At 40.6% G+C, this 288358-nt stretch overlaps 3 protein-coding genes and 1 pseudogene across 11 annotated transcripts; 3 read left to right on the plus strand and 1 right to left on the minus strand.

Moving 5' to 3' along the window:
- Positions 1-13886: 13886 nt before the first annotated feature.
- Positions 13887-91692, minus strand: WIF1 (WNT inhibitory factor 1). Its single transcript, XM_081331860.1, has 10 exons — positions 91462-91692; positions 90201-90340; positions 28188-28296; positions 25065-25205; positions 22153-22248; positions 21070-21165; positions 20332-20427; positions 16650-16745; positions 15497-15592; positions 13887-14585 (listed from the first exon to the last, which is right to left on the minus strand). Exons 1-10 carry the CDS (start codon positions 91610-91612, stop codon positions 14464-14466), a joined length of 1143 nt encoding a protein of 380 aa, XP_081187986.1. The 5' UTR covers positions 91613-91692; the 3' UTR covers positions 13887-14463.
- Positions 91693-114570: 22878 nt separating this feature from the next.
- LEMD3 (LEM domain containing 3) lies at positions 114571-147014 on the plus strand. Of its 2 annotated transcripts, XM_081331556.1 has the most exons (13): positions 114571-116204; positions 120448-120476; positions 121127-121190; positions 125071-125138; positions 135023-135102; positions 135294-135442; positions 138740-138841; positions 139103-139205; positions 139348-139526; positions 142895-142976; positions 144584-144689; positions 144771-144849; positions 144993-147014. In XM_081331556.1, the coding sequence occupies exons 1-13, from the start codon at positions 114686-114688 to the stop codon at positions 145154-145156; spliced, it is 2724 nt and encodes a 907-aa protein (XP_081187682.1). In that variant the 5' UTR covers positions 114571-114685; the 3' UTR covers positions 145157-147014. The 2 variants fall into 2 exon arrangements, with proteins under 2 accessions (XP_081187682.1, XP_081187683.1); XM_081331557.1 differs by lacking the exon at positions 144584-144689.
- Positions 147015-149388: 2374 nt separating this feature from the next.
- On the plus strand, positions 149389-227850 carry MSRB3 (methionine sulfoxide reductase B3). Of its 7 annotated transcripts, none has more exons than XM_081331968.1 (8): positions 149575-149672; positions 164981-165124; positions 167465-167591; positions 184669-184777; positions 187488-187565; positions 191535-191563; positions 218402-218499; positions 225155-227850. In XM_081331968.1, the coding sequence occupies exons 3-8, from the start codon at positions 167516-167518 to the stop codon at positions 225317-225319; spliced, it is 555 nt and encodes a 184-aa protein (XP_081188094.1). In that variant the 5' UTR covers positions 149575-149672; positions 164981-165124; positions 167465-167515; the 3' UTR covers positions 225320-227850. The 7 variants fall into 7 exon arrangements, with proteins under 7 accessions (XP_081188091.1, XP_081188096.1, XP_081188097.1 ...); XM_081331969.1 differs by lacking the exon at positions 149575-149672 and adding an exon at positions 163189-163388; XM_081331965.1 differs by lacking the exon at positions 167465-167591 and having other exon boundaries at positions 149389-149672.
- LOC308670396 (ventricular zone-expressed PH domain-containing protein homolog 1-like) lies at positions 159052-161217 on the plus strand (annotated as a pseudogene). The gene is made up of 3 exons: positions 159052-159757; positions 160247-160670; positions 160864-161217. The product of its transcript is annotated as a ventricular zone-expressed PH domain-containing protein homolog 1-like (transcript).
- Positions 227851-288358: the final 60508 nt, after the last annotated feature.

The following is a 288358-nucleotide window of genomic DNA, read 5'->3' on the forward strand; positions in this document are numbered from 1 at the left end:
AGGATCTGTTGGCCTATTTGGCAAAGGGTAGTGTGTTTACTAAACTCAATCTCCATGAGGCGTATTACAGGGTCCAAGTAAAACAAGGGGACGAGTGGAAGACAGTGTTTAACTGCCCACTAGGAAGTTACCAGTTCTGTGTGATGCCGTTTGGATTGCAGGGAGCCCCTGTGGTATTTATGCAGCTCATCAATGAGGTGTTGCATGAACATTTATACTGTGGGGTTCTTGTGTATCTGGACAACATCCTGATCTACAGCACCAACATGATGGAACAAGTCTGCCTAGTAAGACAGATGCTTGACACCTGTATGTCAAGCTGTCCAAAAGTGAGTTCCATCAAACCTGGTTGGTCTATCTAGGGTACTGGATATCGGGGGAAGGTGTGGAGATGGACCCTGCCAAAGTCAGGCCCATGCTAGAGTGGCAGGCACCATGGACCCGCCGTCAGCTGCAGAGCTTGCTAGGGTTTGCAAACTTCTATCGGCAGTTCATCCCCTCGTTTGCTAAGGTGGTCCTACCCCTAATGGATCTGCTCTGCACAAGACATACAGTGGGCAAACCACACCCTGATCAACCACTAACGTGGACTCTGGCCTGTCAGAGGGCCTTTAAGGACCTGAAGGTCCACTTTGCAAGGGAGCCAGTCTTACTACATCCCAATCCTGACCTGCCCTTCATCATACAGGCTGATGCCAGTGACGTTGCAGTTGGAGCGGTTCTGCTCCAGAAAAACGGACAAGAAACACTACAGCCCTGTGCATACACCTCCTGTAAACTGACGGACACAGAAAAGGCATCAGCAATATGCGAGAAGGAGGCATTTGCCATACGGTGGGCACTGTCGACTTGCCAGCACTTCCTGGAGGGAGCCAAAGAGCCATTCAAGGTCTGGATGGACCATAAAAACCTTGAGGACTTGCAGACACCATGGTGCTTGTCTCCAAAACATGTGCGATGGGCGCAATACTTCCAACAGTTTCACTTTCAGTTGAAATATGTGCCAGGGGGTAGGAACTTCTTAGAGGACACACTGTCATGTATGCCCCAGTATATTAGCAACTGGGGGGAGGTGGTACAGGCCATTATGCCTCCTTTCAGGCAGTCAGCCACTCAGGTGGTCACACGCAAACCAGTGGACGACCTGGTCCAGGAACTGCACAGAGCAAACCAAGATGACCCCTGGCTGCTGGGACATCAGGCCCTGCTGACTAAGAGGGAGGGGTTGGCTTGGAAGGGTGACAGGCTCTACGTCTCACAGGCAATAAGGCCTAAGGTGCTACAGAAGTGCCATGATGTGAAACAGGCTGGTCACTTTGGGTTCCTCAAAACCCTGCACCTGGTGAGATGCCAATTCTGGTGGCCGCAGATGAAGGCAGACATAGAGGCATACGTACGGGATCACCCCATGTGTGGCACCACAAAGTCCAGTATGGAGAGGCCACCTGGGTTGTTGCAACAAGTGGCGGACCCAACCTGGCCATGGGAGGATATAGCCATGGACTTCACCATGGAGCTACCAGAGAGCCATGGATGTACAGTTATATGGACAGTAATCAACCTCTTTTCTAAGCAGACCCATTTCATTCCATGCAAGGGGTTGCCATCTGCTCGGAAGCTGACCAGACTGTTCATCACACAGGTGTACTGCCTGCAATGGTGTCCTTGTAAGCCGGGGAGGGGGGCTTAGCTGCATCATCCGCCATGGCCCATAATTAATCACGTGTTTCTCCTTGCCTTCCAGGTGGAGCTCTGGTAGAGGGGGCCACCTGTCAAGCCCTCTGGGCTCAAAACTGATGGGAGGGGGGAGGGGGACAAGTACAGCACCTGGGAGGAGGCCAGTGACAAACCCAACAGCAACAGCCCTTCCCTCCCCTATTACTGGACTGACAGAGCATGGTGGCATAATCGTCGGCTCCACAGTCGCTCCGCCGAACAGCTGAGTGGCTCCATGGCTGGCCGCCGAACAGCTGTTTGGCACAGGGAGGCACCAGGAAGCCAGAAACCTGCCTTGTCTCTTGACAAGCAGCTGACCAGAGCAGGGACATACCAGGAAGCCAGAAGCCTGCAGTGTGTCCTGACAAACAGCTGATCAGAGCAGGGAAGTTACACGGAGCTGGAAGCCTGCAGGGTGTCCTGCCTCACTGCTCATATCACTTCGCACACTGGATGCTGGTTAGGTGGGTGGGGGTGGGTGGGTCCAGTTGGGAAATGCATATGTAAGGTGCTGGGAGGTGATTGCTCCCAGTTCTTTGTTTGCTGTTTCTGTGACTAAACGCATGCCAAAACATTCCATAATTAAAGCCACCTGTGAACTCAACGGCTTGTTTCTTGTTGGAGCCAAGGGTGTGGTAAGGACTTCTGACAACAGATTTTGGCAAATAGTGGAGAGCCCAGCTTATCAGAGAGTTGAGGAAGGATTATATAACTTTCTTTGATACACCAATGGTATCCAACAGGAAAAAGCTGGTATGTTTGTGATCATTGTGTCCTGGTCTTCAACAGAACATTTTGGAAACTGAACATCCTGAGGATTTTTTTATTGTGTTTTGGATATACTCATTCAGTGCTAGCAAAAAGTACACATTTTGAATGGTTTTCACCAGTTGTTTATGGCACCTATCGTGATAGCTTATTTTCCTTCAAGAATCCTGAAAGATATTCCTTGAAGCCCTTATATTCCTTTATAGCCAGTTGCTTTTCCAAGGAGATTCAAGACAACAAAATTCTCCAACACACTCATTTCCTGCTATTTAACCTCAAGGAGAGGTATATTGTGTTTGATAATGGATTTATCTAATTAGAAATAGAAGGCATATATTTAACAATTCTATTTGTGCTGTGACCTGTGATTTCCAGAACTGGGTTGCTAGAAGTACTATTACACTGTTTCATTATTAATGTTAAAATATGTCATTGATTTCTATGCAATGGATGGAAAGGGCATCATCATATCCTTGAACTCAAAATGTTTTGGACCAACGCTATTATTAAAAGTGACTTATTGCAATAAATATCTAGAAAACTATTAGATTAAAATAGTAGAATCTAGTTAATAATATGAATAAGCAGAGAGTCAGTTTGGTGTAATGGTTAAGCAGTCAGACTGGAAACCATGAAATCATAGGCTCTAGTCCTGCCTTGGGCAAAAGTTGGTTGGGTGATCTTGGGTAAGTCACTCTCACTCAGCCATAAAAAGGAGACAATGGCAAACCACTTTTGAAATCTTGCCAAGAGAACTGCAAAGACTTGTCATCAGAGGTCAACATTGATTTTTGTTGTTAGCTGTGAAGTTGTGTCCAACCCATCGCGACCCCATGGACAACGTTCCTCTAGGTCTTCCTGTCCTCTACCATCTTCCGGAGTCCATTTAAGCTCATGCCCACTGCTTTAGTGACTCCATCCAGCCACCTCATTCTCTGTCGTCCCCTTCTTCTCTTGCCCTCAATCTTTCCCAGCATTAGGCTCTTCTCCAGTGAGTCCTTCCTTCTCATTAGGTGGACAAAGTATTTGAGTTTCAGCTTCAGGATCTGGCCTTCTAAAGAGCAGTCAGGGTTGATCTCCTCTAGGACTGACCGGTTTGATGGCCTTGCAGTCCAAGGGACTCGTAGGAGTCTTCTCCAGCACCATAGCAACATTGATTGGGAGGCACCAATAAATAAATAAAGAGGTTGATGTCCCCATTCATTTCCATGTTACATTTTGCTATTCCCTAGAGTTCACTAGCAAGATTCTCTCTTGTCTTTTTTGCTTTCAGTCATCTCTTTGACTCACCATTTGCCATTCCTAATTAAAATAAAAATAAAAGTGGAATATCACATAAGGAATTAATATTTTTATTTCTAGAACAAGGGCAATCAAAAACAAATGGCATGATGGCTCCAATTAATGTTTCTATTAGGATAATGAGCTTTCATTTATCTTTCATAATTTCAAATATATATGTAAAAGAAGGTTTGAACAAGTAGACAAATTACAAGCTTAAATTTCAGTCTTTTCCTTTTGTTAAATAGAATATTTCAGGTGATTAACAAGTGAACAAATGTGTAACTACTTAATAAATCATCATCTGCCTAGTTCTTTGGATATTCTGAGCTTAGTGAGTGACTTTCTTTGATTTAATTGTTTGTTTTTTTATTGTTGCCAGAGGAATTGATTGATCCCTTTTGGGTAGAACAGAGCCATCTGAATGATCAAAAGGAGCTTCAGTCTAAATGCTAAATCTGTTTTCTCATTGTTCCTAAAATCCTCAAGATATTGTGCAGATCTAATACAGTACTCCTTTTATCTGTGGGTGGTCTCAAGATATTCCAACAGGTTTTCATGGGGAAAAAACACAGGGGGGCAATATAAAGCAAATAAATGTATTTGTTATTCCAATATTTATTTTAGTTTGTTTACAGAAATGTGCTATATCCTTTTTCTCCCCTAAGATCAGCTTTAATATTAAGGTATTTTTTTTTATAAAATTCAATCAAACCAAAATTTGCAAATAACAAATTTAGAAATTATAAAGCACACATTTCAAATACACAAGTTTATGTTACAACTTTGCTATTATAGATATAGATTTCTAGAAAAAATATTGACTTGCTCTCAGGTCTTTAATCCCTATTATCAACTAAGATTTCAGCAATAATTTATTAGAGTTTTAAGTTCAGATTGTTAGATGATGTGCACAATAAAGGAAAGAAATGAAAAAAACTTTTTTGATAAAAGAAGTTGATTTTGAACAAACTTGTTGGTTTTGCGAAAGCAAACATCTTGAAAATCCATAAGATAAAAGTTTGGAATTTGCCGGGGCAATTTACCAATCAGTACAATCTACCAATCAATTATTTTTGTGATGTCCTATAGGTAAGTGCAAGTTATTTAATAGTTTTAAATCTAGTTTGGTCTAGTGGTTAAGGCATCAGGCTAGAAAACAAGAAACTGCGAGTTCCAATTCTGCCTTGGGCATGAAAATCAGCTGGATCACTTGGAGCTAGTCACTCTCCCTCAGCCCAACTCACCTCACAGGGTTGTTTTTGTGGAAAATAGAAGGAAGAAGCATTAGGTATATTAGCTGCCTTGGGTTATTTATAAAATATAAATAAATGCAGGACAAAACAATCTAAAAAAACCTGAACCTCTGATCATTCATTGTATAAAAGTAATCATTTCATTAGAAATAACCATTAATTGTAATTTAATGAACTCTTTAGAAATAAGTTTCAGTGCTGCTAACATTGGATGTTCTTGCTTGACAACATAGGGAGATGTACCCTTCCTTTAACTCATATATTACTTTTAGAGCTAGAATTAGTGGACGCTGGGGAGAGTAGGGAGAATGTATCTCAAGACTGTTTGTAATAAGAGAAGAATTTGGCAGGTTGTTAAACAGGAGGGAAAGTTTGCATTCTAAACTAATTGGAGAATGTGATTGATGACATTTAATTAAAGGAGGGAATTGTGTTTGATATGATGTGTTCAGGGGAGGAGAATTCAGATTTTGGCTTCAGAATGTACGTGCCGAAGCTGTGCAAGTATAATGAAAGATTTTTTTAAGGTAAACAATGCCTTGAAGTTCTTTGAAGTACTGCATTTTTCAGAACCATGACAATAAGCCTCACTGAACTTGGCGGAAACTGGTTTGTTTCATTCCTATTTTTCATCAGACGTTTATTCCACTGAGCTTATTCCCATAAGTAGAGTATATTTCATTGTATCATTACTCTGGATTAAGTAATTAAAATAACCAACTGCAATATAGAAGCAGGATGTGTTAATGCCTTTAATCGTGTTATCATTAATAAAGAAATAACTGCTTTTTTAAAAGCCAAGTTGGCAGTGTATCAGTTACAAAAAGGAACAAAACATAAAATAAATGTCAGTGACAACCCTGATTCACAGCATAATAAAGCACAAAACACAAAGAACTCACATAGTACCGTAACTAAGATTTTTCTCTAAGATGTGTCAGCCAATTCTATGGGAATAGAGCAATATTCATATTTGGTTTCATTAGTGTTAAATATTAAACTATTAATAACACCTACTATGTTAGATGATATATTAAGGTAAAAGGTAAAGGTTCCCCCGCACATGCGTGCTAGTCGTTTCCGACTCTAGGGGCCGGTGCTCATCTCCGTTTCATAGCCGAAGAGCCAGCGTTTGTCCGAGGACGTCTCCGTGGTCATGTGGCCGGCATGACTAGACGCCAAAGGCGCACGGAACGCTGTTACCTTCCCACCGTAGTGGTCCCTATTTTTCTACTTGCATTTTTACGTGCTTTCGAACTGCTAGGTGGGCAGAAGCTGGGACGAGTAACAGGCGCTCACTCTGTTACGCGGCACTCGGGATTCGACCCGCCAAACTGCCGACCTTCTGATCGACAAGCTCAGCGTCCTAACCCACTGAGCCACCGCGTCCCTTATATATTAAATATATAAATGCATACAATTAATTTTGGCAAAATTATAATATACCACTGAAACTCACTTCAAATATGCATAATCAGAGCATGAAGCAATACTATTTAGTAGAGTGACCAGATCTGGGTTGTTAAAATATAGATAACCACTAGATAGGAGCAAAGAGTTACAACTTTCTATACCTCCTGTCTAATGGGCATCTGAATTCTTGCAACCAGATCTAATAGTTCTATATCTAATTACTTTCTCCTGCATAAAAAGTCATAAGCATCTTGGCTGATATTAAACTATTTTTAAAATTTCCGACAATACTCCTGTCAGAACATTGTTTCAGTGAATCATGGGAACTTCAATTAGTGTCTCTTAGGCAAAAAAGTATTCAAAGAGGAGACATTTGTTATAATCCTTCCCGATGCACTGGGCCCCAAAATAGCTGTGTATTGAATCTATTTTTTTCTGGCATGCCTGTTACAATGAGAATGCTTTTCATTTGTTTCTAATTTAAATACAAAGTTGTTTGTCTATACAAAGTGCATACAATAGTACTTCTAAAACAAATGAACTGTAATTTAATTCTGTAGTCAATCTTTTTATTTCTAACATATTTTTTGAGCATATAGTAGACCTCATTAACAAAAACACATGTGCAGGAAGATGACAATAAATTAATAGCTTTTAAATTAAAAATGGGCTAGGATAGAAATTGATATCCTTACTGTTACTCTAACATTTCAATATTACAGTAAGTGCTTTATCACTTTACTTGGATAGATTCAAAGCAAGTTAGTTACGTAGTTACCTAATTCATATTTTGTGCTCTCATTTAGCTGTGATTTATTGAATAAACTTTACATAGTTAAAAAAAAAGACAGTATACAGACTATGGTGGCAGGGCACTCAATATGTTAACCAAAAACAGGTGAACTACATTATTTCACAAATTCAATTGTGAAAAAGTAAGGTTCTGCATTTAGGCAGGAAAAATCAAATGCACAGGTATAGTATAGGTGGTACCTTGCTCAATAGTAGTAATTGTGAGAGGGATCTCGGAGTCCTAGTGGACAATCACTTAAATATGAGCCAGCAGTGTGCTGCAGCTGCCAAAAAAGCCAACACAGTGCTAGGCTGCATTAACAGAGGGATAGAATCAAGATCACGTGAAGTACTAATACCACTTTACAATGCCTTGGTTAAGGCCACACCTAGAATACTGCATCCAGTTTTGGTCACCACGATGTAAAAAAGATGTCGAGACTCTAGAAAGAGTACAGAGAAGAGCAACAAAGATGATTGGGGGACTGGAGGCTAAAACATATAGGGAATGGTTGCTGGAATGGGGTATGTGTAATTTAATGAAGAGAAGGGCGAGGGGTGACATGATAGCAGTGTTCCAATATCTCAGGGGCTGCCACAAAGAAGAGGGAGCCAGGCCGTTCTCCAGAGCACCTGAGAGCAGGACAAGGAGCAATGAATGGAAACTAGTCAAGGAGAGAAGCAACCTAGAACTAAGGAGAAATTTCCTGACAGTTAGAACAATTAATCAGTGGAACAACCTGCCTCCAGAAGTGGTGAATGCTCCAACACTGGAAGTTTTTAAGAAGAGACTGGACAGCCATTTGTCTGAAATGGTATAGGGTTTCCTGCCTTAGCAGGGGGTTGGACTAGATGACCTCCAAGGTCCCTTCCAACATTATTATTATTATTATTATTATTATTATTATTATTATTATTATTATTATTATTATTATTATTATTATTATTATTATTATTATTATTATTATTATTATTATTATTATTGTGATCCAATGGAAAAAGTAAACCTTAGATCCCCTTGAAAGCTTTGAGTATTAGCTCAAATTCTAAACAGCAAACATTTAAATACTTGTAATGCACTCCAAGAAGGACAGCCTGTGGAGACAATCTGAAACTGCAGTTGTCTAGAAAGCAGGCTGTTCAAAGGTCAACTGTGCCACTGTGGAGCAATATTACTGAGTTCAATAACCCTCACTACTAAATAAGTACACAGAGGAAATTATGGAAATAATTTCTCTCTCAAGGACAGCCCTCCACCTTTTCCCAAAGAAAGTAGATAAATTTAAAACATGTACTTGCTGTTTAGAGAGTCAGGCCTTTATGTAGGCCTTTACATTCTTGCAGACTATCTCAATAAAGTTTCTATTGATGTTTTTGGTTCCCAAACAGATGATAGGAAGAAAGGATAACAATAATGTTGTGACAGTATAAAAGGGGCCATTGGATCATTGCCTTGAAGTTGTCTCAGTCATAGCACAGTTAAGTAAAGCTTTAGGACAGGGCATTTCAACCTTTTCACCCATTGGACCACTTTTATGATATGGCAACATCCAAGTACCACCAGTCGCCTAGCAAGGTGTCAAAAACTTGATGACAAAAAAAAGGAAAAAAGTGATGAAGTACAGGTAGTCCTCGACTTACAACAGTTTGCTTAGTGACTGTCTGAAGTTACAATGGCACTGAAAAAAGTGCCCCCCAAGCCACAGCCAAGCAAGACACCTGCCTGCCTGCCAAACGGTGCTCTTCCTCCTGTCCGAGGTTTTCATTGTTGTCAGCATTTCTGTTGAGGATTGGCAGCGGGGATGGAGGTGTTTGGTTTTTATTCCCCCCATCTGCTGGGTGGTTGCAGCAAGTTTTGGTCACTCCACATGACTCTGGGACACTGTGACCATCATAAATATGAATCAGTTTCCAAGCATCTGAATGTAAATCACAAGACCCTGGAGATGCTGCAACATTCCAGGTGACCTGCACTTCTTCTGGTTTGGATTGGATTTGGATTTATTAAATTTATATGCCGTCCTTCTCCCTAAGACAGACATGTCAAACACAAGGCCCAGGGGCCGGATCAAGCTTGCGAAGTGGTTTCATGCGGCCCGCGAAGCCATCCTGGAAACAGTGAGGGAACGGCCCCTGCTGCCTTGGCCCTGGCCCAGAGACCCTCCTTCTGCCAGAGACCCTCAGATTTGTCCCACTCCTGCCCAGGCCCCCATAAGCACCCTTGATGCGAACGATGTAGAGTTGGCCATGCCCACCCAGTAGGCCATACGCACTCTAGCCATGCCCACCCAGTAGGCCACGCCCACCCTGGCCATACCCACCCAGCCCCCTGAGGGCAACTGCAATGCTGATGCAGCCCTCAATGAAATTGAGTTTGACACCCCTGCCCTAAGGACTCAGGGCGGCTCACAACAATAAAAATTAAGAGACATAAAATACAAAAATTAAATATAAGGAATGGAATATGTGATAATTTATACAATAAAAAACAAATTAAAAAACCATGGTCAGTCCAGGCCCACTTGATGGAACAACCATGTCTTCAGGTCACGGCGGAAGGATCGAAGGTCAGGAGCTGTCCGCAGCTCCGGAGGCAGTTCATTCCAGAGGGTCGGCGCACCCACAGAGAAGGCTCAAAAGAGATGGAACATGTTGGACAATGTGAGATGCCAGTATCCACAGCCACTCGGTCTTGGAGGGGTTCAGCCTGAGCCTGTTCCTTCCCATCCAGACCTGCATCGCCTTCAGGCACCGGGACATCATGTCAAGGGCATCACTGGGTTGGCTCGGGTGGAGATAAACAACTGGGTATCATCCGCATATTGGAGATACCTCACCCCAAAGCCATGGATGATCTCACCCAGTGGCTTCATATAGATGTTAAACAGGAGGGGGGAGAGAATTGACCCCTGAGGTACCCCACAGGAAAGGGGCCTCGGGGTAGATCTCTGCTCCCCTGCCACTACAAACTGCGAACGGACCGAGAGGTAGGAGGAGAACCACCGTAAAACAGTGCCTCCCACTCCCAACCCCTCGAGCAGTCGCAGCAGGATACCATGGTCGATGGTATCAAAAGCCGCTGAGAGGTCAAGTAGGACCAGGACAGAGGAACAACCCCTGTCCCGGGCCCGCCAGAGATCATCTACCAGTGTGACCAATGCCGTTTTTGTGCTGTAACCGGATCTGAAACCGGACTGGTATGGGTCCAGATAGTCCACTTCATTCAGGAAAGGTGGAAGCTGATGCGCCACAACACTCTCAACAACCTTCGCTACAAAGCGAAGGTTGGAGACAGGATGATAGTTATTTAACGAGGCTGGGTCCAGAGCAGGCTTCTTGAGGAGGGGCCTCACCACTGCCTCTTTTAAGGTGGAGGGGAAGACACCCTCTGTCAATGAAGCATTGACAACTGCCTGGAGCCAGCCCCCTGTCACCTCCCCAGCAGCTGAAGCTAGCCAGGAGGGACATGGGTCCAATAAACAGGTTGTAGCGCTCAGTCTACACATAATTGTGTCCACATCATCCAAAGACACAGGGTCAAACTCACCCCAAATGGTAAAACCAAGACCTGCCCTCTCCACTCTGCCAGATTCTGCCCAGTCGGAGTCCAAACCAGTCTGGATCTGAGCGATTTTGTCCTGCAGATACTGTACAAATTCCTCAGCCCTACCTTGCAAGGGGTCATCCCTCGGTTGCTGATTAAGCAGTGAGCGGGTCACTCTAAACAAGGTGGCTGGGCGGTTATCTGCGGACACAATGAGAGCGGAAAAGTAAACGCGCTTTGCCACTTCCATCGCGTCTAGGTAAGACTTAAGATAAGTTCTTAGCTGTGTTCGATCATATTCGGATCTGCTGGACCTCCAACAGGTCTCTAGCTGTCTTTTCCGGTGCTTCATCTCTCGGAGTCCCTCGGTAAACCAGGGGTACACCCGGGATCTGCGACGGGTCAGAGGCCGCAAAGGCACAACTCAATCCAAGGCCCCAGCAGCCGCCCTCTCCCAGGCCACCACCAGGGCCTCGGCAGAGTTGTGGGCAAGGGAAGCAGGAAATGTCCCAAGCTCCGTCTGGAACCTCTCAGGGTCCATCAGGCGCCTGGGGCGGAACCACCTAGTCAGTTCTGCCTCCCAGTGGCGGGGGGTGGCATACTGAAAGTCTAGCTGGAGAAGGAAATGATCGGACCATGACAGGGGTTGGCTGGTTAAATCTCCCCTACCCAGACCAGAGATAGTGGCCACTCGTGGACAAAGACTCTCCCTAATAATAACCGCCACCACCATGCCCCTGCCCTGGGCCCATGGCTGGTGAAGCACCCGGAAGCCTGGTGGGCATAATTCCAAGAGGGGGACACCCCCCTCTTGGCCCAACCAGGTCTTCGTGATGCAGGCCAGGTCAGCGTTCTCCTCCTCAATGAGATCGTGTATGAGGGGAGCTTTGTTCACCACGGACCTGGCGTTGAAATAAACCAGCCTAAGCCCAGGGTCCTGCAATCCTATGCCCCTGGGGGAGCGAGAAGAGCAATGAGGGCGGGAACAGGCAACTGCTTGAAGACAGCGGTGGTCCGTTCCCCAATTACGATAGAGCCCTCTGCTCCCACACTCTGTGCCCCTCCCAATCACCGTCAAAATAGGAAGACCCTCCTCACTCGGAGCTGAGTCCACCCCCAAATCCCTACTCCCCCCTGCGACCATCCAATGGTCTGGACTGCTGTCTGGGTCAAACTCCCCCAAGTTCATTCCGGATCCCTTGGGCCTCCCCCCTCCTGGATCCCTTTAAAATTTTATTTAAAAATCTCAATAAAAAACCCCTCAAACTCCTCTTTGCAGCATGCCATCTCTCAGGGTCCCACAACCTGTCATCTAGAAAAATCTTCTGCAAAACAGATGGACGCTCCTGCGAGAGGGGGGAATCTCACAGCGAGTAAAGTTCTTCTAAGGTATACGCTGGCATATAAGGGAGATGGTAACGGTAACATCAGGCAATGGAGGGTGCCAGTAGATGGAATCGATGAAAAGTTGAAAAGTTGAAAAGTTCAGAAAAGTTCAGTTGGCCGGTGGCAGGTCTCAAAGCCACAATGATGATGATAATGGAATAATCAACAGCGGCGACAGCAAAAGCCATAATGAGGTAGAGATGACAAGTCCAGAAGAGGGGGGAGGAGGCAGCCCGATGACAATGCCGACGGACTCAAAACAACGGGTTCAGGCACAACGACAGGGACAGCTGCGACCTCCGCGGCAGCAAGACGAAGGAACAGCAGCAGCAGCAGACCCCACCGCTGCAACCACAGCACCCCCAGGTGCAATTGGTCACGGAGCCAATTCGCCGAGCGGCAGAGGGGGGGGGAAACATGATATCTAAGCCCGCTTTCCCCCTGCCATAACCCAGATCTCACAATAAAGTAAACAAGCAAACAAGCACGAGCAGAGCCCAAATTCTGACTCAAGTTCACTCGGGGTCCAGCTCTGCTCGGCACAACAAAGGCTTGGCACAACAAAGAAACAGTCAGGTCGGCCCCGCCCAGCTGAAGTGTTAGATGGTCGGCTTTTCCTCCTCCATCCTCCGTCATTATGAACTGCATACAGACGGGGGAAGGCGCTAACGCTCCACCGGAAATTCAACCGACCGAACAGGGGCCAAATGATAGCAAAAAAGCCCCATGGCCACCCAGCAAAGCCGAAAACCATTCCATGCTAAAAGCTCAAGACCAGCGGACAGCCATCTTGGACATGCGCAGAGGGAGCTCAGCAGAAGCGCCAGGATCAGCGCCGAGCTCCACTGAGCCCTGACAGCCCCAAAGAAGCACTGATCCTGGCACTTTCATTGAGCCCTGCAGCTCCAGCCATCTCTCGCTCAGGCTTGTGCAGTGCTGCCACCAGTCCAGCTCATTCCCCTCCCACACTACCACTTTTCTAGGATGGTTGCATACCACCTGCCAGGTACCAATGTACCACAGGTGATACCCGTACCACTGGTTGAAAAGCCCTGCTTTAGGAAAACAGAGGGGGTCTTGAATTCCAGGGTGGGCAATTTATAGACCATTGAGAATATTCTTGCATCACTCCACCAAGATTTATTTATTTTATTTTTTTATTTTAATCCCATTTATATCCCACCCTTCTCCAAAGACTCAGGGCGGCTTACAATTTAAGCACAAACCAATGTGCTTAGCAATAGCCTTCATTCTATGTATATGCCTGCTTATTAGGGCTTTGCCCCCCCCCCAAGCGGCATTATTACAAAGTCAGCTTATTGCCCCCAACAATCTGGGTCCTCATTTTACCTACCTCGGAAGGATGGAAGGCTGAGTCAACCTTGAGCCTGGTGGGACTCGAACCTGCACTAATTGCAGGCAGCTGGTGTTACTTAAGGAGGCATTAGCCCACTGCTCCACCAAGGCTCTTTTTTTAATGATTTAATTATTGTTCAGGATGTCTTATGAAGTTGTAACAGTTAAGGTGTGGGTTCTGATTATACATAATGTCTCTCTAGTAGGATGGGTAAATTGTTTTCTTATTTTTATGTGACTTAAAAAATATTTGTTATAAAGTTCTGCTCCTTTTCAAAATATACTGTAGGAAATGTCTGCCCAGCCTGAGTTTTATGAATTGTTGCAGCTCAACACAGACAAAATAAAGCATCATTTTTATTTAATATATAACCATAAGTACAAACATGTTTATTACTTAAGACCTGTTTTGTTTATGATATGTATTATATAGTTTCAATACCACAGCCCTGTTGCATTTCATACAGAGCACACTGTGGAAACAGAAATTGATTTTAAGTTAAAAATATTAAACAAAGTAAAGAAGCCCTTCAATCTGAAATAGAAACCAAACTTACATTTCTATTTGTTCTACTTGCTTAAGCTAGGTTGATTAAAGAAAAACTACATTCCAGACTGCCATTTTAAAACCCACCCTTATGATTTCTGAGGAATTTCTGACCATGTGCATGTGCACGCACACACACACATACCCCCATTATTTCAATAAAGTACTGAAATATAATACAAAAAGAAACCAGTCAAAGCACTGAAAACAAGCCTATATAAATGTGTTAGAGAAACAAAAGTTTCAAAGCATAGTAAGTATTAGCTCTGGGATTTATAATGAAGCTAATAAAATTCAGACCAATAATCTTAAAACATAACAAACAGCATTTTTAATATTGAACACATGAGAGGTTAATGAAGGCCAGAACGTTGTGTAATGTAAAGCATTTCAGACGTTGCAGTTTACCAGACGTAATTGGATTCAGGGTCTCCTTGGCTCTCTTCAGCCTGTTTAGGTGAAGGTGTCTGCTGCCTGTGCTTGATGCCTGTTGGCCTCATGGCGTTAAGACGATTGGCCCCATACCCTGAAAAAACAACCCAGTTCAAAATTGAAGAACTACCAAAGGAGACCTATGGTTGTCACTCTTAGTATTTTACATGCAAAAGTATTCTACATTTGAAAAGTTCGCAGGTGCAACAATGTCTTTATCACTTCTATTTCACTGTGAATAATATTACTTTTTTATGAGCTTAATGGATCTATCATGTTACATCTTTTTCCTCTGCAGTTCAGAAAACCAAACAAACCGGTTATTTGTGTGTGTGTATTTGTGGAGACACACACACACACACACACACACACAGAGAGAGAGAGAGACAGAGACAGAGACAGAGAGCTGAAAATGAGGTATGACTGTTGGCCCAGGCTGATTCACAACTGAAGAAATGTATTAGTTCAATAGCTTGCATTTGGAGAGCAAATTTAGGTAGCTGTGTGGTAATGGATAAGGCAGGAACTCAGGAGCATGTGAGTTCTAGTCCCGCCTTGTGCAAGAAGCCAGTTGGGTGACCTTAGTCAGGACACTTTTTCTCAGCCTTAAGAAGAAGGGAATTGAAAGCTATTCTGGGGGGAAAAATCATGCCACAAAAACTAAAGGGACTTGTCCAGACAGTCTCCAAGAATCAGATACAATGGAATGGAAGAAAAAAAAAAAGAACTTATGCTGTCAAAGCAACAGCCATTATTTTAAAATGTGGCTCTGTGACATTACTAAAAACTGTTGCTTGGAACCCAGTTGTTTAGAAAACAGTAACTGATAACTTTTTGTTATCAGTTATTCTAGCCTCACATATTTAATGGTCAATTGTTGTATGATAGGATTTCAGCTGAACATTACAACCTTCAGATAAGATTACATTGTCACTATATCACCCAAAATAATTATAACATGCTTACATACAGACATATGTAAAACTTAGATTTCTCAGGACTTACTTTTATTGCAGTTCCTTCCATGCCATCCATCTTGACACTGACATACAGTTGGCTCAATACAGATTCCATATAATCCACAGCTAGGTTCACAGACAGCTATAATGGTTTATATGAATATCAGACTCAATGTCTTTCTACAGAAGAACCTTATATTTTACAATTCTTATTAGTATGATGTGAAGACAATGACCCTCTGAATCTGCCACCCTCTCCCTTTTTTTCCAGCTATCAAGATATCTAAACCATGTAACAGTTCCCAAATTCTGCAGTTATGAGAATGATGAAAAAGTACCTTTATGACCAAGCTTTTCATTTATCACCTTTGCAGGTCAGTAAAGCAAAGAAAACCAAAGTAAGATCATAAGTACCGTCATGGTTTCACTTCATGACTTCTTCACATAATGACCAAGTTGCTGATTCCAATTGTAGTTGCTAAACAAAGACTACCTGTATTCCATTCAAAGGCTTTGCCTTTGTGTTGAAGGAGTTAATGAAATACTAATCTATGTTTTAGTATATTGCCCTGGTTATAAATATGCCCTATTGCAGGTATTGTCTCCCCAGTTGGTCACATTTTCAGATCACCTGGATTATAGAGCCTTGGTGGAGCAGTGGGCTAATGCCTCCTTAAGTAACACCAGCTGCTTGCAATTAGTGGCGGTTCGAGTCCCACCAGGCTCAAGGTTGACTCAGCCTTCCATCCTTCCGAGGTAGGTAAAATGAGGACCCAGATTGTTGGGGGCAATAAGCTGACTTTGTAATAATGCTGCTTGGGGTGTGTGTGAAAGCCCTAATAAGCAGACATATACATAGAATGAAGGCTACTGCTAAGCTTGTAAGCCGCCCTGAGTCTTCGGAGAAGGGCGGGATATAAATGGAATTAAAATAAAAAAAAATTCATTATAGTTATGATTGTCCAATCAATATAATTTGTTTTCTATGAATGTAACTACTTTTTGTTTTACTGTTTACTGTAAGATATATTGTACTTGGATCACATTAATTTTATAATTATTTAGTTTTATTATGATTTCTATTTGCTGACTCAGAATTTGTTGTCTTGTGTTTTTATTTGATCAATAATTATAATAAAGCTTATTGATTGACTGATTAACTAAATCTTTTATTAATCTTAAAAAGTTATCCTACTTACGTTTTGAACAAAGGTCTCCCTGGTAACCTTTGGAGCACTTGCATTTATTTTTACCAGTACATTTACCTCCATTTCGACATGGTTGGTGGCATTTGCCTAGGAATACAAAATGTGACACTAGTGCCTAGTTTTATTGAAATCAAAGCTAATCTAACACCACCAGTTGTCATGTCTTTGGTCAATCGAGACTTTCACATAACACTTTTTCTAATGTAATCTAGGTCGGGGCTTTTCAACTTTTTCACCCATTGTACCACTATTAGGATATGGCAACATCCAAGTACCACCAGTCACCTAGCAAGGTGTCAAAAACTTGATGACAAAAAAAGGAAAAAAGTGATGAAGTACAGGTAGTCCTCGACTTACAGCAGTTCGCTTAGTGACTGTTTGAAGTTACAATGGCACTGAAAAAAGTGCCCCGCAAGCCACAGCCGAGCAAGACACCTGTCTGCCTGCCCAGCGGTGCTCTTCCTCCTGTCTGAGGTTTTCATTGTTGTGAGTATTTCTGTTGAGGATTGGCAGCGGGGATGGGGGTGTTTGGTTTTTATTCCTCCCATCTGCTGGGTGGCTGCAGCAGGTTTTGGTCACTACACATGACCCTGGGACACTGTGACCGTCATAAATATGAATCAGTTGCCAAGCATCTGAATGTAAATCACAAGACCCTGGAGATGCTGCAACATTCCAGGTGGTCTGCACTTCTGGGCTCAGCAGAAGCACCAGGATCAGCGCCGAGCTCCAGTTGGAGCCTGGCACTGATCCTTTCATCGAGCCCTGACAGCCCTGTAGCTCCAGCCATCTTTTGCTCAGGCTTGTGTGGTGCTGCCACCGATTCAGCTCATTTCCCTCCCCCGCTACCACTTTTCTAGGATGGTGGCATACCACCTGCCAGGTGCCAATGTATCACAGGTGGTACCCGTACCACTGGTTGAAAAGCCCTGATCTAGGTTGCTGTGGATGCATATGAAAATAGGAATTCAGAGATTGCTCCTACAGGTAGTCCTTGACTTATGATCACAATTGGAACTGGAATCTCAGTGGTAGAATGAAGCAGTGATTAAGCAAGATGCCCACGTGATCAGTTCACTCAATGACCGCAATCCTGTTGTGGTCATTAAGCAATCTCCCAGGTCGTTAAGCAGATGGAGTGAAAAGTCTACCTGCTGGGAGGGAATCGTAGCTTTCTGTGAGGCTGAGATTCCATTCTGGCAAGTGGCCATTTTGCTCCCCTTTCACCTGAGTTTGATGGCCTCTCCAGATGCCAGCTCAAACAATAAGGAAGAGCAGCTCTGGAGACTTCAGTGTGTGTGTGTGTGTGTGGAGGAATGCTGGGAAGTTTCTGAGGGCCCTGAGAGGCCAGGCACATTGGAAAGATCACTGGAGGAGTGCACAGCTGCAGCCAACCAGTGGGGATGGGGAGGAATTGTCCCCTTCACTTAATCTGAGGATGTGCAGGGCAGAATGGAGGCAGGGTCAATGGAAGTTGGTGAGGTTACTCATGAGGAGGCAGCCTCACCCCTCCTAACGAGCTATACCAATGAGCACCTATTTAGTCGGATAAGTGGAGCAAGAGATTGTTGGAAACAACCACCCATTCACCTGCCATGTGCATGCTTCACATTCAGTTTTCTTGACTCTGGATTGTGATGCTCTTGACTGTATGTTTGGACCTTGGACTTGTTTGCGGATTTTGGACTCCTGCCTTGGACTTCAGAGTTGACTTGGACTGTGGACTTGGTGGATGTTTGCTTTTGGATTTGGTAACCTTGTACTCTGACTGAGCAGTATTGGACTCAATAGGACTTTGCATTGCATGCAACTGAGGACCTGGGGATTAATATTAAAGGCTTGGACTATCAATAACGTGGGCTTGCCCCTTCAGGGAAGGGAAAGGGAGACAGCCAAGGGAGCCTGCGATTGGACAGCAAGCTGCTGATGTCATTGCCTCACGACCAGGGAATCCCCCTTTGGCCGGGAATCCCTCCGCCTGACCGCTGTTCTGGCTGCATGCTGGACTGCTGGAGGGGGGAGGTGGAGGCCAGCAATGCTGGTTTTAGGGATGGGTGCCAGATGCTGGCTGGTTGGATGGGGGGTGGAGCTAAGGGGATTGCCTGTATATAAGACGCTGGGAGCAAGTCACTCCCAGTGCTGACTTTATTTGCTGTTATTTGCCGTCAATAAACACTGGTCAGAACGTTTCTGCCTAGCCAGCTACCTTGTTGACCATCATTTATCATTTGTGGAACCAGGGCTGGTAAGGACTCTGACACTGTGCATTTTGTGCATGTAGACTGAAACAGGACACTGAGATTCCTTCCTTGCCGGCAGCACTTTCACTCCCCTTTCAGGTCTGAGATTCCTTTCAGCAGAAAAGCTCTTTCAGCCAGCCTCTAGAGATGAGATGGAGTTCTTCTGGCAGATGGCAACAAGCTTCCCTGTTAGTTTCCCCATTGACTTTTGGGGAAGCTGGCAGAGAAAACTGAAAATGGAGATCACATAATCATTGGGGCAACTGGCCATAAGTGTGAACAGGTTGCTAAACACCCAGATTATGATCATGTTACTTTAAGGGTGACATTGCAATAGATGCTGCTGCTCCACTTTGTTCAGCTGTGATCATGTGTTCATGATTTCTGATGCTTCCTGCTAGCTTCCAAAAGCCAAGTTAATGGAGAAGCTAGGAGAAAGTCACAACTTGCTTCTTGTCCCACAGTTTTTATGCCCATCTGTTGAAATTCTGTTTATCAGTTTAGGTACGGAAATTTCTGTGAATGACCCAAGAGGTCACGGGGTTGTCTGGTTAATCTCTGAATGTCATCATATCTATTCACATAGGCTTAAGTGGAGACTTATACAGAATTGTACAAAATGCTATACCACTTGAATTTTTCTTTAAGCTAATGACTGCATTTTTTCTAGTAGATATTAGTGTTTTAATAATCTACAGGTGGTCCTTGACTTACAACTACAACTGAGCCCAAAATTTCTGTTGCTAAGTGAGACAGTTGAGTTTTTTCCTATTTTATGACCTTTCTTGCCATAGTTGTTAAGTGAATCAGTGCAGTTGTTAAGTTAGTAACATGGTTGTTAAGTGAATCTGGCTTCCCTGTTGACTGTTTGTCAGAAAATTACAGAAGATGATCACCTGACCCTGGGACACCACAACCATCATAAATATGAGTCAGTTGCCATGCATCTGAATTTGTTCACATGACAGTGGGGATGCTGCATTGGTCATGTGAAAAACGATCATAAGTTACTTTTTTCAGTGCCGTTGTAACTTTGAACAGTTCAATGAACTGTTTAAGTTGAGGACTACCCATATATCCATTGTAGGCTGGCTGGGGAATTCTGGGAATTGAAGTCCAAATCTTAAAGTTGCCAAGTTTGGAGACCTAGAATGTTAATAACTTATTACCGGTATAACCATTCCTTATTATAATCAGGAATGCTTATGTATCTGGGATTTCTCATATTGAGTAATAACATAAATATAGTATCTAATTGTCATCTATTGTATTCTTAGTATATAAAGGACAAAAAAAAACCTGCCCCACAGAAGGACTCCACTACAATAGATAAATTACATTTGGACTCTTTTGTATGTACCATCATCTGATATTTTGGAAATTTCAAGCAAAATATTTCAAATTTAATTAAAAGAAATAAAAACAAGACTCACTAATTTCACACTGATTCCCCTCCAATCCTGCAGGACAAATACATTTTCCTGGATAAAAGCATATTCCTCCATTGAAACAGATGTTTGTACAGTTTGCTGTGGGATATAGTATTAGACTATTACATATAGTATAGCAGATAATTTACATAAATTTAGTGAAGTTCAATTAAATTTTCAATCTTTTTAAAAGCCAAAGAGCTCAACAAAATTTAACATCCTGATCTATTGTACCGTGTTTATACAGTATATGCAGATAACCAGCATACTTTCCCTGAAGAAGGCATCTTAGTGTCCTCTAAATGTTGTGGACTACAACTTCTGTAAGGATTTAACATTGACCATGATGGCTGATTCTGATTGAAACTGAAATTAAAAACATCTGAAGTAATGCAGTTTGTGTTCATCAGACCTGCAACATTTAGAAAGTATGATGCTTGGGACCGATTTATCTATTTGCATAGTGAATGATATTAAGCTTCTATCATCCTAAAAAATTCTAATTCAGTGAAAATGAAATTGTTCAAGAATCTTCCAGCTCATTCCACACTTAATTTTCTGAGAGTCAGCTAGGTCATGCTTTTTTCATTTGATGTTTGTGATCAAAAGGAAAGTGCATCCAAGAATAAACACAGAGAATGCAGGAATATAATCTTGTGCAAACTTTAAGCCAACTACATGCTAATAGGTGGCAATATATGTTTCTTTCAAGGTATCTATTTCTGTTTCTTTCCACCATACCTTTGTTACAGTTGATGCCATAGAAACCAGGTGGGCAGATACATAATCCCGGCATGATGCAGAGTCCACCATTCATGCAATGTGGTGTACACAGAGCTGATTTAAAGAGTGAAGAAACAGTATTATACTGAACAATTATCATTAACATATTGAGAGGATAGACCTTAAAATATAAAGCACTTTTTTATCCCACAACAGAAATAACTTTCTCTCCTGCAAGGAAAAGTGTTGATTCACTGGTAGATATTCTAATGATACAAGTAAGACTTGAGCTTGATTTTCAAGTAAGGTTTTTCTATAACTAGCTTGTATGAATACCAAACTGCAGCTAGTGAAAATAAATTGAAATTTTACTTAACAACATTTTTGATGGGCTGTACATATATATATTTCTTGCGTGCATGAAATACAAATAGATTATGCTTATTGGACCTGCCATAGGCCACAGTCAATGCCAGTCTGTGTTCCTGATCCCAGGGAGCCAGGAAAGAATGATTTCATCTTTCAGTTCCTATAATTAACTGCCATCCAAATGAAGGGCAGGAAAATGATGCAGCTGAAGTCAATGTATCTAGAAGAAACCAGTTCCAAAAGATTGTGCCAGTGTGCACAAGTTAGGAACATTTTAGAAAGAGATTCCATAATACATCCTTCTCTCTTCTAAGGTAAAGAGGAACTTGTTAGTCCTGACAAATAGGGCCCAACTAAAAGTATTATTGGCGGTCTTAGTCTGTCCTTTTGGACATTCTCTTGAGAAATGATAGAATAAAACAACTATGGTACTTCATAGTTTCAAATTAATGTTCATTCTACTTAATGTTTTGCCAAAGTACTCATTAAATTGTTGGCCTGTTCTTTTTTGCCTTTCAGATCTTTTAGTGGAAACTTCTTTATCTTTTCTATAAACAAACAATGCTTTCTTAAGAGCTGCAGTTCATTAAATACTTTTCTTATGTGTTTAGATTAAATTTTAGGAAGCCGCCTAGCCATATCCTAAACAATATTTTGCAAAGAAGTGACTGTTTAGCTTCTTTTTTGTGTAAACAAAGTACAGAATAGAACTGAAGAACTCTTTTTGATTACCTTTTTCACAGTGAGGACCATAAAATCCATCTGGACATTCACAGATGTGCCTTTCATTACAAAATCCCCCATTTCTGCATGCTCCAGGACATTCAGCTTCAAAGAAGATGATGTAGACATAGATTAAATTAATTTACTTATTTGTTGCTTAAGTACACCAGCTTCTATTGATGATATGACAGGGATTCCAAAAAGAATACCTCTATGTCAGAATCTCTGATATTTTTGTAGCACACAAAGACCAAGATGTGTAAGAAAACTATAATCAAAGGTGTTATGTATTGGGCTCAATTGTAACACCACGTGGTAAGCTGGAGCAGCTAACGGCTCTCCAGCAACCCAGACTCCAGGTCTCCAGTGCTGCTATTGGCTGCCCCTAGGCGGCAATGGGTTGCTTTAAACCTATTGGCTGCCGCTGCAGCCCAATTCTCAGTTCAGATCCTGCAAGCAATAAACCATGAGCTTTGTTGAACTCACTTGCCTTGTCTCCTTTCCTGCGCAAAGAACTCACTACACAACAAAAAGCATGCATGTCAAAACATAATTTAAAGGAATATTAAGAGAAAGATGTAATGAAGGGAAATTTACAGCTTTATTGTCCCACTTGCAAGTCAAAGAAAGTTCTATAAATATGTTTTGGAAGGAATAGCCCAATTTAAAACTGTAGGATTTAATTGTGAAATCTCAATTTAATGGTGGACAAACTGGCAACTGGCTCTTCTCTCACTGGTAAACCTTTGATCTTCCTTTATCTTTTACCTCCAACAGACCCATCTACATTTAGTAAACAGTTCCCATGGTACTGTATTTCTTCCTCTTCACATTTTTTTTGGATTTCTTTAGCAATATTCTCCAGATTTGCCCTGAGCTACCAAGCCTTCAGCAGTGTAAATATGGTCCTGTCCAATTGAGATTTGCCTGACTGTACAGATCTTCAATCACCAGAGCTATCTAGGTCCATTTTAATTGCCAGCTATTACCTCCATTTCAATTCTTTGGTCATTTAAGACAGTTTCTACTGCTTCATAGTTCCCTTTGTCCTCTTATGCAAAATGTTTTATGAAAAACAAAACTATGCTATAATCCCAGCTTCTCCTTATTAGCAAAAGTGCCAAGTGTTGTTTGGGATTTGCATGGGTATGCAAATACAGGTAGTCCTCAAGTTACAAATGTAATAGAGCCTACCCATTCCATTTGTAACTTGAGGATTCGTAGGAGTGAATCTCGTACCTTGAATGTGATTCACTCCCAGCTTTAGCCCATGCATTCGCTAATTTAATGCGTGGGTGAATGCGCTGCTTGTTAAGTGAACATGAGGTATCTCAGGGTTGGGAAGGTCATGGGGGGCCTAGTGATGGAACAGACCACCCAAGCCCCCTGCCACTGAGAAACCTCATGCTCCCTCCGCTGGGGTCCCCACAATTACTCCCCTGCCCAATCATGCTGTGCTGGGTCACTTACTTTGTGAAGATCTGTCTCCTATCCAGCCTGTTTCTTTCTCTGCTACTGGCAAAGAGCAGAGGAAGGCCTCCAAGGCCCAGAATGGACCTCTGGAAGCATGTGGCTGCTGCCCATGGCCTCCATTCTGGGCCTCGGAGGTGTGGAAGAGGTCTCTGAGGCCCAGAACGGATCTCCAGAGGTCTGCGGAAGTCTCCCCCAGCCTACTTTCTGGGTGGCAGCAGCCTGGAAAAGGCCTCTGACGCCCGGATCGGGCCTCCGAAGGCACATGGAAGCCTCACCCAGCTTCAGTTCTGTTCTCTGTTGCAGAGAACAGAGGCCTAAAGTCCCATGCGATCATGTGAGATAAATAGTGTGAAATTTCACGCCACTGATCTCACATGATCTTGTGTTACTTTAGGCCTCCATTCTCTGTGAATGCACCAAAGGCCTGGAGCAGCCATGAAAGTGAAGGATTTCAATCTTCACAAAGTGGGTATCCAAGGCCTAGTGCCTAGGGAGACCCGGGGAGGGGGGAAGGAGGGAGGTAATAGCCAGGGTGAAGGTTGCAGTGTCACTGCGGTCCTTCGTAAGGGTGAACGACTGCCGTGGTGCGGCAACATTTGTAATTTTGAGACTTTTTCGTAAACACTAGGGTGCGCTTATCACATAACTTTGAATGTTCGCTAAGAGAATGCTCATAACTTAGGGATTACCTATAGCCAGCAGGAGGATGTAGCTTAATGTAGACTATCATAAGCCACCTATTTTCATTATTTATCTTATGTTAATTATCTGCTTTTTCTGAAATCTGCCTGCCTCCCTGCTTTTTCTGAAATCAGTCTTCCTTCCTTCCTTCCTTCCTTCCTTCCTTCCTTCCTTCCTTCCTTCCTTCCTTCCTTCCTTCCTTCCTTCTTTCTTTCTTTCTTTCTTTCTTTCTTTCTTTCTTTCTTTCTTTCTTTCTTTCTTTCTCTCTCTCTCTCTCTCTCTCTCTCTCTCTCTCTCTCTCTCTCTCTCTCTCTCTCTCTCTCTCTCTCTCTCTCTCTCTCTTTCTTTCCTCTCTCTCTCTCTCTCTTTATTTGTACCCTGCCTTTCTTTTTACAAATAACTCAGGGTGGCAAACATACCCAACACAGCTTCCTGCTCCTATTTTTCCCATAACAACAATCCTGTGAGGTGGGTTGGGCTGAAAGAGTGACTTGCCCAAAGTCACCTAGTTAGCTTTCATGTCTAAGGTGGGACTCATAGTCTCCTGATTTCTAGCCTGGTGCCTTAACCTCTAGACCAGGAATGGGTCAGGAATTCTGTGTACTACACTACTAATAAGGTTTGGTTTATTAGGCTCTCTTATTACTACACCAGATATTTCCCACTCTCTTGCTTCAGGATTAAGAAATAGGATCAAATGTTGATATTCCCAAAATAATGAAAACTTTGAAAACAGACAAATCTTTATTCAGCTCACTTCCAGTTACCTTGCTGACATGTTTTAAAGAAGATGGCATTCTGTGGTGTTTGTAGTATGATAGTGCCTTCTGAATTCATTACAATTAGTGTAACTTCAAATGCTGCCACTCCATCTTGTTTTCCAAGACAAGGAAATCCAACTTGAACAACTAAAAACAAAAGGAAAAAAGGTACACATTTCTAGTGGCATGTTAATTTCATTAAGAACAATATTTTATTATATGAGAAAGCTGGATTTGAAAAATAGACACAATATATGGTGTTCTTCCTAATGGCATTTAGAAAAGAAGTGAAACAGAACTATTTCACAGATCTTATATGTTATTCGGATAGTGGATGATGGAGGAAAGCTGACAAATATTTTTATGTGCTTGTATTATTGATTTTATATTGAGATATATAACTCCATATATATCTCTGGTGGTGGTGCAGTGGTTAGAATGCAGTAGTACAGGCTAATTCTGCTGACTACCCACTGCCAGCAGTTCGGCAGTTCGGTTCTCACCAGCTCAAGATTGACTCAACCTTCCATCCTTCCGAGGTTGGTAAAATGAGGACACAGATTGTTGGGGACAATATGCTGACTCTGTAAACCGCCTAGAGAGGGCTGTAAAGCACTGTGAAGCAGTATAAAAGTTTAAGTGCTAGTGCTATATACTGTGAGCCACTGGGGTATTTGCAAATTCAGCAATATATTAAATATTGTAATAAATGTTAAAATATGTAGTTGATTAGTGTATATATTGGGAATTAAATATTAGATTAAAATATACAGTACAAATAAGTTATAGGAGAAATGCTACATTCATTCTTGTAGAAAAAGACATATCTAATTAAAAAACAATTATAAGATTATCCTCTTGAACGTGTGCTCCCCAGATGTGTTGGGACTCAGCTTTCCTAATTCTCAGCCAATACCCATGATAGGTCAATATTTTTGGAGATGTAGCTCTTCTCATAATTCTGGGAGGCATCAGGGTGGAAAAGGTTCCTTTAGGTTGGTATGAATAACCTCTATCATCCCAAATCCAAGGAAATGCCTCTGCAGCAGAAAATGGAGCTCCAGATTGATGTGCGCAGAGTCACACAGCCTGTATTTTGCTGTCAGATGTCTTTAGGAAAGGCCTCTGCAGCTGAGAACTGAGCTCCGGATTGATGCACGTGGCAACCCCTGGAGGCTGGGGGGCGGCGGCGACCTGCGCATCAATCCGGAGCTCCATTCTCAGCTACAGAGGTATTTCTTGAAGGCCTCTGGTAGTGAATGGAGGCCGGAGGCGAGATGTGCAAGTGGTGGCGAGTAGCTGCAAAAGAAATGGGCTGGCTGGCTGGGGCTGACAGGGCCACCCCTGTGATGTGAGACAGGGGATAAGACATCTCCTGAAAATAAGACCTGCTGCCTCTTTTGGAGGCAAAAATAATAATAATAAGCTGGGTCTTATTTTTGGGAAAGCATGGCATATAGCTTCAGGTGGACTTTCCTCAAGAGAGGCACCATATAGAACATATGTAGTTTTCATAGTAGAAACTTTTGTTAGCCATTCTACATTAGTTTTCTATGGCTAAAAAGTTATGGAGTAAAACATTCTTAGCAAATTCTTTATAACAGAGGTGCCCAACCTTTTGGGCACCAGGGACCAGTTCTGTGGAGAGAGGTTTTTCTGTGCCCCGGGGGTGTGTGTGTGTGCGTGGTTTTGTGTACTGCCTGCATCCTGTGGATAGAGCTTTGCTTGTTTGTGCAGACTGGTTGCTGGCATTCTGTAGCCCGGTAGTGGTTCACAGACCGGGGGTTGGGGACCCCTGCTTTATATTATTTTTATTCCTTTTTCATCCTTGGCTACTTTTACATTTTCATTCACAACAAAATAAAATCTTACTTATTTAGCTACTTAGTTCTACTGAGTTAAAGTTTATATGTTCATTTTGATGTACAGAGATGGTTTTCCAACTACCATGCTGAATGTAGTTGCTTTGTATATGATTTTGAAAAAGATATAAGATATTTCTACTCCAGAAGCCATCTGGACTGCTAGCTGTACATTACTGCAACATTGACAAGGCAAGAGTCAGTATTCTCCTTTTCATCTGAGGACAGCAGGCTAGGTTGAAAGTGAAGACGCCATTTTGCCTTTTAGCATCAAAAGGCCACTTATAGACCCTCAGCATCTATAGACTGAGGCCACAGTTGCCTCTGCCAAATGAAAGGGCTGATTTTGTTGGTATCAGAACTGGATGTTTCTGTATCTTGCTTGATTAATATGGGCACATTTTCATTGTGCAAGAATTTTAGTGATGCACAGCCAATATTTGGCATTCCTCCTCTTAGTCTTTTCAGATGTGGAACATAAGATGCATAGATAATAAAACTTTCAAAGACTTTCATTGTTACCAAATTATTAGATAATTTGATTCAAAGAAGTTATTGCAGACACATGTAATAACATTTGCAAACAGATTCTATTCTATTCTATTCTATTCTATTCTATTCTATTCTATTCTATTCTATTCTATTCTATTCTATTCTATTCTATTCTATTCTATTCTATTCTATTCTATTCTATTCTATTCATTATTGTATTACTCTACTTTTTATCCTACTTTATTTTATATAAGCAAAGGAATAAACTGTAGGAGATGATCAGGCTGAGCCTGAGGGAGGGGTCAAACACATCATCAGTCATGAGTCCCTTAGCACCCACAAGAGATCTAAGTCCAGCACACATTGAATTCCTGTGACTCTTTTTTACTGCCAGCTTGCTTGGCCGATACCCAGTTCAGATTTTTGTAGAAAGCTTAAGCTTGCAATAAATCTTTATACCCATTTGAACTGCCTGGATCTCCTGATTTCCGTGGCGCTTGATATAAATCTACTTATTACTCCTGCCTGCTATATTCCCCACAATACCACCTGGTGAGATGGTTTGGGTTGCAAGAGAATGATTAGCTCAAAATCATCAACAAATCAGTATTTTTTAAAATCCTCACAATTAACAGCATTTTTGATCTTTAATGGCACACACACACACACACACACACACACACACACACCAACAACATGTGGGTTCAATACTTTGTTTCATTCTTCCTTTACTTGAACAACATTAGATGCATAAATAAAGATGGATGCTACAGACCTGAGACTTGGTGAGGTATCATTCCAAGTAGAGGGATGTTTACCGTTGGGTCAGCCATTATGCCTTTATCCAGAGAGTGCAAAGACAGGAACTCATAAAAAAATTCAGCCTGCATGAAAATACAATGTATAAAAATATATAATAAATATATTCATTTTAATAATGTATTTCTATTTTTTACTTCAGAGTCTTATTTTGATGAGAAAAATGCAACTAGAAGTTCAACTCTGTGTACTCAACATTGTGTCATTTACTTCTGGATAAACAGAGAGAAGGTAGAAAAGTCATGTCCACTTTCTCCATATTTTACATGATTTTATATACTTTGATAATGTGTTCCTTCAGTTGCCTTTCTTCTAGACAATTTGTAGAGGGAAATTAAAAATAATGGCAAGCCCCAAAGAAATGGTTGGTATCCCAATCAGCTGTTTGGTGGTTAGTGGTGAGACTGCAGTGATGGACTGGCAGTGTCAATGGAGCCTGGAGGCATTGGAGATACTCCATTGGAGATTGGCAGGGTATCTTTTAGGATGGCAACATGGCAGATCCTTCCTCATGGTGGAAGCATTTGATGGCAGTGGATTTATTTTTTGAGTTGAGCAAGCCCATATGTTGTACAGACATATTCTAGACTAAAGAATTCAAAACATTTGAGCTGTTTCTTGAGAAGGAAATGTTTAAGGCCCCTAATCATTTCATTTCCTTTCTTCCACATTTCTTCTATTATATACTTTTTAAAATGTGGCTAACAAGTTGTATCTATATCCCACAAACTGACCTACCAGAGATTTGCATAAGACTATTACAGTGTTGATGGTTTCATTATCAATCCTTTTCTGAATATACCCTAACATGTAATTTCTCTCATTTTTTACCCTATGTGTCTTTATACATCACTACATAATTTATTTTATTGTGCAATAACAAATAGATGAGGATTGCACCAATGTATATATGTGAAGCAGGGGATTGTTATCCCAATGGGTAACATTGATACTTGCTTAAAACTGAATCTCATGTATTATTTGGTTGATTATCCAAATAATTTGGTTTTTATCATTCTGAATAGTTTATGGTCAGCTGCAAATTTGACCACCTCAGTATTTAACACCTAGATCAGAGGTCCCCAACCCCTGGTCCGTGGACCAGTACCAGGCTGTGGCATGCCAGCAACCGGTCCACACAAACAAGCAAAGCCTCATCTGCGGGATGCAGACAGCACACAAAATCATGTACCCTCCGGTCCACGGAAAAACCTCTCTCCACGGAACCGGTCCCTGGTACCCAAAAAGTTGGGGACCTCTGCCTTAAATTAAGATAATTTATAAAAAAGCATTGGTTCCAACATGGTAATTATTATTTTTTTAAAGAACATTATTGATTCCTTTTCTTTATTTTTTAACAAGTTGTAGTCTGTAAAATAATAACTTATCTCATAAATACTAAGTTTATTCATGAGTCCTCAATGAGTAATTTCATCAAAGGCTTTTTGAAAATCCAAATATACAATGTAAACAGGGTGACCCTCATTCACATGCCTGTTAGCTGTCTCAAAAAACGCCCCCGAATTGTGAAAATTATCAATTGTTACTTTTTATGATGTCTCACTTCAAGAAAGAAAGAAAACATGACATTATTTTTCGTCCTGTAGTATAATTAACGAGAATGCTGGATGTTGGAGAAAGAAAAAAAACTTTTGAACACATTTGTAACACATTTTTTCAAATACCATCACTATTAATTAAGGATTACTGGTACACTCAAACATTTTACTGTGTCAATAATAAGGCTTTCCTGATGTGATGAGAGAAGAGTTCACAACCTATGGTTAAAATAATTGACCTCTTTGAATTTTAGAAAACATCTATAGAATCTACAAGTTGTTTTTGGCTACACTTGAAAAGTAGTGAGACGTTCTCCCTATAGCTTAGAAAATGGCTTTGAAGTTTGGGACATAATTCCTCTAACACATCATTACCATGAACTATCTTTTGATTATGATCTTATGAAAGTATAAATAATATTTTTTCTAAGTTTACACTGTGATGAGAAATAAAGATTTTGGTTTTAGACCACTAACTTTTTTTTCACTTTCTTTACTTGCTGGCTTCAGTTTGCACAGAATATGTAACATTCAATTCAATTCAACCTTTATTACACTCAACGGCCAGCACAAATATATAATATAGCATTTTCCAAAAAGTAAGCTCTCTGTAAAAGAAATATGAAATTTCAGAAACTACTGTAAATAGCAAATACATTTAGCCATAAAGGGTTTTTTTCTATCTAGGGAGTCCTTGAGTTATGATGGCACTTGAAACCAGAATTTCCACTGCTAAGTGATACAGTCATAAAACATGACATCATGTGATCTCATTGCTTAGCAATGGCAATTCCTACAGCCTGATTGCCAACGTTAAGTGAGGATTGTGGGTCTTTAAGCAAGCACCTCTTTGCAACTTCCTGCTGGTTTCCAATAAGCAAAATCAGGGAGGAAGTGAACAGAAAATTGTCCCAGATGGCTTGCAAGAAAACTGGCAGGCAGAAGAATGGCTGCTTCTGGGTGGGGGAGGCAGTGAGGGGCTGTGCAAATGGCCAGAGTAATGTGGTGCAAGCCCAGCAGGGCTTGGGATAGTGACTGCCGAGTGGAAGAGGGTGTGTGAGGCAGCACAAATGGCAGAAAGGCATGGTGGGAGCATGATGGGGCTTGGGATGGCTACTGCCAGGTGAGAGAAGCAAATACGGGAGGGCTTAGGGTGATTGCTTTTGCTGAGGAAAGGTGCCCAAAGGTCTGTGAGTGGCCAGAGACGGTGGGTGAATGGCCAGGGATGTGTAGTGTGAGTGGCAGCATGGTTCTCAGAGGGTGTGTGAGTGGGGAAGACATACTGGCACAACTTGTGACCTTCCCTGCCAGCAGGGAAGGCAGCAAATCACAATCATGTGACTACAGGATGCTGCAAATTGGTTACCAAGTGGCCAGATCATGATCATGAGAGAGAGAACTACCTGTACTTTTTAACAATGAAATGCAGTGCTTTTTTTGTAAAAGAAAAAGGTGCCGGAACTCACACATGTCATACAACCCGCCTTGCCTACCCTACAAGGTTCTATCCAAAAAAGATGCCGGAACTCCGTTCTGAGCGTTCTATGAGAAAAAAAAGCCCTGATGAAATGTATACACTGAATTTTAATTTGTTGTTAGAATTGTCATTTTGACAACTGATTAAAATCCTTAGAAAAGGAACAATGAGAGAAACACAACGAGGATCTATCTGTGTGATATTACATTCGGTGAATTTTATGTTGCTATCTGACATTTGGAATATTGGGAAACATAACTGCACATACTTAAAAAGACAAATAGCAAAATATTTTTAATAAATGATCAAGCTATATTGCCTGAAGATAAATACGTTTTTGCTCCATTGGATACAATTTCTATCTATCTGTTCAGTTTATCTCACATTTCTCCCACTTAATCAAATTACTGAGAATTACTGAGAAAAGAGATATTGTTTGCTTGCAATAAATTCGTGCACTATAATTTGGTTCCTTCTAGGATTTTTTCTCTAACATTTAAGTGTCTTATTAGTACAGTATAAAAACTAGAAGATATGATGAACTCCAACCAAAAATATATTATTGCTAATACTATGTTTTCCCCAAAAGTAAGACCTACCCAAAAATGAGCCCTAGCTTGGTTTTTGGAGGTGGGCCTAATATAAGCCCTACCCCAAAAGTAAGCCCTAGTTTTGGAGCAAGGCACACACCTAAAAATCAAGCTAGGGTGGGGGTGGGGAGGTGGAGATGCCCAAGTTCCCCACACCTGCTTACTTTGCAGCCAGGCCTCTCCTCGCCATTCCACTTTTTCTGTGGCATCCCCAGGCCTGCATTTTGGCCATTGCAGCTGAGAACTGAGCTATGGATTCAATCCATAGTTTTGTTCTTGGCTGGAGTGGCCTTCCAGAAAACCCTCTGACTACGAAATGCAGGCCAGAGCTCCATTCTCAGCTGCAGAATGAGGCGCTCCTTCAGCTGCAAAAATGGGCTGGCCAGGTGGGGCTGTCAGTGCCGAAGGTAAGTGGAAAAGACACTCTCCCCTGAAAATAATACCTGATGCCTCTTTTGGAAGCAAAAATAAAAAATAAGACCAGGTCTTATTTTCGGGTAAACACGGTATATTCAAAAAGAATATATAAAATAGTAATTAAATGAGTGACAGTTGAAGAATCTTAAAATATATCCATAAAATATTATTAAATTAATTAACCAGCTTTTTAGGATATTATACAGTATCTATTGTACCATCTTCTCAGTTTTAATGCAGAGACACTGTATGATTGGTGGTTTCTCAATATGTTAATAAATACATATGTTATTTCAGGTCAATGATGTTTATATAATATCCTTACACTCTTAATAATTTATTTAGATGCCTTGAAGCAATGAATATAGATAAAAAGAAAAAAATAAATATTCTACAAATATGGTTCCTTATAATATATTATACTACCTACATGGAAATATATATCCCATAGAAACTTTGGACTGTCCCTCATTAAGTCAAATTTTGGCATGCCATGCAATCTCTATGCATACCTCTTGGTCCATTTATGTCAAGCTTACTTTATCAATAAGTACTGCCTTTAAAATTTCAAAGTAAGGCCCTGGCTGGTTCCCTTTGATATGATTTGCTTTCTCTGCCAAGTGTTTAAAAATAAAAGAAGTGTACTAAGTAATTCAATAGGGTAAAAAGGAAAGTAAGCTCAATGTAACAAGATACTAAAATCACTGTAGCCCAGAAAGTTTTGTTTCCCTGTGGCTCAGATGTGTGGGGAAGACTTCTGAGTTACAGTCCAACAGGATCTTACTTTAGAGCCATCAGCTGAAAATAAACATTGACTCAACACCAGATTCAGGAATCTCTCCATGTGCAAAGAAAAAACTGCTTTCTTTCTTTAAAGTACTGCTGGTTTATGGGCAAAATTGCATCAGCAGCAGACTATAACTTATGTTTAATTTACTCCTACAATCATGCCTTATCTTCTACAACCCATTAGGTCTTCACATATGTAGCGGCATCCCCTAAAGCAGGGGTGTCAAACTGCCGGCCCGCGGGCTGGATGCATCATCAGGAAACCATGCCCACCCCATTGCCGGCAATGGAGAAAAAGCTCCAATATGTCGCACGACATCACGTGATGTCACAAGTTTGACATGTCCGCCCTAAAGGGCCACAAAACTCCAGATCCCTCTGTCCCTTTCTCCCAGATAACTTGGGGGTCTTTTGGATCACAAACACAGATCTCAGGATTTCTCGTTCTGATCGTTCACCCAATCACCTCTACTCACCCAGCTAAGTTCACCTGCACAGTCCTCCTGGTGTGTCTGGTGCCCCCTCTACTCTTTGGCTCACTCTCACACCATTCTCTCTTTGGGTTAGCTTTGCTCTCTCCCTCTCTGTGAGTCAGCATTGCTCCCTTTCTCTCTCTTTGGATCGGCTTTGCTCTTGTTCCTTCTTTCTCCCTCTTTCTGTCAGGCCCCTACTGTCTCCCATGCAGCCCTGCTCAGCAGGAACTCAATGGTGGGGTGCCGACAGGGTAAGCTGACAAATGCTTACCCCTCTCTTCCTTCTCTCCTCACCTCCTCCTCCTCCATTTTCTTTTCCCCATCTCCGCTATTTCCCCTCATGCTACTTCTCTCTCTTCTTTGCTCTTTCTCCATCTCTCCTTCTTCCCTTCTTTGTTCTCCCCCTCCTTCCAAGCATCTCCTTCCCTTTTTATCCCCCCTTTCTCCTGGGCCACCTTTTCCCCCTTAATTTCTGGTGGGCCTCTGTGGGATGCTATGAGACGATTAGGAGCCCCAGGTTACCTGCCTGCACCATTCAGCAGGAGCTGTGGGACCCCTTCTGCTGCCCAGTTGATCATAACTGTTGGCACGACCGTACAACCAATGCCAGTCAGCCAGAGCTCCAAGGCCTCCACCACCTAGCTGATCACACGGACCAGTGTTGGGGCTTCCTGTGATGCCCAGCTGATCACGCTACTCTCCCTTGCTACACAGTCCCACCCAAATTTCTTTGGTCCTCCAAAGAGTGAGAGACAGTATACTAACAGCCTGTACGTACATTAGATGCCTCTTGCTGGTGAGATGATGCTAATCCTATAGCAATTCGTATCAACAGGGTCTATGGGTGTATTGGGGGATGGGTTTAGCATGCCCTTCTCTATGGTTTCATTGGGCTGCAATTGTGTTTCTGAGGTCCTCCTGGCAATGAACTCTTCCATACTGTTGTCCAAAGAGCCATATGCCAGCCACTGCAGGGGATGAATTGCCCTTTTTGGTCTTGATTCTCTAGGGCAGACATGTCAATCTCGTGATGTCACATGACGTATCAGAGCTTTTTCCCCATTGCCGGCAATGGGGTGGGTGTGGTTTCATCATGACGGGCTGGCATTTTGACACCCTTGCTCTAAGTTCTGCTGGGACTCTCTCTGGGGGTGTGGCAGGCTTAGGTATCTCTGGGGGTGGTTTCTTGTTCTGTGGTTTTGGCTGTTGTGTGGAATGCTCACTAGCCTGGTTTACTGGTTCCCTGAGGATGTTTTCCTGTTCCTTCACATGGGGCACAAATTCAGGTACTTCTGCCCTGGTGCTCCTGGTCCAGTACTTGTGTCTGATGTGGGTGGGTCCACTTCAAAGGGCTTGTGTGGCAATACCAGTTCATACAGCTCTCCTCCTGATCACTGTCCCCTTCTTTCTCCAGTACAGAAGAAAGCAGCTGTTTATGGGTCATTGGACCCCTCCTCTCTGGGCAGGGTTCTGCAGGTGGTAATGTATGCTGCTGGGGGGCTTGTACTGCCTCATTCAGAGATAGGAGATGATTTCAGTGCCACATCTTCAGTTGTCCCATGGTCCCTTCTGGGAGGATCCAGTACACTGGTAGCCCAGCCAGTTTCTCACAGACAATGTAGGGTTGGGAGCTCCACCAATCAGCTAGTTTATACTTCCCTGGGATACCCAGATTTCTTTTTTAAAATAATATTTTATTGATTTTCTCATTTTACAATTGGATATTTAAAAAGCAATGTGATGACTGGGTTAATCAATAGTTCAATAGTGTACATAAATCTTTAGTATAAATCTCATATTACAACATCAGATATTTCCTCTCTTTTTCCATTAATATCTGTTCTCATATTAGGCTAGTACAATTCTTATTGTTATCAACTAAATAAAAACATCTTTGTTACAGTTATCAATACTTTTTAGCTTATACATATCTTAATTGCGTTTACACTTAATCCTTGTATACAATCAATGTCCTGTTATTGCTTTTTTCTCAGGCTTTAATTTCCCATCAATATTCAAAGTAACACTATTATTTATGATTTCCAAGTATTTTTCCCTTTTCATACCAAAGTCTGATATTCTGGTTACATATCTTATCTATTTGATTATAATATTGCTCTGTTTTCTAAAAATTATCTATTTTCCACCATGTTCAATCATCTAATTGATAATGCAGTATCCACTAATAAATCAAAACCATTATAGATGTTGTCTGGATTAACCAATAATTCAGTAATATACATAAATTCTTAGTTTAAGTCTAATATTAGAACATCAAATACTTCCTCTCTCTTTCCAATAATATCTGTTATATCATATTGGGCAAACACAATTCTTATTTTCAGCTAAGTAGAAACATCTTTGTTAGATTTATCAATAATTTTTAGCCTATACATATCTTGATTGCGTTTGCATTTAATGTCCTTGTATAAACAATACCCTGTTATTGCTCCCCCCCCAAACTTTAATTTCCCATCAATATTCAAGAAAACATTATTATTTATGATTTCCAGGTACTTTATATGTAGGTGACCAAAAGCTTCCCTTATCTCAACTTCTCCCTTTTTCCCTTTTCATACCAAAGTCTATATTCTAGTTACACATCTTATCTATTTAATTATAATGTTACTCTATTTTCTAAAAGTTATCTATTTTCCACCATATTCAACCATCTAATTGGTAATATAATATCCCCTCTAATAAGTCAACACCCTTATTTTCTTCAGCCTTACTCTGGCTTTCTTCCTTTGCCAGCTAACCTTCCATGCCAGTGCCTTTGAATCATCAAATAGTTCTCCCTCTATTTTAAATATATATATTATTTGGAAAAAGAAGTCTGGGCTTCAAGCAAAGTTTCTTTTAAGTAATAACAAATTGTAATACCATAATTTGCTACAAAATGTCACCAATGCCGTTTTATAGCTTTTTAAGTCCAAAACATATATGGTGGTTTTTCAAGTCTTTTTTTAAAGAAAAAACAACAGTCTCCAATAAGAAAAAAGAACACTTTTAGTCCCCAAGTTTCAAAAGAATATATATCCAATTAGGTTAAAATTAATCTTATGGTTGCTCTGTTTCCCCTGAGTAGTTAGTCGCCGCTTTTCTTAGAGGGTGGGGTAAAAATTTCCTTCCCTCTTTCCTCACAGGGGGAAAAAACCTTTGGGCAGCTTTTTCAGGAAATAAAACTTAGAATCTTAAAGAGAGGATCAGATCTCACCCAGTTTCATCTGCATTGCTTGAAAGTTGCTTGGTGGTGCTTTTGACTTTGGCTGTCAGCAGCTTTGTAACTGGTTTGGAGGGCTTCCCCAATTCAAAAAGAAGGGCTGCCACCCTCCCATGACCAAAAAAAGGTCCCCTCCTTGCTTGTCGCTTCTACAGGGCGACTTTCGACCCTTTCCAGGGTTTCCCCAGTGGAGTGAATTCAAGCATGAAAGACGGAGTCCCGTCTTCCTGCGTCAGTGGCGCTGCGATGTCATGCTGGAAATTGGATGCCCAGATTTTTCAGTAGTACTTTATTGCCTGGCTGCAAGTCCTGGATTCTTACCTTCAGGTCATAGTTCCTTTTGTTCCTGCACTCTCGGGTCTCTGAGATAAACTGGGCCCTCTCGTATGCAGTTTTCAGATTCCTTCTTGTCCACATAATTTCAGTGCAGGGTCAATGAAGTCTATTCTAATGATACTCCAAATGCTAAGTCTACTGGCAGTCAGGCTTCCCTCCCAAACATCAGCCAGTAGGGAAAGTATCCAGTAGCATCATTTTCTATACTGTTTATGCATGCACCATGGCAGAAATGTATTGAGTACAGTGCTGCTTTTGCTCTGCAGTCAGTGTTCCTAACATATCAAGGAGAGTGCGGTTAAATCTCTCAGGCTGCAGATCCCCTTGGGCAGGGCTTTTCAACCTTTTCACCCATTGTACCACTTTTAGGATATGGCAACATCCAAGTACCACCAGTTGCCTAGCAAGGTGTCAAAAACTTGATGACCAAAAAAAAAGAAAAGAAAAAAAGTGATGAAGTACAGATAGTCCTCAACTTACAACAGTTCACTTAGTGACTGTTTGAAGTTACAATGACACTGAAAACAGTGCCCCCCATGCCACAGCCGAGCAAGACACCTGCCTGCCCGCCCAGCAGCGCTCTTCTTCCTGTCTGAGGTTTTCATTGTTGTGAGCATTTCTGTTGAGGATTGGCAGTGGGGGTGGGGTGGGGTGGATGTTTGGTTTTTATTCCCCCCCCCCTCTGCTGGGTGGTTGCAGCAGGTTTTGGTCACTTCACATGACCCTGGGACACTGTGACCATCATAAATATGAATCAGTTGCCAAGCATCTGAATGTAAATCACAAGACCCTGGAGATGCTGCAACATTCCAGGTGATCTGCACTTCTTCTGGGCTCAGCAGAAGCGCCAGGATCATCGCCGAGCTCCAGCTGGAGCCTGGTGCTGATCCTGGCGCTTCCGCTGAGCCCTGACAACCTCAAAGAAGCGCTGATCCTGGCGTGTCCGCTGAGTCCTGACAGCCCTGCAGCTCCAGCCATCTCTCGCTCAGGCTTGTGTGGTGCTGCCACCAGTTCAGCTCATTCTCCTCTCCCGCTACCACTTTTCTAGAATGGTCGCATACCACCTGCCCAGGTGCCAATGTACCACAGGTGGTACCCGTACCACTGGTTGAAAAGCCCTGATCTAGGTTGCTGTGGATGCATATGAAAATAGGAATTCAGAGATTGCTCCTACAGGTAGTCCTTGACTTATGATCACAATTGGAACTGGAATCTCAGTGGTAGAATGAAGCAGTGATTAGCCCTGCCCTTGGGGATGTTAGGGAATGATGTGTGACTTCTGGATGCCCAGCAAGTTGAGCAATTGTTTGATGAGTCGACCCTCAAAATCTCTGCCTTGATCAGAGTGTATTTGCTGTGGCAGCCCATAATGAACAAAGAATTTCTCCACCAGAATGTTGGCTACCATGACCACCCATTGGTCTTTCATTGGGAATGCTTGTGTGTAACGGGAGAAGTGGTCTGTCACCACTAATACATTCCCCTGCCCACTTGTATTGGGTTCTAGGCACAAAATGTCAATGCAGACTAGCTCCATGGGTCCTTGACTGTGTAGATGACCCATTGCAGCAGCCCTCGAAGGTAGGGTTTTTTGCTGAATGCAGCATATGCAGAACCTTCAGTAGTCCTCGACTTCCATTCTCATTCATGGCCAATAGAACTGATCCCTCAATAGTTTGAAGGTCCTCTCTGGCCCCAAATGTCAATGGTCGTTGTGTAATGCTGTTAATACTGCTCTATGTTTCTCTGGGAAAAACAGCTGCCACTTTTCCTTGAGGCCATCGGAGGTGCCCCTCCAATAAACTACCCCACTCTGAAGCTGGAGCCAGTCCCATTCTTTAAACAGCATCCAGGTTGTCTTCGGGGAGTTGGTCAGCAAGACCTCTCAATGACCGCTCTGCAGGGCCCTTAAGGTCAGCCCGCAGAGTGGATCTTCCACCTGATCACTTCTCAAATCCTTCTTGATTAATATTGGCAGTCCCCCTCCTCTCATCTGGGTGGGATAGCAGTATAACTTGGAGACACTTGCAGTCGTGACCCCAGTGGCCTCCGCTCCCACTGCTTTGCTAACCCGGTGTTTGATCCCTTGATGTAAGAATATCATCTGGGATAGCCTAGTCCACTCTTCGCCAGTAGCCTTAGTGCCATGAAGCCTTCTTTATAAGGCACCTGCATCTCAGTTCCCTACTCTGGGCTGGTAGTTTAGGCTGAAATAAATCTGGACAAAGTGGCTAACCATCGATGTCAGTGGGTTGTTGTCGGTCTTGACCTCAAACTCTACAAGTAATCTTTCATACAAGTAATCTTTCAGCTTATCCGCCACTGCCCATTTCAATGCCAGGAACACTAGTTTATGGGTAGGATAGTTCTTCTCAGGTGGGGTGAGGTCTCTGCTGACATAGGCAACCAGCCTCCACTATCCTTACCCCTCCAAAGCTGTCCCAGCTAGCATCAACATGTAATTCATAGAGTCGATTTGGGTCTGCGTAGGCCAAGGTGGGGTGTTGGTCAGGCTCCTCTTCAGTTGGTCAAAGGCCTGTTCACACTGCTCTGTCCATTATGCTTGAATTGACTCTTGGGACTTCCTGGGTCCCTTATCCTTGTGAAGCTCGCCCAAACTGTTAGACACATCCACTGCTTCCTCATTTCTCAACAGATCACTGAGGGGGTGGGTTATTTTTGCAAACCCTTTGACAAACCTTCAACAGTATGAACAGAACTCTAGAAATGATCTTAGGTCAGCCACATTTTGAGGTCTGGGCCAGGAGACAATGGCCTCAAGCTTCGAGGAGTCGGTGACAATGTGATCAAGGTATGTGACAGATACTTGGTAGAATTGGCTTTTCTCTAAGAGCAGGTTCAACCCTTCTTCATGGAATCTGGTCAAAACCTTCTCCAGTCACTCATTTTGTTCAAGGGTTTCACCAAAGACAATGGTATTGTGTAGATATACTAGCACTTCTACCAGACTCATGTCTCCCACCATCCCTCCATAAGTCGCTGGGGCCTTTCATAACCTTTGAGGCATCTAATTAAATTCATAGAAGCCCAGGGGGCAGATGAAAGCAGTTTTCTCTCTATTATCTGGACAGATGGGGATCTGGTGGTAGCCACTTCTCGGATGTAGCACACTCATCCACTTTGCCCCCAATAAGTAATGTAGGGCGTCTTCAATCTGAGGGGTAGTGTACTGATCTGGAATGGTCCTCTCAGGGACCTGTTCTTCTTCCGGACTACCACTATGAGGGAAGCATAGGGCTCTGAGATCCTTTGATGATTCTGACACTCTTTAGTTCTGCTAGATGCTCTCTGAAGTCATCTATGTCACTTAAAGGAATCCGCCAAGATCTCTCTCAGAATGGCTTATCTTCCTGTAGATGAATTCAATGTTGAGCATTCCTAGAGTCAAATTCATCCTTCGATAACAGGTGTTGCCACCTCCAAGTTGGTCTCTAGCTCTCTCTAGCCATTCTGGGGCAAGCTGTGTGTTCTTTGGGTAGAATTGATCTGTTGAAATCTCACCTTCAACCCCTTCCATTATCTCCGGCAGTACAACAGTGGTGACCAAACTCATTTGTCCCAACAACATCCAGTCTTTCAATGCCACAGGGAAGTTAGTAACATTCCAGACTCCAACCAAGATCCGCCTTCTAGACTGACACAAAACCTTTGTGGAGACCACCTCTGGAATTACCTCCACTCCGACATTCTGCTTTTTGGGGTCAGATTCGAGGATGAGGTATGGCCCAGGCTCCTCACAGTCTGTCATGCCCCTATTGGAGCCTGAATCTGCTGAGGAAAATGAGCTGGAACTGGAGCCAATGGAAGTTGAGGGAGGGGTGTCTGTGGCTTCAAAGGAATGTGGGGAAGATCAGGCTGAGGCAGGCCAGGGCCTTTCAGGATTGGGACAGGATGAACACAAGAGACAGAGCTCAGGTGATGAGCAAGGGCCACTCCTTCCTGATCCTAGAGCACAGAGAGTGGAACAACGCAGGCAGGCTCAACTACCTGGGAGGAGAGTGCCCCACCCCTCTCCACAAGACACACCTGGAGACTGAGACTTAAGGAGATGCTGTGGGGAGGGGCATTTGTTGGGAACAAATGCTGAATGCTTGGAGTTTTGTGTGCCGTTGCTGATCTTGAAAACAACTCTCTGATCTCTTGTTCTGTGTTGTGATTTCTGCTTGGAAACCCTGAAACTCTGACCCTTTGACTGGCTGACAAACTTGATTTGGTGTTCAAAGACCTTGGATTGAATTTTGGCTTCTCTTCTGAAACTGCTCAGGCAAGCTTGTATTTCCACAGACTCATTAGATTTTGGATGTATGATTCTTTCCCTGTTATCTATGTGGCCTTGAGTAAATTACTCTTCTAATCTAACTGTGTGTGAGTCAAAACCTGAAGGAGGACAGTTTGTTCCCTACACACACTTTCCCTGCCTAAAGAGTTAAAAAACTTGTGAAACTACTTGCAGCCAGAGGCTTACTTTGTTCTGTGGCTTGCCAGAAACGTGAGAGCATTTGGGGAAAAAGTGGAGCAAATAAAGGGCGGTTTGAATTGCCAGTTGACTGTTTTGCCTCTGTGCCATGCCCTGGGTCATCACTCTGTGCCATGCCCTGGGTCATCACACAGTCCAATCTGACAGATGCCCGCAGACATGCCACCTGTCATGGTTGTAGTACTCTCCCTGGATGGTCCATTTTCCGCAGTCATCCCACACCTTCTGGGGGAGCCTTTTGCTCTCACACCAAGTGTCGGTATACTATTTGAGTGCAGGATGAACGTTCCCCCACCACTGAGTCTTTGTTCCCAACTCCTGGTCCATGGACCAGTACCAGGCTGCGGCATGCCAACACCCTGGCCACACAAACAAGCGCCATCTGTGGGATGCAGTCAGCACACAAAACTGGTCTGTGAAAAACCACTCTCTCCACAGAACCGGTCCCTGGTGCCCCAAAGGTTGGGGACCTCTGTGCTAGGACAATTAGAGCAAGCAACCATCTGACCAAGTTAGTCTTTGTCAGAGTCCTTACCAGCCCTGGTTCCACCAATGATAAATGATGGTCAACAAGGTAGCTGGCTAGGCAGGAATGTTCTGACCAGTGTTTATTGATGGCAATTAACAGCAAATAACAGCAATTAATAGCAAATAAAGTCAGCACTGGGAGTGACTTGCTCCCAGTGCCTTATATATAGGCAATCCCCTTAGCTCCACCCCCCATCCAACCAGCCAGCATCCAGCGTCCATCCCTAAAACCAGCATAGCTGGCCTCCGCCTCCCCCCTCCAGCATTGTCTCCAGCAGTCCAGCATGCAGCCAGGAGCCTCAGCTGTTGGGTGGCCAGAGAGAGAGCAGTCAGCATGCAGCCAGGAGCCTCAGCTGCTCAGAGGTCAGACAGGGATTCCTCAGGCAAAGGGGAATTCCCCTTCCTTTCCCTTCCCTGAAATGGCAAGCCCACAGGGCTTGACAGGCTAGCTCCTGGGGGGGCACAGACATTGGCCAGGGTATCAAAGGTTTCAGTTTCCAATGGGGGGGAATGTTAGCTGGATACATAACCATCATATGGGAATCTCAGTTCCAATGCCCCAAATTTCCAAATTGCCCAACCTTTGTATGGGCAGGTGCTTCAGGTGCCTATCATAGAAATCCCAGTACAATGTCATTTGTGGATCTGAGTCCAAGAGGGGCCTCATGTAAGTGCCCTCCACTTATACTGGTACCAATGGGGAAGGGCTCACCAGTTGTTCAGGGATCTCAGCAGTGAGAGACATAGGATCTGGCCTGACAGTCCATTCTTGAGTGCTCCTGTGAGACTCCAAAGGCTGTTGCCAGACCCTTGACACTTTATCCTCAGCTGGCTCTTTTGTATATGAGTCCCTTGCTAAAGGAGGTGCTCTCATCCCTCCTGTCACTGAGAGGGAAGTTGATGAAACTCCACTTGTGAGAGGCAATGCCCCAGGCTGTACTTGACCACTCTTTTGGCTTGAGCTAGCTAGCATCAGCGGCCACCCAGTTGGCTCCCTAACTGGGGCCCTCTTTAGTTTCCCGACTGGACCTTGTTTCATGGTTTGGGTGGCTTTACTGAAGCATGCCTGTAATGCCTTGCACTCCCACAGTTGTAGCAGATCACCTGTCTCACCAAATTCTTAGCTGGGGTAGAAGAGTCCATCACTTCATTGGACAGTTCAGCTAAGCCTCCCTTCATAGGCGAACACCCCTTGTCATCCACAAGGCCATCGTCTCTGTTAAATGGGATATTTGTACTTCAATAGCGGTGAGTCGGGCATCATTGCCCACAGTTCTCCTCATTCCCACACTTTGGGCTCATTCTTGAGGCGATAATTTTTTAAGTTATCAGGCTTATTACAATTTCTATAACTATTTGATTCCTGAGAATTCTGGAGTTGAAGTCCACAGGTCATAGCCTGAGAGGGGACCACCAAAAAAGGCCTTCTGTAACATGCCCAGAAAAAAGAGAGAAAATGGTGGCTCATCAGGGTGGCAGTGGAACCTCATAAGGGAAGATTATAAGGACCTGCCTCCCTTTTCCTAACAAGAAAGCAGAACTCTTGAAACAGGCATCATTTGAACAGGAACTTTTATTGGTAGGTACAGACAGCAGGAAAGCTAGGCAGGATCTGAAAGTTTCCCACCCATATCAATAGGTTAAAGGAGCAATCGAAACCCCACCCCAACTGTCCATCTGGTTGGTTCAAACAGGCCAATCCATAGGTGTCACTTCACTGTGGGAACGAACCAATAAGTCGCCTCTTCTCAAGGTTGTCAGATTTCAACAGCTTCCTCCCTCCACCTGGAGATAAGGCAGATGGCCTGGAGGCACATTCCATTCACACCCCAAAACAGATACATCAAAGCGTATAGAGCAAAGCAGAGGAAGTATCTCCCCCAGTACTGCAAGGGTCCCTGTGACTGCCCCCCCCCGGACAATGGCAGAACCCAAAAAGGACAGTATATGATATATAGGGTTCTGACATGCCCTAGAAAAAGGAGAGATCCACCTGAAAAAGAGAAAACAACAACAAGAAAAAAGTGAAATGCCAGGATTAGTCAGGTTTATCAGAGAAACTGGCCTGAAACTATTTTTAACAGTCTAGAGGCTCTAACATGCTTCTTATGTACCCATTCATTTTGGGAGGCTGGGAGATCTTTCCAGGCTACCAGGTATTGGGTGGAGCCATGATACTTCCTGGAATCTAGAATTTCCTTAATTTCTAAATGTTGTTGGCCCTCTACCATAATGGGTTGAGGAGGTGAGCTTTGGCTGGTCTTAAGGATGGATATGACTCCTGTTTTGGTAAACTACAATGAAATACTGGGTGAACCTGTCTTAGTGTTTTAGGGAGTTCCAATTCCACTGTTACCAGGCTAATGATGCATCTTATGGGAAACGGTCCCACAAAATTGGGGTCTAGTTTCTTTGATGGTTGTGTGGACCTTAGGAACTTGGTGGAGAAGTACACCTTTCCCCTCACTTGAAATGGTTTTGGTTCCATTCCTTTTTTGTCTGCTTGTGCTTTGTAAGCCTCCCTAGCCTCATCTAGAGCTTTTCTAACCACTGGCCAAGTGTTCTGTAGTTGTTTGATCCAGGGAAGGGATCATGGATTTGTTGACTGGTAGCTCAGGCATTGGGTTGAAACTCTGTCCTGTCATGACTTGGAATGGAGTATAGCCAGTGCTGGAATGTGCCGTGTTGTTGTAAGCCACCTCTGCGAAAGGCAGTAGTTCAGTCCATTTGTCCTGTTGATAATTTATAAAACACTTCAGGTATTGTTCTAGAACTGAGTCCGACCATTCTGTCCCCCCATTCGCTTGCAGATGATGACTAGATGACCTAGATTGGTACCTAATAGATCAAAATATGCTCTCCAAAACTCTGAAGTGAACTGGACCCCCCCAATCCAAAATTATGCGCTGTGGGGCACCATGCAGCTGGTAGATGTGTTGCATGAATAACTTAGCCAAGGCCTTGGCTGTTGGGATTTTTTGGCAGGGAATATAATGGACTTGTTTGGAGAATAAGTCTGTCACGACCCAAATGACAGTGTTCCCCGCATTCTCCGGCAGCTCCACTATAAAATCCATAGAAATCTCTCTCCAGGGTGCTGAAGGACTCACAACTGCCTGTAACAGACCTGGTGTTTTCCCCTGCCTGCGCTTTTCTGCTGTGCAGACAGGGCAGCTATCTACATAGCTTTCAATGTCCTCTTTAATGGAGGGCCACTAGAACTCGTTTGATTAGGTGGAGGGTCTTTACAAATCCAAAGTGCCCAACCACCTTTGAGTTATGGCAAAGCTGCATGAATTTTACTCTTTGGGTTTTCGGCACATACAGTTTCATCCCACCCAGGGTAGTCCATCTTTCATTGAGCAAAGGTTCTTGTGATTCAGGAACCAGTCGTCTTTTTCTAATGCTTCTCTGAACTCTGCTCCCACTGTACTGTCTAAGGTGGTTGGCTTCTTTGCCTGTGCCCTCATGGTGACTGGGACCGCTAGCTGTTTGGGGATCATGAAGGGCTTATCCACTTTGGTGCTGTTATACTGTGGCATCCTCGCTAAAGCATCGGCTAGAAAGTTTTTTCTCCCAGGGATATATTTGATAGTAAAATCAAATTAGTGGAAATGTTGGGACCACTGGGCTTGCTTGGGAGATAGTTTCCTTGGGGTCTTAGGGCTTCAAGGTTTTTGTGGTCACACCATACTTGAAAGGGGATTTTGCTGCCTTCTAAAAAATGTCTCCAAGTTAAGAGAGCCCAGTGCACAGCATATGCTTCCTTTTCCCAAACTGCTCCTCTCTGCTCAGTCTTGGTAAACTTCCTGAAAGTGTAAGCACAGGGTTACAACTGGCCCTCTTGATTCTCTTGGAGCAGTACTGCTCCCACTGCTATGTTGCTGGCATCAGCCTGTATAAAAGTTTTTCTGGGTCCGGGTGCTTAAGCACAGGTTCAGCTGAAAAAAGCCTTTTTAGTTTTTCAAAAGCTGCCTGATACTCCATAGTCCATTTCAAAAGTTGGCTGCGCTTTGGTTTACTCTCCCCCCTCATTTTCAGTAAGTTAGTAATGGGGAGAGTGATCTATGCGAAAGAGGGAATGAACTGCCAGTAAAAATTTGCAAACCCCAGGAAGCTTTGCAATTGCCTTCTTGTGCGTGGTGGTGCTCACTCTAACACAACCTGCACTTTCTCTGGATCCATTTCTATCCCCTGGTGGCAGATACGATATCCTAAATAGTCAATCTTTTCCTTGTGAAGTTCGCACTTCAAGAGTTTAGCATAGAGGCGGGACGAGTGGAGCTTGTTCAGGACAGCTTGGACTAGCCAGGCATGCTTCTCCTTTGTCTCAGTGAATATTACAATGTCAGCCAAATACACCAAAAACCCCTTATACAGGTGCTCATGGAGGACCTCATTGATCAGCTGCATGAGTATGGCTGGCGCCCCTTGCAGTCCAAAGGGAAGTACTCGGACCTGGAAACACCCTAGGGGGCAGTTAAATGCTATTTTCCACTCATCTCCTTCTTTAATCCTAACCCTGTAATAAGTTTCTCTCAAGTCCAACTTGCAGAAAATTTTCTCCTTAGAAAGGTGGGCCAACATGTCCTTCATCAGTGGCAAGGGATAAACATTGTTTTTGCACACTGTGTTCAAAGACCTATAATCCACACACAGGCAAAGTGACCTAACTTTCTTTTTGTGAAACAGCACAGGGGCAGCCATTTTTGGCCTCTCAGGTTGGATAAAACCCTGTGCCAAATTCTTTTCAATGAACTTCTGCAACTCCTTGAGTTCCCTGGGAGTCATTGAATAGAGTTTGGGCATAAGCAATTTAGGTCCCGGGAAAATCTCAATGGTGCAGTCAGTCAGTCAATGGGGGGGGCAATTCATCGGACCACTCTTCGCTGAAAACCTCAGCCAGGTCGATATTCTTTAGGTATGCCTTCCAGTCTCTGTTCACTGGCAGCTGCCATTACCTATGATTTTTTTCTCCTTTTGGCTTTAGGCTCTCTGCCCTGCATGGTTGCCTTCCCTTTTGGAAACCTTAGTTCTCCCATCCCCCAATTCACTCTCGGGTTCCAGAACTTTAGCCATGCCATTCCCAAAATCAGGGGCCACTCCATGCCAGGGGCTATAATAAAAGTCAAAGTCTCTGTATGATCCCCCATCATAAGTTCAACTGGTTTTGTGGTAAGAGTGGCTGGAACTCCCCCTGCAATGGACTCATCTAGCTGGTCAAAGGAGATTGGTTTCTTCAGCCTCCTCACTGGAATTCCCAAATTCCCCATCAGGGTTGGGCTGATTAAGCACCGGGTACAGCCTGAGCCTTCAGGGTTACTTTCTCCTCCATCCCTGGGCTGAACAGTTCTATGAGGGGTGAGGGGCATGATGGGTCCACTTAACAGGGGCTCGTCATCGGAATCACTGCCGGCAGTCTCCGGCGGCTTCCCTGGTGGGGCCAGAGTTCTCCCTGATTTTCGGAGGGTTGGACCTTGACGCCTTTCATGGCAGTTTCCCAGGGATGCTGCAGGGTCTTTCTGGCCTTCCCTCCCCCAGACCGGTCCGGTTTGTGCACTGGAGTCATCGAGTGACATTCAGCAGCCCGATGGCCCTCTTTAACACACTTGAAACATGCAGTTGAGTACGGAACTGAGGTTGGGGTCTTAATTGCTTCTCTCTTCCCCTTTGGTGGAGGCAGCACCTTCAGGTTCAACCACCCCATTGTTTACTATGGGCCAGGTCGATCTCTGTTTCTTCAGTCATGACACACCAGGCATGGAGGCGGGCTGGATTTCCCCAAGCAATGCATGCTTGGTAGAGTCATTATCCAGGCCGTCCTTGAAATAGCCCCTCAGGATTTCCTCTGGCCAGTTGAGGCAGCTGGCCAGGTCTTGGAACTCCTCAGTATATATCCACCACTGGTCATCGACCGTGCCTCATGGTTTTAATGTGTTCTCTCGCTTTCCGGTCTGCTAAGGGGTCCTCAAATTTCATCTCAGGGCTGCCATAAACTGAGGTGCATTGGCGTTATGCAGGGTCACCATCCACCAGGCACTGCGCCTTCCAGGGTCATGGTCACCAATCTGACCAGTCCGCTGTTGCTAGGGATGTCTCACCCATACTTGTGCATGTAGCTCAGGACTTGGGCCAAGAAGAACCCCAACTGCTGTGGCGACCCATGCTATTTCACTCCCAGAGCTGGGATTTTCTGATTGGACCTTCAAGCCCTCCTCCTCCTGGCCTGATGTCCATCTCCCCCAGCTGGGGTGGCTCGGGCTGCTTTGACCATCGCCCCCGCAGCTTCCGAAGCACTGGTGGAAGGGCCAGGGTTGACGAGTTCACACTCCCAGACTTCTTCTGCCTCGTCCAGTCTCATTGGTACTGAACCTTGAGGTTTTTGAAAGCTTCCACTATCAAGTTGATGTCCTGCTTAAGAAAGTGATCAGATCGGGTTGCCCTTTCACCCTCTTCCTCGCTGAGGTTGAATGATCTCTCCACCTCACACTTCCACCCGGGTTGGTGGCTGCCTCAGTGGAGGGTCACCTTCATGGCTTTCACTTCCCAATCATCTTTCTTTCCCACTTGATCAACCATCTTGATTTCTCTCGGGTCTCTGCCTCGTCGGATGAGCCGGCAGAGTCTGAGCTGCTGTTGCTTAGGCAAGCTTTTGTGGGGGCCTCCACCCAGCTCTCGCTTTCTCCTTTCTGACTGCCGTATTTAGACATTATCTTGCACGGTCCTTGCAGTAGGAAGTTCTCCGTGTTGACCACTTTGCAAATCCTGCCAATGTAAGGACCTGCCTCCCTTCTCCTACCAAGAAAGCAGAACTCTTGAAACAGGCATCTTTCAATGGGAACTTTTATTGGCAGGTACAGACAGCAGAAAAGCTAGGCAGGATCGCCTGCCCGAATCACTAGGTTAAAGGAGCAATCGAAACCTCACCCAATTGTCCATCTGGTCTGTTCAAACAGGTCAATCCATAGATGTCACTTTGCTGTGGAATTAATCAATAAGGCGCCACTTCTCAAGGTTGTCAGGTCTTCACAGCTTCCTCTCTCCGCTTGGAGATAAGGCAGGTGGCCTGGAGGTAAATTCCAATCACACTCTGAAACAGATACATCAAAGCGGATACAGCAAAGCAGAGGAAGTATCTTTCCTCCAGTACTGCAAGGGTCCATGTGACTCCCCCTCCCTCCCAGGAGAATGGCAGAACCTGAAAAGGACAGTATATGATATCTAGGGTTCTGACAAATATGTTGTTTTAGGTTTTCCCTTTCGTAGCCATAGAAAGAAATAATTCTTGATTATTGTAAATTGTCAAGAAGTTAGAAGAGTATTTTTCCCTGGGGACTGTGCAAAGAGAAACACAGAAGCCTATAAAAATATTAAGGAGATGTACATCTTTCTTTCAAAGCCATCTATGATTCTATGGTGGTAGTAACTAATGAGAACCAACCAAGCTGAAGTCTCTGGTTTTATTTAAAATTTACTTAATAATCTACTTTTTTAATTGGATTGCTGTATACCATCCAGAGTCATCTTTCATGAGATGGACAGCCATATAAATTTGGTAAATAAATAAATAATATCTATTTGAATTCTTGAAACTCCACTTCTTTTATTTAGTAATTTACAAGTTTACATTTTTATGATTAGGGAAGACAGCCTTTTTTTTCTGCCCAAGATGGCGACGGCCGCAACTTAAGCTTCAGGCGCTCTTTGAGGGCCCCAAAGGAATTTGCTCTGGGAAGCCCTAGGTATGTTGAGGCGATTCTGGGGGTGGGGGATCTAAAAACAGCTGCTACACGCTGTTTTTGGTGGCGCTGAGCCCCCCCCCTTCGAATTAGCGGCGTTTTAACATCTGCCATCTGCCGACCTGCCGGCCTCATGATGGCGCCGAGCGCAGCTATACCGTGAATCCTGGACGTCTGCCTTGCTTCTTTTCACCTGCTTCTGGCTGAGCTGATTTCATGCTGTTGCTGGCCGAGGCGACTTTGGGATTGGGGTTTTTTTTTCAAAACAGCTGCTGGGCGCTGCTTTTCGTGGCGCTGAGCCCCCCCCTCCGGAATAGCGGCTTGTTGATTCAATCGAACGGCGCTGAGAACTGAGAACTGCCTGCCGAACTGCTAAGCTCTATTATGGCGCCGAGCGCTGCTTCGCTGTGAAGCTCGGGACGTCTGCCTGTTTTTATCTGCTTGCGGGCTGAGGCGACTTTAGGGATTGGGGGATCTTTGAAACGGCTCCTGGACGCTACTTTTCGTGACGCTGAGCCTTCCCCCCCCCGAGCTAGCGGCCTGTTGATCTGAATGAGCAGTGCTGACAATCCCTGCCGACCTGCTGAGCTCTGTTATGGCGTCAATCACCGCTACAGCGCCGTGAAGCCCAGGACGCCTCACCTGCCTTCTTTCCTCTGCCTGTTCGCCGTGGATACCCTCTGCTTGTCGGAGGGGCAGCGGCGACGACCCCACCGGATGGAGATCCTTTTACGACCATCTGCTGGCTGACACCGTTCTTTGGTGGCGAGGAGCCTCCTTTTTCTCCCGGATGGTGGTTGCAGATTGTGGGCCTGGTTATCGGCCTCGGCGGACATGTTAGTGAATTCCAGGACTCAACATAACTGCTGGGATCACTTCTCTCCGCCGTTGAAGGATGGCTTGGACTGGTGGATGGACATTGGGGAGAGAATGTTTTGTTCTCCCCCCCCCAGACTGGCGGTGCGGGCTGGCGTTGTGAGGATTGACAGAGGCCTGGCCTGCCTGTTCCTTACTTCTTTTGTTGACAGGCAGGCATTACGGCTAGCTCCATACCTGGGAATTAAGATCTCCCTATGGATAATCCAGTGTGGACGGGACCGAACTGTGGTGGGAGGACGGTTTTGGACTGGTCAGCGACCACCTCACTGGTGTGGGAGACCAGTTGGGGTGGGCCTGGCTTAGGACTCCCCTTTTCTCTCTCTGCTCCAGTTAGACTCCTCAGCCGGAGTGAGAGGACGGCTGAGGTTGTCCCTTGGAATTCCATCTCAGGTGAGAGCTGAGATGGCTTTGCAGATTGAGAGATATGCCCACTGGACCTGTTCTTTTTCCATCTTTGTACCATCAACGAACAATCCTTGGCCATATTTACAACATCGGCCCCAAGAGACTACTTGAGTGCTATATGATCCATCGTTATTCCGAAGCGGACTTGTATGCCCTTAGGGCGGTTCCTGCCTCATGGGCGCGACCTGTCGCCTGTTTTCATACTCCCCTTAATGACGGGCCCAAGCTTTGGGACTCCGAGAGGTGGTTGGGCTTGGATAGGGGCCTCGAGTTAAGACGCGCTAAGAGGCCCCTGATCAGATTTTTAGCCGGTTATTTTAAGAGGTTAGGGAGGGGGAGGGGGGGGTGGGGAGGGAATCTGTAACCGGCACTCAGTCTGGTCCTGTTAGAGGTCCTGGTGGGACGGGGTTGGGGGAGGTGGCTGCTGGCGCTGGGAATGTGGGGGTGGGGCATCGAATCCCCACGGCGATAGGGTATGGCAGCAGGTGTTTGCGCGGAGGGTCATATCAACATCTGGGATCGCGCCCCCGCTATCTTCGAGCGGTGGCGCGCTCCGACCCCCCGGTTAGCACCCTCTTACCCGGGGATGAGGGTGATCAGGCCCCTGAGCTCAGGCTGGTCTATTTTAACGCTAGATCCGTAGTTAATAAAGCTCCCCTCATCCGTGATCGGATCGAGGAGGAATGTGCGGATCTAGCGTGCATCACGGAAACTTGGCTGGGCTCGGAGGGAGGGGTGCCTCTCACCGAGTTATGCCCGCCGGGTTTCCGGGTGCTGCACCAGCCACGGGCTCAGGGCAGGGGTGGTGGGGTGGCAGTGGTTATTCGGGAGACATTGTGTCCCCGGGAGGCCACCATTGTCCAGATGGCCGGGAGTGAAACCCTCCTCTTGAGGTGTGGTCCTCGGGTTCAGTTGGGCTTGTTGCTTACATACCTGGCGCCCAGCTGTGTGGCAACAGCCCTGCCCGAGCTGCTCGACACCCTCGCAGGGTTGGCGGTGGAGTTCCCCAGGCTTGTAGTCCTGGGTGACTTCAACCTGCCATCACTGGGAGGGTCGTCGGAGTTAGCTCGGGAGTTCATGGCTTCCATGACAGCCATGGGCCTGACCCAGGTTATTGAGGGCCCGACTCATGAGGGGGGTCACACTCTCGACCTGGTGTTCCTGTCTGGACAGTGGTTGGATGATCTGGGAGGGGGTTCTCCGTCCATCACCCCTCTGTCATGGTCAGATCATTACCTCCTGAGGCTGGTTTTCTGTCATGCCATCCCCCGCCGCTGGGCGGCGGAGCCGACCAGGTGGTTCCGCCCCAGGCGCCTAATGGACCCAGATCGGTTCCAGAGGGCGCTTGGGCCTATACCTATCACCCTTACCCACAGCCCAGTCGATGCCCTGGTGGAGGCCTGGGAAACGGCAGCCACCAGGGCACTCGACTGCGTTGTACCCATGCGACCTCTGACCCGACGCAGATCCCGTTGGGCCCCATGGTTCTCTGTGGAGCTCCGGGAGATGAAGCGGAGGAGACGAGGTCTAGAGAGCGGTTGGAGATCCAGCCGATCCGAATCCGACCGATTGCAGTTAAGAACCTTTATAAGGTCTTATCTTGCGGCGATAAGGACGGCGAAGTCTAACTACTTTGCCGCTCTTATCGCGTCCGCAGATAATCGCCCGGCCGCCCTGTTTAGGGTGACTCGCTCCCTCCTTAATCAGGAGGTGAGAGAGGATCCCTTGCAGGGACGAGCCGAGGAGTTTAGTCATCATCTGGCGGACAAAATCGCTCGGATCCGGACCAGCTTGGACTCTGACTGGGCAGAGTCTAATGTGGAGGAATCAGGCGGTCTTGAGCACGTTATCTGGAATGAGTTCGACCCTGTTTCCCCTGATGATGTGGACAGGATCATGGGGAGACTGAGCACCACCACCTGTTTGTTGGATCCGTGCCCCTCCTGGCTAGCTTATGCGGCTCGGGAAGGTACACGAGGCTGGTTCCATGCAGTAATAACTGCTTCCTTGAAGGAGGGCGTCTTTCCTGCCGCCTTGAAGGAGGCGGTGGTGAGACCCCTTCTCAAGAAGCCTGCTTTGGACCCGGCTGTTTTAAACAACTACTGTCCAGTCTCCAACCTTCGCTTTCTGGCGAAGGTTGTTGAGAGCGTGGTGGCGCATCAGCTCCCTCTGTTCCTGGAGGAAACTGATTATCTGGACCCGTACCAATCAGGCTTCAGGCCCGGACACAGCACGGAGACGGCATTGGTCGCGCTGGTGAATGATCTCTGGAGGGCTAGGGACAGGGGTTGCTCCTCTGTCCTGGTCCTATTAGATCTCTCAGCGGCGTTCGATACCATCGACCATGGTATCCTACTGCGGCGTCTCAGGGGGCTGGGAGTGGGAGGCACCGTTCTGCGGTGGTTCTCCTCCTACCTCCAGGGCCGCTCGCAGTCGGTGTTGACAGGAGGGCAGAGATCCGCCCCGAGGTCTCTCATTTGTGGAGTTCCTCAGGGGTCGGTTCTCTCGCCTCTCCTGTTCAACATCTATATGAAGCCGCTGGGCTAGATCATTCGTGGTTTTGGGGTGGGGTATCATCAGTACGCTGATGATACCCAACTTTTTCTTTCCACCCCGAACCAACCCAGTGATGCCCTCTCCGTGATGTCCCGGTTGCCTGGAGGCGGTTCAGGTCTGGATGGGGAGAAACAGGCTCCGTCTCAATCCCGCCAAGACTGAGTGGCTGTGCATATCGGCATGTCGGGTTAACCAAGTTATTCCATCCTTAATGATGGGGGGTGAGGTGTTACCCCCCGTCGATAGGGCTCGCACCTTGGGCGTCCTCCTGGATTCACGGCTCAATTTTGAAGACCATATTGGAGCCGTGACCAGGGGGGCTTTTGCTCAGGTTTGCCTGGTGCGCCAGTTGCGTCCCTATCTGGACCGAGACGCCCTACGCACAGTTACTCACGCGCTTGTGACCTCCCGTTTGGACTACTGTAACGCTCTCTACATGGGGCTGCCCTTGAAGACCACTCGGAGGCTTCAACTGGTGCAGAATGCGGCTGCGCGAGTTGTAATGGGGGTTGCCCGATACTCCCATGTAACACCTCTACTCCGTGACCTGCATTGGCTTCCGGTTGCCCTCCGGGTGAAATTCAAGGTGCTGGTTATCACCTATAAAGCCCTACATGGCCTGGGTCCGGGATATCTAAGGGAACACCTGCTGCCGGCATCAAACGCCCTTCGCCCAGTGCGCTCCCACAGGGAGGGTCTGCTCAGGGTCCCGCCGGTAAGAGATTGCCGGCGGGTGACACCCAGGGATAGGGCCTTCTCGGTGGGAGCGCCTGCCCTCTGGAACCAGCTGCCGGTGGAGCTGAGAACTGCCCCCGACCTCCGATCATTCTGCCGGGGCCTGAAGACCTGGCTCTTCGAGCTCTCGGGCCCAGACTGAGGAGAAATTTTTAATTTGGGGTTCTTTTTAACTGACTACAGGGTCAATTTAATATTTTTAATTTGGTTCTTAATTTTTGTATTTTGGATTTTTAATTCCCTGTAAACCGCCCTGAGTCCTCAGGGAATAGGGCGGTATATAAATATAACTAAATAAATAAATAAATAAAAATAAATTAACTTCTCAACTAACTCTATTTTTCCTTTTGATTGCTTAATAGCATTTTTTTCAAATTTAGAAAGACAAGCAGACTTATTTATTTATTAAACCTATTAATATAAGTGCCTATCTCAAAATCAGCAACTCTGGAAGGCATACAACAGAGATACAACAGTTAATAAATACATTAAAAATATAAAAAACTAAAGAATATATTCCTTTTAAGAGGAATATGGGCAATTATAAATTATATTTGGTTAATACAGCAAGAATTTCTGAGTAAAGACAGCACTTTGATTTTATTTTACTATTACTATTTTTTTGAAATGACCACACTTAATAAAACTACCAATAATAATTTTATCAATCTGCAAACAATTGATTTTGATCTGTATACTTCCTACCAGGTTCCATTCTAAGTGTTTGTATTTTTAGACTTTTCTAATTTTTATGGAATTTATATTTTCTGTAACCACATGAGGGGGCTCCAACATAAGGAATGTCTAATCAAGCTTTTCAAATTTAAAACAAATATTAAGACATTTAGACTGAAGAATTATTTGGAATTGTAGTATAAAGAATGATAGAATATTATGAGTTTAATATATATTATTAAGATGTAGCTTTAATATCTGTTTTTCTTTTAAAGGGCTTCTATATGTTTTTTAAATCTTATATTGTATTATCTGGACATTTTATATTATGATATCTAGTTACCATTGGCTTTCTTCTCACCTAATATCTTTTAGTTATATGCTTTTTTCTGGTCCTGTTCAATAAGAGGAAATTTTGAGTGTAAATTCATTTTTAATCTATCAAAAATAAATGGAAAATGACAAACATTTTAATTATACGGAGAAACAAGACAAATCTGAAGAGACCTTCCCTAAAATAACCTAAAATAACAGAAGAAGCAGTTGATAGTGATAAATTGGAGGGAAGTTACTGCAATCAACTGATTATTTATCACAAGTTAAAGACCTTATCACAGGTGAACTGTATTCAATGGAAAATAATATCAACAAATTAATTGGACAGAAACTTTAAGGTTTGGAAGTTAGGTCTGGTTCTTTAAAGCTAAATTTAATGACAAATATGACAGATTAAGTTGCATTAGAACATCAGGAAAAAGAAATTAAAGATTTGTAGACAAGATACTAGTAATTGTTCAATTCAAAGAATCCAAAAGATATACAGTAGCTAAAGAAGTTGGAAGCTAACTTAAAAATAGCTGAAACAGAACTTCATATAAATAAGTTGAAATTCAGGGATATGCCTGAACATTTTGGGGAAAAAATATTCAGAAACAGAAATGGAAAAGTTACTTAAAACAATTTTTCATTTGGATATAGACGAGACTTTGGAAATTCAAGAAATCTATACAACAAATTCATAGAAAACACAAAGAAGAAAATTGCTTTGAAATAATAGAAAATACTTGTAGCTTGGGTTTTAGATTTTGGCTGTGGCTTGTTTTCCAAGTTTGTTTTAATATAATTTCTGAATGTTTTGTTACCAAACTAGATAACATCAGCAGCAGGATTTTCTTGTCCTATTCTTCTTAGCTGATAAATGTCTTGTGTGCCAGTCTGGTCAGTTGGTCCTGTGGTTGTTCGTTTGGAGCTATATTTTAATTCTGAGCAGCTGATTGTTTCTCTTGTTCATTGGCACTTTGAATGGTCTGGTTTCTTGCACATTGATATGTTGAATCTAGATCAATATGCCTGTTTATTGCTCCTTTGGTGGAACAGCAGGCCTCAATAAACTTATGTGCGTGGCGGATGCTGACATGCCCAATAACCTTTGTTCCTTCCCAAAAGAATTGGTGTTGTTTACGATCAATGTGGTTTGAGATCAGGGATTTTTGGTCATGCTGTTTAACTGCTAGTTGATGTTCACGAATCTTTGTTTTCAATTGCCTTCCTGTTCGTACCACATAGAATTGGTTACAATTGTTGCAATTGATCTTGTATACTATGTTGCTGTTGTCTTCCTTCTTTATTTTGTCTTTGACTTTAGATAGCTCTTTTCTGAATGTAAATGTGGGTTTGTGAGCTATTGTTCATTATTCCTAGGGGTTGCAGTGTTCTAGCAGTCATTTTGGGTGTTCCTCTCGCCTCTCCTGTTCAACATCTATATGAAACCGCTGGGTGAGATCATTCGTGGTTTTGGAGTTGGGTATCATCAGTATGCTGATGATACCCAGCTTTTCCTTTCGACCCCAAACCACCCCAGTGATGCCCTCACCGTGATGTCCCGTTGCCTGGAGGCGGTTCGGGTCTGGATGGGGAGGAACAGACTTCAACTCAACCCCGACAAGACCGAGTGGCTTTGCATACCTTCATCCAGGGTTTATTCGGACATTCCACCTCTCGCTATGGGGGGCGAATTATTACCCCCCGTAGATAGGGCTCGCAACTTGGGAGTCCTCCTAGATTCACGGCTCACCCTGGAAGACCACATAGGAGCTGTGACTAGGGGGGCTTTCGCCCAGGTTCGCCTGGTGCACCAGTTGCGGCCCTATCTAAGCCGGGATGATCTATGCACGGTCACTCATGCGCTCGTGACCTCTCAACTAGACTACTGCAATGCTCTCTACATGGGGCTGCCCTTGAGGACCACCCGGAAGCTCCTACTGGTACAGAATGCAGCCGCGAGAGTTGTGTTGGGAGTCTCCCGATACTCCCACGTTACACCTCTGCTCCGCGAGCTGCATTGGTTACCGGTTGCCTTCCGGGTGAGATTCAAGATACTAGTAATGGTATTCAAAGCCCTACATGGCAGGGGCCCGGAGTACCTGAGGGAACACCTGCTGCCGGCATCGACTTCCCTCCGCCCTGTGCGTTCCCACAGAGAGGGCCTCCTCAGGGTGCCACCAGTCAGAGAATGTCGACTGGTGGCCCCCAGGGGGAGGGCCTTCTCTGTGGGCGCCCCGGAGCTATGGAATCAGCTACCGGTTGAGCTCCGGACGGCGCCCGACCTTCGCTCCTTTCGCCGCGAGCTAAAAACATACTTTTTTGAACAAGCTGGCCTGGCCTGATGAAGGGATTGGGGGGGGGGTTGTTATGGTTATTTTATTGAGTTTTAAAGATGTATTTTAGTATGTGGGCATTTATTTAATCTTGTTTTAACTTTTGTAATCTGTATTTTTATTCTTGCCCTGTTCACCGCCCTGAGTCCTTCGGGAGAAGGGCGGTATAGAAATAGTATTAAATAAATAAATAAATAAATATGGCAGGACTTGTGGTTGGCTGTGTATTTTGTCGGGGTTTGGATGATAAGCATCATATTATGAAATTTTTGGGATAGCCTTTGCAGAGGAAAACATCAAAAAGGTGTTTCTCTTCTGCTTTTCTTAATAATTCGATGCTGCAGTGTGTTTTAGCTCTTTTGAAAAAGATCTGGATGCAGCTCCTCTTGTATGCAGCGGGGTGGTTGCTTGCGAAATTTAGAATTTGGTCTCTGTGTGTGGATTTTCGGTATACACAGGTTGTTAATTCGCCATTGTCTTGTCTCCTTATGTCAATATCTAGGAAGGGGAATCATTGCTCTTTTTCTTCCTCATGTATAAAACTGATCCCAGTGAATACGGTGTTTGAGTAGATGGTGTGTCTCTTCTAGTCTGGTACATCTGATGATGGTAAAAGTGTTGTTGTCCACGTAACATACCCAAAATGTTGGCTGGATGGTTGGCAGGACTGTGCGTTAAAGTTTCTGCATTACTGCTTCTGCTATTAGACCAGATATAGCTGATCCCATAGGTGTAGATAGATTTTGCCATTGAATTTAAAGTGTGTTATGAGGCATAGCTCCAGAGGTTTCATGGTAGCATCAGTGGAGATGGAGTGTTCTTTAGGAGTCTTTTCATTATGGCTTTGATTTTCTGTGAGTAGATCATAGATGATTTGTTTGGCCAGGTCAATGTTGATAGATGTGAATAATGCGGTGACATCAAATGAGTCCATTATTTCTTCTTTATTTTGACGTTTTTAATTGATTGGAGGAATTGTTCAGGTGAGTTTATAGAATAAGCCGAATTGTTGACGAGATGGTGAAGTCTTTTTCTTAGAGTTTTCACCAATTTGTAGGTTGGTGGTCTGGGTAACGCCACTATGGAGCTGAGAAGAATTTTATTTTTGTATATTTTGGGAAATCCATAAAAGAAGACACAGCCAAGAATCTGTGCCTAAATATCCTAACTCTAGAGAAAGAAGTCACATTTCCTTAAAATGGAGCATTACTCCTTTCTGTTTAGAATGAGGTGCAAAATTAATTTTCCCAAGGAGCACATGAGAAACTGGGGCTGTTATGGACAGCCGAACCAATAGGCTTCCTGTTGCCCTTTGCAGAGATATTGTTGGCCCTGTCATGGTTGGCATTGAGCTCCTTTTGGTGACTTTGGCCACCAGTACCAACATGTTGAGGGAGGAGGGAGTGTTGAGCTTCACCTCACCTCACTTCAGACCAGCCTGGCCTACCCACCATTATACTCCCACTCACTCACTATCTTTGGGATGCGCTCCACCCACTTGTGCTTTGACTGTGGAGGTAGTGGGTGGCCATGCCCACATCCCCTCATGCTATGACTGCTGCCACCTCCTCAGGCTCCTCCAGATGAGGGGTGAGCACCATGCAGGTGCAGAAAAGCTCTTTTTCTCCTTGTCCTCTCATGGCTGCCAGCCAACTGAAGGAGCTCATAGTGACTACACAGAGCTTTTTCTCCTGCCCCTTTTGGTGCACTTATTTGCATTTGATTTCTAATTTCCAACTGACCTCATGAGGGCTACAGAAGAATAGCCAAAGGGCCAGATGAGGCCCAGGAGGGTATAAAATGCCAAGGTCTAGTCTAGAATGGCAAAGCTTTTGTATATTTTATTGATAATGCCAACAGAATGTTTAAGTCATTGGCTCTGAGAGAGTAAGGAATAAAGTCCAACATTTGAACCAAGCAACTGCTATTTCTTCATAAATTAATATGATATCTGAGATCATGGATCAAATTAAAATATTCTCAACCAATATTAATGTCTTGAAGAGCCCATTTAAAAGAGAAAAAAATTGAAACTGAAAAAGGAAAATGCACATATTATATATCTCCAGGAGACACAATTAACAAAGCTAGCATAAGCCTGTTAGAATGTTAAAAGCTCAACTAAAATTTTGCAGCTGTGAAAAATGTAATATATATGACAAATGAACTATGGAATTTAGAAAAACAAATCAAAAAGGAAGAGGGGATATCTATAAGACTACTTTTTTCAGACTGGATTTGGGAAAATAACCATTGGTTAAATTTATGCTACAAATGACAACAAAATAAAGTTCTATAAAAGATTTTTCAATCACTTCTTGAAATTGCAGAGTAAGATATTCTGATTCTTGTAAATATGGTTTCTCCATTAAATATGGACAAATTTCCTTTATCTAAAAGGAATAATCAGCTTCCAGAATTTAAGTATCTTAGACTATATATCCAGACCATCTATTTTCATAGTGTGGAGAGAAAATAATCTGCAGAGAAAGGAGATGTGTGTGTATGTGCATGCGCACACACACATGCACACACAGAAACACACACACACACATACATATACGTACAGTATATTATTCTTCAGTTGATAAAACTTACTTGAAAGTAGATATGTGCTGTTAACTGTTTAGAGACATAGAAATTGCAGCTTCTACATATGCAGAACATAACAACATAATTCTAAGATTAATGAAAAGAACCTTTAGATTGAAGATATGGAGACTGAATGAGCTTTTACTATTACAAAGGGACATAAAATTGAACTGCCAGAGGAATTAATAAGTTTTCTTAAGTTAATTTAATACATTTTTCTTTATTTTCAGTATGGAATGCTATCAAAGCATTTATGAGATGATTTTATCTAGAAAGCTATGCAAAAGCAATAAGATATACTGATTTTAGTACTGGGGTGGGGTTGCAAATCCCCACGACGATTGGGAATGGCAGCAGGTGTCTGCACGAAGGGCCATATCAACATCCGGGACCGCGCCCCCGCTGTATTCAAGTGGTGGCGTGCTCCGACCCTCCAGTTGGCACCCTTTTGTCCGGGGATGAGGGGGATCAGGCTCCTGAGCTCAGGCTAGTGTATTTTAATGCCAGATCCATTGTTAACAAAGCTCTCCTCGTCCGGGACTTGATCGAGGAGGAACACGCGGATCTGGCATGCATTACGGAAACCTGGCTGGGCTCAGAGGGAGGGGTCCCTCTGACTGAGTTATGCCCTCCAGGTTTCTGTGTGCTACACCGGCCATGGGCTCAGGGTAGGGGCGGTGGGGTGGCGGTGGTTATACGGGAGACCCTATGTCCACGGGAGACCACCGTTGTGCAGATAGGGAGGAGTTAGTCCCTCCTCCTGAGGTGTGGCCCTCGGGCTCAGTTGGGCCTCTTGCTAACATACCTGGTGCCCAGCTGTGTGGCAACAGCCCTGCCCGGGCTGCTTGACACCCTCTCAGGATTGTCGGTGGAGTTTCCCAGACTCATAGTTCTGGGTGACTTCAATCTGCCTTCCCTGGGAGGGTCGTCAGAGTTAGCTTGGGAGTTCATGGCTTCCATGACAGCCATGGACCTGACCCAAGTAATTCAGGGCCCAACTCATGGGGGGTCACACTCTCGACCTGGTTTTCTTATCTGGACAATGGCTGGATGATCTGGGAGGGGGTTTGCCAACTATTGTCCCCCTGTCATGGTCCGATCACTATCTCCTGCGGCTGGTCTTCCGCTATGCCACCCCCCGCCACTGGGCTGTGGAGCTGACCAGGTGGTTCCACCCCAGGCACCTAATGGACCCGGAATGGTTCCAGATGGTGCTTGGGTCTTTACCTATCTCCCTCACTCACAGCCCGGCTGATGCCTTGGTGGATGCCTGGAAAAGGGCAGCCACTGAGGCACTCGACCGTGTTGTACCCTTGCGACACCTGACCCGGCGCAGATCCCGTTGGGCCCCATGGTTTTCTGTGGAGCTCCAGGAGATGAAGCGTCAGAGACGAGGTCTAGAGAGCGGTTGGAGGTCCACCCGGTCCGAATCTGACCGATTGCGACTAAGAACCTTTACAAGGTCTTACCTCACGGCGATGAGGACAGCAAAGTCTAACTACTTCGCTGCCCTCATCGCATCCGCAGATAATCGTCTGGCCGCCCTGTTTAGGATGACTCGCTCTCTCCTTAAATAGGAGATGAGGGAGGAGCCCTTACAGGGGCAGGCCGAGTTTAGTCATCTGGCAGACAAAATCGCTCAGACCCGGGCCGGTTTGGACTCTGACTGGGCAGAGTCTGACGTGGAGGAATCGAGCGGTCTTGAGCATGTTATCTGGACTGAGTTCGATCCTGTTTCCCCCGATGACGTGGACAGGATCATGAGGAGACTGAGCTCCACCACTTGTTTATTAAACCCGTGCCCCTCCTGGCTGGTTTATGCGGCCCGGGAGGAGACACGAGGCTGGTTCCAGGCAGTAATAACTGCTTCTTTGAGGGAGGGTGTATTCCCCGCCGCCTTGAAGGAGGCGGTGGTAAGGCCCCTTGTCCAGAAGACTGTCCTGGACCCGGCGATTTTGAATAACTATCGTCCGGTCTCCAACCTTCGCTTTTTAGCGAAGGTTGTTGAGAGTGTGGTGGCACATCAGCTTCCTCTGTTCCTGGAGGAAACTGATTATCTTAACCCGTACCAATCGGGTTTCAGGCCCAGGCACAGCATGGAGACGGCATTGGTCGCGCTGGTGAATGATCTCTGGCAGGCTCGGGACAGAGGATGTTCCTCTGTCCTAGTCCTATTAGACCTCTCAGCGGCTTTTGATACCATCAACCATGGTATCCTATTGTGACATCTCAGGGGGCTGGGAGTGGGAGGCACTGTTTTACAGTGGTTCTCCTCCTATCTCCTGGGCCGTTCACAGTCGGTGTTGACAGGAGGGCAGAGGTCGGCCTCAAGGTCTCTCGTTTGTGGAGTCCCTCAGGGGTTGGTCCTCTCTCCCCTCCTGTTCAACATCTATATGAAGCCACTGGGCGAGCTCATTCATGGTTTCGGGGTGGGGTATCATCAGTACGCTGATGATACCCAACTTTTTTTCTCCACCCCGAACCACCCCAGTGATGCCCTCGACGTGATGTCCCGTTGCCTGGAGGCGGTCCGGGTCTGGATGGGGAGAAACAGGCTTTGTCTCAATCCTGCCAAGACTGAGTGGCGGTGCATACCGGCATCTCGGGTTAACCAGACTATTCCATTTTTAATGAAGGGGGGAGAGGTGTTACCTCCCGTTGATAGGGCTCGCAACTTGAGTGTCCTCCTGGATTCATGGCTCAGTTTTGAAGATCATATAGGAGCTGTGGCCAGGGGGGCTTTTGCCCAGGTTCGCCTGGTGCGCCAGTTGCGACCCTATCTGGACCGAGATGCCCTATGCACAGTCACCCATGCACTCGTGACCTCCCACCTAGACTACTGCAACGCTCTCTACATGGGTCTGCCCTTGAGGACCACTCTGAGGCTTCAGCTGGTACAGAATGCAGCTGTGCGAGTTGTGATGGGAGTCCCCTGATACTCCCGTGTAACACCTCTTCTCCGCGAGCTGCATTGGCTTCCAGTTGCCCTCCGGGTGAGATTCAAGGTGCTGGTGATGACCTATAAAGCCCTAAATGGCTTGGGTCTGGATTATCTGAGGGAACACCTGCTGCCGGCATCAACTCCCCATCGTCCTGTGCGCTCCCACAGGGAGGGCCTTCTTAGGGTACCGCCGGTGAAGGATTGCCGGCGGGTGACTCCCAGAGGGAGGGCCTTCTCTGTGGGTGTGCCTGTCCATTGGAACCAACTTCCTATGGAACTCAGGACTGCCTCCGACCTCTGCTCATTTCGCCGGGACCTAAAAACTTGGCTCTTTGAGCTGTCTGGCCTAGACTGAGGGGTTTTTAACTGGGTTTTAAAGTTTTAATTTTTAACTTTTGGGCTTTAAATTTAATTAATTGTTTTAAATTTATTTTAACTTTTGTATTGTATGGTTTTAATTGCCCTGTAAACCGCCCTGAGTCCTATGGGAATAGGGCGGTATATAAGTCAAATAAAATAAAAATAAATAAATAAATAAATGAACTGAAGCAGTTAGAACTAACTGCTTAAGCTTGTGAACTTAGAACAAGTGATTTATAATCAGCTAGATGCAAGGGATCTAGGTGAGACTTGTAAAAATTGAATTTTGTCAAACAGAAACATTTTGAAAAAGGCAACAGGGTTTAGTTAAATTACAAGTTTTCCAAGTGCAGAAAGAACAAGACAAAGAATGTATTATTTCTATTTGGGATGAAACTAGACGTGTCTACAATGAAGGACATCAAGGAGCAATTGTTAAATAGTATTCAAGGTTATATAGTAGACAGATATCTGAATTGGAAGAAATTGAAGAATATTTGAATATAATACTACTTACAAAATGTACAGATCCCAATAACAGGAAGTTTTTAATAAACTCATACAAGAAGAGGAAACTAAAGTTATCAAAAAATGAAACTGAGCAAAGTTCCAAAAACTAATGGCATCTCTGAAATACACTCCAAGACTGTTCAAGAAATTTTGGTGAAACCACTAACTTAGGTAATGAATGAGAGTCAATAACATCAAGAATTTTGTTTTATATATAAAAAAATTCTTCCAATGCTCTAATCTGGGGTTCCCAACCTATGGGCCCACTACTAGGCTGCGGCCTCTTGACCAGTAGACCACGGAAATGGCTGGCCGGTGTGCGCACATGTGTGTGTGCATACTCCCTCACTTGCGCTAGTGGCTGCAGCTCCATTTGTGCATGCACAAATGGGGCCGCTAGCACTGGGCGGGTGTGCATGGCCTGTTTGTGCATGCGTGAACAGGCTTCTAGCACCCAGTGGGTATGCGCAACCCATTTGTGCATGCACGAATGGGGCCGCTAGCGCCGGGTGGGTATGTGTGGCCCATTTGAGCATGCATGAACAGGGCTGCTAGTGCCATGCTGGCACGTGTGATGCTGTTTGCATTTGCGTGTGCACATGCACCAGTTTGGAAGCTGCTCTCCTTCCCTCCAGGCCATGAGCCCGGAAAGGTTGGAGACCACTGCTCTAATTTACAAGGAAATAAACAACCCAACCTATCCAGAATCCTAGTGACCAATTTCTTCATTGAACGTAACTACAAACTTATAAGATGATAATTACAAACAGAATAAATATTGTTTAAGTATATTAATACATCTGACCCAAACATACATAAGGGACAACATCAGAAATTTCTTGAATGTTGTTTAACAAGTAGGTGAATATGGTCTTTTTTGGTGTAGAGAAAGCTTTTGATAGTTTGGATTGGACTTTCATATGTATGACTTGAACAGTGTTAAGGGGCTTTAACTTTTTCACATGGCTATTGAGTAGTCTGAGCCCAAAAGTGGGATAAAACATGTCATCACTTTGGAGTTACTGTATTCCCACAAGAAACCCAAGTCTAGCTTCATGAATTCCATTAACCCTCATCTAGTACCAATTTGGCTTGACTGTTAGTAGATCAGATTTTTGTCTATAGGTTGCATGTAATAAACATTTAGTACTTTGTGTTCAACTCCTGTTACTGGTTACTTATGCCTGACAGATACAGAGCATTTATAACAGTGGTACCCAACCTTTGCAGCTTGGTGGGGAGGGAGGGGAAATGGGCAGTGAAAGAGAGTATGTTGAGCTGAGAATGTGGCCCGGTTGCAAATAGGCCACAGCCTGGGGATTGAGGACCCCTGATTTATAAAATTCAACCTTGAGGTAATATATTCTCTTCCGTTTATAAAAAACATGAAACAAATGTAACTAGCACATGTCACAGAAACATACCATAATGAAGGGGACAAGAAAAGTATAGTTTGTTCCCTTTGTTCTTCCTTATTCTTATTAGCACAAGAGTCAGTAGTAAAGAAAATATGTCAATAGCAATAACACTTAGACTTATATACCGCTTCACAGTGCTTTACAGTCCTCTCTAAGTAGTTTACAGAGTCAGCATATTGTCCCCAACAATCTGGATCCTCATTTTACCAACCTCGGAAGGATGGAAGGCTGAGTCAATCTTGAACTGATAAGAATTGAACTGCCAAACTGCAGGCAGCCAGCAGTCAAAAGAAGTAGCCTGCAGTTTGGCAGTTCAATTCTCATCAGTTCAAGGTTGACTGTGCCACCATAGCTCAAGATAACAAAATATTGGGAATTAAATTAACAAATTACTCAGATACATGACTCCTTAGAATTGATGAGGGACTACATACAGTAGCATGGTCCAGGGTCAGAATATCAGATCAACAAGGATAAAATTCAGATACTGACAAACTAAACTAAAGATGAAAAGCAATCTTTCTTCTAAATAACAGGATTTATTACCACTACCAAAAAAATTAATACCTGGGAATTTACTATAAAGACAATAAAGACTAAAGATTAAATATACCGTATATACTTGAGTATAAGCCGAATTTTTCAGCCCACTTTTTGGGCTGAAAAAATCCACTTCGGCTTATACTCCAGTGAACAAAAAAAAAAGAACTTCCACCCCCCAGTTTGGAGAGCTGCTGCTTTCATCAAACATGGACGAAGGCAGCAGCTCTCCAAACGGGCTGCGGCGGTTTGGAGAGCTGCGCGTGCAGCTCCGCCGCCACCTCTGCAAGCCTCCGCTGAGAGAATGGGGCGGTGGAAGCTTGCCACCCATTTTCTCGGCGAAGACTTCTTTCGGGGGATGCAGCCTCTGTCACCCCCTTCTCTCAGCTGGGCAGCTGAGAGAAGGGGGCGACAGAGGCTGGATCCCCCGAAAGAAGTCTTCGCCGCTGAGAGAATGGGCGGCAAGCTTCCCCGCCCCATACTTCGCGGAGCGCTCCAACGCCTCGTTCTCTCGTCTCAGCGGAGACTTGTTTTGGGGGATCCAGCCTCTGTCACCCCCTTCTCTCAGCTGGGCAGCTGAGAGAAGGGGGCAACAGAGGCTGGATCCCCCGAAAGAAGTCTTCGCCGCTGAGAGAATGGGCAGCAAGCTTCCCCGCCCCATACTTCGTTGAGCGCTCCAACGCCTCGTTCTCTCGTCTCAGCGGAGACTTGTTTCGGGGGATCCAGCCTCTGTCACCCCCTTCTCTCAGCTGGGCAGCTGAGAGAAGGGGGCGACAGAGGCTGGATCCCCCGAAAGAAGTCTTCGCCGCTGAGAGAATGGGCGGCAAGCTTCCCCACCCCATACTTCGCGGAGCGCTCCAACGCCTCGTTCTCTCGTCTCAGCGGAGACTTGTTTCGGGGGATCCAGCCTCTGTCACCCCCTTCTCTCAGCTGGGCAGCTGAGAGAAAGGGGCGGCAGAAGCTGCATCCCCCGAAAGAAGTCTTCGCCGAGAAAATGGGCGCTGAGATTTTCTCGGCGAAGACTCACCTTCTCCCGTTCACCTTCAGCAGCTCCGCCAGGCCCGTCCAGTGCCCTGCTAGCAGAGCTTGACAAATGCAAAAGCTGCTTTGGTTAAACACTGGAAGGTTTAGTGATTAACCCACCCCACCCCACCCGGTCTTCTTGCTGTTTCTCCCCATCCTCACTCCTACCCACAGGGGCTCTCTGCCTCTTCTACTACTTCTTTTTCTTTCTTTCTTTTTTGCTGAGGTGTGCGTGTCTCTCTCTCTCTCTCTCTCTCTCTCTCTCTCTCTCTCTCTCTCTCTCTCTCAAATGGGGATCTTGCAGATCTTGCCCTGCCTTTCCCCCCACGGTTACCTTCTGTTCTTGATGAGCTCACGAGTGCTCAAGGACAAAATAGGGCAGGGCAGAGCCGGCAGTTAAAAATAGGATGCAGATAAAAGGAAAGGTAAGGAGGGGTTCAGGTTGAGAGGAGAGGCTGCGTAGCCTTAGTGTAACTCCTGTTTGGGCTGACTGGGTTGCCTCCGATGGGCTCTGACAGTGGAACAGAATGGAATAGAAAATATGGAATGGAATGGAACAGAACGTAGAACAGAACAGAACAGAACAGAACAGAATAGAATAGAAATATAGAAAGTGAATAGAATAGAATAGAATAGAATAGAATAGAATAGAATAGAATAGAATAGAATAGAATTATAGAAAGTGAATGGAATAGAATAGAATAGAATAGAATAGAATAGAATAGAATAGAATAGAATAGAATAGAATAGAATAGAATAGAATAGAATAGAATAGAAATATAGAAAGTGAATAGAATAGAATAGAATAGAATAGAATAGAATAGAATAGAATAGAATAGAATAGAATAGAATAGAATAGAGCTGGAAGGGACCTTGGAGGTCTTCTAGTCCAGCCCCTTGCTCAAGCAGGAGGACCTATACCAGTGGTGGTGAACCTATGGCACGCCTGCCAGAGGTGGCACTCAGAGCCCTCTCTGTTGGCACGTGCGCCACCACCGCTGCCAGCAGCAGGTCCTTGTCGGTTGGTGGACTGGAAGAAAAGGGAGGGGGAAGCATTTTACATGCGTGCATGCGCGCACGGGGCCACGAGCAGGCACATGCTGCAAAGGGGGCGGGGCTAGTGCCTGCGTGATACTCACTAGCCCAGCCCCGTTCTCACGTGGTGCGGTGCCCTGTATCTGCACCCTGCGGCGCGGCGGTTGGCGTTTTTGTGCCTTGCGGTACGGTGGCCCATTTTTTGCTCCCCCTTTTTTTTCGTGCCAGAGGCGGCACTCAGAGGCGCCTCCCTGTCCCCTCCCCCGAGGGCACCAGAATGCCGATGCTGCCTTGGCACTTTGTGATAAACAAGTGGGTTTTGGCTTGCGGTTTGGGCACTCGGTCTCTAAAAGTTTCGCCACCACTGACCGATACCATCTCAGACAGGTGAATGTCCAGTCTCTTCTTAAAAACCTCCAGTGATGGAGCACTCTTGATTTCTGGTGGCAAGCTGTTCCACTGGGCAGCTGAGAGAAAGGGGCGGCAGAAGCTGCATCCCCCGAAAGAAGTCTTCGCCGAGAAAATGGGCGCTGAGATTTTCTCGGCGAAGACTTCTTTCGGGGGATGCAGCTTCTGCCGCCCCTTTCTCTCAGCTGCCCTGGCAGCTGAGAGAAAGGGGCAGCAGAGGCTGCATCCCCCGAAAGAAGTCTTCGCCGAGAAAATGGGAGCTGAGACGCCTCATTCTCTCGCTCAGCGGAGACTTCTTTCGCGAGATCCAGCCTCTGCCGTGCTGCACCGAGAGAACAGCAAGCCGCCCCATTCTCTCGGCGGAGCACTCCACCGCCCCATTCTCTCGGCGGCTTGCCACCCCGTTCTCTCATCTCAGCAGAGACGTCTTTCGGGGGATCCAGCCTCCAGCTGCTGCATTTCCCAGCCTCGGCTTATACTCGAGTCAATAACTTTTTTCAGTTTTGGGGGGTAAAATTGGGGGTCTCGGCTTATACTCGAGTCGGCTTATACTCGAGTATATACGGTAAATATAAAGAAAAATTAAAAATCTTAAATTTTTAAAGATTAAAAATAATCATAGATTTGGAAAAATACAATGACAGATATTTCAAAATGGAGAAAGATAAAATAGTTTTGGCTAAGAAGATTGTAACTGTTAAAGTAACAATTGCCAAGGTTGAAATTTCTCTTCCAAATTATTCCAGTGAAAATTGAAAACAAGGCAGAGATAAGTAACAAATTTTATATGGTCTAAAAGACTGAGGGTTAAATGTAAGATATTATAGGATTCAAATATGTTTGGAAGCCTTGAGTGTTCCATTGTATTATTGATAGCTATCTAACCTGGATTTTATTTGACCTATGGGTCACCTTCAAAGAGGAAGCAACATGGTCTTCACAAATATATTTGGGCAGATATTTATTTGTTTGTTTGTTTGTTAAATTGTATGCCACTCAATTCCCCTACATCTGGGCAGCTAACAAATTATCAAAATAGGTGAAGAATAATAAAAAAATTAAAAGATCAAAAACAACCAACATAAAAATATTATTAAAAACTGTGCTGAAACCACAGCTACAAGAGCCAAGAGATGGATGGGAGAGGGATGAGATTTTCTACCCTGTCAGCCACCTCCAGCAGTGAATGCCCCACCTCAGGACCCCAAGCCAATGGACAAAAACAGATTTTGATACCCTTCCAGAAGGGAAGGGAGATGTGAGTTCTCACCTCTGGTGGAAGAAGGTTCCACAGGGATGGGGGTCATAGCAGAAAAGGCTCTTCTCCTTGATCACTGCTTCAATATTTTAGCAGACAGATCTGTAGCAGGCCTCTTCCATTGACACGAATGGGGCAGGCATTTCCCATCGAGGAGAGATGGTTCCTCTGATACCATGGAACCATGCCATGTAGGGCTTTAAAGGTAATGAATTGGAGCTGGAAGCAAACTGGCAACCAATGCAGCTCACGTAGTAATTATATGTGCAGCCCTGGGAGATCCCAGGACTGTGCATGCTGCAGTACTCTGCATCAGCTGCAGCTTCTGAATTCTTTTCAAGGGTAGCCCAATGTAGAGCATGTTGTAGTAATCCAGCCAAAAGATGACTAGGGCATGAGTGACCATGTGCATAAACACAAATGGCTTATACAGTAGAACATTAAGGTACGGAACTATAAACACTTATGATCAGGAAAAAAAGAAATTGAAAAAGTGCTCTTGAAAATGAACAAATGGCTTCCGGTTCGTGCACGCAGTGCTTCCAGACACACAGGAACAGTCTGCTTCCTGCCGTCCATTTCTTTCTTTTTTGGAGGACCCTGAAAAGGGTCAAAAATCGCCCTGGAGGGGCAATTACTGAGAGGAGGACTTCCCTGCAATCGCAGAAGGGTGGAAGCCCTCCGCTGGAATCTGGGATCATCTCCTTTGTCCCGAAGAAGAAGAGACCGGCCATAAAGAGCCTTGGTGGAGCAGTGGGCTAATGCCTCCTTAAGTAACACCAGCTGCCTGCAATTAGTGTAGGTTCGCATCCCACCAGGCTCAAGTTTGACTCAGCCTTCCATCCTTCCGAGGTAGGTAAAATGAGGACCCAGACTGTTGGGGGCAATAAGCTGACTTTGTAATAATGCCGCTTGGGGGGGAAAGCCCTAATAAGCAGGCATATACATAGAATGAAGGCTTGTGCTTAAATTGTAAGCCGCCCTGAGTCTTTGGAGAAGGGCGGGATATAAATGGGATTAAAAAAAATAATAATAAAGATGGCTGATCACTAAGCCGCTCCCTGCTGAAAGCCAAAAGCATTACCTAGCACTAAGAAGCAATCTGGAGGACCTGGGTGAGCTTTTACCTTTCCTATTCCCTTAACCATCTTCCTGTGGGACTTTCCTGAAAATCTCCTTCCCCATTTTTTGAGAAAACGGTGAATATCTACTCTGGGAACAAATCTTAAAGCATCAAAGCTTCAAAAGAAACTCAATTAATTCAGCAAAGAAATTAAGCAATTTCATCTGTATTTACTAAAAAGCTTCTATTTGTTGCTGGGGATCCACTATTCTATTTTCTTTCTAAGCTGTGAATTAAGTAAAAAATTTAGATTAATCCTACAAAAGTTCTATATTAATTTGGAAAAAAAAGAAAGAAAATTCTTACATTGCATGTTATATGTTATTAATGACATCTTGTGGCAAAACGTGGTACAGCAAGTAAATTTCCTTTTTCTATTGTGAGAGCTGACTGAATAACAGAGCTGCCCTTGACACTATGCTTAAAGATAAGTGTGGGAACACCTGGCACTGAATACAACTCTTCAGGAGGTGGAAAATCTTTGACAATTATTAAAACAGCCTCCATGGAAGATTTAGCTGCAAACAACAATGAAATGGATGAATACATCCCACCACTTGATTATAAACTGATACTGGACACGATTTTGGCAATGACAGAGCAAATTAAAGCCAAACTGCAAGAAAAATCTGACAACTTAAAGCCACCATATCAAATTTTGACTTTAAATGAGGAAAAGATAATCCAAAACCAAATAGAAGAAGTGGAAACTAACACTAAAATAGGAGATTTCAAAGAACAACAAGAGCAACCCACAGAAAACCTTAAAGCCCAAACTTTAATGGCAACTACAAAACTTACAGCTCAAAAAGCAACAGTACCTGAAGAAAGCAACACCAAGAGTGAAGACACTAAAGGCCTCCAAATACACTATATTGAGAATTCAACTAATCAAATGACAACCATAATACCAGCTACTACTTTCTACCTAACCCAGTTAGAATTTGAAGAACAAAAAGATTTGACTGATTTAATGACAACTATATTATATCAATCATCAAAAACTGAATTATCAAAGCAAAAATACAATGGTTACAAAGGGGACATCTTCCTTGCAAAACTGACATTTGGATACACTCCCTGGATTCAAATAAGGGGTATAGGAAGAAAGGAAGATACATTTGAGAATTTAAAGATGCCAAGAGGGAAGCCTGATTGGCACAAAAGGAAGGCAAGAGTTAGATTTTAAAAACTGAACTTGTCTCTTTTTTGGGATTCCTAAAAATAAACTATAAAAATATCTTTCAATGGGACTTCCAGTTTGCCTACAGCTGTAAATGGATGCCTGGAGGACGGCTCCCATCTTCCACATCCAGATTCGCATCGCTGGGGGGGTCCTAAAAGGACCGAAGAGTTGCCTTGGAGGGGTGTCCAGACAGAAGGGGCTTTTGCAGAAATGCAGGGGGGGCAGCAACCCCCTCGTTAGTGCCTGCATTCCCTTTGTACCGGCGGACGAAAGACTGATCATAGGAATATGGCCAGCTCCTAGGCTGCAGACAGCCTAAGTCAAAGCTCCCATCAGGCAACATTAAGCAGCGTGGAAGAGACGAGGGTAAGATTCCTCTCTTGTACCTTAATCAGGAGGTGAGTGAGGAACCCTTGCAGGGGCGTGCCGAGGAGTTTAGTCAACATCTGTCGGACAAAATTGCTCGGATTCGGACCGGTTTGGACTCCGACTGGGCAGAGTCGGACGATCAGGACACGGGTGGTCTTGTCAATGTTATCTGGGAGGAGTTCGATCCTGTAACTCCGGAGGAAGTGGACAGGATTATGAGGAGGCTGAGCTCCACCACATGTTTATTGGACCCGTGCCCTTCCTGGCTGGTTTATGCAGCCCGGGAGGGGACACGAGGCTGGTTCCAGGTGGTTATATCTGCCTCTTTGAGTGAGGGTAGTTTCCCCGCCACCTTGAAAAAGGCGGTGGTAAGACCTCTCCTCAAGAAGCCTGCCTTGGACCCAGCTGTGTTAAATAACTTTCGTCCGGTCTCCAACCTTCGCTTTCTTGCGAAGGTTGTTGAGAGTGTGGTGGCGCATCAGCTCCCTCTGGTTCTGGATGAAGTGGATTATCTAGACCCGTACCAATCAGGCTTCAGGCCCGGGTACAGCACGGAGACGGCATTGGTCGCTCTGGTGAATGATCTCTGGAGGGCTCGGGACAGGGGATATTCCTCTGTCCTAGTCCTATTAGACCTCTCAGCGGCTTTCGATACCATCGACCATGGTATCCTGCTGCGGCATCTCAGGGGATTGGGAGTGGGAGGCACGGTCCTTCAGTGGTTCTCCTCCTATCTCCTGGGACGGTCGCAGTCGGTGTTGGCAGGGGGGCAGAGGTCGACCGCGAGGCCTCTCGCTTGTGGAGTCCCTCAGGGGTCGGTCCTCTCGCCTCTCCTGTTCAACATCTACATGATGTGATGTCCCGCTGCCTGGAGGCGGTTCAGGTCTGGATGGGGAGGAACAGGCTTCGACTCAACCCTGACAAGACTGAGTGGCTGTGCGTACCGGCATCTCGGGATATTCAGGATATCCCATCTCTCTCTATAGGGGGTGAGTTATTACCCCCCGTAGATAAGGCTCGCAACTTGGGAGTCCTCCTAGATTCACAGCTTTCTTTAGAAGACCATATAGTAGCTGTGACTAGGGGGGCCTTCACCCAGGTCCGCCTGGTGTGCCAGTTGCGGCCCTATTTAGACCTGGATGCCTTACGTATGGTCACTCATGCGCTCGTGACCTCTCGTCTGGACTACTGCAACGCTCTCTACATGGGGCTACCCTTGAAGACCACTCGGAGGCTCCAACTGGTACAGAATGCAGCCGCGAGAGTTGTGTTGGGAGTTTCCCGACACTCCCATGTTACACCTCTGCTCCGCGAGCTGCATTGGCTTCCAGTTGTCTTCCGGGTGAGATTCAAGGTGTTGGTAATGACCTACAAAGCCCTACATGGCATGGGTCTGGAATACCTTGGGGAGCACCTGCGGCCGGCGTCAACTTCCCTCCGCCCAGTACTCTCTCACAGAGAGGGCCTCCTCAGGGTGCCACCGGTCAAAGAATGCCGACTGGTGACCCCCAGGGGGAGGGCGTTCTCTGTGGGCGCGCCGGATTTATGGAACCATCTTCCGGTCGAGCTCCGGATGGCGCCTGACCTCCGCTCCTTCTGGCGCGATCTAAAAACTTACCTTTTCGAACAAGCTGGCCTGGCCTGATGGGATGGGGTTGGGTTTTATTAATGTGTTTTAACCTGCTTTTAATGTGTTTTAACTTATTTGTGGGTACCTTGTTTAATCTTTTTTAATTTTTGTATTTTATCTTTTAATATGTATTGCCCTGTTCACCGCCCTGAGTCCTTCGGGAGAAGGGCGGTATACAAATTAATTAAATAAATAAATAAATAAATAAATAAATAAATAAATAAATAAATCAATAAATTATCATCTTTTCACCTAATTAAGCTGCTAAGTACTTTCCCCCCTGTGAAGAGGGAGGGGGAATTTAACCCTCCTTTCGGAAGGCGGCGAACAAACTCAGGGGTGTTTTTCTTTTGAAACATAGAATGTTTAAGAAAGAAATAACAAAAGAAAACAACTCTTAAACTACTTGGGGGACACCCAGTGGCTAAATTTGAAATTGCAATTCTGACTTTCTCGTTAAAAAAAACCAAGAAAATATTTAAGAAAATAAGATAAAGAGTAACCTTGAACATCAGATGTGAAAACTTACAATGGAAGAGTTTCAAAAAAAAATTCATGCTCTGTGGGAAGTATCTTGCCAAACTTATCAGCTCCTTTCTACAGCTGGCGATGAAATAAGAGCTTTTGGGAAAGAATTAGAAAGAATCTCGAAACAAACTCAAATTCAAACTGTGACTACAACTAATATTTTACTGGGACAGAACTTAACAGAAGAAATTGAACAATCAAATACACTGACAGAAGAATTAAATAGTCAACAAATACAGGTTTTTGAAGATGGTTATGGAGAAAAAATGGAAGGAAATTTATTTGAACCAGGACAATTGTACCAAGAGGTGAAAATAATAAGATTTGGTGCTGTTGGCAGATTTTTTAATTCTTCAATGGTGGAGTCTGGAGGTCCACTTCAATATGAAATAGTAATACAAGAATGCTTTGATGACCCTGAGGCAAAGAAGCGTAAAATGTCATGGCAAAGGAAGAAAGCAAGAATACGATTGAAAAAATATGAACATTTTTAGGAGGCCAAATAGATAATATTAAAAAAGACAGGATGGTACTGAGACTATGAGAATGTTTTGATGAGTAGATAAAATATTGATTAACTAATAAAAAATAATAATAAAAATAAATAAAATACAAATGTATGAATATTAATATTGAACTATTGAGTTTTTTTAAATGATATGGGTTAAGAATGATAGAGTATAACTAATATATTTGGATGCAGAGACATGAAGGATGTTTTGAATGTTAAAATGGAACAAATTTTGGTTAATTTTTAATATTTGGAAACTATAAATGAGAAATAAGAATATCTTATTGCCCTCCTCTTTTCTTTTTCCTTTTTCTTTCTTTTCTTTCTGTTTTTTTCTTTTCTCTCTTTTTTTCTTCTCCTCCTTGTGATATGTATTTTAATGATTACTATTTTTAATATTCTATAATTGTTATAGATATGGAAATGAGATAAATGAGAACTGGATTACACTACCAGATATTGAAGAGAATTGTATAAAGGAAAAAGAGATTTTTTAGTGATATGAAATTGAGAAATCTTAGACGTTTTAATTTTAATACCAATGTAAATTAAGCTAGAAAAAATAGATAAGGTGTTTGATGTTTTTAAGATGGAATGTTAAAATATGAAATATAATAAAAGATTGATGGATATATATTTTAAAAATAAAATAAAATAAACTATTAAATGTTTGATGAATAGCAATAAGAAATATGTTAATCTAGATAAGAGATAGTATATATCTAAGAAAAAAGAGAGAGGAAGTATTGGTTATAATAATGTGGAGATCTGTAATAATATTATTTGTTTGAAATGGAAATACTGTAACTCGGATACCACGTTGCTTCTTAAAGATATTATTGTAAATGTTGGAAAACTAATAAAATATTATAAAAAAATATCTTTCAATAGATTAAGGGAAATTTCTAAAAAATATAACTGATTTTACATTTAGCTTTTAGATCTGTAAAGGAAAACAAAAGTATGCTTTTAGAATATAACTCCAAACTATATTATAGAACTTGGAATGACATATCAAAAGATAGTATTTTAATAATTGATGTATGGTCAAGATGACATAGAATATATTAGTGGTTACTTTTGAACTATAGTATAGAATCTAGAATTTTATATATAAAAGATAATATTTTAATTGTTGAACGGTTAAGATTAAAATATATATTTCTAATAACTGGTGATTTGTTAAGATGAAAACTAGACTTTAATGGTAAAACATAAGAATGTTTTGTAATGAACAATGTAAGTTTTGTAAACAAGAGAATTATTCTTTATTGAAATAGGGAATTGTGGGTTACCCAAAAATTAAGCTTTCTTCTATATACTATAGGCTATTGTAGAATATCCTATTACAATTACTGTAGATAAAATTTAAAAACAGGATATTGATATGTATAAGTGAAAATATATTTTAAATTTTGTTAATTGACTAGGTTACAACTAGAAGTGTACTAACTTGCCTATTTTGACTATTAATAACTAAGGGAATCAGAGAGGGAATCTCTGTTGATGCAACCTAAACTATTTACAACTGGTTATTTCTTATTTTAACTACCCAACCACTATATTGTTTCACAAATACATGTATATGTAAATCTTAAAAAATCAATAAAACTTGTATATAAAAAAGAAAATGAACAAATGTTTTTAGCAAACAAATTCCAAGGAATCAATAGCAATTTGTTTCAAAAGTAATACGGATGTAAAAATTTCACATCAAATAACATTGTTACAGCAATAATTGTCTATGTTAACAGTTTAAGAAATAGAAACAAAAATGACATATGTGAAACAAAGACATTTTGAATTTGCAAATAAACCAGGGAGATGGTTGGCATATAAATTAAGGAAGGGAAGGGAAAAACTAATGATTGAGAACATTAGTGAAGGGGACAAGGTAATGACTGATAATGAACATTAAAGACTTTTCATAATTTTTATTCTAACTTGTATAAAAAAACAGGTGTTAGACAGGTCTAAAATAAATGAATATCTTTTAAGACAAAGGTTACCTAAGTTATCACAATCCCAGAGGCAACTTATCCCAGTCGCCGACAATACCCAATGGCGTACTAACGAACATCCTATTCCCAGGATGGTGGGGAACGGCAGAAGGTGCACAAACAGAGGGCCGTATCGTCACCGGGAGTGTCATCTCCGCTCTGTACAAGCGGTGAGACGCTCCGACCCTCTGTACTTCCCCGGAGGACCCGGGAGCGAAGGTGTGCAACCTCCTATGCTAAGGCTGGTCTACCTGAATGCCAGGTCCGTAGCTAACAAGGCTCACCTTGTTCGTGACCTAGTGGAGAGCGAGCACGCGGACCTGGCTTGCATCACGGAAACCTGGCTGGGCCCAGAGGGTGGTGTCCCTCTGGTTGACCTCTGCCCGCCAGGTTTCCAGGTGCTGCACCAGCCTCGGACCCATGGGAGGGGCGGGGGAGTGGCAGTTATCATCAGGGAATCCCTTAGCCCGCGAGAGACCACCGTCCCTCAGATGGTCGGGTGTGAGTCTCTCCTACTGAGATACGGCCCGGGGGCGCAGTTGGGCCTGCTGCTGGCATACCTACCACCTAATCGTGCAGCGGCAGCCCTGTCCGAGCTACTCGATGTCCTCTCAGGGTTGCTGGTTGAATTCCCAAAACTCATGGTCTTGGGCGACTTTAACCTACCGTCCCTGGGAGGATCGTCCGATCTGGCTCGGGAGTTCATGGCTTCCATGGCCCTGTCGCAAATAATTTCTGGACCGACTCATGAGAGAGGCCACACCCCAGACTTGGTGTTCTTGTCTGGACGGTGGCGCGATGATATCGGTGGGGGTGCCACGACTGTTACGCCCCTGTCATGGACCGATCATCACCTCCTGCGGCTAGAATTCCCCTTTGCCACCCCCCGCCGTGGGTGCGCGGTGCCAACCAGATGGTACCGTCCTAGGCGCCTAATGGACCCTGATAGGTTCCAGGCAGCGCTTGGGGACGCACATGCACTCCCTGCTCACAGCTCGGCGGATGCCTTAGTGGAAGCCTGGGAAAAGGCAGCCACGGAGGCTCTGGACCGAGTTGTACCCTTGCGGCCTCTGACCCGGCGCAGATCCCAGCGAGCCCCATGGTTCACCGCGGAGCTCCGGGAGATGAAGCGTCGGAGACGGGGCCTAGAGAGCCGTTGGAGATCCAGTTGATCCGAATCCGACCGATTGCGATTAAGAATCCTCACCAGGTCTTATCTCGCTGCGATAAGTTTGGCAAAATCCAACTACTTTTCCACCCTCATCGCGTCCGCAGATAATCGCCCGGCTGCCTTGTTCAGGGTGACTCGCTCCCTACTGAACCAAGAGGTGAGGGAGGAACCCTTGCAGGGTCGAGCCGAGGAATTCGGTCAATATCTGCTGGATAAAATTGCTCGGATTCGAACCGGCCTGGACTCCAACTGGGCTGAGCTGGAAGAACAAGACATGGACAGTCTTGTCGACGTCATCTGGGAGGAATTTGATCCTGTGACTCCTAAGGAAGTGGACAGGATTATGAGGAGGCTGAGCTCCTCCACATGCTTACTGGACCCGTGCCCTTCCTGGCTGGCTTATGCAGCTCGAGAGGGGACACGAGGCTGGTTCCTGGCGGTCATCTCTGCTTCTCTGAGTGAGGGTCACTTCCCCACCGCCTTGAAGGAGGCGGTGGTGAGACCTCTCCTCAAGAAGCCCACCTTGGACCCATCCTCATTGAATAACTTTCGTCCAGTCTCCAATCTTCGCTTCCTTGCGAAGGTTGTTGAGAGCGTGGTGGCGCACCAACTTCCTCAGATCCTGGATGAAGCGGTTTATCTAGACCCGTACCAATCGGGCTTCAGGCCGGGCTACAGCACGGAGACGGCATTGGTCGCTCTGATAAATGATCTCTGGAGAGCCCGGGACAGGGGCCATTCCTCTGTCCTAGTCTTATTAGACCTCTCGGCGGCTTTCGATACCATCGACCATGGTATCTTGCTGCGACGCCTCAGGGGACTGGGAGTGGGAGGCACGGTTCTGCGTTGGTTCTCCTCCTTTCTCCAGGGTCGCTCGCAGTCGGTGCTGGCAGGGGGACAGAGGTCGACCCCGAGGCCTCTCGCTTGCGGAGTCCCTCAGGGGTCGGTCCTCTCGCCTCTCCTGTTCAACATCTACATGAAACCGCTGGGCGAGATCATTCGCAGCTTTGGAGTAGGGTACCATCAGTATGCTGATGACACCCAGCTTTTCATCTCAACTCCAAACAACATCAGTGATGCCCTCGACGTAATGTCCCGCTGCCTGAAAGCGGTCCGGGAATGGATGGGGAGGAACAGGCTTCAACTGAACCCGGACAAGACTGAATGGCTGTACGTACCGGCAAGCCAGGATACTCAGAACATCCCATCCCTTAACATCGGGGACAAGTTACTACCCCCTGTTGATAGGGCCCGCAACCTGGGTGTCCTCCTAGACTCGCAGCTCTCCCTGGAAGATCACATAGGAGCTGTGACCAAGGGGGCCTTCTCCCGGGTTCGACTAGTTCGCCAATTACGGCCTTATCTGGACCTGGATGCCATACGTACAGTCACCCATGCCCTTGTGACCTCTCGCCTAGACTACTGTAACGCTCTCTACATGGGGCTGCCCTTGAGATCCACTCGGAAGCTTCAGCTGGTGCAAAGTGCAGCGGCACGGACACTCTTGGGAGCCTCCCGATACTCCCATATCACACCTCTCCTCCGTGCGCTGCACTGGCTTCCAGTTGCCTTCCGTGTGAAGTTCAAGGTGCTAACAATGACATACAAAGCCCTACATGGCATGGGTCCGGACTACCTACGGGAGCACCTTCTGCCAATGTCAGCACCCCACCGTCCTGTGCGCTCCCACAGAGAGGGCCTCCTCAGGGTGCCACCGCTCAAGGAATGTCGGCTGGTGGCCCCCAGGGGGAGGGCATTCTCAGTGGGTGCGCCAGCCCTCTGGAACAGCTTGCCAACCGAAATCCGGATAGCCCCCGACCTCCGCACCTTCCAGCGCGACTTAAAAACTTACCTGTTCCAGCAGTCCGGCCTGGCCTGATAGCTCTAATTGGGGTCCCAGTTTGTTTTTACTATTGTTTTTTCACTATTGTTCAATCTGTATACCTACCTTATTCTGTACACCGCCCCGAGTCCCTCAGGAGAAGGGCGGTTTATAAAAACAAATAAATAAATAAATAAATAAATAAACTTATGAATGACCCAATAACAGTCTTCAAAATATCACAAGCTATTAAAAAAAATGAAATCAGGTAAAGCTCCAGGACCAGATGGCCTTACAAGTCAATACTATAAGTGCTTTGAGGAGGAACTTCTACAGCCACTAAAGTACATAATGAATGACATTAGTTCAGGAGGGAATGATACCCCAAACATGGAAGGAAGGCAATATTCTGTTATTACCGAAGGAGGGTCAACATCCTACAAAGACAAAGAATTATAGACCAATTTCACTACTGAATAATGAGTATAAACTCTTTGCTGCAATTCTGGCAGAAAGACAGTTAAGGGATAATGTGAGGACTGTTCTGAATATCATTGAATAATTACAATACCACAATGAGAAACAGGCAGCTTTAATATTCCTAGAGGCAGAGAAGATCTTTGACAATCTAAATTGGACTTTTATGTTTAAAGTCCTGGAAGAAATGGACTTTGGAGAGAGCTTTATTCAAGGAGTTAAAGCTATTTATGTTGAGAAAATTAAATGAGTTTGGGGTTCTAGCAGGTTTTAAAATAAATAAACAGAAAACAACAATGTTGATCGAGATTATGTCCTCCCAGGATGGTGATATATTGAGTAAAAGGTCTGATTTCAAGGTGGAGAAAAAGGTGAGATATTTGGGAGTTATGTTGACAAACACAAAACTGTTTCAAAATAATTATGTACCTCTTTGGAATGATATAAAAAAGGATCTACAAAGATGGAACAAACTACATTTATCATTACTGGGCAGGATTTCAGTAATTAAAATGAATGTTTTACCAAAGATGCTCTTTCTGTTCCAGACAATAACAATACTTGCATCGGTTATTCCATTTAAACAGTGGCAGAGGGATATCTCTAAATTTATATGACAAGGAAAGAAACCAAGAATCAAATACACATTATTGCAAGATGCCAAGGAAAGAGCGGGTCTGGTTAAAAGAGTGGGTAAACCTCCAGAATTAGAGGCTGCTTCATTTGGAAGACCATGAATTAAGGTTTGGACGACATGGCTATTTATGGTACGATAAAATAAATGTTGATTTTAATAATCATTTTATTAGACATGCCATATTAAGAGTTTGGAATAAATATAAAACAAGTTTTTTTTTTACAAAATTGCCCCTATGGGTGTCCCCCCAAGAAGCTTTTTTTTAGAAAAGAGATGGTGATGAAGCCAGACTGGTGGACATATGGTAAAACAGTATCTTTCAATTCTGGAGACCCCATTCTCAAGTCTATGGAAGAATTAGAATTAGAAGGTCATGCTTGTCACTGGTTTACATATCAACAAATGAAGGAAAGATTTAAACTAGACAAAAAAGTCCATGGTTTTGAATTTGTTAAAAATGAACTGTAAATCCTACTGTGTGGTAGTGATGATCATATAATTGCCAAGGTCTATAAAACATTATTAAAATTGAATTTGGAAAATGAACATGTAAAACACTGTATGATCCAGTGGGCAAGGAATTTTGGGTATAATGTGATGTTTGAACAATGGGAGAATATGTGGATAAAAGGCTTAAATTTCAGATTAAATTATAACCTAAAAGAAAAATTTTACAAAATGAGGTATTGCTGGTATTTAACACCAGATAGGTTACCTAGAATGTATAAAGGTATTTCAAATGAATGTTGGAAATGTAAATGTAAAGAAGGGACTTTTTATCATTTATGGTGGACATGTGATAAGGCAAAGAAATATTGGAGTAGGATTCATATATTAATGCAGAAAATTCTTAAAGTGAACATAAAGATTAAACCAGAAAATTTCCTTCTGTGCCTAATGGAAAGAGAACTGGGAAAAAAGTTTGGAACTCTTATTTTATATATGGTAACAGCAGCAAGATTGCTCTATGCACAAAAGTGGAAGGATGCCTCGATTCCTGCCATGGACGAAATGGTTACAAAAGCTGATGGAATTAGCAGACATGGCCAAATTGACTGTGCTGATAAAAGAAAAGACTACTTCTGTTTCTACTTGGAAACCACTTCTGGACTTTGTGCTTGAGGTGGAAAAAAATGGTATTATGATTTTGGGTTTTACTGATTAGACTGATTTGGAGATACAGAAATGGATAGTGCATACTGTATTTTCCGGCGTATAAGACGACCTGGCGTATAAGACAACCCCCTACTTTTAAGAAGTTTTTCAAGGTTTTTTGTCTTATATGCCAGAAAATACTTACATGCCCTGCCCTCCCTGTCCGTCGCAGAGGAGGCGAAGGCCCGACTGGCCCCGCCGGCCCTCCCGCTGCTCCCGCGCTTCTGCTGGCCCCCGAGGCGCAGTGTTTCCCGGGCGGCAGGCAGCGCCGGAGGGCAGCTGCCACCCCGCCACGGCCAGCGCCCCTCCTGCTTCCCCCCCAGGCCTTGAACTTCTCCCATTCGGTGCAGGGCGGGGCAGCTCCGCCCGCAGCCTCTTTTTCATGTGCCGCTTCCCTCTCACCGTCGGCCGAGGCGCGCTCGGCCAGGGCTCCCGGTCCCTCTTCCCGGCCGGCTTCCCGCCCTGCCCCTCATGGAGCTGGACTGGGCGTGCAGCCTCTCGGTGTGGCTGCTTTTCCTGGTCAGCCTGGCGGTGCGGCTCCTGCGCTCGGACCTGTTGTTGAGCCGGCGGCTGCTGCTGCGTGTGGGGCTGCTGGCCGTCCTGCAGGCGCTGGGCCGTCCTGCCGCTGCCTCTCAGCGCCGCGCTCACGGCGGCTGCCTGCTGGCTCGTCTCGGCCAGCACCGCCCGGCGGAAGCACAGCGTCGGACGAGAGCAGGACTTCCCTGCCGGCTCCTGTCCGACGCTCTTCCCTCTTGAAGCAGCTGCTGCCTCAAGAGGGAAGAGCGTCGGACGGGAGCCAGCAGGGAAGTCCTGCGTGCGCGCGCATGTGCAGGACTTCCCTGCCAGCTCCCGTCCGACGCTCTTCCCTCTTGAGGCAGTTGCTGCCTCAAGAGGGAAAAGCGTCGGACGGGAGCCGGCTCTTCCCTCTTGAGGCAGCAGCTGCCTCAAGAGGGAAGAGCGTCGGACGGAAGCCGGCAGGGAAGTCCTGCGTGCGCGCGATGCTGCCTCAAGAGGGAAGAGCGTCGGGTGGCAGCCGGCAGGGCAGTCCTGCACACGCGCGCACTCCCCAGCTGCTAAGGAGCAGCCGGGGAGTGCGTGCATGCGCAGGACTGCCCTGCCGGCTCCCACCAGATGCCACCCACTGATTTTCCGGCGTATAAGACGACTGGGCGTATAAGACGACCCCCCAACTTTTGAGGTGATTTTCATGGGTTAAAAAGTCGTCTTATACGTCGGAAAATACGGTACTACTATAGAAATGTAAAAAGCTGAGATTTGATTTTAATGTCTGATTTTACTGCAACTGAGAGATTCGGAAGTCAATGCCTTTTGTTTCTTTCCCCTCCCTTTCTTCACACCTTTTTTGTTTTCTTTTTCTACTGTTGTCCCCTACTATTTGCTTTTGTATTTCCACATTTTATGTTATAAATGAATAAAACTAATAAAAAAGTAATGTAGTAATGGTAACTAGTGTAATAAGTGTATGTAAGACCACAACTGAGCCCCAAATTTTCCTTTTTACGCAAGGCGGTTGTTAAGTGAGTTTTGCCCCTTTTTACGACATTTTTGCCACAGTTAAGTGAATTGTGCAGTCATTAAATGAATATGGCTTCCCCCATTGACTTTGTTTGTTGGAAGCCAGCTGGGAAGTTTACAAATGATGTTCATATGACCCCTGGAAAGTGCAACTGTTATAAATACATGCAAAGCAAAGCAGCTGAATTTTGATCATATGACTATGGGGATGCTGCAATGGTTTAATCTTTATGTTCACTTTAAGAATTTTCTGCATTAATATATGAATCCTACTCCAATATTTCTTTGCCTTATCACATGTCCACCATAAATGATAAAAAGTCCCTTCTTTACATTTACATTTCCAACATTCATTTGAAATACCTTTATACATTCTAGGTAACCTATCTGGTGTTAAATACCAGCAATACCTCATTTTGTAAAATTTTTCTTTTAGGTTATAATTTAATCTGAAATTTAAGCCTTTTATCCACATATTCTCCCATTGTTCAAACATCACATTATACCCAAAATTCTTAACAATAATTATTCACTTTTTTCAGTGCAATTGTAACTTTGAAAGGTCATTAAATGAATAGTTGTATGTCTATTACTACTTGTAATTATTCAGTACATGTATTGTATATTAAAATGAGAAAAAGATGTGCCTGACTCTACTCCAACATCCTGAACAAATCTATGTTACAGTGAAAATTTTAGGTATTGGCACTTCAGGATAGCCCAGGTCAAGAAACAATTATGGCTACAGTAATCATATTTTCTTAGAAAATATAAAGGACAAAGCTGAAAAAGAGGCATGTTTTCTAAGGATAAAAAAATTAATTGTGTACATTTATAATTTTGTTTCACAAAAGAAAATTCAAGAGCAAAACAAGAAAATAATTAAATTTAAAAAATCTAAAGGACAGCTTTCTGAAATAACATAAAGGACTGTCCTTTATAAATAAAGGACATGTGGTCACTATAAGCATGACAAGGATTCCAGCAACGTTCTTTATAGTGGTAAAGTAGAATAGCAGAATCTTGAAAACATGTCCAAGTTTCCCTCTGTGCCATCTTACACTAAAGAAAACCAAGGCAGAATTATCTGAATTTCTGACTTATATATTTTCCCCTATTTTGTGGACTGTGTAATGTTCTAAGTTTGCTCCTTCCTTCCCCAAGATCAATTCTACAATTCTTCAGAAGACCTATATGGTGTTTTCCACAGCCACATTCATATAGAGTGAAAGAGGTAATACATGCCTATTTAGAGGTGCTGCTGCATTCAGTCTGGCTTTATTCCAAGGGAAGATATATAGAGAATTTCAATTGTGTATACATTCTTGGCCTCTACGCTATATCAGCCCATGGATTTTAATTATTAGTCCTTTTCAGCACGTGGTTCCAAACCCCCTTCACAACTAAAATCAACCTTTTCAATATTTATTAGAATAGAAATGTTTGTCACTACCATAGCAGTAAAATGGAATAACAAATACCGTATTGTAGTGGAAAATGGAATGCTGCCATTTATTGATCCATGAAGTTCTATTTAATTGCATTTATAAAATGTCTGGTATGAAGCCCTTTATTCAATAAAGGTACCTTATGTGGTGAACCTGCATCAAAGCTGCAAGGCATTAAGAGAATGTCTAAAATAAATAAGTTCTTTTCATTTTCAAATTTTCTTTAAAAGAGGTTTTTTAAAACTTACAGGCAGCAGTATTAATGATATTAATAGCACATTGAATACAGAGTAATTTAATCTTAATTTAATGATCACAAGGATACATATTTCAGCTTTCTATCTCTGTAAAATTTAAGATCCTTTGATTTTAATGGAACATATTCCCAGATAAGTAGGTAGATAATCTTTTACCTGAGAGCCAGTCCAGAGTAGTGATTTAAGGGTTAGGGTTCCAGAAAACCAAGAAATCATTAGTTCTGCCTTAAGCACATCAGGGAACGTATGTGTTTGTCGTTCAGAGATGGTTGCATAGCTGCTGTATTTATACATCTGCAAATGTTCATTCTGGCTAGGGGGTGCTCAAACAGCAAAGCACAGAACAGGAAGTCACATCAACTAATCACCATGCAAGACTCACACCTCCGCACAACGCTCAGTTGGGATTTGGGCGATGTGCCCATTGGCCTCTCTGCAGCCATCAACTCTTCACAGCCTAGGTATACAGCAATGGCAACACGCAGTTGGGGGTAACTCTAAATCAAACTTTAGGCACTAAGCCAGCTGGCTGAATTTAAGCCAGTCATTCTGTCTTAGCTCCAGAAAGAAAGAAATGGTAAATCACTTTCAAACTCTTGCCAAGAAAATTGTAGAGGTCTGTCCAGGCAGTTGCCAGGAATCATGACTGACTCAAAGGCATGCGTATGCGTGCGCACACACAAACATAAAACCTAAGAAGTATTAGATGAAACACATGTCATACCACGAGCATTAAAAATAAGCCATCATGCTGTTTTCATTTTTTAATTTTGCTTTGTTTTCCTCCTATTTTCTCTGAAATGTTTTTAGGGGCTCATTCATTTTATGGAAATTGTTGCATCATAGTTTGAATACCATTTGTAGGTCTGTTTTATGTCCTTGTATGCTCTCTCTTTGTCTATCACAATCTTTGTTAAACTTGGTCTTCAGCTGTGGTATATTACTATCACTCCCAGGAGTCATGTTGCCTGGATATGGTAGTTGTAGTCCTACACACTTAGCCTCACCAAATTGGAGAAAGTCACTTTATTCATTCTGGAAAGCCATTTTAGAATGATCTGTCATCACTTATCCAAGCCTTGGTTATAGCCGTATCAGATTTTTGCAGAAATCTCTGCTCTTTGGAAAACATAAATAATCCCAGTTAAGAGTAAAATGAAATAATTTGCTATGTTCCAACAGGAATACAGTCTCATGATCAAATCATCCTACTTTAAGGAATGCCCTACTTGTCTGCTGTTTTCCAGGTTGTTTAAGATTTTAATTTTTAAATCCCCTCAAATGGCTTAGGGTCTGGTTATCTGATAAAATTTGTAAGAAGACTTTTAATGTTTTTATCCACAGCTCAGAAAAGCTTTTCTCCTAGAATCTAAACAGATTGCTTTGGGAATTACAAATGGTAACTCTTTTTCTCTGATTTAGGGCATCAAGATAGAACTTTTTAATTGAACAGTTGATTTGTTTTAATACTTATAATTATTTTTGAATTATTGGATGTTTTGCTACTGGGATTTTTTAATCTTCATTTTTCAGAAATGTTGTTTAAAAATCACAATATACAAGTAATATATGAGTTGATTAAGGAAGTCCTCCATTTTGTTGTGGCTTTACACAAATTTTATTTTCTTTTTACAAGATATGAAAGTATCTTGTGTCTCCAGAAATATAATGTTATGGATAGAATAAAAAAAATAACCAAGTGACAAAGTGTAACAATAGACAGATTATGGATATACTAAAAAATTATATTCTTGAAAGGTTTGGATTGACAGAACCCTGTATAACCTTTTTAGGGTATTGAAGGCTGCAGTTGGTAGGATAATGATGCAAAGTGGATAGGATTTCCTGGATTTTTTTTCTTGGATCCTGGAAGAAATTTATAGATTTTATTTCCTTTTTAAATGATATTAGGTCCATTGCAGGGCTCATCTACTTCTTTTTAGAACATAAAAATATAAACATCCAATGGCAGATGTTTGTATCATCCATTTTTAGCTTTAGTAATCAGATGTGGTGTGGGGATAAGAAGGAATTCAGGGGCTACTTAGAGTACTGAGACTTATGTTGTACACTATACAGTAGTCTAGGCTCCCCGTTTCTTCATTTAAATGTGATAGCATTTAAACAAAAGTATGGCAGTGCATTTTGGTTAAAACCACATTACAGAAAAACTAATGAATGTACATCAAATATCATTGTAGAACAAAAGCTTATATGGAGGGATCTGGTTTTCATCTTTTTCTCCTAATATTTAAAGCAATTCAGAGTTCAGTCATTCTTCCTATTTATGTCTCAGGTTTATATCCCACATTTTGGACAACAGCTGCTAAAGGTGGCTTAATACAGTCATCAATGTATAGCAAATGCAAATGCATATAACCTGGCACCACAGACAACATATTCATTGTGCTTCCCTGTCATCAGATATATATTTTGAGCTCCATGCTTCAGATGAAAACATGGAATGGAAAAAAAACTTATGGATAATATTAAAAAGAAAATAAAACCAAGGATCCATATATCAAAAGCAAAGCTCTGAACCTTTAATATTTAGCTTCTGCCTTTCTGTGGTATTTTGCATCTTAGTGTTATGGATGTGCCACCAGAGATCAAAGTATCATGTTGAGACCCCACTTCATTTAGCAAGGGAGTCATGTGCCAGCCATCTGTTGTAGCTGCTGACAGAAAACAGCAGCACATTTCTCAAACTTTTGCCAGAAAAAAGGTTTTATTGCTCAGCAAAAATGAATTACAAGGTAGCTTGTAAACTATATCTGTACTCCACAGTCACTTACATGGTATATACTACACTACAAAATTGTGTCTTACCCCATTCTTTCTTCTCAGATGCATAACATATGGTAAATAGAGTTTTCAGCAGAATTTATTATTTTCTATAAATGATTTTCAAAAACAAAACCCTTTTGCACACTGAAACAGTGAATTGCTACTTTGTTTTTGGCAAAATCTAAACTTCAGAGCTTGCAGCTATCTACTGGGTATGGGAGGAATAGCACAACTGAGTCACAGTAGCTGCACTTGTAAGTTGGGATACTACCTTGGAAGTCTGTGTCTCGTAAAAGTTTGTCCACCATTGATCAATCATCTCCTTCAAATACTTACTATTAAGTAGGAGAACCAGTTTGGCTGAGGAATTCTGGGAGTTGAAGTCCACAAGTCATAAAAGGGCCAAGTTTGAAGACCCTGGTTTAAGGCACCAAGCTATAAACCAGGAGACTGAGTTTTAATCCTGCTTTAGGCATGAAAACCAGGTGGATGACTTTGGGCTAATCTCTCTCAGCCCAACTCACCTCACAAGATTGATGTTGGGAAAATAGGATAAGGAAGTAGTGTTAAGTAGGTTCGCCATCAATAAAGGTGGGGTATTAATTAATTAATAACATCAACAGCACAATTGTATTAGCATTAGCAGTTCTCAAATCCACTCAAAAGTGACTTCAGTCAATTTACCTATATTTAAATATGGATACAAAATGTCAGGCTGCTGGCCATATATGGTCTGTAAAAACTTTGGGTGCTAAATGAAGTGATAATGTTTAGTAGAACAGAACAGATATATTGTTAAATATTAAAGCAGTCATATTAACTATATTTAATTTGAATTAAATATACCGTACATGTCAATGATATGAAATCTTATTTAGCTTTTCTTTTGGTTCCACTCCCTATGGCAGGGGTGTCAAACTCGCAACGTCATGTGACGTGACGTATTGCAACTTTTTTCCAATTGCCGGTAATGGGGTGGGCGCAGTTTCAGCATGACGCTTCCAGCCTGCGTCCTAGCAGTTTGACACCCCCTATGGAATATGTGGTCTCCAACATGCCATCAAAAGATCAAGCATTGTTCTTAGTTCTGAATAGTACTCCCAGAGTACTCTTGGTACTCCCAGAATAGAGGCTAAGAAAGAGCTGTATGCAGCCTATTTGGGCTGCCCTCAAAACGTCCCAAGACTGTGCCACAAAAATTAAACAGCAAGATGGTGACCTTAGGTTGGACATTATTTTGTCTTTCAAAATACTTATTTAAGGCTTTAAAAAGATGTATTGAAGTATTAGCTTTAAAAAAAATCAACATAAAAAGAACCAAAACATTTTGACCTTGCTTACACCATTGATTTCAGTGCTCATCAGCCACATTCCCTGGAGTCCTTGGATAACAAAATACCTGCCCCCAAAGAAGATTAAAACTGCCATGACACAAAATACTCATTTTGAGGGACTGCCTTGTACTGTTTCTATCTGGAACTGAGTTTCATTAGAGAGACACATACAGAGAAAGTACACTGTATACCTTTGCCTATCAAAGACTTGATTGATTCATAGTTCATCTGGCAGATAATTCAACATCTAATTTTGTATTGCCTTTTTGGTGTAATTCTAGAATACTTTCTACTATAAAAATCGATCCACTTCAAAATATTTCTGTCCTCTCCCTGCCACCCCCACCCCAACAGTGCCAAGTTATACCAATCTATACCTTTCCTGTTGCTTGCCAGGTGAAATTTATAGACTGAATGTTGACAGGGATAGCTGGCATTCTTTGTTGAGCTTTTCTGAAATCGTGAGTGAATGGGGCCATCTTTCCTTCTGAAACAATCAGAATATCCTCTTCAAAGCCTGTAAAATAAAACCAATTAAGTTGAAACAGGCAGAAAATTAAATACTAACATGGGATGAAAAGCAAGCATTCAGTTTGAAGGGTTTTCATAGGAAAACGTGCAGGCTTTCTCAGAGAATTACTCTAGCAGAACTATGACAGAGATACATATTCTGAGAGACATGCCTATTCAGTCACTTATGGGGGTAAAGAATGTATAATGTATAAAAAAGGATCACCATCATGCATTACTCAAGTATATGTTTTTGGGGTTTAACTCCATAATGTCTGGAAATAGTTGTTTCACATCATTTCTCCAGATTGCTCATAGAGTAGTAATTTAAACATTAAAAAATTGTATAAGAAATAACTTGATTGAATGTTTATGTTATCAAGTTGTTTTTGACTCTTAGCAACCAGGTTGATAAGAAGTCAGTACCGTTCCACAAAACCTTGCAGGAAAGAACTACTAATCCATTCAGGTTTACAGTTGCCATTCTTTCATGCCAATATGAAAGTAAATGTTCAGTGCTAGAATTACAATCTCTTTCAATCTTTGCAATGGTCTCCTTAACTATTTTTTCAGGAATTTTGTTTGGGGGAAGCCAAATACCTCAAGGGACTTTTCATTTTCTTTCCATAATTCCATTATTTAATCCATCATTTGGTAGCTTTGCACCCTTCCATTATTTTTTTCCTCATAGCTATCCAGGGGCTTACTCCAAAGATACTTCAAGCAATGCATTGCCATTCTCAATGACCAATAGCCATCGGTAGCCTTATCCTTTATGAAACTCTTCCCTAGCTGTCCAAGTTGGCAGCCATAAGTACATCTGGTGGCAATGGATTCCAAAGTTCTATTCCAACGCTGTATCCTCTATTTCTTAAGAGTTAAACTTACCTTTGTGGAGAATCCACGCGCTAAAGATGAGTCGGTGGGGATGGGGAAAGATAAAACCCGGTGCCCTTCCCGCGTTTGAGGACAAATCTCATATTCCCCACCAACAGACTAGATGACTAGGAACGGAGCTGCGATATATATCCGGACAGAGCTCCATATTAGAGAAGTCTAAGCGAGAGCGCGCGCAGACGGCGGAGCAAAGAGAGGAAAGAGATCCTCGCCAGCCCCAGCTTCACCTACCGATCAGCACGCGGGCTTGGTGAGCGTCAATCCACATGTAGAGGGTGTCTTCCTGGCGCTGTGCGCAGCGCAAAAGCGGCAGCCTGGCGAGGCACAGAGTGCCGCAAAGCCAGAGCGCCGCTGAACAGAAGGCGCTGATTCCACGGGCCATGCCGCGCTTGATTTATCTGTTCCACGGGGCGGGGGGGGGGGCAGGGGAGAAGCAAGAAAGGACGTCCTTCCTCGAGGGAGCGCCTTCACGCCTGCCGCTGCTTCCCGCTCGCTCTTCTTCTCCGTCCCGGGTGGCGTCTCACTTCTGCACCGAGGAGGCGGGCTGGAGGCGTCTGTTGTCTTGCTCTGTGGCGGCTGGAGGTGGGTTTGCCTTTTGGCAGCCGCAGCGGTTGTGAGAGCGGGGCTAGGAATAGGAACGTGTGCTTCGTAGAAGTAGGGAGCGAGCGCGGCGAGCCAGCCCCGCTAGGCGGCAGCAGCGATGATCTGCCAAGAAGCGGCCCTTGGAGAAGTTTGTGGAGGACGCAGCCTATCAGCACCGAGATGGAGGAATCGCGGGGAGGGTGGGGGGTGGGGGGGGGAAGAAAGAGAATTTGTAGACCTCGGGTTGGGTAACTGGTTTCTATTTGCAATAGTTTTATCCTACCGTGCTTCCCCTCTACCATCTTCTTATTGCGGTTGTCCTAATTCTTATTTCGCCATTTATAGCATGCAGCTTGTTTCTTGTTTCTCATTGTGGAAACGGAAGGCAAGAACCGATATTTTTAAAATAAAAATGATGCCACAAACAGTGGGATGTAGAAGAAAATAAATAGAACACCAGTGTATTGTATTTAAATACTTTTTATATCCTTCACTGATGCCTTAACACCCCTCGTTGAAGTCTAGACAAAGGAAAAAAATGCTTTCATAGTCAAACTCACTAGTCATATAGGACCTGAAAGTATTGATGAAAACATCCCTGAAAACAGGCAAAAAGTTCTTTCTGGAAACAGCCTAGAATGCCGCTTACTTACCAAGGGAGAAAAAGGTGCTGATGAGCTGACAGGATAATCAGCTTACCTATGTTTTGTTTTATTTTATTTTATTTACTTGTCTAGCAGTTAAAAAAATAACGAGGGTCTTGATGCAGAAAAACCAGAGCATTTTACAAAACTGCCTTCCCAGGTTGCCTAGTTCTTTTGCAATTCAGAAGGATTGAGTGTTCTATGTCATACACACACACACACACACACACACACACAATACATACATACATATATATACACACACATATATACATATATACACACACATATGTAAAATGTACATATTTTACATGCTATATTTATATGTAAGATGAAGCAGAAAAGCAAGAAAATGAAACATACAATAAATTATCCAAGCATTCTTCTTTTGAATATTGTTGGGCTTTTGCTTAAATTAGTTGTGTGACTCAAGTGTCTTCCAAGCCAGCAGTCCTGCTTTCATGACTTGTATTGCACAATCACCTTGTATTATTCACAAGATGTTACAATGGCATTAGATTACATACATAATGTGAAACCTTTCTGGATTTTCCCATATTCCTCCCATCCCTAGGGGCTATTCCTCAGGGGATGGCTTTATTATATGATAATTTGACAATATGTTCATTGAACATGAAAGTAAGTCAAGTTTGCCTACAATATTATAAGCAGTCATGTCTTCAATTTACTGCCTTTTGACTTTGATTTAAACAAATTTTTACACACAAACTTGCTATTAAAGCAGTGAGGCCCTCTGCTGGCTGACCTTCCTAACAGTAAATTGTTAAGAAATTTTTACAGTTTTACAAATAACTTGATTCGCATACCTCAATAAAACTAACCAATGCCATAATTAGATTATGTAAATGGATACATTTCACCATAGGTTTATCCTCATCCCTTTAAATTGTTTCTGATAACTTTTAGAAGTGCATTTTTGGTTTTGATCTTAATTCTACTTTAGATAGAAATCCCTTTAGATGAAAATTCTTTTGCCATAGAATAGTATATGCATGGACTCTAGAGCAAAATGTTATTTTGGTCATGGTAATAATTCAGAAACTATCGTTTTCCAAGTTTCATTACCTCAATAAATATTAGGAACAATGCAGGTACAAAACATATTTTGATGTTTTAGCAACTTCTTTCTATTAACCAAAACCGATTACTCTTAACATATATCATAGGATTTTTTAAAGCTTTAAAACAGAAGATGCTATCTGTAAGAAAAAAAGCATGTGAAAAAATATTGTAGAAAAAAATGTATCTGCAGAATATCTACAATTAAGTGCTAAAAATAGCACCTTATATAATACTTTCAACAGATTTTATGAAATGAGCTGCATTTTTCTTTAACCAAAAAAAATATTCACCATTTAGTAAAAGAAACAGTAATTTTGAATAAGTGTACAAAACCTATTCTCAATTTTAACCAAGATATTATAAAGGTAAAGGATATGTTGACAATTTTACAAATTAAAATTTGTTTTTTATTATTTCATTTTCATATACTTACACAAAGCACAATTAAACACGTAAAATTTATATTGTGATACAGTATGTCTGTAAAGAAATGTATAGGAGCCACCCAGAATTGTATTCTGTACAAGATGGACGGCCATAACTTTTAAATAAATGAAGAAATAATTAAATAAAGCCAGAGGCTATCTTGAAGTGAGTCTTCCTGACACCAGTGCTGGGGTAAACATGTATAGAAAATTGCATGAGGGAATTTATAGTATTTTTAAACTCATAATTAATTAATTTTAATATTATAAAAATTGATTAAACTTGTATGCCACTGGACTCTCAATGATTCTGGATGACTCACAACAATGAAAAAAATTACAATCACATCAATACAACACAAATATATAGATGATAAAAGATGATAAGTGCAAGTGGCAGATGGAATGCAGCGAGGGAGACAGATATTATGGGAGACAGGTAGTTCCTCAAGTAACTGGGCCTTATGCCATGTAGGGCTTTATAATGTAGAAAGAGACCCCTCCCCAGAATAAAATATTGCACAAAATAAGAAAAAGAAGCAGAATAGAATATTTCCCCTAAAGGAGAAAAATCTCATTAACAAAGGCAGAAAGCAACCCCCCCCCTCCGGTCTTTCCTCCACTAAAACAGCCTGCAGGCAAAGCTTAAAGAAATTTTAGTTTCATTCATAAAATAACATATACATTGTAAAACCAGACTTGGCTAAAGAGATCTCCAAATAGACAGCAAAATAGACCAGGAACTGAAACTGATTAGGCCAACAGGATTAAATCAAAACAACAAAACATCTTAAGATTTGCATCTTCCCTCACCTCTTCGGCCAGTCACAATCCCACACATCACAAAGGAAATTTCAAAATAGCAAGTAAAACACAAACAAATCCAGAAAGAACACATTTTCATATAGATGATGACATATAAATTACAAAAGGTCCAAACCATATAAAAACCAACACACAACCCCAATGTGCCATCAGGAACGCATGTTGTCACTGTTGTTACTGGGCCAATAAACACAAAACTCCTTTCCAAATGCAGCCTGCCTCTAACTTATTTTTCCTTTTGTTGTATATTATCAGGACCACATGGAAGTAACAGACAGGATTCACAGCAACAGTCTTTATTGCGGGTAGGCAGGAACAAAAGGACAATGGAGCCTCCAGAGCCCCCTTAAAATACCTAGCCAGGTACATTCCCAAAACCAATCCCCACATCTGGAATTCCCGCCGAATGCTGGCCAGCCAATCCGAGCCTTGACTGGCGCCACCTGTTGGTCCTAGTGGCTTGCTGTTATTGACAGTCCCCAGCATACACAACACCCCTTCCCCCATAATAAGAACAATATACACTCTACAACACCAACAATGGTAATTCCAGCTTCTATACTGCGTTGACATTCAGGGCTTCACATAATCCTCAAGATATATTGGTGACTTATGGGTCCTCACAGAACGTCTCACTGGTTGATCATCTGCCTGGGCGACCGACTCCTGGGATGACAGTTGGCCATGAAACTCCTCTCCCGCACGGTCATCGTTGGCCTGGCTAAACTGCTGGTTGGTCCGGTCCATAGTCCCTGGTTGTTGTTCTGTGCTGGCATCTGAGAGTACTACCTGTCTCTCTTGACCAACCGTGGTAGAACCAGCAGAGCGTGGGTGGTGTTTGAAGGGCCTGATCACATTGCTGTTTCTCAGGGGCCCTCTTCCTCAATTGGTCAATGTGCCTTCTGACCTGCCGGCCCCCTTCCCCTTCCACAATGTATGATACAGGCCCAGTTTTGTCAACTACCACCCCTTGAACCCACAAGTCTCCAGTCCCATAGTTCCTGGCTCAAACCGGCTCTCCCAAATTAATTTCCCTCGGGGGGGGGGTTGAACCACCTCTGCGGCCACTCTATCTGGGTGCAATCTGTCCAATTTTGTGATGAGCCGCCTGCCCCAACAAAGCTCCGCCGGACTCTTGCCAGTGGTCGTGCAGGGTGTAGTGTGCTGTGCCAGTAAGAATTGTGCCAACCTTTGGTGCCAGTCCCCACAGATGATGCGTCTCAATGCTTCTTTGGTCGTCCTTACGTTTCGTTCTGCAAGGCCATTGGTAGCCGGGTGGAAAGGAGCGGACGTGATGTGCCTAATCAGGTTAGCCTTGGTGAAAGCCTGAAAATCAGCAGATGTGAATTGTGGGCCATTATCAGAGACTATGACATCAGGTAGACCATGTGTGGTAAAGAGCCCCCTCAGCACCTGCACAGTTTTTGCTGTGGTCATGCTTGTAACAGGGACTACCTCTAACCATTTCGAATAACTGTCTACCACCAAGAAAAGTTGCCCCTGAAATGGTCCCACATAATTGACATGAATTCTCGACCACGGGGTGTGTGTCACCTCCCACTTGTGCACTGGAGCGTGTGGTTGTTTGGGCCTAGACTTTTGACATCGGTAGCAACCCGCTACTTGTTCTTCTATTGCTTTATCCAGGCCGGGCCACCACACGTAACTCCATGCTAAAGCCTTCATCCTCACAACCCCCGGGTGTCTTTCGTGCAGAGCCTGCAAGATCTTATTTCTAAACTTCTCAGAAATCACAACCTGGCTACCCCACAACAGACACCCTTTGTGCGAAGACAACTCGTGTCTCCTTCTGAAATATGCCTGGAACTCTGTGCCAGAATTCCTATCTTGCCAACCCGAAACTACCCATGCCAATACTCTGCTCAATATTTTGTCTGCTGATGTGCCAGCAGCAACGTCTCTGGCTTGTAGAGGGCATTCAGGGAGTTCTTGTATGGATAAGATTTGGCCTGCCGGTGCTGGATCTGGTTCAGCCACCACAAGGGGTAATCTACTTAATCCATCAGCATGGCCCATCTCTTTACCTGGTTTGTATACCAATTTGCACGTATATGCAGAAAGAAATATGGACCACCTTAGCATTCTGGGTGACAGTATTTGTGGTGTTTATCAGTTGTGAAAAGCCCCAGCAAGGGCTTATGGTCAGTGAAAATGGTGAATTCTCTACCATACAGGTAGTCATGGAACTTCTTCACCCCAGACTATTGCCAATGCCTCTTTGTCAATCTGAGCGTAATTCCTTTCTGCTCTTGACAACGTTCTAGAGCAGAAAGCTGCTTTCGGCAGCTTCGCAGATGGGCCACGGCAGCTTCCTCAAAGAGCGGCACCGCTGCCCGTTCGCGCGGAGGTACGTGCGCACCTCTCCAAAGGTTTGGGGAGGTGCGCGCGCACTTCCGGTCGTTCGGAGAGGTGCGCGCGCACCTCTCAGAATGGGCAGGGGCGCCGCTCTTTGAGAAAGCTGCCGCGGCCCGTCTGCAAAGCTGCCACTTTCGGCAGCTTTGCAGACGGGCCGCGGCAGCTTCCTCAAAGAGCGGTGCCGCTGCCCCTTCGCGCGGAGGTACGTGCGCACCTCCGCCCATTCGGGGAGGTGCGCGCGCACCTCTCCAAACGGGCGGTGCCACTCTCCATTTGGAGAGGTGCGCGCGCACCACTGCCCGTTCGAAGAGGTGCGCGCGCACCGGGCGGCTGGGAGCCGCAGGAGACGGCTCAAAGAGCCGCATGCGGCTCCGGAGCCGCGGGTTGCCGACCCGTTTTCTAGAGTAATAAGCAACTGGCCTCTGTTCACCATTCTCTTCCAAATGACTTAGCACAGCGCCCACCCTGTAAGGAAATGCATCACAGGCTATGCATAGGGGCTTGCTCTCAATGAAATGTGTGATTGTTGAACTGCTGGACAGTAATTGTTTGAGGGTTTCAAAACTCTTATCATGGACTGTGGACCAATGCCATGGAGTTTTATTGTCCAACAACCTATGTAAAGGCTCAGCAATTGCTGCCTTATGAGGCAAGAATGCATGATAAAAATTCAGCAGCCCCAAAATGGCTTGCAGCTCTGCCTTGTTCTTAGGGGTAGGAGCCATTTTAATGGCTTTTACCTTAGAGTCTGTGGGGTGAATACCTTGTGCATCAATCCTAAACCCTAAGAACTCCGTGGAAGCCCCTCCAATACTGCACTTTTCTCTCTTCAATTTAAGCCCAGCAGAACGGAATCTACTTAACACCTCCTGCAGCCTGTCAGCTAACTCCTCTTCTGACTCCCCTGCAATTAGGACGTCATCAAAATAAGGGCATACCCCAGGAATACCCTTCAGTGTCCGTTCCATCACGTCCTGGAAAATTCCTGGGGTGACAGAAACACCAAATTGTAGGCGATTTACTCTGAAAGCCCCCTTGTGAGTGACTATCGTTTGAGTGTCTGCCATTACCCGGGTAACCGGCAGCTGTTGGTAAGCTTGAGCTAAGTCCAATTTAGCAAAAACTGCGCCAGACTGAATAGCAGAGAGAACGTGCTTGACTGACGGAACCGGGTATGCATGTGGGTTTAATGCTCGATTGACAGTAGACTTATAATCTGCGCAAATTCTAACCTCACCTTTCGCTTTAAGCAGTTACAATGGGAGTTTCCCACTCTCCCCCTTCCACTGGTTCCAGAACTCCCTGTTCCACTAATTTATCCAATTTGCTCTCAATCTTATGCTTGAGAGCGAACGAAACTCTTCTAGCCTTAATCCGCACCGGCAGTACATCGGGCTTAAACTTAAACTTAATAGGGGGTCCCATATACTTACCCAGCTTGTCATCGAAGACATCTGCAAACTTCTTGCAGACAGCTTCGAGGCTTGTGATCTGTGTGTTGTTAACTCCTCCCAACCAAACGCCCAGAGCATCAAACCAATCCAGCCCCACTAAACTAGTTCTCCTGCCTTCAGTAACCAGTACATCTAATGGTCCCCTGAAGTGTTTGTACTCCATTAATAAGGTAGCCTTCCTCTTCATTTTAATTGGGGCCCGTTGAAAATCTGTTAAACGTATGGGTGTGGGCTATAAAGGAATCAGCCGCTTGCTCTTGCCACAAATTGATTTGAATGTCTCAAAAGAGATTATTGAGACCGACGAACCCGAATCAATTTCTATCCTACAAGGTACTCCCTGCAGCTGGACATTAATTTTGATTTTGGGCTTGAGCAGTTGGTGGATTGCCGTGTGTGACAACACCACCCCATCACCCCTCCCACATTTGGGTGGAACCCTAGGGGGCTCTGTGCCTGGAGGTGGTAGATTTTTTGTACCTGCTAACTCGTTCAGACTTTCCCTTTTCCGGTTTTGGCAGACGGATACAATGTGTCCAGTTTTTCCGCAAAAATGACACTTTGCGTTTCTGAACCTGCACACCGTTCTCTGATGTTTACCCCCGCAGCTGGCACATTTGAACTCTGTCTCTCTGGAGCTTTGACTGTAGTGCTGCTGTTTGCTGCTTCCTTGGGGTCCACTCTGTCTTCCGCTGCAGTTCCCACGCCGACGCTGTGACCTTTCCAATTTTTGAAGTATCGCATCGATCTCTCCTTCCTCCCCGGTGTCTTCGCTTCCACCGTCCACAGCGCTTTCATGGTGAACAGACCCACTAGAGCCGCTGCTGGGTCTGGAAGCATTTTTCCTGCTGGTAACTTCATGAGCCATAGTATCGTCTATTACATCTTGTAGACTCATGGTCAGTTTTGCCATTATCTTTTCCTGCAGCCGTTCATCCCACAGACCAACAACGATCTGGTCCCGCATGTGGTCTTCTAGATCGGAAAATTTACAGAAATGGGAGGCTTGACGTACTACAGCAATGTATTCAGTCGACGACTATCCCGGTAACTGTTTCCGTTGGTAAAACTGTACCCGCCAATACAGCTCAGACCGCTTGGGCAAAAAATGTCTGTTCAATTTGGCTGTAAGGTTGTCGTAGGAAACGGACGCGACCTGAGTTGGCGTGCACAACCCAACGGTGATCTTATACACGTCCGGACTGCTGATGCACAACGCTACAGCTTTCATGCGGTCTTCAGTGATGCGATTTACCAGCAAATAGCCTTCCACCTGGCCCAGGTGTGCTTCCCATTCTTCTGGGTAATGAACATTGAATTCACAGATGTTTCCAAGCTTAGACATGCTGCCTCAGTCCTTGACAATCATTCACAGTGAAGAAATTAACTCCGTAATGCTCAGAGTGCAACAAAGTATCCCACCCTCATCGCCAGTGTTGTATATTATCAGGACCACATGGAAGTAACAGACAGGATTCACAGCAACAGTCTTTATTGCAGGTAGGCAGGAACAAAAGGACAATGGAGCCTCCGGAGCCCCCTTAAATACCTAGCCAGGTACATTCCCAAAACCAATCCCCACATCTGGAATTGCCGCCAAATGCTGGCCAGCCAATCCGAGCCTTGACTGGCGACACCTGTTGGTCCTAGTGGCTTGCTGTTATTGACAGTCCCCAGCATACACACCTTTGCCTGCCTTTTACTCCCAGTTTGGAATAAGACATGGACCGGATTTAATTTCCAACAATAGGTAATAGCTTAAATCACACCCAATAATGATTAAGATTATGATTCTTTCCTGTGTTCATTTCATTACTGAAATGGTAATGGCAGTTGACAAGTATGAAATTGGTCATCACTGCACAAGTTCACAGCTTTCAAAAGCCTTGCTATCTCTTTACATAATTAAGAAAGAAAATTATCTCAATTCTAGTTCCAATATACACAGAAACATCCATACTCACACACATGTTGTTGTTGTTGTTAGCTGCGAAGTCGTGTCCGACCAATCACGACCCTATGGACAACGTTCCTCCAGGCCTTCCTGTCCTCTATCATCTTCTGAAGTCCATTTAAGCTCACGCCTACTGCTTCAGTGACTCCATCCAGCCACCTCATTCTCTGTCGTCCCCTTCTTCTCTTGCCCTCAATCTTTCCCAGCATTAGGCTCTTCTCCAGTGAGTCCTTCCTTCTCATTATGTGGCCAAAGTATTTGAGTTTTAGCTTCAGGATCTGGCCTTCTAAAGAGCAGTCAGGGTTGATCTCCTCTATGACTGACTGGTTTGATTGCCTTGCAGTCCAAGGGACTCGCAGGAGTCTTCTCCAGCACCATAGTTCAAAGGCCTCAATTCTTTGGTGCTCAGCCTTATGGTCCAGCTTTCACTGCCATACATTGCAACTGGGAAGACCATAGCCTTGACTATACACACTTTTGTTGACAGGGTGATGTCTTTGCTTTTTAGTGTGCTGTCTAGATTTGCCATGGCTTTCCTCCCCAGGAGCGTCTTTTAATTTCTTGGCTACAGTCCCCATCTGCAGTGATCTTGGAGCCCAGGAAAATAAAATCTGTCACTACCTCCATTTCTTCCCCATCTATTTGTCAGGAATTGAGAGGGCCGGATGCCATGATCTTGGTTTTCTTAATGTTAAGTTTCATCCCAACTTTTGCACTCTCCTTCTTCACCCGCAACACGAGGCTCTTTAGTTCTTCTTCACTTTCTGCCATTAGAGTGGTATCATCTGCATATCTTAGGTTGTTGATATTTCTTCCGGCAATCTTAATTCCAGCTTTTGATTCATCTAGCCCTGCCTTTCTCATGATGTGCTCTGCATATAAGTTAAATAGGCAGGGCGACAGTATACAGCCTTGCCAGACTCCTTTCCCAATTTTGAACCAATCAGTGGTTCCGTGTCCAGTTCTCACTGTTGCTTCTTGGCCCACATATAGGTTTCTCAAGAGACAAATAAGATGGTCTGGTATGCCCATCTCTTTAAGAACTTGCCACAGTTTGTTATGATCCACACAATCAAAGGCTTTAGCATAGTCAATGAAGCAGAAGTAGATGTTTTTCTGGAACTCTCTAGCTTTCTCCATGATCCAGTGTATGTTGGCAATTTGATCTCTAGTTCCTCTGCCTCTTTGAAATCCTGCCTGTACTTCTGGTAGTTCTCAATCCACATACTGCTGGAGTCTAGCTTGTACGATTTTAAGCATAACTTTACTAGCATGAGAAATGAGTGCAAGTTTGAACATTCTTTGGCACTGCCTTTCTTTGGAATTGGAATGTAAACTGATCTTTTCCAATCCTGTGGCCACTGTTGAGTTTTCCAAATTTGCTGGCAAATTGAGTGTAGCACTTTTATTGCATCGTCTTTTAAGATTTTGAATAGCTCAGCTGGAATACTGTCACCTCCACTAGCTTTGTTGTTGCTCAGCTTTTCTAAGGCCCACTTCACTTCACATTCTAGGATGTCTGGCTCGAGGTCAGGGACCACCTCATTGTGATTATCAGGGACGTTAAGCTCATTCTTGTATAGTTCTTCTGTGTAATTTTGCCATTTCTTCTTAATCTCTTCTGCCTGTTAGGTCCCTGCCATTTTGGTCCTTTATCATGCCCATTTTTGCATTAAACGATCCCTTCATCTCTCCAATTTTCTTGAAAAGATCCCTGGTCCTCCCTATTCTATTGTTTTCTTCTATTTCTTTGCACTGTTCATTTAAGAAGGCATTCTTATCTCTTCTAGCTATTCTCTGGAATTCTGCATTCAATTGGGCGTATCTTTCTTTTTCTCCCTTGTCTTTCGCTTCCCTCCTTTCCTCAGCTATTTGCAAAGCTTCCTCAGACAGCCATTTTGCTTTCTTGCATTTCTTTTTCTTTGGGATGGTTTTAGTTGCTACCTCTTGTACAATGTTGCGAACTTCTGTCCATAGTTCTTCAGGCACTCCGTCTATCAGATCTAATTCCTTAAGTCTATTTGTCACCTCTACTGTATATTCAACAGGGATATGATTTAATCCATACCTGAGTGGCCTAGTGCTTTTCCCTACTTTTTTCAGTTTAAGCCTAAACTTTGCAACGAGAAGCTCATGGTCTGAGCCACAGTCAGCTCCTGGTCTTGTTTTTACTGACTGTATAGAGCTTCTCCATCTTTGCCTGCAGAGCATATAGTCAATCTGATTTCTGTGTTGACTGTCTGGTGATGTCCATGTGTAGAGCCGTCTCTTGGGTTGTTGGAAAAGAGTGTTTGCTATGACCATCGTATTCTCTTGAGAAAATTCTATTAGCCTGTGCCCTGTTCATTTTGTACTCCAAGGCCAAACTTGCCTATTCCCGTTTTCTTTTGGCTTCCTACTTTAGCATTCCAATCCCCCATGATGATAAGGACATCATTTTTTGGCGTTAGTTCTATAAGGTGCTGTAGGGCTTCATAGAACTGGTCAATTTCATCCTCTTCAGCATTGGTGGTTGGGGCATAGACTTGGACTACTGTGATATTGAATGGTTTGCCTTGGATTCAAACTGAGATCATTCTGTCATTTTGAGGATTGTATCCCAGTATTGCTTTTCCTACTGTTTTACTATGAAGGCTACTCCATTTCTTCTGAGGGATTCTTGCCCACAGTAGTATACCTGATGGTCATCTGAATTAAATTCACCCATTCCTGTCCATTTTAGTTCGCTGATACCTAAGATGTCAATGTTCAGTCTTGTCATCTCTTGTTTGACCACGTCCAGCTTTCCTTGATCCATGGATCTTACATTCCAGGTTCCTATGGAGAAAAAATCTTTACAGCATCGGACTTTCCTTTCACCACCAGACACATCCACAGCTGAGCGTCCTTTCGGCTTTGACCCAGTCGCTTCATTCTTTCTGGTGCTACTAGTACTAGCCCTCTGCTCTTCCCTAGTAGCATACTGGACGCCTTCCGACCTGAGGGGCTCATCTTTCAGCATCATATCGTTTTGCCTTTTGGTACTGTCCATAGGGTTTTCATGGCAAAGATACTGGAGTGAGTTGCCATTTCCTTCTCCAGTGGATCACATTTTGTCAGAACTCTCTGCTATGACCTGTCCGTCTTGGGTGGCCCTGCACGGCATAGCTCATAGCTTCATTGAATTATGCAAGCCCCTTTGCCATGACAAGGCAGTAATCCATGAAGGGGACTCACAGACATAGACACAACCAAACAGAAAAAGAGGTGCTCAAGGTGGAAATGTTTGCATTTAAAAGCAATCCAGGGCCCTGAACTCACAACAAATTGGGACCCAAATTCTTTGAACTATATCAAAGGTGGTGTTTACAGTAAACAGTACCTTTAGAAGGCAGTTTCATCTACTGGAGGCACTTTTCAGCAAGTTCATATATTTAGCTATGAATCACTGATAACAAAGTCTATATGCATTAATCAGTCCACTGAGACAGTATTTTCACAGTATTGCTTAAAGTCTGAACCTGGAGATTCATCTATATCAATTTCTCTTAAATTAGGAATTGCAAAGTAGATTCCTCATCTTCAAATTTAAATGTTTCATAAAGCACACAGCCCCCTCACATTATAATTAAGAGTCTGAACAGCCTACATGGAAGTTTTCAGTGACTCACTCATAAAATACCAAGTAAATCCAAGAGCTCAAAGTATTTGCTATCAAAGTGTAACCCGCACATGTTCACTTTAGGAACAATTTTTATTCAGTAGTTAAGTCTGCTGTTTAGAACATGATGTTATGCATATTTACCCAAATTTCAAAGTGATTTATTTTGTGAAAGGACCTGTTCTAATTGTTTAGGGTTGTTTAATATTTTGCTTGCTAATATTATGAATGAGAACAGTAGTTATAAGCTATTATTTTTACTTCTACAATAATTGGCAATTTGAAATGACTCTTGGTGAATAAAAAAACTACAAAAAGTTTATTTATTTTGTATATATTTTATTGGTATTTTTAACATAACATAAATCATCCAGTAATTTGTAAACAGTATGTTGTCTGGGTAACATTTATAAGACAATCTTTAACAATTGATTTCTATAATCTATATTCCATATGTTAATTTCAGTTGATTTCCCCTTTCCCCAAAGTATCTTTCTTTGCAAAACATTAGATTAAAACAAAATAATTCTCATTATTTTGATAAACAACAATTAAGTATATAGTTTTTCCAATAATCCTATTTGTCATTTTAGTTGCCTTATTGTAAATCCTGTTACCGTGCTTATTTCATCTTATTTCTCCCCCCAAATTCTAAATATTCTTACTAGTGACAATTTTCTCAACAATTAACTACATTTACATTGGTGGATTTAATTCTATTTTTTCCATATAAGCCCTTTCATACTTTTATATTTCTTAATCAATAAGTAAAAAGTAGAAAGAGAAAAGAAGAGAGAGACAAAAAAGAGGAAAAAAAGAAAAAAGACAAAAGACAAGACAAAAGCACTGAGATACAAAAAATAACATACGACTAAAGATATGTATCCCTCCTAATTTAATATATATTTATTCCCTCAATTTCTTATTCATTTTAACCATAGCTGAGAATGTATTTAATCTATTTAAACTTTAAGCATTCCATTCAGTAGATCTAATCATCTATTCCTTTAACTCTCATTCAAAACACATTTTTATGCTTATCGTCACATTTAAATAACTAAAACGATTGCTTTGTTTAAATCATTTCACCTTTTTTTTAGAGAAAGGAAAAAGAAAACATATTGTATTAATTATATAAAAAAACATCCAAGAGTAATATATTCCAAAGTTTTTCCATTTCTTTAGCCATATTCAAACAAATGTTTCTTATTGTATTAGTTAACAAAAAAAATCATCTCTCTAAGAGTAATATATTCCAAAGTTTTTCCATTTTTAGCCATATTCAAACAAATACTTTTTAAAGTATTCTCTCTGATAAGTCCCATTATCTATTTTCTTGATTTCCATTTTAATCTTTTTTCTCTGGCCATTGCCTTTCTTCATCAGTATGTTTTGCTGCATCATTCGTTTCCCTGTAAAGTATTTTTTCTCATTCTTTTCCTTATCTTCAAAGTTGCTTGGACATGTTGAAATATTTCCCATTTGAATTAAATCATGATTTTTTATTTTATACGGTTCCATCTTTAAGTATCTATCCTCAGAATTATGTTCAGTCATCTCTACTGTATGTTCCTGGGAAATTTCTTGGAGTGAAATTAAGTTGGAGATAAGTTGATTCATACTCTCAAGGTTGTTCTGTATTTCTTTGTGGTTTAAAATCATTGTCCTTTGAAATTGTTGCTGCTTATCATATGTTTCCTTTTGTAAAGTATTCATTGCTTCAGATTGGTTACTCTCACTTTGTTTACACAGCTGCATTTTTTAAGAACTTTGAGGGTCAGAGAAAAAAAACCCTCACCCACCAGTAGATGTCAGCGTTTGCTCATTTTTCAGGTCTTTCTAGTCTTTTTTTCTCTCTCTAAAGGGTAAGTTTTGCCGCTTCCGGTAACCAAAAGGAGGGAGTAGAATCCCTCTCCCTTTTTCCCCCCCCCGGAGATCTCTTATTTTTGGGACTTTCTTCTTCAGGAAAATAGGTAGGATAGAGAAAATCAATATTCTTACCCAGATTCAAGCATGCTGTTTAAAATCTGCTTAGTTTAAAAGCTTATGACTTCCGTTGTTCTCAGCTGTGACTGGACATGGAGTTAACCAGCATTTTCTTCTGTTGGTTTCTGGGAGGCTTCTCCTGGACCGTTTGGGGAGACCACTGTCTCTCCTAAGTCCCTGGGATTTCCTTCCTTCATTCCACCCCTTCAGGGTGGGTTCTGGCCCCTTAGGGTCCCCAACAAAAAGAAATTTCAGCCGAAGGGTTCAGCATTCCGAACCTTCCGACTGCTCCACTGAAAAATAGGAACCAGAAGCCAAAAAAAAACCCTACAAAAAGTTTAAATGTCTTAGTTTTCAAAGGTGATTGCAAGATTGAGATAAACATGTCTAGCTTTTTAAATAGACAATTTCTGATATTAATAGCAGCTGAGAATGTTCAGAAAATGAATATGAACAGAATAATCCATTTCTGAATGTTATAAAGTACTGTTTTTATTTGGTTGAAAACATTACGTATCAAGATGTTAGCTATGCTTCCTTCTTTTGACTGAGTAATATTCATATTTGGGAATATATTGATAACTGTAACCCTCAAACACTTGTGATTCTAAACCTTGCCACTAATATAGTCCTGTTTTTATAACCAAATTCTCATAATTTACTTATATACTGAAGGTGCCTATAATATGTTAACAGAACAACAATCTTATTTTAACAATTAAATTAAAAAAACCAAGATAAATTTATCAATTTTACAACACATTAAAGATGTTCTTTAAAAAGTGCAGTTTGGTTCTGGCAATTATCCTACAAAAGCTTAGGTGAACGAGCATACCTTTAGCACATCTTTTACAGTCAATACCATAACTGGAGTGCTTCTCCTGAGAAGGGGTTTACTCCTGATCATTACACTGTGAGGAATTGGAAGGAAGTCACCCAAAGCTGATCTCAAGACTCAGGTTGGTGGTAGTGACAGCAATTACATTTTGAATACTAATACTGCTTGAAACTTTATATAAAAAATTCCAATTTTTATTAACTAGAAGATTAGCATCTCTAACTTATACTACTGGTATCCTACTGTAGTTGTTAAGAAAACCAAATAATTCTTTTCCAGAAGAACTTGCTATTTTATAAAATAGATATTTACAAATCCTCCAGAATCCTATTCAGTTCTTCTACCATTCTTCATCAAAATTCTTTCTATGAATTATTTATTAACTATTATTTATAAAATGTATATGCTACTCATTGCACCAATAAAGCGACTTTGGGTGGCTTACAAAACAGTAAAAAAGCTAAATATAAAAACAGTTAAAATTAATAAGACTTAAGAACTGATAATGAGAACTGATAATGCCCAATAGGCAATGTGATATTCCCTTATTAACAAGCATCAGCTAAGGAACAGCTTCCACAAATATATGATCAGTAGTCCTGGAGACATTCCCAGAAAAACATAATTAATGTCAAAACTGGGGAAAACTCTAAAGATGAGTGTTTGCCCTATGTCCATATTAACGGGGACCAAAATCTCAGGAATATAAAGTGCACGTATGCCATCAGAATTTTCACTGCTTTATAAGGAATTGAGGTTCACCATGATACAGCAAATACTACTTGTATCATAATGTTTAGCTAAAGGATAGAACATAAAAATGTAGATATTTGGTTGAATGTATATAAAATTACTTAGCTGAAAGCTGAAAATGTCTTTATCCTGAAATATGTATTGATGTAAATGTAAACTCATTAAAATTATCTCATGCTAAGTATTGTACTTTTGTTAAATTATACCTTGTTCAAACTTGTTATAAAACTCATTTTGCTAACTAGTTTTAAGGGAGATTGAGCTGGTGCCAAACAAATCTGTGAGTGAATGCTTTCATTCTTTTACTAATTTTAAGCTCTTTAAAAATGGTACAAAAGTCCAGACTTGCCTTAATGTATTCGCTTTCAGGTTTCCTTTAAAAGCCTATATGTAGTTTGGCTCTTTCTTTGGTCTATTTAACAAAGCATTTCCTTTAGACCAGGACATCTAATGTGTTTCATTGATTGCAAATCAATTGTATAAGATAATGGGGAAGTTTCAGCTTTCAGTTTTGAGATAGGACCTTTTTAGATAAAAGTGCAAGAGAAATTTATATCCATCCTCCAGATGTGTTACTAAATGTGACTCACCATTATGACACTGTACTATAAAATAATACAATACTAAACAACAATCATATTGAGTGTGATGAAGGCAGACAAGGACTATTACAGTAGCCTGCTCAGATGGACTCATACTTCTTTCCCCTCCCCTACTCCCCCCAAGCCTTATTTGCCCTGTCAGAAGAACTGTGTTTGTTATAATATTGGTTGTATTTGACATTGTTTGTAATTGTTACAAACAATTACAAACCATGTAGTAACAATTACAATGTCAAATACAACCAATATTATAAACAAGATACAAATAATTTTATACAACCAATATTATAAACAAGATACAAATAATTTAAGTAATCCAGAGGGAAGGGACTCAAAAAGTTCTATCTCTTGTCACTGCTTAAGTGACATATCTTAAGTACATATCTTTCTGCTCACCCCATTTAGTTTAAGTAGGCTGGTTAGAAAGCATCAGAGATCTGTTCATGTTTCATTTTTTCTTCTGAAAAATGTCCAGGGACTGTATATGCTTCAGAGGGATTCAGACAAGAGAATGAACAAGACAACTTGAACATTAGGGCATCCATTCATTCAAGAGTTTAGTTGGCTGAATATTTATTAAGAAGAGAATACTTATTAAGGAACAATTTACGGTTATGTCCTATCCAGGAATACTGTTTCATCATTCCTAGTTCTGGATAATTGGTTTCATCCAAAAAGTCCTATTGCTCAGACAACACTGCTGGTTTAAGACGCTTGCTAACAGATGGCAAATTAGAAATTGATCAGAAAGTATCCATTATGCTAAGAATCAAGATATATTTTTTTCAAACATATTTTACTGTATATTAATGTGTGGACTTCAATTCCCAGAATTTCCCAGTCACCAATGCTGATTGGGGTATCTTGGGAGTTTATATATCAAAGTTTACAAGGTTGAGAAACTCTATATCAATGTTTAATTTCTGAATCATAATGACGAGCCCATGATTTATTGGTTATCACAATACTAACTACATTCCTCACCTTTTTCCTTGCTTAAGATGCAGTATAAGTACTCTGTAGGCTTCCATTTCACATACATAGCAACACACTTTTCTCACAGCAACGTCCTGCCAACTGAAGGAAAAAAATGGCTCTAAAAAAATGGCTCTTGCAGGGACGAGCCGAGGAGTTTAGTCATCATCTGGCGGACAAAATCGCTCGGATCCGGGCCGGCTTGGACTCTGACTGGGCAGAGTCTAATGTGGAGGAATCAGGCGGTCTTGAGCACGTTATCTGGAATGAGTTCGACCCTGTTTCCCCTGATGATGTGGACAGGATCATGGGGAGACTGAGCACCACCACCTGTTTGTTGGATCCGTGCCCCTCCTGGCTAGCTTATGCGGCTCGGGAAGGAACACGAGGCTGGTTCCATGCAGTGATAACTGCTTCTTTGAAGGAGGGTGTCTTCCCTGCCGCCTTGAAGGAGGCGGTGGTGAGACCCCTTCTCAAGAAGCCTGCTTTGGACCCGGCTGTTTTAAACAACTACCGTCCAGTCTCCAACCTTCGCTTTCTGGCGAAGGTTGTTGAGAGTGTGGTGGCGCATCAGCTCCCTCTGTTCCTGGAGGAAACTGATTATCTGGACCCGTACCAATCGGGCTTCAGGCCCGGACACAGCACGGAGACGGCATTGGTCGCGCTGGTGAATGATCTCTGGAGGGCTAGGGACAGGGGTTGCTCCTCTGTCCTGGTCCTATTAGATCTCTCAGCGGCGTTCGATACCATCGACCATGGTATCTTACTGCGGCGTCTCAGGGGGCTGGGAGTGGGAGGCACCGTTTTACGGTGGTTCTCCTCCTACCTCCAGGGCCGCTCGCAGTCGGTGTTGACAGGAGGGCAGAGATCCGCCCCGAGGTCTCTCATTTGTGGAGTCCCTCAGGGGTCGGTTCTCTCGCCTCTCCTGTTCAACATCTATATGAAGCCGCTGGGCGAGATCATTCGTGGTTTTGGGGTGGGGTATCATCAGTACGCTGATGATACCCAACTTTTTCTTTCCACCCCGAACCAACCCAGTGATGCCCTCTCCGTGATGTCCCGGTGCCTGGAGGCGGTTCAGGTCTGGATGGGGAGAAACAGGCTTCGTCTCAATCCCGCCAAGACTGAGTGGCTGTGCATATCGGCATCTCGGGTTAACCAAGTTATTCCATCCTTAATGATGGGGGGTGAGGTGTTACCCCCCGTCGATAGGGCTCGCAACTTGGGCGTCCTCCTGGATTCACGGCTCAATTTCGAAGACCATATAGGAGCCGTGACCAGGGGGGCTTTTGCCCAGGTTCGCCTGGTGCGCCAGTTGCGTCCCTATCTGGACCGAGACGCCCTACGCACAGTTACTCATGCGCTTGTGACCTCCCGTTTGGACTACTGTAACGCTCTCTACATGGGGCTGCCCTTGAAGACCACTCGGAGGCTTCAACTGGTGCAGAATGCGGCCGCGCGAGTTGTAATGGGGGTTTCCCGATACTCCCAGGTAACACCTCTACTCCGTGAGCTGCATTGGCTTCCGGTTGCCCTCCGGGTGAAATTCAAGGTGCTGGTTATCACCTATAAAGCCCTACATGGCCTGGGTCCGGGATATCTGAGGGAACACCTGCTGCCGGCATCAAATGCCCTTCGCCCAGTGCGCTCCCACAGGGAGGGTCTGCTCAGGGTCCCGCCGGTAAGAGACTGCCGGCGGGTGACACCCAGGGATAGGGCCTTCTCGGTGGGAGCGCCTGCCCTCTGGAACCAGCTGCCGGTGGAGCTGAGAACTGCCCCCGACCTCCGATCATTCCGCCGGGGCCTGAAGACCTGGCTCTTTGAGCTCTCGGGCCCAGACTGAGGAGGAATTTTTAATTTGGGGTTCTTTTTAACTGACTACAGGGTTAATTTAATATTTTTTAATTTGGTTCTTAATTTTTGTATTTTGGATTTTTAATTCCCTGTAAACCGCCCTGAGTCCTCAGGGAATAGGGCGGTATATAAATATAACTAAATAAATAAATAAATAAATAAATAAATAACCTTTGGACAAATCTTATTGCATTCTTTGACCAAGTGACAAAATTAGTGGATCAGAGGAATACTGTGGATATAATTTACTTGGACTTCAGTAAGGCATTTGATAAAGTAGATCACAACCTTCTACTTGATAAGATAGAAAAATGCGGGTTAGACAGAATCACCACCAGATGGATTCGTAGCTGGCTGACCGGCCGTACTCAGCATGTGGTCCTCAATGGAACAGCATCTACATGGAGGGAAGTATGTGGTGGGGTGACCCAGGGCTCTGTTCTGGGCCCAATGCTCTTCAACATCTTCATCAATGATTTGGACGAAGGGATAAATGGGGAACTCATCAAATTTGCAGACGACACCAAGCTGGCAGGAACAGCCAACACTCCAGAAGACAGGCTTAAGATACAGGAGGATCTGGACAGACTTGAACACTGGGCGCTATCTAACAAAATGAAATTCAATGGTGAAAAAAGTAAGGCTCTACTTTTAGGCAAGAAAAACCAAATGTACAGGTATAGTATAGGGGGTACCTTGCTCAATAGTAGTAACTGTGAGAGGGATCTCAGAGTCCTAGTGGACAATCACTTAAATATGAGCCAGCAGTGTGTTGCAGCTGCCAAAAAAGCCAACACAGTGCTAGGCTGCATTAACAGAGGGATAGAATCAAGATCATGTGAAGTATTAATACCACTTTACAATCCCTTGGTAAGGCCACACTTGGACTACTGCATCCAGTTTTGGTCACCAGTACAGAGAAGAGCAACAAAGATGATTAGGGGACTGGAGACTAAAACATATAAGGAACGGCTGCTGGAATTGGGTATGTCTAGTTTAATGAAGAGAAGGAAGAGAGGGGACATGATAGCAGTGTTTCAATATCTCAGGGGCTGTCACAAAGAGGAGGGACTCAAGCTATTCTTCAAAGCGCCCAAAGGCAGGACAAGAAGCAATGGATGGAAACTAATCAAGGAGAGAAGCAACCTAGAACTAAGGAGAAACTACCTGACAGTTAGAACAATTAATCAGTGGAACAATCTGCCTCCAGAAGCTCTGAATGCTCCAACACTGGAAGTTTTTAAGAAGAGTCTGGACAGCCATTTGTCCAAAATGGTATAGGGTTTCCTGCCTGAGCAGGGGGTTGGACTAGATGACCTCCAAGGTCCCTTCCAACTTTATTATTATTATTATTATTATTATTATTATTATTATTATTATTATTATTATTATTATTATTATTATTATTATATTACTTTGCAAGTATCCTTGAAATAATTTTCAGGGAACTCTCAGGGAACTCCAACATTAAAAAAATCACAAAAAATACAAAAACTTCACATTACAATTAAATTCTAACCTACACAATGAACACTTTACAACAATAGCAAAGTAGCATCTGAGTTGTGTCACTAACAATTCTCATCACTGCAAGTGCTTGCATCGCAGTATGTGAAGATTAAAAAAAGGTTTTCTTTTAATCATCTCTCTCATAGAACACTAATCTCAATTGCTAGTGCATCATAATTACCATCTATTGACAGTGCTCAGCACTGAGGCATTTTGTTTCATTCAGCCTTGGAGATGGGATGAGGTGGTGCATTTATCCTTATCTCCTTGGCCATTCTGATGGTTTGGAAACAGCCAGCAGCGCTATATTGGACTGGTTCTGTGCAGTTCAAATATGGGGTACCCTTTTATAGTGATTCTCTTCTCTGGAACTGGTTTCATTGTGTGTTGGTTGAGGAGTGGGGAGATAGCTCCCAAGGCCCACCATTTGTGCTACAGGATATATTCTCTCCTCTTATTCAACGTGAAAGCAGTGGGTAAGGTAATTTGTCACTCTGAGGTCCTGTATCATCAATGTTCGGATTTTACCCAATTTTATGTTTTGACCCCAAACTAGGCTAGCCCTATCTTCATCTAGTGTACCAGTTGTGCCCTATCCTAGACTGGGAAGCCCTTCAGTCATCACTCATGCTCTAATAATCACAGCTCCATTATTACCACAGTATCTGCAAGGGACTATTCTTGAAGACCACCCAGAAACTTCCATTGTCCAGAAAAAAAATTCCATGAATATTTTTTGCAAATTTTTTTGATGCGAGTAATAGAGTAACAACATTCATAACATCACGTTAGATCCAAAATGTAAAGGCTACCCATTAACATGCCTCTTTCTTTAACGGAATACGAGTGTTGAGGAATATTTGGTTGCATAAATTCTCTATTTAGTCACTGGCAAAACCTTTTTTGCTGGAGCAATTGTAAAGCTGAATACTTTTGATTTCACCTGCCTAATAACACCATTACACAATCGGTTTCCCAAACTATCCCTTCGTTATCTCCATGAATTGCGTGTGTAACTGCTTTTTTCCCCCTTCACTTTGTTAACTAGCATCAGGTGAGAATTACAACCCCCGAAGTACCGCACGAGCTGAACTTTCGGCGATTTCAGTTAGGAAACGACCCCTCTGTGCAGGGGTTTCCAATTCCTACCAATCTCCGATCAGCATTTAAATTTGCCATGTCCTTTTTTGCCGCAGATGCCGCCAGATTAAAACGTCGCGAATAAACTACGCCCTAGATTCAAAGAATCGGTATGTTTCATTTGTTCCAATGGAGAGTGCGAAAGCCCTTAAGAAACCAGCGAATTTGAAAGGGTGTGCTCCGATGTTAACAACTAAACTCTTGTCTCTTTCATTCCCCCTCTCCCCTTGCTCTGGGTGGGCCTAGGCCACGGTCTAGTACGCACGCGTCAGTTCCTCCCGGCGGAGATCAAAGAGATAAGGAACATGGAAGGTTTGTCCAGCCATTACTCCCTGGTTTCAGTAGACACCAGTATACGCATGGGAAATGAAAATGGGGAAATGTGTCCTTCCTTAAAAAATAAAAATGCGTAGATTAAAAACTTTCTCTTTGACAATTTTTGAAGCAGTTTTCTACTGTGACGAAGTTCCCATTCCACTCTGCAGTTCAAACTAATTGAATGACTATTGGTGATTTGAATGTCAAAAATTCAGGAAGCGAAGCATCCTATCATTATATCTACCTATGATAGCCGTTATTTAAACTCATGCTAATTATGTTAGGGGAAGGAGAAAGTTTTGAATCCTGTAAGATGGGCAATCCACATTTCTAATACATTCTTATGCATTTGCGGCCCCCAACATGGAGGTAACTGCCAATTGCAGTCGCGGAGCCAGAATTCTATTGAGGGAACGGTTAAGACTATATCACCTGGGCGGGGACAGGAGCTCGGCACGTGGGTAGGAAGCGGCCACGGCGGGTGTTGGAGGAGGAAAATGGCGGCGGCCACTGCCGCGCAGCTCACCGATGAGGAGCTTTTCTCGGAACTGAAGCGATTCGGTTTTTCGCCGGGACCGGTGACGGAAAGCACCAGGCCAGTCTACATTAAAAAGCTAAAGAAGTTGCGAGAGGATGAGCGGACGTCCGGGGCCCACAGCGTTGTAACCAACAAGACCCGGAACAGTAATAACAATACACCGGGTGCAGGCGGCGGCAACGGCTTGGGAGCTCGGTTGGGCAGCCCCGAACTCTTGTCTTTGTCCGGAGTAATTGGCGGGGGTGGTGTCCGGGCCCGCGCAACTCCCTTCGGTGGAAGCGGGGGCAAAGTCCTGCTGGGCTTCAGTTCTGACGAATCGGATGTGGAGGCCAGTCCCAGGGGCCAGGCTGGCGCCGCTGCAAGCCGGAGAGAACGGGGTTCAACCTCACGTCGGGATCCGAGGCCTGCAGGCGCGTCTGGCGCCGCCTGCCTCAATAATAGTGCCTTGGCAGAGTCGCCGGCCCGCAGGAAGCCCAATGCCTGGTGGGGAGCGACGACTAGACGGGCTACGGTCACGGCAGGGGCTTGGAAGCAGACGGAGGGCGGGAGAGCGACCGGCGACGAGGAAGACGCCCAGAAAGAGAAAGAGGAGGCCGAGCCCAGGCGAGAGCGATGCAAGAGCCGAGCAGTGAACGGGAACAGGCTGCTCGCCTCCGGCAGCGCAAATATGAGGGGAAAGTATTCGGACTCGGAGGAAGAAGACGAGGTCGCGGCTACCCAGCTGGGGCGAACGGAGGAATCCCTTATTCGCCACTATGTCTGCAGGAAGAATCTTTGTAAATCGGTCAGCCCCTTCTCCGCTCGCAAAGGTATTGCAGCCGGCGACGGCTTGCTGGAGGCGGGTCAAGGGCAAGGCTCTGCGGTTGGCAGTAGCTTTGCGGGGAACATCAGGGCTGCCGGCGGTAGTAAAAACGCCGAAAGAGCGGATAGGCGAGAGGATGATGAGGAGAAAGAAACACTAACAGCCGGAGATGGCGATTATCTGGACTCTAATCCACTTGCTCCCCGATATCGCGGCAGTTCTTCCAAGAAAACCAATCAGCTGTTATTGCCGCCACTGTTACCTGACGTAGACCATAGCAAAATAACTGACTCCTTAAGCAGTAGTAGGAAACCAGCCAACAATCATATTCTCTCTGATGCAATTGGTGGCTATAATATTGAACCAAGCATTTACAGTGCTACCAGCAGTCTGGCTTCAGGTGCTACCACCTCAGCATCCACTAGAATTAATCACTCCAATCACACAGGTTCCAATCATACATATTTGAAAAATTCTTACAACCCAAAGCTTTCGGAACCTGAAGAGGATCTGTTGCAGCAGTTTAAAAGAGAAGAAATATCCACCACAGGAAGTTTCAGTGCTCATTATTTGTCGATGTTCCTCTTAACTGCTGCATGTTTGTTCTTTCTGGTGTTGGGATTCACTTACCTGAGAATGAGAGGTTCTGGAGTAGCTGAGAATATGAGAATTGAGAGTAAGTATTAGGATGAAGAGCAATGCAACATTTGAGTAAATACATAAGTGGGAAATTTTAATTGGGAAGCCTATTTGTACTCAAGTTATATATTATACTGATGTTGACTTTTAAAGTATATATTTTTTAATGTTGATGAAGGGCTGCTTGTAAGTTAATTTATTTGGCTACACAATCTTTGGATTGTGTTTGACACTCAAAATATATTGGTTAATGTCATTTAGAAAGCTTGTTTTATTCATAAAATTTTCAAATGAAATATTTTTATAAATGTATTAAAGAATTATATAGTATACATGTTTACATTGCAGCTGTATAATCAAAATACACAACTCCTTGTACTCCTTATGTAGCAGTTTGTAATGCATTAAATCAGGCATGTCAAACTCACAATGTCACATGACTTTTTCCCCATTGCTGGCAGTGGTGGTGCGGTTTCGTGATGCATCCGGCCCACGGGCCCAGCAGTTTGACATGCCTTCGATTAAATGATCTAGAAACTAATAAGTTTAGCACTTATTTCTCTGACTATATCCTTTGAAGTGCATTTTCACATCAGTTTTGATAACTAGTGATTTCATTGCATGGAGTACTGGAAGTTGAGGGGAGACAATTTTTTAAAACAAGCCTGATTGTTTTTACTTTAAGGGGTTTTAACACTGAAGTTCTTGAGCAAAATGAACTAGTTAACTTAGAGCAGTACTAATATGTTTTTGATAAAGCATGGTTGACTTCAGTATATTTGTGCAAAAAAGGAACTTTATGCAGCCTTTTCCTTTTCCCAACTCGAGACAAAGTAGCACTCTCAAGTGAATTCTTACAATTGAGTATTAATGGTATAATTCTTGGTTTTGAAAATATTAGTTTACCTTCATGTTTTTTCTCATGTGCTTTGCTTTATTATTTCAAGTTTTTAAATGTTGCTTCCTGATAAATGTGTTGCTTCATTTTTTAAAATTTATGATTAGCATAGTAGAAAGATGACTTAAAAGTTTAAACCACAGTTTTTAATTTGCTGTTTGAGTCTTCAGGTGCATAATTATTTACAGAGATGAAATTATATTTGGATTTTGCATTGCTATATGCACTCATTTTAAATTATTACATTGTTTCAAAATGAGATATCCCCATATCCCCATCTCCTTTCTCCTATTTCCTTTCTCTTATCTTCTCATCTCTTATCTTTTCTTATCTTCCTATCTGGTGAATTGTTCTTTATCCACTGGCAGTTTCCCAGACTATTTTAATCTCATTCTTTTTCATGATTTCTTGAAAGAAATGTTCCTGGATCCCTCTTTAACTTAATTGTGCTCTTTCCCCATTTTATCCAGAGATCTTAAAGTAGTTGCCCTTCACAATTGATTTCTTATTTATCTTCCAGTGGCCTTCTCCTGTCATGTTAGTCATGGGTTGGAGCAAGTCATGTAACTGAAAGCGGTTTTTCAAGTTCTTAATGAAGTTCTGGTGGCTGAAACCAAACACCTTACAATGGCCTTAATCCTTTTGGATTTTATTCACTTAAGCATCAAATATTGATGCCTATGTCTTTGGAAACAATTGGCTAAGCGCTTGATTAGTTTGCCTTTGTCTTCCCATTTTTATTTTTTGCAGTACTGGATGGAGGATTAAACCGGGCATTCCAAGTATCAGTCTTGGTTGGTATTTCAATTATTTTTTATACTCTTGTTTTGATTGTCCTGATTCATGATAAGGATTTTCAGTCTCACTGTTACAGTGAGACTGTAATGCTGTTCCATTATGGTCAACCATGGTGGATTATTTCAGCTTGGTGCTCTCATTACCTCCAGTTAAATATGAAAAATATAGAGGTTGTTGTCTTTCAACTCTTTCTCATCCTTTGCTGTGTCCTCAATTTGTCTCCAAAACTCCTGGATTGCCCAGTTTCTTTTAACTGAGGTCTTGATTAATAATCAGCTGACATTGAAAGAATAACCATTCAACTGAGCAAAACCATTCAACTGAACATACATATTCTTTAACCCCTCAAGTTGTCTATCTTTGCAACCCCAAGGCCTAGAGGAAAAGTCATGTTTTTTTAAATAGACATTTGCAGTTAGGTAATGTGAGCAGTATGCTAATCTCCAGAGAGATGTTATTTTAAGGAGTAGGTGGAGATCAGGGAAGGCCTTTTCCTGGATTCCAATAGATGAAATTTCATCAGTGATGGGACCCAAAACAGGCCAATCTTATTTGAATATATAGGATGGGTAGTGCTGTGAGCCATAGTAGGTCATTCATTAGTTCAGCTCTATGCCGTGTAAAGCTTTATACTTTATAACCAGCATCCTGAAGTCAAATGGTAACCACTGTAATGTATATAGCAGTGGTATTGACTTATAAGTAGTCTTCCTTTATTGACGACATTTGGGAGCAGCAATTCAGTCACTGACAGGGTTGTAAAGTGAAAAGTCACTTGACCATAGCTGACATACATCAATTCCATCAGCAATTGTTAAGCAAATTACCATGGTCATTAAGTGTGATGTCTTGTGACTATAACTTGTGACTTTCCTCTGGCTTTCTCGACTTGTCAGAAGCCAGCTGTGAAAGTTGCAAAAGGTGAACACATGACCATTGGATGCTGCAATCATTATAAATGTGTACCAGTTTACAAGTGTCTAAACCACAATCACATGACCAGCGGAATGCTGCAACAGCTGCAAGTTCAAGGACTGGTTGTAATGTCCCTGTTTACTACTGTTATAGTAAGCGAGGGCTACCTGCAGTGGGACTGCTAATGCTGCAATATCTTTACTGTCTGCCTCTCTTGAGTGGCTTCAAAGGCAGTCCCACTTATAGGATATTGCAGTAACCCAACAAAGTGATCAAGACATGAGTGACCATGAGGAAGCCCTTAGTGTTGGAATGAGCATAATTGATAGAAAAGATGTACCTTTACAAGGTTTTCCTAGAGTCCAGGAAGTTCGTCAAATAGAGTCCCAATTCTAGAATAGTTCAGGACCAGAAATGAAAGACTGCAAGCATGGTCACTTTTGCCCAAGGTTCTGGCAATTTCAACTCCCTCTATCACTTCTTTTCTATTAGTAAGAATTAGGTCAGTGTGGTAAGGATTTAATCTGAGCCTGTTCCTTCCCATTCAGACACTGGGACAAGACTTTAATTGCATTTCTCCCTATAATCCTGCTTTATTTTATATTTTATTGGGCAAAGTTTTCTTTTCCCTTTTCCAAGATCACAGACTCCAGGATTTCAAGAACTTGCCCCATGAATACTAAGTTGACTCCTTTCCTTTGACACAGTGAGTGTCTGGTGGCCTTTATAAATGCTTTAAATATTTTTTATTTGGCTAGTAAAGTGAGGCTTGGTTATTTCATTGTTTTATCATGACAATTGGTAGTTTTCACGTAAATGTTTATTTTGTGTGATGGAGTATATTGTAGGACATTTTTTAAATTGTGCGATGGTGTTTCATTTGTTTTTGTGGAAAGTGTTGGTTTTATTGATTAGCTGATATAAATAATTTAACTGGGAAACATAATTATTGTGTTCTCTTTTTGATTTGTACTGAGTCTTGCTAAAAGTGCATAATAAATTATTACTAAATAAGATGTTTAACTGTAGGCTAGATTGAGAAAACAAAAATATTCTGGAAGAAGGCAATAACAGTGCTGTTGCCAAGAAAATAGAATGGGTGTGTTTATGAAATCACCAGCAGTCAAACTTGTTTTTAAGTTGATTTTAAATGTATGTTAATAGTTTAGCATTTTTAGTTCAAATTGTAGACATTATGATTTTGTCATAGACAACTTGCATACAAAGCTCAACAGAAGAAGCCTTTCCTGAATTAACTTGTTATAATATCTGATAATTGCATTTTATGTTCACTTTCTAAATTTGTCTACATTAGAATAATCAAATATGACTGTTACTAATTTATTAATTTAGACATCAAGAGTGAGAATTTGTGTTGTCCTTGAGAATTATCTGTGCAACTCTATACATGGTTATATTTTGCATGCTTTTAAACATTTTGACTTGTATGAGAACTTTTATTTACTAGCAATACATATTTTGTTATTTAATAATGGAGATTACCAAGATATACTACAGAGATGCTGGATATCATTGAGACATCGACCTGTTCTGAATTCTGTCATTCTGCTGCAAAATGTGATGATGCATTTAGGAGCTAGTTGAATACTTCTGTAATATAATTACAATAATTGGCATATTTAGTATATCAATTGTTTTTCATTTATAGATAATAATCCAACCAATGGGGAACCAAAAGTAAGTATGAATTAATAACTTTGGTAAGCTTTTATAACACTTATTTAAATTACATGGATTATTGGCTTTAAAATTATTAAGTAAATTTACCCTACAAATTTTGCTGGCTGTATGATATATCAGTTATAAGGGATTTATATTTTTTTAAAATATTAGTGATTGTGAAGAAGCCTACAGAAGTTAATGTCTCTCTGATAAGAACTTAGTTATGCACATTCTGCAACTTAGTAATATTTTATGCACAAGTCTTGGTCATGCATATACTTTAGAATGCACATGAGAACATCACTTAAGTCATTTTATCTGGAATTTATGAAAATTCTGTATTTCAGAAATTAAGGTACATCTCTTTAAAATATGTAGCAGTCTACTGCAATGTAGATCACATGAAGATTATATATTTATTTAAATTTTATTCTGGGTGTCTCACAGCAAAGAAATTAAAATCAATAAAAGATAAAAATAAAAGATGGCAAGTGTTATTTAGCAAGAATTCTCATACTCACATCATTAAAGGCCTGGGTGAATTGCTCACTCATTATATGCTATAAAAATCCTAGCTGAAAAATATCATTTTTGGATATAAATAGTCATAGAATTATGAATGATTTCAGAACAAAACATGTTAATTCATTTTTTAAATTTTCTAGGTAGACAAACCAATTCTCATGAACTGTTTATATAGACTTCATGAAAAGTTGGCTCAAATGGCAGGTAAGTCTTTAAAATTAATACATAGTTTAATTAAAAGCATTCAAATGTAAAGTATTTTGATACTTTCAGGAACAAAATATGAGACTAAACAATATGAATTTCTTTTAAAAAATTTTTATTAAAGAGAATTGCAATAGTAACAATACAAGCTAAAGAATAGAAAGTAAAAAGTCAAAGCAGAAAAAGAATAGAATATAAACAATTTTAATAACTTCGCCTCCTCTTAATTTACAACTAATGATCTCTTCATTTTATCTCCCATCACATTTCAGCCATGGGGTCAGCAAAAGTCCATTAAGGGTTGCCAGAAATAATAATGTATCTATTTTAATCTTGATCAAATAAGCCAATTTAGTATTACTTTCTTTTACTTCTAACAATCTTAATGTTTAGTCCATTCAAGTAATATCATAGAACTTGATTTCTTTTTTACCCCTTCTCAAAGATTAATTCAAGCTTTAACAAACCTTTCATAAATCTAATGTAAAAGAATTATCCAGATTTATTATTTGTAATTCTCTCTTGATTTTTAAAGCATCAACCAATTTTTTTTTGTATATTGAATTAAACATCTTTCTCCTTGTTATTCTTGTAGCTTGTCACTTGTAGAACCACTTTCAATGTCAACACTGTTTCCGTCTTGACAGATAAACTTGTTCCTTTTCTTCCAAAACATTTTTGGACCTAATCTATCCAGAGAAGCAAACATCACTATTTATTGATACTAACTTCTAATTCTATTTTTTCAAAAGTATTTTTAAATATTTCCATTGTTTCCATATTTTGTATCATTCTGTAGCTTTTAATTATATTTATGTATTTTTCTCCTTTAATTTTTTTGTAGTGTTCATTTTTTTAAAAAAACTGTTTATTTCTTTTATGTCTTAGAATAAATTCAAAACAAGTTGATTTCCCCATGGGAAAGATGCTTTATAATTAATTCCAAAATCTTAATTTCAAACTTATGTGGGCCCTTAATCCATATGTAACTTTTTAACATTAGTCTTAATTGACTTTTCGCTGTTTATTTCACATTTTTAAAGTTCTTACTACTGTATGTAGTTAACGTTTTCATTCAAGATTAAAGGCAGGTTTTATTTGGTCGTTAGACTTGTCAATCTAAAGTTTTCTAATAGCTGAAAAGTAATTATAAGCAATGTATGTTATTAGAAAAGAAAGTATATGAACTCAGTGTCATTTTAAAGTCACTGACTGCAGTTTGAGTAAGATGGCTATTCTCTCCTCTCCCAGGCTCAGAACCCACTGTCTTATTGTCTCCTCATGAGGAGCAATTGTCTGGAGTACTTATGATTTCCCATCCTCTCTTTGTTGGTCCTCTCTCTGTCTGCAGAGGTTCAAAGAGCCCATCAGTTCGCCAGCAATTCATTCTTTGCAGTGATCTCCAGCTCCATTTTTTGTTATACTATCTTCAGTCTTGAAAAGTCAAATTTCTTACTAAATTTGTGATGTAATACAAGACACATTTTTTTAATTATATTGTGAAATATAATTTAAATGAAAATTAAAGAATAAAGTGTACATGTTGGTTGGAGATGACTATAGAAAGCTCAATCCTTAGTAAAGCACTCTCTTTATTACAACCACTTATCAGTCCTTTTCAGGGCTTTTTTTCTCATAGAACGCTCAGAACGGAGTTCCGGCACCTTTTTTGGATGGAACCTTGTAGGGTAGGCAAGGCAGGTTGTATGACATGTGTGAGTTCCGGCACCTTTTTCTTTTACAAAAAACGCACTGGTCCTTTTAAAGACTTAATACCACTGATTTTGAGGAAGAGCAACTTATCTTGTGAATGTAATATTATTTAGTTTATGAGATTTGTTTGAATACTAGTAGCTCGGGTTGATAGCTGGGCTGTTGGTTTGATCTCCGGGCTTGGTAATTAGGTTGCAAATGTTTCATGTCCATTCGAGGGGACATCTTCAGTGTGGTTTGAATTGTTCAATCAACATCTTCAACATATACAACATCTTCACAGACATCCGATTCATGATAGAAACCGAGAACAACAATGAACTGCCATTCCTGGACATCCTTGTAACCAGAACCACCAATGGCCAATTTCTAACATCTGTATACAGAAAGACAACACACACACAGACCAAATCCTCAACTTCCATAGCAACTACCCCAAATGCTACAAACAAAGCTGTATCAGAGCACTTTTCAGAAGAGCAGAATCCCATTGCAGCACCACAGAAGCCGAACAGACACACTTATACAGAGTCTTTGAGAGAAATGGATATCCACGAAACCTCATCTGGTGATCCCTAGACACAAACAGCACAAACACCCCAAACAACACAACTACAACAGAAACAGCAACAACCAAACGAATCACAATTGTTTACATACAGAACATTTCAGAGATAACAGCAAGACTACTACACCAACATGATCTCACAGTAGCCTTCAAACCAGCTGCAACTCTCAGACAGACGCTATTAAAACCTAAGGAGCCAACAGAAAGAAATCAAAGATCAGGTATCATATACCAAGTCCAGTGCAACTATTGTGAAAAGAACTATGTGGGCCAAACAGGAAAAAAGCTATTTACCAGACTGCATGTGCCTTCCCTGGCTATCAAAAGATACGACCCATTGTCCCTCATGTCCGTTCACAAGGACTCGGAAGGACACAAGTTCGATCTAACTGGGACCACAATTATAACCCAAGCAAAGTCAAGGAGAGAAAGAGAATTCCTCGAAGCCTCTCCACCAACCAATTAGTGAACAGACACATTGACACTGACCCCGCCTACCAATCACTGAGAGCGAGAGAGCTGCTTCAACTGAAATACCAGAAGCAACATTCTAAACAAACCGAACACAATTCAAACTGCACTGAAGATGTCCCCCTGAATGGAGACGAAACATTTGCAACCTAATTATGAAGCCCAGAGATCAAACCAACAGCCCCTATTTAGTTCATTTATTATTATTTAGTTTATTTATATATTATTTAGTTTATTATTTATTTTTCTTTTAAAATAAAAAAATACTTTTCCCAGGTTTTTTTGAAGTTGCTGGTTCTACAGACATGAATCCTATTTTTTTTAAAAAAAATGTGTTACCTTGTTTTTTTTAATTAACTGAAAGCATTTATGTCAAAGCAATTGACTAACCTGTAGATGAAAAATGATTATAGTTATCTACTTTGGAGTGAGATATTGTGGAAGATTGGTAAAAGAATGAAACAGAATGTACATAAATAATTGAGATAGCAGATACAAGTCAGATCACAGTTATCTGATAGCACAAGTGGAATGTGTATGGAGATTATCAACCATTTTGAAAAAGCACTTTTGGGACAGCTCAAGTGGAAATAAATCTGGAAAGAAGCATTTCAAATAATTTGAAGAAATTTCACCTTAAACAAATTTGGGTAGCCTTTGCTTCTTTGATCTTGGATGATTGCTGGGGGCTTGACAACATGTTTTATTACTCAATTAAAATAGTTAAAAGTACATCTCTTAGATATTTTGAGAGAATTTTTTATTTGCTTTTGTAACCAGATTACCATGCTTTTATATTAATATCCTAAAGGATTATGGACAATACAGTATTACAGAACTACATTCAGATTTTATGCACTGCAGGTTGAAAACAGATACAGATATATGCAATATGATTTTCCCAATTACTCTCTCATCAATTCCAACATGTAACCTAAATTTGCTCTGCTAAGTTGCCCTACCCATTCTGTCACTATTAGATGGAATACTATTTTTCATTTTTATAAGATAGATTTTGTTCCTACGTACCTATATGTAATATAAAGTGCTCTCTGTGTGTGTGTGTTTGTGTAATGTAATATATGTGTGTGTACACACACACAGTAAATAAAAATGTATTTTTCCCAGGTGATCATGAATGTGGAAATTCTGTAAAGAAGGGTCTTTCCATACAAGAAGCTGCTACTTATTTAAAAGTAAGTAACATTAATTTTAAAATGTATTGTTTACTTTTTAAAAATTATTTTAAAAACCTACAGAGTTAAAAATACTGATAGTGTATTGCATGTATATATTTGCTTGTAAGAAGTCATTTTGAATTTTTAAGTATTCATATTTAAGCAAAAGAAATATCAAATGTATAGGCTTTTTAAAAAATATTGTGTGTTCTTGTCTGATCAATTTATTCATTATCTATTTGGTGTGATGATAAATTAATAGGCTTAAATTCTGCAATACTTTTAATCTGTATCTATATATTAAATATGTGCAAGTAGCCCTCATTTTAAAGAAATATTTATTTATTACATTTCTATGCCACTTATCTGACTATTACGTTGATTCTAGGTGGCTTATAATATAATAAAAATTAAAAGATGCTTAAAAACAAAATTAGAATAAAATATTAAAAGTTAAGAACCACAATGATAGACAACCTGGGGATGAGAATCTCCTCTACCCAATTAGCCACTCTCAGTGTAGCAGGCCAAGCAACAGAACCAGGTTTTAGGCTCTTCTGGAAGGCCAGGAGTGTGGAGGTGGATCTCATCTCTGATGGAAGATTATTCCAGAGGTTAGGGCCATATATCTCCTTATTATAATTTCATTCTCCAGATGAAGATAGGGACAGGGGATATACAAAATGTTTTATTGTATTTTGAGTGCAAAGTTTCACAGAACACCTGCTCTGAGTACAAAGTCCTGTTTTAAGTACAAAGTAACTATTTCAAATGTTCTGGAAACATTTTGGCCTGCTGTCCTTCCAGTCTGAAATACTTCCCAAAAGTTTGAAATAGTACTTCTATCTGCTTTGCCCTATAATGAGCAATTCCACTTTTAAAATATGGTATTTTGTAGAAATCTATTTGCCATACATTTAAAAGTGAACTAGTTTGCACATCTTTACCAGAAACTACAAAATAAAAGTCCATAATATTTGGGAATAAAATATTGTTTGTCAGAATTGTTGTCTGTCAACCTCCGCGTGAAAAACCCAACTAAGAAAAAAACCAGAGCCATTAACTTCTCTAATGTAATCTTTATTGAGCAGAATCATTTAGGTAGGTTCAAAGTGAAAGCTAGCTCTGAAGAAAAAGTTGGAAAGAAGCAATTAAAAGAATGAATATCCTCCTCTCCTCTCTGACAGTTCAAGTCACATTGCCCAATACATCTCTTTAATTGTTACAGTGAGGGAAAAAATATTTGATCCCCTGCTAATTTTGTACGTTTGCCTACTGACAAAGAAATGATCAGTCTATAATTTGAATGGTAGGTTTATTTTAACAGTGAGAGACCGAATGACAAAAAATATCCAGAAAAATGCATTTCAAAAAAGTTCTAAATAGATTTGCATTTTAATGAGTGAAATAAGTATTTGATCCCCTATCAATCAGCAAGATTTCAGGCTCCCAGGTGTCTTTTATATAGGTAACAAGCTGAGATTAGAAGCAGTCTCTTAAAGGGAGTGCTCCTAATCTCAGCTTGTTACCTGTATAAAAGATACCTGTCCACTGAAGCAATCAATCAGATCCCAAACTCTCCACCATGGCCAAGACCAAAGAGCTGTCCAAGGATGTCAGGGACAAGATTGTAGACCTACACAAGGCTGAAAAACTTGCTAATCTTTGGCTTGCAAAAGCCCCGGCCTTCTGGGGTACTTTGCGTGGAATCGCTTTACCAAACAATCTGCGCTTACGTGCTGCCCTTTGACCCATTTAGAGTCTGACATTGGGTAACCCATTAAATTAAATACTACAGTTTCCCCTTGTGGATTCTGGAGTCCAGGAGTCGCTTAACTTCATAATGTGTTTCCCTCTCTACCATTATTGGGGCTGGGGCTGCCGTCCCAACTGGTCTCAGCGTGAATTCCTTGTATGGCCTTAGCAAACTGCAATCGAATACAGGATGCACTTTTCCCAACCACAGAGCCTTGGTGGAGCAGTGGGCTAATGCCTCCTTAAGTAACACCAGCTGCCTGCAATTAGTGCAGGTTCGCATCCCACCAGGCTCAAGGTTGACTCAGCCTTCCATCCTTCCGAGGTAGGTAAAATGAGGACCCAGATTGTTGGGGGCAATAAGCTGACTTTGTAATAATGCCGCTTGGGGTGTGTGTGAAAGCCCTAATAAGCAGGCATATACATAGAATGAAGGCTACTGCTAAGCTTGTAAGCCGCCCTGAGAAGGGCAGGATATAAATGGAATTAAAATAATAAAATAAAATAAAATAAAAAACCATCTTGTCAACTTCAGTTCAACTGTCACTGGATTAATAACTTGCACTATGGGAGGCTTCAGATATTTTATAGACAGATGTACTTTATCCTCTACATGGAACGCTCCCTGAGGTGCCCGTTTCTTATCTGCCTGCTTTTTCTGACTTTCGGCTGCCTTAACTAGAGCCTTCTTTGCGTCGCTCCAAACTTGTTGGAATGAAGTCATCCAATCGCTCAGGGTGCTTGAAGATGGGGGCTTTGGGGGGCATTCTGGCATTGGCACAAGCTCCAATCCTGTGGCCAACTTAAATTGGGTGAAACCAGTGCTACTGTGCACTGTGTTGTTCTATGCCACTTCTGCAAACGGCAGCAACTCCGCCCAGTTCGTTTGGTGGTAGTGGACATACCAATGCAGGTATTGTTCCACTATAGCATTGGTGCATTCCACTGATCCATTTGTACTCAGATGGAAAGCAGAAGAGGAGCCCCTGGGATGATCCAATCATTCTCACAAACTCCCTCCAGAATTTGACAATGAATCGGACCCCCTGATCTGAAATAATTTCTTGGGTGCTCTGTGCAGTCAGTAGATGTGTTGCAAAAACATCTTCACTAATTTCTGGGATGAGGGGAGACCGGCACATGTGATGAAATGGGTTTGCTTTGAGAACAGATCCATCACAATCCAAATCACGGTGTTCCCCCCACTTTCTGGTAGCTCTACGATAAAGTCCATGGCTATCTCCTCCCAAGCTCTGGTCGGGTTGGCTACCCGTTGTAATAGCCCCGGATTCTTCCCTGGCAGTCTTTTGCTGGCAGCACAGACCTCACAACTCCCACATAGTTCTCAGTGTCCTTCATCTTTGGCCACCAGAATTGATGGTTAGTGAGGTGTAGAGTTTTCAGAAAGCCAAAATGCCTGCCTGCTTGGCATCATGGCTGCATTGCAAAACTTGCAACCACAGGTGGTCAGGAACATACAGCTTGTCCCCCTTCCACGCCAACTCATCCCTCATAGTCGATTCCGCCTGGTGAACCATGAACCATAGGTCAATTGGCAACTCTTGCTTCAGCAGCTGGGCAAATGTATCGGTGTGTGTGTGTGGTGGGGGGTGAGCTTCTCTTTCTCTCTTGCTGTCTAGTTGCTTGTGCTGCTTGCTGTCTATCGGGGATGACCAAACTCACCACCTCCTGCTGGGTGCTTTTGTACTGAGCCATATGGGACAGGGCATAAGCTCAGAAGTCTCTCCCCCCCCCCTCAGGATGTACTTCAGCTCAAAATCAAATCTTTTGAAGTACTATGCCCATCTGGCTTGTTTAGGGGGAAGGTTTGCAGAGGGTTTTCAAAGCCTCTTAAGTTTTTGTGATCAGTCCAAACTTCAAAGGGGATTTACTCCCTTCCAGGAACTGTCTCCAAGTCAGCAACGGCCATCTTACCGCAAAAGCCTCTTTCTCCCACACTGCCCGTCTCTTTCCTATTTCATTCAATTTGCGGAATGTGTATGTGCACTGCTATAAATCCCCCTTGTCATTCTGTTGGAGGAGGACAGCTCCCACGGCCACATCGCTGGCATCTGCCTGGATCACAAAAGGTTCTTCAGGGTTTGGGTGTTTTAACACAAGCTCGGCGGCGAATAGCCCCTTCAATTTCTCGAACACCACTTGGCATTCCATGTCCAGTTCAAAGGCTGATTCGGCTGGAGCTTCTTTCCCCCCCTTCCCATCTTTAACAGCTCAGGCAGGACAATCTTGGCAAAAGAGGGGATGAATTGCCTGTAGAAGTTTGCAAACCCCAGAAAACTTTGCAGCTGCTTGCGGGTGCAAGGGGCTTGCCACTCCAAGATGTATTTCACCTTCCCCAGGTCCATCTCTATTCCATCGCACAACACAAGTAGTCCAGTTTAGATTTGTGAAATTCGTATTTAGACAGCTTGGTATACAGCTTAGTGTCCAATAGCTTTTTTAGCACTTGCTGCACAAGCAGTGTAAATGAGGATATTGTCAAGATACACTAAGACCCCCTTGTAATGATGCTCATGTAGCATCTTGTTTATGAGTTGCATGAATACTGCGGGGAGCCCCTGTAGTCCAAATGGCATTACTTTAAACTGGTAACTCCTCAGGGGACAATTGAAAGCCGTCTTCCACTTATCACCTTCTTTAATTCTCACTTGATAGTATGCCTCCTTCAGGTCTAGTTTTGTGAATTTCTTCCCCTTGGCTAAGTGGCCAAGCATGTCCTTCATGAGGAAGGGGGTACATGTTTTCCATGCACACTGTTAATTCCTCGAAAATCCACACATAATCTAAGCCAGTGATGGCAAACCTTTTAGAGGCCCAGTGCCTAAACTGCAACCCAAAACCCACTTACTTATCGCAAAGTGCCAGGGCCGCATCAGCATTGTGGTGCCATAGGGGTGGGCGTCGCCACTGGGTGGGCATGACCAGGTTGAGCGTGGCCACCTCTATGTTGCTCGTGGGGGGGATGCCTGTGGGGGCAGGGTTGGGGGAGATCCAGGGGGCCTCTGGCAAGTGGGGTAGTGGGCAGAAGGCTCGTCCTGCGGGATGAGGCAGGGGGCAGAGCGGGGGTTCCATTTCCGTGGGAAAAGGCAAGATGAAGCAGGAGCCGGGGCGGCTGCTGCCTGACACCATTGGCCCCTGCACACAAAATGTATGGGGGCCAACAGCGTCCATCAGCAGCCACAGCCTGCTGGCCCCTCGAGCAGCGCACTCTGGGGCTCTGCAACCTGCTGCCAATACTGGGCCAGCCCTCCAGCAGCAGGTGGAGTAGGGGGAGGGGGGAGGCACATGATGCAGACCACCGGACGTCCCTACTCCATCCCATCTGTTTTTGCTTGTGGTTGGAGAGCAGGTCACTGCTGGTCATCTCGGCCTCCTCGCAGATCTTGCCCTTGGCTGGTGTGTGGAGCCTGTTCCCCTCTCACACCCAGCACACCTTGGACCGCCGCCGCCAGCAGCTTGCGCAGGTCCATTACGTGCTGCCACCACCCAGAGCAATAGTCCCAACCAGCACGAAGGAGGCAAAGTGGCCGGCTAGCAAGCTCGAATACAGGTGGTAGAGCACACTCATGCCCACACCCAGCAAACCAAAGGCCACCCCAAGCAGGGAAAGCCAGATCCCCATTGGCGCCATAGCCCCCCAGTCCCAGCTAGGATTGTGTGCCTCCCCCCCTCTCTGCTGGGCCTGGGCAGCCGTGACGCCGATGGGGATCTAGCTTTCCCTGCTCAGGGTGGCCTTTTGCCTGCTGTCCCTGGGCGTGCTCTACCTCCTTTATGTGGGGTTTTCTAGCCTACCGCTTTGCCTCCTTCGTGCTGGGCAGGCCTGTAGTTCTGGGTGGTGGCCTAATGGACTTGCGCAAGCAGCTGGCGGCCACGGTGCATGTGCTCACAAAGAGGGCTCTTGAGTGCCATTTTGGCACGCATGCCACAGGTTCGCCACCACTGATCTAAGCAACCCGTCTTTTCTTTGAAGAGTACTGGGGCCACGACTTGACATTTCGTGGCTTGAATAAACCCCCTTGCTAAGTTCTTTTCAATGTACTCCCTCAGATCCTTCATCTCCTTTGGAATCATGGAATACATCTTTGGTTTGGGGAGTTTTGCCCTGGCAGGATCTCTCTGGCCCAGTCTGTGGGGCAATGGGGAGAGAAGATGTCACATTCCTTCTAACTGAACACTTCCAGGAGGTCTCGATACTCCCTCAGGATGGCTTACAGTCCCTCCCCTTCCTCTGATGCTCCCTTGCTGTGCTCAGGAGTTCTCTTCACCCCCCCCCCCCACCTTCTTGGGTTGGTTCCCCCTTGATCATCCGGCTCACAGCTTTCTCCCAGTAGATTCGGGGTCCCCATTTGGCTAGCCAAGGTAGGCCCAGGATCATGTCTTATGCCATCTTTGGGGAGCCCAGGAAGCAAATCGTCTCCTGGTGCTCCCCTAGTTCCAGTTGCACTGGCCCAGTCAGATGGGAAGCAGCCTTGCCCTCTTATCAGTGATCCATCAACCTGTTTGAACTTAATGGGTATTTTAAGCTTCCTTACGTGCAACCCCAACTTTTGCACTACTGCTTGATTAATTAGGCAAAGAGAGCAACCTGAGTCCACGAGAGTTTTAACTACTCCCCTTGCCCCTGAGCAGGATGCCTTGATGCCCACGCTAACCATAAGGTGTTAACTGGTCCACTCAACTTCGGGTCATCTTCTCCCTCGCTCTCGCTGTCATAAAGGACCATCAGCAGTTCCTCTTCGGTCGGAGTTCTATCCCCTCCACTCTTGGGAGAGGAGTTCTCAATGATCTGCGTTGCAGCCCGTGAATTCTTTTTTCCCTCCTTGGGTGGCTTCTTCGGCTTCGAAGAAGTCGGGGTCACAGGAGCTATCTGGGGCATCTGCGCTGGGCACATTGCAACTCGCTGGCCCTTCTGGCCATAGCGGAAGCACACGATAGGCACATGCTTGGCCAGCTTTGCAAGTGTTGATGTCGCTGCCGCCAATTGCACACTTCTCCTGGACCTTTGGGCGTAGGCTGACACCCCCACCGCCCTTGTACACTGCTAGGTCCAGCTCCACAGTGGTGACTAGCTGGTACCAGTCACCAAACTGCTTTGGAATCCCTTGGGCTAGACACAGACGGAACAGGTCACGGTTCAGCCCCTCTTGAAAATGCTGGGTCAGGAGTTGATCCAGCCAGTTCCTCAGCCTCCCCGTGATCTTCCTGAAGTCTTGAATGTACTCATATACAGTCTTGTCCCCTTCCTGTCCCCCCGGACTTCCAGCTCTGCCCACTGGGTCTGTGCGGGGTCCCCAGACCGTGCTCTGAGACTAGAGGAAAGTGTGTGGATCCACCAGCTCAGGGGCACTTCCTCGTGGAGGATGGTGATCCATTCTGCTGCCTCCCCTTTGAGGTTAGCCATGATGACATCCAACTGGGCCACATTGTCAGGGTAATCATCTCCATGCCAATCTAGGAAGGGGGTCCAGACTTGATTTAGGAAAATGCCAGCTTTTCTGAGCTCCCATCGAACCTCACCCTCAGCAGTGGAGGTGGCCTGGGTGCCAGCACTGATTGAGGCCACTGCACCCATGCCCCGCAGTCTGGGTACATCCCTCACTGCACACCCTCAGTGGGGGTTTCCAACCCACTCCCCCAAGCTGTGGAGCAGGTGCTGGTGGCGAGCTGTAGGCTCTCTGCCCCGGACTGGGTCCTGGTGGGGAAGGTAGCCCAGGCAACAGGCTAACTGCCCCTTGTCATCACAGCTGCCACTCCCACCGAGCGCTGGGGTGAAGGTATCAGCGTTGGCCTCAGGGTCAGGGCTCAAGCCCCCCCCCCCCCCAGGGTCTGGTATCCAGTTGTGGGACCAATCCTCTTCATGGACTTTCAGGCTGCTGAACTGCTGCCCCAGGTGCTCCATTGACTGGCTGCCGCACCTTGGTAGGTAACACTCCCTGGGTGCCATTCCCTCCAAGGCTTCGCATTTCCACCACTCCATCCCTGTGGCTCCTTCAGGGTGGGTGCAGTATGACTGGAACTCAGCTGCGACAGCTCTCCGCAGTTCCTCTCTCTACCTCTCCAACAAGGGCCGGTTAAATGCTGCCACTCCCCCTATCCGCTCCAGGTTTGGCTCCCTTTGTTCAACTCGCTGCTTGGATCGGGTCGAGGCTGGTGGGGTTACGAAGCCGCTCCAGCTGGAGTTCCACTGATAGAAGTTCCAGCCAGCTTCTCCATTTCAGCCATCTTCACCTAAGTCATCACCTGGAGGCTTCCAGCGGGGCATAGGGGCTCAGGACCCCTTAATGGAAATTAATTTGTTGAGAGAGCTAGCTTTGGTGTCAACCTCTGGCTAAAAGGCCCAACTAAGAAAAACACCAGGGCCATTAAGTTCTCTAATGTAATCTTTCTTGAGCAGAATCATTTCAGTAGTTTCAAAGTGAAAGCTAGCTCTGAAGTAAAAGTGGGAAACAAGTAATTAAAAGAATGAATCTCCTCCTCTCCTCTTTGACAGTTCAAGTCACATTGCCCAATACATCTCCCAGTAATTGTTATGAGAAGAAACTTTGGTTCACCAAAGCAACTCTTCCACAGATCTGGCTTTCTCATGTTGATAAGAAAACCTGTGTATCCAAAGCTCTACCCGTCTCCCACCCCACTCTGTTGGCAAGGTAGAAGCACGCAGTGGTCCTAAAGGCAGTAGGGTTCATAGCTTGACACTGTCAGCTATTTTCAATCAAGAACCATGTGAACAAATTAGGCAAACATATGGTTTGTGGGAAAAGAGTGACAATTACAAATATAAATAGAGCATTAAATAAAACAACCCAGCGCAATCAGTTTCTCTGTATCACTTTACTATGACATATATACATTTTAGTAGAAAATTGGAAGGCTCATGAAGTGGTTTAAAAATCATTTTATTATCCCATGCCATGTTAACAATAATTCTTAGCAAAAATTTGTTGGCCAGCAATGTTCTTCACTCAAAATCTTTTGAGTCTGAAGTAGTTAGAGATAATACAATCTCCAGCCCATGAAACTGCATTGTTACATTTTTGTCATCTTTTTCTATTTATAGTTTTCTTTTTAATTGCTTTTGTTAGATCGCAGTTTCAGTTAGCACAGCACACATGAGCTCACGGTTTACTACAGTCAGGTCCTGGTCACTGTTGTCAGCTTTCATAACCATAGTACTCACATTGATACCTTTGTGCTTCATTGAACCAATTTTCAGTCACTGATCTTGACTGAATGGTGATGAGCACAAAGAAATTGGGGCTTTGAGCAGACTGTGGTGATTGACACTGAATATAGGAAGCTGAATTGGTCTCAAGATTGGTGATTTGTGCCTAGATCAGACTAGATAAGGTTCAGTGGCATTCAAAGGGGATCATATTTGCCCTCTTCTGCCCACATAGAGATTCCAGACTAATTTCCCATTTGACTTCTCCACTTGGATCAGCAAGTCTCTCCAACATGGACAGGGCTGTTCCAAAATTTTTAATAGGATAGACAGGGAAAGGAAACAGGGAAAGAAAGATAAAAAAGTCCCTTTCAGTATCAAAGTAAACCTGACTGAAAAACAGTTAATTGCATACTCATTATTCACTTAGATCAGGCATGTCAAACTTGTGATGTCACGTGACATCGCGTGACGTATCGTGACTTTTCCCCATTGCCGGCAATGGGGTGGGTGCGGTTTCGGTGTGACGCATCTGGCCCACGGGCTGGTAGTTTGACATGCCTGACTTAGATCAACACCAAGTTTAGCTATGGCTCTAGTTCATCACTAAATTATCAGATAGAATGGGTACATAGTGTTTCCTATTTCTTACAGGTTTCATTGTCCCCTTCTAAAGCCCAGGTCCAAATCATAATCTGTAGCATTTGTGCACTGTTTTGCTCATTCCTATATTTATGATGAAATATCTAGATGTTAATGACAAAATAACATGAAATATAGATGAATTTTGTATGTGTGTACATATTTATAGTTTTATTAAAATGCTTTATATAGCATTGTTGCATTATACCAGAATTTATTTATTTTGGAAATTTGCAACAGCTCTCACTACTGAATGTTTTGTATACAATGACTAGAGAATTCATGGTTTTTATTTTTATTTGATTTCCTTGCTTCTCTTAAGAGTTTAGGTCCAGACTATGAAAATGCATTTAATGAATCGTTGCAATGGTTATTAAATAGTGGAGAAGATGTTGGCATAAAGTAAGTCATTTTATTTCATATTTTTTCTAGAAATAGTTTAATTATGGATTGTCTTTCAAATCATAATACAATAAGCTTATTATTAAAAATTATTATTATAAAGCCATAAAAGGAAGAGGGAATGTACAACTCTGCAGCTTGTTTATGATCTGAATCATAAGTATAAGAAAAGGTTGAATTATCTTTTATAGGTATGTTGGTAACAGCTCAGATGAAGAGTTCATAACCGATACAACTGATATAAAATATCTAGTATCAACTAAGCCACAGATGACCCTTACATGTCGTTTTCGACGTGCATTTATTACTGCAACCTGTAGATCATTCATTCTGCTGTTAGGTGAGTATTATTTAGTATTTTTATTCTTAAAGTTTAATTTACACTTGTGTGACTTACGTTTCTTAAGTGTGATAAAGGTAAAGGTTCCCCTGCACATGCGTGCTAGTCCTTTCCGACTCTAGGGGCCGGTGCTCATCTCCGTTTCAAAGCCGAAGAGCCAGCGCTTGTCCGAGGATGTCTCCGTGGTCATGTGGCCAGTATGACTAGATGCCAAAGGCGCACGGAACGCTGTTACTTTCCCACCGTAGTGGTCCCTATTTTCTACTTGCATTTTTACGTGCTTTCAAACTGCTAGGTTGGCAGAAGCTGGGACGAGTAACAGGTGCTCACTCTGCTACGCGGTACTTGGGATTCAACCCGCCAAACTGCCGACCTTCTGATCGACAAGCTCAGTGTCCTAACCCACTGAGCCACCGCGTCCCTCTTAAGTGTAATAGTAATTGACAATTCAATTTTTTACAGTAGATTTTGTACTCTATATGAAAGTAGAGGAAATTGGTAAGCATTGTGTTGAAACATAGTGCAGAGGTCCCCAACCTTCTGGTCATCAGGGACCGGTGTCACAGAGAAAGGTTTTTCCACGGACGAGGGGGTGTGGTTTTGAATACTGCCTACATCCTGAGGATGGATCTTTACTTGTTTGTGCAGCCTGCTTGTTGCCATGCTGTGGACAAGTGCTGGTCCACAGATTGGGGGTTGGGGACCCTTGTTATAGTGTATAATGTGATAACTTAGATCCAAATACTAATATAAAAGGAAGGAATTATAAGGAAATAACCACACAAACACCTTTTTAGTAGTTTGTAAAATAGCACATATAGTGATTGCTGCCTGCATAGTTCAGTGAAAATTAATCTAAGTGTGTTCTGTACACTTAAAAATACAGGTAGTCCTTGACTACTTGAGCCCAAAATTTCTGTTGCTAAGTGAGACACTTGTTAAGTGAATTTTGCTCCCATTTTATAATCTTTCTTGATGCAATTGTTAAGTGAATCACTGCAGTTGTTATGTTAGTAACATGGTTATTAAGTGAATCTGGCTTCCCCATTGACTTTGCTTGTCAGAAGGTGATCATATAATCCCAGGATGCTGCAGTCATCATAAATATGAGTCAGTTGTCAAGCATCCGGGTGAGAATATTCTGGGGAATGAAGCGTTAGAAAAGTGGAGTTCAATGTTCCCTCTTTTCATAGACTGGTGGAAGGAGCCAGCGTAGTATTTCTCCATATAGCACCATTGACAACTTTAGTGCCTCCTGGGAGGATCTTTCCCTAGTCATTACAGATCATTACAACCAGCTTAAGTGTCCATAGGTGTTCCTAAAAATTGCATCTCACAGTCTGCTTTTTTTATTTGGTGCCACAGTGAAGATCTGGCCATCTAGATGTCTTAATTAACTTGATTTGCTGTGTGAGCCAGATTCTTGTAGTGTAAGTAGTTCTGACCCAAATTCTTCATCTGTGGGGTTCAGTAAGGAATTGTCTTGACTTGTCCCTGTATCAAGTGTGAATTAAATTTATCAGGTAGAAACTTGTGATAGAATTTATTATTATAGTTTTCATGACACTTTTCACTTGGTGAGATAAGAGGTGTACCCCTGCCTGATAGAAGTAGTAAGGTGCTTTAGAGCAATCAGCTAGAGAAGACACTGGAATATAAAATTTTCCATCTTAAAAAGGGATACACAGCCATAATCTCTGTGATCATTTATACGATGCACTGAATAACTATTTTAATTACTGTGCTGGTGCTTTGCTATCCTTGAGACCAAGTATCTTGCTGTTAACTGCTAGTATAAGATTATCTACTACCATTAGTTGCGTTAAGATACTTTGGTGATACCAGAGCAGATTCCTGAGGTTGAAGGGTTTTTTGCCCTGTTCATTTTTGCAGGCAGCATAGCATGGGTCTCAGGCTCAGATTGTGTGTCTGCTGATATGATGGCTACCCTGATTTCAGTCTCTTCCTGTCAATCACTTTTATCTCCTGGGTTGCTACTAGAGAGAAGTGTGCTAGCTAGGCAAAGAATCAGTATTGCTTTATCTTTTTTTTGTAGGCTTAAGAACCTCTCTCCATAAACTGGTTCTTGCTTCAGGCTCACTGCCATGTAGTAACAGGTGGAAAGCAGTATTGTGGCCATTAGCAGAGCAAGCATTGTGCTAAAACAGGCTTCTTTGTAGCAATCAGTCTCTCTTGACCTTTTAACTTTTGAATTGGCTTTTCCTTTTATTACACCTCTTAACTCTTCCCCAGGCATAGTTTATTTGGATAGTAAGATTTTTATATGAATATAAGCTGAAATTTGCTGGAAGGTGGAAGGAAGGACAGTTAACCATGGTAAATAGTTCAGCAATAGTGTAATGGCTAATTCTCACACAAACTCTTGATTGAAGAATTCCCTCAAATAGATAAATAGAATATATTTGGAAGGAGAAGCGTTGGAGGCAGCAGAGAAAAAATGTCTTTTTAAATTTTAAAGAGAATCTTTTCTCTGTCTATGGAGATATTTAATCATCCAGGTCATGGTTGTCCCAAAGGTGCTGGACTTTCTTGGTTTTTCCTTGGTTTTTCTCTGTACATTAAATTGCTTTTTAAAAATATAAACTGCAAAATTAAAATTCCATAGGATAGACCCTCAGGTAGGCAGACATGCATACGTTTCAGCGCAATAGTGAATCTAAGTGACAGATTGTTTGCAGCTGTTCTCATGATAGGTCTAAATCTTTCATTAACAAGAATTATATTCAGAGTGGTATTGGATCATTTGCTATTTATATGGCTTCTTTCATCTACATGTTCCCTAGCACACTACCTCTTAATTATCCCACTCACCCTCAGTAAACAAGACCAAAGGATTTTTTAAAACATTACAAAATGCAAGGCGACACTCCAATCAATAGAGGAGGGAAATATTCAAATTTAAATTGGGAGAACACTTTGGATTCAGGGTAGGTGCACTCACTGTTACTCTTGGATGTTCTTTAAATAACTTTTTCTTGGGTGTCTATATACTGCCAGCAGGTATAACAAGAGGGTCTACATTGGATCCAAAGTGTCTTTTTCACTTTGGATCTAAATAATGATCATCTTTAGTAATCCTTTTTTCCAAAACAGAATGGAATCCTCAAAGCATTGGCACTCAGACTAGCAATGGTTTGTTCTAAGTAGGTCTTTTGACAATGGAATGCCAGAAATACTTGTTTCAAACTAAAAATGTCATTGAATCCACATATGTTCTAAGCTGGCATCATAATATCTGAACTGTTAGTTGGATATTTCTGTTTTTATTTGGCACAGGTATTGGAATGATTTGGGGAGTCATAAAATATACGAAATATAGATGGTACAAAGAAGAGGAGGAGACCAGGCAGATGTATGACATGATTGTAAAAATTATAGGTAAGTTTTAACTAAGTTCTCAATTAATAGTGTGCTTCACTATTGGTACCATGTCGTATAAATAATTCTGAGACTTTTCAGAAGTTGGACTGTGATACTTTGTTCCTTCCTATCAATACAGAAGATGCACATTTTGATTGTCAGGAGTTAGTTTATGCCTAATCACAGAAAATGTTGTAATTTGTGTTATCCTTATACTTTTCATTAGATAACTTGTGATGCCAATTTGATGTAGAGGTTAGTTAACACAATATTTTTCAGATGTTCTGAGAACTCACAATGAAGCGTGTCAGGAAAACAAAGAATTACAGCCATATATGCCTATTCCCCATGTACGAGATTCTTTGATTGCACCAAAAGACAGGTATGTACAAAGTTAAAAATATTTACCATATTAGTTTATTCAGAGTACCTCAAAGATGAATGTTGGAGAAAGATTCTTAATATGTGTTAATACTTAAAATAAGTATTTTACCAAAATAACTTTTTTTTATTTCATATTTCAGGAAAAAAATGGAAAAAGTATGGAAAAAATCTGTTGATTTTCTTGCTGCTAATGAATCTAGAGTTCGCACAGAAACACGAAGAATAGGTGGTGCTGATTTTCTGGTATGGAAGTGGATACAGCCATCTGCATCATGTGATAAAATGCTAATCATGCCATCTAAAGTGTGGCAAGGTCAAGGTATGCAATACTGTACATTTATATTTTGTGAAGTGTTTTCTCTTTATTATAACCTTCAGTTAATACTAACTCTAGTTTATCAGTTGTAATGATATTGATATAATTTTATATTTTTATATTCATTGTGTATGTTTCTTGAGTAGCCAGAAATGTAAATAGCCATGGTGTGTATGCATTTTGAAAAATGATTTTTGTTTTCTTTGTTAGGTAAGTTGGATTTGCATGAAAATTGCCTGGCTCCCTGGGTTACTTCAATAGATGTCTATGTCTAATTCCCATTCTAGTTGTTATTCCTCTATCCAACAATATATTGTCGAGCCACTGCTAAGAAGAGAATCTTTCTAAGAATAAGCTAATAAGCTTATTCATTAACTTATTCCCTTTAAAGCCACTATTTTTCCTACCAATGCATTGAAACTTAAGACCAAGCTTGGGCTATAGTGATTGTAGTTTTTAATTAGATTAGCTGAGAATATTTTATTATAATAGAGGAAAGTAATATTGCATCCTTTTAAAGTATCATTTGTTTTCACAACAAAATATGTCATATATATCATATATTTGACAAAGGTAGAACTCTAGGCCCCCGTTTATTTCAAAAAGTGTACTTTCTGCCTGTCTATTTTCTTTTAAATTCTTCCACTTCTAACAGTTCTGTTTTGGTTCAAGTCACTTATAATAATATTTTATAATTATTATTTGCAATTATAAAGGATTGTTTCATATGCCAGGGTATATGGGAGGAAGGCTAAGGTATACAGTACTACAGCCACATTTCTGTTATATCAGTTTCATTAAATCACAACAATGCTGTCTAACTGAAAACTTAATAGTATAGTTCCGTGGTGGCAATCCTATGGCACGTGTGCCACAGGTGACACGCAGAGTCCTCTCTGTGGGCACATGTGCCATCGCCCCACTCCTAGGCCTTCAGTCCTGTCCATGAGCAACCTGCATCAGTACCTGTGCAGGGTGAGGTTGCCGTGCCTTCCCCAAGTGTTTTTTTTACCAACCTGCCTTTTAGCTGCATTCCGTTTCTCCATTTGCTTCTCAGCCTTCGCTGTGTGTTTGTGGGACTCCTGTAAAAAAAAAAGTTCCCTCAGACTTTCTAACTTCTCGCGAGATCGCAAGAAGTTAGAAAGTCTGATGGAACTTTTTTTTTTACCGATAGTCCCACAAACACGCGGTGAAGACTGAGAAGCGAACAGAGAAACGGAATGCAGCTGAAAGGCAGGTTGGTAAAAAAAATGCTTGGGGGAGGTGAGGGCATCTGGGCAGGGGCAGGTGTGGCAACCTTACCCTTATATGGTGGCAGGAGGGTGGGGTGCATGCCCTTCCCATGCCAGGCCAGCCCCTGCAGCCCTGAAGTGGCCATGCTGGGTGGCGGTGGGCAGGGTGTTGAGGTGGCATGGGGCTGGGCGTCAGGTAAGGAAACAAAGGCAGTTTCTGGGGGGGAGCAAGGATTTCTTTCCTTATCTGCCCCACTTGTTCTGAGGCCGCTTGCCAATGGCCCAGCTGCCCACTTCAGCACCCTCCCTCCCTGAGCCTTCAGCGCTCCACCTGTTGCTTTGGCGGCTCTGTAGGCAGAAGTGCGAGGTTCTTTTCTCTGTCAGAGAAGAGAACTTCTCAGCTCTGCCTACAGAGCCACCAAAGCTGTAGCTCAGGGTCGTCAAATTATGGCCCGACTTTTATTTTTATGTGGCCTGCCTCAACCTCCTGGGCAAGCCGTCCAAGGAGAATGAGGGTGAATGGCGGGGAGACCCCCAGCCAGTGGCGGGACGGCGAGTTGGGAGAAGATTTTTTCCCTAGTTTCTCCCTTGTGTGCCCAAGGGCGTGCTGGCGCTTTGGCCATGCCCCCTTCCTCTCCTCTCGCTTATTCACATTTTTACCTCAGGGCCGGGCTGAGAGGTTTAGGCCTCGCTTGCAGCCTCAGCCTCACTTAGGGCAGCCAAACGTGGTGATGACGATGCCACTGCTGCTGCTGCTTCTGAGGCAGGTCCCTTGATAGGCGCTACGGAACGTGAGCTGCAGCCTCCACCACTGCTGCCGCTGCGCCGGCCAAAAGGAAACTGGTGCTGCCAGCCCTCAACATCACCCCCACCATCTCCGAGGGACCCAGCCCCACCGGCGTTTGGAGTGGGGCTGCTGGAGTGGGGCACCGGCTATGGGTCTGAGGGGAGCGGGCAAAGGGTGAGGTATTTGTGAGGAGTGGCCAGGGTGAGCTAGAAAAAAGGAGAATTTGCTCCTGGAAGGTTATTTCGGAGTTGTGAGGGGATTGTGTGGAGCTGGGCGATGAAAGATCTGGGGAGCCGCTGGGAGGGAGGATGCGGTCAACCTTTGAGGAGCATCCTGATCCATGAATGGGGTGTGTGTACTGCGTTCAGGTGAAGCCTTGAGAGGTAGGCAAACCTGGAGGTGTGGAGCAGCTTGGAGGAACCGGGAGTGCTGGTGCTGGTGGTTGAGAGAAACTTCATTGTCCTTTAGGGTTCAGGAAATGGTGAAGGAAGGATGGGGCATTGGGATGTGCACCATGGGAAAGAGGAATGAGGTTCTGCCAGGCAGGTTCTTCTGCCCTGAGACGTTCCGGAATGCCAATCAAGGAGAATATTTCTGGCTCAGAGTTAAAATGAAGGGTCCTTTGAGTGGGGTGTTTCTGAGGATGGTGGTTTTCTTGCAGATGTTTCAGGACCCAAAGTGGGATAATAAGTGAACTAATGATGTTACCTAGATTGGGTCATGAGACGTCTACAAGAAAGCCACAAAGCTCAGAGAGGACCAAGGAACCCACAACCGCCCTCTTCCTCCTCCTCTTTTCTTCTCCATTCACAAACCCCATTCTCTACTTGCACTGCTGATGTTACTTAGTTTAGGTCATGAGATGTCTTGAAGAAGACATCTTCTGCCAGAGACCCTCTGGATCTCCCCCAACCATGCCCGGCCCACACAGGTGCCCCCTCCATGAGCAACATCGAGGTGGCCACACCCACCCCGGCCATACCCACCCTGTCTGCCATGACCACTGCAGCCACGCTCACCCAGCAAGCTATGACCACTGCAGCCACGCCCACCCAGCAACCGACGATAAATAAGTGGGGTTTGGGTTTCAGTTTGGGCACTTGGTCTCTAAAAGGTTCGCCATCACTGATATAGTTAGTAACATATGCATTGTAAAACTATTGAAGATAGTAATATCTCTAACAGTAATCTGAAATATGTGCTATGGTAGTGAATTTATACGATTTCATTAATTTACTCTGCATTGTGCATTAGTCATTTTATAATTTATATAACCAGTAAGGACTAGATTGGTTTTAAAATATTTGATATGGGATAATACGATTTATTGCTAACATATATATATTTGGTAGCATTTCATTTAGATAGAAGAAATTCACCACCAAACAGTTTGACCCCTTGCTTAAAGATTCGCAATATGTTTGATCCAGTAATGTAAGTATACTCTTTTCTTTACATATAGAAAATTTTCATGTTTATACAAATGGAATATCTATTTAAGTATAGAATAAATTGTTTACGAAAGGAGAGATAGAACAGAATTGTATTTTGATACTCTGCATTCATTTTTTTTACTGAACATCCTACAATGGCAAAAAGTTTGTGAATCCTTTAGAACCATCAGTAATTCTGCAGTTCTGTGCTACAATGTAAGCTGAGTTTCATCGCAGTCTTAGATGAAGAATTTCTAGTTAAATAAAAAAACTAATACAGACTAATATGTGAATACAGTACAGATTCAACATTAGTTGTCTTGTTGAAAAATGTATACAAAGCTTTAGATTTAACAAACTACCGAACCAAATCTTTCCTGGCTCTGGATCACTCCTGCACATTGACTTGGAGGAATTTTGGATTTGGAGGTATTTGGGCTCATTGCTCTTTAATTTTTTTCAATTCATGGGTATGTTGCAGTTCTCTTACATACACATACAGAGTTCTTATCACGTTATGCAACAACATTGCAGTAGGACTAAAGGGTAGAACTTTCTCAGTTCTCTTTGAGGGTATGTGTGAATGTGCACATTTGTACATGCACAGATGAGACTTGACTGTGCATTTACCAACATGCTTCCAATATAGCTTTCAAGAAGACACAACTGTTTGTTTTTCTTGTTGGAGCGTCACTCCTACATTTCCCTGATATGCCAGGCTGGGGGGTTTCAGAGGAAGATATTGGGGATGGTTTCCCCCCCCCCACTTTTAGCTAGATATGAAACACCCATTTTGTTACCCCCTTCCAGATATACTATTGTATTCCCCAAGTATTGGCCTTAACTGACACAACCAATCTTAAAATTGACACAGCAATACAGCAGTATCTCATAAAGTTCTTATAGTCTTTACGTGTAGCTTTTATAATCCAGTAGGTCCCCCTATAGCTTTGTATTTCATCCACTTTAATGTTACGTATTTCTGTGCCCCATAAAGAGTTAAAATGACGCTTTTGTTTCTCTGGAAGAGTAGGGTAGCAATACCCTTCTTTCTCACGTTTGGTTTTTTTTTGCTTCTTGGGAATTTGTCTTTTCCAGGAAATTCAGTTGTACAGTAGTAAAGAAAGGATCAGTATTCTCACCCAATTACAAGCACGCTGTTTATGATCTGCTAATTAGTGCTTGCTTTGTTCAGTTGTCAGTAGCTTGGACTGGCCACAGAATGCAGCCAGTCTTTCCCCTGCCCGTTTGGAGGGCTTGTCTTGGATCAAATGGATCAACCGCTGTCTCTCCATGATCAATGAGAGTCCCCTCCTTCATTGCCTCTCTGGGGCGACTTTAGACCCCTTTAGGACCCCCTGGCAGGGCGAAACCAGCCGTGGGGGAGCAGAACTCCATTTTCCCTCGGCTGCAGTGCCACAGTGCAAACTGGAAGTTTACCCTTTTCTTAATACTGCTCATTAAATGCTGCAGATATATATGAAGGCTATTTTTGAATACTACTCTTTTTACCTTCTTAATTACTATTGATTTCTATTTTAGTTTGCTGTAATATTTTGAATACATTAAGATACAAGCATTAATAAACTTGTGTGTCATGTGTTTTAGGGAAATTGGTGATCATTGGCATTTGGCTATTCAAGAAGCAATCTTGGAAAAGTGCAGTGATAATGAGGGAATAGTTCACATAGCAGTGGACAAAAATTCACGGGAGGTAAAAAGTGATTTAAGATAGTTAACTTGTATATTTAGTTTCTTTGCTGGATGTCAATCAAAATTTTATTTTTTCATCTAGGGCTGTGTGTATGTCAAGTGTTTATCTCCAGAATATGCTGGAAAAGCTTTTAAAGCATTGCATGGATCTTGGTTTGATGGTAAGAAGTTCAACAAGAAGCATCAGTAATTGTTTAATAAAAATATTTCAAATGAAAGTGTTTTTATAATGCTTGTAAAATTAATTTTATTCACATTGTATTTTTAAACTGATATTAATGTTTTGAATTATATTTTGCTACAGGCAAGTTGGTAACAGTAAAGTATCTACGATTAGATCGGTATCATCATCGTTTTCCACAGGCTATTGCTTGCAGTGCTCCTCTGAAGCCATCAAATAAACATATGAACTCAATGTCTCATCTTCGTCTCCGGACAGGCACAGCCAACAACCAAGGAAACTCCTGAGAGACTTATTGTACTAGAACTGTTGACTTGCAGCAGGTTTTCCTGTCTGGCCTTGTCTTCCACTTTTACTACTTTTTGTATGTTAACATTTACATTAATCATTTTTCAGTCTCATTTTTTAGAATGTCTGATTAATGGGTAGTACTGAATTAAATGAAAATTGGCTATAGAATGGTTTAGAGCCCAAGCAAATCAACATATTATGTTTTGCATGACAAATGTTGAGTTTATTAAGCATTTTCAGATGTGGCTGAATTTTTGCATCAACAAGTGTATGATAACAGTCCAAAAGCATGGAGATGTACTGTATTTCCATAATTTCCTGTGAAATAATCTTGTGGGTATTTTGTAACAAAAGCCACCTACAATTTCTGATGGAAGATAAATACATGTGTTAATTTCTGTCCAGGAATTAGTTTTTGTTGCTGTAAAGCTTTATTTGTGTCAGTCTGGGGATGGGAAAGATGCTGCAGAAAACAACTTAATGCAGATGTGCTAGTTTTGTATATAAACATTGGTGGTGGCAGCATCAACAAGTAACTTGTAAAGATGTCTGCTTCAAAGCAGTGAATAAGCTCCCTATTTCATTCATAACCAATGTTTTATTTAATTTGGCTGTATTATTATCCAAGGGCCAAATACTTTGAAGTATTAGATACAAGTTAAATATCTTTTGTAGGTTTTATATTAAAATATATGGTTATGATTTTTGTGTGAATGGTCTAATATTACTGTGATAATGGATTCAAAATCATGTGAGCAATAAAGAAGTAATTGGCAGGTACTCACTTTATGGAAAGTTATTTACTACAAAAGAAAATGTCTTACAATATACTAATGGGGAGTATTTCTCAATTAAAATTTGCTGCCTAAATGTGCCCAAATAAAAAAAAAATGCACATAAAATTCTTGCTAGAGTGTAGAAATGCAGTACATAAAGATTTGTATATGTTCTATATTGTATGCATTGTTTACACCTTTAAAATTAAAAATACAAAACATTTTGAAACATAACCTGAAAATATAAAATAATTTGATATAGTAATTCTTGTTGAAGCAACATAATGTGTTGATCCAGTTGAATATTATATAGGTGAAGGTATGGAAAACCATTTTTTTTAAAAAAACGTAGTCCAGTTTTTATTGTAGATATGACCCTGCAGCATGAACTTGCACAAATAATGCACGTTTTCTTATGGCTAAATCAACATGACACACATTTGTGTAATGAAAAATCCTATTGTGCCTTATCCTTGTGCTTTTTTTGTGGGCAACATATTTAATAATGGACTGTTTCTTATCTAGAAAAAAATGGTTGTTTTTTGTCTAGGATGCTAACAAATATATGTAATATAATCGGCCACACAAAGTTCTGCTCTCAAAGAACAAGTACATATTTTTGACATGAGAGTAGATTTTGATAGGCCTGTTTGATTTTTCATGAAACTTACTATATACATATACAAATATGTATAATATACATGTATATGTATATGTATTTATGTGTATATAATCAGGTTTTGCTGTATTTGTGCATCATAGTGATTTATTGTTCTGATCTTAGTAACCATTTTGTGACCTATTGCAAGTGTGAATGTAAAATTAAATTGTGGTAGTTTAAAATGTTGCCTTTTGATGCATATGCATCTTTCTTCTAAACAATGTGTAAACCCTGTACATTGATTATAGTAAACTGTACCATTATGTAGCCTATTTTACTGTTAAAATGTTGACCAGTTTTCATCCCTGCAAGACAGATGGGAATGTGTATAATACCATGGACACTTCGGAAAGTCAGATGTTTGTAATTTGTCCTGTAAAAACATAAAACCAAAACAAAACCAATTAAAGATTTATTAGGGCTTTTTACAACCGTGTCAGTTCTTTGGGTCTTTTAACATCTGGGACGATAATAGTTAAAATAGATTTCTTCAACTTTTGCACTGGTTGGAAGCACAGGAGAGTTGGATGATTGTTACATACAAAATAACTACATTTTATGTGTATTTTAAGTGTGAACATCTACTCTGTTATATCTTCTAATTACTAATAGACTGTTCTGAAAAGTAGAATAATGTGAGAGAATCTCACGTTGATACCTTTAAGATCACATTGCTATAACTTATTCTTCATTCGCAGAAATTAACTTTTACATGTAAAAATGTGTTTACAAGATGTTTAGAAGATTTCTATCCATGCTAATTTTGGAATTCCTTGTGTGAAATATTCAATAGATTTTTCCTAGATTTCCTGCATTCCTAGATTTCCATCCTAATATTAATGGAAGATGTGGACAAATAAGTCAAAAGGATGATGTGGAATGACTTCTTGCATACAAGTCCAATCGGTTTTATAAAAGTTAATAGACTGAATTGGATAATGGAACTTAAAATTATGTATTATATACTTACAAGAGGTCACTTTAAAAACACCCATAGTAACCTTTCACACTGGTTTCAAATCTGATTTTGGTTTTGAAAGATCCTTCATAGATTTGTTATAATGAGAATTGAATAGGTGGCTCTGGAAGCCTATGCTGTAATCATAGCATGGTTGCACTGAATGTTGTAGGACTTCTAGGATTAAGTTAGGTTGTTAGGGATTGAGAGTCTCTTTCATCAATTGCCAAACAAAATTCCAATTCTTGAATCATTTCCTGGACATATTTTTCATTTGTTTCCACTTTCCAGTTGATTACTCATATTTGGTAATCAACCTAACAAGCCTTAAATCAGGGGTGTCACACTGCTGGCCCACAGGCCAGACACGTCACGCGGAAGCTGTGCCCATCTCATTTGCCAGCAATGGCAAAACAGTCCCGATATGTCACATGACGTCACGTGATGTTGCGAGTTTGACATGTCTGCCTTAAATGGTCTGGAACTAGAATATCAGAAGGACCATTTCTTCCATATGAATCTAATAATGGGACACCCATAGCCATCTAGAGTGACTGAATCAAGTGGTTTTTGCTGTTTTACAAGGTTTTATCTTGAAAATTTACTGATAAAACCCCCAATAAAAATTGGCTTTATTTTGCTTTTTTACAATATTGGCATTTAATTTACCTTGATCATGTCAAAAAAACCTAAACCTTGGAAGGATAGGGACTTGAGTGACAAGTTAGTAGGAAATTCCAGTGCTGAGGCCTAGACTGGGTCATTGAGGGGAAAAAAAAGACCAGAAGAGTGCAATGACAAAGCGTTTGGATATTGTGTAAAAAAAAATAAATCAGGAAATTGAAACGTTTTACTTTGTTTTACACTAGGGGTATATGAGTGTGGGCTAGATTGCAGTTAACCTGTGATAGGTTGGGAGGTAAAGAGTGTAGGATCAAGAGAAAAACACTGGTTTAATGTAAAATTAATTAAAATTAAATATTTAAATATGCAGAAACTCCTTAAATCTTGCCCTTAAATCTTACACGATAACCACAAACCAGCCAACCATGTTATGATTCATCACTGCTAGAAACCCGTCATGAATAAATTATGGTTAAGTGTAGCCATAGTCTAGTCAGAGTAGATTTAGGACATAATTACAGGTAGTTCTTTACTAAAGACCACAATGGAGCCGAAAATGCATGTTGTTAAATGAGACATTTGTTAAGTGACTTTTGTCCCATTTTACGACCTTTCTTGCCACCGTTAAGTAAATCACTGCAGTTGATTAGTTATAACATGGTTATTAAGTGCATCTAGCTTTCTCATTGACTGGTCAGGTCACATAAGGTGATTATTGACCTTGGGACACAGCAATGATCATAAATATGAACCAGTTGCCAAGCATCTGAATTTTGATCGCATGATCATAGAAATGCTGCAAAGGTCATAACTGAAAAATGGTAATAAGTTACATTTACCAGTGCCATTGTAATTTTGAACTTTCACTAAAGCAACTTGTTAATCCAGAGCTACCTGTATCGTGCCACTGAATTGGAAACAGATCTCTGAATTAAACGGACTTTGGTCAGATATTGGCAAAGTATCAGGAATTCGTGTGTTACATTTAGATGAAATCATACTTGGACCTAATATAGGGGGAAAAATTGATTCTACTAAAGTTATCTATAAATTTAAATATGGGTTCTATGGATTCTAAATTGCGGCAACTGGAGACAAACCGAAAGCCGGAAGTAAAGTTTTGCTGACCGACATGGACTTGTAAAGCCCTGGAAACACGTGCAACGCACGCACACACACACACACACACACACACCCTTGGGACGGTTGCAGTCTCTCTCGGCTCTATGCTCATATTTGGAGCTGATTGAGCAGCTGCTGTCCAAGGAATTTCCCGTCGTGCCTTTTGGAGAGGCTGCCTGTCCTGTCCTTTTGCTGGACCGTGTGGGTGGAAGGCGCCTTTGGCCCGAGGCGGCTGCGGAAACAGTAGCTATCTTTTCTCCTGCCAAAGCTCTGTTGCTTTATTTTTCTGCCTCGCCTCTCCATGCGCGCCGAGCTTCCCTTGTTCCTGAATTTATTCTGCTTGGCGGCAGCGGCTATTACACAGATACCAGGTAAGGTAGCCGTAGTCCTTCGCAAAGGCAACGTTACTCTCCTGTCTACTCGGATTTCTAGATTGTTCGATCCGGCCTGCGGCGAGTTGAAAAGTAAAGGGCGATGGCTTTGTGGCGGGGATGAGCAAGCAAGAGAAAAGGTGGAGGAGGCCATCTATTGCCGTGAGACATTAGCAGCTGTCCAACAGACTGAGAACCCTGTCAATCTCCACAGGACATACTTCTGATTAGACAAGCATTAGATTAAGATGGTACAAGCCTCCAATCTGTATTTTGGATGTATGTAATCAAACCTCGCAGGACCTGTACTGAATGTAAAGAGAATTAGGCTGAATCTGTATGGGTGGTGGCTGTAACTAAATTCACGTATTATATGATGGTGTTCAATATGTAACCGAAGTAGAAATCTTGGCTGCTTTTTATATTCGGGTTGGGAATGGGGGGAGGGGGGAGTTTCTTAAGATTTTTTTTTCTAAATTAGTTTGCTTTCTTCTGGATGGGGTTGGAGATGTTGCATCACTTTCAAAACAAATAATCTCCTTAAAGGTCCATATAAAGTATTAGCATTTGACACACAGAAATAAGATCACTGACAATTTGCCAGGTTTGGGGGTGTGGTGAGGATATGTTCCAACTAGCCATGCAATGTTGGAATGCTAGATATACATCATGCTATTGTTTTTTCAGAAACTTTTGCTGCAAAAAGTTTATTAATCCAGCAACTTTTGCTTGTCTGTAGGGAAGAGATTAGAGTAACTGTCTAGAGTTCACAAGGAAAGCATTTTTCTCTGAGTTCTCAGTTAATGCAAGTTAACAAAGGGGATTTCTGTCCAACAGAATCAACCTTTAATATAATCTAAATATGTTTAAGGTGGTTGGACCACCTTATATATTACTTTCCAGTTGTTATACTATCACTATCTGTTTTCTTCTGATGCCTTAGGTTTACCAGAGATAATAGTTATAATAAGCTGATTATTTATAGCCATGTTTTTGCTGGATAAATCACAATTGACTGAGTTTGTGCAATACAAATAAACCATAATTTACAAAGAGTAATAGATTCATTTAATGTGGTATGGTGAAACCAAACAAGCCACATAATGTTTTATTACAGGGTTAGGCAAATGTTTTGGGCCAGGACCTTATTTGAATTTTTAATTTTATGAATATTCAAATAACCATAGAAAGTATATTCCCCATGTGAATGTCATGGTAGGCACAAGCAAACTGAGCCTTGGTGGAGCAGTGGGCTGATGCCTCCTTAAGTAACACCAGCTGCCTGCAATTAGTGCAGGTTCGCATCCCACCAGGCTCAAGGTTGACTCAGCCTTCCATCCTTCCGAGGTAGGTAAAATGAGGACCCAGATTGTTGGGGGCAATAAGCTGACTTTGTAATAATGCCGCTTGGGGTGTGTGAAAGCCCTAATAAGCAGGCATATACATAGAATGAAGGCTACTGCTAAGTTTGTAAAGCCGCCCTGAGTCTTCGGAGAAGGGCGGGATATAAATGGAATTAAAATTAAAAAATAAATAAATAAATTTCAGAGCAGTCGATTTCTAGAATTCCATTTTTTCCTCAGGCTGTTCTGTTTAGTGTCAATAATCTTTGCAAGGACAACATGCATTCCTGCAGCATTCCTGCAACTTTCTATTTTTTTAGTTAATATTTTAGTTAAAAATATTAAAAGTATTGTTTTAAAGAAATCAAGTATGGAGAAGAAGAGAGCCAAGTGATTACAAAGGCAACTTTCTGATTGCACATTAATATCTATGATCAACATATTGCTTATGTTTTGATTTAATGCAAACTGAGTTATTTTGCTTTTGAAAAATGTTTTCTATAATTATGTCATGCTGCCTCAAATGTATTTAGGAGAAAGGAGTTCCAAAATTGTTCTTTGATGCTTGATAGTTGTTATTTTAAAAATCTAATTATCTTTTATTGAATTATATTTCACATCCAATATAAATATATCAGAAGGCTTTTGAGAATTGGGTAATTTATTATTTATTAAATTTATATGCCACCAATTTCACTATCGAGCAATTCTGGGCCCACATCTTAAGAAAGCAGAACTCTTGGGAATAGTTTCTTCCAAGCAGGAACTTTTATTAAGAATAGGAGATAGCAGGCATAAGACAGGATCTGAGGGATTCCCTTACAGATCGATATTTTTTTTTATATCCCGCCCTTCTCCGAAGACTCAGGGTGGCTTACAATCTAAGCACAATCAATGTGCTTAGCAATAGCCTTCATTCTATGTATATGCCTGCTTATTAGGGCTTTCGCCCCCCCCCAAGCGGCATTATTACAAAGTCAGCTTATTGCCCCCCAACAGTCTGGGTCCTCATTTTACTTACCTCGGAAGGATGGAAGGCTGAGTCAACCTTGAGCCTGGTGGGATGCGAACCTGCACTAATTGCAGGCAGCTGGTGTTACTTAAGGAGGCATTAGCCCACTGGTCCACCAAGGCTCTTTACTATTTTAAAGCTTAGGGACACTATTTTAAAGTGTCCCTAAGCAAACACCACCCCACAGTTCATCCAGGCATTATGTTTTTTGCTCTAAACTGACAAACCAATGCAAAGCTATTTATTTTTCCTGTTTGGAGGTGAAGGTCAGAGTTACAAATGCAACGTTTATGGCAGCCAACACTTATACTGCTGGTTTCTCCAAACTACTAAAACTAAAATCTTTTTACATTTGAATAAATTTTATTTATTTAAAATTTAAAAAAATATTTTAGTTTTTGCTATATTTCAAATCTTGTAGTTTTTTGCCTTTATGTCTTCTGCCAGGCAGAAAACTAGCCATTTTTTAAATTAAGAATGCAAGTGTGCTGGACCAGTATATATTCAGCTGGTCCATTTTATATCTAGTTTAGGAATTAAGAACTGTGTTAGTGTATTTAGCATTTACAGGGTTAATGTTGTTTCATTGAGAGAACTGTATGTTAGACCACTTAGCATTTAAAGGGTTAAAGCTATTTCCTTAAGAGATGGCTTCTGGGAAATGCAGTCTAGTTGTTTAGTGAATCCTATACTTATCTAGTTAAGTGGGAGGAGCTTCAAAGTTTATTGCAGGACTTCCTGGCTTTGTGCCTTTGTCTCATCTCTCTGCATGAACCCTAGCCATGCAGCTGGGGGACAACAACCTCTGTATCAACATGTAACATTTGCACAGGATGAGAAAGTCCATTATTCTTTTACCTAATGAGATGGGTTCAGATTACAATCTACATTCCGGAAGGACTTCTGCTCTAACCGTGAGTTATTGTTTGAGGATACCTGTGAATAAAGTAATTTGCTTATCCCATCCATTTGAGTTTTATTCCCCATCTTCTTGGGACAGCACAGTAAAAGAATATGGCATGTTTCCTCATCTGGCTGCAGTAAAAGAATAGGGCTGTTAGTCTCTTCCCTGTGAAATATTCTCCAGCTGGCTGTAGTAAAAGCCTATGGCATGTTTTCTCATCAATTCTCCTGCATGCCAATTTTTTCTGCTTGCATTGGTGAAGGAATATTGTGCTTTTCCTCTCCTCTAACTTCTGTAAAGCTCCACCTCCTCTAATCTAAGAAATCCAGCATTCCAAAGCCAGAGATAACCATCGGGTTCATTCTGAGGAAGCTTTGAACCACCCCCCCCCTCCCCTTCTCTCTCCTTTCAAACGGAGGCCGGCTTGCTTAAAGAGCCAGCATCATCTTGCACAATGCAGAACTGTGCATTTAACTCTTTACTAAGGGGTTACAAAGATTAATTCTCTTCAATAGAAAGCCTGCATGTGTGTTGGATTCTTCTCAGCTGCTAATTGCAGAGAGATCTGCTGTGAATGTTTACAAGTGTCTCTAAAGTAAAGACGTGTGTATCTGTATATCAGCTTGCTATTTCCAAAGAGAAACAGCCTCTCCCCCTCCCCCATTTGATTGGAATGCAAATACATGTGGCTGGGAAGAGAAGAGATATCTCCCTGTTGCAAGCTCAATTTGCATTTGAAACTGATTCGTATCACAGCATTTCAAGGCAAGAGACTTTTAAATCTTTTTCTGCCTGACTAAAGCTGTATTTTTACTCAAACAGAGAAAAAGTTTGTTTGTTTGCAAAAGAATCCCTTTGTTTAAAAGACCACTCATAGGGGCAGCTCACCCAGCCATAAAAGGGTAATAAAGTAATTAATTAATGGTAACCAGGCAACTGGTGGGAGGAAGCTGACTCCTAGCCCTCAATCCCTTCCTTTGGAATTAAGGGAATGTGGACAGTAAAGAAAAGCAATTGTTTCAAAGGCAAAACCTATCCCAAGCATAGGCAAATGCAGCAGCACCCTCTGGTGGTAACCTGCAAACAACAAGCCTACATATATTCTGTCTACAATGCAAACATTTTAACATTAAATTGCTTGTGACCAAGGCATCCTAGGAAGCCCATACGTGGTGCCCTCTGGTGGCAACCTGCAAACAACAAGCCTACATTTATGTTACCTGCAAATAAAGCCTAAACCAAGCTGCTTATGTAAAGGCTACTCCCCCCCCTCTAGATCAACACAAGGGAAACAAAGCTACAAATTAACCTTCGTTCATAGGACAGAACTAGTAGTTCCAAACTGACTTACAGCTTGTGGTTCTAAGAAGACAGAATTTGGCTGACTTCATTTCCAAGTGAAATCTAGGGGCAGCACTGATTAGTAGCAACTTGCAACAGCAAGCTTGCATTTACCCACGCAGAAAAGCGCACCCCTGGTGACTGACCTGTGAATAGCAAGCTTGCATTTACCCACACAGAGAGCGCCCCCAGTGGTGCCTCTATTCACAGACAGCGTACCCCTGGTGGCTGATCTGCAAATAAAGGGCTTGTCTCCAAACAGCGCCCCCTAGTGGTCAAAGAGTGAACTTCACTGAAGTTCCCACTCACACAAGTAGCACCTCCTAGTGGTCAAAGAGTGAACTTTGCTGAAGTACCCACTCATGCAAGCAGCGCCCCTGGTGGCTAATCTGCAAATAACAGACGTGCATTTGCCCATGTAAACAGCACCCCCTAGTAGGCAAAGGGTGAACTTTTCTGAAGTCTCTAACCATGCAAACAGTGCCCCCTGGTGGTCAAAAGGTGAAGTTCACTGAATTAGTTCAAAATAGCTAGGAAGTTTTCTGAGCCGGTCCTAACCATGGCGGAGTGTCCTATTGATTCAGAAGAACTGCTTCAACCAATGAACCTTGGAGAGCTATTCCAACCAGCCAACCATGGAGAACTGCTACAACCAGCCAACCTTGATTTGTACACAGAAGCTGATGTCCAAGCTTCGGTGAGGCGAAGACATCTCAGAAACCCTATGACCTGAGGCAACAACAAAGAAAACCTACAGAAGTCATGCAGTCGAGTCTGATGGAGAAATGGGATGCATTCCATAAGCGCCACGAAAGAAACTGGGAGAAATTACAGAAGCTTTGCCAAGCACCCAAAGAGGAGCCTTCTCCCAAACGCACCCTTTCATTGAAGGAGTTTTTCTTCAAATGAAAAGACTACAGGCGCTGTCTCGAAAAGGTCCAGTCACAGCTAAGAGATCCAACACTCAAAAAGGAAATGCAGCAACTCAGGCTAAAAAACAAGGAACACGTGTGTTTCTTAGAAAGTAAAAAATGCCTCCCTGAGGTCGAATTGCACATGAAAGAGACACCAATCAAGAAGGCTGCGTCAGGAGTCTCCCATCATTCACATACATCATCCCAGCGATCACACACAGCTCCCCCTCACACCTCTAAACAGGCTTCACCCTTTCATTATAATTTGCCATGATCTCAGGCGTATTCCAGCGTGTCACAACAACCTTCTGTCTCAGACACCTCCCATCACTCCAAAGCATCTTCTTGGCACAGCCATGCTTCCTGAGTTTCAAGGGCAGAGAGCTTCACTGTCCAAGCTGCACAAGCAACAATCGAAGCTGAAGCAGCCAATGCAGCTCTTCGCATATCAGAAGCGGAGCAACTACAAAGGGAAGAGTTGGCCAAACTGGAGGAAGAAGCAGCTCAAATGGAGGCCAGAAAAGAGGCTGAAGCAGCTCAAATGGAAGCCAAACAGAAAGAAGAAGCAGCTCAAATGGAAGCCAAATGAAAGCGAGCTCAGGCCAAGCTTGAGTTTCTACAGCGTCAGCAGGAAGCGTCAGCAAAAGTGATGAGTGGAAGCCTTTCAGAAGGCAGTCCAGGGGGCCAGGTGCAATTTGGAAAGGCTGGAGAATGAAAACCCGCATAGCCGCATGCAGGCCTATGTTGCCGACCAGGATGCGCCGCAACATGAGCAGGCAGGAGCACCGAGGTTAACCACGTCCCTTAATACCAAGTGGACAGGAAGGACAATCTCAACAACCAGAGGTGCCAACCAGTCAAGAGAGCCAACATCGCACCATCTGGATCTTGAGATCTTCCTTCCAGAGCTACATAACTGACTCCAATGAACCAAACCACAGATAGTAACCAGTTAGGTCCATCTGCAACGGCAATGACTCCACAGCAGGAAGAGCAGCTGCTGAAGGACAAGATTGCCAGGGCTCAGGCCAGTCTAGAGTCTCTACTGCATCAATGGGAAACATCCTGAGGCACCACTTTCACGCCCGAACATCAAAGAAGTCGAAGAATTGTGACTTAGCTATTGTGTTAATGCCCTGTATATCTATTATTACATACATCTTTACGGCTTTTTCTGGGCATCCGTCGGGATACACGTTAGCCAAACAGATGTGAGTGCATGACCTCTGATGTTCCAACTGAAGAAAGGTTTTACACAGTATCTACGGTCACAGTGCCTCAGAGCACGGCGGGGAGGAAAGCTTATGGACTGTGCATAGAGTCGTTAGACGGAAGCTCATGGTTCTGACTGCCACCAGTGACAGAAAGGGACTCCCTACCAAATGACCGCAGTGAAATTCCAATACTGGAAGTGGTGAGAAAAAAAGCTTACATGTCACACATAGATGATCTAATTCCCCCCTTAGATCCTGAAGCCGAAATCCTACTTATGTTGGGAAAAGACGCCCCCGACTCCTATGCCTATCACGATATGGTCAGAGGCCCATCAGGCAGCCCAATTGCCCTTAAGACAGAGTTTGGATGGATCTGCGTTGATTGGCTGCAAGCCCCAAACCAAATGTACGTGGCAGCAACCTCCATTCTCAGGAATGAGAGAGCGTCTCACATGAAAGCATGCCAAGAACACTTCACAATTTCGACAGCCAAGCCTGCTTTAGGAACGACAGTGTTCCAGACCAGCAAAAACGACAATGACGTGAGCCCGTCAATAGAGGACAACGAATTTCTAGAGCTCATGGACAAGGAATGCCTGCAGGATGGCAGAGGGAGTTGGATAGCCCCACTACCTTTTTGTATACCCAGGCAGTGCCTACCTAACAATCATGAGCACACACTCTCTCACCTCAACAGTCTGAGCAGAGATATGAACAAAAAGCCTGAAATGAAAGCTCATCTAGTAGAGTTCATGGAAAAGATGTTCCAGAGCGGACATGCAGTATCTGCCCCACCACTGAAGAAAGATGAAGAATGCTGGTACCTACCATTCTTTGGAGTGTACCACTCACAAAAGCCAGGGGAGATAAGAGTAGTCTTCAATGCCAGTGCACAGTACCAAGGCATCTCTTTAAACAAATTCCTTCTCACAGGGCCTGACCTTATCAACAGTCTGCTTGGAGTGCTCATCCATTTCAGAAAGGAAGCTGTGGCAGTCATAGCTGACATCCAGCAAATGTTTTATTCCTTCTATGTCAGGGAAGACAATCGCAATTACCTGCGCTTCCTGTGGTTCAGCGATGACCAACACAACCAGCAGATAACAGAATACAGAATGCGAGTGCACGTTTTTGGAAATGTCTCTTCCCCCGCAATTGCTAACTACGGCCTGCAACACCCCACCCATATAGGTAAAGCTGAATACGGTGCAGACGCCAGACACTTCATAGAACGGGACTTCTATGTTGATGATGGCTTAAAGTCTGTACCCACTCCAGCAGAAACTATAGACCTACTAAAAAGGACATGCCAGATGTTAGTGGCAACTAACCTTAGGCAACTAACCTTCCTTCCAACAGCAAAGAAGTGTTGGTAGCCTTCAATCCTGAAGACCACGCTAAGGGTCTACAGGATCTCGACTTTGGCACAGACGATCCTCACTTCCAATGTAGTCTCGGTTTGTGTTGGGACTTGAACAAGGACGTCTTCACCTTTAAAACCCTGGCAAAGGACAATGCTTTCACAAGAAGAGGAGTCTTGTCTACAGTAAACAGCCTGTTCAACCCTCTAGATTTTGTTGCACCCATAACAGTCCAAGGAAAGCTTCTTCTGTGCTCACTCTCCCAACACGCCTCAGACTGGGACAAGCCGCTATGTTTGTGCATACAGGTATTTACATCAGGCCACCACTTGATATTATTAAATCTGCCAATCTTGGGTCCTGCTTGAAAACAGGATGTAGTATGAAAAAGTAGCCCTTCTCAATAATAGTCTCCACTTTATGGAATGCTCTACCTCCAGAAGTATATGTAGTCCCCATCTTACTACAGTTCCATAAACAAGTTGAACCTTTTGGACTACAGGTGCCTATCTGGTGGTTTCTCTTTGCTTTTTCTGTGGTTACTTTAGAGTTTTGACTTAAATGTATAAATGATTTATTTATAGTTACCATATTTTTGGTTTTCTTGTTGATGAAGTCCTTTGCAACTGACAAAGTTGTATGGCAAGAATAAATACGTGTTGCACATGATTTGGTATATAGTCATGGCTTTTTTTCTCATAGAACGCTCAGAACGGCATTCTGGCACCTTTTTGCATAAAAAAAGCTTTTGCACAATCTGTGCTACTCCCTCTATTGGCTTTCAAAAGGCTATTGGCTTTCAAAAGCCAATAGGAATTGCTGCTCAGTGTGCCAAAAGACCTGGCGTTGCACAGGGAAGTTGTCTGGAGGGTGCCAGGTTGGTAAGCATTGTCCCTGGGCTATTCGGCCCAGTAGGGGCTCTGCTTGCCCTCCCACCGCCCAGGGAACTGGCCGGAAAGGGGCAGCGCAGCGGAAACAGCAAAGCGCATCCCCACAGCACCAAACGCCGAGTGGCCATTTCCTTCCTTCGGCTGCAGCGGAGGAAGAGAGGAAGGAGGCTGAAGATTTGCAGCTCCCTCTGCTGCCCGCCAGCCACCTTTTCGCAGGCGATCCTCCAGGAGGGAGAATAGTTTCTCATGTGTCTGTGTCTCTTATGGCCCGAAAGATCTCAAGATTTGAAGAAGCATTTATAGAAAAGGAATACCTGGCGCGTTATGGATTTATATGTCAACTAGCCTTAACTGAAAGAAGTGCCACCTACCTTATTTAATCCCATTGGCAGCATCAACTATGCATCATCTCCTAAGACTTGTTTTGGAACAGAAAGACCTTTCACATGCTGGGGAACTCTTTTCTCTGGACGATTGTGAAATAGAAGGATGCCTATCCGAAGCTCTTGAGCAAATCAAACTAATTAGTTCATCTCCTGACTACCAGATGAATGACAACAACCAAGCAGTTGTAGAAATTTGTATCACTCGAATTACTTCAGCTATCAGGGAGACTGAATCCATTGAGAAGCATGGAAAAGCTCTTATTGATCTCTGGGAGTCGTGTTTAGAGCACAATCTGAAACCTTTTTGTAAAGATGAAGACACACCGCATGCAAAGATTGCCTCTGATATTATGAGCTGCATTTTGCTTAATTATAATCGCCCTCCCATCGTAGCTTTGGCTGTCCCAGTTGCAGTGAAGATTCTCCAGGGAGGTAACAAAGAATTGTACAGGAATTTATCCAGTTATCTCTCCCTTGCTGCAATTAGCAAAGCAGAGCTGCTTGCTGAACATACAGTAAGTATTGTAAAAAGCATCCTGCAAGGGAATTCCACATTACTCCGTGTATTGCCTTCTTTATATGAAAACCAACAAGAACCTTTAAGCAACCACCTGAGAGAATTGGCAGGACTGATGCCTCATCTGGAACCATCTGAACAGCAACATCTTCTATAGCTTTTGCTAACTGTTGCAAAGAAAAAACAGCCTAAGGAATTGTTCTGTACCAGCCTACTACTGGCCCTGCAGAAAAGGCAGGGACAACCCCTTTACAAAACGGCAAGAGGCTGGAATTAAGCCTGCCAAATTTATTAACATAAAACAGAGCAAACAGAAACACGAACCATGAAACAGGAGCTATTCAAACGGTTGCCTTCAGCAAACCAGCCCTCCCACACATTCCCCTTTTAAACAGTTCAAGGCATGGCTTCTCTCTGCCTCCTTCCAAGGTGCCCCATTGCCTTCCTCTGTTTACTCCTGATTGACTGCCTCCTGCATCGGGTGTCCTCCTGCATCAGGTCATCTTCATCCACGCTGTCAGACTCACACAGCTGGGTTTGTGTCGTAACCAGATGGGAGGGGCCTGGCTGAGGGCTCTGCGGAGCCTCAGGGCTATCCTCTGGAGGCTCTCCAACACCTCCTCCTCCTCCTCTGAATCGTCCAACCCAACTGCCGAACCCACAGGCTGACCCTGAATCACAACAGGAATGAGCTCGGACCTACCTGATCTGTTTGCTTAATCAGCTGGCCAACATGGAACATTCTTTCCATCATATCATTTTGTTGGAGATCAGATACATCACTGACACCTTCTCCAACATCTTGGGTATCCAAAGCAGAGATATTTATCGTATGAGTAACAGTTTCACTGCTGTAGCTAAACATGTCATCCAACAACTGAAAAACAACACAAGGTCGGAATGCAGGTCCCAAAGGTTAGTAGTGCATGCTGGTCATATGAAGGATATCCATGCAGACAGCAAAGGAGTAGGAGAGAATGGAGATGTTACAGCCAGCATCTCTTTCATTGATCTGTATTTGAGCCAAGAAACTGACAAATTGCCTTCTTGTGCAGGCTCTGAAGAGTCCCAGCTGGAACAATCCTCATCCTCATCCAATCCTCATGATGGGATGGGGTTGCGTTTTATTAATGTGTTTTAACTTATTGTAAGAATTGTGGGCATTTTGTTTAATCTCTTTTAATTTTTGTATTTTGTCTTTTAACATATACTGCCCTGTTCACCGCCCTGAGTCCTTCGGGAGAAGGGCGGTATACAAATAAAATTAATAATAATAATAATAATAATAATAATAATTTTCACGCCCAAGTATCAAATGCTCAGAACCAGAGAAACTGCCAGAATCTGTTAAAGAAAACTGCCACGAAGAGAGCCCAAAGACCATAAAGAATCCCATGGAGTATCAAGATAAGCTTTTCTTTCACTTAAAAGAAATTCTCTATAAAGTGAAAGCATATGTCATGGAGATGGGGAAGAAAATTCCATTCCCAGATGATAGAAGATACAGTTAAAAGTTGTGTAGCAAAGTTGTCCTTCAGCTGTCCCCTGAAAGGTCACTACTGGCCTATACAGTAAATCCGGTTTTGCTCTCATCAGTCACCAGCCTCAACTTTGGATCCATAGTAATAGGTATTCCCCAAACAAACCAATTTTAAGTGTTTGAAAGTACATTAATGTTTTGGACAAAACTTTGGAATTTACTATGAACAAAATTTATGTTAAGAACTGAATATATAATTTTTAATTATATAAATATATAAATAAAATTATATAAATAAAAGATTAACAAGATGAGAGTTCTGGCACCTTGGTTTTTTTTTTTTTAGAAAAACACTGTATATAGTTAATAAAAAAATCTCTGATTTAGAATAGTGTTATGTACTGGGCTCTGGTGATACACCACGTGGGTTGCTGGAGCAGCTAACGGCTCTCCAGCAACCCAGACTGTCTCCTGTCCTGCAGTTGGCTAGCCCCAGGCGACAATGGTTGGTTCAAACCTATTGGCTGCCACCTAGGGGCTAGACTATATATTGCGGCTGGTTGCAGCCCTTGCTTCAGTACAGTTCAGCAAGAAATAAAAGTATGAGTTATCCTGTACTCAGCCTCGCGTCGTCGTTCCTGCACCAAGAACCCACTATTTAACAAATAGGTTTAATGCAGGAGATGACAATTTTAAGTATCCAATAAGGTGCTTAAAATAATACATTTGTCACTTACCATATTGGGCCTTTAGAGTAAGGTTTAATGCAGGAGATGCCAAAGAAGTTAATTCAGAGGGTTTTTTAATCATCTGGCTGCCTATGAGCTTTCTGCCTTTACTACCCTTTTGTACAAGGAAGAAATGTATTTTATTGGCCATATGAAATAAAAGTGATAGGTTATAACTAAATCATTTTTTCAGTTTTTAAAGCACTGCTTGATCTTCTGAGTGTTTATTATTCTTAGGTTACAGTTATCCTGCCACACAGCACCAATTCTCATTCTAGCTGCTGGTTGAAATAAGGCTTTCTGTAACTGTGCCAAGAACAGGCCGTATGTAAGCTCTTACCCTTTGATGGAATGAGTGAATGTTGAAAGAGAATGCAGGATGGAACACACAAGACAGTTCTAAAAGTTTCAAACAAAAGTTTTACAATTAAATTTTCTTACGGAATGAATTTTTCTAATTAGATATACAATGTTTCACTATCAGTTATTAGGTTTTTGTACTAAATATAATAACAGAGTCAACTGTGTTGTCCGGTTTTAATTGTCATTCTGACCCAAGGTCAAAAGAGAAAAGTTACCCTTCCTCAAAAATATCCAAGCACATAACTTCTAAAGTTACCATTTTGAAGCTGATAAGACTTGGTAGTTTTCGCAAGTCCTTGCAAACCTAATTACTGTAAGCACTTTGATGCCAAACTGAGGATGTACATAAGAGGGCTTTTATACTCTTTCAGTTAGATAATGAAATTGCCTCAATTCAGAAGTAATCTCTTTTTTTGCTGCTGGAATGCATGAAGAAAGGAGATTTAAGAAATGCTTGGTTTTCAGGTTCTCAGGCTGTTAGCAACCTCAGAATATTAGGAAAATTGGTTATTTATCAGAGACAGCAGGCAGCATTGTACAATTTCATTCTACGTGATTGCTATTTTTTTTAAAAAAATATATAAATAAAAAAATGTTCCAAATTTTATATCAAGAAATGAAAATCTCAGTAAATACTAGCAGTTTAAAATTCTGTAAGTTAAAAATGTTGAAATTGGGTTTTAAGGATTTGAAGTTATGATATCTGTTCCCTCCCCCATTTTGAGCACATGGTAACCAACCTGCATTTAGGGCCATTTGCAGTGTCCCACAGTCATGTGACTGCACTTTGTTTTTGCCAGAAATTGGTATTTATTTCTGATTTTGGGCCAAAACTGCTCCCTAGTGAACAATGGGTTGACTTAATGACTGTGACACTTAACAATTGCAGTGTTTGCTTAACGAGTGCCACAAAAAAAGTAAATTCAGGCATGGTTGCAAGGAGACTAGTTTTACAATTGTTGACCAAAATTATAAGCTCATTAGAATCATAAATTGAGAACTGCCTGTACTTGTCAGTTGTAGTTTGTCAGCTGTTCCCTGTCTGTGAGATAATTCTGATAATCTTTGATTTGTGTATATTGGCAATAATTGAGAAAGAGGCGATCTTAAGACATGCTGTTCATGTCCTCATTTGGATGACAACTTTTAAGAGTGATTGTTTCCCGCTAGTGATAGGAATTCTATATTATGGGAGCCTACCTGACTACTATATCCTTTATCTGAGATTTCGCTCAGCAAGTTCTTGCGATTGGAAATCGCTGGGTAAGACATTATTTTTCTCTCCTGCCCAGATTATGTAAGTGGGAAGGAAGCTCAGACTCTTTTCTGTTGACTTTTTCATGTCTAAGCCTAAGCTTTTGATCTTTTTTTTTTACTATGTTGCTAAGAGTTGCTTTAATTATTTTGTTTTTAGCTTTCTGTTTCATGTGATTATGTGCTGAATTATATTGTTTTAACATAATCATAAATTGCCTTAATAGTCCCAAGGGGATAAATGATTTTATATTTGTTATATCTGCCAGTAAAGTCTTTACTCAAGGGAATCCTGACAGTATTACATGTCATAAATCTGCATTTTTAAAAACTTGGCAAATTTAAGATGTGTGGACTACAACTCCCAGAATTCCCTACCCAGCATGTTCTAAATTCTGCTCTGATACATCGGTATAGAATAATATTCTGTTTATGTACACCTCTTTCCCCTCTTTCCCCAAAAACTTCTAAGGCCAATATATAATTCTTGTTTTATACTTCACTAAGTCTCTCAGTGCATCTGCAAAGCAATTTTAAATATATTTTAAAATATAGTTTTCTGTTTCTATGCCTAATTCTGTTCCATGTGATTGACAGAATATGTTATAATGTATAGGTTGCCTTAAAAATAAATCATTAAGGTGGATTGTAAGAAAACATTAAGAAATTAAAAAGTGTAGATCATAATCTTATTTTAACTTTCACTGGCATAGCTAAATACTGGAGAATGGTTAGAATATGAGAGAATCCTTTTCTAGTGTCTGGAGGTATGTTCTGAAAATTTTAGAACATCCCATCACTCAGGTTAAAAATACTTAGTGATTAGAAAAAGTACCGGTAGTTCTATTTGACTCTGTGAACATGAATGATTTTTCTTGCAAATATCTATGAAGAAAACTGTTAGTCAATGTGGCAGAATATCAGATCTGGTGTATATTTTCAGATTTAATAATATTTTCTAAAAGACATAAGCTCTAATGAGGGAATGTTACTTTGTATACTATGCAATTTATGCATTTGTTAAAATGAGGCAGTTCATGAAAGTTTATACTTTTAACAAAATTTCTTAGTTGGAAAAGGTGCTACCAGATTTCTGATTTTTTCTTGCAGTAATACCTAGTAGTAGTTGCATGTAACACTGCAGCACAGAGCAACTAATCTGTTTTAAAACTAGGTGTGGGATTATTTTTAGGTGGGGAAGGATTTAAAACATTATCATCCACGTACAATCTGAAATGGTACTACTTCATTAAAATGTTCAGTTATCTTTCATCACAGGATGTATTCTATATTTGAAACATTTAATTGTTTTTTTCATGGGCAAGTCAGTCAACACTTTATTCTTTGTTTTGCATTAACTTGCAAAAGCTGTTTTATTTAGCTTTAGCAACACAAACTTGCTGTTTGCACTTTTTTGCCTGCTAACCACTAGGGGGTGATCTGTTCCTGGTTTAATGGAGAGAACAGCTTTAGTCATAAATTGCTAAATAAAAGTGTTCTAGAAACTCCTGGGGCACCCAGCTTTTTAGAGGTAGAATTCATCCTTGTTCTTTCCTGACCTGAAGAGTGATATCACTGCCTTTTTCCCTGTTGCACTGTAGTTGCTTGAGTCACAGGCTTTGACACAAGCCAGATGGCTGCAATTGGTAGGCGTGCAGGCTGCCTGGTGCTACAGTTGATGAAACAGAATAGGAAGACCTTTTATGATCAGCTGCTGGAGCCCAGTAAGACTACAGCTTTGCTAGGTAATTTCACTTTCACTGCACACTTCTCTTTCTCAAAGTGAAAATACATTTTTATTTGCTTGCTTGGAATGCGTAGACCTTTTTTATTAGCTGATTGTCTTTTCCAAGAGAATGGTCTGTTTGCATGATTAGGAAACAAAAAATCATTGTGCAAATCGTTCATGCAAATGACATGTTTATTTAATCCTTTTTTTCAGGCTATTAGTTGTAGTGTTTATCTTTTCTTGCTCATTACTGTCTCCACGTCTGCTTCTATAAACATTTGGCTCTTGTTCTTTGAAGTAATTTAATCCAAGTAATATTTTATTCAGATACACTCTAAAGAAAGTTAGTAATTCAAGATATAATGAAGAAATTATTGCATGAAAGAAATTGAGGGATGGGGATAGCACTCCATGTACCCATCCAATACAGAGATTTGGACCTACAGTAAGGTTGTATAACCAGAAGGCCATTTATGCAATTTATGCTATTTCTTCCCCAGAATTCTTTCCCAGAAGTTTTTGAGTAAACTTCCCAAACAGCTTGTGGGGAAGCATAGGCTTCTATACTATAGTCAATATATTGATTTCTGGGAAATTTTTAAAAAGTCCAATCAGAGAGCAGCAAAATAAGTAAATAAATTAATGCTTTAATTATTTCTTGGCAGCAGAAAAGATTCCAGCAGCTTGAGCCGGTCTGCTCACAGCCAGTCATGGACAGTTGCCAACAGAAAACAAACTGGTTGGGCTGGTCCAACAAGACATGCTTTCAAAATGTATGGGCACACACAGTGATGTTGCTATGAATACTCCACTTTTGATCAGTATCATATTGCAGACACAGGAGGGGTTTCTGCTATGATTTCATGCCAGGTATAGCCTATCCTGCTTTGTTGCTGACCCCTCTGGGCAGATGATCTACAGTTGGAATGTGATCTTATTTGCTACTGTTGACATTTATTGATACTATTCTAGTGGGGCTTTTTTAAAAATAGTCTGATTATTGCATAGCAAGTTCAAGCCGAAGATACTCAGCTCACAGAACAGTGCAAATGCAAGGTTAAAAAGTTAGCTGCTTAGCTGGTACTAGGCAGCTGCTGATCCCTTATCAATCACAGCTTGATAATGGATGATTTTGGAACATCTGTTAATGCGCAGGAGGAAAAGAGCAAGAAAAGTAAGAATATAATAAAGAAACGAAGTAAACGTATAGACACTTGACTTCATCATAACAAGCATAAACAATTTTAATATCTCTTCACTCCCTCATAGTTTTAAGTCAATGAAAGTTCATTGAGGTTTACCAGAAATAACTTAACCTTGATCAGATAAACCAATTTTATATTCCTTGCTTTTAGTTCCAACAGTCTTACTCTTGAACTTATTTAAACAATATCGTAGAATTTGATTTTTTTTTCTTTGTCCCTTCTTACAAGATTCCTCAAAACTTTTAACCAGCTTCTTTTGTAAATCCAGTCTAAAAACATTCAGCTCACTCTCTTGATATATTATTGGTTTATAACAGCTTTCCTGTTTACACTGCCTACAAATCATATTTCTTTACTGATCTGGCTTGGCTAATTATCCAATAAAAATTAGCAAGAGAAATAGCACTTTCAAATAAGAATTATCAGTTTTTGATATAAATATATTTGAAACTTTGTAGTGCATTCTATTATGAACAAACAAAGTAGATGGGTGCAGCACAAGAAATTGTGTATGATTCTTGTACAATGTACTTGTCCACTAGATGTTTCTGATGGGTTTTCATCTTTGTTACCTTCATTATAAATTGTTTTTAAAAATATGTTAACTCAGCATATATCATTATATAGAACAGCTTTAATATGGAGCCTTCGTATAACTTTCCTTAGATTGATTTTATCAATTCTGAGGAGTTCAGTACAATGGACATAGGGTTCTTTTTTCATGTATAAAGAAAGGTCTTGCTACATGCACAGTTGAAGACGGTATTATTAAAAAATGGAACTACTTTAAGGTAGCAATGGTTTGTGTAATAGTAAGTTCCTTATTTTTAAAACTTTTAAAACCTAGATGCAAACTAACTATAAACAATTAATGAACAAAATGCCAAGTTTCTTTTTGAACTTTTTATGCCATCATTTTCAAATCATTTTCTTAAAATTGTCATGTATATATGTTTGTAAGTTGCTTTATTTCTTCAGAATAATTGCTAGATTGTTGTGCAAGAAATGAGAGGAACTCATTTAATACATGTGTATTTGTATTAAGTTTGTATGTTTCCTTTCAGAAAATAATCATAACCATCATTTTTGCTATGAATCTATCTAACTTGTTGAAGTTTTAATTTTATTTTCATCTTTTTTCCCTTACTCAGCTCTTGCCCCTGTTCTTTGCCTCTGGTTGTGTTGGTGACGATATTACAGTGATGTCTGCATTCAACCTACTGCATTTGGTGACAAAGAGCCAGCCAGTGGCCCTGCAAGCCTGTGGGCTTCCCTCAGGTTGACTGGGTGCTACTTGTGGTTATGCATATGGAGGTCTTTCTACTAGAGTAGGCATCTCTGCTACAGGAAATAATAGCTGTGGTTTGCTAAGGAGTCAGCTTTTCAATGACAACTAAAATGAAAATCTTTCAAACTATATTGTACATCACAGCTTTTTAAAAAACAATAATTGGTAAAAAGGGTTAGCATTTTAGCTTCTATATAGAGTTTGATAAATTTGATAGTATTTTTAGTTCATAAATAGGCACTTTGGTTTTTTAAAATATAACTGTAGACTTAAATAGTCTAAGCATTATATTTTTATCAAGGGATACTACAATCTGGTGAGAGGCAATATGTTTGCTCTCAGGAAATGTTCAGTGCCATTTTAAAAAGAATAATAAATCAATTGAAAGCAAACTTCATACTATTTGTTGCACATGAAAATTTTCTTGTAAAATTATGTTCTAGCCCACTGTTTTGCTTTATTTCTTCAGTTTTTGGTCATAACTTTTATCTTTGTTAGTTCTGCAAACCAAGCATAAACCACCTTGAAATGCAAAAGATAAAGATAAATAATAGTGCTGTTCAGCACATTCATAAGCGGTAATCTACATAGCACATTGATGCATGTGAAGAATCACTCGTCAAAATGTTGGTGCAGCCTTATTCTCTGGAAGGCCTGTCATGGTTTTGGAAGCTTCCCCTCAATTTGCATGTCTGTGAACATATATAAACATTTCCACTTGGGCTACCAGTGAAGTGGCAAATAACACTTTTCTACCATGTTATCGTGTTGGATGTTCCAGATAAAAGTATGGATGTAAGAGCTCATTAATGGTGGAAGGAGAACAGGCAGTGGCCAAGTACATTTCATAGCGCTTTCTCTCTTCCGTTTTATTTATTGATCAAATCTTTATACTGCCCATCTTTCCTTCAAGGCGACTCTGGGTTATAAAACAAGTAAAAAATAATTAAAATATTAAAACATTAAAATCTGCAAAGATTAAAATATTATTAAAAACTGTGCTAAAATTGAGAGCTAAGAGATGATTGGGATGGGGAATAATGTCTTTTTATCCATCAGCCACCTTCAGTGGTGAACACTCCCTCGGCCCCAGGCCAACCAAGAAAGTCAGGTGTTAATACTCTTCCAGAATGCCAAAAGACGGGGGGCAATTCTCGCCTCTTTTTTTTTATTGAAAAGTTTTACAATACATTTTATCTTTAACAATCCCTCCCCCCCTCCCTCCACCCAACCCTTCCTAACCCTCCCTAACCCTCCCCCCCTTCCCCCCTCCCCGACTTCCCAGAGCTAAATACAAGGTATAAAAGTAGAAACAATCATAAACAACCATATGTTAACAACAATAAACTATTAAGTCTATCGCACTCTAGCTCATATGAAATGACTACAAGCAATACTAATATCACATAAAAAAAACTTATACAAATGCTAAGTGAAACTTTTTGGTCCCATATTTGTTCTGGATATAATCAATCCACTTTTTCCACTCCATAATATAACGTTGTTGCGAATGGTCTTTCAAATAAGCCGAAATCTTTGCCATTTCCGCCAGGTCAGAAACTTTTAGAGTCCATTCTTCTATAGTCGGCAGTTCCTCCTTCTTCCAATATTGACCTACTAAAAGTCTTGCTGCCGTAATTAATTTCAGCATCAACTTGGTGTCCACAACAGTAGTATCTGTAATTATGCCCAATAAGAACAATTCTCGCCTCTTGAGGTAGAATGTTCCACAATGATTGGCCCAGGCAAAAAGGCTCTTTTGCTTGACCCTGCTTGCTTCAATTTCTTAGCAGACAGGATCCATAGCAGGCCTCATCTATTGGCACAATTGGAATGGCCTTGTCCCATTAAGGAGAGATGGCTTCTCAGATACCCTGCATCTCCTCTTTATGATATAAATAGTTATAAAGACAGATTATTCTAAGAGATTGGAACTGATAAATGACGTGGCCAAGAAATTGGCTTAGGTAAGCACAATATATATTATATATATATTTACAGTTTTTGAACTAATAAATTAAGAGTACATTTAACCGTTTCATTTTAAATACTATATATACATATATATACTTTTAGGTAGCTTTAGAATTATTCATGCAATACAGTATATCTTTTTTTTTAAAAAAAGATAACCCCTTCATATAAATAAATATTTTCTCCCAAGTTCACCATAATCTACACATTTTGTTTCCTTCCAAATGTTATTTAAAGTGCAAACTATTTTTATGTCATGTACTTAATTTTTTAAAAAAATCTTAATTTTTTAAATTGCTGGAATTTGAACATATATTTTACTAATGAGGTAGAGAAATTTTAGTTTAAAAGACCAATAGTTCTCAAATTCCAGTAGAGGGCTCTAATTAGGTATTCTTTTTCATATTACCGAAGTAATGTCTAAAGATTTAAGTCTGAATACATTTTTTTGTATTTTAGCTAGAGAATTTAATTTAGTGGTTTTAAAGATCTTGAAAAATAGCAAATTAATAAGTAGCATTACTATTGTAGTGCAGAGCCTTTAAAATAATTTTTAACAATTCTAGTAAATTATGGTTTTGAGTCCCAATGTTTGTTAACTTTGTAATTTGGAAGGTAAAAATTAAAAAAAAAATTCTGTGATTTTGTCTTCCAGTAAACCTTTACTAATTTTGAATTTATGCATAAACCGACAAACATTTTCTGTAGCAGAGTGCCACATTTATATAGGAGAAAAACTTACTTTGCTTTGCTGTGAGTTTGTATTGTATGAGCTGATTCATCTCTAAAAATATACCTTTTCCCCCTTTTAACACTGTTCTTTGCTTTCATCACTTTTTGCATGCAGTAGAATGCTTTCTTTTTCTGCTCTTTAAAACCTGGAAAAAGTAATTACATAATTTTAATTAAATTAATACTGAAAAATATGTTTTGAAAGACACAAATGCTTTCTAACTCCAAAGTAATTGCTTTCTAAATAAATATTCAGATACAGTGTTGTGTATTTAATTGGCGGAATATTTATGTGCTGTTTGTAAAACATTAATGTTCACAGTTAAAACTGCAGTACATCTATAGGAAGGTACTGGGCATATCACGTTAATTGTTTGATAGTGTATATGTATTTAATATTAAAGTTTGTATCTATGCAACTTAATTATATTTCATTTATATAGTGTCCTTATCTATGGTTTTAAAATATGCTATTATTTATTTTTTAATTATTAATTGCATTTATGTCCCATCTTTTATTAATATACCTTATGTCACTTACAACAATATTATATTGAACACTAATAAAACAAAAATAACTGTAATATTATCTCCCCCCTTCTGCCTGGATTGGCCTTCTGGAAGGCCCTCAAAACATCAGACTTGGGGACTTCAAGAAAGCCCATTAAATGGTTACAGTATATTGTGTGTACTTAGAGTGCATTCTCCTCTGTCTTTTTATTGTTGTGTTTTAGATGTAGCTTTTCATTTTTAATTGTTTTAATAGTAGAAAACTATGGTTATATTATACCACGCTAGAGTTCCATGCAAGTGAGATGGTAGCCATATAAATGTAATAAAATAAATTAACAGAAACAAAAAAGATGAAAAACCAGACTTTTTACCATTCTTATTATAGAACCTATTATCTCTTCTTGAGTAAATCCATCTTTATATGCTGAAATATCAGTAGAACTGATACAGATAATAACTAAAATACATTTTAGTGAATTTACCAGAGAATTATGACATGGTTAATATTAACACTAGCTCCATATTATGTTAGGATATTTCAAATTTTTATTCATTTATCAGCAGAACTTTATCATCTCTATGCTTCATAATGCTTATTGAACTGGATGATGTACATACAGTAGTATCTTGGTACTCATCGTTAATTGGTTCCATGAGATGTATCAAGTACCAAAAACAATGAGTACCAAACAAACTTTTCCCATAAGGATTAATGTAGTGAATCACAAGGAAGTTGACCCTGAGAAGCTCAAGCTTGTGTGTTGAGTACCAAATAAATGCTGAGTACCAGGACAAAATTTTTGTATCAAAATGTGTTAATTACCAAATTTGATGAGTTTCAAAGCAGTTGAGTACCAAGGTACCATTGTATTGGGATGAATGCTCTGGTTGAGGAGTCCTCTATGTCCCACATTCAGCTGGTTACTAGTGGTTACAGCAGCTTATGGCTTTCATATGCATCAACTGATTTTCATATAAAGTACATTATATATTAAAAATAGCTAAGGCTCTTTATTTTTTGCTGGAAACTAAATCTGTAATAGTATATGAAATGCATTTATATAGATTTAGTTATATGGCATATAATTTCTATTGTATATTTCTTTAAGACATATTTTATTCATGATGTTTGCAATAAGACAAATTATTTATTCACTTAAAGAACCAATCTTCATAAGCTTTAAAGTATGTCTGAATGACTTTAAGGGTAAAGAGAATAAAGAGAGCTGTAGTGTTCAGGAAATCACTGAATCAAGACAATTATCTGCAAAAAAAACTCACTACTTATATCAGACATGTCAAACACAAGGCCCGGGGGCTGGATCTGGCCCGCAAAATGGTTTCATGTGGCCCGCAAAGCCATCCTGGAAACAGTGAGGGAACGGCCCCCACTGCCTTGGCCCCAGCCCAGGCTGGCTGAGAGCCAATGTACATTTTCGTGGTGGTCATATATGCTGAAATACATTCAGTCTTAGCTCCACAAGGCTGTCTGGAAACAGCGAGGGACCGGCCACTGCCGCGTTGGCACTTCCCCCTGGGCGCATGCTGGGGAGGTATCACCCTTCGTGAGGAATCAAGAAATGCACCATCGCCTGGAAGTGGCCAGCAGATGGCCCTGCCTACTTTGGGCAGGCTAGGGGCTGGGCAGCGTTGTGCTTCTCTTCAGATTCGTGCCACCCGGCTCAGCCTCTCAGCACTGTAAGGAGAGCACCTCGCTGCCTGCCAAAACCGGGCAGGCTGGGGGCCGGGCAGCATTGCACAGGTAACATCAACTCTCACGCTGCTCATGGCATCCCTTCCCCCAGAGCCCACCAAGACGGATATGTGAAGTAGGTGAGAGCCATGTGCTGGCCACTTCCGGGCAATGGGGAAGGAAGGAAGGGAAGGAAGGAAGGAAGGAAGGAAGGAAAGGGTCTGAGGGAAGTCCTGTCTTAGTCCTGCCCTGCTGCCCTTTCACCATCCCATTGTCCCCTCCTCCTAGCCTATCCTGGGGGGCCTCCCATCCTATTGCTAAGGAAGCTTTGGATACAAAGCCAAGTCTCACATGGAGAGGAGTGGGCCTCCCTCATACCCATCATGAGCAACCTAGCTAAGGAGAGCAAGCACAGCAGCAGCAGCAGCCTTGAGGAGGTAGGTGCAGCTGGGCACCTCCTTGGGGAAGTGGGGCTGGGCTAGGTGCCAGGGGTGCTTGAGGACTGGGCTGGGTATTTGACCTCTGTGCCACCATCCAGCCCACCCACGCATGGCCTGAGAGGAACAGTGAGGCTCCTCCAGTGGACCATGCCTTGGCACTTGCCCCGGTCCCATCTCCTTCTGCCAGAGACCCTCAGATCTGTCCCACTCCTGCCCAGGTCCCCATAGGCACCCTTGGCACAAATGATGTAGAGCTGGCCATACCCACCCAGTAGGCCACACGCACTGCAGCTGCACCCACCCTGGCCACAGGCCTGCTGAGGGCAACCGCAATGCTGATGCGGCCCTCAATGAAATTGAGTTTGACACCCCTGACTTATATCTTTCCTACATGCTGGACCACTATCTTCTGTGCCCATGTGAATCTTGGATATTTTTTACTAAAGTTTTCCTCAGCATAGCACTCCCCAGTTGTATTCCCAAAACATCATGATACCAGATTCCACAAAGCAGCATGCACATAACTTTGCTCTTCTCCTTCCTCTAATTTAAATTGTCTTAAATCTGCAGTATTGAATTTGAAATAATGTGTGATAACTTGCAAACATCTTGGTATATAATATAGAAAAGGTCAAATGTTTTGCAGAGCTTTAGAATAATATCAGCATTTCATTGAGCTAACCTAGGTTGCCCTCTAACCATAAATTAATCTAAAACAACATTAACTTAATGGGTACAATGGATACAGTGATATACTTCTCTTACCTGTATTGAACTTTATTGTAATGTGTCTGATATTTTGGTCTTTGCTTCTAAAAAAACCCATTAAATACTTGGATGGGAGACTGCCTGAGAATACTAGGCTGGTAAGAGAATTGGGAAAAAAAAACTTTAAAAGGCAGAAGATAAGTACTTCTATTTTGTTGCCAAAAGACCCTACATGGATATTTTTATTAAATATAAGTCAAGTGTGACTTGAGATGTTCAGTTACTTCAGTTACAAACTAAAGCAGATTCAGTAATTAGTTCATTGTTTTGATCTCTTGAGCTGTAAGACATAAATAAGTGCTTATGAGTTCTTCAGTTAGTTAACAAGTCTACGTTGCAGGCTACGTTGGAAGAAATTGTCGGCTTATTCTCAATAGTAAATATTTAGCAGTAATTTTTTATAGTTTTATAATCTTGAGTATAGTCTCAACTTTTTGTGAAAACCCTATTTACCTTATTTGACCTCATTTATTTGGGTTTTAAATTTGACCAAACTCAAATCTATATGCAAACCCAGGATTATAAATACATGACAGGAAGAATTTTCAAATCCTCTTTCTCAAGAATTTAGCAAAGAACAAGCTTCCATATTTCCCAAAGGGTCCCAAAAGTAGCTTACGAATTTAAAAAATGGGGAAAAATGTTTTTTAGTTGACATCCGATCATAGGTAAAAAAGGTAAAGGTTCCCCTGCACATGCGTGCTAGTTGTTTCCAACTCTAGGGGCCGGTGCTCATCTCCGTTTCAAAGCCGAAGAGCCAGCGCTTGTCCGAGGATGACTCCGTGGTCATGTGGCCAGCATGACTATATTAAAAGCACCAAATTGTTTCAGAGCTCAAAGATAATCTAAAATGTTACTATGGCTAGATTTGTTCTTTTATCTTAAGGTGTATTTTAGATTTTCAAAAAAATAATTGTAGGTCACCAAGAACTGTAGTACTATTATTCCAGATAAGCATTTTTTAAAAAATTGTTCTTCTGTTACCATTTGATTTCTTCGTCCATTAAGTGGTGTATTCTGTTTGTCACAGCAAATAAGATAAGAAAAGATAGTATACTCCCCTGCTACATTGGACTTGGTATTTTTAGTCATTTGTTCTTCTCTGCTTTGTGCCCTGAAATAGAATAGACAACAAAAAATAAAACAAATAGCCTCTTTATAGACATGGTATACGAACAAGGGTTGTAATGAATTCTTAGCCTTATTCTATATGAGAGCATTTATGGGAATTTTAACATTGCCTCTCTATCAGAGCAATCTTTTTTACTTTCAAATAAAAGGCTGTTTCATAGTTTGAGGGTATAAGTTTCCATTATTTGAGTTCTTAAAATAAGCAACTGAATATTACAAAACACATTTACTGTTAGAAAATTATGTTTATATTTTAGGTTCAGAAAAACTGGTTGTAGAAAATGTTCCTAATTTGGAAGCTGTGGTCTTCAAAATCTTCCATTAAAATATGTTCTGCAAAAGTAAACGTAGGCCTTGCAGCAAAAAGGCTACTTTTAAAGAATGCTTAAATTAAAACTAATGTATAGTCTGAGAAATAAAAATATTTCTTTTCAGGACCTTGCAACCAACAGCTAAGGTTCTGTACTATTATGCATTATGTACATAGATAATGTGGTTTGTTGATAGAGACCAGCATTTACTAACTTTCTATTTACATGGTATAAAGAGGAGGAGCAAAAAAAACTACTTAAAATTAAAATTACTTTTTTGAGAACACTCTTTTGATTGAGGGTAAAAAAGCAGAAAAGCACCCAATGTTAGGAAATTGCAATTCAATACCATGTAATTTAAACCTGCCGTTTCTTTCCTTGTACTAAATGACATACAGATGGATTGCTCTGGTCATTCTACTTTGAAAATACAATTGTTTCTTTATGAGGGCATATATCTGTGATTAAAAAAAACCTTTTGTAGAGCTGTAATCAAGCATAAATCCCTCAATAACTGGGAAAAAAGTTTATTTTGAAAAATGTTATTTGTTCAAGCCAAATATAACTGCTATAATCTCTTAAACACCTGTATGCTTTCAGAAAAAAAATCACTATACATAGTTATAGCCTAAAACATTTGGAAATGATGAAACTAGGATGTTCAATATTTATTTGTGTGTATCTGTTTACATTTATAAGTCTATACTTATACCTCTTGATGCCTTGCCAGACTAGCCTATATATTGTTATTTTACCAAATAATGAGAGAGATAAATGTCTAAAATGAAAGAGCAATTTTTGAAATAATCTGCCTAAATTCAAAGCTGATTGTTTGTCAGATAATATGTAAAGGAGTGCAATATTAAAAGTTTAATGAACTCTTCTTCATTTGCTGGTGTATTAGGCTAATAAAGGACTTTTAAGGTAAACAATGCCTCAGAGTCACTTGAGAAGCCCATACGTCGGAAACTTGACAGATGGGGCAGGAAGTGAGCAAGCTCTATTACTGGCAGTAGCTTCCTCAGTGAGCGTCCCATGGCCCCCACTGTCACATTTCCATTGCACAGGCTTCCCGACGCTGAGGAGAACTGTATTTCCTGTGCCGCCTGGCTGGTCTGGTGGGGGGAATTGCCTTCTGCCTTTCCTGCTTCTGAATTGGCAGCTAGTGTTGCCCTCCCAAGAGGAGGGCACGGTGATTGGTTGGCCATGTCAAGAATGGGGATTGATCATCCCCAAAGCCCACCGCTGTCAAAGGAACAGGGAGAAGAAAGAGGGAAATTGGCTGAACTGGCCAGACACCGAAACCCAGCCGAGAAAAGCAGAGTAAGTGTGCATGTCTGCCTTGTGCTGACCCTATGTCAGCCAGGCTCTCTATGGCGCGCTGCAGCTGATTGGAGGAGGCTGGTCAGGCACCAAAGCCCCGCCGAAAAAAGTGGAGTCCATGTGCATGCCCGTGTTAGCCAGTCTCTCGATGGTGCACTGCAGCTGAAAACAGAGGAGTCTGTGTCCATGCCTGCCTAGCCCGCTGCAGCTGATCTGAAGCGTGGAGAGCATGTCTGACAGGTGAGTGCATAGCAGACGCGCACATGGACTCTGCTGTTTTCGGCACTTCGGTGCCTGGCTGGTCGCCTCCAATCAGCTGCAGCGCACCATGGAGAGCCTGGCTGACACGGGTGAGCGTGAGGCAGGCGTGCACATGGACTCCGCTGAAATGTTGATAATATCAAAAAAAAATCAGCAATTCGTTGTTCTAAAATGGGTCTTTTCTAGCTTTCCTTTAAACAAAAACTTTATATAAATCATCAGTATTGTAACACAATCTTTTCTTTATTTTTCCCTCAAAATCTACTTTTGGATATGAAAAGCTATATTTTAACAGCTTATATATTGTTTATAAAAATAAATTACTTAAGGTTATGCAATTATATTTTGTCATATTTATCTGTTACTTTTGCATCTACTTTTTTCAATCCATTTTCTTTCTGTCATTAATTCCCCAAGAATAAGAAATGTAAATTGTAAGCTCCTCATAGCACAGTTCTTTTTTTTGTGTGTAAGCTTTTTATTATTATTTTTTTCTCTACATACATATGTTAATTTTTCAACCAGCGTGTGGTCTGGGTTCAAAAAACACTAATACATAATCAAGTCCTACTCTTTGGTTCTCTCCTCTAGCCATTTGTAGAATAATTTCCAGCTTGGGTAGTATTCTGTTTCTTCTTTATCTTTCAGCCTCATAGTTAGTCTGTCCATCTCAGCGCATTCCAGTATATTTTTAATTACTTTTTCCTCTGATGGTATTCCTTCATTTTTCCAGTATTGCGCAAAGATTATTCTTGCTGCCGTTGTAATATGTAGAACCAAATATGAATTTTGCTTATTAATCTTTTCTGGTATTATACCTAATAGAAAAAAATCAGGATTAAATACTACATGTTCTCCGAATATTTTTTCTAACCAAGCATGTATTTTTTTCCAATAGGCCTTTGCTTTATCACATGTCCACCAGATATGATAGTATGTGCCTGAATTATGTTTACATTTCCAACATCTATCTGACATATTTTTAAACATTTTTGCTAATCTTGCTGGTGGCAGGTACCATCTATAAAACATTTTATATAAATTTTCTTTATACGCAGTTGACATTGTCAGTTTATAATTTCTCTCCCATAATGTTTGCCATTTTTCTAACTCTATATTATAACCAAAGTTTTTCGCCCACCTTGTCATTGTCTCTTTAGTTTGTTCACTTTCCATCTCTAAAATTAACAAAAAATTATACATTTTCTTAATTAATTTCTCATCAGAGGTTAACAATGTCTTATCAAATACAGTTTGTTCTTTGTAAAATCCATACAGTTTCACATCTTTTTCATATCTATTTTGTATTTGTAACAGTGCCCACCATGACATGTTGATGCCCTCATTTTCAAGCTCTTGTTTCGATTTTAATGTCCCATCACTGTTCAAAATATCTCTATATGCCCAATTTTTTTCAAAATCTACCAAATTTGGGTGTGAGAAAGCTTCCGTCCTTGATAACCACCCTGGATTTTTTACATATATTTTAGTTTTGATTTTTCCCCATACTGTTATCAAAGCATTTCTAATACAGTGATTTTGGAAATACTTATGAATTTTGTTTTCCTGTACCGCAAAAAAGCGTGCCACCCCAATTGTAAGTCATGTCCTTCCAAATATAACAATCTTTTATTCCTAAGAGTTATCCATTCTTTCACCCATGTTAATACAGATGCTTGATAATACAAAGCTCACTCGGGTAGACCAAAGCCTCCATTTTCCTTAGCATCTTGCAACATTTTCATCTTTATTCTAGCTTTCTTTCCTTGCTATACAAACTTCAAAATTAATGAATTCAGCTCTTGGAAGAATTTTTTCTCAAGTTTTATCGGAATTGTTTGAAATAAAAATAAAATCTTAGGCAATATATTCATTTTAAATGTAGCAATTCTTCCTTGTAGTGACAATTGTAAGTTCTTCCACTTTTCCAAATCTAGCTTTATTTGTTTCAATAGCCTTATATAATTGTCTTCTTTTATTGTTGAGCATTTGGCTGATAAATGTATACCCAAACATTTAACCTTTTTCATTATCTGTACCTCTATTAATTCTGACAATTGGCTTTTTTGCTTATCTGTAAGATTCTTAACTATTATCTTAGTTTTTTCATCATTTATTTTTAATCCTGCTATTTCTCCATACTGTTCTATCTTTCCCCACAATTTAGGGATCATCTCCAGGGGTTCTTCCAAAATAAATACTAAATCATCGACAAATGCTTGTAATTTATATGTTTCACCCTTTATCCCCAACCCTCTAATTTCTCTATCTTGTCTGATACTTCAATTTAAAACTTCCAAAGTGAAAATGAATAACAGAGGGGACAATGGGCACAGTTCTATATCATTGTGAAAATACACTGGGCAATTGTGGACATATTTATATTCATAAATAGATTGAATTGTAACAGTTTCCCACTCATTAGGTGAGCGCCTGTTCTCTTGTGTGTATAATTTGAACATTGCCAGGCCATTTTTTATCAGCAGTTGTAAAGAAATAGAAACCAACTGTTTAACATATGTATAAATAACAATTTCTTTGCAGTTCATTATCTTTTCAGTAACATGATTCTATCAATTAAACACATATATGTTGAAGGCAGCATATGCACTTGTATTAGACATCTATTATCTCCCACTGCTAGTCTTCCAAAAGGAACTCAATATATGTCAGACTATATATGCAAAAGTTGTCTCCTCCTCTATTAAAGTTCAACACATCATTTTCCAAGTAGACAAAAAAATAATATTCCACCTGCAGTAAATAAACATGGGAGAGCTATCCCACAATTTTTCACCCCTATGGCAGCTTACTATACTGTTTTCATGATTAATTTGATAAAACAGAGCTTTGTGTTCTAAGTTCATCATGAACTAAGTCTGATGAAAATAACCAACTATTTTGGCAGGGATGGATAGCATGCATTTTGGGTTATAGGAGTAGGGCTTTTTTGTCATAGAACACTCAGAACGCAGTTCTGGCACCTTTTTAGGATGGAACCTTGTAGGGTAGGCAAGGCGGGTTGTATGACATATGTGAGTTCTGGCACCTTTTTCTTTTACAAAAAAAGCACTGTATAGGAGCATCTCATTCACTTGAACCAATATGATCATATCTTTAAAATGGTATGTACAAGCCATCAGTAATGTGGTTGCTAATATACCGGTAGGTAAGTCCAGCTTATGAGCTGTTTGTATTTAAAGAGATGCTCACAACAAATTCTAGTTTATTTGGTGAATGCCTGAAAGATGCATTACTTCATCTAAGCCAAAAACAGATGAAAAAAACTAAAGGCAACTATAAATTAAACTTGGCTCAAATCTTTAAGTTGCAGCATTAGTAAGAATGTCCCAATGGTGAAATTACAAACTATCTGCAATAAATTCAGTGTTCTTATTCTGGCAGGAACACTTGATAGTAAATCAGATACATCTCTGGTGAAACACTGGTTATTTCAAATGGAAAAGGTTATAGGTATTCCCCAAACAAACCAGGTTTAAATGTTTGAAAGTACATTCATGTTTGTAATATATGATTAGCAGCAATAATAAATCTAATTGTGCTATGAATATTTATGTTAGCCAAACCCTGGAGCAGTAGTAGAAATCTTCTACCACAACGGCAAGCTCTTTAAGATTATATTTTTAAAGAAACAATGGAACTCTTGGCAGAAGCACTGGAAATATAACTAAGTTATATGTAAAAAAATCAAAGTATGAATGTCAGCTTTCATGCATTCCTTCAATTTAAATTTGCACTACTAAAAAGCTAGGAAACTTTAAAAAAACATAATTGCAGGTCTGATTTTTTTGAATATTTTTTTAATTTTTAGTGTAAAAGTGTGACCCCAAATTTAATAATAAAAAAAATTACTATATACTTCTCAATCACCGGTCCTGCTAATAAAAAGGCCAGAATATTAACAGACACTACAACAGAACACATGGAAATAACAACACCTGTTGATATTTCTGAATCTGATCTTGAGAAGCAAAGCCAAACTCCAAATGACTGGCCAGACTGCTGGACCTATGATAAAAAAAAAGAATTTTGCTTGAAAAATGAATGGCTCTGTGTTTGCAAAATGAAACTTGGCTGTAAACCTTGTAGAAAAGTTGAAACTCTTGGAGTTGAAACAAAAATGGGAATGAAACTTTCCAAAGAATGGATCAACAATGAGATAACCTATTCTGGCAATGATAGGAATCAACAGTTGAGCTCACTTTGAAAAAAAATTTTTGATCACAATCTGCTGCACATAAAGCAGCATTAAAAATAGTTGTTGAAAGCGAAAAGATGACTTGAGAATTTTTTAAATGTCATTATCTCACGAAAAAAATAACTTGCAAATTTTTTTTGAACTGCATATAAAGTAGCAAAGGAAAATCAATCATTCCATCATTTTGAAACTGAAATTGATCTGCAAGAACAGAACAGAGTTGAAATGGGTCATATTCTTCATTTTAACATTGTTAATCATATAAGTGAATAAATGAGGAAAACTGTGGTTAAAGAAATTGTTCAATCCAATAATAAAATTTCATTGATAATTGATGAATCAACCACAATAAGCAAAAAATTACCCTCATAGTATATGTTCGATGCTCTATCGAAGGTGTTGGAATGAATTCACTGGTAAATTTGTTTTTGGACTTGGTAGAACTTGAAAAAGTAACGGCAGAAGGAGTATTTGATTCCTTACTCCAATGTCTTCACTCTTATGGGATGACAGAAGATTATTTAAAAAAATATTTGGTTTCTTTGGTGTGTGATGGTGTTGCTGTGATGATAGGATGTAAAAGTGGAGTGACAAAATTGCTGTCAGAATGTTTTCCTTCTATTATAGTTTGTCATTGTGCTAATCACACTAGAATTATCAGTAGGTGTTGCTGCCAAGGAAACTTCAAGAATAAATGGATTCAAATCATTTATTGATAAACTTTACGTCATATACCATGCTTCAGCAAAGAATAGTAGAGAGTTGAATTTATGTGCAGAATTACTGGGGGATGAGCTGCTGAAAATTGGAAGAATTTTAAGTACCCGATGGGCGTCATCTAGTTTGCGTACAGTTTTGGCTGTGTGGAATAATTTTGAATCCCTTGCGTATCATTTTGAAGAAGCAATGCAAGAGATAAAAATGATAAATGTACTTATGGCTTGAAAAGAAAAATAACATCTACAGAATTTTTATTGGACCTAGGATTGATGTGTGACGCTCTCCAAGAATTATCAGAATTAAGTTTGGACCTACAGGACCGCAACATGGACCTGTACAAGGCAAATAAGAAAATAAAAATACTGGTACAAGTTTTTGAAGAAAGAAGACAGAACTTTGGGCCCTATTAATTAATGCACTATTGCTACTGTATGCAATCTTGGCTTTCATGGAGTTTTACTTCACAAAAAAGATTCAAGAAAGGATCCTCCCATTGACCCAAGTATATTTTATACAAAATTGAAAGAGTCAATTGAAAAAAGATCACTTGATAGCAAAGATGATGAGTTGGCATATTGGTCTCACGTACTTCATCAAAAACATTGGTCTGAAGATGTTAATACTCAGCTGACATTTGGAGAAGTGGAAATTAGAAACTTGTCAGTCAGACTGCAACTAAATGAAAGAGAAATGATTCGTGGATTCCATGAATACATTCTCAAAAAGACCTATCCAGAAAAACTGTTGCATTAGATACGGACTTTGAATACCATTCAAGTGAATGTGAACATGGGTTTTTGCAGATGATTCTAATTGCCACCCCAACAAGAGCTTTGTTAAAGAGTAAGACAATTTCAGCAGTTTTGTTCATCAAATTTGTCAGACCGCCTCTGAGACTTTTCGATCCTTCAAAGTACATTGATCTGTAGTTACTCAGAGGACGACATTCAGCCATAGATATTAACAGCAAGGAAAGGAGTCGAGAAGATTTGCCAGACAAGAATTGGACAAAACTTTGGAATTTGGCTTTAATACAATAAATTAAATTCATGTTAAGAATTGAATATATATATTTTTAATTATATAAATAAATATATAAATAAAATTATATAAATAAAACATTAACAAGATGTGAGTTCTGGCACCTTTTTTATTTTACAAAAACACTGTAATACTTCCTCTATGAAATAAATATTACTTTGAAACTGTAGGCACTCTTTTATAAATCAGGTATTTGGTTCATTCTCCAAGTCATATTGTCTTTTTCCATTTCAGCTAGAGTGCTGCATAAAATAGAGTATTTCAATGTGACATTCTGCTAGTTCTATTCATTATGTTTGGAGATAAATGAAAGAGCTCATCCCTAAAATATTCTGCTGAGGAGCAGATATGTATAATCCTTCTCTGTGTACAATATGCCTTATTTATTTGCTGCTTGAGTTTTAATTGGATTTTAAAAATGTAGATTATTGTGCCTTGATATGCCTTATCTATTTGCTGCTTGATTTTTAATTGGATTTCAAAAAATGCAGATTATTGTGCCTTGGAGAGGAAATAGAGCAGAGGAATACATATTAGTCTCACCTCCTGCATATATGATCTTTAAATTATTCCGTATCAGGAGTCAACTCAATAAACTTCGAATTCTGTTAATCTATATGTTGAGAGATCTTTCACAGCATTAAATCTCTCCATATTATTCTGTTATATAGTAAATATGTAATTAATAACCTTTTAAAGGAAACTTTTTAAATTCAATTGTAGGCATTAAGAGCTTCTTTAACTATTTTATGCTTATCAGTTTCATTGGATAAAAAGATTTAATTTTTTTAAATCTTACTTTTCAATAGTTCTCATAACTAATATTTCTAGGAAAATTGTTTATTTGGCTTTTTCTAGAAACATTGATATTTTTATATTATTAAGGTTAGTTACACTTGTTCTTAAGTATCTACATTCCATTTTGTATTAACTTCTCTTTAAAACCAATATGCATTTTACTAAGCTCTAGAATTCTTAGTCTCTTATTTAAGTTCCTAATTTTTAGTTGAATTTTCTGAATTCATGCCTATCATACTTATTGCCCTTATATCCAGGAATTTTGCCTCAGTTTTGTAGCTATATCGCAGCCATAGCAGCCACAATATTTGCCTCAAATTCATTTGAGTTGTATGCCATTGAATTTAAGCAAACTTTGGTGGTTGTAAACCATAATCATAACAGTTCAATAAAATAGAAATGGAAACAATTAAAATACAAACAATGGTATAAATAAACTACATGGAACAATAAGAAGATATACAAAATCAGAGGAAGTTGGTGTCCCATCAGTCTTTAGAAGAGCTGTCTACTTTTTTAAGCTCATAGCCACAACACTCAAATCAAAATATATCCCTCAACCTGAAAAAAGTGCTTTAAGTGGATGGGGTTTAAGTAAGGATCTAAATAATACCCTGTTTTTTTCAGCAGCTATACTTTTTGAAGTGTAAGATAATTTTAAAATATGCTTCAAATTTAATGAGAAATTAACAATCATTGGCAAGATTTTAAAGTGATCACAACTTCTGGTTAAACGTAATATGCCCTTTACCTTTTACCTATTTACAGATGTCTTACAGGGTTTTAATACTAAAATGTACTTATTGAGAAGTCCTGAAGAACACAATATTAGGCTCCAGATTTTACCTTCTAGCAAAGGATAATGTGATGGTCAGATCTCACAAACATGTGGGTTGACTTTTCTGCATAGTGAAAGCTTTGGCTGCCTCACATTCTTTTCACATGGAGTCACCTGCTTGTGTACAACAGCCTTCTAAAAGTTGGGTTTGATAGAACAATCCGCTTGAACCTCTCTAATGCATTAGGATGCAGTCTAGCCATTGGAAAAGTGAATGTACTATAGAAGCTGTATTTGGCTAGCATGCAGTTACTCAGGATTTTAAATTAAAAAGACGCCTTTTTCCATATTTTATCTTTTTGCAGGGTCACGTAGGGAAAAAAAGAACTATAAGGTGACTTTTTCCCAGGAAGAACTGAGAAAGCGGTTGACACCCTTGCAGTACCATGTTACCCAGGAGAAAGGAACTGAAAGGTATGGCAAGGGTGTAGGTGGTAATCAAAAACAAGGGGATGCTCCTTCTCTTTCACTATGGTGTAATTTTCTCTCAAGCGGTTTCAAGTAATTCTGTTTTAGTTTATCCTGAATAAACTGAAAAGCCAAAAAATTGTAGCATGGGCACTAAGTTCAGCAATTTGATCAATGTAAGTTGGTTATCGTGACTTTATTCTGCTTTTACTTTACTACAACATTTGTGCAACTAGCACAGGTCATTTTTTGTTTTGGGGAAGGAGATTTGAATTATAATGGAAATAATGTTTAAGGCAATATTTTTGAAGTGGTCATTGTAAATATCAAAGAGAAAAGAGAATGTGGTATAATTTCATTTTTTTCCATTCTGTTTTTTTGTTAGTTTGTTTCTTTTCTTGGAAACTTCTGGGTAGAAAATATTAATTGGGTCATTAGGTAGCTTTTATATTCTGACACAAGGTAAGGTGAAAGAAAAAAGATGGCTCTTTTTCAAGGATAATGAATATAGTTTATTCCATTTGATTCATAAAAAATAGATATCTCTGTAAGATATTCAGTAAGCTTAATAATATGCTTAAATATTCAATTCACAATTCATAATATTTTATTTTTAATTAGACTTGCTGAATGGAGAACTTTGGGTGCTAAAGCTCCCTATAGCTCTAGATATGGACTGCTGATTATGCACTTTCTAGTATAGGAGGCTTCAGCCAAGTCATTTTTTGTTGTGTGCAATATTAGCACAATAATGTAGTACATGCAAACAGTAAGATAGTCACTTAAAAATAACTGTATAAAAAGGCACCCCATAAAAAGAGTTGAAAGGATAATAAAAACTAGCTGTAGAGCACTTAGATTTTTTGTTGGAGGAATACAGCTGATTTTTATTACAATGACCTCCTAGCCTTTTAAATGGGTAACTTAGAAAAATATTCTTAAAGCAATAATGCTGTTTTTGAAATAAAAACATTTCTGACTTTCACCTAGCTTGGAATTTAGCTTAGACCACCATCCAACATTAAAATTGATTCATTTTATAGTATTATACACTGCCTTACACTTGGATCTTACACTACTGTATTGTTTGATAAGGTATTAGGCAAATACCAAAGAATCAAAATTTAAATGGTTAATTCTTCTCTTTCTGTTTCTAGCTATAATTATGATGTATAATGGTCTTTTCTCTAAATTGATTTACCTGAACTAAGAAAGTTTCATCTGTGCTAGCCATGTTCAATTTTTTAAATTCCATTTAATTCCATATCTTTTATTTTTATGTAATGTAAATCTGGTTAATAATCAAAATATTTTTACTTTGGTTTAACATAAAGTAAATAAAGTATGTTTTTAAAATATTAGGATTAAAAAAAACAAATTTACAGTGGAAATTTAAAAACTTAATTGAAAATGTGTTGAAGAACAGCTTTTTCATCCAGGAGCCATACATGTTTATACTTTAAAACACAAGCTTATAGTGAATGAAAAGAAATCTCATCCTCAAAGGTTCAGACATGAAACAGTAAAGAAAAATTTATATCTCCGCTGTCAAATCTAATCTATAAATCTAGGTAGTAGGTAGAGACAACCAGAGCTTCAGAAAAATCAAGCTCTAAAGAGCCAGCTGGGAATGGGGAGATTCCCCTTTCAGATGGGCTTTTAAAAAGAGGTAATTTCATTTTTTCTGTCTTCTGTGGGTTCCCCCCCCCCTACAGGTATAAGAATTAGAGCCAGGAAAGCAGAAATTTCAATCTCCAAAAGTCTTAAGAGGGGGGGCATCCAAGAGAAATTGTAGCAGTCTAGGGCAGAGATCCCCAACCTTTTGGGTACCAGGGACCGGTTCTGTGGAGAGAGGTTTTTCCGCGGACTGGAGGGGGCGTGGTTTTGTGTGCTGCCTGCATCCCGCAGATGGGGCTTTACTTGTTTGTGCGGCCTGGTTGCTGGCATGCTGCAGCCCGCTACCAGTCCACGGACCCAGGGTTGGGGACCCCTGGTCTAAAGGATAGTAGCACTAGATTTGTATTAGCATTTTAAAAAAATAATAAATAGGAAAATTATTTGAGATCAGCATCTATACTATTTCTTCTGCCTATAAATGCAAAAGTTATTTCTGTATTAGAAGCAACTTCTGAGAGTAAACTTACAGAGTTATGGTTAAACTGCCCAGAATCTACAAAAACTATAAAATGCATTTCTTTATAGATAGTCCCCAACTTATGACTGGTCACTTAATGACCATTCAAAATTATGGCAGGCCTGGAATAGATGCTTATAAGGCACTTCTGGCCATCATAAAATGTAATGCCACACCTACTTCTCACAGGCCTGTGACTGTATTACAGAGCTTGTGAACCATCTCATCTTTATAGTTATAATTCTTGCAGGCATGAGATGTTTTCTGCTGGGGTCTGCAAAAATTGCCCATTTGGAAGAATGGCTTTGCACTTATGATGACAGGTTCCCTTAACAACCATGATGATTTGACTTAATGACCGCTGCAAAAATGTCATAAAATTGGTTCCAGGGTTGTGAGTGCCTCAGTTTAAATAACATAACAATTTATGACCGGATATTCAGTGCCAATAGCAGTTGAAAGCCAAGAACTCTCTGTAGTTGACTATTTCTTATCTCTTTCATTTTGCCTCGCCCAAAAGAAAATAAAGTTATGAGTTTGTAAGTATGCATACTAAATAGTTATTTCTGTCTTGTGCTCTAGTGCCTTTGAAGGAGAATATACATATAATAAAGCCCATGGAATATACAAATGTGTTGTTTGTGGAAGTCCTTTATTCAAGTAAGTATATTGAACAAAATAAATGTGCAATTTTATGAAGTCTGACTAGTTTGGGAGAACATTACTATTTGACTGTAATTACTAGACAGAAGTGGGTAGATATAATTTGTCCTTTTAAGCAATATCGTCTTAGAATTCTGGGTGCTTTCTTCAAGGACAGAAATTATCAGAGATAGGGACTCCCCAAATAACCTGATCTGTCCCTTGAAAATTTTTACCAGTGGCAACCTACTCTTTAATTACAGAGTTGAGTATACAGAATACAGAATTTAATTATAATTACAACTAAAACTAACTACAGTATATCAAATCTGATGGCTTGATCAATGATGAACTGGTTGAGGTCCAAATTGTATACTCAATGGTGGACAATGTTTTTGCTTTACATCAATTGATTGAAAAATGCATACTCAAAATTGGCCTTCCTCAACTTTAAAGCATCGTTAAACTTCTTCTCTCTGATATTGTTATGGAGAAATCTTTCAGATATCTAAATTGACAAGCAACTTTTCTTAATCCAACAGCTGTCTTCAGACATTTAACTCAAGATGAGGTGTAACACTCAGGTTCTCGAATATTGTGTGCATTGAAAGTATGGTAGGATAAATGTATTTTGGCCCCAAATTTATTCAACCTCTATAATTGAACTCCTGGACTCACCAGATTTCCACGTACCTAAGACTGTGGGTAGCAATATGTTATTCTGTTTGGGCAACATAACGGTTATTTCCTGTATGCATGTTGTGCTAAAACATGTAGTGAGGATCATTGTCTATTACTGCACCCTAAACAGTCTGGACATAAAATTACCAGGAATATAAAATTAGTATTTTTGCCAAGTACAGAATACAAATAAGGAATATAAAGTAGGACGAGAGGATGCAATATACAATACATTGCAGGTTTTGAGTATAGTATATTATGTTGTATGTTTTGATTTAGGAAGATGGGAAAGAATGAGAAGGAGCACCAGTGTTAGCCTTGGGCAGATATTCTCTTATAGCCCAATTTATCTCACAATTGAAAGTTGCAATTGGATGACAAAATTAAGGGAGATAGCTAGCATTCTATCCTTGGAGGAAAGGGATCATACAGATCTTAACAAATACTTAATAATTAACCTCTGCCACCAAGGACATCATTTTGTGCATTATTCATAAAATAATATTCATATCTGTTTACGAAAGATGAGTTAAAAGATAATTTATTTTTGTTCCTTTGCCATTAACTAGTATACTGCATTTTGTCATTAGCTGTTTGAAAACCAAATAAGTAACAATAGTTAATTAGTTCTCTATCTAGGACCAGACTCTGAATGCCTTTTCTAATCTGCTTGTCATTTTTCATGTTTGCTTTGAATACATTTTTGTATTTAAAATGCACCACTTCCATGCTAATGTGTGTATTACATTTCTACAACATGGTAATATTGATTTTGTATTATTATATTCCTGATATTTGAGATTATTAAAATGTGTTACACACACACACACACACACACACACACAAACGTGTGTGTGTGTGTGTGTGTGTGTGTAGGTCTTGGCTTATTCGGGTCTTTTCCCATGTAAGATTGAGAGTGTCTTGGCGACGTTTCGACGAGGTCCCACCCGTCATCGTGCTTGTGTGAGCAAAGCGTGATCGGAGCTGCCGTCTCTCTATAAATATTGGTGGGGTTGTGTGTGGTGCTGGCTTTGTTGCTGTAAGTGGGTTGGTTGGCTGTGTTGTTACATCCTGATTGGATGATGGACTTATTGTTTGCAGCTTAGTTGGCTGTTTTGTAACATCCTGTGTGGCTGAGGTGTTGGCTGTGTGCCCATTAGTCTTTTGTGTTGTAATGACTTGGGTGATGGGCTGTGTGATGACATCCTGAGCTCTAGTGTAGTGATATCCTGAGTTCTGGGCTGCAACATCCTGGGTGGTTGGCTGTGTTGTGACATCCCGAGCTTTAGTATTGTAACCTCCTGAGTTCTGTGATGTAATGTCCTGAGCAGAAGGCTGTTGTGTAACATCCCGGGCTCTGGTTTGGCTCCGAGTTTGCGGTCTGGCTTTGTGTTCATGGTGTGTGTCAGTTTGCTTTGTGTTGGGGTTGGGAGGGGGTGCAGCAGCTGGAGATGCCGCCGTGGTTTGGCTTCTGGATGGTGGTTGCATTTCGTCTATGGGGTGAGTTTGGGTTTGAGTCTGGTGAGGATGATTGGCGGTGGTGTCCTGTGTTGTTGTGGGTCTGGTGTTGGTTTTTGTGGCTGAGACTTGTTTGTTGACTACGGCTAGTTTCCAGATGTCTGGTAGGTGGGAGGTATCGTCACACTTATTCATGTTGTGGGGCTGTTTCTCTATTTCGATGGCTTCCATAATTATTCTCTTATTGTAGTGTTCAGTTTTGGAGATTAATTTCGTTCCTTCAAAGTCAATTTCATGTCCTGTTGCTTTAAGGTGCTGGAAAAGGGAGGAAGTTTTTTCTTCTTTTCTGACTGCGTTCTTGTGTTCTGCGATATGTGCATTTATTCTCCTATTAGTTTGTCCAATGTATGTGGCTGGGCAGATTTTGCATGGTATTTTATAGACTCCTTGGTTTTCAAGCTGGAACTTGTCTTTGGGGTTTCTTAAGATGTTGGCTATTTTTTGGTTTTTAGGTGGTCTTTGTCGGCTAGGCGTTTGGTTATGGAGATGAGGGTCTTCGCTACGAAGTTGATCTGTGCCGGGTGGTGATGGGATTTTGCGTTTAAGTAGCGGTTGGTGTGTGTTTTTTTCTGGTAGATGGTGTGTCCTAGGGAACCATTGGGTTTTTTGTAGATTAGGATGTCCAGAAAGGGGAGTTGGTTGTTAGCTTCTATTTCCATAGTAAATTGTATTTTGGGGTGTAGGCTGTTGAGATGTGTGAGGAAGTTGTCCAGTTTTTCTTTCCCATGTGGCCAAATTACAAAAGTGTCATCTACATATACAGTATATATATACTGCTCAAAAAAATAAAGGGAACACAAGATAAGATATCCTACTATTAAATACAGTACATTGTGTTGTTTAAGTGTTCCCTTTATTTTTTTGAGCAGTATATAATTATATTTGGGGGCATTTCCTTTGAAAATACTAACTAAAGTAACATTTTAATGCATGCTCTTATATTTTGCTTAGAAGCTCTAACTATAAAATATTTTTCTTCTTCTCTTCCATCCCATATACAGGCATACCCCAATGGTTTTTATTTTGTGAAATAAATCTGGCTGAGCATGCTCACAAATTGGTTTGAGAATTAGATCTAGACATTACTTCTTACAGTTTGTTCAGATAGGCCTTGTCACTGGGTTAGTTCTGCTTCACAGCACTTCAGGAGCATCTTGAAAGTAATTACCCAACTTACATTTTCCCATAGCTGATCTGACAGCTTCAAAGACATTTGAATATAGGACAGTTATTCATCTATATCTGAAACATGATATTCTCAGAAAGGCTAGTTTTCCCTCTTTTTCCCTCTTCCTCACTATTAAATATACAGCTTTTCGGTAATAAGTGTAATGCTTAAAATACTATACGAGACAACATGTAACATTTTTTTCAGTAAAAAAAAAATCACAAGTAGGCTGATATCCATCTATCTGATAGGAAATAAAACTTTTTTTCAGAATGGATTGTATTAAAGAAACCAAATAAAATAACTATCCAGTGATATTCTTAGGGGAATCCTTATCAAAGTATAATAGTACAGTTCTAAAACAGAAATATTTAAAATGTGCTGTTTGTAATTCTGACATTGGATATTTCACTTGGGTGTTTCTTGTTGCTTTTATCAATCTTGTAAATGAAAATATTTGTCAATAATATTTCTAAAATGAAACTAAGGATACATTTGGGTCAAGTGTATTAATGAAGATTCCATGGCTGTTGCTTGAGATTTATTATGAGGGATTTTGTTGAGGTAAAAAGCTTTTTATAGTTACATGTATGTCATGTCTTCATTTTGTTTTGTTTTAGATCTGAAAAAAAGTTTGACTCCAATTCAGGTATGTTCAAAATCTTATGTAAAACATACTGTTTTCATGTTTCAAAAGATGAATTTATCACTTAATGTTTAGTTTTAACTTTAGATCTGGAGTACAGAATTTTAAACTAACCTCAAGTTTCAGGATGCTGCAATGGATTTAATGTGAGTGGATTTTTTTTGTTAGTTCTGTTAAGGAATTTGTTGTGCAGTGGTCTCCTTGTGCTACCAAGGAGTTGCACAGACAAGGAAGGGTACCGAGAGCAGCAAGAGTCACACAGTAACCACAAGATACACTGAGTTGTAAAAGCAAAAAGTAGTTTACTTTAAGGTGGTGTAAAAACAAAAATGCACAGTCAAAAATAAACAGTCCAAGTAGCAATCCAAAATACAAAGTCTTCTTACCAGTCCAGAGGTCAATACATAGTTCACAGTAACAGAGCAAAAACAGTAACAGTAGAGAGCAGTGAATTCAGAGAGAGAGAGAAGCTACGTTCCTAGCTTCCTCTTATGGTCATGAGAACACTTACACACCCATTGGCCAATTAACTTCTTAAAGACATAACATCATGGTTAATATATTTTCAACCCAACATTGTAGGCTAACACCATATGCCTAACAAGTTCCATAACCAAATCATTATTTATATTATATGACTGCAGAAACCATGTCAGTTCTGCATCAGCTTTTCAGTGATATGAGGTTAACTCAGCCTCATATCACTGAAAAGCTGATGCAGAACTGACATGGTTTCTGCAGTCATATAATATAAATAATGATTTGGTTATGGAACTAACAAAAAAAATCCACTATATGTACAGTAGGTTTCAGGTTATAGCAATTAGGACAGGGATTACCATTGGTAATCCATTTGTTTATTTATTTATTTGATTTTTATCCCACCTTTATTACTTAACTATTCTTCAGTTACTAAACTAAAGATCATAACATTTTTATTTAGAAAACTGATTTGTGGCCCCTCACTAGTCACAAAAGCATTCTTAAAAATAATTTAATAAATAGAAGTAGGTAGTTGCAAACCCTGAACAAATTTACCTATTTTTGTTAATCATAAATTATAGTCTTATGTGGCCATACTGTGTTTTCCCAAAAATAATACCTGGTCTTAATTTTTTTTTGTCTCCAAAAGAGGCAGTAGGTCTTATTTTCAGGGGATGTCTTATTTTTCCCCTGATACTGGCCTTGCCTTGTGGCGGCGGCACTAATAACCCTGTCAGGGCAGGAGCCCGTGTGGCCGCTGGTCCACTTCTGCAGCTCATAGGTAGATAGATAACCTTTATTGACATTTTTTTACTGTGGGCACAATGGCACACATTAATAAAGAAATTTAGTTCTTTGCTTTCAAAGTGTACACATACATAACACACATTTAAATATATTATATACAACATATGTAATGACCTACACCCTTACATATAAGTAACATACAAATATTAATCACTGTCCATCTTAAATATGTAACAGAAGGAGGAAGCTTTAGAGTTCATAAGGTCAATACTATATGGAACAAAACTGACTAAATCTGGATGTTCTGCTTTGGATACCATGAAGCCTCCTCCCAGAAGATAACAAAACAGATCGTGAAGAGGATGTAATAATAATAATAATAAAGTTGGAAGGGACCTTGGAGGTCATCTAGTCCAACCCCCTTTTCAGGCAGGAAACCCTATACCATTTCAGACAAATGGCTGTCCAGTCTCTTCTTAAAAACTTCCAGTGTTGGAATGTTGGAGCATTTACAGCTTCTGGAGGCAGGTTGTTCCACTGATTAATTGTTCTAACTGTCAGAAAATTTCTCCTTAGTTCTAGGTTGCTTCTCTCTTTGGTTAGTTTCCATCCGTTGCTTCTTTTCCTGCCTTCAGGTGCTTTGAATAATAACTTATTTCCCTCTTTTATGTGTCAGCCCCTGAGATATTGGAACACTGCTATCATGTCACTCCTCATCCTTCTCTTCATTAAATTAGACATACCCAATTCCAGCAACTGTTCCTTATATGTAGTATCCCAGACAATCTTGCAGACCCTGCTCAAGCAACTGCTTATATGCTATGTCCTGGATGGAAGGGAGGGAACTGCCAATAATCTTTTCAGCCATCCTCACCACTCTCTGCACTGCCTTCCCGTCTGAAGCAGTGATGCTTCCAAACCAGACTGTGATGCTGTATGACAAGATACTCTCTGTAGAAAGTGGTAAGGATAGGGGAAGGAAGATGTGCTTTTCTCATGTGATGCAGAAAATGCAGACACTCAGTTCAAGTTTCAAGTTTCAAGTTTTATTTAATTTGTATACCGCCCTTCTCCTTGGTAGGGACTCAGGGCGGTTCACAGGGCATATATAAAAAAGACAATACAAAAATTAAAAAAGATTAAACCCATGCCCAGTTAAAAACAGTAATACAAATCTAAAACGACAAATTAAAACCCATAATCCCCCGTCAGGCCAGACCAGCCATTTCAAATAGGTGGGTCTTCAGGCCACGACGGAAAGTTCGGAGGTCTGATGCCGTCCGGAGCTCCACCGGCAGTTGGTTCCATAGTACCGGAGCGCCCACAGAGAAGGCCCTCCCCCTGGGGGCCACCAGTCGGCATTCCTTGACTGGCGGCACCCTGAGGAGGCCCTCTCTGTGGGAACGCACAGGGTGGAGGGGAGTTGATGCCGGCAGCAGGTGGTCCCTGAGGTATCCCGGACCCATGCCATGTAGGGACTTAAAGATCGTAACCAAAACCTTGAACCTCACCCGAAAGACAACTGGTAACCAATGCAGCTCGCGGAGCAAAGGTGTAACATGGGAGTACCGGGAAACTCCCAAGACAACTCTCGCGGCCGCATTCTGTACCAGTTGGAGCCTCCGAGTGGTCTTCAAGGGAAGCCCCATGTAGAGAGCATTACAGTAGTCAAGGCGAGAGGTCACGAGCGCATGAGTGACCGTACACAGGGCGTCCCGGTTCAGATAGGGCCGCAACTGGCGCACCAGGCGAACCTGGGCGAAAGCCCCCCTGTCTTGCTGTTGAGTGACCAAGCCAGCCTACTTGTTAACTGTGCACCCAGGAATTTGATGCTGGTAACTATTTCCACAGGTGAATCATTAATACACAGAGGAGTGTGGCTGTGCCTGCCTTTTCTGAAATTGACAATGATCTCTTTGGTTTTCCCAGTGTTTAAAACTAGGCTGTTTTCCTTACACCAGTTCACCAAACCCACCACCTCCTTGCAGTAAGCACCCTCATTGTCATCTTGAATAGGGTCCACTACTGTTGTATCATCTGCAGACTTCATAATATGTTTGGTGGCAAACCTAGCACAACAGTCATGAGTCAACAGGGTGAAAAGCAGCAGACTTAGAACGCAGCCCTGAGGAGAACCTGTGCTCAAGAAAATGGTGTTAGAAATATTTGTTCCAGCTTGCACATACTGGGTCCTGTTAGTAAGAAAATAAAAAATCCAGTTGCACAAAGGAGTGTTTAAGCCTAAAGGGCCCAGTTTGTCTACTAGATGCTGGGGAATCACTGTGTTAAAACAGTGAACTGAAGTTGACAAACAACAAACGCACCTGAGTATTTCTTTCCTCTAAGTCAGGGGTGTCAAACTGCCGGCCTGTGGCCCGGACTTGTCACGACGAAACTGTGCCCACCTCATTGCCAGCAATGGGGAAAAAGCTCCAATACGTCACGCGACGTCACGTGACGTTGCGAGTTTGACATACCTGCTCTAAGTGCTCCAGGGTCAGATGGAGAACAGAAGGAGGAGGCTTTGTGGCCTGCTGTGCTGTGCCACTGCCACAAGAGGAGGCAGGTGGGGAGGGGGGTAGAGCTGCCCCAAGTGCCCCATAGGTGCCCAAACACTTCTCGCCAGAGGGAGCTGGAAGCTTTGTCTGCTTGCAAATGGGGCACTTGGAAACTGAATGGTTCACTCCATTTCCAAGCGCCCCATTTGCAAGCAGACAAAACTTCCAATCTCCGTCATTTCACTGTTTTGCTTTCTGCATTACAGCCCCCTCACAGCTGATGGCAGGAGGGCTGGGCTGAGCTGGGTGGGTCAGCGGACCGGCGTGAGGTGCGGAAATGCTCTGGGGAGGGATCTTCTAAGGTGGTGGTGTCTTTTCTTGGCATGATGGGTGTGGATGTGAAGATGAAATGTGATGGTTTCCCTCCCTGTCCTCCAAGATGTGTCGGACCGAGAGGCACCACCGGCCCTATCAGGTGTGGCCGCTGCATCTTAAACTGTTTTCCTGATTGGGCTGCCGACAGGGAAAATGGGCAAGAAAGTATTTCCAGTGCTGACATTCAGGCATCTGCCCTGTTATTTCTTGGCAGGTAAAAGAGGCGAAGTGAGTCTTTTATGTGCAAGCCCTTCCCTGTGCAGTCTATATGGAAGTGGGGGGGGGGTGTCAAAGTCCCGCACCTGTCCCGTTTCCCCTCTTTAAATGGTTCTGGAGTTTTCTTGCTATTTCGGCTTGGACATACTGGAGGAGCTCCATGGCTGGCTTTGGAGAGGCTGGCTGTGCCAGCGCATTAGATGGGGAGTCACCACAGAAGGCAAGCACATAAAACCCTGCTTTTCTTACTCACTCTCTTCCTGCCTCTAGTGCTCAAATCTGACAGGTGAGGGCCTTCGGATTCGCCTGTGCATGGACTGTTTTCCAAGGGGCCGGAGCTGCTGGTTGGGATTTCCAAGCACCCCATAGGCATCCAAACATCTTTCGCCCAGAGGGACACTAGAAGTTCATCTGCTTGCAAATGGGACACTTGGAAACCGAGCAATTCGCTTCGTTTCCAAGTGTCCTATTTGCAAGTAGACGCAGCTTCCAGCCTCCATCATTTCTCTGTCCAGGTGAAAAGTATTTGGGGTGCTTGGAAACCAAGCAAATCCCTCAGTTTCCAAGTGCCCCATAGGCACCCAAACACTTTTCACTCAGTGGGAGACTGGAAGCTTCATCTGCTTGCAAATGGAGTGCTTGGAAACCAAGCAATTTGCTCCATTTCCAAGCTCCTATTTGCAAGTTGACGAAGCTTCCAGTATCCCTCTGGGCGAAAAAGTGCATGGTGCATCAAGATCAGCTGCCTCCCCACCGGACATCACCGGCCCCCACATGCTCGCTGCTGATAGTGCTGGCCACACCAAGCTCCCTGGGCTTATTTTTGGGATAGCGCTTATATTAGGGGTGGGTCTTATTTTCGGGGAAACACAGTATCTATCAAGGCATACCAAAATGTGCTCATTACTGTTTGCATAGTGGAAAAAAACCCTATGATATTCACATGAGACCAACCAGTGCTATTGGTCTTCTGAGTTTCTGTGAGAGCTGATAATGATGGAGAGAAGAGCTGTAGAATGGATTTCTTCCATCTGGCCCATTTACTATGAGCTGCAAGATGGACAGTATATTATGAGTTCTTACAAAGCATGGAGTCAAGCTTCATCATATATTCTCCAAAAGCATTTAAAGTGAGAATGGCATCAGAATGCTTGAATTTTATATGAATTATGGTTGTTCTATTTTATGGTATAATATCAGAGTTCTACTGTATATCATTTTAATAAAAAATATTTTCTTATTGAATGGATGAAATATGTGTAAATAGCTCTGTTTCAGCATGCTAGTCCATAACAGTGATTGTCTTTTCCCCTTAAATAATCCCTTGTAGAAAGGAAATCTCAGAGCTAATTATTATTATTTAGCACATGATGAGAAAATGACAGAAGTAAACATATATACACAGTCCACATAATTATATCTAAAACTTATATGTGGTATAGCAGTGGCCTCATAACAGGATTGTCAGGACCCCAAAACGTCTGTGTTTTCCCTTGCACATATATTCTACTTTTGGGGCCTGCCATTCTGCTGGGGGGAGGGGGAGCTTGGATAACCTTCACTTTCTACTTTCCCTCTCCTGCCTCTCTCCTTGAGAAAGGAATGTGTCTCCCTCATCAGGGAGACGGTTACAGAGAAACAAAAGCTGGAGAAGACCTTGAGATGCGCACCAACTGTGCCAGTTACTCACACATATCCCACCTGTGGATTGGCTGAATTTCTAATGGACATTATGATTTTGGTGGGAGGAAGAATATTGCTTGCTTAACTATACCGTTTGCATGAGATTTTCCCCAAATCTCGCCCTGACTTCCCTACTGTCACTGACCCCTAATAAAAGTATCCTTTTGAGACAATATCTGTTTCAAGAGTTCTGCTTTCTTGGGTGGTTAGTTGAAGTGGGTCCTTACATGGATTGTCAACTCTACAATGAACCTGGCTGCATCCATTTTGGTCATTCTAGGTTGCCACATGAAAGGGTGAGGGGACGGAGTATTAGTCTAAACAATATTGTGTCCCATGGGAACCAAGGTCATTCTCTCACTTGGAAGAAGAGGGTTGTGCCAAACTGCTCTATTGGGTAGCGTAGTTTATTGCATAGCACAGGGGTCGGAAATTTTACTTTGTAATAGTGTAATTCCTTGAAGGAATGTGCCTATATTTTGTATCCAATAAACATGTTATTTGAGGAAGTTTCAAGCCTCAGTGTTCTGATTTATTTTGTTCTATCTATCGGAACCATGACATGGATGTCCAATTCAGCTATCCAGGTGATTGCCTCGGGCATTGCTTCATGCAGTTCTTCTAGGGCAAGGGTCCCCATCCCGGTCTGTGGACTGGTACTGGGCCACAACATGCCAGCAACCAGTCCACACAAACAAGCAAAACCTCATGGGGTAGCTCACAAAACCATGCACCCTCTGGTCCGTGGAAAAACTTCTCTCCACAGAACCAGTCCCTAGTGCCCAAAAGGTTAGGGACCTCTTTTTTAGGGAACCAGAGAATGCATGTTGTGGGCAATCTTGCACAAAATGTGTCTCATTCTTGCATATCAGGACCACAATCACAACAAGGGGAATCTTTCCATCCCCACTAATACAGGGCAGAAGCACTTCTTCCAGTATCACACCTAAGTCTGTTCAATTTTGATCAGACAGAGTGAGGCAGGTGAAAACCAGGTGGCTTGGTAGAGGGATCTCTAATTATCAGGCCCCAAGAAGGTACCTTGGACCATTCCTCTCTCCAGGCATTCTCAGGGTTAAATGGGTAGATGTTAATTAAATAGCTGTTTTCCAAGCTGGCCTATGGGATTTCAATCTTGTGATGGGCTATGCATTGTCCTGGTGAATAGGGAGGACCTCATTGTTCAGCATCCTTGACCATAGCTGAATGAGAGCTTGTTGCATTCTAATGTGAGGTGGTATGATATTACTAAGTTTTGATAATCTGTAAACTTCTGAAAAGAGCCTGGCTAAAGCCATCTTTGTCATTCTAAGTTGCCATATAGGTTTGGTGTGGAAGGGGGAAAGAAAACGAAAATAGACTAAACACAGAGTGATCCTGTGGGAATCAAGGTCATTCCCACAGGTGCTGGAAGGAGGAGCAAAGTTGCAGAGCCCGCCAATTACTTTAATTGGGTAGCATGATTTATAGCAAATAGAGGGGAGGGGAATGTTACATTTATTTACATTGAATCTCTAGGGAAAAATTTAGAGTTGGTTTCACTTTTGACTGTGCCAATATTATATATCCAATAAACATGTACTTTGAGGAAACTTCAAACCTCGGAGTTCTGCTTTATTTGGTTTCATTAGTCGGAACCCTGACATTAAACCAACTCTCAAAAACCTTTTTACTGCTCTAAGATAGAGGGCTATTGAGGAGAGATCCTAGGGGTCTTGAGCCCCAACCACCTACCTGATTCTTTTGGGAGGGCGGTAAAGACTCAGGAAAGATTCCAGGATGGAGAAAAAGGGGAAGCAACTTCTAATCCCAGCGCAGTCCCTGCAGATGGAACACAGATGACTGCCCAGGCTGGGGATAGAGCTCCACTGACCAGAACATGATCGAAAGTCCATGCAGACAGGTACTTCCGGTGGCGACGCGGCGCCGAAGACAGCCACCTCCGGGCTGTCCGCTCCGCAGCTGTGTTTTTCCATCGTAAACAGCGCCGATCAGCTGTTTAGATGGATTTGAAGCCCCCTCCTCGGGAGAAGAGGAGGGGGTGAGGCCCCAGGTAGGGGTTGAGCTCTCCGGGGCCGCCTGAACTGAGAGTTTGGGCGGCTGAAGGATTGAGCCCCCCCGAAGCCTGGGTTGCTCCGAGCTGCGCAGTGTCTCTGCTCCGTGATTTTTGGAGCAGAGCCACCCCTGCCAGAAGGAATACTTTTGAGTATAAAGATGCAGGCAGAGCGGTACAGGAGGTTAAGGTGATGTGGACTTTTATTTTTACTCTCTAGCTCAACGGATTTTATAGCTTTAAAGTGAAAGTGCGCAATAAGTGAAAGTGACGAAAGATGGCGGCCAAAACTTCTAAAGCTCTTCGGAATGCGGGGTTTTCCCCGGTGCAACAGACCTCGTTGCAAGCTTTGCTTCCTCCTGTACCTCCTCTGGCGTTGACGCTTAAGGATTTACAAGATGCCCTTGAAAAGCATTCACAATTAATATCTGATATGATGGATGAAAAGTTGAAAAAGCTGGAGGAGAAGTTGGAGAAGAAGATGGAAGAGAAGTTTAGAGCAATGAGGGTAGACATGTTGTCTATGATTGAAAGTGTAGCTGAATGTGTGCAACAGCTGGATGCAAAAGTGGAGGATCTCAGTCAAAAGAACTCTATATTAGAAGCAAAGGTATTAGAGAATGAAAATATAAGGGATAAAGTGGACGGAGAATTGAGCCTCGCTCAGTATCATCAGATGCAGTATGCTATTAGAATTAGGGGCTTAAAGGAGAATTCTAAGGAAGATTTAAAGCAGTTGATCTCTGAAGCTTTGGAAGCGGTATTGGGCCAGCCAGCATCTGAAATTGAGGGAAGTATGGATAAAATTTTTCGTGTAAATTCATGGATTGCAAGACAGAGGAAGTTACCCAGAGATGTGGTGGTCTATTTTACAAAGAGAGTAATTAGAGATGAAGTCATTCAAGCTGCTTATGATACTAAATTGGTAGTTGCTGAGCAAGAAGTCTTGGTTTTAAAAGAGATTCCTCCAAAGATTTTAAAGAGAAGGAAAGATTTTGCATTTCTTGTACAGGAACTTAAGAAATGTGATGTTAAGTTCAGATGGGAGATTCCAGTTGGACTGGTGGTGATGCATGAAGGTAAAAGACATCGTTTGGTTACTGTGGCCCAGGCACGTGATTTTTATAGCAATGTGTTAAAAGCAATCCCCCTACCACTTCTGGAAGCTGCAAAGGGATATGGTGAGGGAAAGCTTCAAGAAGTTGCAGATAGACAGACAGAGGAGAATGGTGCTGGAGGGGATCAAGTTACAGCCTCATCGGTTGCTGCAGGAGAGCAGAGGATGACGCGTGCCGCCCTAAGACGAGCGAGACGAGAGCAAGAGCAAGACCAGCAGAAAGTTATGGAACCTCCAAAGCGTACTTACAGTGAAGCTGTGGGAGGGGCGCGGTCTAAAGAAGTTGAAGGGGTCATTTCAGATATGCTCCAAAAGCTTTGGACTGTCAAGATTGGTGACTAAATTTCTAATTAGAATGTCAATGGATTGAATTCATCATAGAGGAGAAAGAAAGCTTTTTAATATTTAAAACAATTTAAGACTGATGTTATCTGTTTGCAAGAAACGTATATTAGGGTTGTGGACTAAAAGTATTTGTATGCAAGCTTCTAATCAACAACAAGTTGATTTTTCTTAACTTACTATAAGCAAAGGTTACCTAATTGGATTATAATTTTTTTAAATTTTTTATCTTATTCTTATTGGAGATTGGAATGGTATCCTAGACGTATAGATGGATGATCTGGAACTGCGAGACATTTGGCATGATATATGCAAGAACTATTTTTGATTATAGTTCAGTTTGGTTGGAGATTAATAAGGTTAATAGAGATAGGCGCTTTTGGCGCGTAATTGAGAATTTGTCTAGAGATTAGAGAAATGTGGGAGAATGTAAATAGTAGATGAAAGTTTTTTTTTTTAAATTAATATGAATAAGGATTGGGATTAGGACATTTTATTTAGCATTTGAGTAAAATTCCTTTTCTGTTTTCTTCCTTTTTTTTTCTTATCTGTAATATTATTACTGTTTGTAATCATTTTACATGAGCCAGAGGGTGATAGAATTAATAGTTTATTGTTGATAGCATATGGATGCTTATGTTTGTTTTTCGTTTTTATACCCTGTATTTAGCTAGGGGAAGTCGGGGGGGGAGGTGGGAATGGGGGAGAGGGATAGGGAGGGTTAGATGGGGGTGGGGGAGGGGGGGATTAAAGTTAAAATGTATTGTAACACTTTTTAAATAAAAAAAGAAAGTCCATGCAGACACATCTGACAGGCCAACAATGTGGGAGGAAGCTCTAGCTGTTTGGGATCTTTACTGTACAGAGGAAGATTTCTGCCACAAAAGCACCCCCAAGGCTGCTGAGGCTGAGTTCCCCTTGATCTCTATCCCTCATGCCTAAGTACAGGGTGAAGAGGGTGGCCAGTTGGGATAAGTCGGGAGAATGGAAGTACCTAGCAGCAATGCATGACCACTCGGTTGAGAAGCTGAAGGAGAAATTTGACTGGTTGGAAATCAGGGACCTGACCCCAATCACACAATATGAAATCTCAGCCAGAGCCGATGCCAGGGCAATGCAACCACTTCCTGCCCACCAGAGCCTGAGTCCAGTTGTCATAGCCCATGCAGCCTCCCCACTTCCCAGCTTGGCAGCAACATCAAGCCCAGGACACAGGTGAAGCTCCCCAAGCCAATAGCGAGCTGCAAATCCATCAGGGCAACCAAGAGCGTTCCAGAGGTGGGCTCAACCTCAACCACGGCCTCAATACCAGAGGCTTGGCTGGTGCACTGGGCACCTCCACCCCCTGTGGACCCACCCTCAATCAGAGCCACATTTGATAGGGACCCAGATAGGCTGACTGTCGAGCCCCGTGGGCCCAACACTACAAGGGGGCTCTGGCTACGAGCACAGGCCCCACTATACTTACCTGTCCTGACACCACGCACAATGCACCCCATGGCCCAGCGTCCCGAATGAGAGCGGCGGTGGCCACCGATGTGCAACAGGCCCGACTGCCAGCTGTTCTCCGGCTCCCAGCCACGCCTGTGCAGAAGGACCTCACAGAAGGCCCCACAGGCACACAGCAAGACAGCCCGGACTGCTCGACTGCAGAGAGGCCCGAGTCGAGCGTGCTTTCAACAGGCTGCCCAACAGACCTGCCTGTGCTGTCGCCTGCACGCTGGTGGAGGTGTCCAGCTGTATTCCGGCGGCGGCAGCTCTGGGCGAACTGGAGCCGAGACCCAGCGAGCCGGCACCCTGGGATGCATGGACGGGCCTGCTGGGGCCAGACGGGGTGAGCCAGGGCCGGTTGGTTGGGGGGGATGATCACGCAGTGGGGACACATCAGCGTTTTCACCCGGGTCGGGGCTAGAGGAGGTTGGGGGCGGTCGCCCACAATACTCACCTCACAGAGGATGGTTCATGGGGGAGCACGGGCGTGGGAGCATGCGTGGGTGTAGAAAAGGGTGGGATGTTTATAGGCGCATGGCTGGATGCTGGCTTGTTCCAGGACGGGGTGGGACCGGCTATAAAACATGCGTTGGGAGCGTGTGGCTTCCAACGCTGACTTTTTCATTGCTTTGGAGTGCGTGAATAACGTTCTGCATTGTTACTTGTTCCACGGCTAACCGAATGTGCTTTCGTCGAGGACGGGCTTGACACTGACATTCTTTATGAACCAGATGTGGACCTACCTGGATCACTGTGCTCCTGCCTACCCTAGTGAGAGAGTGATGGTGAATGCAATGGCAGCAAATCTAGAGGGGGAAGCTGCAGAGTGGGTGATCTGTCTTCACAATGAGGATGCATCGGAACTTGGAAACAGACCTTTTCCTGGAGGAGCTGAGAACTAGGTTTGAAGATGAATCCCAAGCAGAAATACGTGCCCTAAAGCAAGAGGCTGACTGGCTAATGAATCTGTATGAGAGTTCCGAAGAGTTGCAGGCAGAATAAGGCAGTGGCCTGAGCGATTACTCATCCCATGCTTTAAAGAGGGCTTGGACTGCAACCTATATCAGTCCTGCACCTACTAAGGGATTCCTGAGCAAATCCATGAGTGGTACCGGATGGCAGTGACCTTAGACATAGAGCTTAAGCCCAGCAGCCCTGAATCGAAGCCCAGGCAAAGCCAGGAGAGACACCAGTTCTGATGATGCCCAGTGGTGGCTTCAATGACCAGTGCTCCCAAAGCTCCTACTGGCTATGAAGTGCTTCAGGTGCAGCCAGCAAGGACATCAGGTGGTTGAATGCCTAGTGCTGGCTCCCTAGAGGAGGAGCACCCCAGCCACCATATCAAAACCAAAAAACCCGTAACGGAGAGGCCAAGAGAAATCAAGCTGGGCATATCAAAGCCAACCCATTGAGGTCTCCTCCCCCCGAAAGGTGAGAAAGAGAACTCTGGTTGAACACCAACCACTGCCAGCCCCATATGACAGTGACGACGAAGGTGAGAGTGAACTGATGGTAAGTTGAGCCATCCCTCCTTTCACTATCTCTGCTAAACTTATAGTTTCTAAAATGGGCCCAAACAGAATTAGAAGTCCTAGTAGACTCAAGCTACACCCGGTGCCTGATCAACTTTCAAACTGTGCTTAAGTTAGGAATCTGAGCCAAGCAACTGTCCTTAGCCATGAAGTTTGAGTAGGTTGATAGGTCATTAATTGGAAGGTCACCTGCAACACACCTAACTGAACCAGTACGGCTGGAGATTGAGCAGCATTGGGAAATTATCCAGTTTGTGCTGATCCCAAAATGACAGACTGTAATCCTAGAGTTGAGTTTGCTTGATAAATGGGAACCTACCATATGGTGGGAAAACGGGGTGAGAACCATGAGATTAGGAACAGGGCCCCTTCCTCCAACTCATGACGGTCAAGATAAGTGAAGCCACCCCCACTGAAGCTGGACATGAACTGACTGAGACTTTGAAAATTGCAGCTGAGCGGTTGCCCAGGATCCAACTTATTCCTAAGAATACCAGGATCTGGCCGATGTGTTCAGTGAGAAGGAATGTGCTGTGCTACCCTCTCACTGAGCTACTGACTATACAATAAAGATTCTTCTGGGAGTTAAATTCCCCAAGCCAAAAATATACTCCATGACTCCCAGAGAGATGAACAAACTAAGAGAATACATTGACAAAAACCTGACAAAGGGTTTCATCCAGCCATCAAAATCACGCATAGCTGTCCCTGTGTTGTTCTGTTAGCATGGAATATGTACCCCCTTCCCTTGGTGAAGGACATTTAGTTCATCTAGCTAAGGGGAAGATCTTCACTAAACTAGATCTGCGGGAAGTTTATTACTGAGTAAGAATTAAGGAGGGGGATGAATGGAAAACCACATTTAATTGCCCACTGGGAAGTTTCCAGTTCAAGGTGATGCCCTTTGGTCTCCAGGGGACTCACTTTATAACCTGCCCTGGTCTTCCCTCTGCTTAAAGACTAGCAAAGCTGTTTTAAAAACTTATCTACTGGCTCCATGGAGTGCCAAGAAGAATTATATCAGATTGAGGGGTCCACTGCCAAATTTTGGAGGGAGTCCATGAAGCTGATCCAGGGGCTCAGCTCAGCTTTTCATCCAAGTATGAATGGAGGTGCTGAATGAGCAAATGCAGTGATGGAGCAATACTTGAGATGCTATGTTAACAGCAAACTAACTGGGCTGATCTCCTGCCTTTTGCTGAAGTGGCATACAACAATATTGTGCACAGCAGTACTGGACTTACTCCTTTTAAAGTAGCTACAGGTAGAGAGTTTATACCTATGCCTGAATACCTTCAGGAACTCCCCCTCCTCACAAACACTAACTGAGTGGGTAAACATGCTGCAGAGCACTTGGGCATACATCAGACGTGCCTTAGTGAAAGCCACAAAGATTCAAAAGGAGCAAGCAGATAAGAGGCGATCCCCCCAGAAACCGTTACATATAGGAGAGAGAATCTACATCTCAATCAAATACTTAAGATCAGGGGTGTCAAACTCAATTTCATTGAGGGCCGCATCAGCATTGCGGTTGCCCTCGGGCCAGGTGGGTATGGCCAGGGTGGGCGTGGCCTACTGGGTGGGCATGGCCAGCTCTACATCGTTCGCATCAAGGGTGCCTATGGGGGCCTGGGCAGGAGTGGGACAGATCTGAGGGTCTCTGGCAGAAGGAGGGTCTCTGGGCCAGGGCCAAGGCAGTGGGGGCCGCTCCCTCACTGTTTCCAGGATGGCTTCGCAGGCCACATGAAACCACTTCGCGGGCCGGATCTGGCCCCCGGGCCTTGTGTTTGACATGTCTGCTTAAGATTAAAACTACCTTGTAAAAAGCTGGGGCCTAAATTTATTGGTCTTTTCCCCATTGTAAAGATTATTAACTCTGTCATGGTTGAGCTAAAGCTCCCACACTATTGGGAAAAGTACATCCACTTTTTCATTGCAGTTTGTTGAAACCAGTTATGGAATCGACAATGAGACCAATACCTCAAACCGCCCGAGGTCCCATTATAGTTTTATTTAATATTATTATGAAATGAAATGAATTATTGACTCCAGACTTTATAAAGGGAAATTACAGTATCTAGTTCCATGGAAGGTTACCCTTTGTCAGAAGCTACATGGGTAAAGAGTAGAGATATAAAGGCAGTGAGGTTAATACAAAAGTTTCATGACAAACGTATCACCCAAAGCCTAGGGAACCATCAGGAAATATAGCAGAACATGTGTATTTATACTTGTTATCTTTCAGGAACTACTTTCTCTTTAGGGGAGTCTGACTGTCAACTTCTGAAACAAGCCTGGCTGAAGTCATATTTGTCATTCTAAGTTGCCACATACAGTAGGTTGGGGGGGGAAGGGGGAAAAATGAAAGCATGCTAGACTAAACATGGAGCAGTCCCATGGAAACCAAGGTCATTCCCACAGGTGCTCGAAGGAAGAGCAAAGAGGAGTTGCAGAGCCCACCAATTACTTTCATTAGGTATCATGATTTATAGCAAATAGAGGGGAGGGGAATGTTACATTTATTTACATTGAATCTCTAGGGAAAAATTTAGAGTTGGTTTCACTTTTGATCGTGCCAATATTATATATCCAATAAACATGTACTTTGTGGACTATTCCTATTCCTATGGGTTGAAGAATTCTGGCTGTCATTTCTGTTACCCTTTTTGTGTATGGTAGGGTTAGTTTTTGCGTGGTATTTGGCTATGTGATATGTTGACTTTGAAGTGAAAACAATTGTCAATAGTTATCATGCAAATAGATATAACAAATTGCTGGTGATGATATTTAGTTTTGTAACAGAGACTTCTTTTGCTGAAAGAAGTTGCATATTGATATTTTTGTGTAGAAAAAATATTTTGTGTTTTTAAAGCTTTAAATATTCATGTAGTAAATGTGCCATTTTAATAACATGAATGGCATGGTAAAAAGTTGTATTCCATGAAGATCTGACACAGGGAAAAGACATTTCTGTGGAAGTCCAGTGTCTTCAGGGGGAAAAATTAAATTATTATAAGTATACAATGAATCACTGATGCTGGCTAGCAGGAATTGTACTAAGGAAATCTTATTTAGAATAGAGTGTTCCACACATCTTTCACTTGTTATTTTACTTTGATTTTATTACTTATTGTATCCTCTTAAGTGTAATTAAACATAACTTAGTATGAAATATTTATAGTGTTGTAAGTAGGAGTAGATTTATCTTTATTTCTCTCTAGATAGTGAAAGCAGTTAGTATCCTTAGACATCTGTCTTGGCAAAAATAGGCAAAACTTTATGGATATGTACTTTTAAAATAAAGGGGGCATTTCTATATTCATATGTGCCAATTTTCTGTTATTTTAAAATCATTAGGGGAGGATGATTAGTATTGTACAAAATTTTGCCCTAAAGATTTCATTGAAGAAATAAGCTACATACTTTTTACAGCATAATTATATATGTATTTATTATGATGGAATGTGCAGCTGATGGAGAAGTGGGGTGGGGGGAACGTTGGCAGTAGTGCTGTAGCTTCCCAGGGAGAAGTCAGCACATTCCAGAGCGGGGCTCAAGGCAAGAAACTGTGCAGTGCTGAAATGAATGGTGGAGGGATGAAAAGGTTCACAATAGTCACACCCTATACCAGGGGTAGGCAACCTTGGCTCTTTTATGACTCATGGACTTCAACTCCCAGAATTCCTGAGCCAGTCATGCTGAGGGGAAAGAGAGAGGTTTCCAAGCTGAGCCATGTTGGCTCAGGAATTCTGGGAGATGAAGTCCATGAGTCATAAAAGAGCCAAGGATGCCTATCCCTGCACTATACCAAGGTATATCTGTTAGGTTAGAAGTTTATAGCTTTAGTGTGTCAAGATTCTGTCTATTAGGTGTAAGCAAATAAAGATGTGGACTCGAGTGGATCTCACTGTGGTCTCTGGGGCATGGACCTGGTATTTACTTAGAAGTAAATTCCATTAGTGTAGTGGAGCTTGAATGCAGCAAAACAAATCATAGTTTGTTGCATTTTTACTTACATCCACAGTTGAGCCCAAAATTTCTGTTGTTAAGTGAGACATTTGTGAAGTGAGTTTTGCCCCATTTTATGACTTTTTTGCCACAGTTGTTAAGTGAATCACTGTAGCTGATATGTTAGTAACCTGGTTATTAAATGAATCTGGATTCCCCATTGACTTTGCTTCTCAGAAAGTTGCAAAAGGTGATCACATGATCCTGGACACAACAGAGGTCATAAATATGAACCAGTTGCCAAGTATCTGAATTTTGATCACATGATCATGGGGATGCCGCAACTTTGTAACTATGAAAAACGGTCATAATTCACATTTTTCAGTGCTTTTGTAACTCTGAATAGTCACTAAATGAACTGTTGTAAGTCAAGGACTACCTGTAAATTTGCACTTTTTAGTAATAGTTTTGAAACCTGTGAACAATAAAATTATAAATATGTGGTAATCTTATGCAGAGCATTATTCTTTTGATAGCTAAATGTAAGTACATGATTGTGTTTACGTCCATCCCTAAATCTGTATTTGGTTTCCTAAATTTTGCAAAGAAGACAACGTTCTTCCAGTACTTGCTGAAATTCTCATTCCACACCAGTAGGATATAGAGGTGTTATGGATTCTTAGGGGCAGAAGTGAATGTATAAATTATGCTTGTGGGGACCTACATTTAAAAAAGGTAACAACAACAATAACAATAATAATAATACAACATCAAGCACACTGAAGTCAAGAAAAAGATTAGAGGTGAATACATCAAGAGAGTAAAGAAGATCTTAAAGTCCAAACTCAACGGAGGAAATACCGTGAAGGCAATCAACACCTGGGCAATTCCAGTCATTAGATACACAGCTGGAATAGTGGACTGGACTCAAGCAGAACTAAAAGCAATGGATAGGAAGATGAGAAAAATAATGACAATGAATCATGCCCTTCATCCACACAGTGACATTGACAGACTTTATCTACCAAGGCAAATAGGTGGATGTGGAAAGATATACAATTGGAGCACCATTTGAACACCATTGGCATTGACAAATTTCGCCATTAGTCAATAGCAAAAGGCGGCCTTACTAGGAACTACTTCCTAGTAAGTGTTTCAGTGTTGGAATATTCACCGCTTCTGGAGGCAGGTGGTTCCACTGGTTAATTGTTCTAACTGTCAGGAAGTTTGTCCTTAGTTCTAGGTTGCTTCTCTCCTTGGTTAGTTTCCATCCGTTGCTTCTTGTCCTGCCTTCAGGTTCTTTGGAGAATAGCTTGACTCCCTTTTCTTTGTGGCAGCCCCTGAGATATTGGAACACTGCTATCATGTCACCCCTCGTCCTTCTCTTCTTTAGACTAGACATACCCAATTCCATCAACTGTTCCTGAAAGGTTTTAGCCTCCAGTCCCCTAATCATCTTTGTTGCTCTTCTCTGTACTCTTTTTAGAGTATTTATTTTAGAGTATTTATTCCTCATTGATGTATTTCTTCATGATGCTTACATACCAAATAAAAACAGGTACTTTCCCAGGGATATGTCAGATATTGGAATGATGGATTCTGGGAGGAAGGGATTTTTGGAGAATTAAGAGGGTGTGTATACTCTCAGTTACATATGTGTAATGGGCAGCTATATAAAATTAATAAATGAATAAATGCGGAGTAGCAATGCTTTCATTTCTTACATTGTGCATACATACATTACATACACTGTGCATGTAAAAGTGATGTGGATACTCTAAGGCATTGGGTATAAGAGCACTTTTCTGAAACTAATTATCTAGAGACATTATGAGCTTGCCTTCATTTATATGGGTTCACCTGAAAGAAAATGTTCATTAGTTTGAAAGTTTTAATTTGTAATGAGCAAAGAATTGAACTTACAGCATAAATAGACCCTTCCAGTTCTATAATTCGTAAATTTATTTGTATTTGATACATTTTACTTAATGGCCATTGCAATATGCCACTGTAATGGGAAGACTCCATTATCCTTGTATCTCGAGGTCTACCTGCATAGCAACAAGTAAAAGGTAATAACTAATTTCTATTTTTAATGATAATTGCTCCTACAGTGGAATTAGAATTAGTTTAGGTATACCTCTGTTACTATAGATGTTTAATATTTCAAAATCCAATATTATGAGAATCCTAACTTTTTAATGCTCTCACAAACGTTAATGATTAGCTAACTTTTGCATTTTTGTTCTCTTTGTGTGCAGATTATTTTTAAATGGATTGCAAAAGTATATTGAAAGTTGTTAACTTCTTATTTTCATTTCTGATAAAATGTATTGCATCAGACTACACTGATGTTAAGCAACAACTTTACATGCTATCCAGGATCATCTCTGTAGATATGATTTTGCCGAACTTCACAATTATCTAAATTGACTTCACAAGTCAGTCTATAAAACAAATGGAGTTTTATCTTATTTCTTCTGTGTCTGGAGTACACTGACATTTACCACTGAATTTTGAGGACAAATGACTAAATTTTGGAGTGGTTTTATTTGGAATTTAATTCAATTAATTAATTTGAGAAGTTTGCCTTATGTTAGCTCAGCCTCACCTACAAGTTGCCCTGCCTGTTGAAGGACGCTCTTCAAAAATGATGACAGATTTTTTTTAATGTATTTTTAAAATGTAATTTATGTATACTTGTGTGTGAAAAAAATAAATATTGCTTAGTCAATTTATATGGCCATGCATCTTGTAATAATGATTCTGGTAGCCACAATACTAAATCAATTTCTAATGTACATTATACATACAATACATTCAATAATTATGCATCAATCTCATGGGCTCAGTTAAATTCCCATGCCTAGAAAAATAACCATATTTTTAACACTTTCCAAAATGCCAGTAGAGTTGGTGCCAGCTGAATCTTGGGTATGTAACAGAAAAGGCCAGCTTCCTAGGTCCTGCCAGATCAAACAAGAAAAGAGAGAAAAGAATCAGGATGAGTAAGAAAGAAACATAGACAGGAACCATGCAATGACCGCAAGAAGAGTGGGAAGAGAGAAGCAGTGGTGGGGAAGTACTAAGGGAGAAAGAGGAAGCCTGAAATATGTGAATGGTGAGTTACCTTGTCTCTCTCTTTGCTGTCATTAAAGAAACTTGAAAGACATGCAGGAACCTATCCACTCAAGCAGTGTGTCAACTCTACAACGAGCCTAGCTGCAGCCATTTTTGTTGTTCCAAGATTGCCACAAGAAAGTGAGGGGAAAAATGTATTTCTGGTAGTCTAAACATGAGTAAATCTTGTGGGAACCAAGGTCATTCCCATACTGAAGGGGAGAAGGTGGATCGTTTAGTCAGAAATCCCACCAATTTGTTCTATTGGACAGCATGAGTACAGGGGTAAGAATTGCTACATTGTATTACTTTGATTCTTGGAGGGAAAGTTTAAATCTGGTTTCACTTTTGATTGTGGCGATATTATGCATCCAATAAATATGTTCTTTGAGGAATTTTCCTGCATCGGAGTTCTGATTTATTTGGTCTCATTGATCGGAACCTCGATCGGGTGGGCTTGGGGAAAGAGAGATGTGCCCAATTTTCTCTAGATAGCCTTTACAAAGTTGTAAAGCAGCCTTTACCACTTTACAATGTTTGAAAATGGTGTCTTTTAATATGTAAATTCTGGAAGTGATTGCCAAGAGCATTTCAACAATTCTTACGCATGCAATGAAATAATATTATGCTTGTGCATTTCTAGTATATATCGACAAAACTGCTGGCTGTTACTGTCAGATGTGAAGAACATTTGAATATAAGTGTTAGTTGATGAAATTACATGTACATTTTAAAAATATTTTAATTATAAAAAAATTATAAGTTTAACTGACCAGAAGAAGCTGCTTTGTTAATTCCATTTATCTGTTATCTCTATCTGATAGCAGAAGTCTATAAATACTCTAGGAAGTTTCAGAATATTGTATTTTATGAAAATACACTAGAGGAAGAGAAGGGATGCTTTATTTTGGGGCAAAATAACAGAATCAGCATTAAAACATTAGTGATATATCAGAGTAAAAATTGTTCTCTTTATATTTTATATACAGTGTTTTAATTTATTTAAATTGTAACTGAGCTCTAAGAGCTGTGAGTTTTTCCCCCAATAGGAGACTGTTTCCTGCTCCTGCAAATAGGTAATTTCTGCAAAGAAAAAAACAACACCTATGTGATACACCATTATAGCACAATAGGGAACATCTTCTAATATATAAGAACCCTTGGAATAAGGAATAAGAAATCTATGGGAACCTTTATGTTGATGAACTCTGAATCAAATAATATTATGGGAACATGTTCAGATCATTTGAGACACTGAGGTCCTTGTCTACAAAAGCAGCAAAATGAGGTGCCAGAATGTTGATCAAAAGGTGCAAGTCCACCCCCATGTCATTCATCTCACACACACATACACACAACCAAAGAACCTTGTGAAACCTTAGAAGTAATCTATTACTACATGAGCTTTAATAAATAGCAACTTATTTCATGAAGGGCATTTTAAATAAACACAGAAGGAGAGATAAGAGGAAAAGGAGTGATGAAAGGAGAAGTGAAAATCAATTATTTCAGATACATAGTAATTATAAACAGCAGCAATTAGAACACAAACATTTGTGCGCTGAATAATTAGCTAATATAATTACAGCCTTCCTTGTTTAGTTTTTTTAATGCTCCAATATGCTGAAAAATTCCCTAAATTAGAAGATCACTGCAGCAAATTGAGTGAAGAATTTTTCTTCCTGTTTATTTGCAGGGAGTTTTGATACAGCCTTATTTACCACTCATCATTAAGGAAGTCCACTGCAGTTGTAGTCTGTGACCACGGTAACGTCAGTATTGTTGGAACTGTGTTACAGCCTCTTTTCATTATCTTAACCAGGAATGTTTCATAATTATTAAAATAGCTTCTGTTTATTACAGCACTTACAAAGATAGTTTAAATTGCTATAATAAACAGGAGCAAAGTTGCCTCAATGAATCAATAGTACATTAAAAAATCTATGCAAAAATTACAGCTGCATGTTACATTTTTCATACATTCTTTCCATGGCAGATAAATGATGCTTCGATCATGGAAAAACATCACACCCTAATGCATTTCTTTATAAAATGGATATTAAAACATTGTCTGAACTATGCAAAGCTAAATGACTTCAAGGTTAACCGCTAACTAACATTTTTTGTGTAGTGGAATTAAGCATTTAGGCCATGAGTTTATCTTTAAAATTGTGCATCTTTGAAGGATCTTGTCACCAGGTGGAGACAGGAGTACAGATATGAAACATTAGCCTTTTGTAGAACATTTGCTAGATTCCATTTAGAATTTAAGTTGTTGCCACGAGATGGAGGCATTCTATGATAATTTAGATTTTCATAAGTGTAATAAGTTTCCAGATGCTACTGCATACATTATTCCACTTGTAAGGAATAATTCCCCAATAAGAGTTAGAAATTAGCACTGATTATGATTTCTTTTTGGAACCTTTTATTTCATGTTAGAGGCTGCCACTACCTACCAAAAGCTAATTTATAAATTTTACTTTTCTTCATTCCTTTACATGAAGGTGAAAAAAACCTGTGGCACCTCAAATATTTCTGAACTTAAAGCTGTATGTGGTTGTTCCGCCATCCCTTCCTTAAAAATAAGGTCAGATTAAAGATTAGTCAGAGAAAACAAAAAAAAGATGATTCCTGTGAGCCTCAAGAAATTTATTTAGAAACTATTTACAAATGTTGAACAAATGGGGTAGAAAGATAGTTCCCCTTTTAAAATTGAAGATAGATGTTCTTTAGTGAATCTCACTGATTTTACATCTGTAGATTCCATCCTAATGAAGGATTAAAATGATAGAACCCAGAGAGATTTTTTTCTTTTTTCACAGAGTTAAACAGGAGAGCTTTATTAAAGATATCATGAATTGTATGAGATATTCTTCACTATAGCTTTAGCATAATTTGTGCTTTATTTATTGAGAAAAATTCTGTTTATTTCACCATTGTTACTGAAACTGGAGAGATTTCTCAGTGTATTAAAATTATTGAATTGTTGAAATGTTTTTTGCCATATATTTGGCATGGAAAGACCACATTTTGTCTAATATAAATTGGAGCTACCTACTATTGAAATAGGATAATTTTGCAGTATTGGATTCTGGATCTGTTCTTTGGTTACTCAGTTGGTATGGTCTATATTGTATGCATATAATCTTTACATACTACCTTCACATGTGGTTATATTTGTTTAGGATATTTTTCTTGAAAAGCTTATCCATATTGTATTTTCATGGTTAACTCTTCTGTGCTATAATGTCATTCATACTCTGTTTCATTATTTCATAATCAAGGAAGTCAGTTTTTATCTATATCATAAATTAGCTACCCCTAATTAGTTTTGTTAATTTTTAGTTACAATACCCATTTGACAGAATTCAAGCAGAAAGAAATAACAAGCAAAAATACCATCTCTGCTTAGAGAAGGGAAGTGATTTTTACCTAGAGTTGATCTGGTAATGACTTGTGAAAAAGTTCAAATTAATCATATTGTTGCAATTATTTTAATACATATTTTGAAATTGCATATCTCTCTTGAGTATTTTGTTACTCCCAAAGTTTGAATTCCACTGAATTAAACCAATAAATTACTTGTTTCTAATTTTTAAATAACTGAATCAATAAAAATAATGATTATTTTTGGCTAGAACATATTCCTAGTCATTACATAGAATAATTGCAGTAGTTTAAAAGAGAAAAACGTTGCATTCATATTAATAAGAAATTTCTTCCAGGATTAAGTTTTTCTTTGATTTAACTTGAATGATAAAAGTTAATTTGTCTCATGTGGATCTGATACTGTATTTTATTGATAAAATTCTATAACATAAACTTTAATAACTGCAGAGGACCCTCCAGAGACAGTATTTTACTGTGAACAATCTTAATTCTACAGACTACACTTTTATAGCATCCTGGAGCAAGACAGTAACTTGGGCAGTATGTGAGATGTTTTATTGAATTACATTTTGAGATAGCAACAAAAATATTATTCAAGATCAAATACTTTAGGATTGAGATTACTAGGTCGCTAGTAAATTTTAAAAACTATCTGAAACATTTTAAAATGACACTTCAAAATTATAGCTTAAGGTTATAATTCTAACAATGCCATTCAATTCCTTTGATGCTGAAGATCTATAGCTAACTCACATTTTTAGAAGATCTAAAGTAACATAGGACAGGGGTCCCCAACTCACAGTCTGTGGACCAGTACCGGGCCACAGCATGCCAGCAACCGGTCTGCATAAACAAGCAAAGCAGGATGCAGGCAGCACACAAAACTGCGCCCCCTCTGGTCTGCAGAAAAACCTCTATCTATGTAACTGGTTCCTGGTGCCCAAAAGGTTGGGGACCTCTGACATAGGAGATAAAGCAATAGTTTAGCTAGAATGAAGCCGATTCAATAGCTTGCCTGAAATACAAAGATATAATTAACCACAGCATTTTAACTAGTGAGATAAAGAATAGCAGGTTGGAGTGAATATATATTATTCTATGATTTTGCAACATGTATAATATTTTGTTATTAAAGCTAATTAATTAAAACACTAAAGCTTATTAAACCTACTATATTGTTGATAACTTTACAAATATTGGTATTGTTAAATGAAGAAAAATATATTTTCATTCTTCCTGTGTTCTTGCTGCTATTGGCAGCCTTACTTAATTCAGCAAGGCACATATAAACCTTATTTTAAAGTCCCTGTTAACTGTATTTTAAAACAAGTTTAATTTTTTTTTAAAAAGCTAACGATCCAGGCAAACTGTTTTTAATAGAATTTCTAATAAAATTCTACAGCCACTTCTTTTGGTGTGCCACAGGACTTGGTACTCTCTCCTATCCTTTTTAACATCTACATGAAGTTGCTGGGTGAGATCATTCATCACCGTGGGTTGAAGTATCATCAGTATGTGTATGATACCCAACTCTATAGTTCCACCCCTGGTGATCCTAATGATGCTTTTACTGCCCTCTTACAGTGCCTGGAGGCTATTGGAGTCTGGATGTGGGACAACATGCTTTGACTGAACCCTGGCAAAACCAAATGGCTTCTGTAGTTCTGGATGGGTAGCACAACCCCAAACAGACCTAGTATGCAATTTAGGGGTTCTCTTGGACTTGCGACACCTGATTGATGAGCTTGTGACTAGAAGAGCCTTTGTGCAACTTCATGTTGTGGGTCAGTGGCACCCTTTCCTGGATTGGGATTCTTTGTGCTCAGTCTCTCAACTCTTGATTATCTCATGGTTGGACTATTGCAACACTTTCTACATGAGGCTACCCTTGAAGAGTTTCCAGAAGCTGCAGCTGGTACAGAACACAGTAATGTGGGCAGTTCTTGAGGCCTTAGGGTGATCCAAGTTACACCACTGTTCCATGAGCTGCACAAGTTGTTAGTTTGTTTCTGGGTCCAATTCAAGGTATTGGTTATCTCTTCTAAAGCCTTTATGGCATGGATGCAGGTTATCCGAGGAACTGTCTCACCCTGATGGGATTAGCCCACTCCATGCATGCTGGCAGGAGTGGCATGCTGCGGATCCTGTCAGTTAAGGAATTTTGGCTGGTGGGGGGCAGAAAAAGAGCCTTTTCTGCCATGGCACTGCCCTCTGTAACATCCCCCTTCCCCCAAGGTGAGACCTACACCCACCTATTTTGACCTTCTGTACTATAACAATGAACAATAGTACAGCTAACATAGTATTAGTAGACTGTGAAGTATCAAATAATAATGGGAGCTTATAGTGCAGATTCATTGCCTAGATTTGTAATTTATTAATTTGTAATAATAGAAATACACACGAGCCTACATAAAAAAGGCAAACCATTTCTGTGTTATTGACCAGAAAGTAACCTGGAAATATTTATATAGTTACCAAGAGCTAAGCTTGACTGGAAGGAGACATTATCTTTTTAAAGACTTTTCAGCATATGAATAGGATAATAAATTTTTTAAAGGCTTGGAGCAGAATCCAAGTGAAAAAATCTGCAACAGACAGTAATTGATTATTAATATCAAAACTGGAAAGAAATTCATCTGAAGCATTTTTGCAATATAACTTTTCTCATAAGAAGGATATTTTCTCAATGTATTAATACTAGTTTTTGATGTTTGTCACTTAGGTATAATGAAGACTTTTCAGAAAGTTTTCTCAATACTGAACAAGTTTCAACCTGTTTGCATGATAAAGCCATTCTTCTTCCAAACCCTATTGTCTGTTATAGCAGTAGATAAGAGAATCAATCCAGAAGTAATTTTTGGGGACCCCTTTCCTCCTGAGAAATATAGGATTGCTTTTCCCTGGCTCTTTTCCACTGAGTGGCAGGAATGGAGACATCTCTAGTGGTGCTGTCTACAACCTGGCAAATGTGTCATTTTGCTGTTCGTCTTCAATGTTTTTATAGAATTCTATATCGTCTCATCTGATATACTTTGTAGGATACATTTTAGGCTGTAATCTTAAATCATTAGTTTTACATGACTGAGTAGGAATGCAGTGTTTCCATTAGTTTTTGTATAGGAGCTATACTAACTTTCCCATGAGAATCTTTGTAGAAAAAAATGGTGAAGGTGAGTGGAAGATATGAAGCATGTTATTTACACTGTCTTTTTGGCTGTATTGTATAAACCCAGTTCATATCAAAGTTGCAGTTAATGGCTATAATGTTTTTACATTTTTTGATAGAAGAGAAAAACAACTGTTCCCAATTAGCTCCTGTTAGAGTAATGTTGGTCCTTGACATTTTCCCATATAAAACATGCCAGAATGACATGCATTTCTAGTCATCCCCCATGTGCATGAATAGGAGCACATAGAAATGTATATGCTACACCAGAAATCTTGTTTTTAAAGTAGAAAGTGATGGAAAATTAATGGAGTGCTTGAGAAAACCCTTTTCTCTCACTTTGATAAGAATGCCTGTGTTTTGGAGGCCTGTTAACTTTCTGTTTCTTGTTTAGATTCTTCAAAAGTGGGGATTTTAAAATGACAGTTATGAACAAATATAATTCTTTAGAGGTTTCACACATTTTCAGACTATACAGGACTATTTCCCTAGACAAGAATAAATAGTACAGTATTTCACAACGTGAAAACTTACTGCTTTGCTTTGCCTGTTCAATGTGCTCATCCAGAGTATAGCAAATGCCTGAGAATCACTTTTGTGATTAAAACCGTCAGAAGTTTATTTAACTCTCAAATCATTCCCGATTAATTTCTTGTCCCTTCTTTATTTTTCAGGTTGGCCTTCATTCTATGATGTAATCAATTCTGACACAATTACATGTACTGATGACTACTCATTTGGGATGCACAGGGTTGAGACAAGCTGCACTCAGGTCAGTTTAAAAACAACAAAAATGCCATACTGTTAAAGATATTTTTTTTTGTAGCAGCTCTAGTTCATCCATTCACATAGAAAGACTTGCAAATTCTTAATTACCCAAAAATTAACAATTGTCTGACTACTCATAGGCACAACAGCTGGTAGGTATAAAAAATTAAAGTCTAATGAGAATCTATATTGTTATCTAGGTTAAACTTTATTTAACAGTGTGTACATACAGTGAGGGGAAAAAGTATTTGATCCCCTGCTGATTTTGCACCTTTGCCCATTGACAAAGAAATGATCAGCATATAACTTTAATGGTAGGTTTATTTTAACAGTGAGAGACAGAATAACAACAAAAAATCCAGAAAAACGCATTTCAAAAAAGTTATAAATTGATTTGCATTTTAATGAGTGAAATAAATATTTGATCCCTTCGCAAAACATGACTTAGTACTTGGTGGCAAAACCCTTGTTGGCAATCACAGAGGTCAGACGTTTCTTGTAGTTGGTCACCAAGTTTGCACACATCTCAGGAGGGATTTTGTCCCACTCCTCTTTGCAGATCCTCTCCAAGTCATTAAGGTTTTGAGGCTGACATTTGGCAGCTCGAACCTTTAGTTCCCTCTACAGATTTTATATGGGATTAAGATCTGGAGACTGACTAGGCCACTCCAGTACTTTAATGTGCTTCTTCTTGAGCCACTCCTTTGTTGCCTTTGCCATGTGTTTCGGGTCATTGCCATGTTGGAATACCCACCCACGTCCCATTTTCAATGCCCTGGCTGAGGTAAGGAGGTTCTTGCCCAAGATTTGACAGTACATGGCCCTGTCCATTGTCCCTTTGACACAGTAAAGTTGTCCTGTCTCCTTAGCAGAAAAACATTCCCAAAGCATAATGTTTCCACCTCCATGTTTCACAGTGGGGATGATGTTCTTGGAGTCACAAGCAACATTCCTCCTCCTCCTAACACAGCGAGTTGAACTGATGCCAAAGAGCTCCATTTTGGTCTCATCTGACCACACCACTTTAATCATCATCATCATCATCATCATCATCATCATCATCATCAAACAAGGAAAAATAGTGAAAACTGAAGGAACAAAGATGCCCCACGAAAATAACATTAAGAGTCTGGATGAGGAAGATTACTACAAATACTTGGGTATCCTTCAAGCTGACAACTTCAAGCACACTGAAGTCAAGAAACAAATTAGAGGTGAATACATAAAGAGAGTGAAGAAGATCTTAAAGTCCAAACTTAATGGAGGAAATACCGTGAAGGCAATCAATACCTGGGCAATTCCAGTCATTAGATGCAAAGCTGGAATAGTGGACTGGACTCAAGCAGAACTAAAAACAATGGATAGGAAGACCAGAAAAATAATGACAATGAATCATGCCCTTCATCCACACAGTGACATTGACAGACTTTATCTACCAAGGCAAATAGGTGGACGTGGAATACTGCAAGTACATCAGATGGTTGAAGAAGAAAAAATGGCTTTGGAAGAATATCTGAAGGACAGTGATGAAGATGCACTGAAATTAGTATATCAGGAAGGCTTACTGATTACTGGGGAGACCAAACTGGCCTACAAGAAAGACCAAATGAAGAACAGAATAGAGGCCTGGGAAGACAAAGCACTACTTGGTCAGTACATTAAAAAATAGTGGAAAGCAGATAATAACAAGACCTGGCAATGGCTAAGAGCAGGAAAGTTGAAGAAAGAGACCGAGGGACTAATTCTGGCTGCACAAGACCAAACCTTAAGATCTGCAAGAAATATCATTTGCCTGTAAGCAAGAACTGATGGGATCATAAAATAGACAAAGTCATAGAAAATGATAACGTTAAACTGCTATGGGACTTCAGAATTCAAACAGACAAGCACCTGCAACATAACACCCCAGACTTAACAATTGTCCATAAGAAAGACAAAAAAAGTCTGGATAGTGGATGTGGCAGTGCCTGGAGACAGCAGAGTAGACGAGAAAGAACTGGAGAAGATAACAAAATACAAAGACATAGAAATAGAAAAACTGTGGCAAAGGCAAGCAAGGGTAGTACCAATAATAATAGGTGCCTTGGGTGCAATCCCTAAACAACTGGGGCACCACTTGAACACCATTGGAGTTGACAAATTCGCCATTAGTCAATTGCAAAAGGTGGCCTTACTAGGAACTGCTTCCATCTTGCGACAATATCTGTAATACCATCAAACATCCATATCTGCCTATCCCAGGTCCTTGGTAAGGACTCGATAGGTAGACAAAAATGCCAAATCCAGTCTGAACATCTGGCTGACTGTGCAATGATCAATGATGATGATGATGATGATGATGATGATGAAGTTGGAAGGGACATTGGAACTCATCTAGTCCAACCCCTGCTCAGGCAGGAAACCCTTTACCATTTCAGACAAATGACTGTCCAGTCTCTTCTTAAAAACTTTCAGTGTTGGAGCATTCACAGCTTCTGGAGGCAGGTTGTTCCACTGATTAATTGTTCTACCTTTCACCCAGTTCTCCTCTGAATCATTCAGATATTCATTGGCAATCTTCAGACGGGCATCTATACGTTCTTTCTTGAGCAGGGGGACCTTGTGGGCGCTGCAGGTTTTCAGTCCTTCATGGCATAGTGTGTTACCAATTGTTTTTTTGGTGACTAGGTTCCAGCTGCCTTAAGATCATTGACAAGATCCTTCCATGTAGTTCTTGGCTGATTCCTCACCATTCTCATGATCATTGAAACTCCACGAGGTGACATCTTGCATGGAGCCTCAGACCGAGGGAGATTGACAGTTATTTTGTGTTTCTTCTATTTGTGAATAATCGTACCAACTGTTGTCATCTTCTCACCAAGCTGCTCCTAATCTCAGCTCGTTACCTGTATAAAAGACACCTGGGAGCCAGAAATCTTGTTGATTGATAGGGGATCAAATACTTACTTCATTCATTAAAATGCAAAACAATTTATAACTTTTTTGAAATGCATTTTTCTGGATTTTTGTTGTTGTTATTCTGTCTCTCACTGTTAAAATAAATAAAAATAAAAATAATAGATTGATCATTTCTTTGTCAGTGGGCAAACATACAAAATCAGCAGGGGATCAAATACTTTTTTCCCTCACTGTAAGTGACCCAAATCAGGAGGCTTAGAAATTGTCCTTCAGGCAAACATCCTTTTGAGGTTCCTCTCTGACCTCTGCTCTCTTAAATCTAAATGCAAAATGTGGATGTTGGGTGTTACTTCCATGTTATGAATAGTTGAGTAAGAGTACTGACAGAAACCCAGGGGTTATTCTCATGTATCTTACTGCTTATCTTTAAGTTCCTTCTGCCAAAATACTTGAGTGATCATGTTAAACACTGTTTTCCATTATATGTCTCATTCTAATTCCTTTGACTGTTACTATCGTCTATCTTCCATAGCATTAATGGCTCAGTACAGACTTATCAGGGAGAAAAGGTTATTGAGCAAAATATCAAATCCCAGAAACAGGAAGATATGGTTAATTATAAAAGAACACAAAAGGAATTTGACTGAAAGTCATACGTAGAAGCATTTAGAAAAGTAAATGCAATGGTGAATGAAAATTCTGAGTTTTTTTTATTGCAGTTGAATTAGTTTCAGTTGAAATTTAAGTTTGATCTTGGTTTTGTTATAGGCTTTCTAGATCAGTGTGGTCTAGAATTACTTACAAATTGATATTAAGGTAATCATCTGTACAAGCTAGGAAGTGGGCTTACGTATTATACAGTCATTTTCAGTTTTTCTTTCCAGAGCTTTCCTACTGGCAATCATCTTAAACAAATCATAGAATTATTTCAGTGCTAGTAGAACTACACTCTGTAGGCAAAAGTCTACCTGGGGAGCTCTGATGTATTTATATTTTTCTTCTACTTAAGACCTTCAGTTAAATTATTTGTGTGTAACCACTTTGACATAGTCCTGTTCTTGGAATTTGTTTTTCTGCTTTTCATTCCAAAGCAATCAGAAGGTAGCTCACAGTGGTATATAATAATAGCGCATTATTATAATAGGCTATTTAACAGGAGAGTAAATCATAAAGTAGCAGATTAGTAGATAGAAACATCAAGAAAAATCATTAAAGGATCTGATTAATTAAAAGCATAGATAATAAGATATATTTTGTATGCTATTATGTTAGTTTCCAAGAAAAAACAGAAGTCCAATATAGCTAAAGTGAAAATGTTGCCTTGATATAAAATAAATTTGCTAGACAATATAGGTCTGTCTCTGGAGTGGCAGTTCGTAGCTGGGAGCTATAAAGTTTAATTATATGAACAATACATATTAATATGTCTCAAAGCTACCTTTTTGTGTATCATACAGTTCTTTATTGTACTAGCAAGGTGATACTTATAATGAAACATTTTGCCTCAAAATGACATATTATTTATAATTTTCTCTGTCTAAAAATTATCTTAAAGCTTTTGAGGACTCGGGGATCTTTTTTTAGAAATGATGTCCTGAATCCTAACAGAACTCTATGGAATAATCCTACACTTCTTGTTCCAACAGTTATTTTAGTTTCTGTAGGACCTCTTCATACAGGTGAAGGTTGAAAAATTAGAATATCATGCAAAAGTTTCAGTAATGCAACTTAAAAGGGGAAACTAATATATGAGATAGACTCATTACATGCAAAGCAAGATAGTTCAAGCTGTGATTTGTCATAATTGTGATGATTATGGCGTACAGCTCATGAAAACCCCAAATCCACAATCTCAGAAAATTAGAATATTACATGCAATCAATAAAACAAGGAGTGTATATAGAATAATATTGGACCTCTGAAAAGTATAAGCATGCATATGTACTCAGTACTTGGTTTGGGCCCCTTTTGCAGCAATTACTGCCTCAATGCGGCGTGGCATGGAAGCTATCAGCCTGTGGCACTGCTGAGGTGTTATGGAAGACAAGGATGCTTCAATAGCGGCCTTCAGCTCTTCTGCATTGTTCGGTCTCATGTCTCTCATCTTTCTCTTGGCAATGCCCCATAGATCCTCTACGGGGTTCAGGTCAAGCGAGTTTGCTGGCCAATCAAGCACAGTAATCCCACAGTCATTGAACCAGGTTTTGGTGCTTTTGGCAGTGTGGGCAGGTGCCAAGTCCTGCTGGAAAATGAAGTCAGCATCCCCATAAAGCTCGTCTGCGGAAGGAAGCATGAAGTGCTCCAAAATCTCCTGGTAGACGGCTGTGTTGACCCTGGATTTAATGAAGCACAGTGGACCAACACCAGCAGATGACATGGCTCCCCAAATCAACACAGACTGTGAAAACTTCACACTGGACTTCAAGCATCTTGCAGTGTGTGCCTCTCCATTCTTCCTCCAGACTCTGGGTCCTTGGTTTCCAAATGAGATGCAAAAGTTGCTCTCATCAGAAAAGAGGACTTTGGACCACTGAGCAACAGACCAGGTCTGTTTTTCTTTAGCCCAGGTAAGACGCTTCTGATGTTGTTTGTTGTTCAGGAGCGGCTTGACAAGAGGAATACGACATTTGAAGCCCATGTCCAGGATCCGTCTGTGTGTGGTGGCTCTTGATGCACTGACTCCAGCCTCAGTCCACTCCTTGTGAAAGTCCCCAACACTTTTGAATGGCCTTTTCCTGACAATCTGCTCCAGGCTGCGGTCATCCCTGCTGCTTGTGCACCTTTTTCTTCCACACTTTTCCCTTCCACATAACTTTCTATTAATGTGCTTTGATACAGCACTTTGGGAACATCCAACTTCTTTTGCAATTACCTTTTGAGGCTTTCCCTCCTTATGGAGGGTGTCAATGATGGTTTTCTGCACAACTGTCAGGTCAGCAGTCTTCCCCATGATTGTGATTCCTACTGAACCAGACTGAGAGACCATTTAAAGGCTCAGGAACCCTTTGCAGGTGTTATGGCTTAATTAGCTGATTAGAGTGGGACACTTTGAGCCTAGAATATTGCACCTTTTCACAATATTCTAATTTTCTGAGATTGTGGATTTGGGGTTTTCATGAGCTGTACGCCATAATCATCACAATTATGACAAATCACGGCTTGAACTATCTTGCTTTGCATGTAATGAGTCTATCTCATATATTAGTTTCCCCTTTTAAGTTGCATTACTGAAATAAATGAACTTTTGCACGATATTCTAATTTTTCGAGTTTCACCTGTAAAGATTGTAAGTCACCTACAGGAAACACTTAAATTTTGTAACATTACAGTGTCTTAGTGTTTACTTATTGTAGTTAAATATCCTCTTAAGAATTAATTTCATTTGAAGAGGACAGAAAAGAACAATATGGAAATCTTAAGACAATGTTGCATCTTGCATTACTCTCTTTCATTTGTATTTTAAAGAAATGACCTTTTTGTTTGATATGTGGATAAGCATATTCACTTTGTACAAATTGAAATTAAATTGTATGTATTTGAAACACATTTGTTTAGAGTAAGTTTCTCAAAGAACTAAATAAAAAGGAACATAGACTGAAGATCAGCACTTTAAATCCCTGTATTAAATTTAATCCAATTTAACAAATTTAAAAATAAAGCCCATGTATGTTAACTTTCAAACAACGATACATGTACCTTAAGTTTTCCCACTAGGTTTTCTACATTTAAAAATGAACGCAGGATATCTTCTTTTCTTTCAGTGTGGTGCTCATCTTGGCCATATATTTGATGATGGGCCACGTCCAACTGGAAAACGATATTGCATAAATTCAGCTTCATTAGCTTTTGAGCCTGCAGACAAGAACCATGCTGGAGAAGACAATACTAGTTCTACATCTGCACAACCAGATAAGACGGAGCTGTAATGGGAATCTGTTGTTTAAGATTGTTTTCCTAGGTGACATGGAAAGAATATTTCTAAATGGTTTTCTATCGTACATACTATTTTTAAAAAAAACAACATACAAAGATGCTCTGCAGTATACAGTTCTTTTCCTGATCAAAATGAGACATGCTAATTCCTTTTCTTATATAACTACACATAACTATTTCACAACTTCTATGCTTTGAAGCAGTCCCATAACAAGGTGTCTTTTGACACTATGGTATTGATTACTTACATGTTTCTTGTAATATGTCTGAATTATATTCCTTCACATTTTTCATTCAGTACACAACCATAGTAAGAAAACAGTTTCCTAATGGCACTTAGGCAATTTTGTTTTGTTTTACACATATACTCAACTAACTCTCTGTAATTATTGTACCATTCCATAAATGAGGCTGTATAATTTTATATAATCAAGTTTTATCTTGGATTTCTATAAAAGTATACATCTACATAAATGGCAACCATACACCCTGCCTTCAGTTAGATATATACTATTTAAAAATAAATAAATAAGATCACATTTATATTGGGACTGCCTAGAAAAGATAGTAGATGTACTCCTTTATGTAGCAGGTGGCTTTCCCTTGGAACAGCTTAAGAGGCCAGAGTAGTCACAATATACTTTTAAAAGATGTATATGAAGACTAGTAATCATATATCAGTTGTTTTCTCATATTTGTAATTTTAAAAATCCTCATTGTATTTTTATCCTCAAAGACTCAAAAGAGGACTCATAGACTAGTCTACAAATGTGGGGGAGATTTTTTTATTTTTTACTATTTGTGATCTTATGTAAATATAAAACTCAGTATTGCCTTATCAATTAGTGTTGTCCTGGGAAAGTTAATATCTCATTAAATGGTACAGACCTTCCTGAAATTTCCTTTACAATGTTTTAAGTGGCAATGTGTAAAATAGATACATGGAAAGTCCTATTTTAAATATCAAATTGCTGTGCCTACATTGCCTTTTTATTACCACTTGGGAGATAATCACTTAGGCTATATTCTCTTACTCCTTTTCAACTTATATCTTAAGATCTACTATCCTCAGTGTCATGTCCACTTGCATAAGAATAAAGAGACAATACTTTTTCATAAACAAAACCATATGCCACAAGTAGTCATACCCAGTGAAAGATAGTGGTCTATGGTAAAGTGTTAGTATGAGATGTCTGGTTTTATTAAGAGTGAGCGATTTGCCTTAAAGAGGAAATGCTGAGTATGAAGTGTGGCCATTCCCAGCTGATCTATGGGATCTCTAAGTTGTTCTCTTCCTTTGGAAAACCATTGGATTTGCCATGGAACCTATCGTGGGTCTTCCATGGTGGGAACATGACACTGTCCTCACTATTGATTAAAAAAATTAAAAGGTCAGTACTAGGACTGGCAAGGAGACAACATAATTTGTGAATTTGTCTCAGATTTTAGTATGTGTATGACAGAAATAAACCTATCACAAGGATGTACCTACTTTCTACTTTATGTTACAAGGGAATTGGTATGATTGCTGTGAAAATTAACTGTCATGCTTGAGAATAACAGCATTTTATGAAATATAACATTATTGTACTATTTAACATAATTTTACCATAATTCATTATCTGTATCAAACAGATCACCTGTATCTGACAAACAAAATAGTTAAAATTGATATCTATTAGCCTCATGCATCTTAACAGCAAAACAATTGAATTATAGATTGATATAGGACTTAGGAATACAATCATATACATAAGAATTATTTGTAGCATCATTCTTAGGCATGTGATTATTTTCTCATTTGTTGGATAAATCTTTCTGCCATTTGTTCCTGTACTTTTATTAGAAGTTAGTTTTCTCCAGTCATATTTTCTGAAATGAAATCTCTGATTTGTAACATCAGCAAAAATATTGGGCATTAATTTTTGAGGTAACTTGCATTTAATGTTTTAACCTATTTTTCTGTTCTTGTTAAAGAAACATATCCCTCAGACTCTAATAAGCAATAATGTAAGCTTTTCATAAGTTTATTTATATTTACAGTTTATGAAATGCAGTGAATTGAATCAATATGGCCACATATAGGTGTGCTGTCAGAGTATAATTTCATTAATAAATGGAAACATGGATATAGATCATTTTTTATTAATAATATCTATTAGAAATAATGTGAGTGTGACACTTACAGTACTGCAAAGCTCAAAATATTACTTTGTTTATGGCTTTGCTATAACTTGGATATTATTGAGCACAATTTATGACTGGGGAGTCCATTGGTGTCTCTTGGATATTTTGTATGGTGTGCCTGAGAATAATTACTGAATATGCATGTTTCAGTCTATATTATATAAGAGTTTATACAGATATTGAGAGAAAAAGAGAATGGCTATTTTAGTATACTTGGAACTTGCCATCAGAACTATTTTTTGCTGTTAAGACATTAGGTTTTATTCGATGAAAATATCTTTTAATATGTTTGCTGAACAAAGATATATAATATTTAATTTATAAATAAATATTTCCTATATTCTCTCTTTTGACTCATTATTTCTCAATCAAGGATGGTCTGTATCTTAGAGTCCATGGGGGGGGGCACTCTGGTACTAAGCAGTCATTATAATGGATGGGGAACAATGGCCTGTTTATGACTTGTAGTCTTCAATTCCCAGAATTGAGTTGTAGTCCACAAGTCATAAAAGGGCCATTGTTTCCCAGCCATGCATTATAAGGAGGAAAAGCAAATTGATAACAGAATATAATTCCCTGTACATGCCGTGATCCCGGGAATATATTTCATGTTTTTAGTTGTAGTTGAAGGGAGGAGCAATTGAAAAAACTACTCTAATTTTATCTTAGAGGGGAAAAATATAGAAAATTAAGTTACTTATTTCTCACTGAAATCAAAATGAAAAGTTTATTCATCAATTAATCATTGTAATTATTATAAATGGGATTTGATACTGTTCTATAGCCAAAGAACTATTAAAAGATATAGATATTATTTCTCCAATTCAGATAGATGGATTTTTATTCAGTCATGTTTACGGTGGACTGGGTAGAGAAACATGGTCTGTATAAAATTGCTGAATTCCAACTCCAAGAAACCCTAGCCAGATTTAATGGAACCTATTGTCAGCAATATCTGGAGGATCATAGGTTTCTCATCAAGGCTCAATGAATTCAAAAGGATAGGTTTTTTGGTATTAAGTCCACAAAGTTTGCTTAGCATTACAAAAAAACAATTATTAGCATTACTGTTTTCAGCAAGAATATCAAGTTTTGAAGAGTAAGAAGCCAACTACAGGACATTTGTAAAAGCAAATCTGGCATTGTTTACATGTTAATGCTTTGATATCTATGGAATCAGCTGAAGGAATCACTATTTAAAAGGTTAGACATTAGTTAAGAATATACTTTCTGAGAAACAGATAATGTGGGTTCATATTTACCCCAACTTAAAAAAATATATTTGAGCTGACAGTTGGATTTGTTTTAGAAGTTCTGTTGGATGTCTTCAGAATTATTTAGAGTAAAGCATAAATAACACTGTGAAATATTTTATCCTGGTTATTTTTCAAGAGTTCATGCAAAAGAACTAAACTATCAGCTATAGGTATGTATGCTTTTCAAGAAGCTTTGTTCATCCTGGACAAATGTTTTCATAATGTTTTTATTGAAAAGACCTCGCAAGGTTGTGTGCAAATAGTTGAAATAATTTCTAAAAATTCAATCAACATTATAGTTTATTCATCGTTCTACATTTGAAATCTATGCAATGTTCATTTATTAATATCATATTCATGACCTATGCCTGGATAATCATGAATGCTAAATATTGTCATGATTTTCTAAAAGTCTGAAAGGTTTTTGAACTTAAAGATCTGTAGGTTTGGGGCAGGCTATTAAAATATACACTACATTCAAAGTGGCTTTTAAAATCCCAAGGAAGAAACCATTTATGTTTATTTTAATTTAATACTTATTTTAAATACTTTGGAAAATCTTCTATTCTGAAAAGTGTCCATAATCTGAATGTTGTGCTGCACTGAACAGAGAGAGTAACATAAGAATGTAATTGTAATCCTTTGTTGGATTGGAAGCTCAAAAATCATCAAGTGAAGGAGGTTCCTCTAAAGAAATAGATACAATTTGGAATGTAGACACAAAGTAATGTGATCACAAATTTCATCTTAAAAGTATTTCTAAACAGCTGTGCATTATTCTTTATAATACTTGCAGGCACAGCCAAAAGTATTGGTACCTTTTCTCTAAAGAATCCCAATTTGCTGTGAAATAAATTGAAACTCACGTAAGTAAATGGCATCCATCTTTCTTCATAGAGCGATATTTTGCTTTTGATGGATGACTTAACATATTTCCTCTAAATAAAGACTTCATTAATCCCTGCCCAATAATGCCCATATAGATTACCGCAATGGTTTATATGCTGGTATATCTTTAAAGATGCTCTGCAGACTTGAACAGTATAGCATTATCTGAGTAAGAATGTTAACCAGAACTTTATGGCCATTTTATGCCAGTTCTGCAGTATCCTTGGTTGGTCCCAGTACACTTGCAGACCAGATTCAAGTTCCTAGCATTAACCTAAAATTCCTTTGTGGCTTGGGTCCCCAATATCTGAAGGAAACCACTTCCTGAAAATTCCAACCCAAACCCTAGAATTGGCCAGGCACCAGCTCTCCTTCCTTGTTGAGGTTTGGAAGCAGCTGTACAGCAGGATACCACCTTCTCAACTCCGGGTTTTCACATGCTTTCCTTTATAAGGGACATCCAGTGGCATGTTTTCTTTCTAGGACTAGACAAACATTAAAATAATTATCTTTAATATATAACATATATGCAACATTCCACAATAGAATTCTGTATCTAATTATATTTATTTACCCTACCTCTTTTTAATGTCTTTGTGCTCTGTATTTTTACCCAGTGTTTTTATTTAACATTTCATTGTAATTTTAAAGCGATTGCAAGTTGTTCAAGGAAAACATCATTTAAAGATAACAATTAAGATGTTTCAATAAGTAAAAATAACTAAATATTGTTGCATCTACTATTTGGCAAAGTGAATATGCTTTGATTTGTGTCATAAAAGGGCAGCATATTTATTGTTCATGAAACAATTTATTTGTAATTGTAAGGGAGGGAGAGAATAAATTAGGATTCCAATACTTTCCACCTTAAATGCTAAAATAAATTAATAGCAATAGCAAATTAATAGACTTATATACCACTTCACAATGTTTTACAGCTCTTTCTCTAAGCTGTTTACAGAGTCAGCATATTGCCCTCAACAATCTGGGTCCTCATTTAACGGGCCTTCAATATTTCTTTCCTTATCTGGAGTGGACATACATTGTCTGCTGTTCTGCAGCATGTGTTGCGCTGATAAAACCAGAAATTCGGTAATATTTGAGAAGGGAAATTTGTAAACCTTTAACTTCATTTTTATTTAACTAGCAATGAAATCCTGAAAATTTTATCCTAATTTTTTTTATAATTTCTAGAAGGTGAAATTATAAAAAATAGGATAAAATTTTCAGAATTTCATTGAAATTGCTTGCTAGCTAAATAAAAATGTAGTTAAAGGTTTACAAATTTAAAAGAAGGTGTTGCTGCTGTGATTTACAGTTTATCTTTTTTGAACTGGAAATTCCAGTTGAGATGATACAGTTATCAGGCATTGGCATTTCTGGCACTCCTTGACTGGAGATTCTCAGTCATCCAGGTCATGGTTGTCCCAAAGGTGCTTTTTTCGAAAAGGTAACTGGACTTCCTTGGTTTTTGTTTTTTAAACATTTCACTTCTCATCCAAGAAACCTCTTCAGTTAAAACTGTTAGAACTGAAGAAGCTTCTTGGATGAGAAGCAAAATGTTTTCAAAGGAAAAAAAATCAAGAAAGTCCAGTTGCCTTTTTGAAAAAGCTCCTTTGGGCCACCCTTTGCAGTATTTACATTCTCATAATTGTGTTATTAATTGGTACTACTGATCCCTCAAACAGGCTATTATCTCTTGATTAGCAGAGTGAGCCAGTCTTCTGCTATTTCATTCCCTCTTTAAAAGATGATTTTACAAAAATGAAATAGCTGTTGTTTTGTAGATGAGGGAAGATTTGAAAATCATCATAACTACTGTTAAGACTACAAGTACCAGACTGGACGTTGAGTGAATCAAAATATCTCAAATGGAAGTTTGTGTTGGGGTATATCTCAGCTGGACGTTGCTCAGAATGATAGATATCTAAAGGTGAATACCAGGACTCTGTGGAGCTGCCAAGTTCATAGACAGTGGAAGATGATGTAGTCCTGAGCTTTGCACATCCCATAAATCTATCAGTTCAGTTCCCTGACCCCAAGCCACAACCTGTGACACCACCAAATCAAAGAACAAAGGCTGGAACAGCATCATTGCTCCAGGCTAAGGGGCAGGCATCTTGGGAGAGAGAGCTGCCTTCACATTAACAAACACCAGCTGGGCTAAAGAGGCACCAACTACATGGGCCTTGCAAAGCAGCAAGAATCACTAAGGCATTTTGCTAGAGATATTTGTTTCTCTCCCTTTTGCTCTCCATGCTGATAACCTCTTGGAACAATCTGGTTTTCTCAGTCTGATCTCAGCTCCTATGGGTTGCATTTTTAACTTTCCCTGTAGATCTTGATATTATACTTCGTTTTGGGTTTTTCCCCTGCCCACTAGCTGAATATTTATCTCTGGACTGTCAGTTGCAGCATACAAATGATTTGTTAGAAAGACTTTTCAAGCTAAAATCATGTAGTTAAAATATGAATCATATTGGTCCAATCTGTATGTGGTGAAAATTTCAAACACATTTCTCAAACAATCTTTGAATGCACCTATTGAATAATAAAGTATTTATTCAGCAGATAAAACAAACTTCTTTTAAAGTAACAGAGGCCCTTGTGGAATTAATATGAAATCAACATTACTCTTCACATACATATGAAAGAATGGAGTTTGTGTTGCAATGATGAAATTTTGCTTTTGTCATTTTCCCATCTTGCTACATTCCCTTGTCTCTTTCAACATTTTAGTGTGGTCACCAGCTAAAATAAAGAATCTCAAAATTAAGCTTGGAAACCTGTGATTCAGCTGAAGTCTTGGCAACTATTGGAATTGATATATATTTGAAGCCAATTTCGGTCTTGTGTACAACAGATCCACTGAACTTATTGTGATTTAATTATCTTATTGATTTTGATGAAGTCTGGACTTAGTCTTCAAATACCTAATTTGTGCACAATTTTATACTGTACTGAGACTGCAACAGTTGTGTGCATTCTTGTGTCCTCTGGACATATTTGGATTCATCATATTCTATAATATGTCAAACTTTCAATTAAACCATACAATATAACAGCCTGTTTTCCTGTCTGTTAACATCTAGACTTTAAGCATGATAAATTTAGGTGGATTTTGCCAAGACTACAATTATTTTCTTTCTCTCTTCTTGAGATTTCAGGTGGAAGTAGCTGTGGCTCTAATTATCTAAGCCAGAGGTCCCCAACCTTTTGGGCACCAGGGACCAGTTCCATGGAGAAAGGTTTTTCCACGGACCAGAGTGTGTGTGGTTTTGTGTGCTGCCTGCATCCCACGGATGGGGCTTTGCTTGTTTGTGCTGGTCTAACCCTAATCCTAACCCATGGACTAGAGGTTGGAGACCCCTGATCTAAGTTGCTATTTGCTTAATGAAATTTCCTGCACAACATAAAATTAAATCTGAGGGAATGTAAAGTAATTGGAAATCTCATGCTTCAATCCTTTCTTCCCAACATGTGACGGTTGCTTTACAGCCAGAACTATGATTGAATTTCTAAGGTACAGTTACTGAAAGGAAAATATATGTACTGTTATGCGATGTGTTTACCTTTGCATTTTATTATTTTATAAAGCAATATCATTAAGCTACCTTTCATGCTGATGATTTTTACATTTTCATGTACCATTTATTTGATAGTGATCTCTAGTTGAGTTATAAGTTATAAGCAAAATGCAGTTAATACTCAACATCAACTCTGTCTTGGTCCATTCTCCTTTGCAGAAGTAGGTTGAGAACAGACAGTACTAGCTCATTAATTCTAAATAATAAGCCAAATATACTAGTAATTGAGTATATACTAGTAATTGAGATCATATAGGAGCCGTGACCAGGGGGGCTTTTGCACAGGTTCGCCTGGTGCGCCAGTTGCGTCCCTATCTGGACCGAGACGCCCTACGCACAGTTACTCATGCGCTTGTGACCTCCCGTTTGGACTACTGTAACGCTCTCTACATGGGGCTGCCCTTGAAGACCACTCGGAGGCTTCAACTGGTGCAGAATGCGGCTGCGCGAGTTGTAATGGGGGTTTCCCGATACTCCCATGTAACACCTCTACTCCGCGAGCTGCATTGGCTTCTGGTTGCCCTCCGGATGAAATTCAAGGTGCTGGTTATTACCTATAAAGCCCTACATGGCCTGGGTCCGGGGTACTTGAGGGAACACCTGCTGCCGGCTTCAAACGCCCTTCGCCCAGTGCGCTCCCACAGGGAGGGTCTGCTCAGGGTTCCGCTGGTAAGAGATTGCCGGCGGGTGACACCCAGGGATAGGGCCTTCTCAGTGGGAGCGCCTGCCCTCTGGAACCAGCTGCCGGTGGAGCTGAGGACTGCCCCCGACCTCCGATCATTCCGCCGGGGCCTGAAGACCTGGCTCTTTGAGCTCTCGGGCCCAGGCTGAGGAGAAAATTATTTTAATTGGGGTTTTTAATAGTACAGGGTTAATTTAATATTTTTAACTTGGCTTTTAACTTTTGTATGTTTGATTTTTAATTCCCTGTAAACCGCCCTGAGTCCTCAGGAAAAGGGCGGTATATAAATGCAATAAAATAAATAAATAAATAAAATATTATAAACTGGCAATAGAATTTAGAGTAGCATATTAGCTTGAGGGGTGCAGAATAGGGGGGTGCAGAATAGGCTGTATGTTTGCGCACATAGTTCCATTCTTAATATCTTGCTACATGCTTCATGTCCTCTATCCTCTGATATTGTGAAGTTATTCTGCAAAATGGAGAAACCAGCCCTTGAGTTCTTTATATATTATATATTAGTTTTCTGCCTTAATTTCTACACTTTCAAAAGGCCATAAGGGTAAAGATCTATTTAATCACAGTCATACATGGAGTACTGTGTACAGTTTAAATAGCTATAGATTTTTTTAAACAAGGTTTAGTGCTGAAACAGGTGCAGAAGAAAGTTGGAGCAACTTAGAAAAAGTCATGATCTGAGGACTTCCAGGTGGCGCTTCAGTGGCGTGGATGGTCGGGATCGACCGCCAGCCTTCTGATTTTATTAAAGCCACGGAGCAGCCGATGATCACCTGTTCTGCGGCTCAAAAACCCTTCTCCTCAGGCGAAGAGGGGAAGGGGAGACTCTGGGTAGGGGTAGAGCTCCCCTAGAGCCCCAGAATGTTTATTCTGGGGCTTGAAGGGTGAGAGCTCCCCCGAAGCCCGGAAATACTCCAGATCGGAGGACTTTTCTGCTTTTAAGCAGAACAAGACGCTGAATCCACTCCTGCTGGATTTGATTGTTATCTTGAGTAATTGATGCAGGCGGAGCGGATGCGGGAGCAATATAAACAGCAAGTATAAGACTTTAACTCTGGAACCTCAACTTTTTTCCTGTTTCAACTATCATTTTTTAAAAAGAAGGGGAAGATGGCGCCTGAGTGATTCTTTGTAATAAGAATTGAAAGCGTCTGGCTGGTGTTTTTTTTCCTCAAAGTGAAAGTGATTGTTTGGATATTGAGGAGGAATGTGGAAACTGGATTCTCAAAACTTTAAAAGATTTTGTTAAACTTTGGAGCTGTTTAAAAGTGATTATAAGACTTGGATATTTAACAGTTAAATTACAATAGCAAGTGGGGCAGAAAAGTGAAAGTGTATAACGAAAGTTAATTAGGTGTTAAAATGGCTTCCAAACCGCCTGGAATCCTCGTTCCTAAAAGTCCGGGGGCATCGCCTGTTCAGCAATCTGGAATTCAATCTTTGATGTTACCTTCTGCAGCTGCTGCACCTGTATTGACTTTAAAAGACCTACAAGATTCTTTAAAAGATGCTTTAAAACTTCAGTCTGAAAAAATATCTGAGCAGGTGGCAGAACTTATTGAAGAAAAAATAAGGAAATATGGGAGGATATTTTGATGGCATTTCAGGGGCTCTCAGGTTGTATTGAGAGTCTGGATGAACGTGTGGAAGAAGTGAAACAAAATAATCTGATGCTGGAAGCTAAAATGTGTGAAGTTGAGAATAAAATGGATAAAATTGATGATGAAGTGGTGATGACACAATATAGAGACATGGAGTTTGCCCTGAGGATAAGAGGTTTAAAAGAAAATCCACAGGAAAATCTGGAGGAGATGTTGATGGATGCTCTGGCGCCTATTTTGGGAATTCAACTGGAAGATTTTTTTGTGGAGATAGATAAAGTATTTTGTGTTAATTCTTGGATTACTAGGCAAAGGAAACTGCCAAGAGATGTGCTTGTGTATTTTACAAAGAGAAAGATCAGAAATGTGATCATTCAAGCTTTTTACAATAATAGATTTAAAGTGGCTGATCAAGAGGTTTTGATTCTGAAAGAGATTTCCCCAAGAATTTTGAGAAAAAGGAAAGATTTTGTTTTTCTGGCAGATGAATTAAAAAAACAACAGCTTCAGTTCAGATGGGAGATACCAATGGGGATTGTGGTGAATTATGCTGAAGCAGTGGCGTAGCGTGGGGGGTGCAGGGGGGGCGGGCCGCACCGGGCGCAACATCTGGGGGGGCGCGCTCGCACTGAGCTGCTCAGGGAGCCCTAAGGGCTGCACAGAGTCGGCTTGTCTCCGCTCTCGAGCTGCTCTTTCTTGCAAAGCGAAACGAGTCCGGCAGGTGAGATGGGTGGCCACATAAACTGAATAAAATAAATAGAAGCGCCCAACTCTCCGCCCAGGCTCAGGCCAACCGCAAGCGCCCCGCAGGCGCCCCGGCAGGCTTGGCCGAGCAAAGACGGACCCACCGGCCGGCTGGCCTAGCTTCGTGCGCATGCGTGGCTTTATTTAGCGGGGCTCACGTGCGAGCTTGAATGCAGCGGCTCTTGCAGGTCGGAGACCCGCCCAGCCGCCCTCGAGAGGGACCCGGAAGCATCCCGCATGCGCGCGACTCTTCTTGGAAAGTCTACGCCGCTGCGGGGCACGTCTTTTCGGCGGTGCCATGACGTCACCGGGTTAGGGGGCGCAAATTGCCCCGGGTGCTGACAACCCACGCTACGCCACTGTGCTGAAGTAAGATATTGTCTTAATACAGTCCTGAAGGCAAGTGATTTTTATTCTAATGTATTGAAAGCAGGTTCACCACCATCTTCAGAAGTTAAAGGAGGGAAAGAAGAAGTTAAAGGAGGAAAAGAAGAAGGAGAGCGACAGGTACAAGAAGTACAGCAAATTTCGGAAACTGTGCAACCCCTGGTTTTATTAGAAGAATCTAAGACTGACACTGGCTGCATCTAGACATAAGGAACAACAACAACAACAACAGAAACAGTGTTCTATAACTACAAGTCAGGAATCTACTTCTAGTGAAGCAGTGGGAGCAGCTAGGCCAAAGAGGCAGATGCTTATGGATCTGCAAGAAACGCTCCGAAAGCTTCAAGTCGCAAAAGATGGCGACAAAGTTTCTAACCTGGAATGTTAATGGATTAAATTCACCACAAAAGAGAAAGAAAGTATTTCAGTATTTGAAACAATTTAAAAATGATGTTATATGTTTGCAAGAAATGCATATTCGTGCATCTGATAAAAAATATTTGATAAATTCTAGACAATTTATTGCATCTGCTCCAGAGAAGAAAAATGGAGTAGTTATCTATGTAAAGAAAGACTTAACAGCTAATTTAATTGAAGCAGATAAACAAGGAAGATATATTATAATTGAACTATTAATAGAAGGGAAGAAAACACTTTTAATTGGAGTATATGCACCTAATCAACAGCAAGGAAAATTTTATAAACTGTTACATAATAAAATAATTCAATGAGATTATAAATCGTGTATTTTAATGGGAGATTGGAATGGAGTGTTGGATACTCAGAAAGATAAAAAGGATCTTTTAAAAATACTCCAAGCCATGCTAGATTGCCAAAATCATTTTTTTCATTTGAAAGATGACTTGGAATTGAGAGATGTCTGGAGAGAACGAAATTTGGAAGAAAAGGATTTTACTTTTTTTTCTGATAGACATCAATCTTTTTCTAGGATTGATTTTGTATTAACTACTAATGATTTTTTTCCTAGGATTAAGAAGATTAAGATATGCCCAAGAACTCTATCAGATCATAGTCCAGTTTGGATGGAATTGTATAAGGGCATGGGGGAAAGAAGATCATGGAGATTAAATGAAAATTTGTTTAGATATGAAGAAAATGTGGTAGAATGTAAAAAGCATATGCGAGAATTTTTTATTATGAATATGCATAAGGGTACTCCCATTGAAATGGTTTGGGATGCAAGTAAAGCTTATATGAGAGGAATGCTAATATGTTTGAATAATAAACATAGATATAGATTGGAATATAAGTGTAAAGAAATAGAGGAGGAAATAAAGTTGAAAGAGAAAGCTCTTATTCTGAACCCATCTGATAAGAGGTTGAAAGAAGTAATTAACTTGCTAAGAGGACAGTTTGATATGTTAATGGCAGATCAAGTGGCAACTAATTTACGATATGCCAAACATAATACTTTTAATAATTCTAATAAGCCGGGTAGGTGGTTAGCTTATTAAGGAAAAAACAAAGATCACATAATATAAATGGAATTAAAATAAAATAAATTAAAATATTGATAAGATAGAATATAAGGGTAAAGAGGTGTTTCAGCAAAATCTTATTAAAAAAGCTTTTGTTGAATTTTATTCTAAATTATATGCTAGGGATATAAAGCAAGGTTTAGACAGGATGTGAATATCCCAATACTTACACAAGAGCAATGGGAAGGGATGAATCAATTGATAACTGCTGAAGAAATTATTTTAGCAATTAAACAATTAAAAGTGGGTAAGGCACCCGGTACAGATGGTTTATCAGCTATTTATTATAAAAATTTACAATCAGAAATGGTGGAGCCTTTAAAAGAATTATTTAGAACAATTCAATCTGGAGGAGAGGTGCCTCCATTGTGGAAAACAGCATTTATAACTTTGATCCCGAAGGAAGATCAAGATCTTGTTCACCTTAAAAATTATAGGCCTATATCGCTTTTAAATAATGATTATAAAATATTTGCAAAGATTTTAGCAAATAGATTAATGAAGGTTATGCAGCAAATGATTCATAGTGATCAAACAGGATTCATAAGTGATAGACAAATGAAAAATAATGTGAGACATATTGTAAATTTATTAGAATTTTTGGAAAGAAATAATCAAGTCCCCGCAGCGCTGATCTTTTTGGATGCCGAAAAGGCCTTTGATCAATTGAATTGGCAATTTTTATTTAAAATTTTGGAGAAGATGGAGTTTGGTGATAAGTTTTTACAACCTGTTGGGGCAATATATCAAAAACAGGCAGCTCAATTAATAATTAATGGTAGTTTAACAGAAGCTTGTAAAATTGAAAAGGGTACAAGACAGGGTTGTCCGCTGTTGCCATTATTGTTTGTTTTAACATTGGAAATATTGTTGATCAAAATACATGATTCAAAGAAAATAAAGGGAATTAAAATTAAAGATCAACATTATAGATTGCAAGAGTTTGCGGATGACTGGGGTAATTACATTAAGTCAACCAACTCAATCGGTTATAGATTTAATGGAAATAATTTTACAATATGGACAAATTTCTGGATTTAAGATAAATAGGCAAAAAACTAAAATATTGTCTAAAATATGACTAAAGAACAAAAGGAAGTTTTAGGAAAACTAACGGGATTTGAAATAGTTAAGAAGATCAAATGGGGGTATATCTTTCAGCTTCAAATGCGAAATTATATAAAAATAATTATGAATTGTTATGGTTAAAAATACAAAAAGATAGTTGGAAAAAATTACAATTGTCCTTATTGGGAAGAATTGCAGCTGTGAAAATGAATGTTTTACCTAAATTCTTATTTTTGTTTCAAATGATACCTATACTTAAAAAAGATTTAAATTTGGAGGAATGGCAGAGAGGTATTAATAAATGTATTTGGGCAGGGAAGAGACCGAGAGTTAAACTTAAGATAATGCAAGATGTACGTGAAAGAGGTGGTCTTAAAATGCTCAATTTTAAATTATACTATGAGGCTGCGGCATTATCATCAATTAGTAATTGGTTTAATTTAACACAAGGGAGATTACTGAATATTGAAGGATATGATTTGTTATATGGTTGGCATGCTTATTTATTGTATGACAAAAAAGTGGGTAATGTTTTTAAGACACACATATTAAGATATGCCCTGTTGCGAGTTTGGAAAAAATATCGTTATAAGTTGAATTTTAAAATTCCAATTTGGGCAATACCTAAACATGCGATAGAAAATATAAATGTGGGATTTAAGCATGATGTGATTACATATAAAGAAATTCTTAGATTGGAAAGAAATGTATGGCAATTAAAGCCATTTAATATTTTAAAAGAAGAAAAGATAGTACAAACTTGGTTTCAGTATGGGCAGTTACAGGCTAGATGAAAACAGGATCAGAAAATTGGTATTTCGATAGTAGATGAAAATTTGGTTAAACAAATTAGAGATCAAGGTCCTGCACATATAAGAAGGATATATAATGCATTGATAGAAATAGATTCAGAAACGGAACTTGTTAAAGATTGTATGATAAAATGGGCCCAGAATATTCAAGAACCTATAACGATGGATACTTGGGAAACAATCTGGGTCAGAAATGTAAAATTTTCACAGGCACAAAATTTAAGAGAGAATTTTTATAAGATGTTTTATAGATGGCATTTAGATCCTAAGAAATTGGCATGTATGTATCCAAATTATCAGCCTAAATGCTGGAGGTGTGGTTGTGATGATGCAACGTATTATCATATATGGTGGACTTGTAAAAAAGTAAAAGCTTTTTGGATTAAAATTTGGTGGAATATGCAGAAGATATTTAAGAAAAAGATAAAGTTTTCTCCACAATTATTTTTGCTGGGTATTACTATTGACTCTACTGCTATAGAAACTAAATTGATGCTGAATTTAATAACGGCAGCAAGACTTTTGGTTGCGCAATATTGGAAGAAGGAAGATTTGCCTACTATAGAAGAATGGACTTTAAAAGTTTCGAACCTGGCAGAAATTGCAAAAATTTCAGCATATTTGAAAGACCATTCGCAACAAAGATATATCTTGGAATGGAGAAGATGGATTGATTATATTCAGAATAAATATGGGACCAAAAAGTTTCATTTAGCATTTGAATAAGTATTAGATTTATAAGATTTATTATTATTTAGTTACTTTTAAGGAGAGTTAAAGTTTGATAGGATTTAAAGTGTTATTATAGTTAGTTAGCATATTATAGTTTAAGACTGTTAGGGTTAATGCCTTGTATTACGCTCTTGGAAGTCGGGGGGGGAGGGAGGGGAAATTGGGTGGGGGTGGGGGAGGGGTGGGTTTTATGTTTATAATGTATCTGTAAAACCTTTTAATAAAAAAAGAAAAAGTCATGATCTTTTGGTGCTTTTTAATAGGAAAGAGTGACAAGTATGTTGAGTATACGTGATATGGGTATAAAGATTTTTCACAGTATGCAAAAGTAAATAGAAAGTTTTCTCTCCTGTTTAAAGAATAGTAGAAAACAGCATTATTTTGGATTCAGAACAATCTTGAAGACTGACAAAAAGGTCATGTGTTTTGACAGATTCTCTACAAGTACTTTTACTATTTTTATAGTAATGAATTCTGGCAAGTTAGTTCTACATATTAAACTTATGACATTCACAACCACAGATGAGAAAATGACAAACTGTTGCATGGCCATGAACTTAAACACTTTCATAAATTTATGGAGGACAAAGTTATTTATGACTATTTATAATTAGGACTTACTTTCATCATTTTGAATGCCAGTAGTTATAGAATCTGGTGGGTAGTTGGTGTTATATTCTTCAGATGGATTTCCTAAGGCATGTGGTGGATTGCTGTAGAAAATGGAATGCTGGTCTAATGTCAGATGACTCTTCCTGTGTCCTTAGAAATGAGTAACTATTGATAAAAAGTGCTATGGGAACATTTCATACATTCAGAGCAAGGCTCTCTTGAAATGGCTGCATCAGTTCACAGGGCGAGTCACACATATATATTAAAAAAAATCCAGAAAACAAAATTGTAACTCTGCTTTCCATCTCCTCTCTATCCCTTCAGACTGCCTGCTATCCAAATTTATTTGTCTTTGTTCTAGGTTGGGGAGAACAGTTTCAAACAAAGTACTATATTATAATCCTCAAGCATTTTTATTTTCTATGAATTCCTAAATGCAAAAATGAGTGACAGGTTCAAAAGAATTTAGATTATTTAGAACATAAAATTGTTGAATTACAACAATCCCATTACAATGCCGCAATGTGTTATAATCATATGAGGAACTGCAATTGTAACAGCAAAATTTTGCCAGTCTTAAAAGTTATCATTGATTTATACTCTAATCAAAAGAATAAAACTGCTTATGAATTCCCATGATAGTTGGTTAACAGTAACTGATTAATCTTTGCATCACACTAGATAACTTCTATTTCACTTCCCTCAGAGGACAGGGCAGAAACATTCTTGCAGAAGAATACAATTAAATCTCCTTGCTCATAATGTTGAAAGCAACTTATTGAACTTGGCTAAAGAGAAAGGTCTCTGGTACATTTGGGGGAAATGTTGATCAAGTCATTGAAAAAAATGGCCTTAGAATTAGCTTTTGGAAGAAAATAATTGCCTTCTTCATTGATCAGCATTTCCTTATTTTAATCATGAAACTTGAGAATCATATAGTGTGAATTATTGAGAGTGGCTCTCAATATATCCCCCCACCTCCATTCCCATTCAAAAACAGTTGAAACAGGGCTGTATTCTGGCATCTAGACTTTACTTTCTACCTGATACAAACCTGGTCAAGATCACTGTTCTATGTTGGTATGTAACTTGCTGTTCTGAAAGTGAATAGTGGGATTTTGACTAAGATTTACAGAAAGTTCTGAGCCCTAGCTGAAAATGGTACAGTACAAAAGCAGCACATTGAGATGGTTTGTAATACAGAGAGAATGTATGAGGATCAAATCATAAAATAAATATATGAAGGAAAAATGAATGGCTTGAGATGAAGAGAAAGACTAAGAAAATTGTGATTGGATGGAGTTGATAAGAGATAAAGACCACTGCTGGAATAAACTAGACTTACTTGGATTTCCTATCATCTCCTTCATTATTTTGCTTACTGATTGTTACTCCTTCGTTATTTTGCTTACCCTGCATTTTATCTAATATGCTTATCCTAAAAGAATGTAGCATATGTGTGAACATTTGAATCTTGGTACTTGCAGACAATAGCTGCACCAATATGTATAATGATATTTAATATTTTGCTAAATATTCATTAAAAAGATCATCTGAATGCAGAACTACTTAATTCATTGATAAATGATTCTGGATGCCAATTAGTAAACGTCTTCTTATGCTGCCTTCCAGCCTGGACTGAAGAATCTCTTTAGTAATGACCCTGTTTCTTCCCTTAACTGTGTTATAGCCTTTCTATGTTCCCAGAGACAACTGGACATTCCATCACAAGAACTGTTTTGATTCTTAAAAGTTATTTTATTCCATGGACAGAAATTTTCACACTGCTTTATGGTATATTCATGCTGTACCAAATATTTACTTCAGCAATTGTGGTAAGACAAGAAGAGTAGTTTGGAATTGGGTTTCCTCCTCTTTTTACTAAATAGGCTGGCATTCATACTTCACTCCTCACAGACAATAGTTAAAAACAATGTAAATTATTTTCAATAATATGAGTTCCATATATGCCCTGTAGTAACTAAGCATTGCTATAAAGACAGATTAATAATGAATAATAATGAATAATTTCTCAGGAAATTACAAAAAAAATTGAGGAGAGATATAGATAGTATTTGCCCGTTTCCACCTTGTACAGATTTTTATATTTTAGGATTATAAGCTATCTTTGTCTTAAAGAATTAAGGAAAATTACTGTAGTTAGATAATGAAAATACTGTTATACTTCCATATGCAAAAAAAATACTCCAAGGCAACTGACATTCAACCCTAAAACCAACAGTTTAATTTTTGATATATACAAAACACATATAGATTTAAATCTCATTTACAGCAGGAGACAGATGACTGTGGCTTCTTCTTTGAATACTGTTTGCCGTCCTTTTATTTATCATAAAGCTCAGCAGATTGTACAGTGTGACTGATTTGGGCTGACTTAGAAAGCTACGTAAGCAAAATTGGGCCCGGCTAGCATCTCGATGGGGAACCACCACCTTGGAAGAGCAAAACAATAGGCCAGACTAAGAAATAATAGTGGGAGGTTGGGAGTGGGAGGCACTGTCTTGCAGTGGTTCTCCTCCTATCTCCTGGGCCGCTCGCAATCGGTGTTGACGGGAGGGCAGAGGTCTGCCCCAAGGCCTCTTGTTTGTGGAGTTCCTCAGGGGTCGGTTCTCTCTCCCCTCCTGTTCAACATCTATATGAAGCCGCTGGGCGAGATCATTCGTGGTTTTGGGGTGGGGTATCATCAGTACGCTGATGATACCCAACTTTTTTTCTCCACCCCGAACCAACCCAGTGATGCCCTCACCGTGATGTCCCGTTGCCTGGAGGCGGTCCAGGTATGGATGGGGAAAAACAGGCTTCGTCTCAATCCTGCCAAGACTGAGTGGCTGTGCATACCGGCATCTCGGACTAACCAGTCCATTCCATCTTTAATGATGGGGGGGTGAGGTGTTACCCCCCGTCGATAGGGCTCGCAACTTGAGCGTCCTCCTGGATTCGCGACTCAGTTTTGAAGACCATATAGGAGCAGTGACCAGGGGGGCCTTTGCCCAGGTTCGCCTGGTACGCCAGTTGCGGCCCTACCTGGACTGAGATGCCCTGCACACAGTCACTCATGCGCTCGTGACCTCCCGATTGGACTACTGCAACGCTCTCTACATGGAGCGGCCCTTGAGGTCCACTCGGAGGCTTCAGCTGGTGCAGAATGCAGCTGCGCAGGTTGTGATGGGAGTCTCCCGATACTCCCATGTAACACCTCTACTCCACGAGCTGCATTGGCTTCTGGTTGCCCTCTGGGTGAGATTCAAGGTGCTGGTGATGACCTATAAAGCCCTAAATGGGTTGGGTCCAGGATATCTGAGGGAACACCTGCTGCCAGCATCAAGCTCCCTTCATCCTGTGCACTCCCACAGGGAGGGTCTTCTCAGGGTACCGCCGGTAAAAGATTGCCGGCGGACAATACCCAGGGGGAGGGCCTTCTCTGTGGGTGCGCCGGCCCTTTGGAACCAGCTGCCTGTAGAGCTTAGGACTGCCCCTGACCTTCGCTCATTCCGCCGGGACCTCATTCTTCGAGCTTTCTGGCCTGGACTGAGAGTATTAACCGGGGTTTTAATTGTATTTTAATTGTGATTGGGGTTTTTAATTCAAGGTTAGTGTAATCATTTTAATTGTTTTTAATTTTTGTAATTTGTTGTATTGTTTTTAAAAAACGTTGTGAACCGCCCTGAGTCCTACGGGAGAAGGGTGGTATATAAGTCTAATAAAATAAAATAAAATAAAATACAGGACAATCTATGCTTGTAGTTGTAGCTTATGTTGATGCCAGCTTTATATTTGTCATTTGAGGGGGGGATTGTTTTCTATTATATTCTCTTTGCAGAAACTAGCTTTTCAGGATGAAACGGTAAAGGTCATAGAAGAGTTGGGGAAAAATGAGACTTCCTGTTTGGCAGCCGATGGGATGATTGGAGAAAGCCGGCACCTCGGCTTTCCAGTCTGGTTTCTCTTCGCCTAGTGACCCTTAAAGGGTTGGAAAGTTGCCCTGGAGAGGCAATGAAGAAGGAGGGACACTTCAGGAGCTCAGATCAGGTGGCGACCTATCAGAATGGACTGAAGACCCCTCTGAAAAAGTGGAGGAAAGGCTGCTGGGTGAACCAAGGCAGCCCTAGTCATCTCCAGCAGGAAGGGAATCATCGCAAAACAGCTGACTCTCAACTGCGTACTGAGGCTGGGTGAGCCAGAATTTTCTTTCCTTCTCCTTGAGGATTATAAATGTTGAGCCCCTGATGGGAAAGGGCTGAAAAGTAAAGACCCCCAGAAGGACTAAAGTTAAAAGCAGTGAGTAATTATAAAGAAGGGGAAGTGCTGTTTGTTAAGAATATCAGACATTGATAAATAAGCTGAGGAGGACATCTAGTGGTGAAAGAAGAAACAACAGTACTAATAAATAGTGAGAAATGGAAAAAAATGCTTTAACAACAGTGACCTTGGAGGAGACAGCTGCAAATAACAAAAGTGCCCTGTTGTGAGATTGCAAGGGAAAAGACTTTTTAAAGTTACTTTTAAATTAAAAATCAACAGAGAATACAGAAAATTGAAGAAAAGTGAGAGGACAATGATAAAAAGATAGAAATGTTATTACAAGAAAATGAAAAATTAGAGAACGCAATTATGATCTTAGAGATGTAAAAAGCAGAACACTATTTAAGATTTCAAAAGATTCCTGAGGATAGAGAAAAAAATATAGCAGAGGTGATTATTGACATCCTGGAGGAGGCTTTAAAGGCAGATAGAGGAGAAATTCAATCAGAGGTTGATGAAATATTCCGCACGAACTCAAGCTATGCAAGAAGAAATAAACTGCCAAGAGAAGTACATGTACGGTTTATAAAAAAGACAACAAGAGATGAAGTACTACAGAAAGTTATAGATGAGCCAATACAATATAAAAATAAAGAAATTGTGGTTTTAAAGCAGATACCCAAGAGAGTAAGAGATACTCGAAGACATTATCACTTCCTGACTACAAAGCTGATTGCCAATGGTATAAACTTTAGATGGCTGATGCCGGAAAGCATTTTAATAAACTGGAACAATACAACATATCGATTGAATTCAGTCTGGAAAGCAGAAGATGTTGAACTAAGGAATAGAGCAATTTTAGATGAAGGATTGAAACAAAGACAAGGGAAGAGTAAGGTGCAGAAGCAAACAGAACAGATGACTCAAGGAGCGACTGCACAAACAGGAGAACAGAAAGAGAAAGACGATCAAGAGGGCGAAGGTGAAGGACTTGCCAGAGAACAGAGGACTACTAGATCCACTAGACCTAAATATAAATAATGGAAATGGAAATGGAGAAAAAAATGGAATCTTGATACAACAATATTTCACCAGTCCCCAGGTCTTGGGGAACCTCTGGACAGCTAAAAGGGGTGAAGCCAATTTCACCTTGAGGGAAAGGGTGTTCTATCAAGTGTGGGGCACACAGAAAAGTCAGTACCTTCCTTGACTATTCCTTTCACTTCTTAACAGCACAACCTCTTCTCTGGTTGGCTGGTTTTATGCTTTGAATCAATTTAAATGAAGTTTTTATTGTTTATCTCAATGGGTTTTGCCATATGCTCCTCAGATTTATATTCTCTCTCTTCTCTCTCTTTGGATTTCTTAAACTTTTAAAACCGGAATGTTTTTTTTTTCCTGCCAGAGCTTATGTTCCTTTCTGTTCTCCTAGTTATGTCAGGCCTTCCATTTCCTGAATAAAATCTTTGGAACTTTTAAAGCTTCCTGGACACTAGCAGAAAGTTATGCTGGCTTCTGCCTTGATTTAGTTGTCCCTTTTTGCCATTATGGAATACATTGTACTTTAGCTTCAATTACTGTGGTTTTACACAAAAATAAATAAAATTTTAATATCAATATACAGTTATTGAAATGTGCATCTGTTGTAAAAATGTTTCACCAAGTGCAACCATCCCATTCACACGATGGTGTTATTCATGCACAGAAACTGACTGCATGGGATCAAGTTACCCTCAAATGGCTGCCATATGGCTCTGGCTGCAAATATCTACAAATAAAAAGCAGCAGTTTGAAAAGCAGAGCTGAAAGTTCTAACTGGAAGAATTAACCGAAATGAATGGGCAAGATAAAACAGGAGAGAGACCAAAGACTGCCCAAAAGCATTGATTAGTTTTGGAAAACTAATAAACTTGATCAGACCCACTCAAATAACCTTTTAAAACACATGGACAAAGTTGTAGGCTCTTGCAACAGATTATGTTAAAGTTCATGTTGAAGTGACAGGCCTTAATGAACTTCACTACAAGCCAAGAGAGTGGAAGGCAGTCATCATTCCAGAAGTAGCATGTGCTTCGATCAATTGAGTGTCAGAGGAAAAAAACTTTTCTCATATTCTTGATAAGCAAAGCTCTGCAAGGGGGGTGGTCAGGAGGATCCTCACATCCTATTAAGACTTTTGATGCATGACTTTATACCCAGACAAGCAGCACTTTAGTGCTGCAGAATCTGTGGTCTTCTGGATGTATTGAACTTCCTGTGCTGAGGTTCAGCTGGCATAGCCAAAGAGGAAGAGTATTTCCATTTCATCAGTGTCTGGATAGCCACAAGTTCTCCATCCCTTCCCAGGCTACTTACGGCTTCAAAAAGTAATATTAAAGCTGCATTTTGCAGGAAATGGCCATGGACGCTCACACTCTTTTAAAAATATTTCCACAGGGATGTGGAGAGCAACAGTATCTAATAACCAATGAACAGCTGCTATGAATTTGCATTTTGTTCTATACATTATTTATGAAGTGAACTAAATTTTTGTGGCTTGTGGCTGCATTTTTTGGAAGGGAATTATTTTCAGTTCTTGGGAGCCAAAGAGGAGGTACAGTGATCTCATGACATTATAAAATAAACAGAGTTTATGTTCAGGTTAGTTGGGTGGTTGGTAATTGGGAGGTTCCATTTGTTTGAGGCTCCAGGTACATTTACCTGTGAATTTTGGTGTATGATTCTGGGAGTCTTGTGGGAGGGGGTGCAAAAAATCTGCTCAGAGGCATTGTGTAAGCCATTAATGACAGGTTATTCATCTTTACATTATTTCAGTTATGCAGAATGTTCCAATAACTCATTCTAATGCTCCCTGACGCTGATGGAACAATTTTGGAGTTTAATGTTTAATTCCTTGAGTGTATATGAGCCTGATTTTAAAAGGGTTGAATGTTCTGGAACTACTATGAAGAGTTTTAAAAATAATACCCCACATGATCCTGCCTGTGGTGGTGGTTGTACAGTGGTCCTTGACTTACAACAGTTCATTTAGTGTCTGTTCAAAGTTACAACGGCACTGAAAAAAGTGACTTATGACCATTTTTCACACTTATGACCATTACAGCATCCCCATGGCCATGTGACTTACATTTGGATGCTTGACAACTGGTTCATATTTATGATGGACAGCATCCTGGGTCATGTGATCACCTTTTGTGACATTTTGACAAGCAAAGTCAATGGGGAAACCACATTCACTTAACAAACGTGTTACTAATTTAACAACTGCAGTGATTCACTTAACAAATGTGGCAAGAAAAGTTGTAAAATGGGGCTAAATTCACTTAACAAATTTCTCACTTAGCAACATAAATTCTGGGCTCAGTTGTGGTCATAAGTCGAGGACTCCCTGTATTGCTATTCTTTATTTGAGTTAATTTATAAGTTATTTTGCATGGATATTTTAGTTGATATATTTATGTAATTCTTGTATACCAGGGGTCCCCAACCATTTGATTCCATGGACCAGTAATGGTGGCTTCGGCAGGAGCAGGGTGATTTCATGCGCACAGCCTAAATCCTGCCCATCGCAAATGAAGCTTCACACATTTGCCCATCACTTTGTTAGCCCAGTAGCAGTCTGCAGCCCGGGGGTTGGGGACCCCTATTGTATACCACTGTTATGTACCTCTTTAAAACCCACTACAACTATTTTCTAGGGTCTGAGCAAATTGGTGAGAAATTTGGCTGCCAATTGCATTGATTTTACTTCATTTAGAAAGTAAAGTAAGTGATCATGCTTCTATTTACTATGTTTTGAAATTCTGAAGATATACAGTATATCTACAAATAAAGATAAGCCACATGAGTGAGAGAATAAAAGAACAGCCAGGATAGAATATGTAATATAATAAAAAGTGTGACTGAATAAAAGAATAGCTCTTCTAAGTGTGACAATTTATGACTAAGATCAAAAACTGTGTACAGAATATAGAAAAATCAATCTCTAAGTGCATTCTTCAATATGTCTCTAATCACTGTGGAAGCATCTTGTTTATTTTGCTTTAACAATGTCAATGTGACTTCCTCACTGACTTACAAATAAGCAGCACATCTCTTCTTCTCCAACAAATGAACAATTTGGAAATATTTTTTCTACATTAGTTCAACTTGAATAGTTCCATTAGGTTTAGTTGATCAACACTGCAAATGTCAACATCTGCACATTGATACCATCTGAGCAGAGTAGGAGTGCCCGGATGGAACGTTTCCACCAGAGCACTGTCATAAGCAGACAGATTTTACAATTAACAAAGAGAAGAGCACTAGAAAAAAAAATTCTTCCTTTGAATGTGGGTGGCTTAATTTAACAAGGAGGCTTGGGTACAGCTGAGAAGATACCAAGTGTGCTTGCTGCCAGTATATCACAGCCTAAAGTTAACAACATTAGTTCTTCCTTTGTATATTGTAGGTCCCAAATAGTCTCCTACAAAATGAAAAGGGCCTGTTTTCAATCAAAGGGTAGTTAAAACTCAGTGTACAGTCATAAGCAAAACACTGAGATGGATGCTTCTATACTTTGGACATACAATCTATCTTTGTAGTAGTTGCTTGCAATTTGCTCCATAGGGCAATGGGAACTCAGCAGCAGCACCTTCATCAATTATGGCAAGACTCTGGGATTTCTCTGTGGCTTAATAATCAACTCTGTCTCCTAGCTGTCATCTTTTCAATTATTCTCTGCCTTACTGTATAATCCTTCTTGCCATCACCTAACCACCATCTGCCATCACAAAAACTTGACGTGCTGGCCAGATGACTGTGGTTGCAGCTACTTGTCCTTCGGTTTAAAATTAAATATATTCTCTTAGCCTAGCTGTGATTAATCAGCCACACTCTTGAGTGAGCACTGGCTGATGACAGATCTGTCCCCTATTGCCCCAGTGTTCCCATAATTTGGTAGGTACCCCCAAAGTATCAGTTGATTTACCCAAAGCTAGGAAAACACTGTGTGCATGTGGCCACAGCCTTAACAATTTATGTTCAGAAAATCATCTTAAAGGCTACAAATCACCCACAATTCTGCCACAGCACTGTTCCTGTTTGTACATGTTGGATATTTAACTTCCATCTACTACCATCAATACATGGATAAAAATGCTAGAAGTCAAACAACATCGGAAAGGCCACAGGTTGTTCCATTGTTCCATATAGTAAGCTGTATGCAAGCAAACAATATACAATAGTTTCAGACAAGGTTTGTAGGATTTTAAGAGCAAGAGATCCTGTTTCTATACATCAGCAAATGTTTAGCTGTCCTAATGAAGTAAACTACGCATATTCTATTGTCAGTTTTCCAATATATCTTGAAAATACGGATATGGAATTTTCCACAAATAGTGAAGTCTTGACATATCAGGTAATAAATATGTCAACGCTGTTAACATTGGATGTTTTTGCATTGACAACAGATGGATATGCAGCCATTTTCTTCTTTTTGCTTTTCGAGTTAGATGATGCTGGGGAGGGGGGAAATGTGCATAAGAGTCTAGCTAGACATAATAATACTGAACCTAGCGAGAGAACCAAGGATATTGGAATAAGAGATGATAAAGAATTGGCGGGATGGAGAGCTGGAGGGGAAGCCCGTGCTTTAAACTAATTGGGGGATGTGATTTATGACTGTTAACTGGAGGAGGGAATTGTGCTTTGATACTATGTGCTCAGGGGAGGAGATTTCAGTTTTTGGCTTCAATTATGTTAGTGCTGATGCTATGCTACTCAAATAAAGATTCTTTAAGGAAAACAATGCCTCGAAGTTCTTTGAAGAGTTTCATCTATCAGAACCATGCCATAATATTAATGTGAAGATGATTTCAGAGCTGTGTATCTTCTACATACATCTGATTTTCTAACATTACAGAGTGTGGTCTTCTGTGCATGGGCTGTTTTCTTGTATGTATTTGCAAAAACGCAAGCAAGGAAAAGTAAATTCTGTCCTGAAAATAAAGAAGGTTTGGGGGGAGGGGGGAATACTATGTGGAAAATGGATTTTTTTTTATTTTTCTTGGCCAGAGTTGTTCATTACAAACAAGTTTTCAAGGTAAAAACTGTGTGTTATTTTTTTCAGCTGTTTTGCAACTATAAAAGGCTCTGTCTATTTAATTTTCTCTAGACAAGACATGTCAAACTTGTGATGTCACATGATGTCGGACGATGTATCGGAGCATTTTCCCCATGGCCAGCAATGGGGTGGGCGTGGTTTCCTCATGATGCATCCGGCCTGCGGGCCGGCAGTTTGACACCCCTGCTCTAGACATTCCTTTCAAATTCAGAAAATATGACTGAAAGATTTTTCTAGGTAACATTCATTATCAGGAGTCTCAAGTAAATAACATTTGTCTTTTACTAAAAAGGAGAAATAAGTTTACAATCCTACAACAATCTGTATCCATCTCTCTTACACACATAGGCAGTAAGAAAATATACTGCAAAGAGATCTTTCTATAATGTCTACTCAGAATCAATCAGAATCAAGGCAAGGTAGAATAAGAGTCCCCTTCATGGATTACTGCCTTGTCGTGGCGAAGGGGCATGCATAATTCAATGAAGCTATGAGCTATGCCGTGCAGGGCCACCCAAGATGGAAAGGTCATAGCAGAGAGTTCTGACAAAACGTGATCCACTGGAGAAGGAAATGGCAACCCACTCCAGTATCTTTGCCATGAAAACCCTATGGACAGTACAAAACGATATGATGCTGGAAGATGAGCCCCTCAGGTGTCCAATATGCTACTGGGGAAGAGCAGAGGGCTAGTACTACTAGTGCCAGAAAGAATGAAGCAACTGGGCCAAAGCCGAAAGGACGCTCAGCTGCAGATGTGTCTGGTGGTGAAAGGAAAATCCGATGCTGTAAAGATTTTTTCTCCATAGGAACCTGGAATGTAAGATCCATGAATCAAGGAAAGCTGGATGTGGTCAAACAAGAGATGACAAGACTGAACATCGACATCTTAGGTATCAGTGAACTAAAATGGACAGGAATGGGTGAATTTAATTCAGATGACCATCAGGTATACTACTCCGGGCAAGAATCCCTCAGAAGAAATGGAGTAGCCTTCATAGTCAATAAAAGAGTAGGAAAAGCAATACTGGGATACAATCCTCAAAATGACAGAATGATCTCAGTTCGAATCCAAGGCAAACCATTCAATATCACAGTAGTCCAAGTCTATGCCCCAACCACCAGTGCTGAAGAGGATGAAATTGACTGGCCCTACAGCACCTTATAGAACAGGGGTGTCAAATTTCATTGAGGGCCACATCAGCATTGCGGTTGCCCTCAGGGGGCCGGGTGGGTGTGGCCTACTGGGTGGGCGTGGCTAGAGTGCGTATGGCCTACTGGGTGGGCATGGCCAGCTCTACATCGTTTGCATCAAGGGTGCCTATGTGGGCCTGGGCAGGAGTGGGACAGATCTGAGGGTCTCTGGCAGAAGGAGGGTCTCTGGGCCAGGGCCAAGGTAGTGGGGGCCATTCCCTCACTGTTTCCAGGATGGCTTCATGGGCTGCATGAAACCACTTCGCGGGCCGGATCTGGCCCCCGGGCCTTGTGTTTGACATGTCTGTTATAGAACTAAAACCAAAAAATGATGTCCTTATCATCATGGGGGATTGGAATGCTAAAGTAGGAAGCCAAAAGATAACCGGAATAACAGGCAAGTTTGGCCTTGGAGTACAAAATGAAGCAGGGCACAGGCTGATAGAATTTTGTCAAGAGAATACGATGGTCATAGCAAACACTCTTTTCCAACAACCCAAGAGACAGCTCTACACATGGACATCACCAGACGGTCAACACAGAAATCAGATCGACTATGTGCTCTGTAGCCAAAGATGGAGAAGCTCTATACAGTCAGTAAAAAGAAGACCAGGAGCTGACTGTGGCTCAGACCATGAGCTTCTCATTGCAAAGTTTAGGCTTAAACTGAAGAAAGTAGGGGAAAGCACTAGGCCACTCAGGTATGAATTAAATCATATCCCTGTTGAATATACAGTAGAGGTGTCAAATAGATTTAAGGAATTAGATCTGATAGACAGAGTGCCTGAAGAACTATGGATAGAGGTTCGCAACATTGTAGAACAGGTAGCAACCAAAACCATCCCAAAGAAAAAGAAATGCAAAAAAGCAAAATGGCTGTCTGAGGAAGCTTTGCAAATAGCTGAGGAAAGGAGGGAAGCGAAAGGCAAGGGAGAAAAAGAAAGATATGCCCAATTGAATGCAGAATTCCAGAGAATAGCTAGAAGAGATAAGAATGCCTTCTTAAATGAACAATGCAAAGAAATAGAAGAAAACAATAGAATAGGGAGGACCAGAGATCTTTTCAAGAAAATTGGAGAGATGAAGGGAACATTTAATGCAAAAATGGGCATGATAAAGGACCAAAATGGGGACCTAACAGAGGCAGAAGAGATTAAGAAGAGGTGGCAAAATTACAGAGAGGAACTATACAAGAATGAGCTTAATGTCCCTGATAATCACAATGAGGTGGTCACTGACCTCGAGCCAGACATCCTAGAATGTGAAGTGAAGTGGGCCTTAGAAAAGCTGAGCAACAACAATGCTAGTGGAGGTGACAGTATTCCAGCTGAGCTATTCAAAATCTTAAAAGACGATGCAGTAAAAGTGCTACACTCAATTTGCCAGCAAATTTGGAAAACTCAACAGTGGCTATAGGATTGGAAAAGATCAGTTTACATTCCAATTCCAAAGAAAGGCAGTGCCAAAGAATGTTCAAACTATCACACCATTGCACTCATTTCTCATGCTAGTAAAGTTATGCTTAAAATCCTACAAGCTAGACTCCAGCAGTATGTGGATCGAGAACTACCAGAAGTACAGGCAGGATTTCGAAGAGGCAGAGGAACTAGAGATCAAATTGCCAACATACGCTGGATCATGGAGAAAGCTAGAGAGTTCCATAAAAACATCTACTTCTGCTTCATTGACTATGCTAAAGTCTTTGATTGTGTGGATCATAACAAACTGTGGCAAGTTCTTAAAGAGATGGGCATACCAGACCATCTTATTTGTCTCTTGAGAAACCTATATGTGGCCCAAGAAGCAACAGTGGGAACTGGACACAGAACCACTGATTGGTTCAAAATTGGGAAAGGAGTCCAGCAAGGCTGTATATTGTCACCCTGCCTATTTAACTTATATGCAGAGCACATCATGAGAAAGGCAGGGCTAGATGAATCAAAAGTTGGAATTAAGATTGCTGGGAGAAATATCAACAACCTAAGATATGCAGATGATACCACTGCATGTATGGATTAAAACAATCAGGTTACAAATGGAATAAATGTATAGTCAATGAGTTGAGTGCGATAGGTTTTGTAGCCAGTGATGCTGATCCATGTTTGTTTAGAAGAGAACACAATGGATTGTTATCTTTACTTCTATTATTCACTGATGATATTGCAATCATAACAAAAACTGAGCTAGAAGCACAGAACATAATTTCAAGATTGCAAAACAAATTTACAATTAGGAACCTTATGGAAATAAGCCACTATTTGGGGTTAGATATTGTAAAAACAAATAGAGGTTTTAAGGTTTCTCAAGCCAGTAAAATATCTCAGTTATTAAAGAGATATAATATGGAACTTTGTAAACCGGCAAAACCTCCAATGGCTGTGGATTTTAAGGACACTTATGTTGAGAGTCCTGTATTTGATAAGACTATGTACCAATCTTTGATAGGTAGTCTTATGTATCTGAGTAATTGGACTAGACCTGATATCTCTTTTTTTTTAATTAAAAAGTTTTACAATACATTTTATCTTTAACAAACAACAAAAAAAAGAAAAAGAAACCCCCCCAACCCCCTTCCCTCCCACCCTCCCCAACCCTCCCCAACCCCACCCTCCCTTTCTCCTCCCCCCCCACTTCCCAGAGCAGAATATAGGGTATAAAAATACAAACAATCATATTCTAGCTTACGCAAACAATCCTGAACTATATAAACTATCGAACTTTAACTCATATAGATAAACTCCAAACATATATATATATACATCATATCAATAATTATTCAAAAACAAGATAATACTTTTCAATCTACCCAATAAAACAATCACAAATAAAACAATTTATATCAATTGTCTAAAGCTGTTCTTCTTCCCAACTAAGCTTTAAATTCATATTATCCTGATATATTATACAAATTAAAATACCATAGATTACTTCCAAACTTAAAAAATTTTTATATAATCACATCATTCTTATATTCTTATATTCTATTACCTACTCCAATATTGCCCATAAAAGTATTACAAATTAATTTCAATCACACATAAAACAATTTATATCAGTTTTATAAAACTATTCTTCTATCCAACTAAATTTTAACATACTAAAACCAAGTTTATACAACCTTTCCTTCTCCTAATGTATTATACAACTTAAAATACCATACATTACCTTCCAGGCTTAAAACTTTCCATCCAAATAACAAAGCATAACCTACAGAATATCAATAAACACTACTACAGATCTTCCCAATCAAATTTTCATAATCATCTTAAAACTAAAGCAACACAAAATATTATATAATTATTTTATAAGGGTGAAAAATGAATCCCCAAATACTTAATCCTTCTAGCATCCTTATTACATTATTATCTCTTGCAATTATGCAACTAAGTCCTCAGGTTTGCTTCATTCTTCCAGAAGCAGCACACCTTTTCCAATTTCTGGCCTTCTCCCGTGGTGATGAAATTTGACCCACTCCTGTAGCTTTCACATCTGTCTGCGTTAACCCTTCAACATCTTGTGGATTCTCTCTGGAACGTTGAGGCTCTCTGTCACCTTTTTTCTTTGTAGACTCCAAAGACGGTATGGGGACTGCTTTTAAAACATTACTGTAAAAGTCATGTGCCTTAATCACCGTGGTAAAACAATGCCTCATACCTTCATAAGTCACCACCATTTGTTGTTAGTTGCGAAGTCGTGTCCGACCAATCGCGACCCTATGGACAATGTTCCTCCAGGCCTTCCTGTCCTCTACCATCTTCTGGAGTCCATTTAAGCTCACGCCTACTGCTTCAGTGACTCCATCCAGCCACCTCATTCTCTGTCGTCCCCTTCTTCTATTGCCCTCAATCTTTCCCAGCATTAGGCTCTTCTCCAGTGAATCCTTCCTTCTCATTAGGTGGCCAAAGTATTTGAGTTTTAGCTTCAGGATCTGGCCTTCTAAAGAGCAGTCAGGGTTGATGTCCTCTAGGACTGACCGGTTTGATTGCCTTGCAGTCCAAGGGACTCGCAGGAGTCTTCTCCAGCACCATAGTTCAAAGGCTTCAATTCTTTGGCGCTCAGCCTTTCTTATGGTCCAGCTTTCACTGCCATACATTGCAACTGGGAAGACCATCGCCTTGACTATACGCACTTTTGTTGACAGGGTGATGTCTCTGCTTTTTAGTGTGCTGTCTAGATTTGCCATGGCTTTCCTCCCAAGGAGCAAGCGTCTTTTAATTTCTTGGCTACAGTCCCCATCTGCAGTGATCTTGGAGCCCAGGAAAATAAAATCTGTCACTACCTCCATTTCTTCCCCATCTATTTGCCAGGAATTGAGAGGGCCAGATGCCATGATCTTGGTTTTCTTAATGTTTAGTTTCAACCCAACTTTTGCACTCTCCTTCTTCACTCGCAACAAGAGGCTCTTTAGTTCCTCTTCACTTTCTGCCATTAGAGTGGTATCATCTGCATATCTTAGGTTGTTGATGTTTCTTCCAGCAATCTTAATTCCAACTTTTGATTCATCTAGCCCGGCCTTTCTCATGATGTGCTCTGCATATAAGTTAAATAGGCAAGGCGACAGTATACAGCCTTGCCGGACTCCTTTCCCAATTTTGAACCAATCAGTGGTTCCGTGTCCAGTTCTCACTGTTGCTTCTTGGCCTGCATATAGGTTTCTCAAGAGACAAATAAGATGGTCTGGTATGCCCATCTCTTTAAGGACTTGCCACAGTTTATTATGATCCACACAATCAAAGGCTTTAGCATAGTCAATGAAGCAGAAGTAGATGTTTTTCTGGAACTCTCTAGCTTTCTCCATGATCCAGCGTATGTTAGCAATTTGATCTCTGGTATTTGCCACCTAAACTTAATATCACGTCGTCTCAATTCTTGTGTCAAAAAAGCAAATTCCTTCCTTTTTCTTAAAATTCTTGCAGGAATCTCTTTTAAAATCAAAACTTTTTGCTCATCCATTACAAAATCAATATTATAGGAGGCCTGGATAACTTCATTTCTAATCTTTCTCTTTGTAAAATAAACCACCACATCTCTGGGTAGTTTCCTTTGTCTTGCAATCCACGAATTAACACGGAGGATTTTATCTATATCTTCCATTATTTCATCTGCTGGTCGCTCCAACACCCCTTCCAAAACCTCAGAAACCATTTTCATCAAATTTTCCTTAGGATTTTCTTTTAGGCCTCTGATTCTCAAAGCAAACTCCATCTGAGAATACTGTGTTGAAATCAAATCATAATCCATTTTCTCTATCACATTTTCAGTTTCTGTCATTTTGGCTTCCATTCTAATATCATTTTGAACAAGATCTTCCACTCTTTCATCCAAAATCTCAATGCTTTTAGCCATGCTTAACATTGCAGACGTGATGTCCGCTCTCATTTCTGCTAATTTCTCTGTAAACTTCTCCTCCAACTTTTTCTCCATTATCTCAACAAATTGTTTCATTTGCTTTTCCATAGTCTCTAGCAGCAAACTCTGCAAATCTTTTACTGTAAAAGCTAATACAGATTCAGATGCAGAGGACAATGAAGTTTTCACCGAAGACTGCTGCCTCAGGGCAGGAACTTTAGAAGATATAGCCGCCATTTTCACCCTCTATTGTTAACTACGCACTTTCACATGCAGATTCAGCAAAGTCCAGTGAGTTAAAGATCAAAACATCCTCTTCACCAAAATCTCCTGCATTGCTCTGCCTGCGTCCTCGTTCTCAAAAGCTCTTCCTTGCTAGCAGGGATGGTTGCGAATGCCCTGTTCTGCTCCAAAAAACCCGGAGCAGAGACGCCTCGCAGTCCGGAGCATGCCCAGGCTTCGGGGGGGCTCAATCCTTCCGCCACCAAAACTCTAAGTTCTGGCGGCCCCGGAGAGCTCTACCCCTACCTGGACGCTCACCCCCTCCTCTTCTCCCAAGGTGGGGGCTTCTGAGCTGCTGAACAGCTGATCGGCACTGTTTTCGGCGGCTCTACGGAGCCGGGAGGCTGACAGCCAAGAAATGGCTGCCTCCGGCGTCGCCTTGCCATCCGGAAGTCGACCTGATATCTCTTATAGTGTCAACCAATTAGCCAGGCACAATAATGAACCAACTGTTAGACACTGGCAAGCGGCTAAAAGGATATTCACTACTCGTTATATCTAGAGCCAAATTGTGAGTTAATCCTCACAGCATATGCAGATGCAAGTTTTGCCTCTGAAACAAGCACTCGTAAATCAACTTCAGGGTTGGCTGTAATGTTGGGTGATTCTTTGATTGGATGGAAATCCATCAGACAAAAACACATAAGCCTGTCAACAATGGAGGCTGAATTTTCATGTTTATCAGTGTTATGTACAGAATTGCTAGTGTACAAATAATTATTGTTGGATCTGGGTTTAACTGTAAAAGATCCATTTATTGTATATGAGGACAATCAAGCTGCGATAAAGATGGCAAACAATGCTGCAGTCAGAACAAGATCCAAACATACAGATCTTCGTTATTTGAATGTAAGACAATGTGTCAAAGATAAATTAATACAACTGGAATATTGTTCATCTGATGTGAATATCGCAGATCATTTCACTAAAGTCCAAAGTGCTGTGAAACACAATACTAGTTGTGAAAGAATTGGCATAAGATTGTAAGAGGTTATAAGGGGAGAATGTTAGGCATATGGTGATAGCCTACATAGTTGGGTTGAAAATATATAAACTATGATGTTGTGTCTTTAAGATGTTAATTGGCTGATGGGTGTGTAAGTGTTCTCATGGCCATAAGAGGGAGCTAGGAACGTAGCTTCTCTCTCTCTCTCTCTGAATTCACTGCTCTCTCTACTATTACTGTTTTGCTGTACTATTGGTTTACTACTGTGATAAACCTGAACAACTGTGTATTGACCTCTGGACCGGTAAGAAGACTTTGCATTTGGAATACTCCTTGGACTGTTGTTATTGTGTATGACCTGGACTGTTTATGTTTGACCGTGCATTTTTGTTTTTACACCACCTCAAAGTAAAATACTTTTTGCTTTCACAACTCAGTGTACTCTTGTGGTTACTGTGTGACTCTTACTGCTCTCAGTACTCTTGCTTGTCTGTGCAACCTCTTGCTAGCACAAGGAGTCCTCTGCACAACAATTTTCTAACAACAGGGATGGCCACCCTCAATTTGACTGGCTGGATGAACCCTGTGGCTAAGTTCTTGTCTATAACCCCCCTAAGCTCCTCCATCTCCTTGAGCATCATGGAATATATCTTTGGCTTCAGCAGTTTAGACCCAGCATAATTTCAATGGCACAGTCTATTGGATGGTGAGGCAGGAGCACATCCAACTTCCTCTCACTGAACACCTCAGCGAGGTCACAGTATTCCTCCAGAATGAGTGGCTCTAACTCCTTGCCCTCTGTTAGTATGTTAGACAGTTCCACATTCACCTCACTAATTACAGGCTCATGGCTGGTTCTTGGTGCCTTCCTCAGTTCCTGTTGCTTTGCTGCCCTTTTTCTCATGTGCCATTTGCTATCACCCCAGTCTACCACCGGTTCCATTTCTTCAGCCAGGCTAGCCCTAGGAGCATAGCCTCAGTCTTTCTGGGAGCTACAATAAAGCAGATAGTCTCTATGTGCTTCCCGATCCTTAAGCTCCCTGCCTCAGTAAGGCAAGTTGCTGGCACACACACACATGAGGAAACTGTCTAGCTCAAAAAAATCAACTGTCAGAAAAAACAGATCTCCAGATAGTTAAGAAAGTTAAATACCTGGGGATATATTTAACAGCAAAGTGTGCAACATTAAAAGAAGATAATTATCTTAAACTATTAAAACAAATAAAATCAGATTTGGAAAGATGGAAATATTTACAATTATCAATCTTGGGAAGAATAACGATGGTGAAAATGAATATTTTACCAAAACTACTTTTCCTATTCCAAACAATACCTATAAAAGAAAGATTTTTTTTTTGATGAGTTAAATGCATTGATTTTGAAATTCATCTGGCAAGGGGGGAAAAAGCCAGAATAAGACTGAAATTGCTACAAGAAGCAAAAGAAAATGGAGGAATTGGACTACCAGACTGGGTTCTATACTACCAAGCAGCTGCATTAACATGGCTAAAAGAATGGATAACCCTTAGACACAAAAGACTAGTATACCTAGAAGAACATGACCTACAGCTTGGATGGCATGCCTTTCTATGGTACGGGAAGAATAAAATCCATAAATACTTTCAAAATCATTATATAAGAAATGCCTTGCTTTTGATATGGGAAAAGATAAAAATGAAAATTTATATGAAAATACCAGGATGGATCTCAACAATGGAAGCATTTGTGCACCTAAATTTAATTTACTATGAGAAACTTGTGACATACAAAGACATTTTGAACACTGATGGGAAATTACAAACTAAACAAGAACTGGAAGAACACGGTATTGAGCTATCATGGTGGCCACACTTGCAAATGCAAATGAGATACAAAAAAGATGCTAAAACATATGGTTTCTATAAAGATCAAACAGTGTTTGACCAGAGACTATTGTCATCAGATGAAAAACTGATTAAGAAACTCTATAAATTTTTGTTAAATCTGAAGATGGAAGATGAACTAGTTAAAGAAATAATGATAACTTGGGCAAAAAGATTTGGACACAATGTAGAATTAGAAAAATGGCAAAACTTATGGGAAAGAAACTATAAAATAACAAGGGCAGCTAATTATAAAGAAAATCTATATCAAATGTTTTATAGATGGCATTTACCACCTGCAAGATTAGCAAAAATGTTTAAAAACATGTCTAGTAATTGTTGGAAATGTAGGCAAAAGCCAGGCATGTAGTATCACCTTTGGTGGACATGCCCTAAAGCAAAAAAAATTTGGTCATACACATGTGGTTACAGAAAATGTTAATAAAACATGTAGATTTTAAGCCAGAATTATTTCTTTTAGGTATTTACAGAGAACTATGACAAAAATGTATATACTTAATATTACATGTATTAACAACAGTGAGAATTGCACTTGCACAGTATTGGAAAAATGAAGAAACACCATCAGAAGAAGACATAATCAGGAAAATTTTAGATTGTGCAGAAATGGATAGGCTCACACTGAAAATGAAAGGGAACGAAGATACAAAATATTTCCAAACATGGAATAATTTCTATAAATGGCTGTAAAAATGAAGTAGAGAGTAGAAATGGAAGTTGTATTTCTATTAATGTTAAATATATGAACCCAGACAACACATTGTTTATTAAGCACTAAAGATTTGTAACTATAAAAACTCAAATATTTATTTTTTAAAAAGGAAACTAGCTGTTCAAATCTGATGGGCTGCCTTAATTTCCTGAATCTCAACCCATCTTTTTATCACTTGCAAGCTGATCAGGCACTGGGTGCAGCCTGAATCTAACAGGGCTGTGAGGGTGTCTTTTACTTCTGAGTAGGGCACCAGTATCTCTACCCTGGCAGTCTTCAGGGTGATGGTGCAACTTTACCATTGCTGTCACTCTAGTAAAAGACCACTCCAGGCTTATTGGAGGTCGGAGTTCCCTCCCCTTCGCTGGACTGGGAAGAGACCTCTACAACCTGAGGTCAATGACCCATGCCTTCTCCTTTGGCTTCACTGGCTGTTTTTCCCCCTTCAGTTGGGTTGGGGTCCACAATGGAGATGCTTGATGTGGAGCCAAGCAGTTGGCTGCTCTGTGGCCTTCCTTTTCTCATTGTAAGCAGGCTCCTGGGATTCATCAGGGCTTCTCCCTGAGACCTGAGGGAGTACCTCCCTTCCCCTTTGGGTTGAGGGGCATCTTTTGGCCACCTGGTGGGGCCCTCTCTCATGGGCAGCATGCTGTCAGTATTCCATCAGGTCTGGCTCCACATTAGTGGCCAGCTGGTACCAGGAACCCCCCAGGGCAGGCAGTTATGGTATAGCTCCCAGTTCAACCCATCCTGAAATTGGTAGACTAGCAGGTGTTTAGGCCATTCTCTCAAGTAGCCACTTCCCTTGCTGAATGGAGTGGATCCTGGCCTCTGCTCAGCTGGTTTCTGTGGGGTCCTCAAATATGTAACACAGCTCCTGCATGAGGGTGTCCACATCCATCAGCTCGGCTGCTCCTTAATCATAGAGACACACTAACCTCTCCGGTGCATCCCCCTCTAGGTTCGAGGTGACTGACCCACATGGGAAAGTTTGTTGGGGTGTAATGCATTGTACTGCTCCAAGTAATTCCACACCTGAGTCAGGAAATAGGGCTGGTTGTCAAACTTTGCCCTGAATGGGGGAGGTTCCCAGTCTTGCCACCCCAGCATGTAAACTGGGGGCACCTGCATAGGGGCTCTTGTCACAGCAAGAGGTGGAGAGGCCTGCCCTGACCCCATCAGCTGGGGTTGCCGTTGTCCCTTGCTGTGTGGGTCCCATTGTCCCTATCAAGCTCAACACCAGTTGCTGCTGCATAGGGGAGGATGATGCAGCCAACTGCTTGGAAGCCTCTGTCCCAGCTCCTATCATCACCGACCGCGGTGATGTGGAGCCCTGGACCTCCAGTCTGCTGAACTTCTTTCTCAGTTGTTCCAGCAAGGGGTTGCGGGTTGAAACTCTGCTGGCTCATCCCACTCAGCTGCTCTCCTGGCTTTCCATTTGCTCCTTCAGACCACTGTGACCCCGAGGAAAACCAGTGGGTACTCCACTTCCATTGCCTTTTTCACGCCGATTGCCCACTGCCCTTTGGCCCAGAGTAAGGGGCTCCCAACATCAGTTTTCTTCCATGCATGGGTGACTATTCCAGTTTCTTATCCCTCTGCTTGGGGCGCATGCTGGCTGGCTGTTCCCTAGGGCCCACTAGGGCCACTATTGGCACCTCTTGCAAGGGGGTTTCTCCCCGCTTTGCCCCACCCTCCGTCTTCTTGTCAGTTGCCAACATTCCTATATCACAGCTCTCCTGGAGGGGTCCAGGTAAGCTGCAGTAAGTCAGAGCTGGTTTAATGTCAGATGTCCAGCTAGCGAATCCAAGAAAAGAACTCTTGAGACATTGTTCTTCCCAAAAGTAACACTTTTATTGAATACACTACTTTGGCACAAAAGAAGCCAAACCTGCTCTGAATTTCCCACTTAAAGGTCTGTATAATTAAACATGAATTCCCCCTTTGGTCGCTTCCCTTAGTCCATTGCATTGTCCAATCACCTACGCTCCATTTGTAATGGAAACTGTCTGGATCATTCAAACACCTGGGCAGAGCATGGCCTCACAATCTGCAGATGGATTCTTGGCATTTTCCCCTCCCTATTGTTGTCAAGTTGAGAGCAGAGAAGAAACTAGGTGAAAATCATTCTTGAACAATTTGAATCACTACTTGCTTCTTAATATGATTTGGAAGTGATAGCTCACAAAATTGCTTGCTAGAGTTGAACTCTTCCAACCTACTGCCATTCCAGATATGTTGGACTACAACTCTCATCTTTCAAGTCAATGTGAACTTTTAAAGTTAATTAAATTGCAGACTACTGCAGCACCAAGTTACAGACCGATTGTGGACTAATCATTAGAGCGCTGGTTTAGAATTGGGGAAATAAGATTCAGATCTCCACTTGATAATTAAGCTTATTTTGTGTTTTGAAACTTAATAACACATCATGATAGGTCAGGAGGGACCTTAGATATAATTTAATCTAACACCGTACCTATTATATAAATGCATCTGTCAGCCTAGGTTACTTCACAGAATTGTTATAAGATGTAGTGAGTGAAGGAAGGGAAGGCAAGATCTCATTCCAAGGGTTTCAGGCACTAGAAATGTAAAAGAAAAAATGTTTCTATTATCAAAACTAACTTGTGAAGCCAGGTAAGAAGCAGGGACATCTGAAACCCACAAAAACCATACTTTAAAGAACCAAACAGGATTTTGCTTTTGTGTTTTATTTCCATTAGACTTGTTCTCCATAGCAAATGAAGGCTCTGTCCATAGAGTTGTGGATTTTGGAGATCAGAGAATTACAGTATATATTAATCTAAGGACAAGTAAAGCTAGAAATGATTGGATTACAGAAAGAAGGATGGATTTAAGAACAAAGGAGGGATATCAAGAAAAAAGACAGAATTTGAAATGCTCATAAAGTAACTGTCATGGTTCCAATAGATGAGACCAATTAAAGCAGAACTCCAAGGCTTGAGTTTTCCTCTAAGAAAATGTTTATTGGTTACAAAGTATTGGCATGGTCAAAACTGAAACCAAGACTAAAGTTCCCTCCAAAAGCAACAGTATTACAAAGTTAAAATTCCCACCCCATAACCTATGCAATGCATAGAACAGTTTGGTGGGCTTTCTGCCACTAGGCTCAACCCCCAATCGAGGGAACAGAAATGACCTTGGTTTCTATGGGACAGAGAATTGTTTAGGCTAGCATAAAAGTCTCATTCCTCCTCCCCCCAATCTTGTGACAACTGAAAATGGGCAAGATGGCTTCAGTCAGATTCGTTGCAGGTTTGACAGTAACATAACATAAATGCCTCCTTAAGTAACACCAGCTGCCTGCAATTAGTGCAGGTTCGAGTCCCACCAGGCTCAAGGTTGACTCAGCCTTCCATCCTTCCGAGGTAGGTAAAATGAGGACCCAGATTGTTGGGCGCAATAAGCTGACTTTGTAATAATGCCGCTTGCGGGGGCCCCCGAAAGCCCTAATAAGCAGGCATATACATAGAATGAAGGCTATTGCTAAGCACATTGATTTGTGCTTCTTAGATTGTAAGCCGCCCTGAGTCTTTGGAGAAGGGCGAGATATAAATGGGATAAAGATAATAATAATAATAATCTCTTTTAGACATGATAGAGAGACAGAACAAAAAAAAACCTGTATGATAAAATGAACACAACTTTTTAAAGAAACAATTGCAGCACAGCAATGAGAAGAATCATGGATTAAATTTATAATATTTGCACCAAGTTATATTTTAAAGGAAAACTGGCACAAAATGTTCTACAGATGGCATACTACTACTCAAATGTTACAGGATTGATAATTCTAATTACAGGGAAAGGGCCAAGGAATTTCGGTCACAATTTCTTACTAGGCAATTTAAGTCTAAAATATTTGATTGAAAGATAGACATTTCCCCCCACCTAAAACGGTCTCTGAGGGGACTGTTTCTTATCGGCTTGTTCCTTGTAAGTGTTTGCATCTTGTGTTAGAGCTTTTTTTACATTAGTCCAAACAGTTTGCCATGATGTCACCCACTGGTCTAGTGTTTGTGAGGCAAGTGGTTCCTGGAGATATTCAGGCATAGGAACAAATTCTCGGCTGGTTGCTATTTTAAATGGAGTAAGTCCAGTACTGCTGTGCACAGTATTATTGTAAGCCACTTCAGCAAAAGGTAGGAGGTCAGCCCAGTTAGTTTGTTGGTAATTAATGTAGCATCTGATGTATTGTTCCACCATTGTGTTAGCTCTCTCAGCCAATCCATTCATGCTTGGATGAAAAGCTGACGAAAGTCCTTGAGTGGATCCAATTAGCTTGAGAAAGTCTCTCCAAAACTTAGCTGTAAATTGAACTCCTCTACCTGATATGATCCTCTTTGAGGCACCATGGAGGTGGTATACATAATTCAGAAACATCTTAGCTAACTTGTTTGCAGAAGGGAGCCCTGAACAGGCTATGAAATGAGCCTGCTTGGAAAAGAGATCAATGACAGTCCATATTTCCTTGACTTTCTGGCAGCTCAACAATAAAATCCATAGGTATCTCCTCCCAGGGTAGAGAGGATCTGCTATCTGCTAAAACAATCCAGGGGGGTTTCCTGGTCATTTTTTCATTGCCATTTCATCGGCGCAAATGGCACAGCTTTTTACTTAGCTTTCAATGTCCTTTTTCATTCCTGGCCTGCCTCCAGACCAAATGCAATGTATTTAAGAATCCAAAGTGGCCAGCTAGCTTGGTGTCATGACTGTGTTGAAGTACTAGATTCTGAGGGTCTCGGGCAGGTACAATTTAGAGCCTTTCCAGGCTAAACCATCCCATTGGGTCAGTGGGGTCTTATTTGCCTGGAACCAGGCATCAGTTTTTAACTCTTCCCTAAGTTTCTTCCTCAAAGGGCTCTCTGGTTCAGCAGACTGTGTGTTGTTTGGCTACAAGTGGTTATTTGTGGTAGGGGAATAATAGGATTTACAATGTCCTCTTGGCGGCTTTTGTACTGGGGCATCCTCAATAAAGCATCAGCTAAGAAATTTCTTTCCCCAGGGAGTATTTCAGAGTGAAATTGAAATAATTAAAGTACTGTGCCCAACGGACCTGTTTAAGGGATGACTTTTGAGGGTTCTCAGTGCCTCTAGATTTTTATGAAGCAGTCCACACTTCAAAGGGCACTTTGCTTCCCTCAAGGAAATGGTACCACATTAATAAGACCCATCTCACTGCAAAAGCCTCCTTTTCCCATATTGCCCAGCACATTTCAGTATCAGTTAATTTCCTGGAGGTGTAGGTGCAGGGTTGTAGGTCCCTGTTTTGATTTTTCAGCAGAAGGACTGCTTCCACCATGACATCACTCACATAGGCTTGGATTATGAACTGCTCATCAGGATTGGGGTGTTTTAGAACAGGTTCAGCAGCAAATAGTCTCTTTAAGTTTTCATATGCTGCTTGGCATTCCATAGACCATGGTAGGGGTTGACAGGGTTGAGGCTTTCCCCCCCTTTTTCTGGTTTTCAACAGTTCAGTAATTGGCAGAGCTATCTTGGCAAAAGAAGGAATGAATTGCCAATAAAAGTTTGTGAACCTCAGGAAGCTTTGGAGTTGCTTAAGGGTTCAAACACCACTTTGACCTTGGCAAGGTAGTTTGACCAAGGTAGTCAAGGCATGTTTGATGGAATTTGCATTTAGAGAGTTTAGCATAAAGCTTGGCTTTCACTAACTTTTTGAGCACTTGGTGCACTAAGCTTACATACTTTGCCATGGTTTTGGTGTAAATAAGGATGTCATCAAGAAAGACTAGGACTCCTTTATACAGGTGATCATGCAGCACTTGACTAATTGCATGAACACAGCAGGGGACCTTTGAAGGCCAAAAGGCATAACTTTGAACTGAAAGCTGCTCAGAGGGCTGTTGAAAGCAGTTTTCCATTCATCCCCCTCTTTGATACACATCTGATAATAAGCCTCTCTTAAGTCCAATTTCATGAAAAACTTTCCCCTAGCCAAATGGGCCAGCATGTCATTCATCAAGGGGAGGGGGTACATATTTTCCACACTGACCACATTTAACCCTTTAAAATCAATGCACAATCTCAGTGATCCATCCTTTTTCTCTTTAAACAGAACGCGTGACTGCAGGTTGGATGAAACCTCTGGCTAAATTCTTGTTGATGTATCCCCTCAATTCTTTTAGCTCTCTGGGTGTCATTGAATACATTTTTGGCTTAGGGAATTTGGCTCCCAGTAGGATTTCAATTGCACAGTCAGTGGCCCGGTGAGGGGAAGGTTGTCACATTCCTTTACACTGAAAACTTCCACTAAATCTCGGTATTCACTCGGTATCAGTTGGGTCCCTGGAATAGGTTCTATGGCCACTTTTAATAGTTCAAGGGACGGTCCTTGGTCTTCAATAGTGACAGCTTCCCATCCTTCGTTGGGTGTGGTAGGAGGGAGGGGCCCCATCGTTAACCTTAAGGTCTTCACTCAATCCTCCCACCAAATCAAGGGCCACTATTTATCAAGCCAAGCTAGTCTGAGAATGACAGCTTCAGTTATTTTTGGGACTACTACAAAGTGAATGATTTTCCAGTGCTAAATGCGTGGGCTGGGTTAGGTGTGTAGCAGGATTTTCCCCGAGGAGGAACCCATCTGCCTGTTCAAATCTCATTGCCAGAGGCAGTAGCTTAGCATGAATTCCTAGATATAGCATGGTAGGGAGGTTGATTATACACTGGGTGCAACCCAAATCGATTAAGACATTTAAGTCCATCTAGGCTCCTGTTTTGGGTACTATGATTTTTGCGGAAATGGTAAAAGGCGGGATGGGTTGACTCACCATTGGCTCATCTTCTCCGTTGTTGTCACTGTCATACGTTGCTGGCATTAGGGATTGCTCTGGTGGGTTTTCTACTTTCCACAGGGAGGAAACGTGATCTTGGTGGCTTGCTCTTGGCTGGCCCAATTGGACTTACCCTGCACAGAACTAGGCTTTCCATTTGGCTTGGCTGTGGTGGCCAGTGCCCTCTTAGCTTGGGGGAAAGGGACTGGACACTCAGTTACCCGCTGCCCTAATTGGCCTGAAATACTTGATCATGGGCCTGGCTGACACTCAAAAGGAACTAGTGGTTGCCGTAGCTGGGGGGTGTTGGGCCACTTATCGTCTCTCTTGGACCTGTCTCGGTCTGACCTCAGAGGTGGTTGGCTTTGGGTGGTGGTTCAGTTCAATGTCCAAAATTATGGCCATGAGGTACCACTCCTCAGTAGGTGCACACCTGGAACAAATCTTGATCTAGCCCCTATCTGAAATGGCAGATTAGCGAGTGCTCCAGCCACTGTCTGAGCCTGCCAGCCACCTTCCGAAACTTATGGATGTGCTCAGATGGTCTTCCTCTCTGCTTCAGGTCATGGATGTCTTTCTCAGCTTGCAGGGTTTGGGACTTATCCTTGAACCTGGTTCTCACCTCTCCCAAGATCAGATTGGTGTCCCACAATTCTGGCACCTGTTCATCATGTAAGGTAGTCACCCACTCAGCAGCTTCCTCCTCAAGGTTTGCTGCTATGGCATCAACCATTCCAGCCCCGTTGGGGTAAGCATGAGCATAGTGGTCCAGGTGGGCCCACACCTAGTTCATGAAAAAAGACAGGTTCTCAGGATGTCCATCAAATGTGGGATCTATAGGCCGTGGTCCCCTGTATGCTTGCTGTATACCTGGTCGCAGGCATTGGATTCATGGGGGAACCACATTGTGAAGACTTCTTGGCTGGGCTCCTGGGCTTACAGGGCGCCGATCTCTTTTGGGACTAGGCCGGTGCACAGGGCTTGATGCTGACGCTGGTCAGGGTAGTGGTGAAGTCACATAAGCCATCATGACAGGACTTGGGCTTCACTGAGAAGGAGGGAGCATTGGAGAGCTCCCTCATTCTCACCCACTGGAGATCAGATGGTAAGCAACTGGTTCTACTTCTCCCACCTCTCTCTCAACTTTTCAACCGAGTGGCTGTGGATGGTGGTCATGTACTTCCACTGCTCTGAGTCATCCCAACCAGTTGGTTACTTCCCCTTTCTCAGCACAGGTGATCAAAGGTTGTGGGATGAAATCAGTGGGTACTCTGCCTCAGCAGCTTTAGGGGTGCTCCATCTCTGGGAGGTGATATCTGATTGACCAAGCTTCCCCAGGGTCAAGGTTCCCTCCAGTTGCCCCTGTCCCTCTAATGAGGTTATCCAAACTTTTGGCTGTGATCCCACAGCCGAAGCCCCACTCTCTGCTTGAGCAGTAGTGCGCGCTCCAGCAGCCGATGCTGTGCTAAGGCTGCAGGATGACTCTCCTCTCTTCTCCATCTTAGATTCTTCCCTGACTCTTCATCCTCCTCCTACAGGTGTTAGATAGGAGACTGGGGCTCAAGGCCCCGAGTATTTAAATTTCAGGAGTCTTGGTTTAATGTCATGATTCCAATAGATGAGACCAATTAAAGCAGAACTCTGAGACTTGAGTTTTCCTCTAAGAACATGTTTATTGGTTACAAAGTATCAGCATGGTCAAAAGTGAAACCAAGACTAAAGTTCCCTCCAAAAGCAACAGTATTACAAAATCAAAATTCCCACCCCATAACCTATGCAAAGCATAGAACAGTTTGGCGGGCTTTCTGCCACTAGGCTCAACCCCCAATCGAGGGAACAGAAATGACCTTGATTTCCATGGGACAGAGTATTGTTTAGGCTAGCATAAAAGTCTCATTCCTCCTCCCCCCAATCTTGTGACAACTGAAAATGGGCAAAATGGCTTCAGTCAGATTCATTGCAGGTTTGACAGTAACATAATCTGTTAGGGTATATATATCACCTTTTCTTTTAGACATGATAGAGAGACAGAACAAAAAAAAAACCTGTATGATAAAATGAACACGACTTTAAAGAAACAATCGCAGCACAGCAATGAGAAGAATCATTAATTAAACTTATAATATTTGCACCAAATTATATTTTAAAGGAAAACTGGCACAAAATGTTCTACAGATGGAATACTACTCTATCAATAATATCTAAGATAGAAAAATCATATAGTAATAAATGTTGGGCAATGTCACAAAACAGAAGGAACATTGCATCATATGTGATGGACATGTAAAAACAATCCTAAATACTGGAAAGATATACATAATACAATGCAGAAAATTTTGGAATTCAAATCTGAAATGAAACCACAACTCTTTGTAATTGAGATTGAAGGCATGATCTCAAACAAACAAACAAATAAATAACAGAAACATTATAATATACTGATATATATTCTTATAGCAGTAAGAATAAATTTTGCTCATTGCTGGAAAAAAGTACAATTCTGACAATACATTTATGTTACATTAGAAATTTACATTAGGAAAATATGGAGGGAGCAATGGCAAAATTAACAGTAAATATACACATAATAGATGTTCAACCAAATTAAAGCAAGGTCAGGTCAGGGTCTTGTGATAGGTTTTGTGATGGCTCTTGTGATGGGTCAGGTGGGGGGGCATCAGGTGAGGGTTTTGTGGTGTGTGCTGGACCATTATGTAACCATTTGGCCAGAGCTTGTGTTTAGGAACTGTGTTAGAGTATTTAGCATTTACAGAATTCATGTTGTTTCATTGAGAGAACTGTATGTTAGAACGCTTAGCATTTAAAGGGTTAAAGCTATTTCCTTAAAGAGATGGCTTCTGGTTAATACAATCTAGCTGTTTAGTAGATCCTATGCTTTCTAGTTAAGTGGGTGGAGCTTCATAGTTTATTACAGGATTTCCTGGATGTGTGCCAGGCTTCTAAGTTCTTTGTTCTAACACTGTGCTACATGCGTGACTGGAGATGTAATCAAGAATATTTGAGATGGAGAAATTACTCTTTTTCTTTTGCCTACAAAAATGGACAGATATGATTGTGTCTGGACCAGTCTACAGCAAAGTAAGTCTGCCTAGAAGTCATTGATGAAGATATTGAAGAGTACCGGGCTTAAGACGGAGCCTTGTGGTACTCTACTGCTTACTTCTTTGCATGTGATGATCATTCATAATTGGGATCTATGTCCATATCCCTTCAAAGTGGATTATGCCTGAATGGGACATGAAGTCTAAATTAATATTTTTCAAATTAAAGAATAAATAAAATTCTGTTGCCTGTAGCATAGACATCCCACAAATCTGACTGCTTTCACATGTCCTTTAGCCCATCCCAACACTAAAAGTTGATTTTATATCAATTCTTCAAGAGTTAATTTACCAGATATCTTTGAACATCAGTTTCCTTGTTAGTTTATTTGTCTATAATTTTAATTTATAAGAGCTTCTCCCTCTAGCCTATCTCAACAAATTCATTTTGAGAATTAAACGCATACTAAGCAGAAGCGTCCATAGGAAAGGATTAAAAAAGCCAAGATGGTAAGCATGTGTGAAACACGGTTAGGGCTTTGGTCATGTTGTCATAGCCCCCATCCTGACACTTTTGACCCCTGTCCAATCCCTTCCAACATGCCTACTGTTGTATAATTGTCCTAAAAGCTGCCAAGTTAGAAGCACAGCAAATGCTACATCAGCCTTCCCCAATGTAGTATCTACTGAACATAATGGCATCCTTGTTCCGAGATTCCTAATTATGGAAATTATAATTTCAACACTTCTGTGTTGTGTAAATGGTTCCAAAGCAGTTCCATGAATCTACTATGAAACAGAGTTTTATTGCTGTTTTTTCTGCTGTCCATTTGTCTTCACTTTAATCAATAATGTACACAAGAATAGTTTTCAAAGGCAGTCATCTTTTCTACTTTTAGGAGATATGTAATTGCAATGAACAGTCTTCAAGTTCAAGTTTATTACAGTCAAAGACCAGAGACCAGTGAACAGTCTTCAAATACACAATCCTTTCTCCTGATTGCTCTTTTGCCAGTATAATAGGTTAGAAGATTGAGCAGTTGCCTGGATGTCCTTCCATTGAGAAAAATTACCATAACAACATCATGTTTACAAAATGTTTCAATCATAATAGACTTTTCTTAGGTTTTCTTCTCTTATTTTCTACTAATTTTAGCTCAGATTGCATGTAGGAATTAATTCCTTAAGGGTACATATTCATTTCTACAATTGGGCAGAAGTCAAGGAATTTTCCTTCAAAGCAGAATATCTCTTTGATTTCATATAATTGCATATTTCTAGAATGGACTGGACTTGGGTAAAATAATCACAATGCATACAGCTTATGAGTTGCTATGATTGTATCCATTACCAAAGCCACCTGAAATATCATCTGAGCTAAAATATCATTTTAGTTAAAATGATGGAAATTTCCCCGCCCTCCAGTCTGCCTTCATTCTCCTTATTTGTTTGCTTAAATTCTCCTTATTTAATCATGAAGGAATGTGCCTCAAAAAAGTTGGGTAGTAATTCCTCAATAAATCAATCCAGATACACTCCTAATGTATGGAAAACTTTTTAAAAATGTTTTATGCTCAGAAATTTTCTTGGGTTATTTGGTTCTCAGTTGCAAGCAATCTTTGTTGCAAGTAGGAGAATAGTAAACCCGGAATACATATCTCTTTCTCTCTTTTTCTCTCTCTCTCTTTCTCTTATCTAGCTTGCATTCTTAAAATATGGCTCACTTCTTCCATTTCACTTCTAACTTACTTGCTGAATAAAATTTTCCAATTCACTATAGTTTCATTATGGATTTTGTTCTTGTAAATTTTGTTGTCTGGTAAATATTATTGTCTTGCCTACAACCTCCCATTTTTTGGTAAGATTGCTGAGAAGGTGATGGGGTTTTAGTTACACCCAGAGGAGTAGGTCACAAATCAGGCACAGTCACAGGGTAGAAATGGCATTGGACACACTTGTAAATGACTCTTGACATGGATACCAAGAATGTATCCTTCCTAGTTTTTTTGAGATTTCACAGTAGCAGTTAGTACCATTAAAATGAGATATTTCTGATCAGTCTAAGAGGATCAGGAATCAAGTGCACTGTTTTGCAGTGATTCTTCTCCTTTTTAACTAGGCGTTTACAATTAGTGAATGATGAAGTTTCACTAGGCCTTCCTTGGGAAGAAATGTCAAGGGTTTGGTTGTCTCCTCTTTGCAGTTTAGTAACATCCATCAGTTCAGGGTGAAATATGATCAACATGCTGATGATGCTCAGCTGTATACCCCAGGGAAGATCAGAGATGCTGTGGAAAGTTGATCTGGAATGGAACCTGCTCCCTAACTGTCCGATGTTGCCATGAAAATTATAGGACAAACCAGACTGTAGGGCAAACTCTGAAGCAAAAGAGAAGACTAAAATTATCACCAACCATAATATTATTTGCTGCCCAGAGTCACTTTTTAAATTAATTTTATTTACTAAATTTGTTTGCCATCCATCTCACTGCAAGGTGCCTCTTGTTTGATATGGGTGGGTATGGAAATTAATTAATTAATTGAATGAATGAATGATATCCCTATGTAAATACTCATTCTGATATTTGGTTTAACTAAAAGTCTTCAATTAAATGAAACCCAAAGTCCAAGGTCATATCTCCCATGAAAATAATAGGCAAACCAAGCTCCAGAATAGCAATAGCACTTAGACTTATATACCACTTCATAGTGCTTTATAGACCTCTCTAAGAGGTTTACAGAGTCAGTGTATTGCCCCCAACAATCTGGGTCCTCATTTTGCCAACCTCAGAAGGATGGAAGGCTGAGTCAATCTTGAGCCAGTGGGACTCGAACTCCTGACAATGAGCTGAATTAGCCTGCAATATTGCATTCTAACCACTGTGTCACCACAGCTCCTGAAAGTAAACTAGCAGCCCCCTCAAAGATATCCAAGAACCATAAAATCATACCAAATGCTTCATTCTTCACATTAGTTTTGACTGAAGGTCTAACATTAATGTAACCCAAGCCCTAGGTTCACTATATCTCCAGTAGTACTTATACAGTAAAAGAAACCTAGAACAAACTCCAAACCAAAATATAAATTTAAGACATCCACTAACTATGCACTTGTACTGTTTTACATCACCTGACATTGGTTTTAACCTGCACCCTTAATGAAACAGAGTAATAACCGTAAGTTCAAATATCTGCAATTCAAATTATAGGGCAAAACAGAACAAATTCTGAAAAAAAGGCAAACTTTCATTAACCATAAAACGGTATCCCAATTCTTGTTCTGATGATGTTGGTTTTAACCAATGAACTCAATGAAATTTAACCTACGTTTATCATGTCACAATTGAAAAATACAGGATGAAGAAAACTACAAATGACTTCAGCACTAAAAATAAAATTATACCTAAAGTTATCCTGATGTTACTTTAAACTAGAACACTCAACAAAATATAACAGTAACCCAAACTTTGCAATCAATACAAATTATAGAGCAAAACCAAACTCTAGAAAAAACTCTGAACCAAAACATTAATTTAAGATATCCACTAACTATATAATCATACTTAATATTATTTCCAACATAAATTTTAAACAAGTGCCCTTGTACTCATCCTGATATAATTTTAAATAATAATCTCACTGTTATATAACCTTAACTCTATCATAATTACATTCATTTTGCTATAAGAATATATCTGTTAAAGTAATGTCAGAATGAGTTTAAGATCATGATTTCATTATTAGTGTCATATTAGAGCTAGTATTTCTTCTGCACTTCAATTTCTTATGTAATTTGCATTAGAGACCTGATGAACTTAGGTTTAGGCTTATGATAAGTGAGGGCACTGGTTAAAACTAATGTAAGGATAAGTATTAAGGCATGACTTTAGAGCTAGTGAATAGCTTATATGTATATTTTGGTGCAGGACCTGTTTTATGGTTTGTCCTGTATTGTAAATAAGGTGAAATTGAGTTAGGATTATGTTTCTCTGTGGTCAGCAAAAATTTTATGGTTTAATTTTGGCCTATTTACATATTTGATTATTAACCCATAAAGTGTTTCTCCAGAGAGGATAAGAAAATAAGGTTGTACAACAGCTCCAAATATCTTGAGTTTATCATATACCGGTATACCAATTATTTTCTATTTCTGCAACTTTGAAAAGTAGGATAAGTAATGGAGCCTGAAGACTGAGACAAAAATGACATGCCTAAAAATGTATAATATTAACTTTATGCAATTAAAAAATTATAAAAGCTTGGCACTTTAAAATTATCCAGTAAAATTTATTTTAATTCCTGCTTGTGTTATACTAGGGAATAATATACATCTTATCTATGGAGGAGTTACCCATAGCATGTTTAAAATAAGAGGATTTTAGTTGTGTGGTCACACCAAACCGAAACTGGAAGAGTAAACACATACCTAGAGAATTACAGTAGCAGAAAACACCTTTTATAGAAAAGCCAATCACATGAATCACTTTGGGGAGTGGAGGTGGAAGTGTTACCGCACTAAACAAGTGCTTTCTTGAGTGCTATTGTTAATTATACAAGGATTTTATGAGAATTGAGACAAGTTAAGGCTCATACAATGTTATTATAGAGCAAATATTTAAGGAGAGAATAATAGAAGTCACGAAAGTTTGTTGACCAATTATTTCAAGGTAAATCATTTTAAATCTAAGGTTACTTAACAGAAACCTGATAAAAGTCAAAGCAATTATTTAGCAATTTAAAATAGCCACATTGAAAGTTAGAATGAGATTTGACTGAATGCCTTGCATTCTACAACCTGGTTTCCTCTGGTTACTTTTGAATCCAATTTCTACTGTATATATCCACTGCCAACATGATGAGTAGGAATCATGGGAGTTTAGCACCATGCTGCTGGAATATGGATAGATAAATCTAATGTTTCAGGTTTCCTCAGTTTTTCATTTCTGCAAGATTTTCGCATTTAATTTTGATGCACATGTAAAATCTTAGAATTTTTTTAATTAAAAAGTTAAAGATTGAATGCGTTTTGGTGTACATTTCTCCAAATACCTGCATATTGACTTCCAATTTTGCATAACATGAACAGTTACTACAAACAATTTTCTGTAATATATTTTACACATTATTGTCATTAATGCTTGAATTTGTTGGTACAAACTTCCCCAAATACACATTTTGTACTGTATTGCAAACTTTGGAGAAGTATGAATTTATAAATTCATTTATTGAATCTAAAATATTTAGTTCACATTCAAATGAAAACTAAATTGTTTCCCCTCCCCTCCCCTTCCTAATTTAGTTCCAACTTAGGTATAATTGAAGATCATATCATTAAGTAGTTCCAAATCAAGAGAGATCCAAAGATCAGACAAATATCCATGCCAACATATTTCTTTCTGGTACCTTTTCCCAATGCATTCTTTCCTTTGGAGATTGAAATAAAAAAGTACTCATCATGCATATTTATAACAGAGCAAACATATCTATTTCATGTCATCACTACTGATCAGTATACAGTAGGCATTGCTCTGGTTTAAAAGACTCTGATAGAACTGTATATTCAAAGCTGAGCAATATTGATTAATGCCTGCAGACTCATTTCAGAAGAGCAATTTCCGTGGGCCACCCAAAGGGAAATGAAGCATAATCTAACTGTTCCAAGTCAGTTCCTTCAACAGGGCACAGCTGACCGGTGTGAATGCCTTGCAGTCCAAGGGACTCGCAGGAGTCTTCTCCAGCACCATAGTTCAAAGGCCTCAATTCTTTGGTGCTCAGCCTTTCTTACGGTCCAACTTTCACAGCCATACATTGCAACTGGGAAGACCATAGCCTTGACTATACGCACTTTTGTTGACAGGGTGATGTCTCCGCTTTTTAGTGTGCTGTCTAGATTTGCCATGGCTTTCCTCCCCAGGAGCAAGCGTCTTTTAATTTCTTGGCTATAGTCCTCATCTGCAGTGATCTTGGAGCCCAGGAAAATAAAATCTGTCACTACCTCCATTTCTTCCTCATCTATTTGCCAGGAATTGAGAGGGCCAGATCCCATGATCTTTCTTAATGTTACGTTTCAAGCCAACTTTTGCACTCTCCTTCTTCACCCGCAACAAGAGGCTCTAAAGAACTAAAGTTCTTCTTCACTTTCTGCCATTAGAGTGGTATCATCTGCATATCTTAGGTTGTTGATATTTCTCCCAGCAATCTTAATTCCAATTTTTGATTCATCTAGCCCTGCCTTTCTCATGATGTGCTCTCCATATAAGTTAAATAGGCAGGGCGACAGTATACAGCCTTGTTGGACTCCTTTCCCAAATTTGAACCAATCAGTGGTTCCGTGTCTAGTTCTCACTGTTGCTTCTTGACCCGCATATAGGTTTCTCAAGAGACAAATAAGATGGTCTGGTACTCCCATCTCTTTAAGAACTTGCCACAGTTTGTTGTGATCCACACAATCAAAGACTTTAGCATAGTCAATGAAGCAGAAGTAGATGTTTTTCTGGAACTCCCTAGCTTTCTCCATGATCCAGCGTATGTGGGCAATTTGATCTCTAGTTCCTCTGCCTCTTCGAAATCCTGCCTGTACTTCTGGTAGTTCTCGATCTACATACTACTGGAGTCTAGCTTGTAGGATTTTAAGCATAACCTTACTAGCATGTGAAATGAGTGCAATGGTGCGATAGTTTGAACATTCTTTGGCACTGCCAAAGCACTGCAAAAGCACGAAGCCGAAGACACCAGCCTGAAGATGACAAGTGGGACCTCGTTGAAACGTCGCCAAGACACCCTCAATCATACACGGGAAAAGACCCGAATACACCAAGACCTACATACCTGTACCCATGAAAATCTACGAAAACAAATATATTATTATTATTATTATTATTATTATTATTATTATTATTATTATTATTATTATTATTATTATTATTAATTATTATTATTATTATTATTATTATTATTATCATTATCATTATCATTATCATTATCATTATTTGGAAGGGACCTTGGAGGTCATCTAGTCCAACCCCCTGCTCAGGCAGGAAACCCTATACCATTTCAGGCAAATAGCTGTCCAGTCTCTTCTTCAAAACTTCCAGTGTTGGAGCATTCACCACTTCTGGAGGCAGGTTCTTCCACTGGTTAATTGTTCTAACTGTCAGGAAGTTTCTCTCATTGACAATGCTTCTCTCATTGACTAGTTTCCATCCGTTGCTTCTTGTCCTGCTTTCAGGTGCTTTGGAGAATAGCTTGACTCCCTCTTCTTTGTGGCAGCCCCTGAGATATTGGAACACTGCTATCATGTCACCCCTCACTCTTCTCTTCGTTAAACTACACATACCCAATTCCAGCAACCGTTCCCTATATGTTTTAGCCTCCAGTCCCCCAATCATCTTTCTTGCTCTTCTCTGTACTCTTTCTAGAGTCTCAACATCTTTTTTACATCGTGGTGACCAAAATTGGATGCAGTATTCCAGGTGTGGCCTTACCAAAGCATTGTAAAGTGGTATTAGTGCTTCACTTGATCTTGATTCTATCCCTCTGTTAATGCAGCATAGCACTGTGTATATGTTTGTATATATATGTTTGAAAAGAAAAGAAAACGATCAAACACCAGGATAAAATATAAACAAAACTGTTTAATACACTAATCTACTTAGCTTTCTTCGGCTAACTGCTGACATCGTCAGAGTAAAAGCTGGAGTTCAGGGAGATTGCTTATAAAGCCAGTTGTTTTTGCGCCCTGCTCATTAAGCGGGTCACTGGTCTACCCGCCCCAATTGATTGTATAGTTTCTAGCTGTCCCACATCAATCCCTGTGTTTGTAAGCTCGGGAGTCATTTCCTCGCTCGTAGTCACTCTCCTTGTCTGCCTGGTTTGTGTCCAAATGCCCATAGGTTGGCCCCATAGTGGCTCTTGTTTTGCGACCTCCCCCTCTCCTTTTTGCTGGCAGTAGATCTATGTGACGGTGCTTATCAAGCATTACGGGGGTGGAAAAAACAGCATTATAACTTACGATGGGCGCAACAAGTCCTGCCCTTGCAGGATCAGAATGGCGTGGCTACGCAAGAAAGAACTGTAGCCTTTGCAAGGGGGGAATCCCCAGTGCGTCCTTTACCAAACGTAAGGACGGGCGCCCAGACCCAGACCCAATAAAAAAGGGGAGGGGGAGGGATATATATATATATATATATATATATATATATATATATATATATATATATATATATATATATATATATATATATATATATATATATATATATATATATATATATATATATATATATATATATATATATATACATATGTATATATCTTCACATTAATCTATTATAACCTGATATAGAGAAAAAAATACCAACCTTTAATCATCTTGACTCATGGCAAGTGAAGATTTTATCTCCTTTAATGATAAAATTGGAATTATTTAGATATATTGATTTATAGTTAATAATATTTACTTTTTTTAGAGGGAAAGGAGAATTATGCAGATTGACAGTTATTTGCCTGTTTTCAGTGAAACATGCTTTTAATAAGCAGTTTGAACAAAATTCAAAAGCTCCATTCAGGTACCAGTCAAGGACTACATATGTAATCTCCACACAGCTCTCTATACAGTTGTCTGAGCCAAGGGGTAGATTACAGGGGTTATAGCCCCCACCCTAACATTAGCTTCCTACGCAACATTGTAACATGAGATTCAGCTCTAAAATCAAAGTTTTAAATTTAGTCTGACCACCTTTCCCTCATAAAGATTGCATTATATGTGATTCAAACACTTGTGATTTTATTTAAGTAACTGGCATTTATCCATTGAAGGATATTTTTGAACTTATTTTATGGCTATAATTTTTCCCATGCATGAATCATAGACTGATATCCTTTCTGGGAGGAAATACATATAGCAATTATCATACCTTTAGCTTTTTGTGGATTTTCTATGATCTCCATGCTATATGTTTAAATAGAAGACTACAGCCAACTGCAAAAGTTGCCAGGATGAATTCTGATGTTCAGACCAGTCTGGAGTTCCCAGCTGCTTTGGTGAAATGGTTAAAAAAAATCTAATAAAAATAGAAGAGTTCATTTGAATGGTTTTAATGTCAGCTAAGAAAAATCTTTTAACCATTCAGTAACCTGGATGCAGGCTTAGACTAACAAACATTAAAATAAATGAATTAACTCAAATACAAACTATCTCAGCAAGTCTACTTTAACATTATTGCATTTGAATTTAACCTGTAATCTGAGCAGTAAACTGGATAATTTTGGCTAAGATTCTGCTTTTGGGGGACATGTAAAATTTCAAGTTAAGGAAAGATCCACAATCTTACAGACCTCTTTTGATGACCATATGTAATTCTTAGTGTGATTATCAAACCAAAGAATAAAATCCTTCTTTTCCATTACTAAACATCTTCTATTGCTCTTCTATTGTTAGTTTGATCTTTTTTGTATAAGAAGCCTACATGTTTTATCAGGAACTATTCCCTTGTTTAGAAAATATATTTCTATAAAAACCTAATCTGATTCACATTTTTTCCAGCAAATGTTTCTGAGTTGAATTCTCTATTCTTCCAGATTTCATTGCAGAAAAACCCTGCCTTTGTTAGCTGAAACCTCTCAAACCTGCCAAACCTCTCTTGACAGTGCTGAGCTATATCAAACAAGGATCTGAAAAGGTATAATAAAATTTCCTATAATTTATTTTGGGGTTGTTTTTACATTTGACTGATTAATACCAAGACTCTTTATGTTAATATTAGAAGAAAACCAATAATTCAGAGTACATAGATTACAGATTTTTGGAGAATTGATTTTTTTGTGAATTTATGTTAACTGGACTGATTTGCACCTACCAGCTTCATATACCAATATTTTTCCCCAAACCTTCCATATTTTAATGCAGTTGTGAAAGCATGAAAATTGCTTTCACATATTTTAACCCATAGTTTATTTTAGCCAGTTTGAGAAGCCAGAATCAGTCTTGTAAAGAAGCAAAGTGATCATAACCAAAGCCTGTTTTCCTTGCTTTTTATGTCCTTATTTGGTCAATTCCAAATTTCTGTTCTAGATCATCATATTATGCCACTTTGTGAATTAATTAGAGGCTCCTACAGATTAAAAATCAAATTATGCTTTCCTATTTGTTCATCAAGTTCAGTCACAGTTATGATCAATAAGCCAACAAAAACTAGTTTCAATTTTTATTTATTCTTCTCCAAAATATAAAAACAAATATGCTGATTTCCCATTTATGTTTCAACTAAGCCACAAACAATAAACAAACCACAGTGTTTATAGAGCCAGATAATGCAATACATTTAAACTACATATTTGAGAAAAATATATTTACAAATATGTAATTAAATACAAAATTTCATATAGATTTGTGTGGGAAAAGAATAGAATATTTATGGAGACCAGAATATATGCCAGAAATTGGCTGATTCTAGCTACTCCCAGCTGTCCTTGGCTGATCATACAGAGTTAAACAGAGGGAGAACTGATAGGATGGGAAGCCATGAGGTATTTCCTAGTCTATAAATTAAATTAGGAAATAAATAAAAATCCTGGAAAAAGGTAATGATAAGCTACATTTAAATCATTATGAAGAAAATGTCATGGATGTATTGAGAAAAAAAATCACTTGGAGTTGAGTTTAATTCAAAAGGAACTTCAAAATATGGTTTATTCAGCAAAATTTGAAAAAAATACAACACAAAAGTAAATAAAATACATTTAATATTGTTTTGATGGATATTTTAATTTTATCTTTACAAGTTGCTAGCCCTTTAAGGAAATGGGCAGCATATAGTTTATAAATATAGATAAATAAATAAAACTCAATCAATCGTGTTGGGCAGCAATCCAGGCTTTGGTCTCCAGGAGGTGGACAGAAGGATTTCCATCTTTCAAACGTCAGAGAGTTGGCATCTAGCAGTCGGAGCAGCTGTACCTTTTTGCAGTGGTAATTCTCAGATAAAGCTTGTCACACTTCATTAGCAAAGTTTGATTGATTAGAGGAACAAAATAAACAGCTTCTTTGTTTTGCTGCTTAGTTGGTTGACATGTGAAAAGAAGAGATATTCAAGGGCACAAAAGGTCAGTCATCTCTTCATCATTTGTTTTCTCTTTTGGTGATGAAAATGTTCATCCCTAGAATACTTTCCCAAAAAGAAATCATTGAAGCAGGGTTTACGTAGAATTTATGTAATGTCTGGGATCTCTAGTTAATTTAAGAACACATAGAAAAACCTCTCTCTTATTTTTCTCTGTAACCACCTATAACTAGCCTGAGAGGCATGAAAATGGCAAATAATTGAAAACTCAAGATTCTTGTCCAGAAGATATCTATTAGAAATAAGTAGGGTCAGAAAACTCTCCTTCTATAAATGTTCTTAATTTAGGATACAATTTAATATAGAATTATTCCACCATCTTCAACAGCATTCATGACAGCATCACCACCAGATTCATAGCTGGCTGACTGGCCGTACTCAGCATGTGGTCCTCAATGGAACTGCATCTACATGGAGGGAAGTGTGTATTGGGGTGCCCCAGGGCTCTGTTCTAGGCCCAATGCTCTTCAACATCTTCATCAACGATTTGGATGAAGGGATAGATGGGGAACTCATCAAATTTGCAGATGACACCATACTGGCAGGAATAGCCAACACTCCAGAAGATAAGCATAGGGTACAGAAGGATCTTGACAGACTTGAACATTGGGCGCTATCTAACAAAATGTTATTCAATGGTGAAAAAAGTAAGGTTCTACATTTAGGCAAGAAAAACCAAATGCACAGGTATAGTATAGGTGGTACCTTGCTCAATAGTAGCAACTGTGAGAGGGATCTTGGAGTCCTAGTGGACAATCACTTAAATATGAGCCAGCAGTGTGCTGCAGCTGCCAAAATAGCCAACACAGTGCTAGGCTGCATTAACAGAGGGATAGAATCAAGATCACGTGAAGTGTTAATACCACTTTACAATGCCTTGCTAAGGCCACACTTGGAATACTGCATCCAGTTTTGGTCACCACGATATAAAAAAGATGTTGAGACCCTAGAAAGAATACAGAGAAGAGCAACACAGATAATCAGGGGACTGGAGGCTAAAACATATAAGGAACGGTTGCTGGAGTTGGATATGTCTAGTCTAATGAAGAGAAGGACGAGGGGTGACATGATAGCAGTGTTTCAATATCTCAGGGGCTGCCACAAAAAAGAGGGAGACAAGCTATTCTCTACAGCAGACATGTCAAACTCACAATGTCACGTGACGTCACGCAACATATCAGGACGGTTTTGCCATTGCCAGCAATGGGTCTGGGCGTGGCTTCTGGATGACACGTCTGGCCCCTGGGCTGGCAGTTTGACACCCCTGCTCTAAAGCACCTAAAGGTAGACAAGAAGCAATGGATGGAAAGTAACCAAAGAGAGAAACAATCTAGAACTAAGGAGAAATTTTCTGACAGAACAATTACCGGTAATCATTGGAACAACCTGCCTCCAGAAGCTGTGAATGCTCCAACACTGGAATTTTTTTTAACATTCTTTTTTTTATTGAAGAGTTTTACAGATACGTTTTAAACATAAAAAACATAAAACCCATCCCCCACCCCTACCCTATTTCCCCTCCCTCTCCCTCCCCCCCCGACTTCCCAGAGCAAATACAGGGTATTGACCCTAACAATCTTAAATTATAATATGCAAACTAACTATAATAACACTTTAAGTCCTATTGCACTTTAACTCTCCTTAAAAATAACTAAATAATAACAAATCTTCTAAATCTAATATTCATTCAAATGCTAAATGAAACTTTTTGGTCCCATATTTATTCTGGATATAATCAATCCATCTTCTCCATTCCAAAATATATCTTTGTTGCGAATGGTCTTTCAAATATGCTGAGATTTTCACCATTTCTGCCAGATTCGAAACTTTTAAAGTCCATTCTTCTATAGTAGGCAAATCCTCCTTCTTCCAATATTGCGCAACCAAAAGTCTTGCTGCCGTTATTAAATTCAGCATCAATTTAGTTTCTATAGCAGTAGAGTCAATAGTAATACCCAGCAAAAACAATTGTGGATAAAATTTTATCTTTTTCTTAAATATCTTCTGCATATTCCACCAAATTTTAATCCAACAAGCTTTTACTTTTTTACAAGTCCACCATATATGATAATACATTGCATCATCACAACCACACCTCCAGCATTTAGGCTGATAATTTGAATACATAGATGCCAATTTCTTAGGATCTAAATGCCATCTATAAAACATCTTATAAAAATTCTCCCTTAAATTTTGTGCCTGTGTAAATTTTACATTTCTGACCCATATTGTTTCCCAAGTATCCATCGTTATTGGGTCTTGAATATTCTGGGCCCATTTTATCATACAGTCTTTAACAAGTTCCGTTTCTGAATCTAATTCTATCAATGCATTATATATCCTTCTTATATATAGTGCAGGACCTTGATCTCTAATATGTTTAACCAAATTTTCATCTACTATAGAAATACCAATTTTCTGATCCTGTTTCCATCTAGCTTGTAACTGCCCATACTGAAACCAAGTTTGTACTATCTTTTCTTCTTTTAAAATATTAAATGGCCTTAATTGCCAGACATTTCTTTCCAATCTAAGAATTTCTTTATATGTAGTCACATCATGCTTAAATCCCACATTAATATTTTCTATCGCATGTTTAGGTATTGCCCAAATTGGATTTTTAAAGTTCAACTTATAACGATATTTTTTCCAAACTCGCAACAGGACATATCTTAATATATGTGTCTTAAAAACATTATCCACTTTTTTATCATACAATAAAGTAGCATGCCAACCATATAACAAATCATATCTTTCAATGATGCCCTCGCTGTGATGTCCCGTTGCCTGGAGGCGGTTCGGGTCTGGATGGGGAGGAACAGACTTCAACTCAACCCTGACAAGACTGAGTGGCTGTACATTCCGGCATCCCGGGACATTCAAAATGTTCCATCCCTTTCTATGGGGGGTGAGCTTTTACCCCCCGTGGACAGGGCTCGCAACTTGGGAGTCCTCCTAGATTCACGACTTACCCTAGAAGACCATATAGTAGCCGTGACTAGGGGGGCCTTCGCCCAGGTTCGCCTGGTGCGCCAGTTGCGGCCCTATCTGGACCGGGATGCCTTGTGTACGGTCACTCATGCGCTCGTGACCTCTCGCTTAGACTATTGTAATGCTCTCTACATGGGGCTTCCCTTGAAGACCACTCGGAGGCTCCAACTGGTACAGAATGCGGCCGCGAGAGTTGTCCTGGGAGTTTCCCGGTACTCCCATGTTACACCTTTGCTCCGCGAGCTGCATTGGTTACCAGTTGTCTTCCGGGTGAGGTTCAAGGTCTTGGTTATGATCTTTAAGTCCTTACATGGCATGGGTCCGGGATACCTCGAGGACCACCTGCTGCCGGCGTCAACTCCCCTCCGCCCTGTGCGTGCCCACAGAGAGGGCCTCCTCAGGGTGCCTCCAGTCAGGGAATGTCGACTGGTGGCCCCCAGGGGGAGGGCCTTCTCTGTGGGTGCCCCGGCACTTTGGAACCAACTGCCGGTTGAGCTCCGGATGGCATCGGACCTCCGATCCTTCCGTCGCGGGTTGAAGACCCACTTGTTTGAGTTAGCTGGTCTGGCCTGAAGGGGAATTTGGGTTTTTAATTGGTTTTTTATTTCATTATGGTTATATTTTAATTGGGCATGGTTTAATTTTCTTTTAATTTTTGTATACCTATTTATATATGCCCTGTGAACCGCCCTGAGTCCCTAGGGAGAAGGGCGGTATAGAAATCCAATAAACTAAAAACTAACTAAACTAAATATTCAATAATCTCTCTTGTGTTGAATTGAACCAATTACTAATTGATGATAATACCGCAGCTTCATAGTATAATTTAAGATTGGGTATTTTAAGACCACCTCTTTTACGTGCATCTTGCATTATCTTAAGTTTAACTCTCGGTCTCTTCCCTGCCCAAACAAATTTATTAATACCTCTCTGCCATTCCTCCAAATTTAAATCTTTTTAAAGTATAGGTATCATTTGAAACAAAAATAAGAATTTACCGGTAGGTAAAACATTCATTTTCACAGCTGCAATTCTTCCCAGTAAAGACAATTGTAGTTTTTTCCAACTATCTAATTCTTTTTGTATTTTTAACCATAACAATTCATAATTATTTTTATATAATTTCACATTTGAAGCTGAAAGATATACCCCCAAGTATTTGACATTTTTAACTATTTCAAATCCCGTTAGTTTTCCTAAAACTTCCTTTTGTTCTTTAGTCATATTTTTAGACAATATTTTAGTTTTTTGCCTATTTACCTTAAATCCAGAAACTTGTCCATATTGTAAAATTATTTCTATTAAATCTATAACCGATTGAGTTGGTTGACCTAATGTAATAACCAAGTCATCCGCAAACGCTTTCAATCTATAATCTTGATTTTTAATTTTAATTCCCTTTATTTTCTTTGATTCACGTATCTTAATCAACAATATTTCCAATGTTAAAACAAACAATAATGGCGACAATGGGCAACCCTGTCTTGTACCCTTTTCAATTTTACAAGCTTCTGTTAGGCTACAATTGATTATTATTTGAGCTGTTGTTTTTGATATATTGCCCTAATAGATTGTAAAAACTTATCACCAAACTCCATTTTCTCCAAAACTTTAAATAAAAATTGCCAATTTAATTGATCAAATGCTTTTTCAGCATCCAGAAAAATCAGCGCTGCAGGGACTTGATTATTTCTTTCCAAATATTCTAATAAATTTACAATATGTCTCAGATTATTTTTCATTTGTCTACCACTTATAAAACCTGTTTGATCAGAATAAATCATTTGCTGCATAACCCCCATTAATCTATTTGCTAAAATCTTTGCAAATATTTTATAATCATTATTTAAAAGCGATATAGGCCTAAATTTTTTAAGTTGAACAAGATCTTGATCTTCCTTTGGAATCAAAGTTATAAATGCTGTTTTCCATGATGGAGGCACTTTTCCTCCAGACTGTATTGTTCTAAATAACTCTTTTATAGGCTCCACCATTTCTGATTGTAAATTTTTATAATAAATAGCTGATAAACCATCTGTTCCGGGTGCCTTACCAACTTTTAATTGTTTAATTGCTAAAATAATTTCTTCAGCAGTTATCAATTGATTCATCTCTTCCCGTTGCTCTTGTGTAAGTATTGGGATATTCACATCCTGTAAATAACTATCCATATCTAAACCCTGCTTTATATCCCTAGCATATAATTTAGAATAAAATTCAACAAAAGCCTTTTTAA

This window comes from Vipera berus (assembly GCF_964194415.1).
Source record: "Vipera berus genome assembly, chromosome: 6".
Classification (NCBI taxonomy): Eukaryota; Metazoa; Chordata; class Lepidosauria; order Squamata; family Viperidae; genus Vipera; species Vipera berus.

Coding starts and splice junctions, on each gene's coding strand:
- WIF1 (XM_081331860.1), bottom strand. CDS start 91,612: ATGGCCCGTGGAATCAGCGCCTTCTGTTCAGCGGCGCTCTGGCTTTGC. Junction 21,166..22,152: donor TGGTCCTCACTGTGAAAAAG/GTAATCAAAAAG, acceptor TCTTTAAATCAG/CTCTGTGTACACCACATTGC. Junction 16,746..20,331: donor GGGGAATCAGTGTGAAATTA/GTGAGTCTTGTT, acceptor TTGTATTCCTAG/GCAAATGCCACCAACCATGT.
- LEMD3 (XM_081331556.1), top strand. CDS start 114,686: ATGGCGGCGGCCACTGCCGCGCAGCTCACCGATGAGGAGCTTTTCTCG. Junction 125,139..135,022: donor AAGCTGCTACTTATTTAAAA/GTAAGTAACATT, acceptor GCTTCTCTTAAG/AGTTTAGGTCCAGACTATGA. Junction 135,443..138,739: donor ATCATTCATTCTGCTGTTAG/GTGAGTATTATT, acceptor TATTTGGCACAG/GTATTGGAATGATTTGGGGA.
- MSRB3 (XM_081331965.1), top strand. CDS start 165,013: ATGGCTGCAATTGGTAGGCGTGCAGGCTGCCTGGTGCTACAGTTGATG. Junction 184,778..187,487: donor CAGGAGAAAGGAACTGAAAG/GTATGGCAAGGG, acceptor CTTGTGCTCTAG/TGCCTTTGAAGGAGAATATA. Junction 218,500..225,154: donor TTGAGACAAGCTGCACTCAG/GTCAGTTTAAAA, acceptor CTTTTCTTTCAG/TGTGGTGCTCATCTTGGCCA.